Below are 243,793 nucleotides of genomic sequence, written 5' to 3'. Positions count from 1 at the left end.
CCTCGGGCAAGGATGTGTGTGATGTCCTTAGGTTAGTTAGGTTTAACTAGTTCTATGTTATATGGGACTAATGACCACAGAAGTTGAGTCCCATAGTGCTCAGAGCCATTTGAACCATTTTTAGCTTCGCCATTTTCGGGATACTCGTTCACAGTCTCCTTGTAATAAGAATTAGCCTGTCGTCAGACTGATTTATATTAATGGATTTCCCGATTTGCAGACCATGTCTTCACTAGAATGAGCCGCCGTTCGTGTCTACTCCTTTTATTAAACTTATGTTGCCGGGTCTCTTGTTCGCAACGCTACCAGGCGGCAATCAGCGTCGCGGTGGGCAGTGGCCATAATGTTTTGGCTTATCAATAGAGAGTACTGGGTAATAGGTATTGTACCCTGTCAGATTAAACGTTATCGAAACGGACGATCTATATAACTGATGATACAGCATTTCACGTGGAAGCCAATTTATACTTGTTATCTGCTCTCGCGATAAAATGTCAGTATCCATGCAAGACTAACCTAATAGAGCCTCTAACTTTCTGCAACCAACTACGTAAGCCAGATAGTGGTGCATTTGAGATGACAAAAAAATATTTATTTGGACAAAGCACAGATTTTCCATATACAGGATAGACATTTAGTTTAGTAGCATTCAATATCTCTTCAATCTGCAGCTAATTAATACATGATCTCGGAGTCAATTTTAGATGGTGGTTGTAACAAAAAAATTTTCAAATGGCTCTGAGCACTATGGGACTTAACTGCTGGCGTCCTCAGTCCCCTAGAACGTATCACTACTTAAGCCTGTCTAACCTAAGGACATCACACACATCCATGCCCGAGGCAGGATTCGAACCTGCGACCGTATCTGTCGCGCGGTTCCAATTTGTAGCGCCTAGAACCGCTCGGCCACCCCGGCTGGCGGTGGTTGTAGCAGCAAAATATGTGCGCTGAGGGCAAACAACTACGTGCGATCTAGTGCATGGCATTAAACTTTGGGATCTACGTTTCTGTGTTGCGTAACATCTCACTGTGTGTGTAGGCCGTTAATCAACTGACCCCTTACAAAGCACTTTCTAACGCTTGAGACGATGAATAACAACGAAGAACAGATTAGATAGAGAGACTATAGAGGAGGAAAAAATAAGTGCCGCCATATCATTGACCAGCTGCATATAAATGATACCTACATGAAGTCGTATAACAGCTGTCCATTATGATTTCTTTGGTAGTGTGCTTGCTCCTGATTTCAGCCAGCCAGTGCTACGGTAAGAGTCTCAGTAACAAAGAATTCTGTGTAACGAAGATGTTGGACTTCATAAATATCGCAGGATAGCTGTATTTCAGTATCTTCACAATATAGTAAAATTTTAAACAATATTTTTGAGTCACAACTTGAAAAAGTTACACTGAGGTGATTGGGACACTTCCCAATATGGTGTCAGACCACCTTTTTGGCGGCTTACTGCAGCAGCGAAACGTGGCGTGGACTACACATGGAAGTCAGTTGCGCAAGTACTACGCCATGCTGCCTCCATAGCCTCCATAATTGGTGAAGTGCCTCCGGTGCAGGATTTTGTGTGGTTACTGGCCTTCGGATCGCGTCCCGTAAAAGTTCGATGGGATTGATGTCATGGAATCATGGAGTGGAATCTAGGTGGTCAAACTATTCGCCCGAATTGTTCAGAATTTTCTGCGTATCAATCGCTAACAATTGTGGCCCAGTGACACGGCGAATTGCCGTCCATAATAATTCCATTCTGTGTAGGAGCCTGAAATCCATACATGGCGGCAAATAGTCCAAGCAGCCGAACATCCAGAGGACCCAGTCCATTCCATCTAAGCAGAGCCCGCACCATTCAGCCAGCTTGCGTAGTGCCTTGTGGACAACCTAGGTGCAAGGCTTCGTGGGGTCTGCGCCATACTCGAATACCACCAACAGCTCTTACCAAATTAAATCGGGACTGATCCGACGAGGCTGCGGTATTCCAGTATTTTAGGGTCCAACCGATATTGTCACCAACCCAGGAGACTCGCTGCAGGTGATGACGTGCTATTAGCAATGATACTCCTTTCCGTCGTTTGGTGCCATAGCGCACTGTCGTCAAATTTCGTCACACTGTCCCAATGGAAACGTTCGCTGTACGTCAAACATTAATTTCTTTTATTTCACGCAGGGTAGCTCGTCTGTCAGTATTGACAACTATACACAAACGCCGCTGATCTCGGCCTTTAAGTGAGTTCTGTCGGATACTGCGTCGTCCGTGATCAGAGATTATGATTGAAAGTTGGTATTCTTAACACACTCTTGACACTGAGGATGACGGGGTATTGAGTTCCCCAACGATTTCCTAAATGAAATGTCCCATCCATCTAGCTCCAAATAACATTCATCGCTCAGTGTCTGATAATTCCCATCGTGCTACCTCAAACAGGTCGGAAACCCTTTCCACGTGAATCCCTTCAGTACAAAAGACAGCTCCACCAATGCACCGTCATTTTATATCTTATGTACGCGATACTACCACAATCTGTATATATGTGTATCGCTATCCCATGATTTTTAGGACCTTAGTGTAATGTTCGTGTGTAAAGTGGCACGGACAATGAAAAAATACGTGATCTATTTGTCCATTACAGAATGCATTGTATCTACGGCCTATTTTTCTCGGAATTTCCAGACACTGTAGTATTTTTCCCCATTTCGTGAAATTTGAAATGAAAGTTTATATAAAGTTGTTCTAGTTTGACTGTAGTTCTGTCTCCGAGACGTATAGTACCACTCTCGTTACGTCAGGATTTATTCATGTCATACTTACATTTTTATATACGAAACGCAAATATTCTTAACAAAACACTTTTTGATCTGGAGTCAACAAAAACATTGCGTTCTGAGCATCCTCGTAAGAAAACGTGTTTCAGAGAGCTACGTACCTCGTGAATCCCAGAGTAATCTATAAGGAGTTATGTTTTATTCGGACGAAACTTTAATTCACACTGTAACCAACGATTTTGAGCACATATAGTTCCTCCGGTTCCGTTTTTATCTACTCCGCATTGCACTCTTCTAGAGAAAATATGCTCCATCAGAGTACGACGCACCATCTTCACTTTAGCGCCTTTCTATAATTGGTACTTTTTAAATTAGTTCAAAACGTTACAACAATCGTTACTGACAGTCACATGGGTTAAGACGTTTTTTCCATTACTTGGTACAAGTTTACCACACTGATTGATCCTCGTACCTTTGGCATCTACTCCACAATGTTTGTGGAGACATTCCGTTTGCTTTTGGTTTAATAGCCACACATACCATCTCTGAACGAGTTTATTGTTACAGATCATATCAACTGTTGCTGCTTTTGCCCTCTACGCGTCGATGCCACACAGCACACAAAGAGCTGCGTGTCTTTCATAGTGTCTAATTTGTTCTTTTCTGAGGTTATGTCTCAGCATTTCTACCATTCATGCAGTATAAGCCATCAACGTGTTTACGTATTTCCACAATTCATTATACATATGTCTGATACAGAATATGTCTTGCTTCCTTTCGGTTACAGTAATTTTGTTGAATACAATTTAGAAGCTGGTAGACTTTCATTCCTTTCGTTTATAAATTTCTGTACACAAATTTTTAATAAGCGTAACTTTTCTAAGCTGGTTATGGACCGTACTCAGCATGACAAGTAATATTCATATTGTATCGCATGTTATCGTTTCTTCCCTTTTATCTGATAGGTAAAATGGGAGAAGGATTTTTCCTCTTACTTCTCTCTGGGTGCTGTTAGTTTAAGATTATCTTCAAGGTAGGAGTATAAGCCAGAAGAGTAGTTAAGACTCCACGGTAGAAGGCCATTCTTGGCATTTGCTACAAATGAGATACAGGACATCTTTCTCCGTGAAAAATGTTAACAAATTACACTGTGCGATCAAACGTATCCCGACACCTGTCTGGAAATGACTTACAAGTTCGTGGGGCCCTCCATCGGTAATGCTGGAATTCAGTACGGTGTTGGTCCACCCGTAACCTTGATGACAGCTTCCACTCTCGCAGGCATACCTCCAATCAGGTGGTGGAACGTTTCTTGGGGAAAGGCAGCCCAGTCTTCAAGGAATCCTACGATGAGGAAAGGTACCGTTGTCCGTCGGTGAGACCTGTCACGAAGTCGACGTTCCAAAACGTCGCAAAGGTGTTCTATAGGGCTCAGATCAGGACTATGTGCAGGCCAGAGCATTACAGGGATGTTATTGTCGTGCAACCACTCCGCCACAGACCGTGCATTATGAACCGGTACTCGATCGTGTCGAAAGATGCAATCGTAAACCCCAAATTGCTCTTCAACAGTGGGAAGCAAAAACGTGCTTAAAACATCTATGTAGGCCTGTTCTGTGATAGTGCCACGCAAAACAGCAACGGGTGAAGCACCCCTCCATGGAAAACTCTATCACATCGTAACACCAGTGCCTCCGATATTTACTGTTGACACTACTTACACTGGCACATAACGTTCACCGGTCATTCGCTATACCCATACCCTGCATCGGATCGCCGCATTGTGTACCCTGATTCGTCACTGCACACAACGTTTCTTCACTGTTCAAACGTCCAGTGTTTACGTTCCTTACACCAAGCGAGGCGTCGTTTGGAATTTACCAGAGTGATGTGTGGCTTATGAGCAGCTACTTGACCGTGAAATCCAAGTTTTCTCACCTCCCGCCCTTACTGATACCTTACGACTTGTCTTAGAAGAAAGATTAAGGAAAGGCAAACCTACGTTTCTAGCATTTGTAGACATAGAGAAAGCATTTGACAATGTTGACTGAAATACTCTCTTTCAAATTCTGAAGGTGGCAGGGGTAAAATACAGGGAGCGAAAGGCTATTTACAATTTGTACAGAAACCAGATGACAGTTATAAGAGTCGAGGGACATGAAAGGGAAGCAGTGGTTGGGAAGGGAGTCAGACAGGGTTGTAGCCTCTCCCCGATGTTATTAAATCTGTATATTGAGTAAGCAGTAAAGGAAACAAAAGAAAAATTTGGAGTAGGTATTAAAATCCATGGAGAAGAAATAAAAACTTTGAGGTTCGCCGATGACATTTTAATTCTGTCAGAGACAGCAAAGGACTTAAGAGCAGTTAAACGGAATGGACAGTGTCTTGAAAGGAGGATATAAGATGAACATCCACAGAAGCAAAACGAGGATAATGGAATGTAGTCGAATTAAGTCGCGTGATGCTGAGGGAATTAGAATAGGAAATGAGACACTTAAAGTATTAAATGAATTTTGCTATTTGAGGAGCAAAATATCTGATGATGGTCGAAGTAGAGAGGACATAAAATGTAGACTGGCAATGGCAAGGAAAGCGTTTTTGAAGAAGAGAAATTTGTTAACATCGAAAATAGATTTAAGTGTCAGGAAGTCGTTTCTGAAAGTATATGTATGGAGTGTAGCCATGTATGGAAGTGAAACATGGACGATAAATAGTTTGGACAAGAAGAGAACAGTAGCTTTCGAAATGTGGTGCTACAGAAGAATGCTGAAGATTAGATGGGTAGATCACATAAGTAATGAGGAGGTATTGAATAGAATTGGGGAGAAGAGGTGATTGTGGCACAACTTGACAAGAAGAAGGGACCGGTTGGTAGGACATGTTCTGAAGCATTAGGGGATCACAAATTTTGCATTGCAGGGCAGCGTGGAGGGTAAAAATCGAAGAGGAAGACCAAGAGATGAATACACTAAGCAGATTCAGAAGGATGTAGGTTGCAGTAAGTACTGGGAGATGGAGAAGCTTGCACAGGATTGAGTAGCATGGAGAGCTGCATCAAACCAGTCTCAGGACTGAAGACCACAACAACAACAACATTCTAACTGTCATAGTACTTGCAGTGGATCCTGATTCCAGTTTCGAATTCCTGTGTGTTGGTCTGAATAAATGTCTGCGTGTTACACCTTACGACCCTCTTCAACTGTCGGCGGTTTAAGTCAGCAGCCGAGGTCGGCCTATACGCTTTTGTACAGTATGTTTCCCTTCACGTTTCCACTTCACTGTCATATCGGAAACAGTTGACCAAAGTATGCTTATAAGTTGTGGAATTCTCGCGAACGGACGTATGGCCGGCCAGTGTGGCCGAGCGGTTCTAGGCGCTTCAGTCAAGATCTGCGCGACCGCTACAGTCTCAGGTTCATAACCTGCCTCGGGCATGGATGTGTGTGATGTCCTTAGGTTAGTTAGGTTTAATTAGTTCTACGTTCTAGGCTACTGATGACCTCAGAAGTTAAGTCGCATAGTGCTCCGAGCAATTTGAACCATTTGAGTCACCTAACGTTACCGCTGGATGTATTTCTTAAACCACATCAAATACTGACGAACCGATTCCACAGGCCGAACGTGAGGAGAGGGGCTAGTGTAATTGTCTAATACAAACCATACAAAAATGCACGGAAGTATGTTTTTTAACACAAACCTACGTTTTTTAAATGGAACCACGTTAGTTATTTTAGCACATCTGAACATACAAACAAATACGTAATCAGTGCCGTTTGTTTCATTGTAAAATGTTAATTATATCCGGAGATATTGTAACCGAAAGTCGACGCTTAAAACCTCCGACGTTCAGTTGTGTGTTGTAACAAACACGGGCCACGGTCGGCGAGCAGAATAGGCAGGGACATGTTTACGATGACCGTGTTTACGAGTGTGGCTGTAGTGCACTGTTGTGGTTTGGCCAGGCTGTCGCAGTGTCCGCATGTAGCGCTTGCTGCTATTGTTATTCTGCATTCGTCTCCGCACGCAGACCAACTGTAATACACCGTGTTACCAGACGTCTGTGATAGTGTAGTGTTGTAGGAACTGTGACCATGGTGTATTCGAACTCTGAAAAGGCGGAGATGATACTCATCTATGGCGAGTGTCGACGAATTGCAGCTGAAGCCTGCAGGGTGTATGCAGAACGGTACCCGGACAGACAACACCCAACGTGCCGCACGTTGCAAAACATCTACCGTCAACTGTATGCAACAGGTATGGTCGTAGCACGCAAACGGGTCCGTAACAGGCCCGTCACAGGAGAAGTGGGTGCAGTTGGTGTGTTAGCTGCTGTTGCCATGAACCCACACATGAGCACACGGGACATTGCGAGAGCCGGGGGACTGAGTCAAAGTAGTGTCATGCGCATACTGCATCGTCACCGCTTTCACACGTTGTGTCGGTACATCAGCAATTACATGTTGATGACTTTAATCATCGAGAGCAATTCTGTCAATGGGCATTAACCGAGAATGCGTTGCAGTTCTACCTGTTTACCGATGAAGCGGGTTTCACAAATCACGGGGCAGTGAATCTACGGAACACGCATTACTGGTCCGTGGATAATCCTCGCTGGCTCAGACAGGTAGAGCGACAGCGACAGTGGACTGTAAATGTATGGTACGGAATCATTGGCCACCACCTCACTGATCCTCACTTCATTGCAGGGGCTCAAACAGCTGCAACATACATCGCGTTTCTACAGAATGATCTGCCAACGTAGCTAGATAATGTCCCACTGGAAACGCGTCGACGTATGTGGTATCAGCATGATTGTGCTCCTGCACATTCCGCAATTAACACTGGCTGACCCTTGACAGGATGTTCGACGGGCGCTTCCTAGGACGTGAAGAACGCATAAATTGGCCAGCCCGTTCTCCTGATCTTACACCTCTGGACTTCTTTCTGTGGGGTACGTTAAAGGAGAATTTGTACCGTGATGTGCCTACAGCCCCAGAGGATATGAAACAACGTATTGTGCCAGCCTGCGGCGACATTACACCAGATGTACTGCGGCGTGTACGACATTCATTACGCCAGAGATTGCAATTGTGTGCAGCAAATGATGGCCACCACGTTGAACATCTATTGGCCTGACATGTCGGGACACACTCTATTCCACTCCGTAATTGAAAGCGGAAACCACGTGCGTACGTGTACCTCACCCCTCATGGTAATGTACATGTGCGTCAGTGTAAAAGACCAATAAAAAGGTATTAGCATGCGGACGTAAAGTGCTGTTCCAGTCTCTTCTGTACCTAAGGTCCATCACCGTTCCCTTTGTATCCCTACGTAATTCGGTGCTCTCCGATACACACGATCGAATAGCGGAGGAGTGGTACTCAAGCGTCAACTTTGGGTTACAATATCTCCGGATGTAAGTAACATTTTACAATGCAACAAACGGCACTGATTACGTATTTGTTAAATGTTCAGATGTGCTAACAAAACTAATGGGGTTCCATTTAAAAAAACGTAGTTTTGTGTTAAAAAACATACTTCCGTGCATTTTTTATGGTTTGTATTAATGAATTATACTAGCCCCTCTCCTCACGTTCGGTCTGTGGAACCTATTCGTTAGTATTTGATGTGGTTTACGAAATATATCTATCGGTAATGTTAGGTGACTCACCCTGTATATTACCTAGTACTGAGCGTAAAAGTATTATGTTAGCAGTCTCCGTACAACACATTCAAGAAGTGCGTTCAATGAGTGAAACACATTTTTGTGGGCCTATTTCGGTTCAAAAAATGTGGAGTTTGTTGTGAGAGATCATGGAGTAATCCCAAATTAACCCCAGAAAGATTCATGAAGTTCCGATTGACTGCGACAGTATATGTAGCCTTGAAAATAGCATTGTAACGGAGGTGAATTTCAACCAGGGAGATGTCATTGAGTTTATTTTCACGGAAAACCAGATCATTACTGTTATTAACAGGTGCTTGCGGAATGTCTACCGAATCATGGCTGTGAACAAAAGCAGGTTGAGTCGTTGAGCGAGGCGTCTGTCGTCGGAACGCGTGAACACTCGACGGATGAAAATCCAACACACGCTCAACAACCGGACGTATTTGTTGGCGGTGCTGTCACATTCGACCACTAGTTGGTGTACTCAACGCTGTATACCCGTTTGGCTACTTGCCGCCTAACAGAAATCCATGAGCAGCAACGAAGGAGCATCTGTGCTGACTCACTTGCGCGTTACGAGGCTGATAGTGACAATATTTTGCCTAACATCGTCAAAGGCGATGAAATATGAGTTCATCACGTCGAGCCAGAAACCAGACGGCAATCCATGGTGATGTACCACACAACCTCAGTTCCGATGAAATTGCTCAAAGCCGGTATAGCCATAGCGACGGTCTTGTGGGACTCTGAAGGGTCTATTCTGTTTGAGGTTCTGCTGCATGGTGCAACTATCAAAATTGTACTGTGCCACCCTCAGAAAATTAAAGCGTGTTCGTTGGCACAAAAATATAAACGAACTCCTCCTTTCCCATGACAAGTCTGTGCACCCGAGAGCATCTCACCAAAATCCATTGCTCTTTTCTTTCTCATCCATCCTACAGCTTCGATATCGCAGTTCCCGTCTTCAATATGTTTTTCCTGACTCACGTAGGTGATAGGGAATTTACAGGTTCAGTAAGACGTTGTCTTCGACGTCGACCAGTGCGGGCATACAGGCCCTCTTAATAAGAAGGCATAAGGGTGTCGCATTAAACGGAGATTATGTTGAAAAATAGTGTTTTGTAGACAAAACAGTGATTAATAATAAACTGTATTGGAACCTGAATAAAACGGACCTGGTTTCAGAAGAAAAGAAATGTGGCATTGGTTATTGGACGCTCCTCGTAAAATGTTCTAGTACACCTGCACTGAATCGTAACCTGTCATTTCTTCAGTTTATCCTATGTGACAATTCTACAATTCGTATCCACACATTGATACTTACTGCTATTTGCATGACATGGCTATCTCTGGTTGTGTCACAGTAATGCTGTGGTCGATGTCTACTGCGTTTTTACGTTTGACAAGATCATAAATTTAAATTTCTCTCATTTAGCAGCTAATGGTCATTCCTACCATCAGCACAGTGTTTTGCCAGTATTTACCTGTAAATGATTACGATTTTACCGTTTAAAGCTACCTTATAGTTAACTTATTTATCCAGAAACTGCAAAGTTTCGAGCTTATACATTCTGGTAACTGTAGCAACGACTTGATTGTAACTGATTAAACTTACTGCAATATTTATGCTTTTACTACTATTTTCGGTTGTCATTCTTATTATCAGGCGGTATTTACACTGCAGTTAAAACCATCCGATGCGGACTGAAAGTTGTTATCAGAAATCAATACGGTAGCAGCGTTATATTTAGTAACAAGCTTATTTGCACCCATACGACGATTGATTACATACGTACATCAATATCTTACTATGTGGTATCATATGGTCTACGTTTGTCAACACTCCAGTTTTACACCTTGTTATACGGAATTGCGTAAGGAATAGTTTCTAACTTCTACGTAGTCTGTCAGTAAGAAATACATAGGACTGAAAATGCAGCAGATAGTTTTACTGTTTTACTTGGAATGCCTGCTTCTGTTTCAAGCCAGTTGAATCCAATCTGCGTTACCTGAATGACCGAAAGATTTTTGGAAGGAAAAACTGCAAGGGTTCAATTTAAGAGAACAGTATTTTCAACTGCTGAGAAAGACATCGGGACGACTAAGGGGAAGCAATATAAATTTCATTGCAAGAGAATTTAATACTTCATTTAACTTCAAATAATGACAAAAAAGAACTATGTAAAACAATTTTCAGTTCAATTTCCTGTTATATTTTGATTTGCCGTACAGCCGCTAACTGAACTTCTTGAGTCACGACATACCAGACACATTTTATTTTTAAATGGAGTCAGCATTTTGAAAAATATTACAGTAAAAAATAAGGGGCAAGCACGTAGAAAATAGGAAATGATCGAGATTTCATTCGTAAAGGCATACTCATACCGGAAGTTGAAAACTTAGTAAATTAGTAAAATTATAGGACTTACAGATTATTTAGCAATACAAATACTACACTTTGGAACTGTGGTTCTCCTAGTACGTTGACGGGAATTTCTACAGTACCATTGATTAAAATAATGTGAAATAAGTGAACCAGCTTGAATTCCATCTAGGTGGTAGAATTAAGGATTTTGTAAACACATTTAATTCTTTAAGGTTATTGGTTAGTTTATTCTGCAACGCAGTTTTGCACGGTTTACTTTTACATCTGTGGTGTTTTCCGATACGTGGGTGTTAAGCTGCTGTTCGAGACATGTTCCATACCTAGCATTTCGTCTGATAATGAGAAGTTTGCTAATGCCTTTCAAGTCTTTATAGGGTCTCATTATGTCTGCATCGCTAGAAATCAAATGGTTAGGTATAGGAATCTGGGTTAAACCAAACATTTAATAGTGGTCCGATTGCAGATTATGCAACTGCAGTCATGATAACTGCCTTCATTTCACGATAAGAGCATGACATCTACAAGTTGAAAAGCGTTGAAGTGTGTCACTGGTGCAATCTCTCAACCAAAAACACAAGTTATGACTCACAATGTCGTATGCACATTTAGCTACTTGCTTAGCAACTTGTTTCGCACATCTGTAAATTGTTACTACCGGTAAATAGTCATCAATTTTTAAGTGTCGACGCGTTATACTGAACGGCAACTACAAGTCTGATTACACAAAGTTTTGTTCCTCCAGCCTTATCTGTCATCCTTACAGTATTACTTCTCATTCTTACTCATAGCAGTGAAATTATTATCCACACCTTATTCCTTCTATTGTGCTGTCATTAATTTCTGTTATTTCATAGTCACTACTATATCTGTTACTGTTATTATTACGGCTATCAGTTACTAATCAAGTGCTGTGTAAATCTTAACTTCACATTGACCATTATCATGCTCGACGATCTAAATGTGTAAATGAGCAAACAAGAAACATACAAATTGCGAAATGCATTGGGCTCGCGAAGCAAGTTCGTACTTTTGTCTATGTTGGATCTAGTGGTGCAGGGAGTTCCCATGAACCTATTGTCTACGGGATGCCACCATGGGAACACACTACTAACTCTCAATTTGGGAAACTCACGATAATTAAAGAAGTTGCCGGAACAGCGAACATATAGTCTGGTTTCACATAAGGAACTCTTTTACTCTTCTAAATGTAAGTCATGGGATTTATTGACGAAAACACAAGAAAATAAACAAATCCACGAGCGACATAACTTGGAATTAAAGGTAAATGGAATTTGCAAAGAAGGAATCATACTGAATTAGTAATGAAAACCATTGAACACATATTTTAGCTAGAATATGTGGAGGAATGTATGGAACGAACAGGGTTGAGGAAATAATTACAGTCATCTTGCTCATGGGGCAACGATACGAGTTCCAGGACTTCAACTATTAAGATGTGAGACTACTCTATTCACACAATACGAGAAGAAAAACCCAAAGATCTGGACTGGAAGCATAGGCTCTGTGGTCCATGTTAATCAATATTAAGGTTACACTAACTCCCACATTGCATAACATGGACTCTAGCCATTCCAATCCTCGTTACTAAGTTTGACGTTGCACACTGTTCTTACCATAGATGGCTTGATGAATATAGCCCCCAAAGATGACTCACAATTAGTAGATACAGATTGGTTCTTACCGGAATGTGCTTCCATCGGCGATCATTGATGATGTTGAAGGCCATTTCACCGCAAAGTGCACGATGGAAGACTTAAGCTGCGAAATGAAACAAGATACTGATCACCGTGGAAACTGAAGTCAGAATCAGAAAACAGGACCATGACCACAAATCTAAAAACCGAACGATTGCTGCTGAGTTCGGAATATGAACACAGAATGACTGCCGCCGTCTACGGAATATGGAATAGAAACCTGACCTCAGAGCAGTGAGCCTTTTCAGCCGCGCGAGCAATCGTAAGGCAGACGAGAGACGAAGCTCTCAGTCAAAAGGATGGACAATAATAATAACTCCCACCAGCATAATCAGCACAGACGAGCCAGTCGAACGTGCTCCCAACCGAAGCATATATGCCGCCAAATCTCAACCCTCCAAGCTGCAGTGCAGGTATCGTTTGCAATCACTGCACGAAAGCAAGTTAGAAACCAAAGGTGTCTTGTTAAGTGCTGTATGCTATCACGAATCCCTGGAGAAGATCTTTTCCGTTGTGTAATTCTCTGCCCCGGCATTCCTTACGATCATGATTTTTATCGATCACAGTCTTCTGATGTTTAAGTGTTGTTGGGCTTGGCTAGCATTTCATCTTCCAACTCTGCCGAGCGCTGTTGGAAAGCGGAGGCACTGAGCCCTTGTGAGGCCAATTGAGAAAATACTGGATTCAGAAGTAGCAGCTCCGGTCACGAAAGCTGACAGGTGCCGGGAATTGGTATGTATCCACAACCAGTGACGCCTATCGCCTGAGCATGGGACTTCCGAGGCCATATTAAATGGAGTTCAGTTTAGTTCAGAGTCTTCTTATTCCCCTTCAACCAGCGGACTGGTGCTGAAGACTCAGTCATATTACTGTGAGGGTTTTTTGTTTTTGTGTTTTCCCTGTTCCAGTAATACTGTCGTAAATTCCTTTCTCTCTCCCCTAGCACAGTACATAAAACTTTTGACGAAAGCCAGCCTGCTGCTCAATGAAGTATAAGCACATGTGTTATGCCAAATGTTGTGAGAATGGAAGGTGATAAAGTCATCAGAATAACTCAGTACATATGAACCCAGCAGTCACTGATTATCCATTTTTAATTAATTTTATACCAAAAGAAGAAGAAACTAATGGAAACTACGAGAGTAGTTTAGCGAACTATAGAGTGGTGAAGTGGAAACCACGCAAGCTATGCGTAATATCCACATCTTTGTCTATATGAATGGGTAATATTGCATACATTATTAATTTTCACTTGAATTTGAACATTAAAAATATGTCAAATACATTACATAGCTGAAAATACTGGAACCAAATAAGTATTAAACTATGACATATGACTTAATACAGGTAAACAACCAATTGGGGAAATTAAATAGCAAAATCCATTGTGGATGCAACGTTCACTGGTTTCCAAGAAATGAATATTATATATTGATCTCTACTCAAGCTCAAGGAATCAGCCTAAATATAAATACAAAAGGAATAGTGCAAGGAGGATAAGACAAGGCATTCTGTGGCATCAAGAGTGTATTTAGGATCACAGATAGAAAAAAAATTATTCAAGGACTGTTTCGGAAAATTCAAGACAGCTGGAAACCGTATGAAAACTCAACAGGAACCTGAATGACAAGAATGTGAGTGTATGTTTTTATTGTTTCAGGCGCACCTGGCAGGCTGCGTAGCTCAAGAATTTATGGAGGTTCAGAAGCTGCAGAGGGGGAGTTCCCTTTTGTGGTAAAGTATTACAAAATATTCCATAAAACATATTGTAGCCACATTTCATTTTACCTTCAGTGCTGAAATATGTTGATACACATTTATTTTAAAACTCAGCATATTACTGCTATCATGAGATGTAAAAGCTACCATATACCAGTTGTTGTTGCTGTTGTGGTCTTTAGTCCTGAGACTGGTTTGATGCAGCTCTCCATGCTACTCTATTCTGTGCAAGCTTCTTCATCTCCCAGAACCCACTGCAACCCACATCCTTCTGAATCTGCTTAGTGTAGTCATCTCTTGGTCTCCCTCTATGATTTTTACCCTCTACGCTGCCCTCCAATACTAAATTGGTGATCCCTTGATGCCTCAGAACATGTCCTACCAACCGATCCCTTCTTCTGGTCAAGTTGTGCCACAAATTTCTCTTCTCCCCTATCCTATTCAATACTTCCTCATTAGTTATGTGATCTCCCCATCTAATCTTCAGCATTCTTCTGTAGCACCACATTTCGAAAGGTTCTATTTTCTTCTTGTCCAAACTATTTATCGTCCATGTTTCACTTCCATACATGGCTACACTCCATACAAATACTTTCAGAAAAGACTTCCTGACACTTAAATCTATACTCGATGTTAACGAATTTCTCTTCTTCAAAAACGGTTTCCTTGCCATTGCCAGTCTACATTTTATATCCTCTCTACTTCGACCATCAGTTATTTTGCTCCCCAAATAGCAAAATTCCTTTACTACTTTAAGTGTACCATTTCCTAATCTAATTCCCTCAGCATCACGCGACTTAATTCGACTACATTCCATTATCCTTGTTTTGCTTTTGTTGATGTTCATCTTATATCCTCCTTTCAAGACACAGTCCTTTTCTGTCTCTGACAGAATTGCGATGTCATCGGCGCACCTCAAAGTTTTTATTTCTTCTCCATGTATTTCAATACCTACTCCGATTTTTTTTGTTTCCTTTACTTCTTGCTCAATATACAGATTGAATAACATCGGGGAGAGACTACAACCCTGTCTGACTCCCTTCCCAACCACTGCTTCCCTTTCATGTCCCTCGACTCTTATACTGCCATCTGGTTTCTGTACAAACTGTAAATAGCCTTTCGCTCACTATATTTTACCCCTGCCACCTTCAGAATTTGAAAGAGAGTATTCCAGTCAACATTGTCAATAGCTTTCTCTAAGTCTACATACGCTAGAAACGTAGGTTTGCCCTTCCTTAATCTAGCTTCTAAGATAAGTCGTATATCAGTAACAATTACGAAATTATGTCACTAACGCACAAATGTAGTTGTGAAACTTTTTGTACTTTCTAGATGCCTTTTATAAGACAGGAAAAGAAAATTATTTAGCTGTCTGTTCTGTCTTTACTAAAATCTCCTTGTAATGAGTATTTCCATTTCTTGTATACCTTCCAAGGTGCAGCACAGTAGCAGATCAGTACCAGTACAAAGATAGCCTGCATTGTTGTCAGATCTCCACGAATGTCAAGATGAATGTCACCCCTCACTAACCCCACCCACCCACCCTCCCTCTTCATTGCCATCTTCCTGTCCCTCTCCTCACTACCCACTTCACTAGGATAGTTGTGTGACTTCAAAATGGCAGGAAAATTCTACTGGTGGTTGATAGTTAGGCAGCCTGCAAGTTTGTCATATTTATCAGACCTAGTCCACGTGACATTCGTAACAGATTAGATAGTGCCCAAACTCAGTGTCAAGATTTACTGGATACAGTTATTTAAAAGCACAATTACATGGGCAGTTATGCTGATTCTGTGTATTACTACAATAGGGGCGACGTTTTCACTGGATAATAACCATTTGTCGTGACAGTTATAAAGTTTTTGTCACATGATACACATCTGCACTGTGTTTGAGTTTAGGAATTACAGTGTAGGGATGTGGTTGGACAGGAAATGAACAATTTCAAATCCTTATATCGTGATACACATGTGTAAAACATTTACACTGTGGTTCACCTTAGGAGTTACACTGCAGTGAATGAAGGGTATATTTACACAAGTGTCCCATACTCAAAAACGTTAATTGTATCTATATTTCGGGGATGGCGGCCAGGGAGCACAAGGCCATACACATGTACGACATCTGGAGAGCTGTAAACCTAGCCTGTCGATTTCTAGGAACAGAATGAACAACAGCGGAAACGCTATATCCTCATCCATACGCCACAGCCTCTACATAACGAAAAGAAAAAGATGATCCAAGTTTCACGTCAAATGCACTGCAACTGCCACCACTACAACAGATGCGATGTAGTTTTCCCAATGTCTGACATCGCACTTAAATATATATCATTGGAATTTCATACCAACACATTAATTTAAACAATTTATTTGCCAGTGAACAGTGTACTATCTCACTATAAATGATCACCCTATTATGACTGTACAGAGTTCTCAAATTGTATTACATCACTCTGATAGTGACGCGCTTCCGGTTTAATGTTTTTCCAAAAAGTTCGTGTGAAGTCACTATAATGTATTAGTGGTTCCGTAACAATTAACTGTAGGACATGCCTAAGTATAAAGTGTGCCAACCCTAAAATCAACTGTCGTAAATCACTCCATAGTTGACATCTTGGATATTCGGGAATCCAGCTGGATATTCGCGTCGTTCTCGCGCGATATTTCAACAGCGTGCCTCGCTGTCTTCTTCAGGTGCTACCTGAGACTGGTGCGAGAACGACGCGAACATCCGGCTGGATTCACGAATATCCAAGATGTCAACAAATCGCCGGGAAAGCATGAAGAATTACATCAGAGCACTCCGTTGTTGTTTTGCAATTGTGAATCCTTATCTATTCCTCCATTATTGTTTGAGATAAAAAGGCGATAAGTCGTAATGTCATTTGTCCAACTGAGCAGCGATAATGTGAAACAAAAAGCGAGGTAGGTGAGGAAAAAGTGACGATCTGTTCAGGAAAATGATTAGATTCCAAGCTAGTAGCACAACTCCACAATTAGGCCATTGTGTATGTTATAATTAGCAATCAGATGAGTGGTTGGCTGGGATCTGATGAAAATTCAGTGTCTAATAATTCAAATCGTCATTACTATGGGTAAACGCTCGCATGTGACAACATAATGATATAATAAAAGTTTATTTTGTTATTGTGTAATTAAAAAGTGGTGCAGCTCATTTGATGTATTTTATTTTATCATTGTTTAAGTAAGCAAAGATTATACTGTGATTTTGCTCTTACATGTTATTTTGGTAACATAAAGACAGCTATTCTTTGCATGCGTAGAAGTATTCCACACCACCACTTGTGTTATAAAAAGCGGCGCCCCAGCTTGAGGATTAATGATTTTCCTATAACAAAGCTGTACATGTTGTTACCTCCCCCATACACTGTGTGCTGGTATGCACGACCCGCTACTGAGCAAGGTCTTACTGGTTTGCTATCCCCTCATCGTATCATACATACCCATTTTCTTATACAGTCATGCTGTACCATGTGTTCTAGTACGACAGGATGGGTATAACTACATTTTTAAGCTTGTAACATTCTACCTCCAACACGACTGCCACCGTCCCCACAAGCAGACACCGGACGCTCGAGCAGATGGTTGTTGTTCTCACAGTAGGACTCAACTAGGGTGAGGCCTGCTACGTGCACTCTGAGGTGTTGCGCCAGACCACAGGCCATATGCCGACCCCATAAAGGCCCCATACTGGCAGGCGCCCTACAGCTCTGTGGGGAATAACGGCAGCAGCTATGGGCTGCCATCAGATGGATGTTGGCACAGATGCGACAGCATAATCTGACACCAGTCAGCACAACAACATTTGTGTGTACTCATGATGGGCACGAGCTTACCTTCAGATGAGTCCACAGACAGAGCAGATATTTCATTTATTTCCACAAAATGTGAACACCACAATGCAGGGCTCACTTAGAAATATGTAGTGTAATACGCTCTTTTTTACTTCAGGTCTACATGCCGTCTTCCTACATGCACTACAGACCATTAAAGTTGCTACACGAATAAGAAATGCAGATGATAAATGTGTATTCATTGGGCAAATATACTAGAACTGACATGTGATTACGTTTTCACGCAATTTGGGTGCATTGATCCTGAGAAATCAGTACCCAGACCAACCACCTCTGTCCGTAGTAACAGCCTTGATACGCCTGGACATTGAGTCAATCAAAGCTTGGATGGCGTGTACAGGTACAGCTGCCTATGTATCTTCAACACGATTCCACAGTTCAGCAAGAGTAGTGACTGGCGTATTGTGACGAGCCAGTTTCTCTGCCACCATTGACCAGACGTTTTCAATTGATGAGAGATCTGGAGACTGTGCTGGCCAGGGCAGCAGTCGAACATTTTCTGTGTCTATAAAGGCACGTACAGAACCTGCAAAATGCGGTCGTGTATTCTCCTGCAGAAATGTCGAGCTTCGCAGGGATCGAATAAAGAGTAGATCCACGGATCGCAACACATATGAAATGTAACGTCCACTGTTCAAAGTGCGGTCAATGAGAACAAGAGGTGACCGAGACGTGTCACCAATGGCACCCCATACCATCACGCCGGGTGATGACTCTTCCAATGTGCTTTCACCGCGATATCGCCAAACACGGATACGACCATCATGATGCTGTAAACAGAACCTTGATTCATCCGAAAAAATGACGTTTTGCCGTTCGTACATCCAGGTTCGTCGTTGAGTACACCATCGCAGGCGCTCCTGTCTCTGATGCAGCGTCAAGGGTAACTGCAGCCATGTTCTCCGAGCTGATAGTTCATGCTGCTGCAAACGTCGTCGAACTGTTCGTGCAGATGGTTGTTGTCTTGCAAACGTCCCCAACTGTTGACTCAGGGATCTAGACGTGGTTGCACTATCCGTTACAGCCATGCGTATAAGATGCCAGCCATCTCGACTGCCAGTGATACGAGGCCGTTGGGTTCCAGCACGGGGTTCCATATTACCCTCCTCAACCACCGATTCCATTTTCAGTCAGTTTTATGGTGACATCTTTTTCCTAAATCAACAAAATTTGTGTAAAGCGTCAGTCAGTTTTATATAAAAAAATAGCCAATTTTGGGTTGAAATCAGCGAATTGTGTGACACAATCGTTTATATCTGTAGACGTAGTTTGTTTTTAGGCAGCCAAATGCCCATTTTTCTTACTACCATAATTGAAAGAGATCACGAGAAAGTAAAACGTCTATAACGTTTATTAGGTATCGATGAGGCAAGAATTTTTGTAACAATCAGTAAACATAAAGCTTCTTATACACTCTACAAATCCAAGATGTATATAACACATGAAAATAATATTTGAGGACCTGTATGTGGGAAGGAGGGATTAGACTGCCCTCATAGGGAGTAGTAAATTATATTGACAAAGTGTATAGCACATTTCTTGGAATGTCATGAAAGTGAACCATTTTGGAACCACAAATAATTTTAACGGCAGCATGCAAGCTTTTTGGAGAATCTGTAAAGTGATGAAACTGGTCGTCTTTATAACATTTAGCCCATGGGGGTGGAAGTGGCTTATTTTGTTGACTACGTATGTATCAGACTTCAAGGAAATTATGGATCCCTTAATAAATCGTGACAACAGTGTCCATGCTTCTTGGAAAATCATTAATATGAGAACATTTAACCACAAAGTGATACATTATAACCTTAGAACTCCACATAGTCAGAACTGATAGATCTGTTATAGTGACATGGTACACTGTTGACAGATGACAAATTTCTGTAAAGTCAGCTCTCAGTATAACATTCTCACAACATATACCGGGTGATATTAATGAAAGTGCAGCTACTCACAGAGATCCAGTGTTGGCTGTAATTATCGAATGCTATACTTGGTAGATATTCTAATGCTTTAATGTGGAATCAGATTACTCTGGAGAAAAATTATCTACATTTTTGGTCACCAGCTGCAAATCTTGCGCTGTTAATGCAAGACAAACGTATATAAATGTTTGGATAAGTAATGGATTAGGAATGGAACAATTGACGGCAAAGGTCAAACACGTGAGAAAGGCATAACATTGATTTTATTATTATCCGCCACTAGTACAGTTTGTTCAATATTAGCACCGGAGATGTCGACAGTATGTCACATCCGTATTAATACGTGATCAATAGATGCTTGCAGCAGTTCCAGTGGAATCTGAGCAACGTGTTTTTGATACTGACCTTCAAATCAGGTAGACACCGAACGTGTCGCCGATAAAAGCGAAAAGCGTTTATATATATATATATATATATATATATATATATACTCCTGGAAATTGAAATAAGAACACCGTGAATTCATTGTCCCAGGAAGGGGAAACTTTATTGACACATTCCTGGGGTCAGATACATCACATGATCACACTGACAGAACCACAGGCACATAGACACAGGCAACAGAGCATGCACAATGTCGGCACTAGTGCAGTGTATATCCACCTTTCGCAGCAATGCAGGCTGCTATTCTCCCATGGAGACGATCGTAGAGATGCTGGATGTAGTCCTGTGGAACGGCTTGCCATGCCATTTCCACCTGGCGCCTCAGTTGGACCAGTGTTCGTGCTGGACGTGCAGACCGCGTGAGACGACGCTTCATCCAGTCCCAAACATGCTCAATGGGGGACAGATCCGGAGATCTTGCTGGCCAGGGTAGTTGCCTTACACCTTCTAGAGCATGTTGGGTGGCACGGGATACATGCGGACGTTGGAACAGCAAGTTCCCTGGCCAGTCTAGGAATGGTAGAACGATGGGTTCGATGACGGTTTGGATGTACCGTGGTGCACTATTCAGTGTCCCCTCGATGATCACCAGAGGTGTATGGCCAGTGTAGGAGATCGCTCCCCACACCATGATGCCAGGTGTTGGCCCTGTGTGCCTCGGTCGTATGCAGTCCTGATTGTGGCGCTCACCTGCACGGCGCCAAACACGCATACGACCGTCATTGGCATCAAGGCAGAAGCGACTCTCATCGTTGAAGATGGCACGTCTCCATTCGTCCCTCCATTCACGCCTGTCGCGACGCCACTGGAGGCGGGCTGCACGATGTTGGGGCGTGAGCGGAACACGGCCTAACGGTGTGCGGGACCGTAGCCCAGCTTCATGGAGACGGTTGCGAATGGTCCTCGCCGATACCCCAGGAGCAACAGTGTCCCTAATTTGCTGGGAAGTGGCGGTGCGGTCCCCTACAGCACTGCGTAGAATCCTACGGTCTTGGCGTGCATCCGTGCATCGCTGCGGTCTGGTCCCAGGTCGACGGGCACGTGCACCTTCCGCCGACCACTGGCGACAACATCGATGTACTGTGGAGACCTCACGCCCCACGTGTTGAGCAATTTGGCAGTACGTCCACCCGGCCTCCCGCATGCTCACTATACGCCCTCGCTCATAGTCCGTCAACTACATATACGGTTCACGTCCACGCTGTCGCGGCATGCTACCAGTGTTAGAGACTGCGATGGAGCTCCGTATGCCACGGCAAAACTGGCTGACACTGACGGCGGCGATGCACAAATGCTGCGCAGCTAGCGCCATTCGACGGCCAACACCGCGGTTCCTGGTGTGTCCGCTGTGCCGTGCGTGTGATCATTGCTTGTACAGCCCTCTCGCAGTGTCCGGAGCAAGGATGGTGGGTCTGACACACCGGTGTCAATATGTTCTTTTTTCCATTTCCAGGAGTATATATATATATATATATATATATATATATATATATATATATATATATCCTCAGAGAAAAAGGAACATAGATTCTGATCACATGATCTTGCAGCTGATGCATACGAGAAACCTTACCATATAACACTTTCATGGAAGGTAACATTAAGCAGATCTATCACTGGGAAAACAACATCGATTTTGCCCCATCTTTGCTCTTCCAAAGTAGGAATTACGTGCTGCACTATGGGCTCTCGATAATGTGCAGATGTTGGATACACTTGAAGGGCCCTCTGGGTGTGTTCTCTTCAAATACGAACATGAGACATGTGCTTATGGTCAGGTACAGCAACAGCAACCTGGTCAATAACCTCCACTGGTATGGGACACCTTCCTCTTCCAGTTGCCACACGAAACTCAGGTAATAAAGACTTTGTAAACGTACGCTTCATTTCCAACCACATCCTCATAGTGTAATTGGTATGAACCACAATGTAAATGTGTATCATGTAACGAATCCTTCATAATTATCCTGAAAATTGCTCGCTAAACAGCTTGAAGAATTTCCATGTATTGGATAATGTATAGTATCATTATAATTACCAGCATAAGTGAGCTTATAAATCATGTAATCCGTTACATCTTGTCTTTCATCTTAGACACAATCTGACTACCTTCGTAGGTCAGTTGGACTATGTCCAGATAAAACTGGCAGCACTGCACTGTCTCCCCACATTTCCAACCAATAGGCCAGCACCCTTTGATTTTTTTCGGATTTAGAAGTCACACAACTGACCTAGAGAATCAGGAAGGATTGAGGGGGGGGGGGGGGGTGACGGTTAGGTGGAAAGGGTGATGGGAAAGGGCAAAGAGCTGCCTGCCTCTTAAAGCGACAATGTGGTTTCCATTATCAGAAGTTCACAGTTTTCAATATGTTACATATTTTTTAGTGGAACAGCGCAGCGTTGTTGTTGGCATCGGGTTTCAGTAGTTTTTTGAACACTTAAATTGGTACCAGAGATTTGGTTTTACTGGAAAATTAAAATATGAAAATGACCTGAATGTTACTGGTTCATGATGTATTGTGTGAACGTATAAACTGTCGATTGTGCTGAATTGTCTATCTCTGCACTGTCTTTTCAGTTGACAGTACTAACTCGAATATAGTTTCTGGACATTTCAAGTTATCTGCAATTTCTATAGAAACTAGATTGCATTTCTACGAGTCGATGGACATGAAAGGGAGGCAGAGTCGAGATGAATGTGAGGTGGGATTGAAGCCTATCCTTTGTGTTATTTAGACTGTGCTTGGCAAATCAGTTTAAAGGACGCAAAAGAGAATTTTGGAAAAGGATCTCTTGTTTAGAAATAGGATATGAAAGGTCTGCCGATGACATGATTATTAGAAACAAGAAAGATTTCTAAAATCATCCATGCAGAAACGATAGTGTCACGAAAACATTTGAACACCAGCGAAAGTCAACCATATCCGATGATGCTGGGGGAAATCGATTAGGGAATTAAACATTATAAGTACTAGATGAGCTTTGTTATTTGAACAGCAGAATAACTGACGACAGCAGAAGTCAAGATGATATGCATACTGACAACAGCGAGAAAAGCATCTCTGAAAAAGAGAAATTTACATTGGAAAAGAATTTGAAGAAATTCCTGAAAGTATTTGAAAAAATTGTGTGGAAGCTACTGTGGACAAAAATCAGTACAAATGGCAAGAGAAAATAAGCTTTTAAAATATGGTATTACAGGCGAAAACTGATTTGGTGGTAAGATTCAGTAATTAAGTGTAACATACTAGTCGAATAGAGGAAAAGATGGCTTTCTGGCACAACTTAAATAAAAGAAAGCCTCATGAGAATGAAATCAAACAATAGTTAATTTAGTAATGAAGGGAAGTGTGTGACTTAAAAGCAGCTGATGACTTCAGTAAGGATATCGAAGTGGTTGTAGATTTCAGTGAGCATATGAAAATGCACAGTATAGACAAATACAGATAGAGTCAATCAAGTGTCCAGGCTCCTATAACAACAGCAGTAATTCATGGAACAGAAAAACGGAAAGTGAAAGAAAATGAAGGTAACTAACCACTTCCCTGCCAACGAGATTTATGCTGCACATATAAGCACGGGATCAAATATAGAGAAGAGCTGCCGCCTGACTTCAAGGTGCTACTTTGGCTTTGCACTTCAGTTGTGATCATAGTCGTGGTTTCCAGGGCAATAATACTCTACGATCATTTCAGTCCCTCTCTAAACTTTGCGATGTAATGGCATAGATGATACAAGGGGACCCGTGGTCTAGGGGTAGCTTCTTTGATTCATAATCAATACGTTTTCGGTCCCGGGTTCGATCCCCTCCACTACCTAAATTTTGATAAATAATCACCATTGGCGGCCGAAGACTTCCGGCATAAGAAGTCGCCTCATTCTGCCAACGGCATCGTAAAAGAGGGCGGAGGAGCGGATAGAGGTTCATGGCACTCTCTTGTCCTACGGGTGGGAAATTGCCCCTAAAGGCGGAAGAATCAGCAATGATCAACGGTATGAGGATTCAGAAGGCAATGGAAACCTCTGCTTTAAAGACACGTAACGTGTATCCACAAGACATGTGGCCTGTAGTTGAAGAAGCGTCATGATGATCTCTCTATTGGCAAAAGATTCCGGAATAGTCCCCCATTCGGATCTCCAAGAGGGCACTGCCAAGGGGGAGGTTACCATGAGAAAAAGATTGAATGATCAACGAAAGGATGATGTTCTAGGAGTCGGGACGTGGAATGTCAGAAGCTTGAACGTGGTAGGGAAACTAGAAAATCTGAAAAGGGAAATTCAAAGGCTCAATCAAGATATAGTAGGGGGCAGTGAAGTAAAGTGGAAGGAAGACAAGGATGTCTGGTCAGATGAGTATCGGGTTATATCAACAGCAGCAGAAAATGGTATAACAGGTCTAGGATTCGTTATGAATAGGAAGGTAGGGCAGAGGGTCTGTTACTGTGAACAGTTCAGTGACCGAGTTGTTCTAATCAGAATCCACAGCATACCAACACCGATAACGATAGCTCAGGTATACATGCCGACGTCGCAAGCTGAAGATGAACAGATAGAGAAAGTGTATGAGGATATTGAAAGGGTAATGCAGTATGTAAAGGGGGACGAAAATGTAATAGTCATGGGCGAAATGAATGCAGTTGTAGGTGAAGGGGTAGAAGAACAGGGTACAGGAGAATATGGGCTTGGGACAAGGAATGACAGAGGAGAAAGACTAATTGAGTTGTATAACAAGTTTCAGCTAGTAATAGCGAATACCCTGTTCAAGAATCACAAGAGGAGGAGGTATACTTCGAAAAGGCCGGGAGATACGGGAAGATTTCAATTAGATTACATCATGGTCAGACAGAGATTGCGAAATCAGATACTGGACTGTAAGGCGTACCCAGGAGCAGATATAGACTCAGATCACAATATAGTAGTGATGAAGAGTAGGCTGAAGTTCAAGACATTAGTCAGGAAGAATCAATACGCAAAGAAGTGGGATATGGAAGTTATAAGGAATGACGAGATACGTTTGAAGTTCTCTAACGCTATAGATACAGCAATAAGGAATAGCGCAGTAGGCAACACAGTTGAAGAGGAATGGACGTCTCTAAAAAGGGCCATCACAGAAGCTGGGAAGGAAAACATAGGTACAAAGTAGGTAGCTGCGAAGAAACCATGGGTAACAGAAAAAATACTTCAGTTGATTGATGAAAGGAGGAAGTACAAACATGTTCCGGGAGAATGAGGCATACAGAAATGGAAGTCGCTGAGGAATGAAATAAATAGGAAGTGCAGGGAAGCTAAGACGAAATGGCTGCAGGAAAAATGTGAAGACATCGAAAAAGATATGATTGTCGGAAGGACAGACTCAGCATACAGGAAAGTCAAAACAGCCTTTGGTGACATTAAAAGCAACGGTGGTAACATTAAGAGTGCAACCGTAATTCCACTGTTGAATGCAGAGGAGAGAGCAGATAGGTGGAAAGAATACATTGAAAGCCTCTATGAGGGTGAAAATTTGTCTGATGTGATAGAAGAAGAAACAGGAGTCGATTTAGAAGAGATAGGGGATCCAGTATTAGAATCGGAATTTAAAACAGCTTTGGAGGACTTAAGATCAAATAAGGCAGAAGGGGTAGATAACAAAACATCATAATTTCTAAAATCATTGGGGGGAAGTTTCATCAAAACGACTATATACGTTGGTGTGTTGAATGTCTGAGTCTGGCGACATACCATCTGACTTTCGGAAAAGAGTCATCCACACAATTCCGAAGACGGCAAGAACTGACAAGAGCGAGAATTATCGCACAATCAGCTTAACAGCTCATGCATCGAAGCTGCTTACAAGAATAATATACAGAAGAATGGAAAAGAAAATTGTTAATGCGCTAGGTGACGATCAGTTTGGCTTTAGGAAAAGTAAATGCACGAGAGAGGCAATTCTGACGTTACGGCTAATAATGGAATCAAGGCTAAAGAAAAATCAAGACACGTTCATAGGATTTGTCGACCTGGAAAAAGCGTTCGACAATATAAAATGGTGCAAGCTGTTCGAGATTCTGAAAAAAGTAGGGGTAAGCTATAGGGAGAGACGGGTCTTATACAATATGTACAACAACCAAGAAGCAATAATAAGAGTGGACGATCAAGAACGAAGTGCTCGTATTAAGAAGGGAGTAAGACAAGGCTGTAGCCTTTCGCCCCTACTCTTCAATCTGTACATCGAGGAAGCAATGATGGAAATAAAAGAAAGGTTCAGGAGTGGAATTAAAATACAAGGTGAAAGGATATCAATGATTCGATTCGCTGATGACATTTCTATCCTGAGTGAAAGTGAAGAAGAATTAAATGATCTGCTGAACGGAATGAATAGTCTAATGAGTACACAGTATGGTTTGAGAGTAATTCGCAGAAAGACGAAGGTAATGAGAAGTAGTAGAAATGAGAACAGCGAGAAACTTAACATCAGGATTGATGGTCACGAAGTCAATGAAGTTAAGGAATTCTGCTACCTAGGCAGTAAAATAACCATTGACGGGCGGAGCAAGGAGGACATGAAAAGCAGACTCGCTACGGCAAAAAAGGCATTTCTGGCCAAGGGAAGTCTACTAATATCAAATACCGGCCTTAATTTGAGGAAGAAATTTCTGAGGATGTACGTCTGGAGTACAGCATTGTATGGTAGTGAAACATGGACTGTGGGAAAACCGGAACAGAAGAGAATCGAAGCATTTGAGATGTGGTGCTATAGACGAATGTTGAAAATTAGGTGGACTGATGAGGTAAGGAATGAGGAGGTTCTACGCAGAATCGGAGAGGAAAGGAATATGTGGAAAACACTGATAAGGAGAAGGGACAGGATGATAGGACATCTGCTAAGACATGAGGGAATGAGTTCCATGGTACTAGAGGGAGCTGTAGAGGGCAAAAACTGTAGAGGAAGACAGGGATTGGAATACGTCAAGCAAATAATTGAGGACGTAGGTTGCAAGTGCTACTCTGAGATGAAGAGGTTAGCACAGGAAAGGAATTCGTGGCGGGCCGCATCAAACCAGTCAGTAGACTGATGACGAAAAAAAAGTCACAGATACACAATTTAATCCTCGAGAGCCTTGCAGTGCTGTATATTGCGCTGAAACACGTCATCTTATCCTCCTTAGTCAGCTAACATACTCGGCTTTGTTGAAACACAATTAAATGAAGAGCTTTCTCCATTCACTACACACGTTTCGATTTCTTGATATCTCCTTTCTCGCTTAAATTTTAGATTTCTTAGTGCTTCACTTGCCCTCAGGCTGAATGAAATTGTCAGCTGCCTTAACAGTCAGGTAGACTACAGTGTGGCCGGATCAGAGTCTGTTTTGGTAATTTCCTCAGAACTACTTAATGTTATTTTCAGGTGGTTTCATAACAACTAGGATGAATTTGTATTGCACAGGTATAATTGGAGTACCTTCTTGAATGACATTTGATGATTTCCTTATTACAGAACGAAATTTCACTGTGCACCGGATGGTACGCTGATATGAAACTTCCTGGCAGATTAAAACTGTTTGCCGCACCGAGACTCCAATCAGGGACCTTTGCCTTTCGCGGGCAACTGCTCTACCACCTGACCAACCCAAGCACGACTCAAACCCATCCTCACAGCTTTACTTCTGCCAGTACCTTGTCTCCTACCTTCGACACTTCACAGAAGCTCTCGTGCGAAACTTGCAGAACTAGTACTCCTGGAAGAAAGGGTATAGCGGAGACATGGCTTTGCCACAGAAGAGCTTCTGTGAAGTTTGGAAGGTCGAAGACGAGGTACTGGCAGAAGTATAGCTGTGAGGGTGGGTCGTGGTCCATGCTTGGGGATCTCAGATGGTAGAGCAGTTGCCTGCGAAAGACAAAGGTCCTGATGTTCAGGCGCGCTGTCCGGAACCGTGCGACTGCTACGGTCGCAGGTTCGAATTCTGCCTCGGGCATGGATGTGTGTGATGTCCTTAGGTTAGTTAGGTTTAAGTAGTTCTCCGTTCTAGGGGACTGATGACCACAGCAGTTGAGTCCCATAGTGCTCAGAGCCATTTGAACCATCATGATGTTCGAGTCTTGGTCTGTCACATAGTTTTAATGTGCCAGAAAGTTTTAATTCCCTTATCGTTAGAAACAAACTCACCCTTTAGTAGTTTCTTCTAAAACATGTTAACACTGTTTCAAACCATGTAGATCTAGGCAAAATCTTTCAGTCGCAGCTAAGATGCACTTATATGATCACAAAGGATTGTTCTGAAGATTGTAGCCTTAGTAGTGTTTTAAGTACCTATTGAAATGATTTTCTCACCCCGCTTTGACCTAAGAAATCAGAAAAGCCGAATGAATGAAAGAATTTCTTTTGAATAAACTAGGTAACATAAAATGTGACGTCTCATAATATTCTCGAAACTCTAACAACGAACTTTTTTTTAATATTTGTTTTCAGGTCTACTACTACTATTACGACTACTTCCATTGCGCTGGAACCATCCTCAACGAACACTGGGTGATCACAGCTGGTAACTGTGTAAGTGGGTAAGGTTTGCACATTTCAGGAATTATTTCCCTACCAAATAAATTACTGATTTATCTTATTTTAACAGTATTTCATACAGGTGGGAGTAAAATACAATAGCGGAGTAACTCTTGATATGAATGGTAATGTATTTCCGTTCTCTGTTAAAATTAGCAATTGAGGTGTGCTTCAATGTACAATGGGCCCTTTGACCCGATGGTCCCAAGTTTGAGTTGACTGCCTCCATCCAACTACAAACAACTACCAGCTGTTTCTGAAAAGTGAATCTACGTATCATCTTGTACCCTCATTTTGACTACCATCCCCTAATGTGCAGTCAAATGAAAATGAGACCAATCAAAATAAAATAAGTAAACTGTTTATTATTTCGAAGTAGTCACTACAGCTGTTAACACATTTATCTTATTGTCAGACAAGGGATTCAATATCTTCATGGATAAATGTTTGCGTTTGCCTATGGATCCATGACTGTACCTAGGCGTGCCTTTTTCGTATGATGCAACTTGATGGTCATGCATGTCTTTCTTCAGATCTCCAAAAGTATGGAAATTGCTTGGATAGCGATTGTGACTGTGTGGAAGATTTTCAGTGGAACTTGTACAGCATACTCGGAACAACTTCGCAACACATGGTCAAACTACATATTGCCAGGTATGTTTAGACTATGCTAGCGAAGTTTCGCTGGTAAGTCCTTACACTTCCTCCACACAGTCCCAAACTCTCTGTCTGCTATTTCCATATTACTAGAACCCTGAAGAAAGACATCTGTGGTCGTCATTTTGCATCGAACAAATAGGTGCACATATGGCTATAATCATGATTCCGTACACAGCTGCAAATAATTTTCCATGAAGGGCCTGACTGTCTCGTATGACATATGGACAAATGTTTTAGCAGTTAATTTACTCTTTTCTGTTGTGTACAGCTTTGTGCACAACGGTAAGGAGAAGCGGGCTGCAGAGTGGTGGGCAACTGTCGCAGTAGGAAAGCTGGACAGTAGCAGAAATGTTTAGCGATCTAGTTAACACAATAAATAGAAGATTTACCTAACTTGTACTTGCCGGCCGGGGTGGCCGAGCGGTTCTAAGTGCTTCAGTGTGGAACCGCGTGACCGCTCCGGTCGTAGGTTCGAATCCTGCCTAAGGCCTGAACGTGTGTGATGTCCTTAGCTTAGCTAGGTTTAAGTATTTGTACGTTCCAGGGGACAGATGACCTCAGATGTTAAGTCCCATAGTGCTCAGAGCCATTTGAACCATATCTTGTACTTTTCCAAGTGAATGAAGACACATTACAGAAAACGCAGCAACAAACAGAGACCAGCTATCAAAATTTCAACACAGATATGCCTCGCTTTAGTAGGCACAAATGAATGTCTACTTAAGAGCGTCCTGAAGCGAAGTGGCTCCTTCTGCGAGTGGGCTGAGTGGCTGTCGCCAGCAGTCCTCTACCGGGATAGGAGAGGGCGCTCGCAGTTCAGAGCCACTGCTGGCGGACAGCATTGGCTCCATCGTATCCCATACGACTGCTGTCGGCATTAGACGGGAACTTGAAATTTCGCTGACAACTGTGACGCCCATGAGGTGGTATCTATACATGATATCACATTTTCCATTTAACTCGTGTCCGTTTGATTCCCCTCATGTATATAATGCACATCAGCAGCGAAACGAGCCGGAGGCTGTAACATAAAAACCACAGAAGGGATCGTGATGCAATTGCTTGCTGAAGAAGTTGTGGTCCCTATACGAGTGACAGAGGGAAACTGGCACTCATCCACGACCGAACGAGCACGTGCTCGCATCGACCATCTATTGCACACAGTAGTGTTGACAACAACAGATTGAGACTTCGAAAGAAGAGAAAATCTTTATAGTACATTTCCTTACAGCGGTATGAGTCTGCAGAAGGAATATTCATGAAACAACCGCGCAATTATAGAAAGAGTACGGGATGGTGTTTGCAAGGGTCGAAGCTTCGCACAAACAATCAAGGAAGGACTTATGCCGTTGACTGAAAACGCTTGATCTGGAACGCCACAAGACATTTTCTAGCAGGTGGATGCTATCATTAGTGAAGACAGGGAGTTACAGCGGCAGTGATTGCTCCAAGGTCGGACTGAGCATCGGTAGTCCTACGAAAATACAGACCTCTATTCTTCCATAAACAGCCGTGCCCCACTCTTTTCGCTGTAGGGAAAGGCACTGTGCCCTCTGCCCTTACTTTAAAGCCTCAATTACTCTGTTTTCGGCGTCACAGTAGTGTGTGCGGTGGACAGTTAGCAAGACCAGTATCAGTTTCAAAGCGATTTAGAAAATATTGCTGTATGGTGTGGCAGGTGGCAGCTGACGCTAAATAACGAAAAGGGTGAGGTGATCCACATGAGTTCCCAAAGAAATCCGTTGGAATTCGATTAATCGATAAATAGTACAATTCTCAAGGCTATCAATTCAACTAAGTACCTGGGTGTCAAAATCACGAACAACTTCAGTGGAAAAGACCAAATAGATAATATTGTGGGGAAGGCGTTTCATTGGCAGGACACTTAGAAGATGCAACAAGTCCACTAAAGAGACAGCTTACACTACACTCGTTCGTCCTCTGTTAGAATATTGCTGCGCGGTGTGGGATCCTTACCAGGTGGGATTGACGCAGGACATCGAAATGGCGCAAAAAAGGGCAGCTAGTTTTGTATTAGGGGAGAGAGAGTGTCGGATATGATACGCGAGTTGGGATGGAAGTCATTAAAGCAAAGACGTTTTTCGTCGCGGCCAGATCTATTTACGAAATTTCGGTCACCAACTTTCTCTTCCGAATGCGAAAATATTTTGCTGAGCCCAACCTACATAGGTAAGAATGATCATCAAAACAAAATAAGAGAAATCAGAGCTCGAACAGAAATGTTTAGGTGTTCGTTTTTCCCGCGCGCTGTTCGGGAGCGGAATGGTAGAGAGATAGTATGATTGTGGTTCGATGAACCCTCTGCCAAGCACTTAAATGGGGATTGCAGAGTAGTCATGTAGATGTAGTTGTAGATGTGCACGTGCTCCCTCTGTCGTCAAGCGGGTGTGTGACCATGGCCTACAGCGGTGAGTTTGGAGCCTCAGTTCTCGTAAAGATCAGCCCCTGCTTCATTAGACCAAGGCATTACGATCACTTCAGCGTTTTCCATTTTACAGCCACTGTCTCGTTTCTTTCTTAATGCTCGTTAGATATTATTCCAGAAGTATCAAATGTCCCCGGAACTTGACAATGTAGTTTCATGCTGCCTTTTGGTAAAAGAGAGTGCTGAGGATGATAAGTATGATCAAATATAAAAATTTCCCCTTATTTGTCTGTATTAGATAATTACAAATAAAAGAAACTTTTTTCAATTTTTTTGCCATAGTGAAATATGTCATATAAAATAGTTATGTGGAGTTAATTACTACGCAGCTGAAGTGAAATGACATTTCTTTGATGTAAAAATAACTAGAAGAATTTTCTACAAACATTGTAATTAATTTAATATTTTGTATTATAACTCCATACGCATGAATGTAGCAAACATTTCGAAAATTCTGTGACTCATAAGCTCTGTGTAATTGGATGGGCCTGTTTCTACATTCTGATTACAGTCTTGAAGTAGCATGTTTCTTGATTGCCTCAATAATTTCAGTTAAAAGTGTAATCATCAAGAAGCAGTTCTGAATATTATTTGAATGTCTTGGAAACGCTCATTAGTTTTACAGTAAAAATTGAATTGTGCCGTATCGAGTCTTCGTTATATTTCTAAGATTACAATAAGTGCATACAGGATGATAATAATTAAACATTCAGAATTAGAGAGGGTCCAAAAAACACTTTTGATCGCAGGATAATGAAACTTGGCGAAAACATTTGCAAGGACATGCAGAAGAGAAAAAACTAATAAACCAATGTAAGAAAAGATATTAATTTACTCATGAGAAGGAAACATTTGCAAACTGCGTACCATGTTTCGTTCCGGGTTAGAAATGTTGCTCCGTGTGATGATCATCTGCATTCACTCCACTACTGGCCGGAACATCTCACGTGGGACGCTGAATATCTCCCTAGTTATAATCATCTTCAAACTCCAATGTGCATTAGTTTCCCGTTGATAAATTATGTCATTCGGGTAATCTCACGGTCAGAGAGCACACGGGCTCAAATTCAGTGATCTCGATGGCCATGCAGTTTGGAACGATCGTCCAATGATTCGGTTTTCTCCAAATGTGTTACGAAGATACCGAGTGACTTCACGAGCAACGTGAGGTGGAGGTCTATCATGCTTCAAAATAGCTAAGTTCAAAGCACCGTTGTCCCCAAGTGCATTGATCACATTTTTACGAAGTAGATCACAGTAACGTATGGCATTCGCACTGCGTGTCATTCGTCCATGGAGTCCACGTTCCTCCTAAGTCACCGTACAGGTACCATCGCCTAGCGGCAAGTCATTACATTAACGCTGCTAACAACGCATATCCTCCAGCGCACAGCCTGAATATCATTTCTATGAGCTTGGGTGCTCATATAGTAATAATTATCTCTCTAGACTCTCTCATTTAAGGAAAGTATAATTGTTACCACGCAGTAGTTTCAATTATACTTGTAAAGCCACCTTAAAGATACCCTCACCAACGATCGACATCTGCGCGTTTCGGTGGCTCTGACATCGCTGGTCTTCAAGTTTTTACAGGCTCTACATCCCAACAACCAGTACATTTCGGTGTCGCCGACAATGTTCTGCAGACTGTACGTGGAAGCGGACCAAGAGAGTGAGAGGGAGACAGAGAGAGAGGGAGACAGAGAGAGAGAGAGAGAGAGAGAGAGAGAGAGAGAGAGAGAGAGAGAGAGTGAGACATAGTCGGTTTCCGGTGGTGAAATTCCGCCTGCGGCCGTAACTTCAGAGAACGAACTGAGAAAGGAGCAATCCGTGTTACAATAGCGAAGAACTATTGCGGTACACTTAAATACTTCTTCAAGTGTTATAACCGACCTGGGGATGACCTATTACGAGTTTATAACCAGTTGTCATGATAACAAGATGCAGCCATACATTTCGGGTACGTGGATCAGCCATTGTGGTACGAGGTAACTCATCTCTTTTCCAGGCGACGGTGCTTGAATTTTGAAAACTCAAAGAAGTCATTAACTGTTTCGTTTGAGCAGACAAAATAACTTAAATTCCATGACGTGCAAATTTACGTAATGAACTAATCTAAATGCAGGGCCAGATCTAGAGCATTTTTCCACACAATCGACTTATCATTTGGCGCCTCCGCCCCCAGCCATCTTTTGCCTCGTACTCTTTCACTCATGTCGGTTTTCGCTCCTAATTGTGATAGGTGCTAAACGCAAATCTTGCAACTGGGCGCCCCTGGAAACCCTGTCAATTTCCTGTTCCTAATATCTTCGATACAGCCTGTAGAGGTATCTTACAGCTGTGGCGCTGCTGGCGCCTCTCTCTGCTGGGGGCTTTTGTCGGTTGTGTAAAAATTTCTACTATATGGTATATTGGACAAGTGGTCATCTGCTGGAGGCTGACGATAGAGTGGGCAAAGAAGGCAGCCAACCAGCTGATCACTCTATTAATGAAGATGAGCAGACATGGCTCAGCTCATCTGAATCAGACAGCCTGCTCGCAACAGGTGGTGATTCTTACAGGTGTGCCGACATGTGTGTCCTGTGGACGGTAGTAGCGCCTCCGCTAGCGTAGCATGGTGGCAGCTGGTGACTGACAGCTGCACGGTAGTGGTGCGTCAGCAAGGTGGCGTCCCTGTGGTCGGGTTGGACACTCAGGCAGCGGTCAGATTTATTTTTGTAGCCCTAAAGAGGCGGCGTCATATATGCGGCGACAACCGGCAAGGCTCTGCGGGATTGGACGGCCAAGCGGGACAAGTTGCTGACAGACTGGTCCTGCTGGTTTAAAACCCGTGTCCACGTGCTAACAGTTGTGGTAGGCCCCACGTATCGTTGCCATGTCGAAATGTCTGGAGCTGGATCAATGGCCTGATGTGGCGTAATAGCCAGGTCGGTCGCTGAAGCAACGAGAGTGTAGATGACATCAACTCACGCGGAACCGCGGTTGTGTAAGCCACGTCTACTGATGCTTCTGAGCTCGAGGGGTATTGGCTGGTAACTACTGCAAGGTTTTGGTTGCAGGGCTGCAGTCCGAGCTGTAAGTGTTTGAGCATCTACATTACCTCAATCTCCTGTTTTGGTGGTCTGATGATAAAAGCGACACTTCCACATGTATCTGTGTTTCTTTGTTGCTTGAACAAGACTTTGGTACGTCATTATTCTCGTTTTATTTTGTACTAGATACAGTATCTGACTCCTACGATGCTTTAGCAGTCAATTTCTGCGCTTCTCATTCCATTCTTCCCCTCTTTTCTTCCTTCAGAATTTATTATATTTCACTGTGGTTAAGTGACTTCTTAAAATTAGTACAGAAATAACTACTGTTTACTGTATAGGTCATAGTATTATAAGTATTATTTCTGTCCGAAACAGCGCAATTCACAGTTCACGGGCGATTCTCTTCAGGAAGATCCAAGCAAAATTATCTATCGCTCTGACCCGTAATTACCAAAAGTTAACTGCTCGCCTTAAAAGTGGAAACTAATCTCGCCGCTAGCCACACGGCTTTATCAACATTACAGGCTAACGTGATATCTAAGCGAAGCAAGACAGTGTATCGTCCTCGTGAGTTCACTTCCTACTTTCACCGAAAACGAGTACAAGTCTGCCCAGCTCTGGCTTCATCTGAGGCATAACGCACGCTGGCATTTGACTGACGCACACAGTTTGATACCTCAGTACGATATGTGCCCTTCCACTCCCTCTATGGCTGTATTTATGTAGGGGCGCAGCGGAACACCAAGCACAACATCTGCTATAAACCGCCCAAGGCAGAGGTAGCAGTATGTAATTGGCTCCTTTCTCGGACATGTATTGATTAATAGCTGTGTCGTCTAACAATTTACAATTTTCTTAATTTTTATATAAATAGATTAAAGTTTGCTTTACTTACTGAAAAATCTTTACTTAGACTGTATTTAAACATGGCTGGCTAGGATTTTTAGGATGGAACAGACAGTAGCACCTGACCTCTGAGCCGCCTCTTTAAGATTCCTTGTACCCACTGTAATCGACAACAGATGAGCTGCCCCTTTAAGATTTCTTGTGACCATTTTTATGGACAACAGATTCTTGAAACCTTCTACAGCTGAAAAAATACGGAAACCAGCCACTTTTAATGCGTTTTTATTTACGCCGATATGCATTTCGGGTTTGCACCCATCTTCAGCTGGCAAATTACATGGATCTTCAGTTACTACAGTAGTACAATCTCGACAGCAGTTTGGATGCTGCAGCAGGCATTCTCCTCTCCTTATTTTTTCTCGGCTTTTCTTCTTTTTTGCAACAACACAAACACATTTTATCGCGTATTTTACACAGGCGCACTGCGTTATCCGCCATGTTGTCGACTGAAAGAGAAACAGAAAAACATTTCGCTCTCTTATAGTTTTCCAGTATTCATTTCACAACTGTAGGGACTATGGTGTGTGTCCTTATTAATCACTTTCACTGAAATATTTGAGGTAAGTGATGGGAAGTCACTATGGTTGGTGTCCTCGAAAAAGTAGAGGTGAGGAGTCACTATGGTTGGTCTTCCTCCCCCTTCCATTTCCTTGCAGCTTGTAGGCTGCCTGTCGTGGGGCCCTCGTATATTGAGAAATGCTTAATATAGCCTAAGCTTCTTTTCTCAATTTGCATCTAATGGAGGGCAAAAATGTCAGAAAGCATAATTCATTTATAATATTTTTTACTGGAGAATTTATTATTAACATTCCCAAAATGCTTATACCCAGTACACTGCATCATGAAATCATGACGTTACTCTTGCTCGCTTTTAGTCGTTACTTCACTATTAAGCTTGAATCATCAATTTTGCAGGAGTGTGTTCTTTACTTTATTTCATTACGTAAGATGTTGCTTAACATGGAATCTCAAGCAACCTTTGTATGCTCTATCTCCATATGGGTCAATTATCATATGCATTAGCATGCTAAAGAAGTTATTTATTCAACATAAGTCACTTTGCTTCGTTACACACATAATTAAAAACCTGTTTTTATCACAGCACACTACGATTCTACAACCTGAATTTCCTTTAACACACTAGTTTATATGTATTGTTGTCTGTATGTGTCAATATTCATCTGTTGATTGATCATCTGCCTTAGGTAAGATTTTGTTTTTGTCCGACTACTGACCTCATTATTTACCGTATTTTTTGGGCGTGATCATCAGACCACTTATACACATCTCCGTCAGTTAATAGCGAACAATTTGGCATGCTTATTGCACCATTTTATTTCTGTCTATTACTTACAGACAACCTTACTTCCATCACGAAAATTATTCATTTATACAGAGTTTGTTCTTTCAGATTGTAGGAAGTTAAAAACTACAATTATTTTTCTTAAGCCAAAGTTTCATTATTTTATTGTAACTAATACTTTTTCCGAATCTTATTTATCATTTCCTTACTTTAGCCAATACTTTTCTTGTCACTTGTGATCATAAGTTACCCACTGTCATTTTAACACTTACAATTTACTATAGCAAACTACCTGTCACAATATCTTACAAGCCATCACAGGGGCATATCCAACTCAGGAACTATTCTTACTTGGTAGGAAGATATCACAAAGTAATAGTATATGTAGGTACCAGATGAAGGCATATATTCCTTACTTATTGCAGACAGAAAAGGAGAAGAGAACGAAAATCTAAAGGAAAATAAAGTTATTTATTGTTTGGTCGCTTTAACTATTAATTTTCTATTATTGATGCTTGTGGGTTACCCATTGTTAATGCAACACATAGAAATTAATATTGCCAAATACATCTCACAGTCTCTTGTAAGTCATTATTTGGGTTTTGTCGTATTTGGGAAACATTCTTACTTACTAGGAACATATTATAATGTAAAGGCGTATGTACAACAAGAAATAATACATTCATTACTTGCTATAGACGGAATAGGAGAAGAGAATGAAACTTGAAAGTGTATCTGCGAAAGAGTACCAGACTCCATACAGAATATAATAGTTACTGTCAATTTTGAAATGTGGCAAATCTCTAATGTTTCGTAGACCTACATATGTTTCAGTTTTCGGGTATTACATGAGGCTTACCTATGAAGCTGAATAGTCCTTGACATACATTCATAAACTTATTTGTTTCCAATGAAATCTTCTTAGATTTTCCTTTTGCTCTGGCTAACTCTAGTTCATCAGCGTTAACCTAGAGAGGGCAGATTTTGCGTCACTCCATCCTTCAGTAACTTCCTGCAAGGATCCATTATTCTCTATTACTCTAATCGGCAGTTCCAATGCTTCACTATTTCTACCCACATAGCTTCCTATGAAAAGCTCTGTGGTCACTCCTGAATCTGGTAAAGTTAGCACTAAGTGGCACTGTCTAAGTCAAACTTTCCATGACATTTAGTTAAAAGGACTGTGCGAATCAGCATTTTCCCAACCATAAAGCGATTGATAAAAAATGATCAATTATTGTGTAACCTACACCAGCTTATATCAAAGCTATGTGCTTTTCTAGTATAGAAACTTATCCAGTATCGCAAATTATTCTTCAACTACTTATTTCTATGACAGTTAAATCTTTCTTGTTTGGGATAGTATCAAAGAATGCTTGTGACAAAGTTCTTGTGTCACTGACGTTATCAATACGACTATGTTGGGAGATTCCTGTGATGTTAATTCTGGTTGTGGGGTGAGTTAGTCTAGTTTTAACAGGATTCTCATCGAAGTCTTCTAATAAATCTTTTTCAATCTGTCTCCAGCTAAACCAATTTTGTTTAGTTGCAAGTACATTTTCACTTAGATTCCAGGGGACATTAACCTCTACATCGGCAGCAGTCTTTTCCAACCTGTCTGCCCATTCTAAATCAAAGCACTTGAAGACTTCTTCTACTTTCGTTTACTGCACATCACCTAAAATATTCTGTAGCTCTGAGCAACTGCATTCCTGTGAAACATTGCTATCTATAATAATGTCATTTGCTTTTACAGATTGTGGCATGTCAATACAGCTAATAAATTTCCTGGCATTCTTACTGTTACTACTCTCTTCATCTAAAGCCAGTGTATAATCAAAACCTTACAAAATCGACTGTACTTCCTCCACTGAAACCTGAGCCTCCAGATTGCCATCAGTGTTGAAGATGTAAGCCTTTGAGTCTAATATTTAGCAGCGGCTTTAGTTTTTCATCATGTCACTGATTTTAACAAAAATATTGCTTTCATCAAGTAGAGACTTTTTTTTTTTTGTCGGCAGTCCACTGACTGGTTTGATGCGGCCCGCCACGAATTCCTTTCCTGTGCTAACCCCTTCATCTCAGAGTAGCACTTGCAACCTACGTCCTCAATTATTTGCTTCACGTATTCCAATCCCTGTCTTCCTCTACAGTTTTTGCCCTCTACAGCTCCCTCTAGTACCATGGAAGTCATTCCCTCATGTCTTAGCAGATGTCCTATCATCCGGTCCCTTCTCCTTATCAGTGTTTTCCATATATTCCTTTCCTCTCCGATTCTGCGTAGAACCTCCTCATTCCTTGCCTTATCAATCCACCAAACTTTCAACATTCGTCTATAGCACCACATCTCAAATGCTTCGATTCTCTTCTGTACCGGTTTTCCCACAGTCCATGTTTCACTACCATACAATGCTGTACTCCAGACGTACATCCTCAGAAATTTCTTCCTCAAATTAAGGCCGGTATTTGATATTAGTAGACTTCTCTTGGCCAGAAATATCTTTTTTGCCATAGCGAGTCTGCTTTTCATGTCCTCCTTGCTCTGTCCGTCATTGGTTATTTTACCACCTAGGTAGCAGAATTCCTAAACTTCATTGACTTCGTGACCATCAATTCTGATGTTAAGTTTCTCGCTGTTCTCATTTCTACTACTTCTCATTACCTTCGTCTTTTGTATCATTGATATCCTTTCACCTTGTATTTTAATTCCACTCCTGAACCTTTCTTTTATTTCCATCATTGCTTCCTCCATGTATAGATTGAAGAGTAGGGGCGAAAGGCTACAGCCTTGTCTTACACAATTCTTAATACGAGCACCTCGTTCTTGATCGTCCACTCTTATAATTCCCGCTTGGTTGTTGTACATATTGTATATGACCCGTCTCTCCCCATAGCTTACCCCTACTTTTTTTCAGAATCTCGAACAGATTGCACCATTTTATATTGTCGAACGCTTTTTCCAGGTCGACAAATCCTATGAACGTGTCTTGATTTTTCTTTAGCCTTGCTTCCATTATTAGCCGTAACGTCAGAATTGCCTCTCTCGTGCCTTTACTTTTCCTAAAGCCAAACTGATCGTCACCTAGCGCATTCTCAATTTTCTGTTCCATTCTTCTGTATATTATTCTTGTAAGCAGCTTCGGTGCATGAGCTCTTAAGCTGATTGTGCGACAATTCTCGCACTTGTCAGCTCTTGTCGTCTTCGGAATTGTGTGGATGATGCTTTTCCGAAAGTCAGATGGTATGTCGCCAGACACATATATTCTACACAACAATGTCAATAGCCATTTTGTTGCCACTTCCCCTAATGATTTTAGAAATTCTGATGGAATGTTATCTATCCCTTCTGCCTTATTTGACCGTAAGTCCTCCAAAGCTGTTTTAAATTCCGATTCTAATACTGGATCCCCTATCTCTTCTAAATCGACTCCTGTTTCTTCTTCTATCACATCAGACAAATCTTCACCCTCATAGAGGCTTTGAATGTATTGTCTCCACCTATCTGCTCTCTCCTCTGCATTTAACAGTGGAATTATCGTTGCACTCTTAATGTCACCACCGTTGCTTTTAATGTCACCAAAGGTTGTTTTGACTTTCCTGTATGCTGAGTCTGTCCTTCCGACAGTCATATCTTTTTCGATGTCTTCACATTATTCCTGCAGCCATTTCGTCTTAGCTTCCCTGCACTTCCTATTTATTTCATTCCTCAGCGACTTGTATTTCTGTATTCCTGATTTTCCCGGAACATGTTTGTACTTCCTCCTTTCATCAATCAACTGAAGTACTTCTTCTGTTACCCATGGTTTCTTCGCAGCTACCTTCTTTGTACTTATGTTTTCCTTCCCAACTTCTGTGATGGCCCTTTTTAGAGATGTCCATCCCTCTTGAACTGTGCTGCCTACTGCGCTATTCCTTATTGCTGTATCTATAGCGTTAGAGAACTTCAAACGTATCTCGTCATACCTTAGAACATTCGTATCCCACTTCTTTGCGTATTGATTCTTCCTGACTAATGTCTTGAACTTCAGCCTACTCTTCATCACTACGATATTGTGATCTGAGTCTATATCTGCTCCTGGGTACGCCTTACAATCCAGTATCTGATTTCGGAATCTCTGTCTGACCATGATGTAATCTAATTGAAATCTTCCCGTATCTCCCGGCCTTTTCGAAGTATACCTCCTCTTCTTGTGATTCTTGAACAGGGTATTCGCTATTACTAGCTGAAACTTGTTACAGAACTCAATTAGTCTTTCTCCTCTTTCATTCCTTGTCCCAAGGCCATATTCTCCTGTAACCTTTTCTTCTACTCCTTCCCCTACAACTGCATTCCAGTCGCCCATGACTATTAGATTTTCGTCCCCCTTTACGTACTGCATTACCCTTTCAAAATCCTCATACCCTTCCTCTATCTGTTCATCTTCAGCTTGCGACGCCGGCATGTATACCTGAACTATCGTTGTCGGTGTTGGTCTACTGTGGATTCTGATTAGAGCAACCCGGTCACTAAACTGTTCACCGCAACACACCCTCTGCCCTACATTCCTATTCATAACGAATCCTGCACCTGTTATACCATTTTCTGCTGCTGTTGATATTAACCGATACTCATCTGACCAGAAATCCTTTTCTTCCTTCCACTTCACTTCACTGACCCCTACTATATCTTGATTGAGCCTTTGCATTTCCCTTTTCAGATTTTCTAGTTTCCCTACCTCGTTCAAGCTTCTGACATTCCACGCCCCGACACCTAGAACATTATCCTTTCGTTGATTATTCAAACTTTTTCTCAAGGTAACCTCCCCCTTGGCAGTGCTCTCTCGGAGATCCGAATAGGGGACTATTCCGGAATCTTTTGCCAATGGAGAGATCTTCATTACACTTCTTCAACTACAGGCCACATGTCCTGTGGATACACGTTACGTGTCTTTAATGCAGTGGTTTCCATTGCCTTCTGCATCCTCATGTCGTTGATCATTGCTGATTCCTCTGCCTTTAGGGGCAGTTTCCCACCCCTAGGACAAGAGAGTGCCCAGAACCTCTATCCGCTCCTCCGCCCTCTTTGACAAGGTAGTTGGCAGAATGGGGCTGACTTCTTATGCCGGAAGTCTTCGGCCGCCAATGCTGATTATTTATCAAAATTTAGGCAGTGGCGGGGATCGAACCCTGGACCGAAAACGTTTTGATTATGAATCAAAGAAGCTACCCCTAGACCTATAGCCTTTAATTGTGACATATATCATTGTTCTCTGTACTTTTATTATTAAGGGTCACTTTTTTTCCTTAAGGTCGTGCATTTTGTCTAACATATTAACTTCATCAATCTGCGACTTTACATTGCTAATATTAAAACACTTAAGCATACACTGACGAAGTTTGGAAAGGTTATTTTAATTTTTAAGTTCACTCTTGATTAGTGGTGCAGTCCTCTGTATGTTAGGCACATCCACGTTCTGAAGATGTTTCGTTGGTATTAGTGAACTGGTGTAAGCCCCAATACACTCACTCGTATCTGTACCTCTTACAACAATACAGAGTTTGTTTCACCTTACCGCTCCGTTATATATTTGTGAAAAACTTACGTTTCAACAAAGATATGCCTTACAAATCAGTAATGTTAGTATAGCAGTCAACTTTTCAATGAAATGTATTTGACACTCACTCATTTCACAACTGCAAGAACAATGGTGTGCGACCTTATGAACCAATTTCACGAAAACAATTTATTTAGGGATAGGAAGTCACTGTGGTTGGTGTCCTCCTCGCAACACTGTTACAAAAAGATAAAGGGGGGTGTCATTATGGTTGGTCCTCTTCTATCTTTCATTTCCATGCAGCTTGTAGGCTGTCTTTTGTGGGGCCTGTGTATGCTTGAGGAGCAGTTAATATAACTTAGGCTTCTGTTCTCAACTTACATCTAATGGAGGGCAAAATACGTTCTATATTGTATTTTTCTTGTATAATTTAAGTCAATAAGCATATTTTCTTCCTAAAAATTATATTTTAACCAACTATTACTAACTTTTCCAAAGTGATTATTACCAATACCCTGCTTTAGAAAATCGTGACGCTACTCTAGCTCACTGTTACTTGTTAGTTCATTATAAAACTTGAATCACTAACCTTGCAGGAGAGTGTTTTTTTCTTCACTTCATTACCTTAGATGTTGCTTTACTTATAATCTTGAGTAAATTTTGTATGCTATATCTTCATATGGCTCAATCATCGTATTAATTAGTATGCTAAAGAAGTTATTTGTTCATAGCAGTTACTTAGCTTTGATACACACATAATTAAAAGGCTGCATTTCCTCAACACACTCGTTTATCTGTATTGTTGTCTGTGATGTGTCAATATTTATCTGTTGATTGACCATTTGCCTTAGGTAAGATTACGCGTTTCTCATCCCTTCTTACATGATGTGAGGGAAGCACACATCAGTTTTCTACTATTTTATCTTCTACATCACCCTACCTACTTCATTATTCCTATATCTCCCTATTGTTATTTGTCCATATATTTTAATTTCCACATAGGTCGATGCTTATTTCTCCATTTTATTTTCGTGAGCCTACTGACCTCATTATTTGCAATATTTTTGGGTGTGATCGTCACACCATTTACCCACATCTCCTTCAGATAATAGCAAAAAGCTCTGGTTTGCCTGTTGGCTCCATGGTATTACTCTCTCTTACTTTTCTTACTTAAAGACAACCTTAGTTCCATTACGAAAATTATAAAATTACACAGAGTTTGTTCTTTCAGAATGTAGGAAGTTCCAGTTCCAATTACTTTTCTTAAACCAAAGTTTCAATATTTTGTTGGTACTAATTTTGTTCAGAATCTTACTTATTATTTCTTAACTTCAGCCATTACTTTTATCATAAGTTACCCACTATTATTTTTACACTTAGAATTTACTGTTACAAACTGCCTCTCATAATCTCTTACACGTCATCACGGGGTCATAGGAATCATTCTCACTTACTCACTTACTAGGAAGGTATTACAAACTAATGGCATATGACTACATGAAGGCATATATTCCATACTTACTGTAGATAAAACAGAAGAAGAGAATGAAACTGGAATGAAAAATACGGTTTACTGCAACTGGGACTGGAGAGTACAGCAAATAGTGTATCTGCCAAAGAGTGGCAGACTCCGTACAGAACATAACAGTTTGTAATCCCACCCCTCATTCCTGATTCTATCAACTATCCACATTAAGCGAAATCTTTGAGAGATGGCTCCAAACCTTCTTGTCTTGGGGTGTGATTCTTGAAGATTTAGATGTCACATCAGATTTTTACAGTTCGTTTGAATTAAATTTGAAGACTGTTGTTGCAGCATTGTTTTACGTAAATACATTTTCTCACATTTTTGTACACTATACAGTACTTTTGATTTTACATGAACCAAGCCGAAATTACATTATTCGCACAAAAACACAAAAATACGTCCGATCACATCAGAGGCATACTTAAGACTCACACTCTGCCGAAATAACAATATTTTAACCGTTTTATAATTTTTCCTGGCAAATGATTTTCTATAAGATTTCAATACATTATTAATTTCAATTATTATTTCATAATTGAGTCCAAAAATAAACATTGTAAACACTACAGAATTGTTGAATTAATAATAGAAATGTTAAATGTGCCAATAATTCGTAATTTCAAATGTTTCGAGGAAAAATTATTTTAACTCTACATTCAAAACTAGTGCTTACCGATTATAACATCGGAACTAAAATATTTTATAAAGTAATTCCTTTTAATAAACTTAAGCTCAAAACATAACATATGATACTGACCTGTCCGAACTTCGGAAAATAATACCGACATGCTTTGCATCCGTGGTGTAGGGGTAGCGTCTTTCATTCATAATCAAAAAGTATTCGGTCCCTCGTTCGAATCGTGCCGCTGCCTAAATTATGATTAATATTCAGTATTGGCAGCCGAAGACTTCACGCATAAGACGTCACCCTCATTCGGCAAAGGACTTGTCAAAGAGAGCGGAGGAGTGGACAGAGATTAAGGGCACTCTCTTCTCCTAGGGGTGGAGAAACTGCCCCTAAAGGCGGAAGAATCAGCAATGATCAACGGCATGAGGATCCAGAAAAGAACTGCATTAAAGACACGTGGCCTGTAATTGAAGAAGTGTCACGATGATATCTCCGTTTGCAAAAATTCCAGAATAGTGCCACATCGGATCTGCAGGAGGGGACTGCCAAGGCGGAGACTACTGTGAGTAAAAGACTGAATAATCAACGGAAGGACAACGTTCTACGAGTTGGCGCGTGGGTGTCAGAAGCTTGAACGTGGTAGGGAAACTAGAAAATCTGGAAACGGAAATGCAAAGGCTCAGTATAGATATAGTAGCGGTCAGTGAAGTGAAGTGGAATGTCAGAAGCTTGAAGGTGGTAGGTAAACTAGAATTCCTGGAAAGGGAAATGCAAGGGCTCAATATAGATATATAGTAGGGCTTAGTGAAGTGAAGTGGAAAGCAGACATGGATTTCTGGTCAGATGAGTACTGGGTAATATTAACAGCAGCAGTAAATGGTCTAACATGAGTAGGATTCGATATGAATAGGAGAATAGGACAGAAATGTGTTTCTTTGAACAGTTCAGTGAAATGGTCGTTCTGATCAGAATCGACAGCAAACCAACACCGACAACGATAGTTCAGGTACACATGGCCACGTCGCAAGCTGTAGATGAAGAGATAGAGAAAGTGTATGAGGACATTGAAAAGTTAATACAGTATGTAAAGGGGGATGAAAATCTAATAATCATGGGGGACTGGAATGCAGTTGTAGGGGAAGAAGTAAAGGAAAACTTTATAGAAAAACATGGGCTTGGGACAAGAAATGAGACAGAAGAAAGTCTAATTGAGTTCTGTAACACGTTTCAGCTGGTAATAGCGAATACCCTGTTCAAGAAATACAAGAGGAGGAGGTATACTTGGAAAAGGTCGAGTGATACTTGAAGATTTTCGTTAGATTACATCATGGTGAGACAGAGATTCCGAAATCAGATACTGGATTATAAGGCGTATCCAGAACATGATATGGACTCAGATCACAAGAAGAGTAGGCTGTAGTTTAAGACTTTAGTCTTAAAGGATCGATACAAAGGAAGGGGGATACGGTAGTACTAAGGAATGACGAGATACGCTTTTAGTTCTCTAGGCTATAGATATAGCAATGATGATTAGCTCAGTAGGCAGTACATTTGAAGTGGAATGAGTATCTCTAAAAAGGGCCATCACAGAAGTTGGAAAGGAAAGCATAGGTACAAAGAAGGTAACTGCGAAGAAACCGTGGGTATCTGAAGAGATACTTCAGTTGATTAATGAAAGGAGGAAATACAAAAATGTTCCGGGAAACTCAGTAATGCAGAAATAGAAGTCGCTGAGGAATGAAATAAATGGAAAATGAAGGGAAGCTAAGACGAAATGGCTGCAGAAAAAATGTGAAGACATCGAAAAAGAAATAATTGTCGGAAGGACAGACTCAGCATACAGGAATGTCAAAACAACGTTCCGAGACATTAAAAGAAAGGGTGCTAACATTAAGAGTGCAATGGTAATTCCACTTTTAAATGCAGAGGAGAGAGCGGATACGTGGAAAGAATACACTAAAAGCCACTATGAGGGAGAAGATTTATGTGATGTGATAGAAGAAGAAACAGGAATAGATTTAGAAGAGATAGAGGATCCAGTATTAGAAACAGAATTTAAAAGAGCTTTGGAGGACTTAAGATCAAATAAGGCAGAAGGGATAGATAACAAAAAATCAGAATTTCTAAAATCATTGAGGGGAAGTTTCAACAAAACGACTTTATACGTTGGTGTGTTGAATGTCTGAGTCTGGCGACATACCATCTGACTTTCGATAAAGCGTCATCCACACAATTCCGAAGCCGGCAAGGGCTGACAATTGCGAGAATTACGGCACAATCAGCTTAACAGCTAATACATCCAAGTTGATTACAAGAATTATATGCAGAAGAATGGAAAGAAAATTGAGGATGCGCTAGATGACAATCAGTTTGCCTTTAGGAAAAGTAAAGTCAAGAGAGAGGCAATTCTGACGTTGGTGTTAATAATGGAAACAAGAGTAAAGAAAAATCAAGACCCGTTCATACTATGTGTCGACCTGGAAGAGGCGTTCGACAATGTAAAATGGTGCAAGATGTTCGAAATTTTGAAAAAAAAGTTGGGGTAAGCTATAGGGAGAGACGGGCCATATAGAATATGTACAACAGCTAAGAGGGAATAATAAGAGTGGACGATCAGGAACAAAGTGCTCGTATTAAAAAGGATGTAAGGCAAGGATGTAGCCTTTCGACCCTATTGATCAATCTGTACATCGAGGAAGCAGTGATGGAAATAAAAGAAAGATACAGGAGTGGAATTAAAATTTGTGGTGAAAGGATATCAATGATAAAATTCGCTGATGACATTGCTATACTGAGTGAAAGTAAAGAGGAATTACGCGATCTGCAAAACGGAATGAGCAGTCTAAGGAATACACAGTATGGACTGAGATCAAATCGAAGAAAGACGAAGGTGATGAGAAGTAGTAGAGATAAGAGCGAGAAGCTTAACATCAGGATTGATGTTCACGAAGTAGATTAAGTTAAAGAATTATGCTACCTAGGCGGTAAAGTAACCATTGACGGACAGGGGAAGGAGGACATCAAAGGCAAACTGTCTATCGCAAAAAGGCATTCCTGTACAAGAGAAGTCTTCTAATATCAAATATTGGCCTTAATTTGAGGAAGAAATTTCTGAGGATGTACGTCTGTAGTACAGCATTGTATGGTATTGTAGATGGACTGTGGGAAAACCGGAACAGAAGAGAATCGAAACATTTAAGATGTGGTGCTACAGACGAATGTTATAAATTAGGAGGACTGATCAAGTGAGGAATGAGAAGGTTCATCGCAGAATCGGAGAGGAAAGGAATATGAGGAAAATACTTATGAGGAGGGAGAACAGAATGATAGGACATCAGTTAAGAGATGAAGGAAAGACTTGCATGGTACTAGAGGGAGCTGTAGAGAGCAAAAACTGTAGAGGAAGACAGACATAGGAATACATCCAGCAAATAATTGAGAGCGTAGCTTCGAAGTTCTTCCTTGAGATGAAGAGGTTAGCACACGAGAGGAATTCGTGGCGGGCAGCTGGAGGATAATGTTCCGTTACAGGTTACTGTCAATTTTCAAAGGCTGCCGATTTACAGTGTTTCATAGATCTAGATCTGTCTTACTTTTCATGTATTACATGAGGTTTACGTGTTATTCTGAATAGTCCTTGATAAACATGCATAAACGTCTTTGTTTCCGTTGAAATTTTCTTAAACTTTGTTTTGTTTCGTTAATACTAGTTCACCAATGTTAAAACTAGTGAGGGCAGATACCATCTTTCAGTAACTTCCTGCAAGTATTCCTTAGTCCCAACTACTCTAAAAGGCAGGCCCATGCCTCATTATTTCTAACCACATAATTTTCAATGAATGGTTCTGTGGTCAACTCAAGAATTTGGTAAACATAACATTAAGTGGCACTGCTCACGTCAATCTTTCCTTGATATTTACTTAATAGGTCTTTGCCACCAAACAGCATTTCGACAACCTGAACGCGATTAAACAAGAATAATCTTTTATTATGTTACCTATATCAGTTTATATCAAAGCTTCGTGCTGTACTGGTCTAGAAACTCAGCCAGTAACGCCTATTATTCTTAAACCACTTATTTTGATGCAATTAACTATTTTTTATTTGAAATGGTATCAATGAATGCTTGGGACAAAGCACTTGCTTCACTGCCTCTATCAATATGACAAGGCACATTTATTCCTCAGATATTAGTTTTTGTAAGAGGATGAGTTATTGTAGGTTTAACAGCTTTCTCATCAAAGTCTTCTAATAAACCGTTTTCAATCTGTCTCCAGCTAAAGTAATTTTGTTTAGCTGCAGGTTCATTTACATTTAGATTCAAGGGGTCATCAACCTCTACATCTGCAGCTGATTTTTCCAATCTGTCTACCAGTTTTAAATCAAAGCACTTGAACACTTATTCGTCTTTCGTTTGCTGCACATCACCTAAACTATTCTCTAGCTTTGAGCAACTGCATTCGTGCGCCACATTGCTGTATATAATAGTGTGATCTGCTTTTACAGTTTGTGGCACGTCGAAACAGCTAATACGTTTTATGACACACCTATTGTTCCTACCCCCTTCATCTAAAATCTCCTTCTCCTATAAACCTTAAAAAACTAACTGCACTTCATCCACCGAAACTTCAGCCTTCAGATTGCCATCATTGGTGAGGATGTAAGCCTTTACTTCATCTTTTTCCTCATCTTATTCAAACCAGTTAATTGATTAATCTCTACTATCTATAGTATTTTCTTTTTCCTTCTTGCCCCTTTTTTCTAGTGAGTCAAGAATACTATGAACGGCATAATGAGAGTGGTCTTTTTCTATTTCATCATCCCTGTTATTGGTCTGGTGCGCTGAGCGACAGTCGTTTGTATCGTTGTTGCTGGTTGTGTGACCGTTTCCGACTATTGAACACCGTTTCCCTCATAGGGGGGACTTACTTCTTCACCTCAGCCTGTTGAGTTCAGTCAATTCAGAATCAAATCACGTAGTATCTGCTGTCCGTCTTGTCTCAATGATACATTATATTTATGCCTTCGTCATAATAATTATTGCGAAAGCACGGTGGCTGCCTATCTCCTCTTCCTCTTCCATGGCTTTCGCCACGATAATAAGGTCGTGTATTCTGAACGTCCATACTTGTAACGCTCGCATGCTCACTGTAATTATTTCGGTTGTTTATATGACTCTTAATGGAGTTGTTGTTAGTCTGCGCCTGCTCCTCAACAGCAGCTATTCTCTCCACTCGCTCCAGATACTCTATGTACCTACTCACCTTCTCTCTGGATGGGAAATAAATCTCTAGTACCAAGGTAGCTTAGCCTCTAGTTCCATGATCATCATTCCCAGTTCCAGAAGTGATAGCTGATCCACGGCCTGGAGTAAACCTTTTGCAGCTTCAAAGTTCTCTCTAAGCATCGTTTTGCTTGTTACATGACCAGTACTCACAAAAAAAACGCATTTTTAAATTCAGAAAAAGTTTGCATCTGATCATTACGTCAGATGACCATCACAAAGCATCTCCAGACAAATAACGTCTTATGAAAGACATTTTTTCACGTTGGTAAAACATCCTTAAAATCATTCCAGAATAGAGAACCAAAACGTAAAAACTGAGAACATCCGATAAAAGCTGCGTCAGTTGAAGCACCATGCTGTACAGTAGTATTACAAGAGCTACCATAAATTACTATATTTTATATGTCAGTATTACTAGTATTTAGTTCTTCTACTAATAGTTCTACTGCCTCCACTCTGTCAGAATTTTTTTAATCAAAATCCTCACATAATATTACACAGTCACTCGTAGTATCCCAGACAAGGCGCTGCAGTCATGGACTGTGCGGCTGGTCCCGGCGGAGGTTCGAGTCCTCCCTCGGGCATGGGTGTGTGTGTGTTGGTCCTTAGAATAATTTAGGTTAAGTAATGTGTTTGCTTAGGGACTAATGACCTTAGCAGTTAATTCCCATAAGATTTCACGCACATTTGAACATTTCGTAGTATCCTCCTGAGAAGCATTTACGTAATTAGTTACTTCCTCAAACCGATTACAGCAATGTTTGGATTAACTGCCTCTTTTTTTTCCTGAGAAACTCCCTTCAATAAGAATTTCTGCGTCTTTTAAATCTTTACGAACTTCACTAGTTTCCGTTTTGCAAGTACTATGCCCTGTAGTTAGTTGTTGGCCTATTTTGACTTGCAATTCTTGGTGGTAAGAATAAATTTTGTAATTTAAGTTGTTCCTTAATTCTTTATCACTAGATCAATCTTATCATTTAACTATCTACTACTATATACCATTTTATAGTTCAGTTCTTTATGATAGGATTCAGATTTAGAACACAGTAACTGCTTCCATTTCAGTGCCTCTATATTGCCACATGGCATTTCAACCGCTTTTAAAGGAGTTTCTGGCATTCCAGTGACTTGGATAAATTTCAGAAATAATTAACTCAGCTTCATTATATGGTAACTCAATTAATTCAACTTTTCCTTTTTTTATTTCAACCTCAATTACATCATCATTAAATTGGTCCTAACTTCGCAATAACATAATTTTATCTCACATTCTACTTTTGAGAAATCACCTACGGACTCTGGATGTATTACTTTGACAGAAACAGCCTCCTTACTTTCAGTTCCTAATTATGAGGATTCATCGATATATACTGGTTACACCTCAATTCTTTCATCATACTTTCCGGTAGATTACATTTTAATAGCCTGTTAGAAGCAATTAACAAATACTTCAAATATTATTAATTTAACTTAATTACTTTCCCTGGACGAGCTAAACCGGTGCGGTGTACCAGAAGATGCAACAAGCTGCGACGTAACGCAAGTAGCAACAGTAGCTGTTGTGGTGGGTGTAGCCTACTGCACGAACTCTAAGGGGACAAGAGCACCGCTGAGTGCTCACAATAGGTTGAAGGTAACTTGCAGATCCACGCAGCTCCGCGATGATGTACTGTCTTTTTCTAACCTGAGCGCCGGTGATAGCTGTAAAGCAGTGTCGTCTTCTTATCTTCTTATGTCACGTTCTCGGCTACTGTGGCTAACATTCACAGCTTAGCTTCCACACTAGCGCAAAAACCATAACACGGTTCTCCTGCCGCTGTAAGCTTATCTCACTACTATATCCTGTTAGTGCCTACCGAGTTCTCTGTTTTTTACTGATTACCTTAACAGTTCAGTTTCTCAATAGGTGCACCATACGTGGGGTGGCTAGTAATAATCAAATGGTCTTTACATCATTCTGTCATTATGGAAGGACCCTTAAACTGTCTCTGCGTGATTTCCACCTACCTCGCCGTCAATAATAGGCTGAAAACTATTTTTGCGGTCAGCCAAAAACGATGGAGAACACGCTGACCATAATTTCCAGTATGCAAGTCCACGTTACTCTTTGTGCGCACTGAAAGGTGTTCCTACGTGCTGTTCAGCCAGTGGGATAATAAACTCTGGCCATAAACAAAAGTTTTACTTTCCAACTGATCGTTATATTCTCTAAAGGTTCACATGCACATAATGTAAGTCTTAGTGCTGTAACTGCCATTCTTATCGGAAACAACACTGTTATCAGTTCAGAGACGACATCTACGGGACGTTCCAAGTAAAATGGTCTATCGCTCTGATTTCTAATTGGTCAATATTGCGGGAGGCACATAAACAGTTACTGAAGTGAAATCCACGCTGTCCAGAACGGTGTTAAGTCCTCGCGAGCTTACTTGCTACTTTTACTGAAAGAGCATTCCAGTCTGCCCAGCTTTGGCGTCATCCGAGACACAACGATCGCGGGCATTTGACCGAAGCGGAGAGTTTGATATCTCGGTGCGACATGTGTCCTGCTACTAGGTCTTTCGCTGTATTTATGCAGGGGTACAGTGAACCGCCAAACAGATCAACTGTCACCAACCTCCGTAGGCGCAGGTATTGGTATGTAAATGGCACCTTTCTCGGATACGTATTAATTGATAGCTCTGTCGCTTAATAATTCACGATCTGTTAATTTTTATATAAATGGAGTTAAGCTTGCTTGAGTTACTGAAAAAGCTTTAGTTAGACTGCATTGAAAGTCAGCCTTCTAGAATTTTTAGAACAGATCTGACAGTAGAGCATGGCCTCTGAATTGCATCTTTAAAGATTTCTTGTGACCCTTGTTATTTAAAATACAGTCTTGAAACTTGGTACGGCAATACTACTTCATGAAAGAAATTGAGTGCTATAAATAGTACAGCCTATTAAAAATGCAAATGAAACTTAATCTACCACGAGTAAGAACGTTTTCGTCCAAAATTTGGGTTTTAGTAAATAACTTTAGTAAATAACTGGTGTCGTATATTTAAGGTTTTATATGCAACTGAGACGCACACGTATTTCCAGCTGTCTGAGTCTGATATTTGGCGGCTTCAGTTTTGGTAAATAGGCCGATTTTAACAAAAATATAGATCTGACCAAGTTGAGACCTGTAACTTTTAATTCTGACATGTTGTTGTTATTGTGGTCTTCAGTCCTGAGACTAGTTAGATGCAGCTCTCCATGATACTCTATCCTGTGTAAACTGCTTCATCTCCCAGTATTTGCTGCAACGTACATCCTTCTGAATCTGTTTAGTGCATTCATCTCTTGGTCTCCCTCTACGATTTTTACCCACCATGCTGCTCTCTAATGCTAAATTTGTGGTCCTTTGATGCCTCAGAAAATGTCCTACTAACCGGTCGCTTCTTCTTGTCAAGCTGTGTCACAAACTCCTCGTCTCCCCAGTTCTATTGATTACCTACTCATTACTTATGTGATCTACCCATCTAATCTTCATCATTCTTTTGTAGCACCAACATTTCGAAAGCTTCTGTTCTCTTCCTGTCCAAACTATTTATCGTCCATGTTTCACTTATAGATGTGTGGACATTGCTACACTCCATACAAATAGTTTCAGAAACGACTTCCTGACACTTAAATCTACACTCGATGTTATCAAAAATCACTTCGTCAGAAACGTTCTACTTGCCATTGCCAGTCTACATTTTATATCCTCTCTACTTTGACCATCATCGGTTATTTTGCTCCCCAAATAGCGAAACTCCTTTACTACTTTAAGTGTCTCATTTCCTATTTTAATGCCCTCAGCATCACCTGGCTTAATTCGACTACATTCCCCTATCCTCGTTTTGCTTTTGTTGATGTTCATCTTATATCCTCCTTTCAAGACACTATCCATTCCATTCAACTGCTCTTCCAAGTCTTTTGCTGTCTCTGACAGAATTACAATGTCATCGTCGAACCTCAAAGTTTTTATTTCTTCTCCATGGCTTTTAGCACCTACTCCGAATTTTTCTTTTGTTTCCTTTACTGCTTGCTCTATATACAGATTGAATAACATCGGGAAGAAGCTACAACCCTGTATCATTCCCTTCCCAACCACCGCTTCCCTTTTGACATACGTTTACGTATTCTGATCAGTTCTTAACTTTCTTATTTTATTATATAGTGTCACTTTTTTCTTGGGATCGTTTATTTTGACTAACCTATTTATTTCAATGTTCTGAGACTTTAAAATGTTAACATTAATATACTTAAGCATACACTGCCGAAGTTTGGAAAAGTTATTTTATCTTTTAATCTCACTCTTGAATCATGGTGCAAACCTTTGTATTTTAAGTACAGGAGCGTTATGACAACGTGGCACAGGTATTAATGAACTGAGCTAAGCGTTGGCGCATTCGCCGGCTTCTGTACTCTTACAGCTTTTGGTCCCGATAATAGTGGCATATAAACGGAAAGTGGGACCTGAAATATCGCATTGCGTACCGTTCATTAGCAGTCCCTACCTTTTATTCATTTGCGCTCAGCTCTGCCGAAATGTGCTTTGTCTTAGTAGGTGGCAATAGCTGCAATTGGTTTTGCAGCGGAGTGCAGCCAGTGTGTCCCTATCTTAAGAAAAAAATCGGTTTAACTTGTAAAAATCTCCCTCATTTAATTACTAGGTTCTCGGGGAGAAACATAGTATATTCTTGTTACTCATGTACGGTGTGTATTCGCTTTGTGGGGTGAATAGTGAACTGTCCAGCTCAGTAGTGCAGTAACTCCATAGTGGAGAGTAGTACCTTCTCGAATTTCTCATCTTAAGCGACGGAACTGACCTAGAAAATGTCCGTTATAAGGAATCTCCAACCTTGAAGTTACACCCCAAAGAGTGTCACACATATAGTCAATCTTTTACTACCAACTTACAAAATACCTTCTTAACTACTTCTGTACTAACATTTTAAACACAGTAATTGATTTGAATTAGACACGCTACTGTTGCAATTCTGTTGTATTCTAACCTACTACCTATAAGTAAATATTTCCTGTGAACCTTTCACACAGAAATAACACATCATAAGTATAGCCGTAGTTCGTAATTGCTAGTTACTTACAGACATTCACTTCGTGAAACCACCTTATGCTCTTAAGAGGGACGCATGTTGGAACTATCTCAGGTACACTCTGTGTCATTGGCTTGTTTATACCTTTCTGGATTCTACTTCCTTTACCCAGACCTCTTCTTCCTTTGGAAGGAGCTACCGACAATTGAGACAGTGCTTCTGGGTCACCATGAAACTGGTGGATTTCCTCATATGGACAACAGTGATCTGGATAGGGAGTTATACTTTATTATTAACTTCGGATGTCGTTTAGAATAACTCATAAGATCTTTGGTACCGCGGAATCAATTTCTTAGTTTTCCCTTCCGGAACTTGAGGGTTAAGTAGCACAACGTACCGCTTGATATGATGTTTGGGTAATTTTGTGTGTTTATTGTGAGCGTTTTCCTGTGTTCCTAGAGTCTTTGAGTTCATTTTTTCCGCTTGATGTCATATATCTTCTAGTCATTTAGTAATGTCCTGAAGAGATGATACATCCTCCCCTGGAGCACATTGACATAATTCTAAGAGGGAAGGCATTTATCTTCCAAATCTAACTCGAAGGATGAAAGACCCGCGTCTTCAAGGAGTTTTGAATTATACAACCTCACGATATGTTGTCATAGCGTGTCCCAGTTGTTGCGGCTACTATTCACATAATGACTTAGCATTTCGCATAACGTTCTATGCTCTCTCTCTCTGTTGCTGTCCGTTCGCTCGCGAGTGAAGGTTGCTTGATCGCAACTTCTTAACGCGCAATAGTCGACGTAGCTGTTTGAACAGTTTATGTTTCAAGTTCTTTACTTGGTCTGTTATTATTGATTCTGGTGGAATGAATTTCAGTAGCAAACAGTTAACGAAAGTGTGATGCACTGTGCCGGCCGGAGTGGCCGAGCGGTTCTAGGGGCTACAGATGGGAACCGCGCAACCACTAGAGTCGCAGGTACGAATCCTGCCTCTGGATTGGATGTGTGTGATGTCCTTAGGTTAGTTAGGTTTAAGTACTTCTTAGTTCTGGGGGACTGATGACTTCAGAAGTTAAGTCCCATAGTGCTCAGAGCCATTTGAACCATTTGTGATGCATTGTGTCTGCCTGTGGGTTTGGTGAGGCGATCATGTTCAAGTAAAGCGAAAAGTGATCACTATGTTTAGTACATATTGGTTTCCTTTTGGTGTAGAGCGAAATGGCCAAGGACGTCGAGGTCAATTAATTAGGAACGTTTCTCTGGATCAGGCTGTCTTGGCAATGACATTCGTTGGCGACTCAGTTCGGCTCTTGAACGCAAGGGATGCAGTTTTTTTACGTAGTGCTCAAAGTAGCGTATCCTCTGTGGACGCCAGTAATTTTCCATAACCCGGAGGTCCGTGGTTCATCGTCTGCTGTGCCCAGCTGTGATGAAATCATGGGCTCGCTGCAACACTTCATTCCGTAAACAGGTTGGTACAACTATACGGTAGTGTACCGTCTTCGCTTGTAAAGCACACCGTCATTCACCGCTGACAACCGGATTGGCACCCGAAGCTCTGCGCCTCTCTCGAGGATAATTCTTATCGATTCTATGACATGTATTTTGCGGGTTAATCCGCCAGCGTTAACATGAGGATCCCCAGATTATACACTACTGGCCATAAAAATTATTGCACCAAGAAGAAATGTAGATGATAAATGGGTATTTATTGGACAAATATATTATACTAGAACTGACATGCGATTACATTTTCACGCAATTTGGGTGCGTAGATCCAGAGAAATAAGTACCCAGAACGACCACGTCTGGCCGTAATAACGGCCTTGATACGCCTGGGCAATGAGCTTGGATGGCGTGTACAGGTACACTTGCCCATGCAGCTTCAAAACGATACCACAGTTCATCAAGAGTAGTGACTGGCGTATTGTGACAAGGCAGCTTCTCGGCCACCATTGACCAGACGTTTTCAGTTGGTGAAAGATCTGGAGAATGTGGTGGCCAGGGCAGCAGTCGAAAATTTTCAGTATCCAGAAAGGCCCGTACAAGATCTGCAACATGCGGTCGTGCATTATCCTGCTGAAATGTAGGGTTTCGAAGGAATCGAATGAAGGATAGAGCCACGGGTCGTAATACGTCTGAACGTAACTTTCACTGTTCAAAGTGCCGTTAATGAGAACAAGAGGTGACCGAGACGTGTGACCAATGACACTCCATACCATCACGCCAGGTGATACGCCAGTATGGCGATGACAAATGCACGCTTCCAATGTGCGTTCACCGCGATGTCACCAAACACGGATGCGACCATCATGATGCTGTAAACAGAATCTTGATTCATCCGAAAAAAATGACGTTTCGCCATTCGTGCACCCAGTACACCATCGCAGGCGCTCCTGTCTGTGATGCAGCGTCAAGGGTAATCGCAGGCATAGTCTCCGAGCTGATAGTCCATGCTGCTGCAAACGTCGTCGAACTGTTCGCGCAGATGGTTGTTGTCCTTCAAACGTCCCCATCTGTTGACTCAGGGACTGAGTCGTGACTGCACGATCCGTTACAGCCATGAGGATAAGATGCCTGTCATCGCGACTGCTAGTGATAGGAGGCCGTTGGGATCCAGCACGGCGTTCCGTATTACACTACTAAACCCACTGACTCCTTATTCTGCTGACGGTCATTGGATCTCGACCAACGCGAGCAGAAATGTCTCGATGTGATAAAGTGCAATTGCGATAGGTTACAATCTGACCTTTATGAAAGTCGTAAAAGTGATGGCACGCATTTCTTCTCCTTTCACGAGGTATCACAACAACGTTTCACCAGGCAACGCAGGTCAACTGCTGTTTGTATATGAGAAATCGGTTGGATACTTTCCTCATGTCACCACGTTGTAGGTGTCACCACCTGCGCCAACCTTGTGTGAACGGTCTGAAAAGCTAATCATTTGCTTATCACGGCATCTTCTTGCTGTCGGTTAAATTTCGCGTCTGTAGCACGTCATCTTCGTGGTATAGCAGTGTTAATGGCCAGTAGTGTACAATAACACAGAATCCAATATGCTATGCGGTAGGGAAAAGCGGGTTAGACTACTAGTTGGTTACTTCAATCGTAGAAGACATTTTAGAGCGGCGTGATCTGTTGTGACCTGAGAAATCCTGCCACGCAGATAGCAACAAAAATATGTGACAGCAAAAATTACTGCCAGCATGTCCTTCCCCATAGCTGAATAGCGTCTTCCGCTTAATTCAGTTACCTGGAAGCATAGGCTATGTGGTGTTCCTCCCCATCCACTTGTGAGCTCAGAAAACAGATGAGACCATGGCTATTCGAGTCACAGTATAAGATAAACTGTTTTCGATAGTCTGGAAGAATGAAAACAGAAATTTGCAATTATTTTAATCATTGAAATGCTTCTTCACAATATGGAGTCCAGTTAAGTTTTGTACATTTTTTTTTTCAAATGTGCAAGGGGTCTTTCTACTACTGGAATCTTGGAATATATTTTCTGCAGAAATTCACAGTCACAAGATATTATTATACTTCTTTTATTGCTTGCAGAAGCGGAGGGTCAGTACGTATTCCGCCCTGTCCAATAATGTGACCTAGATAGTGGAGCTCCTGCAATACAAAGTGAGACTTTTCCAAGCTGTGGGTCATCCGTGCTTCGCGTGACCATTCAAAAAAAATTGGGCAGGCGCACCATATACTCCTGGATCTCCTGGAGTGCACCGTTATCTCATCTAGATGTACTAGGCATTGCTTTGGTTTCAGGCCTCTTGAAGTCAGTAGCGGTAGAAAGTCACTGGTACTTTTTCTTAGAGCGAAAGGGAAGCGACGACACTGGAAGTGTCCAGATGGAACTAAAAAAGCTTCGAATTCGTGTCAGCGCTGAGTAACCATAAGGTGGTGAAGTAACGTCATTGCCCCAGACTGTGGATGATTTACAAATTTACAATTGCAGCATAACATATAAGCGTTTTACCCGTCTCAGTACTTCTGAGGAACAGTTACTTCAAGGGCTGACGGGACACTATGGCAGCGGTTCTTGGCTTTGAGGCCCGGTAGAGACAGTGAGGGGTGAAGATTTGTCAGATGTGATAGAAGAAGAAACAGGAGTCGATTTAGAAGAGATAGGGGATCCAGTATTAGAGTTGGAATTTAAAAGAGCTTTGGAGGACTTACGGTCAAATAAGGCAGAAGGAATAGATAACATTCCATCAGAATTTCTAAAATCATTTGGGGAAGTGGCAACAAAGCGACTATTCACGTTGGTGTGTAGAATATATGAGTCTGGCGACATACCATCTGACTTTCGGAAAAGCATCATCCAAACAATTCCGAAGACGGCAAGAGCTGACAAGTGCGAGAATTATCGCACAATCAGCTTAAGAGCTCATGCACCGAAGCTGCTTACAAGAATAATATACAGAAGAATGGAAAATAAAATTGAGAATGCGCTAGGTGACGATCAGTTTGGCTTTAGGAAAAGTAAAGGCACGAGAGAGGCAATTCTGACGTTACGGCTAATAATGGAAGCAAGGCTAAAGAAAAATCAAGACACGTTCATAGGATTTGTCGACCTGGAAAAAGCGTTCGACAATATAAAATGGTGCAAGCTGTTCGAGATTCTGAAAAAAGTAGGGGTAAGCTATAGGGAGAGACGGGTCTTATACAATATGTACAACAACCAAGAAGCAATAATAAGAGTGGACGATCAATAACGAAGTGCTCGCATTAAGAAGGGTGTAAGACAAGGCTGTAGCATTTCGCCCCTACTCTTCAATCTGTACATCGAGGAAGCAATGATGGAAATAAAAGAAAGGTTCAGGAGTGGAATTAAAATACAAGGTGAAAGGATATCAATGATACGATTCGCTGATGACATTGCTATCCTGAGTGAAAGTGAAGAAGAATTAGATGATCTGCTGAACGGAATGAACAGTCTAATGAGTACACAGTATGGTTTGAGAGTAAATCGCAGAAAGACGAAGGTAATGAGAAGTAGTAGAAATGAGAACAGCGAGAAACTTAACATCAGGATTGATGGTCACGAAGTCAATGAAGTTAAGGAATTCTGCTACCTAGGCAGTAAAATAACCAATGACGGACGGAGCAAGGAGGGCATCAAAAGTAGACTCGCTGTGGCAAAAAAGGCATTTGTGGCCAAGAGAAGTCTACTAATGTCAAATGCCGGCCTTAATTTGAGGAAGAAATTTCTGAGGATGTACGTCTGGAGTACAGCATTGTATGGTAGTGAAAAATGGACTGTTGAAAAACGGGAACAGAAGAGAATCGAAGCATTTGAGATGTGGTGCTATAGACGAATGTTGAAAATTAGGTGGACTGATACGGTATGGAATGAGGAGGTTCTACGCAGAATCGGAGAGGAAAGGAATATGTGGAAAACACTGATAAGGAGAAGGGACAGGATGATAGGACATCTGCTAAGACATGAGGGAATGACTTCCATGGTACTAGAGGGAGCTGTAGAGGGCTAAAACTGTAGAGGAAGACAGGGATTGGAATACGTGAAGCAAATAATTGAGAACGTAGGGTGCAAGTGCTACTCTGAGATGAAGAGGTTAGCACAGGAAAGGAATTCGTGGCGGGCCGCATCAAACCAGTCAGTAGACAAAAAAAAAAAGATACAGTGTCATAGATGCGACGACGACCGAACAGGCTATGCGTCGTCGGATGGTCCAGCTGGATGACTCGCTGATGGGCTGGTTCTGCCGGTTTAAATCTCGTTTCCATGTGTTGAGAGTTGCGGAAGGCGCCCAGTATCGACGTCGCGTCGAAACACCTGGAGCTGGGTCGATGGTCTGGTGTGGCATAATAGATAGGTCGGCCGCTCATGCGACGGGAGAACACGCAACATCCCTCGCGTGGAAACCCCAGTGTTTACTGACACTGCTGAGCTGGCAGCGCGTTGGCCGGTGTTTGAGGCGTTGCACTGGAGCATTCATCTGGCTCCGACTATACGGCTAACGGGGAAGTACGTTTGATGAACACGAGCAGAGTGTTTAGGCTCATGGAGCCAGTTCGAGAATGCGACTTTTTCTTTGCCTACACTCTCCTCCCTCTTTCAGACATTAGTTACCTGTTTTGTTTCCTACAGGCGCTTGGTGAGTGGTTTAAAAAGGAATTTAAACCTAACGATAATTAAAATTGTTTTTTTTTTTTTAAATAAGTTATATATTGACAGTCCTCTGTAGCAGTGACAAGTTTCTTAATCTCATTGCTCTACTAAAACTCCTAAGAAAAAACTGTTTCCATTCCCTATAATTAGTAAGATTTTTCAAAGCTTTTAGCGACAGCACGAAGAATTACTTTTATTGTCTTGTTGTAGCTTCAATAAAAATCCACTGTCCGTTAAACTGAAAAGAACTGAAATATAAAATTTCGTTAACTTTTAGTTTGAAACTAAAATCAGTTATTGCATAATTTACAAGTTATATCAATTTCCACAGGAAAATGTTTCACATACACTCCTGGAAATTGAAATAAGAACACCGTGAATTCATTGTCCCAGGAAGGGGAAACTTTATTGACACATTCCTGGGGTCAGATACATCACATGATCACACTGACAGAACCACAGGCACATAGACACAGGCAACACAGCATGCACAATGTCGGCACTAGTACAGGGTATATCCGCCTTTCGCAGCAATGCAGGCTGCTATTCTCCCATGGAGACGATCGTAGAGATGCTGGATGTAGTCCTGTGGAACGGCTTGCCATGCCATTTCCACCTGGCGCCTCAGTTGGACCAGCGTTCGTGCTGGACGTGCAGACCGCGTGAGACGACGCTTCATCCAGTCCCAAACATGCTCAATGGGGGACAGATCCGGAGATCTTGCTGGCCAGGGTAGTTGACTTACACCTTCTAGAGCACGTTGGGTGGCATGGGATACATGCGGACGTGCATTGTCCTGTTGGAACAGCAAGTTCCCTTGCCGGTCTATGAATGGTAGAACGATGGGTTCGATGACGGTTTGGATGTACCGTGCACTATTCAGTGTCCCCTCGACGATCACCAGAGGTGTACGGCCAGTGTAGGAGATTGCTCCCCACACCATGATGCCGGGTGTTGGCCCTGTGTGCCTCTGTCATATGCAGTCCTGATTGTGGCGCTCACCTGCACGGCGCCAAACACGCATACGACCATCATTGGCACCAAGGCAGAAGCGACTCTCATCGCTGAAGACGACACGTCTCCATTCGTCCCTCCATTCACGCCTGTCGCGACACCACTGGAGGCGGGCTGCACGATGTTGGGGCGTGAGCGGAAGACGGCCTAACGGTGTGCGGGACCGTAGCCCAGCTTCATGGAGACGGTTGCGAATGGTCCTCGCCGATACCCCAGGAGCAACAGTGTCTCTAATTTGCTAGGAAGTGGCGGTGGGGTCCCCTACGGCACTGCGTACGATCCTACGGTCTTGGCGTGCATCCGTGCGTCGCTGCGGTCCGGTCCCAGGTCGACGGGCACGTGCACCTTCCGCCGACCACTGGCGACAACGTCGATGTACTGTGGAGACCTCACGCCCCACGTGTTGAGCAATTCGGCGGTACGTCCAGCCGGCCTCCCGCATGCCCACTATACGCCCTCGCTCAAAGTCCGTCAACTGCACATATGGTTCACGTCCACGCTGTCGCCGCATGCTACCAGTGTTAAAGACTGCGATGGAGCTCCGTATGCCTCGGCAAACTGGCTGACACTGACGGCGGCGGTGCACAAATGCTGCGCAGCTAGCGCCTTTCGACGGCCAACACCGCGGTTCCTGGTGTGTCCGCTGTGCCGTGCGTGTGATCATTGCTTGTACAGCCCTCTCGCAGTGTCCGGAGCAAGTATGGTGGGTCTGACACACCGGTGTCAATGTGTTCTTTTTTCCATTTCCAGGAGTGTAAGTACAAAATATTATACATACTCCTACACTGGCACTTCAACAACGAAAAAAAACAGCAATATGTAGGTAAATTTCTATAAATTTACCGTGAAAGTAGTTAGAAAATTATTAAAGGTGGTCAAAATTTTTATATAAGAGTCTGGGAGGGGAACACACGTTTTTGTGTAATACGAAATAGGAGTATCTTATTAATAAAGTCATACAAGGGCGACATGAGTTATGTAAAATGTAATACGGTTGTCCTCTATACTTGGATTGTGTCATTGCTGCTTGTTTGACTTGGCGTTAAACTGGCCCTACCATTAATGTTCCGCTAACAAGTTGATATAAATGGTACATAACTGTATGACTGTCCTTACTATGTAACTGTCGCTTATTTGGTTCCATGATATAATAAGTAAAGGTGTTTAATTATACGTATCCGATACAACAACTTTGCCCGCCCAGGTGCTTTAAATTCTGAGTGATCTGTTACTTACATAAATTAGAAGTAGTCGAGTGTATAATACATGGTGCATGAAAACTAGAGTAGGACAAGAACGATACTGGTAAGACTTGTAGTTTGTGACTATAGTGAATATCATATTTTGGAAAACTGAACGTTTTGTGCGCGTTTAGTATAACTATCGTTATGATGCTGTGGAAGTTTCTCTTGATGATTCTATAAGCAGCAGTCAAGTCACTCGCCACCGTATAATTAGCTACGAAAATTTCCCTTGTGGCACAGTAGAACATGAAAATACGGGAAATATTCTACATAACGAAGCCTCTGTTTTAGGTACTAAACAGCTTCCGATAGAATGTTTATTTTATCGTCTCTTGAGGCATCGCTAGCCTCTATACGTCTTAAAAGATTTAAAGAAACTATCAACGTTAATTTGATTTGGAAATCTGTTTAAATTTTCGTTTTTGGAAAAGTCAAACAATCCTGTAGCAGCGTATAGATGCAGACGACTTCTTTTTATTTCAGGTACACCGTGGAGGCCATCAACGTCCACGCCGGCACCACCCAGTCAAGCGCCGACTCTGGCGAGGTGGTGGGAGTAACCGACGTTATCGTTCACGAAGGCTTCGATGAGATGGCCTACACGAACGACATCGCCCTGCTCAAGGTAAAGTCTCCCTCTGCCACAACCCTATTTCGTTCCTGGGATACCGCATACCATTAGCAATTACTCTTCCTCATAGGTTTATTTTTATCATTTCTAAATTGAAAAGAAGTGCAGCGCCAAGAAGGAGTTGTGCGACAGAAATGAAAATTAGCAGGCGTGTTTCTACATCTGGAAGATGGTGCATAATCAGATTCCGCCAGTCAAATGAGGACGCAAATCAGTTTTGCTTTAAATATATTCTGTAACGGTCGTGAGCGTTCGTTACCTTTGAGATTGGACATGGTTAGTTGATGTTAGTCAAGAAGGCCTTTAAGGCTACAAAGTCACAACAGTGAACATCTCACCGGGTTTCAACGAGATTCTGTAATAGAGCTACGAGAAGCTAGATATTTCTTCTGTCATACTGCAGGAAGACTTGGCAATAATATAGCCATTGAACATGATGGCTCACAGCGATGGTCACGGGAACGTAAGGTTACAAGAAGACAGGACTTCGGGCTCTGGTGTTGCGCCATCTAGAGGGAAGAACATTGACTTGTGGTTAAGATGCGTCGAACTGCACCTGAAGCAGCAATTTGATCGGAAATTGGCATCACAGTGACAAAACAAACTGTTACAAATCGGTTACTTCAAAGAAAACATCGAGCAAGATGCCCTGTAACGTACATTCCACGGGCCCCAAACAACCTCTTTTGACGACTTCAGTGGCGTCAAGCGAGAGGTCACTGGAGGACAGGATGGAGATCTGTTGTGTTTTCTGATGAAAACTGGCTGTGGAGGCCAGATGAGGACCTGAACCCAACCCGTATGCGTGCTAGACACACTGGACCCACACTCTTAGATATGGTCTGACGTGCGATTTCAAATGAGAACAGCATAACGCACGACCACATACGCTGTTGAAAACCAATGTGCTCTGCAGTATATAGACATGTTGCCGTGGCGTGCTTGATGGTGCCATCTGTCTCCAATCGAGCACATATGGCACATCATCGGTCGATAGCTCCAGCGCCATCTACAACCAGCATTAACCGTCCCGGTACTGACCGACCAAATGCAACAGGCATGGAACTCCATCCCACAAACTGACAATCGGCACCTGTAATACACAATGCATGCACGTTCGCATGGATGCAGTTAATATTTTGGCTGTAACAGCGGTTACTAATGTACCAGCATTTAACATTTGCGATGGCTTTTCTTCTGCTTACATCACCCTGCAATCTTGCAGTGTTACATACACAAATGTATTTCCGAAACTTGATATACGACATCAGTTATTTTTTGCAATCGTATTTCTCTCCGTCAGTGTGACAGTATTATTGTTGTGGTTGTTTGGACCAGTACTTAATAGTATGTACTGTGGAGTTCTTTTCAATACTAATTTTGTCTCAATTTAGAATTCTTAAGACTTAATACACATCGTCTAGGCAACGTGATCTAGGCGTTAGTGCCTTACATTGCATATCCAGCGGTCGTCATTTGTCGATTAGTTTCCAGAAAATGAAGAAATATATCAGCTAAGGCAGTAGAAAGTCTCCGGTGGAAGAAGTCACCATTATCGTGAGAATGACAGTATCAATTGAGGGTGGCGGAGAGGGCAGACATGCAGAGTACTATCGTGCCCTGTGAATGGGAAATGTCCCGGAAGGAGGAACAATCAACTTTGATCAACTGGATTAGAATACAGTAAGGAATGGAAAAATGATAACCGCTCGGTATTTGGAGGCTAACAGAAGACGTTATCTGTCTCCATTGGCCAAAGATTCCAAAACAGTCACTGTTCGGTTGGTTGGTTGGTTGGTTATATGTAGGGGGTTCGCATTCAGATCACAGTGAGAGGACTGGCAAGGGGAACTGACGATGAGAAGAAGAACGGGATACCAACGAAAAGGTAACATTCCATGAGTTGGAACATGCAACATCATAAATCTTTTAGAGGAAAGTAAATCAGGATATCTGAAAAGTTAAATGCAGATGATAAAACTAGATATAGCAGGAACGAGCCGAACATGGGGTAACATAAAAAATATCACTGGATGGTATGAAAAAGAAGGATTTCATTCGTGTAGCAAGGTAGGGCAATAAGTGAGTAACTGTGGACAATTCCGCAAAAGGATTATCCTCCCTAGAATCGAAATCAAGTAAATGCTAACAACAATAGATCAGGTATATGTGCTAACGTTACAAGGAGCAGATGACGAGACAGAGAGAGGTGTGAGGAAAGTGAACGAATAATTTATCATATAAAGGAGATAGAAATCTAATAATCATGGGTATTGGAACTCTGTAGTAGTCTAAGCAGCAGAAATCACTGTTACCTTAGAAAAAAAGCTCGATAGTAAGAATGAAAGGAAAGAGAGTTCCTCAACTCCTGCAATACATTACACTAATATCGGAAATTATAGCTGAAAAGTCATAAGAGGAGGAGGAGGAGGATACGCTGTAAACGCGGTGAGAAACTGGAGGATAAGAGCTGCGTTTAATCGTAGTGCAGCCATCAGATATTGGAGAAGATATAGACACAGATCATATTTTATGAGGAAGAGTGGGCTGCATTTGAACAGAATTGTTGAGAATAATCGGAGTAAAGTAATGTGGAATATTGGACTAGTATCTATGTTCAAGTGAAGCTTTTGCGGTTGTCGATGCTGCAATGATGAATTCCACACTTGGTAATTACGTCTAACATGTAGGGGCAGCTCTGGACAGGGTAATGGTCGATGTTGAAAGGATATTCGTGGGTGAAACTGTAAAGAAATTGAGAGTAATAGAGAAAGGTATTTAACTGATTGGCGAAAGAAGGAAACACAAAATATTTTCTGACAGAAAAGTATATGGCATTATTAGTCACTCAGGAATGAAATGAAGACCAATATAGATGATGGCAATTCTCCAGGAATTACTAAAAGTGGAGGAAAGTCATACGGAAAGATCTTGCAGAGCGGCGAAACGAGACAATATCCAAAAACCTACTATTGACCTGTAAACATTTACCTTATAAAAAAGGAAAGAGAAAGCACAGAAACTACAGACCTACTAGTCGTCTCTTAGTAATTTTACAGTATCTTCTAAAATGTCAGCTACACACAAAAGACGGTTTTATTCTGCCATATTAATAAGTTGACTTTAGAAACGGGTAAAGCATTATGGACGCTTTGATAATTATGAATGAAATTACTCGAGTAATTTTGAGATATCTTTTTGCACATGCAACCCAACATGACCTGAGAAACGAAGCACTGATTCAGTTGAAGAAAATAAAGTGAGAAATATGTACGTCGATGCAACAGCTCCCACGCGGCTCCATCACAATTATGAGAAATCAGAGTTGAAAACTGACGCTTTATCACCGGTGCTAATCTAAGCAATCCCAGCAGAAGTTTTCAGACTGAGTAGATGAAGAAGGATTACGTCCTAAAATAATATATGTAAAGCAGCCTAGGTTAGCTGGCACACCATTAAGTTTGCATCTGGAGCATAAAAATATCAGTATCCTGTGATGAGAATTATTAGAAAAAGTAGGCCATTAAACCAGTTAAATGAGGAGATCGTATATTACCAATACATTGAAAAGAATGTAATACAGAATGGCACAGAAGTCCTGAAAGGAGAATCAATTTCAATAAGCCAATCTAGGTTATTATGCCAGCTGCCTTTATTGCACCATTTTCAGACATCTGTGAATGTTATAAGAAAAGAACAGTAAACAGATAAGACAAATTGCTAAATTTCGTTATGCTTCATATCACAATTGTCGTTAAATTACTCAGATGGTGTTGGTGAGGTGTGTATCACATCTAAAATCTGTTTCGCTCTTTTGTGTGGGGTATACACTTGTTCCTACAGACAAAAATGTCGACTGCCATACGTTTTTCATATCACACAACACTTCAAAGCACAGATTCTACATCATCTCACGGAAGTAAAAGCAATAACAGCTATCTTCCTGGTCCTTTCGAATTCACTTAACAGCACAATGTGTCTTTTGCTTCGTCAAACATAAAAAAAACTGTTGCAGAAACGCGGGAAATGAGCGTCATACAAAGATTACACTTAACATGACATTTTGCAGAAGTCAGAGATTATCGTGACAGAGAGTTAAAGTCATGTGGTACAGCATTACATACTTGCACTAAATTTTTAATAAAAATATCACATAGTGTAATTTGAAACTACTTGCAGCCAGTACTAGTAGAATCAATTATTCGTGACTCTACGCAGATGTTTCGAAGAGTCATTAAACATTTTTTTTTGTTATTGATTATATGCCACTTCTAAATATGATCGATACACACGTCGCCAGTACATTAACCATAAAGCAGCAAAACACAAATCCGTGAACTGTTAAAGTTGTTTGGAGATTTGTATAATACTAAAATCATTTACATTCATTATTGCTGTTTATAATAGTCGTCTTAGTAAGAGGTTTCTAAAACTGTCTCATGGGTTCGTTTTCCCTAAAATAGTACATTAAAATTAAACAATTTAGTCAGCAGCAGAAGTAAAAAATCCACTCCTGCTTAGAAACACAGTGCTGCTCTGCAAAAATACCGACTGAATTAATGTACATAAAAACAGTCCCTCATGTTATTCTATTGACACCGAACGAAAACTACGAGTAGAACTGGCGAAAAATCCTTTAAAAGTATTTTACATGTGCGTCTGCTCATTAAACATTTGTGGTAGCCCATTTTGAAACATGTCCTTATATGTCTTCCTCTTCCAATATATTCATGGTTTCCCCCCAGTCTGTTCAGTGTTTAAGTTTTACTTTATGTCCAACATGTAGTGGCTGTTTCCTCTCAGATGGATAATAAATATTAACGATTTGTTTCACTCTTTGTGTGTTCTTTAATCTGTCTGTTAAAACTGATCTCCATTTGCCGTGGGTATAATTTATTGCAATCCCCTCTATATCTTCTGCAAATGCCAGTTTGAATGAAAGGCAGTTCATTCAGCATTTTATGATGTACACTGTAATTTAACGAGTTTTCAGTACAGAAACCAACTCGAACCTTAGTACTGTGGAGCATATGTGCTAAATTATCTGTCTCCTTTCATATGTATTGCGTGACAGTGTATTTTAAATTTTTTTTCCCTCGCTAAAGTGGTTTCGTCATAAGTCTAACGGATTAAGCATGAGAAAAAACCGTTTGTTGATAGGAAAATACCATGGTTATCATTCTCAGTGACTAATAAAAGAAAAAAGTACATGAATTTTTCATAAAGAAAAACCTGACGAGGATGTAACAAATAAATTTAATGCATAAATAAAAAAATGCTTAAATTCAGCTCTATTTTCACGAGAAAGGACATTAAAGTTTGTGTAATTATGAATCCCGAAACAACAAGACTAAGGGTTGCACCAAAGACATATAAGGAGGAATCAATGATTCGTCCATTATTGAGTGCTAAGTTAGTGCTGAGTATTTTTTTAAAAAAAAAAAAAAGAATCTTAACAGCTTGATTAATATACATTTTTGATACTAAATTTATGTTTAGAAACTAGCAAGAATTAACAAAAGAGATGAAATATCCACACAAACTTCCCATTACCAGAGGCAATACTCATTTTTAGGAAGACCTGATTAGAATATGGCAAAGCCAGTGTGATCAAAACATATTAGTTGACTGTAACATTACAACCTAGCAATAGGAAACTGCCTTTATGGGCATACTTGTGAACACCTTTGTTAGCTAGATAGAAAAAAAATGTCTTTTTTTTTTTTTTTACTAAATTCAAGCAGAGTGCTGATAAAATCAAAGATTACAGTTGATATGTTGATAACACACGCAGCATCGAAGAAATAGTTTACATACTCAAACAGCTAAACTACATGTATAAGAAATTGCAGATTAACTCGTAATTAGCATTTCAAAAGGGTATTAACTTTCTCGTTGTAAAATCAGTGTATTAGGAGTTTCTTCGGCATCAGTTCGTTAGTTTTCCATGTAAGTGAAGATACTGCTACCAGGCCAGGCCAGGTCGAAGCATATAATGTATTTGGAGACCGGTTCCATCGCTTTCTACTAATGCACATAAAAGTTCCCCCAGTAGTTGTTAGCTGACAGTGTGGTCTCACTCCTTGCAGTTGGCGCAACCGCTGTCGTTCTCGTCGACAATACAGGCGGTCTCTCTTCCGTCATCCGGCCAGCAGACGTCTCCCGGCACCACAGCCACCGTGGTCGGCTGGGGAACAACCGAGGTGAGTTCACTAATGTTAGGAGGGTAAGGACGAAGTGAGCCTCAGAACACTCCGAACTGTACTTGACGGTGATGATGTTGATGATGATGACCATGATGATGATGATGATGATGATGATGATGATGATGCTAACAGCCGTGAGTGAGACAATCTCGGTGATGGCATATAACAGTGACGTACACCCTATTTGTTTCAGTCGTCCACCTCCGTGGCCAGTGCCCTGCTGAAGGTTGACGCCCCTGTGTGGTCGGACGCAGACTGCGAGGCAACATATGATTACTACTTCATGTCCCCGAGGGAGACCAACATCTGCGCTGGAGAAGCCGACAGAGGAGAATGTGGGGTGAGTGCTCGTATTTTCTCTTCTTCGTTTATAAATCTACCTGAAAGTTTCTGACTTCAAACGTCTGCTGTGTCGGGCAGGTGAACGGTGTTCCCTCGATTTTCACTACGCATTGTCCTTCTTCTTCTTTTATTAATCGACTGTAACCATTCTCCGTGTATAAACTTCAAACCCATGCCAATGTTTTATATGTAACTCACTACAAAAGTTAATGTAAGAAGAAATAGAGTATAGCATCACAAAGCTGAGCAGAGACAAACCAGTAGTCGTGAATCATATTCGTACTTCTAAAATGGACGGATCAGATGTATCTATATTACTTGTATCCATGTTGTAGTCTTCTGTACAGAGACTGGTTTGATGCAGCTCTCCATGCTACTCTATCCTGTACTAGCTTCTTCATCCCCCATACATATTGCAACGTACGTCCTTCTGTATCTGTTTAGTGTATTCATCTCTTCGTCTCCCTCTACGATTTTTACCCTCCAAGCTGCCCTCTAATACTAAACTGGTGATCCATTGTTGCATCAGAATATGACCTACCAACCGATCCCTTCTTCTAGTCAAGTTGCGCCACAAATTTCTGTTCTCTCTAGTTCTATTCAGTACCTCCTCATTAGTTATGTGATCTACCCATCTAATATGGAGCATTCTTCTGTAGCACCACATTTCGAAAGCTTCTATTCTCGTTTTGTCTAAACTATTTATCGTCCACGTTTCACATCCATACATGGCTACACTCCATACAAATAATTTTAGAAACGACTTCCTGACACTTAAACCTATACTCCATGTTAACAAATTTCTCTTCTTCAGAAACGCTTTCCTTGTCATTGCCAGTCTGCATTTTATATCCTCTCTACTTCGACCATCATCAGTTATTTTGCTCCCAAAATAGAAAAACTCTTTTACTACATTAAGTGTCTCATTCCCGAATCTAATTCCCTCAGCATCACCCAACTTAATTCGACTACATTCCAGTATCCTTGTTTTGCTTTTGTTGATGTCCATCTTATACCCCTCTTTCAAGACACTGTCCATTCCGTTCAACTGCTCTTCCAAGTCCTATGCTGCCTCTGACAGAATTACGATGTCATCGGCCAACCTCACAGTTTTTATTTCTTCCCCACGGATTTTAATACCTATTCCGAACTTTTCTTTGTTTCCCTTACTACTTGCTCAATACACAGATTGAATAGCACTGGGGGAGGCTACAACCCTGTCTCACTCCCTTCCCAACCACTGCTTCCCTTTTATGTCCCTCGACTCTTATATTTGCCATCTGGTTTCTGTACAAACTGTAAATAGCCTCTCGCTCCCTGTATTTTACCCCTGCCACCTTCAAAATTTGAAAGAGAGTATTCCAATCAACATTTTCAAAAGCTTTCTCTAAGTCTACAAATGCTAGAAACGTAAGTTTGCCTTTCCTTAATCTTTTTTCTAAGGTAAGTGGTACCTTCAAAATTTGAAAGAGAGTATTCCAATCAACATTTTCAAAATCTTTCTCTAAGTCTACAAATGCTAGAAACGTAAGTTTGCCTTTCCTTAATCTTTTTTCTAAGGTAAGTGGTAGGGTCAGTATTGCCTCACGTGTTCCAACATTTCTACGGAACCCAAACTGATCTTCCCCGAGGTCGGCTTCTACCAGTTTTTCCATTAGTCTGTGAAGAATTCTCGTTAGTATTTTGCAGCTGTGACTTATTAAACTGATAGTTCGGTAATTTTAACATCTGTCAACACGTGATTTCTTTGGGATTGGAATGATTATATTCTCTTTGAAGTCTGATGATGTTTCGCCTTTCTCATACATCTTGCGCAGCAGATGGTAGAGTTTTGTTAGGCCCGGTTCTCCCAAGGATGTCAGTAGTTCTAGTGGAATGTTGTCTACTCCGGGAGCCTTGTTTCGACTTAGGTATTTCAGTGCTCTGTCAAACTCTTCACACAGTATCATATCTCCTATTTCATCATCATCTACATTCTCTTCCATTTCTATAACATTGTCCTCAAGAGCATCGGCCATGTATTAACCCTCTATATACTCCTTCCACCTTTCTGCCTTCCCTTCTTTGCTTAGAACTGGGTTTCGATCTGAAACAACGTGAGAATTATGGTCAAATGAACATATGATAATATCAGTAGCAGCAGAAAATGCAATAACGGGAGTAGGATTGTTTATGAATAGGAATATGGGGCACATAGTGAGTTAATGTGAACATTTCAGTGGCAGGCCTGTTCTCATCAGATTCGGTGGCAAACCAATATTCCGATATACATATCAATGTAGCAAGCAGAATGAGTGAGTGTACTAGAGGTATATGAAGACACTCGAAGGGTGATTCAATATGTGAAGGAATATGATAATCTAATGGTTATGTGGGTTGGAATGTGGTTGTAGAGGAAGTAGTAGATGAAAGGGATACGGTAGAATATGGGTTTGGCAGTTTGGTAGTAGAAATGTGAGCGGAGTAAGTTCCGTAACAGATTTGAACTAGTTACAGTGCATACACGGTTCAAGAATCATTGGAGGAAGAGGTATATTTGGAAAATACCCGGAGGGAAGGGGAAGTTCCAGTTGGCTTAAATAATGCTCACGCAGAGATTCCAGATCCAGATACTAAATTGTAGAACGTACCGAGGAAGAAATACCGACTGTGACCACTATTTTGTATTGAAGAAGAGTGAATTCAGTTTTAAGAGAATTGTCTGGAAGAATCAGTTTGAAGTTCATATGTGTGGTGCTACAGGAAAACGCGCAGTAAGCAGTTAAGTTGAAGAAAAGTGGATCCCTCTGAAAACATCAGTCACAAATGTTGTACAGACAAACGTAGATATAAGGAAGGTAACTACAGAGAAATCATGCGTAATAGGAGAAATTATTTAATTTACGACGTAACAAGGAAGAACATAAATATTCAGGGGAAATACTGGAATATAGAAATATAAATTTAATTAGGAATGAAATAAATAGGATGTGCGTGAAATACGAGGCGAAATGCCTGAAGGAAATGTGTTAAGAAATCGAAATAGGAATGATCGCGGGACTGACTGAATTAGTATATGGAAAGATCAAAACAACCTTCGGTGTAACGAAAAGCATGCATGGTACTAAAAGGAACTGCAGAAGATAAAATGTGTGGAAGAATGCACAGGCCTGAATATGTGCAACAAATACTTAAAGACGTAGGGTGCAAGAGCTATTCTCAGATGAACATGTTGACAAACGAGGGAAATTCGTGACGGACCACATCAAACCATTCAGAAGACTGATAAAAAGAAAAGAACGCGTAATTTTCTAGTTTCGCAGCGACAGAATATCAACTCAAGATACTTTGTGATTCCTGTTTTGTTCGTAAGGTCACATATATACGTGAAAGGTGCGAATTTATGTCTCATAAAAATCTACACCAAATATCTGAATGGGATATGCCTGATTGTGTTTAATTATTTTAGAAATTTGTACAGACTTACTGAGTTTCACTCACACTGAAAAAATTAAAAAGGAATTACTTTGTACCAGGAATTTGTAATTTAATGTTGAAGATGTGATCTAACCTCAATACTAAAACTTCATCTTCTTCTAAAGCACTGCAGGGCACTAATCCTTACGGCATTTCATACCTCAGCATAATAGGAACAATTGGAACCCCATTGATTTGGAGATGGTTGAAATGGCTCTGAGCACTATGGGACTTAACATCTTTGGTCATCAGTCCCCTACTTAAACCTAACTAACCTAAGGACATCACACACATCCATGCCCGAGGCAGGATTCGAACCTACGACCGTAGCAGTCCCGCGGTTCCGGACTGCAGCGCCTAGAACCGCACGGCCACTGCGGCCGGCCTATTGATTTTGAGTTCTGTTACAGCCAGTATCGTGCTTGTTCTTCGACTGAGATGAGGTGAAGAGGATTAAGGGTGGGGAAAAAGTACGAACGAGCTGATAAACTGCTAAACAAGATATAAGCCACGGAAGTCGATGCTTGTCTGCTTGTACCAGGGCATACGCTTGATTGTTTTCTTGGATCAGCCGCTGGCGCGGAGTCTTCAAAAGGCGGCATTAGGCTCACTTACAGCGTTTCAGGACAATTTAAGTGTTCTACAATAAGTGAATAACTTTAAGAATATTTCTTTCTTTTTCAGGGAGATGGTGGTGGTCCTCTACTGGTGAACGGGCAGCAGGTGGGAATTACCTCCTGGGGTGGTTACGACTGTGCCACTGCCGACTCGCCAGGGGTCTTTACTGAAGTTTCCTACTACGTCGACTGGATCAATCAGAACGCAGTGTGAAGTGGAAAGCTTTTCGATTTTTTCTTTCTGTGAACTATAGTAACCACAATACTAAGCCTTAACAAATAAAATCTACTTTGCTCTCCACATTGTACGTTTATTTCAGTCTGTGCCTAGAAAGAATCAAACCAACTGTAAAAAATCTATGTACACTGCTCCGTGTCGACTACAATAAGCACTGACAAGAGTCTCAGAGTGACCTACTCCTGAAGATTTTCTTTTGAAGAGTTTTGCAAGGCGAAACCAAAAGGACGGTCTCAATCCCTGGTGTTGCCTAACCATGATTTCCTACATGTTTAATTACTGTACTGCTTATTGTTTCTTTCGGTTTTACTTGTACACATATTGGTCAGCACCGTTATACAACCCATAAAAAGAGTGGCTCACAAACAGTGTGGTTAAGATTTTGATTCAAGTATCCTAAGCAGGCAAAAGGGAAACAGAATTTTTAAACTGCAATTAAATACTTCATTAAATGAAATCGGTAATTGGTAATTGGAGATTCAATGTGCTACTTGTCTCGAGTTCAGAGCGACGTTGTGTTTCAGCGAAGATTATCGACACTCCTCTAAAAATCCTTGTGAGCTGTGATTGTATATGAGAAACTTGTCTAGCAAGCACGCACAACACGAGAAGTCTCAACGACCGTTTCGTTCTGACTGATAAAGAGAAAGACATGAAATATTTGAATAATGCAAAATTATACGAAACAAGTGGCGGAAATCACTGGAGTATAGTATGCCTAATTAATTAGCCAATAAATCTGAGGATAAATTTTCACCTCGATAGCTAATTTTTTCGGCAATTGCTAAGCGAGCAATGGCTTCTCAAGATGGGGAACAAAGGGGGAGAGGTGCAAATAATTTTCGGTTTTCTAGAAACCGTATTAGTAACAAAATCGTGGCGCTGTCAACTGCGCGGTTATCAACGCCCATATAAATTTTCGATCTTTACTCAGTCCAGTCTCGTCGCTTTTATGAATGATGATGAAACTGTAAGCACAACACAAACACGCAGTTCTCGGGTGGAGGAAATCACTAACCCGGCTGGGAATCGGACGCGTGACCTCGTGATTTAGACGAAGCAACCCTAGCCAATGAGCCAGCCACGAGCTGCGGACTGAAAAACGTGAAAGCTCCAAAGGTACCCCCACGCTGTTCGTCTGAACAGCTGCAGGAGGGATGTCCTGCCTTCTTAGTCAGGTTGGAAATGTGTGGAGGTGTTGCGTTTTAGAGTCCACCATAACTTAGGCGGTGGGGGAGATACTGCATGCGCAAGTGTTCGTTATTAGTTGCTATTTCAGTAGCGATGGAGCCTTGCTTTATCGAACGGAGCGTCTTTGTTTACGACACCTTATTGTAAACGGTCATTCGGTAGTGCTGACGCAACGAAGATTTCGCATTCAGTTCTATGTTGGTCAACACGATGCTGTTCCATCTCGGCCAAAAGCAAAATGATGGTTCAACAACTTCAGAACTAGAGGAACGGTGAGATCTGGAACAGCTTGGGGAGGTGTTCGGACTGTTAGAACATCAGAAAACATCAAGAAATTTCGACAAGCTGACGAGGTCAGTCCTCGATGTACAGCAGTAGGAAATGCTCGCGCTTTGCTCATTCGAGACATGCCAGTTGACTGCCTTTTGCACTTTCACCTTCACATTCATCCTTTTAAAATCATGGTAGTTCAACAACATATTATGTATATATTGCGCCAGTTCTGACATGCCCTTGGTAAATATTTTTTCAGTTCACATTGTCCTGTTTGCGAGCGACAATATTGTTTGTGTTATGTCTTGCCAACTGCTTTGGAATCCTGTAATACGTCTGGCTAAAGTGAAAGACATCAAATTTCATACGATGGCCAGAACAAACATTTTTGTATAATGGATCCTGGTTTTCCACCACGAGATATAAATACACTGTTTGGTTTTACTTTCTTAAGTGGTGGAATATCACTGCCTTCACTGAATGTCTTGTATACTACTACCTCAATGCCATGCAATATCTCCTGCAATACACGATATTTGGGTTCAAATAGAGTTTTTGAAAATGTACGTACATGTTGAAAGTGAATCTTCATGCTACATGTTAGCAGAGACAGATTACGACTAGTCTTCCTATACTCCGATGCTCTAACAATCAAGGCACTTATATCATCAGGGTGCAGTGAGACTTTCCTTTCCTCCCCATGGGTTCCGTTATCATTGCAGGATCAATCACTTATGCTTGTGGTGAAGTTGCCTTATACGATCAGTAATAATAGCAACTGTACATTTACATTGGCATGTGGAGAAATTTATAGGGAAATAAATAACATGTGTATAAATCTTAATCTTTTTCCCCTGCTGTATACGTTACATAGCATTACCGGTATGTTGTTGGGAATAGTATCGATCTGCGTTATCGACCTGCTCTGCAAGGCAAACTACATGTCTGGCCCCTTATAGGCAATCTGGTAGGCAACTCACCAAATGTGGATGTGTTGCCTCCCCCCACCTTAGGCCCATCCAAACCTGTCATCACGCAGACTTCTGCATACAACAATTACACACTCAGAGTATGCCCCATGTCATGAAGTTGCTGGACATATCCCGGTTTATTAGCAATGGCATGTTCCACTGTATTCAGCCAACGTGAAATACCTATGCATCTCCATCCCTGATATTCTTACGTACATATACTACACTTTGGAAAAGACGACGTGGTATAGTAACGACAGTGTTATGTTCTGACATCAGGCTGGAACGACACCTACCCTGCAGCCCTGAGGGAAGGGTGACACTATGATCCAAGCTATGTAATGTTGCATGATGACCTAAAAGACGTCAGTGTATGTGTACATCCTGACACATTGCCCTAATATCACAATGTCGATTGGTTGCCTATAGGGGCTGTCCTTCCTACACGAAATCTGTAACAAATACTGACACAAATCTTTGACATGCTGCTTTGTGATGAAACCTGTTACATGTCTGCTGACACAGCTCTCAAAAAGAACGTATGCTACAGTTCCCAATGGAATTCCTGCAGTCACTGGCACTATCTGGCACTCCATTACGCTGTTTGGCGCTGAAGACAGCACAAGCATTATGTTACTCCAAAATCTAAATGTAGCAGACTTCACACTGGCATGCATTTTTGCATGATGGAGACATTAACAAACGTGATAGATGAAACAGTCTTAACAGGTAGGGCTGCCAGTGAATCAGTGTCCATGTCTCGTATACTGCTAATTCGATAGGGAATCCCAGTACCATTTTGTAGGTTACTTATGCCTTACAATTGACTTTATCTATCTTGGTAGATAAAGCACAAGGGCTGAGTATGGAGGTATGTGGCCTCAAGTTTACGGCACCGTATTTCGTGCGTGGCCAGTTGTACATGGCTTGTAGCAGAATGAGGTAACACAGCAATTTATATATCATGGTACTTATGAACAGTACACATATTGTATATTACAGTGTACTGTTATTAACAAATGTGTCCGTGCATATAATCTGTTGTGTTTGCATTTCATTCCTCAATGGATATCTAACAGTCGCTGGTGGTTGGTGGAGTCTGCAACATGAGGATTATTGCTGGGACAGAGCACCATCACACAAGCAAAGCTGGGGTATTCAGTGGGTGAGAAGAGGACGGACAGCTGGAGAAGTGAGGAGCTGATGGGCAGAGATGGGAAGGAGGAATGGAGGAGTGGACCTAGAGATGTGCATATTATATGTGGTATATATGTACACAGATGTGGCTTAATGAGTGTGTGTGTGTGCCTATGTGTGTGTGTGTGTGTGTGTGTGTGTGTGTGTGTGTGTGCCTATGTGTGTGTGTGTGTGTGTGTGTGTGTGTGTGTGTGTGTGTGTGTGTGTGTAAAGCGGAATTTATCTATGTCTGTACAAGTAAGAACCCTTCCTGGGCTCTATACCACTGTGGGCTAAATATGACGAACAGATGCCTTGCCTCGAGAGAACTAACATAGTGGGGTTTATAAAACGATACCTCTAATATTTATGAAGACACAGACATGCCTAATTTTAAGGTCCTGCCATGAAGGCTGCTCCGCACAACAGTTGTGTTATCTGAGAATGGTATCGACCTGCTACATCAGCTAGCTTTTCAGGACATCCTACACATAAATAGCAAGAAACCGTTCTCCTACTGCCAATGTGTAAGTTGGCCAGTAAAACAGGTGTGTTATGTTGGAAGAGTGTAGGCTTCCTTTGCATGGCTGCCTATACATCATGGGAAATAGAGTTTTCAAGGCCTTGGCATATCGGCTGTGCTGCATTACAGAGTATTGTACGTGTACCAACATGCTTTATTGGCCACCTTTTCAGGGACTACACGTATCGATAGGCATGCCCTGGCAGAAAGTTGAGAGTGATGAAGGAGGAGATGAAGAGAGAGGAAGGGCAGGAGGAGCTGGATAGGGAGGGAGAGGGCAGGGGTAGAGGTGCAAGTGAAGATGTAAAGACAGAGAGGGAGGGGTAGATACACTGACAGATTGGAACATGAGATGGACAGAAAGAGGGGAGAGGATGGACAGAAAAAGCTGAGAGGATGGCGTGGACCAATAGAGAGAGAGTCAGGAAGGTGATGGGCAGGGAGGGAGAGGGCAGGAGGAGATGGACCAAAAGATGTCCACATTATATGAGACATAAATACAAGCAAGCACTGCAATAGGGAAAAGGCTACTATTTAATAAATTATGTTCAACAGTGCATGGATATTATATACTCAGTTATTTCCTGTGGAATAGTAGGAGTTGTTTAGTACCAGTAATTTGTTTTTAATCTCTTTTTAGCTGATTTAGATCGCTGTCATGTAGCTATACTCATTTTAATAATCGAATTAAATGGTTGATTGTTAATCACAGAGTATATCACGCCAGGTAATTGGTGTGATGTATATGTCGCATCTAATTCAAGTCTGTGTATCTCGTTATGCCAGGTAATGGATGTGATCCATATGCCATATCTAATTCAAGTCTGTGTACCTCGTTTTACCTTGTTATGATTGCTTTTGAAGCTTTCATGTGCATTGAGAATTGGTCCCTCGGTTTGTACTCTCTTCCTCGTAGGACTTAGCTCTTCACAAGCGGTTACTAAATATTTGATGATCAGAAAGATGAAAGGGATACATTACTCATATTCTTGGACAAAAAAAGTTGTTTTGATTTGCTTTACTTTTAACTGTTTGAAACTGACTGGTGTGGTCATGATCTGGTAACATGTTTATAGAAGCATTAATGGTTTTCTTCTGCCTATGCATTTACTAAAATAATAGGCTTACCTAAATCACATACGTTTTGTAATTGAGAGGAAACATGGTCAAAAGTCTATTATAGATTTCAAAACTATTAATTAAAAAGTTGGAACTTGTTTACTTAGAGCAGTTACTTGCCAGGTTTCACATATGTAGTGCTGTGTCGTCGCTCTTAGGATGGGTTCTTTGCCTTTGCAAAGTGCATAAATTTAAGGGATTGTTGTCATTGTTGATATCTTTCTTCTGTTTGCCAATAATGCTGATGCAGTGTTCTAGGTTTGATAATTCATTAAACTAGTTGTTTGGTTTAGTATCTAATACCAATGTGATTATTTCCAGTGCTCTCCTACCACCACCAGAAGAAACTCATCCGAAAGTTAGGTTGGGGACTTCATGTCTGCCTCATCCACCTCCATAGCTCAATTCGTACAGTAAAATCAGGACTACGAGCAAAAAAAAAAGGGTTTTTACCAACAGGGAATACGTACTCATACACAATGCTCACACATGGCCACAGAAAGAATACATTTTACGCCTAATAACAAACATAACGACAGTTAATTTCATATCTAAATTTTTTATCATGCACATCAGCATTAAGACAGAGGGCATACCTGTAATTTGAGCATTACACAGGTGCCTATGCGCCGGAGATGACCAATACTCGAAGAGGGCCTGAATTCGACAGAACACACGCATGGAATGGTAACTTACTCGCATGTGACTCCACATCAACTTTTTGTATGAACTTGGGGACGTAGCAAACTCCAGTGTAAAACACTCAACTGAAGATGGTCGAATAACTGTGAACTGAAATACTGTTGCAAGAAACTGACGTCATCCGCATGCAGTTCCAGAACTTTTCAGAAAGCTAATTACGTCATGAACTTAAAGAGTCACAATATGCGTCTCGTCCAACAGCAGCTGCAGTTCTGGGTCGTGGCTTACTTGGAGGTGTATGATGGCATCATCATACTCTTTTCAAACTGAAGAATTCCTCCTGTTATGGCTGCGAATGTGTGGCGAACGGCCTCTCCTTAAATCGCCTTATATTTCAACATGTTGCTTACGGCAAATCAACTCTTTTCGAAAAGTGTTACTGCTCATCTGGCCTCTTGGACTGTATTGTGTATTAACTTTTCCATTCCATGTTGTTAGTAGAAATTTAAAGAATGTGCAAAGCATGATATACTTGGAAGATTCAAAAGCATCAGAGAAGATATCATTTCTGAAGCATTGTCCAATATTAGGGCTGTGATTTTAAATTTGACAGTAACTGCTTTTGCCGTATTAGAAATATTTTCCACAGTTCATCTTTCTTCAGACTGGAATAACTCTAGAAACTATTACTTTGATTCTTTTCATGTATAAAATATACCATGAGTTCGTAGAAAATAATATTGTTTACAAATGTCAGCTTGTCGTTGCCTATGCAGTTATTTTCAGTTTCTTCAAACAATGGGCGTTATGAATTTTGGTAACGTTTTCTAGTTTTTAAATTATAATTTATGCAAAACATAAAATATGGTGTATCCAACGTCATTATTTTATTTGGTGTGACTTGTCTTATAACATTTTCAAGTCTATGTATGGTAGGATTGCAAACGAAAATCGAGGGCGTCACAAAAGAAAATAAATCAGGCTCTAGTCACGAAATAATGGTTATCTGGATACTACCTGACATTCACTTTTTTTTTTTTTTGGAAGAATATTTCATCTAAACTGGAAACTGTCATCACTCAAGACCATTTATGAGAGACATTTTCCGGAATTTCAGCAGTTGATTGTAATACTGATTGGCTTCCTGATCCATACCATTTAATAGGTACTGTTAGATGACTGAACTTTAGATGTCTTAAGTTTTGTTGAGGAATGAGAAAAATAAGGAGTTTTCTCCTAACAGAAAGGACGATTTACATTTTTTACCCAGTTTTGTAATATACATACACCTCATGAAGCTACTCTATTCGAGGTTAACATGGGTATCTTACATCCTCCAAAGAAGAAAAATATGTTGTACACAAAAATTAAATACTTGCTACTAAAATGTACTTTAAAAAAAGTAGAAACTAGAAGTGAGATGAAATGTACAGGCTACGTATTCTAAAATATATTTGTGTGTAATATATACATAATACATAGTAATGCAATACACATACTGTTATTATTACAATGGAAGATATCCATGGTGAGCCAGACTCTAAGGGAGAGCACTGAGTCAAGAAGGAATGAAGTCAAACTTTGATCTGAATCGATGAATGAGCCAAGAGTGCTGACATCTGCTCCGCACAGAGTCAGCAGTGGTGTGGAAATGGAGAGTAGTGGGCAGTAGGGAAGCTGAAAGTATGTATCAGTAGAAGAGCAAAGAGATTTAAACTGTAGGGAAGTAGAGAATGGGAAGTGGCGAGTTGTATAGAAACAAAGAACAGTGAGCAGCGATCAGGAGCTGAATCAGGGGATGAGACAAGAGCACAGAGAATGGAGCGACCCCTGATCTTTTTGAGCTCCTTGCTGCTCACTCATTCCCAAGAGAGCTGCCAAGTACTTTCTTCCAAGCTTTCCCTTTAAATCAGGAGTGCAAGTAAGAGGCAAGAAAGTGTCATTTGTGTCAATTCGATGTTCTAAGGAACTGACATCTCTACGCTTTCGTTTCGTTCAAGGCTGACAGAAGGTGCTCCTGAAGTGAGGTGCAACAACATAAACATACACTTCACCCATGGTGTATTCTTCTGCAACACATTCTATGCCATACTGACTAACTCAGCATGTTGCAACGACACTGCTGCAGTAGCACCTCTTCGAGTTTTTGTTCTACTCACTGACGTCCCTCGAGGGACATTTCAGATCTGAACGTTTACTGCTCTTTCTTCTGTGTCACTGATCATTCACTCTGGAAAAGTACATGGTTGTTTGAGTGAGTTTGAGAATAGATCACTGATCTCTAGAAGACATTCCTACTTGGTAGTCACACCTATTTGGTGCCCCTACTTGCTGGCACCAGTTCATGACACAGAGCCATCAGTCTACCAAAGACCTGTAGACCAGTTGCCAAGTGATGAAACTGCTATGAGGAATGAAAGATGCGTTCCCCACAATGGAACCTGTAAAGTTACTGGTTGTAATCAGAAGCCCTGGAACCAATTGCAGTACAAATTGTAGTGCTGCTAACAATTACTCTCTTATTTCATCTGTTTCATTCAATAAACTATTGAGAAAACACTATAAATAAGCACTAATAGCATTAGTGGTGGTAGGAGCGGTAGTAATCCCTTTGCGATGGACTGAACACAGGGGAGTAGACAGATGAATCCTGCATCACCATTGTGGCAAGGTGTGAATGGAGGAGGCTGCCATTTACTTCCTCATCAAGTGACAACATCCCTGTCGTGTGGATGACTGTGATGATTGCTTGTACAGTGTAATGATAATTTGGTGTTTTTATGGATGTAAGGAAGGGCGAGTGACAACTTGCCATCAAGAGTGTCACATTGCACTCATTTTATAAAACATTGTGTAGAGGTTTTGAATTAAGTCCTAGACATTAGGGCATTGACTCGTGATCAGGAACTTCGTACCATCACTCCTGGTCACCTGTCAGCCAAATATTGACAGTGCAAATCTTACACAGGGATATGAACTGGTGTACCTCTGAGATGAGCCCCATCACACAACTGTTCTGTAATGCAGGGGACATGAGGAGTGTTAAATGGTGGGAACTTGTGGTACATGAAGACTTGTCAACTTCAGTATTATCTATTAATATTACAACTAAGCTTATCAGACAGCACTGCATTAAATAACAAAACACGGTCTTCACTGGAGCGAAGGCAAGCGGGAACCGATGTATGCATGCTGATAGCAAGTAACCACTAGCTGCTAGCTCATGCCTGTATTCCATATCAAGCTATCATACTGTTGGCCAAGCAAACTTGCAGCTCCACCTGTACTATCCACACTACTTTTTCTGTTGCTGCCTTACCGAGTCCTTCTTGATTGGCCCTCCACAAACTGACTATATGCTCCTATTCCCCAAGACAACAGTGGCCATCCCATTCTCCACAAGAAGGGGCAGCTACCTCAGGTTTCTGGCAGCCAAGAACCACTCGATTCCCTCAAGCACGTTTTAAAAATTGAAGCCCATATATTGGTATCTCATGCAATGCCTTTCATCATTTATGTTATCACGTAAGCGAAGGTGTAATCAGATGAATAACGAACACTTCACTTAACGAAGGTTTCTTCAGCACTTTCACATACACAAGCGTTGAACGGACTGCCTCCGGCCAGAACATATACAGCTTCAGATCATTTCAGTACTATGATTCTTGACATTTATGGATACATCTAGAAAGTACTCGAACCGAATATAGAAATTAAAATTGTACAGTCTAGGTGAGTTTTAAAATAACGATCGTCCATGCAACATTTTAATATTATAAAAACTTTTTTTAAATCTCATTTTGTTCGTTTACGTTCGTTACATCTGCTCCGGGCGGATGTCGAAAGACACCCGTTTCAGTTCGTCGTTGATCCATTGACACAGTTATTTATTACAGAGGGCAGATAACCCTCTGACCGAACACGCTGAGTTACCGTGCCGGCATCACTAGACCATGGTGCTACTCAGCTTCTTCTGCGACATTGCTCCCTCCTTAAGGGAACAGCGTCTCGGTGTTACGTCCTCCTAGTATGGGAACGAGTCATCGGTCCTGCATACTCCGACTCCCGATGACTGATACTTGAACTGGAGGTGATCTTCTCAGAACTTCTTTTGCCGTTACGCTCTTCATCACCTTTCCGCTTGTTGCCTGTCGCTGGAGCTACGAATTTACCCTGGGTTGCAGGATCCTTGTAGGGCCTCATTAGAAGGACGTGGACAGTATCTCTGACCTTTCGTCGTCTTGTGTTGGTGTAGACATCTTCAAAGTAACGCCTGAGGAGCTTCTCAGAGAGACCAATCTTCCAGATAGGAGTGAAGAAGATCCAGACGAGGTCACCAGGCTGGTAGACAACAGGGTGGTGGTTTGTGTCTTACCTTCGGCGATCGTTTTCTTGAACCTGCAGCGTGCCGAGTCGAGCTAACTGCAGAGCTTCCTCTGCACTGGTTAATACCTGGCCAATTTAGTAGTCGTCCACGTCACAAGGATGTAATGGAAAGACAGTGTCCATCGTCGTTGTCACCTGACTCCCATGCACCAGGAAAAATAGCGTAAATCGTGTGTTATCTTATTTGGCGATGTTGTAGGCAAACGTCACGAATGGTAGCACCTCATCCCAGATGTTCTACTCAACAATGACAAACATACATAGCATGTCGCCTAAGGTCCTATTAAGGCGTTCAATGAGCCAGTTAGTTTGAAGGTGGTAGGCAGTCATCACGTAATGAGTAATTCTTCTCCGACTGCTTATCTGTGTCACAAGATTCGACTGAAAAATTTCCCTCGATCCGTAATTAACGACCTTGGAACACCGTGTTTTAATGCAATGTCTTCCACGATGAATTTGGCTACTTCGGTTGCTTCGGCTGTTTTCATGGCTTTTGTAATTACATAGCGTGTCATATAATCAGTGCAAACAATAATCCATCTATTGCCACTAGCAAACGTTGGAAATCGTTCGAGGATGTCAATCCCAACCTGCTGGAAAGGCGTTTCGGCTGGTCGAATTGGTATGAGTCGGCCACGTGGTTTCTGAGGAACTAACTTTCTCCTCTGGCATTCTCGAAAGTGCGTCACATAGTGACGGACATTCCTAAATAAACCTGGCCAGAAAAATGTCTTGCTTATAATATCGTATGTCTTAATAATACGTCCGGCCTACGGTGTGTCATGGAATTCCTGTAGAACATCTAAACGCACGTGTTTAGGAATCACTGGTAGTCACCTCTTTCTAAACGGATCAACGTTTTTCTTGCAAAGCAATCGGTTAACTCATTAAACTGTCCTTTCGTATCCTCTGACCGATTTCAGGCAAGCATAATTTGAGATATTTTGGCATCGTTCTTCTGTTCAGCAGAGAGATCCTGCAGTGCAGCGAGGCAATCTTCCACAAAGTGTTGATGGTTTTGCACAGGGCTTCTTGAGAGACAGTCAGCATCTTGGTGTTTTCTTCCACTTTTGTACATTATGGTAATGTCATGCTCTTGAAGACGTAGTGCCCACCTGGCGAGTCGACCTTTTTTTTTGGTCATCAGTCTACTGACTGGTTTTAAGGGACCCGCCACGAATTCCTTTCCTGTGCTAACCTCTTCATCTCAGAGTAGCACTTGCAACCTACATCCTCAATTATTTGCTTGACGTATTCCAATCTCTGTTTTCCTTCACAGTTTTTACCCTCCACAGTTCCCTCTAGTACCATGGAAGTCATTCCCTCATGTCTTAGCAGATGTCCTATCATCCTGTCCCTTCTCCTTATCAGTGTTTTCCATATATTCCTTTCCTCTCCGATTCTGCGTAGAACCTCCTCATTCCTTACCTTATCGGTCCACCTAATTTTCAACATTCGTCTGTAGCACCACATCTCAAATGCTTCGATTCTCTTCTGTTCCCGTTTTCCAACAGTCCATATTACTCCCATACAATGCTGTACTCCAGACGTACATCCTCAGAAATTTCTTCCTCAAATTAAGGCCGGTATGTGATATTAGTAGACTTCTCTTTGCCAGAAATGCCTTTTTTGCCATAGCGAGTCTGCTTCTGATGTCTTCCTTGCTCCGTACGTCATTGGTTATTTTACTGCCTAGGTAGCAGAATTCCTTAACTTCATTGACTTCGTGACCATCAATCCTGATGTTAAGTTTCTCGCTATTCTCATTTCTACTACTTCTCATTACCTTCGTCTTTCTCCGATTTACTCACAAACCATACTGTGTACTCATTGACTGTTCATTCCGTTCAGCAGATCATTTAATTCTTCTTCACTTACACTCAGGATAGCAATGTCATCAGCGAATCGAATCACTGATATCCTTTCACCTTGTATTTTAATTCCACTCCTGAACCTTTCTTTTATTTCCATCATTGCTTCCTCGATGTACAGATTGAAGAGTAGGGGCGAAAGGCTACAGCCTTCTCTTATACCCTTCTTAATACGAGCACTTCGTTCTTGATCGTCCACTCTTATTATTCCCTCTTGGTTGTTATGCATATTGTATATGACCCGTCTCTCCCTATACTTTACCCCTACTTTTTAAAGTATCTCGAACAGCTTGCACCAGTTCATATTGTCGAACGCTTTTTCCAGGTCGACAAATCCTATGAACGTGTCTTGATTTTTATTTAGCCTTGCTTCCATTATTAGCCGTAACGTCAGAATTGCCTCTCTCGTGCCTTTACTTTTCCTAAAGCCAAACTGATCGTCACCTAGGGCGTTATCAATTTTCTTTTCCATTCTTCTGTATATTATTCTTGTAAGCAGATTCGATGCATGAGCTGTTAATCTGATTGTGCAATAATTCTCGCACTTGTCAACTCTGGCCGTCTTCGGAATTGTGTGGATGATGCTTTTCCGAAAGTCAGATGGTATGTCGCCAGACTCATATATTCTACACACCAACGTGAATAGTCGTTTTGTTGCCTCTTCCCCTAATGATTTTAGAAATTCTGATGGAATGTTATCCATCCCTTCTGCCTTATTTGACCGTAAGTCCTCCAAAGTTCTTTTAAATTCCGATTCTAATACTGGATCCCCTATCTCTTCTAAATCGACTCCTGTTTCTTCTTCTATCACATCAGACAAATCTTCACCCTCATAGAGCCTTTCAATGTATTCTTTCCACCTATCTACTCTCTCCTCTGCATTTAACAGTGGAATTCCCGTTGCACTCTTAATGTTACCACCGTTAATGTCACCCAAGGTTGTTTTGACTTTCCTGTATGCTGAGTCTGTCCTTCCGACAGTCATATTTTTTTCGATGTCTTCATATTTTTCCTGCAGCCATTTCGTCTTAGCTTCCCTGCACTTCCTATTTATTTCATTCCTCAGCGACTTGTATTTCTGTATTCATGATTTTCTCGGAACATGTTTGTACTTCCTCCTTTCATCAATCAACTGAAATATTTCTTCTGTTACCCATGGTTTCTTCGCAGCTACCTTCTTTGTACCTATGTTTTCCTTCCCAACTTCTGTGATGGCCCTTTTTAGAGATGTCCATTCCTCTTCAACTGTACTGCCTACTGCGCTATTCCTTATTGCTGTATCTATAGCGTTAGAGAACTTCAAACTTATCTCTTCATTCCTTAGAACTCCCACTTCTTTGCGTATTGATTCTTCCTGACTAATGTCTTGAACTTCAGCCTAATCTTCATCACTACTATATTGCGATCTGAGTCTATACCTTCTTCTGGGTACGCCTTACAATCCAGTATCTGATTTCGGAATCTCTGTCGGACCATGATGTAATCTAATTGAAATCTTCCCGTATCTCCCGGCCTTTTCCAAGTATACCTCCTCCTCTTGTGATTCTTGAACAGGGTATTCGCTATTACTAGCTGGAACGTGTTACAGAACTCAATTAGTCTTTCTCCTCTTTCATTCCTTGTCCCAAGCCCCTATACTCTTGTAACCTTTTCTTCTACTCGACCTATTGGATCCTTAAGACCTGTTAGCCAACAAAGTGGATTATAGTCTGCAACAAATGTGGATGGCCTTCCAACGAGATAGTGTCGAAAATTGCACATGGTCAAGATCACAGCAAGATATTATGTTTTGTAGTTAAGTAGTTTCTCTCGGCTAAAATGTCCAAGAAGCTTAGGCTATAACTTTCTCTTTTCCATCTGAAACTTGCACCTGAACTGCACAGATCCCATACCCACTGGCATCTGTGTGTATTTCTGTAGGTGCTCTCTAATCATAGAGACCAAGTACAGGGTCAGTCGTCAGAGCTTTTCGCAGCACATCGAAAGAATCTTGTTGAGCACCACCTCAGATAAATTTAGCATCAGCTTTTAACAACTCTTGAAGTGACCTGACGGTGATATAAAGGTCTTTGATAAAATGACGGTAATAGGAACATAATCCAAGGAAGTTTAACACATCTCTGATACTTTAAGGAATAGGAAATTCCGTTATAAATCTCACCTTTCCTGAGTCTGGCCGCACACCTTCGTTTGTCACAAGGTGTCAAAGTATTTTGATTTCATTTGTCGCAAAAAGACACGTTCTTGGATTAAGTTTCAATCTGCCTTGTTGGAGACACTTAAGAACGGCCCTCAGTCTTCTTATATGTTCATCAAATGTCTCTGGAAACACTATAATGTCGTCTAAATATGAAAGACACATCGTCCACTTCAGGTGACGTGGAACATTATCCGTCATCCGTTCAAAAGTTACTAGTGCAACACCAAATGGCATCACCGGCCGTTGTGGCCGAGCGGTTCTAGACGCTTCAGTCTGGAACCATGCGACCGCTACGGTCGCAGGTTCGAATCCTGCCTTGCGCATGGATGTGTGTGATATCCTTAGCTTAGTAAGGTTTAAGTAGTTCTACGTTCTAGGGAACTGATGACCACAGATGGTAAGTCCCACAGTGCTCGGAGCCATTTGAAGCCAAACGGCATTACGTTAAACTAATACAGACCCTCAGGGGTAATGAATTCATTTTTCTCGCGATCAGCGTCATATACTTTGATTAGCCAGTATCCCGAGTACGTGTCCATTGTTGAGAAAAACTTAGCCCCCTTCAGACAATCCAGTTTATCGTCAATTCGTGGAAGAGGGTATACGTCTTTTTTATTTATCTTATTAAGCTTCCTGTAATCAACACAAAAGCGCCAACTGCCATCCTTCTTCCTGATGACCACAGGCGACGACCATGGGCTCTGTGAAGGCTGAATTATGTCATTCTTTATTATTTTGTCTGCCTTGTCGCGAATTATCCGACGTTCCGTTGCTGACACACGGTATGCTCTCTGGTTTATTGGTTGATGGGCTGCAGTACTAATGAGGTGCTTCACCGTCGGTTTGTGTAATTTGCTCTTCACCTGCGGATTGGAGCATTCACAGACTTTTGAAGAATGGCAAGTAGCTTCTTCTGTTGTTCCTTACTGAGAGCTGGTGACAGTCGAGCTATAAGATCTTGTCTCGTAGTGGTAGCGCTAATTTAGCCCACAGGCTCAGCATGGGAGTTTTCTATGACGCTCAGCTGTTCTTTAATTAACGGCTAAGCGTTTGCAACGCACATGCGTCTTGGGAGGATCTGCGGTTCTCGGCGACAGTTCACTACACTCTTATAAGACGATCAATTCTAATTGCTGTGTATGGTCAATTATACCAACAGGAATGGTACATCTCCCTGTAGGTTTTACATATTTCCCATTATCCACCCTCAGAAGAGACATTTTGCTGTCGACGAATAATATTTTCTGCAGCTGGCGACGGTACTTCTCCGAAATGACTGAATATGATGCTCCAGAGTCCGTAAGAGCTTGGGCTTGTCTGCTATCCATCAGGATATCGACGTAGTTCCATATCATGTTTGCAGTGATCCACGGCGGAGAATTTTTCTCTCCGGCGGCCTTACCTCCAAGGAAGGTCGCACCCTTTAGTTTTCCAGGTTGCGGTGGCTATGTGATGGGCTGGAGCTTCTAAACCGCGATTAAGACCTTGATCGGCGTGTTGGGGGGCGTCCTCTCCAGCGGCTAGCTTGCGGTGATGGTGACCTAAGTCGTACTGCACCCACATCTTCTTGTTCACCTCCGTCGTCAATGAGTTGGCGTCGGCTAAGATGGTTCAGGTGTCTTCTGGCGCGGGCGTCCTCAAATATCCGCCGCCTTTCTCGACAATAGAACACCACATGTCCCTGTCGTCCGCAATGGAAACATACTGGTTGGTTATCCTGGGTCCTCCAGACGTCAGTCTTCCTTGGTGCGCAAACAGATTCCTCATGTGCCACTGTAGGAACGTAACTCCAGCTGGGTCTCGACTTATTCACCGTTTTAAAGGGAACTGCAGGACGAGAGACTTCCTCGCTTACTACTCTTGAAGCGTCTCAGTTTTTTTGCTCGCCGTGCAATCCAAGTGTCTTCTGAACGTCCTCTCTTACTATCTGACGAAGAACACTTGTGAAATCACTTGTTTCCTCAATCACATACATCGATACGACGTTTGGAGGACGTTCAAACTTCTTGCGTGTAATTCTTTTTTGATGCATTGTCTCGATATAGTGGCACCATTTTATAAAGTTGTCTGCTGTCAAAACCTCCTTCCGGAGGAGGCCTTGATACATGCACTCAGCAACACCCTTCATGAGATGTACAACCTTGTCTTCCTCCTTCATTATAGGATCCACTATTTTACACAGCTCCAAGACGTCTTGAATGTAGCATGTTGTAGTTTCTCCTGACGCAGTGCCCTGCACTTTAATTTATCTTCAGCCTTGAACTTCTGTCGTTGTGTGTAGCCGAAATACTTGCGGACTTCCGCCTGGAATACTTCCCAGCTTGTGAACTTCCTCGTTGTTCTCATACAACTGCTTGGCACTGCCCTCCAAGTACAAAAATTCATTAACCAAACATATGGCGTCATCCCATTTGTAAAATTGGGCTATACGCTCATATACCTTCAGACACTTGTTTGGATATTGGCCACCGTCTCCAGAGAACCCGGAAGGATGTCTCATGTGGTGGCACACAGTTGCTGTCATCGTAACTTCATCCTCTTCTTCTATCTACGGTAGATTGCGATCTGTCGAATATGGCTCGAACTCAGGTTTCTCGCCAAAGAACGGTGGCTCTGTCTTGGAGAATGGCGTATTGTATCACAGCCGTCCACAATACGAGCACGAAGAGTCTCTACATTTGGTACCGGGGTTGCGTAGACAAGAGCTTTCAAATACCCCCATAAATGAAAGTCAAGAGGGTTGCGGTCAGGAGAGCGCGGAGGCCATGGAACTGGTCCACCTCTACCAATCCATCGGTCACCGAATCTGTTGTTGAGAAGCGTACGAACACTTCGACTGATGTGCAGGAGCTCCATCGTGCATGAACCACATGTTGTGTCGTACTTGTAAAGTCACATGTTCTAGCAGCACAGGTTGAGTATCCCGTATGAAATCATGATAACGTGCTCCATTGAGCATAGGTGGAAGAACATGGGGCCCAATCAAGACATCACCAACAATGCCTGCCCAAACGTTCACAGATTATCTGTGTTGATGACGTGATTGCACTATTGCGGATTCTAGTCAGCCCACACATGTAGATTTTGAAAATTTACAATTTCATCACGTTGGAATGAAGCCTAATCCGTAAAGAGAACATTTGCACTGAAATGAGGATGAGGCAATATGCGTGCGCGGGAAGACGCTCGAAGTTGGAGGAAAGCGGCGCTCCTAGTGCCCCCTACTGGGAACCGCAGAAAGGCCATCCGCTCTTGCGCTATGGGCGATGACTGTGCTGCCGAACGCTCCTTTGGTTAAAGGCTGAATTAAGCCTTAGTAGTGGATTGCGTCGCGTGATGAATCGGAAGTTCTTGTTTTCCCTGTTTTGATTTAATGGCAGCCAGTGTTGGATTCTAAGGAGGTTCTTAGTTGAAAACCTACATTCTTATTGATAAGATTGTCCGCCGTACGTATAAGTATGGTTTGCTTAATAACACTGGCCCAGAAAGAAAACGCTGGGGATAAAATTTCAGTCTTTTCGCGAAACATACGATGTTCCGTGTCCAGGCAATGCTCCTCTACTGCACAGTTATCAGGTTGCCCAAGACGCACATGGCGATGGTGTTCGAAGCATCGTTTTATCACGGTTCGGCATGTCTGCCAAATATAAGATTTTCCACATTGGCGTGGGATTTTACACACGCCATGTTTCCTAAGGCCATTTCTCAATATATCTGATGTCGTGCCTTTAGAAGATTATTTATATTTTTGAAAACATGCCGCCAAAATAGGGCAAGAACGCTGTTTCAGTGGGTGCCTCCACATCTTTATTTACATCCCTTCTTCGGATTGGCTTAGAACGGAATGCAAGGCGCATCTGCCTATCGGAGTAGCCATTCTGTTGGAATACTAATATTAGGACTTGTAGCTCGCCAGGTAGACTATCAGCATCTGAGACCACATGTGCTCTGTGCACCAAAGATTGTAAGACACTACCGCGCCGTGGTGACAACTTGTGGTCTCTAAATACAGCTCCGTATAAGTTGAATTGTCCCTGTGTACTATCGGCTTTTCTTCTGACTGTGACTTCAAGGAATGGTTAAATGCAATCCTTTTCCACTTCCATTGTGAATTGTATACCGGGTTGGAGTGAGTCCGGATGCCAGAGAAACAGGGCAGTGTCTCTGTTCCGTGGGGAGAAACCACAAAAGTAAAATCCGCATACCGCCAGAAGCAGGAAGGTTTGTGACTTGCCGAGTGCAGTGCTTTTTCCTCAAAATCCTCCACATCAAAAATATGGTCAAAGAGTTCTTCACCCTGCTCTTGGTTGAGCACACATCCGAGTATACCAACTATATTCTTTTTTTTTCCTTATCTTCATTCATAAGACACTAAATAGTTTGGCTCGTGTACCAAACGGCATCTTTTCTGTTCCTACAGCCTCAAATTGATGTTTCCTAGCTTGGGAGTCACATTTAATACATACATGTAACAAGAGAACATAGCTGTTCACCAAATTGTCCGTCTCTTGTCTTACTAATGATTCCCTTCTCTCGAAATAAGGTCAATTCATTACAAAACGTCCACTTTGCCCTTCAGGCGGTAAGCCAATATGTCCGACTGGAAGCCATTACGCTGTATGTTGAGTCAATCCGAAATTAAATGACGGAGACAGCTGATAAAAACGTGGTTTCGACGGCTAACATACAACATTTTACTAGCATTTTAGGAATTATATGTCACAATATACGTTTTTAAAACATTTACATGAATTTATCACTTGCCTTACGTCATACATAAAGAAAGAACATAGCTTTTCACTACAGGGGAGACGTACAATTATAACCACAAAATCTACAGACAAAAACAAAGAACACTCTTCGAGTAGTTTTAGATGTTCGCCACTAGGCAGCAGCGGCCTCCAAGAGAATCAAAATAAGCATCCACTTTACCTGCACTGGCCACTATAGCCAGTCATCCTCATTCTTCTGTAGTACTGCTGTGAGGTGTGGGACCTGCAACAGATAGCATTCACAGGAGACACCGTTGAACGTCAAAGAAGACAGGTAGTTTTGTATTATCATGAAATAGGGGACAGGGTGCCCCTGATATGATACGCCAAATGGGATGGCAATCGTGAAAGCTATGGCTATTCTCGTTGCTGCAGGTTCTTCTCATGACATATCAATCACAAACTTCGTCCTCATAATGTGAAAATATTTGGTTGGCTTCCTCCTGTATAGGGATGAATCGTCGTAATAATGAAATAAGAGAAATCAGAGGTCGCACGGAAAGATATAAATGTTCGTCTTTCCAGCACTATTCTAGAGTGCAACTGTAAAGATATAGCTTGGTTTGATGAACACTCTGCCGGCCACTTAACTGTGAACTGCCGAATAATCATGTAGAGATGAATATAGACATATCCTTTCAAATAAAGCATCTTTGTTTTCAGAGGCCCATATGTAACTATTACAACTAATGAGCAGTGGTTCTCTGGGGAAACGCCCACAGTCGTTATTGATGAACCAACATATAGCATAGCTTCCATGCAGTATTATTAGTGTTACATCTGAAATTTCTTTGGGTTAAAATACGACAAAATTGTTTGACGTTTCTAACCGAAGCTAGATAAACAGTGATCTTATATGTTAAATGGTTTTATTTAGAAGCTTTATATACCGATGACTGGAGCATAATAACTGTGGGGTTTATCACCAACACAGTGGGTTCAAATTACGTTGTCATTAAAACATTCGTCACACATCATACATCCCTGAGTTCAGTTCCCAACTTTACTGGCCGAGTAAAAGAAATTTAAGACTGTCTCAGACAGGTAGACAATGTAGTAATATCAGTGTTACTAGTCCGGTTCCATTCGAAACCTTCACCGGAACTAAATGGGCTTTGTGTTGTTGATATCTGTTTAGTTTTGACAAATCATTATGTTATTGATCCAAAATTTCCACCTCGTGATTTCCCGTCTCTTTATCGGATGTACTTCAATATTTATCAGAAGCCTTGAGAGGTGCAGTCACGCCCACCAAGGGTCAAGTGTTTCTGCAAGTATAACGTTATCACCAATGAGTGGCCGCCTTTCCATGTGTCCCACTATTCAATAGGCTTCTCATAAAGAACTCCCTGACAAGCAATGTATCTGAAGCAGTTTATCGGGAAGTCCTAACGCTGCCTGATATGACCATCAGATGTGGTATACAAATGAAGTCACTAGTTCGAAACCTTCAGATTAAAAGTTGACATGTTCTCAGATACTATAAACTGCCTAAGTATTTATCAACGTAAGTGCTGCAAGAGGAACACTTCTTCAGTGCCCTTCCATATCAGTCTACATTTTTATTCATTAAATAGCAGTTAGAATTATTATACACATAAATGGATAGTTAAATTCACCTCGACCTCAGCCCCACTTTAAGAAGTTAGATTAAGTATAAGCACAGGTAAGAAAAGGGAATCATGTGAAATGATATTGTAATCGCAAGCAGCGACATGGTCACGGATTAAAACAGTGATCTAGAAATTGCAGAAGTAATTGCTTTCATTTCCGTCAGTGATCACGCGTTTGATCCTAAGACTACCGGTTTCAGTCAGCAATGACCATCTTCGGTTCTGTCCTAATATAACTAAGCGATAGTGGCATCATCACAAAATATACAGAAAATCAATTCAGCATCGTAACAAATATTTAAAAAAATGGTGTAAACTAGGCCACAGGTCACGCAACGTATTTTTTGTGACGATGTAACTATGGCTTTATTATATTAGAACACTTCATAAAACGGATCTGTAGATGTTCATCGCTTACAGAAACCGGTAGTCTAAGCACCGGAAGTTTTGTGGTCACTGTCGGAAGTAAAGGAAAATACTGTAATCATTGGCAAATTGGGTTAATTCATGAAGTGCAACCGGTGAAAAAAGCGTGCAACTCAGGAATGGTAAAACTGCTGAAGGGGACCCAAGTTAGTGTCACAATATAGACAGAAAGGCTTATGATGTCGAAAGTAATGGAAGCGAGAGTGACCGACGCGACAGTGATGGTACTGTTGCAGAAATATTTGGATAATTAACTATTTCTAGGCATAACGTTGAGGCTGTAAGATAAGCGTGACTATCGAATAAGAAAATTATTGAACAAGTAATGCAATGTTGTGAATATAGTGGAAAACTGACTACAGTAAATAATAATGTTAAATGATGCCACTTGTGGGTGTAAAACAAATGAAAAATAATCGGTGGTAACGTGGAAGGAATAATTGTAGATCTATTGTTTCATGTATCACTTAGGGGAGACTGGGGCACATTGGCCGTAGGGCCAGCTGCTATTATTTTGTTGAACTGTCGTCAGAATACGCCGTCGACAGACGAGATTAGCAGCAACAATACCGTCATCTTTCAAACTCTTCAAAGCAGTTCTCGAGTGACGACGGGCATGAATTTTATATTTTTCTTGTAAGTGAGAGTAAAATTTGCTTACTCAAGCTATTTTGTTATGTATTCGAAGACAATGCTCTAACTAAACAAGTAAGTGCCACGATTGAAGTCCATAGTTTGAGAATTATTGACACTGCTTACAGCAATCAATGTTCAAAGCATTTTCGTAAACGAACTAAAACAGTTCCAATATTGCAAAGGGGCACAAGGCCATCTTACACAGGGGCACATCGGCCCACGTACGTAACAGTTAGACCTCATACTAATGCTGTTGGATGTGGTTTCGTTACTGCAGCTGGCCCTTCAATTGCTCAAGAACACAATGGTAGGAGGATTATGTCTGTCAAAACAACGCCACTTAAGTTGAACATTAGATCAGCTCACCAGCCGTGGTACCCAACGCCTGAAGAGGCCTTGCTATTTGAGAAAGGCAAACAAGAAAACAGACAGAAAACTAATTATAAAAAAAAACTTCAGCAACATCGAAAGACATCTCAGTGAAAGATGTATTACAATGTCAACAACAAGCCTCGAAATAAAAAAGAAAATACACTTTAAAGAGAAATATGATTTCTGTGTGAAAACCTATTTTCTAAAAAATTTCCTATGGTCAAACAACAGAACGCAGTAAGAAAGTAGGCATTCCTAAGAAGTTTCTTCAAGATGAGGAGGATGTGAATAAAGGCGCCTTATGACTCAGATGTCTTAAACCATTTTCTCACAGAAATCCAGATAATGAAGGGATTGAATGACGCACTGCAAGCGGTGGGCACATCCGTCTTGTGTTAAAAATGGCACAAGAACTTCTTTTAAGAATGTTAAAACTGTGAATATCCTATCTGGCATTCATACGAAGACTGACAAAAGTTCTGGCCACATCTTTTTTAAAATGTTTTTATAATAATGGTAACACAATTCATGACTTTATTTTTGTCTTCAAAATGTAGGAATTTATATTAAAGGAAACTGTGGAGTCATATTGAAATAAACTTACATTGAAATAAACTGTAAGTACAAAACTCGATTTATCTTCAGTAAAACTACCAATGCCGTAATTAATTGAATGACAAAGTCATATAGACTAGTTTGTCCCAACTGGGTGGTTAACTTACCCCGTGGGTGTGATCGACTTCCCCAGGTGATGTTACTGGACTACTTATTTTTATATTAATAGACAAACAGTGAGACACCATGATTACTTAGCTGTAAGGTGCTAAGACAATGTATCAATGTTTCCTCATAAAAAGATTATCGGAAACATTTAAGACAAGATGGAAAGAATCAAGGACAAAAAAGTGAGCCAATGAGCTCCCGTGTCCACTACCTACGAATCAGAGTCAAGAAAAAAAGACAGACCCACTCAAGTGTAGCTCACTATCGTCTTTCTGGTATCACAGAGTATGTGCATTATCAGCAGAAAGCATCTGCAGAGTGGAAGATAACATCTGAACATTGTTTCAAGATAAATACTCGGGAAAATTCAATGACCAAAGTTAGTTTGCGTGTCGCTGAATATCTCGCCAACATTTCGCGGCCGTCAGTCTACAATAAAAGAAGAGATAAACAACCGTTACGTAAATGAACACTTAAAACGTAACACTTAACACTTTCAAAAACAGAACACAAGAGTATGCAAGTTAAGTGTTAGTGGGGTCGGTGAATGTTAAGGGAATAAGTTTTCCTTAACTTTCCGATATTGCGATACACCACTCTTGTAGTGATGAACTCCACGTTCCCAAAAATTGATATAATTACGTCTTAGGACATGATTTCCGACCAATTGTTCCACTAAAGTAAAATGAGCACCGCTAGTCTGAAGCAGACGTTCTTCCTCCAGAACATTTGTATTTGATCCGATCTAGTGACTCCAACAGTGGGACGTCGACACGTGAAACATAACTGGAAACATACAGCAATGTTTCGCAGAAACTTCATCTCTATGGACTCTTAACAACAGTTATATACTACAACAGTAAGAAGGTATAAGAGCACAGTCACGGCGACTGTCGTTGAACAATGTATTGACACAGCTACATGAGGTTGCACTGGAATACATTGTTAAGATACGACGGAAGTGGTGACTAGAAAGCCATTAGATATTTCCTAGTATCGTAAACAGCTTCACAAAAGGAATAACTTGCCAGTCTAGCCCAGTTTTTCATTCTTGTCTTACCTCGGGAGCGCATTTCCTGAGAATAACCCACGACTCAGGGCTGATGTGTCATTTTCACACCAGAGCCTCTTCCAAACCTAAAATTAGGGAGGGCGTTCTCCATGTATTACCTCAAACGCGGTGGAATGGAAAACCCGTCAAGCTGTAAGCCTGTTTTTGATCACTGGTGTAACGTTATGCCGCGATCTTATTATCATGGTGACACGATTAACATATCCCAATTTGGACAAAATGTTGCAACGCAGAGTTGGGTTCGACGCCAGTTTCAAACAGACGTTGCTGCGAGTCCTACCTCGGGATCCCCTAATATTCTGCAACTAACATACGTATAAGAGCATCCCGTATAAATTATCCTTCCTCTGCCGTAACAAAAATCGCACTGCTGAACACTAACCGCAAATCAGTGGGAACTCTTCCTTAGTGCCTATCATACCGAGAGAATCAGCGTTCTGAAATTCACTTATTTACTTCTTGTAATATGCATTTGCTTCCCAAACTTCAAACATAGAAAATTAACCACATATATGTGATTACGGGGCAGGTACTGTGGCACACGCAATTACAATATTCACTGACTGAACGGAACGTTCTTTCGTGATGATAACTAAGCCGAACCCACATCACAATATTTTACTATCCACAGCGGACGTCGTAGCCATCACGTATATCTACTGGTTGACCAAGAAGCTAGGCTCTGAGCACTATGCGACTTAACATATGAGGTTATCAGTCCCCTAGAACGTGGAACTACTTAAACCTAACTAACCTAAGGACATCAACACAGCCATGCCTGAGGCAGGATTCGAAGCTGAGACAGTAGCGGTCGCGCGGTTCCAGACTGAAGCGCCTAGGACCGCTGGGCCACACCGGCCGGCGAAGCTAGGAGTGAATGAGAACCTTAGCATAGCTGATTCCAGCAGAGAGGCAACAGTATTCGTCTTACGAAAATAATGAAGAAAGTGCTCGAGTGTCAGCCATGAAAGCAGGAGATCCCGTGTTTGAGTTCCAGTCGGGGTACACATTTTCAACTGGCCCCGTTAATTTATATCATCGCCTGTCGACAGCTTAGGATCTTGATTTAACTATCATTTCATTCTTAGAGAGCTGCATGGTTACCAATGGTATCTGATTCTTTCGGACATATCCGAAAGAACAGATACCATCTTCATAGAGATATCACTTCATTTTTGCTCGAAAACTTTCCGTCAATTACTAAGATCAGTGACCTTCCTGACAGGAAATGACAAATCCAGTCACTTAACCGAGACAATATTCCACAATCACGCTATTTCACTACTAGCGACTTGTGTGGTAAAGTGTCAAAAGACTTCCGGAAATCCAGAAGTACGGAATCGATCTCAAGTCGCTTGTCAATAGCATTCAACACTTCATGCAAATAAAGAGCTGGTTGTCTTTTACAAGAACGATATTTTCTAAACCCATGGTGACTGTGTGTCTATTGTATGTCTATTCAGGTAAGACTGATACACGGGAGTTGACTGATGTCTTTGATGCTTTCCTGCAAAAAAGAGGACCATAAGTCTCCAAACTTACGTGCATCTGTATTGAAGGATGTAAATAAGTGGATGGTGTAATCGGTTGAGATGGAGCAGTAACAATTATTGATTTAATGGTGAACTGATGACGCATTTAAGTTAGAGGAAGATGTTGCTGCAGGTCATTTAATCACTTTTTTCGTTGTTCTGTTGGGTCCACCCCATCCGTCCAGTTGTATGCTATTGATTACCACATAACTATTGCCTGACTTCACATGTTTGAGATGGAGATTCTTGGCAGACGGCAAACTTTCTGGGGATAGCTAGCACTGAAACAGTGATTGCGTACATGACTGCGATATGAGGAATAAATCGTAATGGAACACCATGCCATCGGCAGTACCCTCAGTGTGAAAGATGAGTTTAAATGTAGAGGCTTCCAATCACCTTCGGATAGCTATTTGGAAACGCTCGACAATGTCAAGACAGTTTCCACGTTTGTGCCTTTCTTCCTTAAATTCATCCTGTGTGTGTGTGTGTGTGTGTGTGTGTGTGTGTGTGTGTGTTGTGGGAGCAGGAGCATAATTTACAGTGTGCACTACCCAGCTTTCAGTCAGAGCCAATTGTGTTAATATCAGTTTGAAACCTGACACAGACCTCTATGTCGTAGTGGAGAAACAGAGAGGAAGGGGATGTACGAAGCTGTGCCATAAGCCGCTTCGACGTGATACAGAAGAAAAAAATTATCAAACAACAACATATAGACCATCTCTTGCAACTGATAATCTGTGGGATATGATCCTCCTACAGTACAGGCGATGTCGCTTTACACTGGTCTGTGCAGGCAACTTCGAGTAAATCGATAACTGTATATTTAGTGGGGGTTAGCGCATGTGCTTGATGCCAGCACGCGATCGGTATATATATATATATATATATATATATATATATATATATATATATATATATATATATATATATATATATATCGGAAGACAGGGTGACAGGAATGCAAGAATATCTTAATGATTTCTCCACAGGATGACGTTAGCGGAGTTTTTATAGTTCGTAGCTTTTCATTCTATTTTCAATGGTGCACTGTGTGACCAAATGTATCCGGACAGCTGGCTAAAAATAACATACAAGTTCGTGGCAAAATCCTTCGGTAATGCTGGAATTCAATATGGTGTTGGCCCACACTTGGCCTTGACACCTTCCACTTTTGCAGGCATACGATCAATCGGGTGCTGGAAGGTTTCTTGGGGAATGGCAGCCCAGTCTTCACTGAGCGCTGCATTGAGGAGTGGGGCCGATGTCGGTCGGTGAGGCCTGTCACAAAGTCGGCGTTCAGAAAAGTCCCAAAGGTGTGCTATAGAATTCAGGTGAGGACTCTGTGCAGGCCAGTGCATTACAGGAATATTACCGTCGTGTAACCACTCCACCGCACGCCGTGCATTATGAACTGGCGCTCGATCGTGTTGAAAGATGCTAACGATATCCCCGAATTGCTCTTCGCACTGGAAAGCAGTAAGGTGCTTAAAACACAAATGTAGGCCTATTCTGTGATACTGCCACGGAAAACAACATGGGATGCAAGCCCCTCCAGGAAAAACACAACCACACCGTAACACCACAGCCTACAAATTTTACTGTTGGCATTACATACACTGGCAGATGTGATTCGTCACTCCACATGAAGTTTTTCCACTGTCCAATCGTCCAATGTTTACGTTCCTTAGGTCAAGCGAGGCGGAGTTTGGCTTTTACTGGCGTGATGTGTGGCTTATGAGCAGCCACTCGACCATGAAACCCACGTTTTCTCACCTCTCTCCTAACTGTCATAGTATTTGCAGTGGATCCTGATGCATTTTGGAATTCCTGTATGGTGATCTGGATAGATGTCTGCCTATTACACATTACAAGTCTCTTCAACTGTCAGCGGTCTCTGACACTCAACAGACGATATTGGCCTGTAAGCGTTTGGGCTGTTCATGTCCGTTAACGTTTCCACTTCACTATCACATCGGAGACAGTGCCTCTACCACAAAGCTGTTTTACTTTATTTTAGTTTTATCTGGCTGTAATACAGCTTGCTAAAGTAACATCGCATACTCATTTATGAGATGATGATCTGGTTGTTTGTTTATAGCTGCGTTGTTGGTTTTCCTTCCGCCTATGCAACTAATAAAATGGCATGTTTCATAATTGAGGGGAAACATAGTCACTGTTCTCTTAAGTATTGGGAAACTATAAGTTTTCAAAGTTGTAAAGTGGCTTTTGTTTTCTTAGAGTGTTTACTAGTCTGATTTTACGTATGTGGTAATGTGACGTCTGCATGCCGATTTCGGAAGACTTGTCGCTTTTTGGGGTGGTTTTCAGCATGTACACGGCGTATAAATTTAAGAGGTACAGGTACTTCCCGTAGATTTAGGCCGGCCGGTGTGGCCGAACGGTTCTAGGCGCTACAGTCTGGAACCGCGCGGCCGCTACGGTCGCTGGTTCGTGTGCATGGATGTGTGTGACGACCTTAGGTTAGTTGGGTTTAAGTAGTTGTAAGTTCTAGGGGACTGATGACATCAGCAGTTAAGTCCCATAGTGCTCAGAGCCATTTGAACCTTAGTTTTACAGATAATATTCTAGTAGTATTTCAGTCATCGTATGTCATTAGAACAGATGTTTGTATTTGTATGTAGTTGCAGTTTGGTTATTTTCACTGTCCCCTCCCTCACTTCCCCCCCCCCCCCCCCCCCCCGCCAATACTCAGCCATCAGCAATAGGTCCGGGTAATCGGGTAGTAGAAGAGTTCGGACAGTGTCTCCGTCAGCATTTGGCTTGAACGCAGAGTAGAGAAGGCTGAGTTCAAGGTGTTAACAAAAGTATTCCATATTATGAAATATGGCAGAATGGACGAACATGAGAAAAAACGTGCGGTAATGATGGGCTCTAGAATGCATACCTTGGGAGGTATGCACACTTGCTCATCTTCGCTGCTATGAGAGACATCTCATCAACCCCAAAACCTTTGCTATTGCGAATGGCGTGCAGATTTCAACTGACAATTTAGGAAACATTATCCTTTTATTGTCAATGGATGCAGCATCCACTAAACAGCTGAAGGCTTATTGTAGTATTTACTGTGAACTGTATTCGAAATTCTGGTTAAATGCAACACCTGTATTGATTCTAATTGACCCAGTTCGCCTTTTGGTGAGTTTGAGGAATTCTTTTACACAGTAGTTTATCCTCCAGGATAATGGAAGCATTTTTGGCGTAGAGGACATGGGCTCGATGGTTGCTTCCATTTGCAAGAAGATCATGCCTGCTATTTCCCGTGTGGATTAACAGGTTTCCGTTATGCCGATCAGTGTAAAGATAAAACGCCCACAACAGCCATTGATCCAACATGTCGGTAGCCATGAAGCGCAGGCTAAATGCACGGGTGGTCCATGCCGAACCCATGGCCATTGGATTCACCCAAAAAGGCAAACATAGACACTGGAGATGGGCAAAACTGTTCTTTTCAGCGATCTGATCAGAACTGCTCACTCACTCTAACGGACAAGATTTTTTCATGACTCGCCGGTTACCATCCAAGTACAAAAACTAATGAAAAGAAGTTATCCCGCCCATTTTATTCATGGCTATTATACCTGTATTTTTACGTTTCGAAAAGAAAGGTGATAAATAATTTCCCATTTTGTTGCTTGTACTTCTAAGGTTTCCAAAAATTTCTACACTTACTCTTCAGACAAATTACAAGTATCGCAAAAACGTTCTGGTTATTTTTATCAAGTTGGGAAATTATGGAAGGTAAACTCATTCTTGTTATTTTTCACAATTAATTGGAAACAAAATTAATGTAAATATTTAAATGTAGTTTGACTTTCTCTTTAATCCCTGAACTTTCTTACGAGAAACGTTAAGTAATTAATGGCCCAAAAATATTTTTGCAGTAATCCATTTTATCAAAACGTCCCTTTAGGTGCTTGATATATCTTCTACAGTGTGCGAAATTTCGAGCAACTGCGATGCTTGGTAGACACATCTTGAACAATCAAAGTCACGTCAACGCAAGACACTCGTTACAATATGGTGGTGTAATTTATAGCTTGGTTGCGGAAGAAGAAACCGTAGTGAACATCCATCAACGTCTGTGTTCCGTTTATGCCAGTATTGTAGACGATAGGCGTGTTGTTGGTCAATGAGTAAAGAAAATTAATGCGTACGGAATGCAGAATCGGAGATCCATGATCGGTCACGTAACTTTGAAGGTGAAAACATCGCAAAACGTGCAATGAAAACAAGTTTACCAGCACAAAACAACAGTTTTTACCAACACAACGCTGGAGTACGTCCACAGAACGAGGTGGTGACTAAGTAAAAGGAAATGCTTAAAAACGTTTACTGATCGTATTATCAATTCTAGCCCTTAAGAGTAATTCCTTGTTAGAAGTAGATTGTGGGTTATTAATTAATAAACGCCTCTGATGCAGCTGTCGATTACAGTAAATGTCACTCTACGACAAGGAAAAACGACGGGTCATGAAGGAATTATCCGAAGGGGAAGGAGATTGGTAAATATGACGCACATTTTCAGAAAAAGTAATGGTTACAATTTAAAAAAAAAAAAATGGATTATTTACTCAAGAGGAAGACCATCACACAGTGAGCAAGTCAATAACGCGTTGGTCTATCTCTGGCGACTATACAAGCAGTTATTCGGCTTGGTATTGATTGACAGAGTTGTCGGATGTCCTCCTTAGGGATATCGTGCCAAATTATATACAAGTGGCGCTTTAGATCGTCAGAATTCTTGCCGGTAAAGATCCAGATGTTCTCCTCTGGGAAGATATCCAGCGACATTTATGACCAGTGTTTGGCAAGCATGAGGAAAAGCGGTGAAAAATCTCGCCATCTGCGTGTTTACAGTATCTTGGCTAAATTCGGGATGTATTTCCATGAAAAGCAACAAAACGGAGCGTACAGTATCGTAGACGTACCGCTGTGCTGAAAGTGGGCAGCAGATGTCAACTAAAGGGTTCCTGCTATGAAAGCAAATGACCCCCCTTCATGGATTTTGCGCCAAATGGCAGGCGGCGGTCAAAATGTTATCCCATTGCAGTCTAGAGCATCTTAAGACATTTTTTCGTTGATCATCGAGGCCCAGTTCGAAGTGGGTCTCATCACTGAAGACATTTCTACTCCGGTCAATGACATTCCTGGCCGAAGACGTGTCTGGAGTCGTCCCGGATAGGTGTAGGGTACCAACCTGACTGTCGCACACCCTACTGTCTACATCCAGGAGTGGTCTGGGGTGCCAATTCTTTTCATAGTATGACCCATTTGGTGGTCATCCGCGACAGTCTTACAGCACAGCGCGACGTCGACGATATTCTACGCCCCATTTTGTTGCCCGTCATGGTAAGACGTCGCGGATTTACATTTCAGTAGGGTGATGCCCTCCCGCACGTAACGAGAATTTCTACAGCCTCTCTTCGTGCTTGCCAAATCCTCTTCTGGCCAGCGGCCGGCCGCGGTGGTCTTGCGGTTCTTGGCGCTGCAGTCCGGAACCGCGGGACTGCTACTGTCGCAGGTTCCAATCCTGCCTCGGGCATGGATGTGTGTGATGTCCTTAGGTTAGTTAGGTTTAAGTAGTTCTAAGTTCTAGGGGACTGATGACTACAGATGTTAAGTCCCATAGTGCTCAGAGTCATTTGAACCATTTTTTTGAATCTTCTGGCCAGCAAGGTGGCGCGCTCTCTCCCCATCTGAGAACTTTTAGTGGATTACCTGTAGGGCTCTCCATGCAGCTACGACGTTTGACTATCTAACTCGCCGACTGCACAGAATTTTGCACGATATCCCTGAGGAGGACATCGCAAATCTCTGTCAACCAGTACCAATATGAATAACTGATGGTCTATGGGTCATAAGTGGACCAACGTGTTAATGACTTGCTAAAATTGTGAAGCTCATCCTCTTGCATAAATTATTAAATTTGTCTAAAACTGTAACCATTTGTTTGTCTTCATATGACTATCACATGAAACGATTACCATCCAAGCTGGATAACTGTTTCACTTTGGGTCTTTCTTTTTGTCTTAGATTGTATTTGTACGTGATAGCCACACTCAGCTTCTCTAGACTAGTATTTTTTCCATAGCCGAACACTGTATCTCCACAGGGTATCCAGTGGATTATTCTGTCACAGAAATATTGTCCGCGACGAGATACTTCTGGGATTCAGAGATTAAGAAATATGTGGAAATACATTTGCGAGAGGATAAGAATATCATGAGAAAGGTTTTGATTTGGATAAGGCGTCCGACTCGTTGATTTCCTTAAGGTCTTCAGAAGGAAAACATTTAACGCCTAATGACACGCCTAGCGACAAGTAATTTGACATCCGACCGGCGATCCCGTGGCACAGCACTGCGAAAGAAGGCGTGATTCTAGTTTCACCATTCCGCAGAAGCCTACACGCTAAAGATGGACCAATGTTGCTCGCATTCTTCTCCTAGCCAGTTTTTGGTATAAACCTATCGATGTGCACTAGCAGTCTCCTGTGTCGAACACTCACCTGAAAATGGCTGAATGGTTGCCAGCCGAAATACGGTGGCAAGTTTTCGATGTGAACCTGTTGCAGTTCCGAAACTTTATGGAATAGTCACTGCGCTGGGGAAATTACAGTAGTTACAGAATGTGTCTAGTTCGACAATCACTGCAAGTTCTGGGTCGTGGCATCCTTGGAGCTGAATGATGGCATCACCACTCCAGGTTGAAGACATGCTCCAATTATGGCTGCGATTGGTTAGTGATTGGACTTACCTCTAATCTACCTGTGTGTCAGCAAGTTGCTTGATGTAAAAAGACTCTTTTTTTAAGGCATAACTGCTCATTTGACCTTATCAATAGCTTCAGGTATTGACTTAAGTATTCCGTGTTGTGCAATGAGATTTAAAAAAGCTTCAAAGGCATGGCTGATGGTATGACATTTGAAGCATAGCGACAGTCTTTATTCAATTAAAAATTGTTCAAATTTCTCCGAGCACTATGGGACTGAACATCTGAGGCCATCAGTCCCCTAGAACTTAGAACTACTTAAACCTCACTAGCCTAAGGACATGACACACATCCATGCCCGAGGCAGGACTCGAACCAGTGACCGTAGCTGTTGCAGGGTTCCGGACTGAAGCGCCTAGCACAGCTAGGCCACAGCGGCTGGCTTTATTAAATTAGAAGTGTAGTAACTACTCTAGAAAGTACGATTTTGAGTCCTTTCGTGTATAAAATATAGAGTGAATGCGTAGAACGTAACATTGTTCGTAGATGTTCACCGGTCGTTGCCTTTGCAGTGGTCAAGTCATTCTCAGTTTCATCAAATAAAGGAGATTATAAAGATCGATTACAATTTCGAATTTGTAATTTATGATTTGTGTGGAGCATATTTTTCAATTTTTAAAAGTATTGTGTATTTAATATCATAATTTTATTAAATGGGTTTACTAAATCCGTTGGGGGCCAGGGCGTCCAAAACAAGATAACCAGGGTTTGATAGAGAAGTAGTGGTTAGCTTCATACTGATTGATACTCACTTTTATTTCCTGTTATAAAATTTCATCTTGAGTGGAAATTGCCATCTTTGAAGACCATTCGTGAGAGGCAATTACTAAATTTTCTGCACAAGTGTCATGGGTTGGTTGTAATTCAAATCGTCCTTCTGACCTATACCGTTCCAGAGGTTCTGACTGACTGAAATTCAGTTATCTCCTCAGTTTTTAGGAGGAGTCGGAAAAATAGTAAGTTATCTGCTGACAATGAAGAAAGTTCCCATTTTTCTTCCACTTTGGTAAAATTATTCATATATTTCATGAAGCTACTCTAAGCGAAAGTGACGTGGTTGTCTTACGTCCTGTAACAATGAAATTATGTTCTATGGAAACATTAATACTTACTATTACTATTTATTTTGTAAATATCAAAAACATCAATTGAGAAGAAATGAACACACTATTGTTTTATAATTTATTCATATACTACTACGGAGTGATTCAAAAAATGAAAAATTTTGGAGCATCTTGTAGAAATCCTTCAAGACAGGTGGCGTTGAATGAGATAAAATATTGCTCACACCGTCTTGTCATTTATTAAGCAACGGTGTACAGCGTGTCTTTGCGGTAAAAGATGTTACTCCACTGGAGTGTGGAGCCCCTGCTTCGAGAATTTCGGTCTAATTTCAACCTCGTGCGGCATGAAATCAACATTTGGGTGGGCAGTTTTGAAGCAATGCGTTCTGCACCGAAGAAGAAATCTGTGGAAGAGTGAGCACTGCTCAGACAGGAGACAATATCGAGGCTGTGTGAACTGGTTCCATAAGAAGCCCACAGCTCGCTTTTCGAAGTCAGGCAGAGACCTTACAGTTGCATAGTTCTAGAGTTCAAATAACACCGAAAATGGATTTAAATTTTTTTTAACAAGCTGCAAATCGTTCAGGAACTTCAGCCTAACAATGTATTAACGTGTGGACATTTAAATGAACACATGTCAGCAAAAGTGCACGATTACAACAATTTCATTAACAACCAGTGGAGGTCAGACTAAGCTCAGTTCCTAACAGGATGCAATAATGTGTGTTCTGAAAGGGAACTTCTATAAGATATGATATTCATGAAATAAAAATGCCTGTGACGTTCAGTAGTGGCATACTCTGTACTATGCTTTGATACCAATAAACATGTGTGACGTAACAGTGATCACCTATTAATTTCGATTACAAAATTTCCTCTTCTTTTGAGTCACCCTGGGCTTACATAAAGTCTAATAATATATTATGCCGACCACTTTTACTGTAATGAAAAATATCCATTGTGAGACGATCTCTCATGGAGAGCACTAAGTGAAGAAAGAATCAACTTGAAATGCAATGAAGAAAGAATCAACTTGAAATGCAAGCTGAATCGATGAGTGAGTCACGGGCGCTGAGGAGGTTGGGTTGTTTGGGGGAAGAGACCAAACAGCGAGGTCATCGGTCTCATCGGATTAGGAAAATATGGGGAAGGACGTCGACCGTGCCCTTTCAAAGGAACTATCCCAGCATTTGCCTGGAGTGACTTAGGGAAATCATGGAAAACCTAAACCAGGATTGCCGGACGCGGGATTGAACCGTCGTCCTCCCGAAAGCGAGTCCAGTGTGCCAAGGTCGCTGAGGTCTGCTTTATACAGAGTCACGAGCGGTAAGGAAGTGGAGAGTGTCGGGCATTGGGAAATCTGAAAGCAGAATTCATCTACCAACGCCTTAATAAGTGTTCTGTAAATCAAGAAATTAACACATAAATACTGCTATATAGATATAGATATAGATCCAATTATTCTATCGCAGCCATTCGATGTTCTTTTCCGGATCTACTTTAATATTAGTTATCAGTCGTCTCTCACAGTAATTAAGTACATAATAATGGAAAAAAGTTATAGGGTAAAAAAATCCAAATTAATTTTCCCTGTATTTATAGTAATTTTACCGAGCGATGTGGAGCAGTAGTTATCACACTGGAGTCGCATTGAGGAGAATGACTGTTCAAACCTGCGTCTTGGGCATCATGATTTAGGTTTACAAGGATTTCGGTTCAGGCAAATGCGGAGATGGTTCCTTTGGATAGGAGTCGGTGGAGCTTCTTCCCGAATCCGAGCTTGTGCTCCGTTGCTAAAGACCTCGTTGTCTACAGGACATTAAACATTAAACTCCTCCTACTCCACCTCCTCCCTGTAGTAATTTTACTGTGAAGCAGGAGAGAAAAAAACCAAACTTCATTTGCAACAATAGTTTACGAGACTTACTTCGGAATCAGATTACGAGGTCAACCGAGGATTTGGGCTCCTCCTACTGTATGCCTTGTTTTGTTAAAGAGTTACGAAACTAGACAAAAGAGGAGAAACAGTTACTTAGTTTTGCAATACAATCATGTGTCGAGAACAATTACTTTTGTACATACAATGTGAACCGTTTTAATGAAAGCACAAAATAGGAATGTATACCCAAAGTTGGCATATGCTGTGCAACCAATGGTACATAGCCCCTGGCCCAGATATTCGTATTCGTAAGTCACACAAGAGAATAGCGACCTTATTTCAGATGCAGCTGGAACAGTTATTCATCGTCATCACTTGTATCGGTCGAGTTCGTTTCTGAACGTCAAATGCTCCACAACCTTTATTGCAAACCATCGTAAATGATATGGTGAGACATTTAAGTTCTAGTCCGCGACTTGTGGTCGTGCGGTAGCGTTCTCGCTTCCCGCGCCGGGGTTCCCGGGTTCGTTTCCCGGCGGGGTCAGCGATTTTATTTGCCTCGTGATGACTGGGTGTTGTGTGCTGTCCTTCGGTTAGTTAGGTTTAAGTAGTTCTAAGTCCTAGGGAACTGCTGACCATAGATGTTAAGTCCCATAGTGCTCAGAGCCATTTAAATCCTACCAAGTGTGCAGCTGTGCTGTTAGGTTCCAGACAACTGGAAAACAATTATACATGTAAATTTTCCACTTGCCTTAAGTCACGCATTAGAAAAATGAAAATGAGCGCGCGCAGCAATACCCACGAAACTCGCTAATAAAACCAAAGGACTCTCTTTGAACAGTTTCAAGCGTTCGCCACAAGGCTTTAGCGGTCTCTAACAGAATAAAACGGAGTGACCATTTTACGTGCCTGGGCATTCTCACCGTTCTGGAGTATTCCAGTACGGAGTGCGAACCGCATCAGACAGGACTGACGAAGGATATGGAAAAACCTCAACGAAGGCCAGCTCTGTTTGTATTATTGCGAAACAGGGAGGAGGGTGCTGCGGATATGATACGCAAACTGGGTTGGTAAACATCAAATGAAACCGATTAACGTTGCGGCAAGATCTTCTCTTGAAGTTTACATGACCAACTTTGTCCTGAGAGTGTGAAAATATTTCGTTGGCGCCATGATCATTGTAATAAAATAACAAAGGTGAGATCTCGCAGAGGAAGATATAAGTTTTCGTTTCTCCAGCTCGCTGTTCGAGAGTGGAACGTTAGAGAACCAGCTTGGCGGTCGTTCCATGAACCCTCTGCCAGACACTTTACTGTGAATTGTCGAGTATTAATTTAGCTGTAGCTGTTGTACTCGCTCAAATGAACCGTAAATATATACAGAGGCCTCTACGTAAAAATTAAGCCTATTGAGTATTATAAATTTTCCTTGTTTCACGTCTATGGTCACATACGTTTTCTCATCAGACTTCTGGTTTCGCTCTATAATGACCATCTTGAGATCTGTTTTATAAAAACATATCCTCATATACTGGAGCCATTAGTTAGCTGACTGTACACCCACAGTCATCACTAATGAACTAAGATATATCATAATTTTCATACAACATTTACAATGTTACCATCCAAAATTTCTTTGGGGTAAAATACGAGAAATTTGTTTCGATTTTCGTAACGGAAGTTAGACAAAACACTGATCTTTCATTTTAAGTTTCTGGTTATTTTGAACCTTGATGCAGGCCGGGGTGGCCGAGCGGTTCTAGGCGCTACAGTCTGGAACCGCGTGACCACTACGGTCGCAGGTTCGGTTCCTGCCTCGGGCATGGATATGTGTGATGTCTGTAGGTTAGTTAGGCTTAAGTAGTTCTAAATTCTAGGAGACTGATGACCTCAGAAATTAAGCCCCATAGTGCTCAGAGCCATTTGAACCATATTGAACCTTGATATGTCAGGGACATGCACGTGTTACTTTCAGGATTTGGCAACAACACAGTGAGCTGAAATTAAGTAGTCATTAACACATTCATCATGCATCACACATTCCTGACTTCAGTTTCCATTTTTTATAGGCCAATAATAACAATTTAATGTGAAAAACGGGAGATCGAAGTATTACATTAAAGGCAGGGTACTATAAGCTTTTTTCCATCTATATCTGCTTAGACACAGTGAGACTACGTAATGGTATAAAACGACCAGAAGTACTGAACATTCGAATACTAGTCCGTATCATTTCGAAATCATCAGACAAAATGCTCACTGACTTGTCGCAATTCATATAGTTTTATTAAATCAGTCTCTTATAGATCCAATAATTCTATCGCAGCCATTCGATGTTCTTTTCCGGATCTACTTTAATATTAGTTATCAGTCGTCTCTCACAGTGCAGCCGCTCCCTTCAAGAGTCAAGTGTTTTTACAAGTATTACGTCATTATCAGTAAATGGCCTTTCACATTGTTTTGTCGACTTTCCGTGAGACCCACTACTCAACACGCTATTAAAGTACACTTTTCATCCTTTAAATTCTGACATAAACTGAAGTCGTTTATTGGAAAGTCCTAACACTGCTTGATATCACCTTCAGACCTGATTGGAGTAATGAAGTGCCCTGGTGGGAATTTTCAGACTGAGTTCATGTGTACTGAGAAACTAGAGGCTGCCTTAATTGTTTATTTAATTGAGTGTCGTAAGATGAACAGTTCTTCAGAACCCTCGATATAACTTCTTATTTTTATTCACCGAAAAATTAATAATAACATTGCGCAGGGAATTGGGTAGTTAAATCCACCTTGAAGTCAGCCCCAAGTATATGTGTAAGTTTAACAAGTAAAAGCACCGGTGAAAGAGAATTGTTTGAAATAATCTTGGAATCATTGTCAAATTGTGTGAGCTTGGAATCATTGTCAAATTACGTGAGATGTCGTACTGGAATCGGTGATAAAAGCGTGCGACGGATGGACACTAAAACCACTGAAGGGGAGGCCAAGGTAGCGTGACAACATACACAGGCTAACAATGTCAAGACTGGTGAAAGTGAAACTTAACGACGGCCATGGAAATAGTACTATAGTAATAATAATAAAATAATTAACTTTTTCTAGATACAGCACTGAGGTCATTAGAACAGTGCGACTACTGATAAGAAAGTTATTGAATAAGCTATATTTTCACAAAGTAGTTACCATAATGGGAGGATGTGGTGCAGTCAATGCTAACGTTGTATGATAGCACTCGGTGCTGTAAAACAAATGGGAAAAAATACGCGATAACGCACAAGGAAAAGTTGTGGGTCTGTTATCTCATGTAATCGTATAACTACGAATCAGAGTCAAGAAAGGCTCGACACACGTAAATAAGAGATCATTATTACCTTGCAGCTGATACAGCGCACAGTATTTGCACGTGTTGCAGAAATCCTCTTCAAAATAGAAGATAACATCTGTACATCGTTTCAAGATAAATACTCAGAAATTTCAATGTGCAAGATTAAAGTCTGCACGTCGCGGAGCATCTTACCAGTATTTCGGAATCGTCATATTACATCAAAAGAAAAGATAAGCACCCGTTCCGTCATTAGACACGTAAAATTTAACACGTAACAACTCAAAAACCGAACGCAAGAGGGGAAAAATTAGGTATAACCTTGTGATATTGAGATATTCAGTTCTTGTTGTCATCGAACGCTCACTCCAAAGATTGATGTGATTATTTCTTGGTTACAGCCTAAGACACGGTTTCCGACACATTGTTCTTTAAAAATGAAGAGTACCCTACTAGTCTTAACCAGACTTTCTTGTTCCACATCATTTGTATTCCATGCCACCCGAGGACACCAACACTGAGAAGTCGAAGTAATACAGAAGTGGAAACATGCCCTATTGGTTAACGGGCACTTCAACATTCGAATTCTTAACGACAGTTATGTCTCACAACATTTAAAGAGGAATAAGAGCACAGTCACTCCGCCTCTTGTGAATAATTTATCGAATCATCTACATGAGCGTAGCTCTGGAATAACTTAAGACGCGAAGGAAGTGGTGGCTAGAAAACCGTTACTTATTGTCTGGCACCAGAAACTGTTTCATAAATAAAAGAACGTGCTCTTCTATCCAAGTTTTTACCCTCTATTGTTCTTCGAAGTCGCAGCTGCTTCTGATAATGCACAAATTCCTATCCTAGTTCGTAAATGTCGCCCTCTTATAACTCAAGATCCCATAGTCACACCGTTACATCATCATGTCATCTCATTCACAGTCGACGTTCATACATTTGACTGAGTAGCATGGTGGTGTGTCGACGAAAATCATCACAGGCCCGCCTGAAGAAAATAGTCCGCAGGGCACCTGGTAATAGTGAAACTTCGCAATCATCTGTTGTAACAGTACCGCATACGTAGGAGATCTATGTCTCAAATCGACAGCCACTTTTGTCTAGGAAAACTTCTGTATAATAAATCTTGATGCCATTATAACGAACGGTTGGCTGAAAAATATCACAGCTCCACGCCAGGTCGTTAGTTATCAGTGTAGATTGTGTTGGAAAAGCATGTAGCATTGCTTATACCAGCAGAACTATTCCTGAGGCTAAACCATGACTCACAGCTGATGTGGCATGCTCACACCAGAGCGCCTTCCGGGCTAGATTTAGGTACGGCGTCCTCCATGCGCTGAGGGGGGACGCATGTCTCACCGTCGCACTCACTCTACCTCTACCACTGATGTACCGTCAGTCAGGTTACGCTGAAATCTCTTTACACAAAATGTAGCAGCGCAGCGCTGGGTTCTGTGTCACTTCCAAATTAACATACGTTGCTGTGAGTGCTATTTCTGGATCTCCTAGTACTCAGCAACTAAGATACATTTGAGAGCATCTCGAACAAATTATCCTTCACTATCTTCACAAAAATCTCGTTGCTGAACAGTAACCGAAAATCAACTGGAACGCTTCTTTACTACCTATCATGCCGGGATGACCAGCAGACTAAAATCCACTTGTTTACTCCCTGGCGGAAAAAAATTGCAACACCAAAAATAAATAATGTAGTGCAATGCGTTTTTTGAATACATTTGTCTAGATAAAGTATTTATGTGATTAACATTACAAGGTCACAATTAGATGTAAGCACGACATAAGCCACTGCAGATGAGGAACTCTGGTACCAGAGTTAACAATCAGTATAACCACCAGAATGTTGAACGCAAGCGTGAAAAAGTGCAAGCAATGTGTTGTAGACGTGTCTGATGTCAGTTTGTGGGGTGAGGTTCCATCCTTGTTGCACTTGGTTGATTAATGCAGGTTCCCTGCGCCCGGGTTCCCGGGTTCGATTCCCAGCGGGGTCAGGGATTTTCTCTGCCTCGTGATGACTGGGTGTTGTATGATGTCCTTAGGTTAGCTAGGTTTAAGTAGTTCTAAGTTCTAGGGGACTGATGACCATAGATGTTAAGTCCCATAGTGCTCAGAGCCATTTGAACCATTTTTTGAACGGTTAATGCTGTTTGCGGCTGCCGCTCAATTTGTCGCCAGATTATGTCCCATATATGCTCGATGGATAGCAGCTCGACATGTCCAGTCGCCAGATTGACGTACAAATTTGCAGTACAGCTGCTTGGGATAAGCATGAGAGTGCTGCTGCTGTTGTAGCAAATCACATCCCAGACCGTAACTCCAAGGGGTGTGGGTCCAATGTGTCTAGCCCACAGACAGGTTGGCTGCACGCCCAAACATGTGCAACATCGAGTGAATTTAGACATCCAAGGAGTTGTGGTTGTCTGGCAACGGTGTAGCACGTTCAAGGTGAACATCTGTGTTCAAATAAAGCTCAGTCTGCCTTCAGTAATAACGAGGCGAGCGTGCCTTATTTGTGTCTCGTCTATTGAGATCAAAATGGTTCACGTCCAAAATAAATAAATAAGTAAATAAAGTTACATTATTAAGTCTTTGTCTGTTAGGATTTACGTGTGGGCATTCCCGGTACACTATTGGGACTACAACATCACAGTGCTGCAGGACGTCGCTAGGGAAGACAAAACAAAATGGTTCAGCCGATTGATATACAGGAGTTCAAAAAAAATGGTTCAAAGGTCTCTGAGCACTATGGGACTTAACATATGGAGACATCAGTCCCCTAGAACTTAGAACTACGTAAACCTAACTAACCTAAGGACATCACATACATCCATACCCGAGGCAGGATTCGAACCTACGACCATAGTGGTCGCTCTGTTCCAGACAGAAGCGCGTAGAACCGCTCTGCCACAACGGCCGTGGTCTATTGAGCTGCTTGCGGGCAAGCGCGTGTTTGCTTACTTTCGTGTAGTGGCTTGCCATAGAGACCGACTTCATTGACCATAACGGCGTTTCTTACCGCAAAGGAACAATTAAATTAACTTGTCCGTTGCATCATGAATGACTGAAGGCGTATGAAGTCGAGCGGTTTATGCGGCGAACTGCAACTCTCACCCCACGATGGTTTCAGAATTCATTCTTCGATTCTCAGTACCGCTGTGTACATAAAGCTGGCGAATGACGAGCTGTGCAGCGACGTTGTGCGGCACCATACTAAAGATCCAAACTGCCGATAATCTGGCGGACGTGTAGGGACTGCCGTGGTTGATCACGCTGGTTTTGGCCTCCCAACGTTAAGGATTTTCGAACTCCCGTTTAGGGTACCGTCGGACGTTGTAGTGGCCATCTTTAAATTTTCGGAGGCGTTGTCAGTCACACTGCTGAAACGTGGAAGACGTTCGAAATATACCGTGTTCTCACATAAAATTTGAAGTACGGGAACACTTGTCTTCCTGCTTGGTTATTGCCGGCTGCAGGGCTGTACGATTCTCGATTGATGACTTGGTCAGGTTGTGGGCAGAAAGGCCACGTCCATTGTGAATGTCTCCGCCGTAGAAAGATTCAGACGCCGGTCGAAGACGTCGCTCTTCTTGCGGCGTCCAATGTGTTATCTCTATCTTACGTTTCCGCGACGAGTCTACCTGCTGCGGGCACTCTGCATTAGTCGGTAACGGGGTCGACTCCTCACGCCGACGCAATGGAAGTTTTGTCTATCTTTAGTACAAAAGGGCGATGACCGTCTGCAGGCGCATGCTGTCTGTCCCGATACCATGATTGTAGTTCAAGGAGATGTGCCGACCTTTGCTTTCCTGCCGTCTGACCACAAGTCGGACGACAGCCTCCCACCATCCGCCATGAAACAACATATTAGGAACCAACGGTCACCAAGGAAACGGAAGGGACAGCGCTATATCCACTCTGTTGACTGCCTTCATCGGATGTGTGCACAGGATGACGTCTTTGCTACGGATTGTGCTAAGTCCTCTGTTGCACATGTCGACGCAACGTCTTCCCACCTCCATCTCGAACCAGTGTCTACAACCAGACACGAAGTTCTCCGAAACATCTGATGCGGTTGTCTCCGATTCTGTGTCTGAGGCTACATGTGGGTGCACCTATTGTAGTATTCCACTGAACTGTCTCGGTGAGACGGCATCGATTTTGCGGATGGACGTTCTGGAGGTGTACAGTGCTCCCACGCAGTCACAATGATGTGGGGGCCTGTGCTTCCCGCGTGTTTGAACCACCCATCCTCCCGGCGTTGGCAGCTTTCCGGCCACAGTCAAAGTTAATACCATTCCCGTAAGCCACAATCTGGTCTTACTCCATGAAATACTATAGGCCGCGGACGTTGACGTTGCCCTACTTCAGGAGGTGCACATTGCTACTTTCTATACTCCCCACATTTCTTCAGCACACATCTCTCATATTTCCCCTACTGACAGAAGGGTGCTGATCCTCCTACGTGCCGATATCCTCGCTGATACACTTGCCTATCTCCCTAATGTCAGACGTATGGCTCTCTACTTGCGTCGAGATCGTCAGTGTCTATGCGCCATCTGATTCGGGTCGCCGCCCTGAAAGTTCCACGTTCTTCTCCGAGATAATCGCGCCTCTTTCCCTGGGTCAGCCGGATACATTTACCAAGGGAGGCTATTTCACCCAAAAACCAACTACCACGTCATTCTGCACACGTGTCACCAGCGACAGTTCTACAGCACCTCAGCCTTTGGAGTTCCTGGGAGTATTTTCATGGTGATCTTGTAGGGTTTACCTATTTCACTTGTCAGTCTTCCAGTCAACTGGATATTGTCCGTATCTCCCGCGGTATTATCAGTAGGGTGCAGGCTCCTGAAGTCTGCGTTGTCTGACCATGACGAATTTACCTGTGCCATCCATAGCTGCCAAATGGTACCTATAGGCTATAAAAAGTTCTGGTGGTTGGTATTTCCTATTAAGTAGTAAAGTTTTGAACTGTACTTACAGGTTGCCTGGACAATTTGTGTGTCTGTGTGTGTGTGAGTGTGTTTTGGTGTGATAGAATTTTTTGTTTTGTTTTTTGTGGGCTGTGTGTGTTTTGATGTGATGTAACTTTCTTGTGCTGTATGTGTGCCTGTGTGTTTTGATGTGATACAATTTTTTTTGTGGCCTGTGTTTGTGTGTTTTGATGGGATGTAATTTTTTGTGCTGTGTGTGTGTGTGTGTGTGTGTATGTGCCTAGAAGGTGAAGAGTTTTTTTGTTTTATCTTATCATTTTCTTTATTAAGTGTAGTAGTGAGCCTGTGCTGATGTGTGTTTTTTCATTTATCACATGTTTGTCTTCTGCTATGGCTTTCTGGATGTGGAAGTTTTCTTGCATTTGCATAAGATGTTTGTCATGGTTACTTATTCTCATTATTTTCATTTCTTGCTCTATGTTTGTAGAATGATGGTTATGGTGTTTTAAATGTTCTGCAATTGTGGAATGGTTTGTTTCATACTTCCAACATCTGATATATTCTTTGTATCGTGTTTCAAAATTCCTGCCTGTGTATACTGCATCACAACTTTGAAATTCATATTTATATATTCCTGATTGTTAGAATTTGTCCCTCTTGGTAGCTGGCTGGCTTATGTGTGATTGGAGGGTTTGCCCAGGCTTATATGCTATTTGAAGCCCTGTCTCTTTAGAATGTTTGCAAATCTGTGTGTTAGTTTATGTATGTAGATCATGGTGTACCATTTGGTTCTTTTCTGTGTGGTGTTGTCATTGTGTGTGTTGCTTGAGTGTGTTTGTAAGTTTTCAGCTTGTGAATTCCATTGTATTCTGGAAATGTTGTTTGTTTTGTAATTGTGTTTTTATTTTTTGATTGAGACTGTGTACCACACGTGTGTCATACCTGTTGTTTCCTAGCTATTTGTATGGTTGTACTCATTTCTTGTTCATAGTTTCTCTTGTTGAGTGGGATTCTGTTTAATCTATGTAACATGCGTCTTAGTGCTGCAAGTTTCTGGCTGTGGAGGTGGTTGGATGTGGAATGTATTACTGTGTTTGTGGAATGTATTATTGTGTCTGTGGTTATTGGTTTTCTAAAGATGTTAAATGCATGTTTGCCATTTTCCTTTTTTTATTGTAATTTCAAGAAAATTTATTTGATTGTCTTTTTCTTTTTCAAGTTTGAATTTTATGTTCTGATGAGCTTTGTTTATTTCTAAATGGAGTTCATCTATTTTTTCACTTGGCTCATCTACCAGACAAATAATGTCATCCATATATCTGTACCAATATATGATTTTGAAACTGTCATTAGTGGTTATCTTTTCAAATATTTGATTTTCTAGAAGACTGGTGAAAATGTTTGCCAGTGTTCCTAATATTGGGGAACCCATGGGCAGTCCATCACTTTGTAGATAACATTCTTTCTAAAACTGAAAGTAGTTTTGTTCAGTTGTCAGTCTGAGCATATCTGTTATTTGTTTTACCGCACCTGTGGTGAGGTTGATGTGGGATGAGAGATTTTGTTCTATGATTTCTATTGTTTCTGTGATAGGGATGGAGGGATACATATTTTCTATGTCGAATGAAATCAGTGATGCTATGTGGTACCTGTATGTTCTGTATGTTATTTATTATGTTTCCTGTGTTTATCACTGTTCTGTTGTTTTCTACTTTATAGTGTTCTGTAACTAACTTTTGGAGGTGTTTGGATATGTGGTATGTTGGGGCTTTCTTGAAGTTGATAACAGCTCTCATTGGCATTCCATCTTTATGTACTTTCAGTTGACTGCGGAGTGTTGGTGCTGATGGCTTTTTCTGTGTTATGTATTATTTCTGTTTGTCTGTTAGTGTGTGTTCAATGTTTATCAGTATTCGTTTCACGTTTGCCTGGTATTGTGTAGTTGGACCTGACTTCAGTTTTTGTATGGCATTGGTGTTTATGTATTCCTTAGTTTTTGTGATGTATTGCTCATTATCTATGACTAATGTATGATTGTTCACTTTGCTATTGTTGCAGTGTTTCAAACCTTTGTCCCAAAGCATATTTTTTTAATTTTCGTGTAGTTCTGTCTCTGTTAGGTTAACTAAACGTGGATGTAATGTGTGTTGGTGTTCATGTGGTTTCACGTTTAAAGTGTAAATGTATTTTTGCGTCTTTTTAACTGTTCGTTTCATTATCTTCTATTTGTGTTAGTTTTGTAAATGATTTATTGCTGTGAATGTGTTGTGTTCATTTTTTTCTACTATTCACATGAAAACTGTGACGCTCGTTGTGTCACTGTGGTGCCACCGCTGCTCACATTGCTGTCGCAGATGCAGTGCCATGCACCAGAGTCAAGTGCGGAATACGATGGTCTTTCATCTTGGTACCGCCACGTCGCCATCTAGAGCCCAGTCTTCTTGCGACTATACATTCCCGTGATCACCACTGCCATTAATCATGTGTATTAGTTACATTCCTGCTAAGGCTGTCTGCAATATCGCAGAAGGAACATCGAGCTTCTCGTAGCCATATTAAAGGATTCCGTTCAACTCAGCGATATGTTGACAATGCTACATATGTAAAGACGTTCTTGCTAACATTGACTCAGCACGTCCAATCTCAAAGATAACTAACGCTCAGGAATGTCACAGCCTGTACTTAAAGTAAACATGATTTGCAATCTCATAGCGCTAGTACAAACTCCACTCTTACGCGACTGGAGCAAAAGTTGAGTAGACGTTATCTGTCAAATGTAGGAACACGTTCACTAAATTTCGTTTATGTAACACAGCTTCTTTCAGGTGTTGCGATTTTCTTTCTGTCAATATGGCTCTGAGCACTGTGGAACTTAACTACTGAGGTCACCAGACCCCTAGAACTACTTAAGCCTAACTAACCTAAGGACATCACACACATCCATGCCCGAGGCAGGATTCGAACCTGCGACCATAGCGGTCACGCGGTCCCAGAGTGCAGCGCCTAGAAGCGCTCGGCCACTCTAGCCCGCTGTCACTTTACAGTAACTTCACTATGGAGAATATGTAGATGACTTAAAGACAATACTGGTCAGACATTTGGCCATCACGTACCAAGAAATAGCCTGTTTCAATGGAAAGATAATTTCATATTTTGAGTGCAGTATCTCCCAACTTCTGACACAGGTAACTCCGTGTTAATATGTTTTGTACTCAGGTAGAATAATTCTAGATTTAACAATCACTTACTGAAACACGGATTGCGAAGATGACTCAACTGACAGTATTAGCAAGACGCTGATACAGTTAGTTTTCACGAAAGAGAATATAAAAATCTAATGGTTAGTCTCTCTGGGGCACCATGAAAGAGCCAGACACTGCTCTAGAAACAGATGAGAAGCGTACGACTTTGCAGCTAGACACATGGTTGCCGAAACTTTCAGGAAGAAATATTAGGGCGCCTTTGGCTAGTAATGCATGTGGCCCCAACACCCCATCATAAAATCTTATTGCATCAGCAACTACTTTTGTTAAAATCTGTGATATGTACCAGAAAACAAAATCGGAAATAGGAACACAACAGGATACTATCCAAGTCTGAGAATTGTAGGAAGTCAGCTTTCGATTTTAAGTTACATGCTTTGAGCTAATAGCGTATATTTTGTCGTTTATGGTCGTGTATTCTTAAGTTTTGGAAGCGCCTTTGACTAGCAAGCAAAACATAAAGTGTCCCCACTACGAACAAATCCACTATATAATTATGAATGAAAATCATCAGCAACGACGGTCTAAGAATTCCAGCATAAGTGTCACCCTCGTTCTGCCATCAACCTTGTCAAAGCGAGTGGACGAGAGGACACATTGTCACGACACTGTATTACCCTTTTGGCAGGAAACTGTGCTTAAAAGGCTGAAGACTCAACAATAATCCACATTAGGAGAACGCAGAAGCCAGTGGAAAACACTACATGAAAGGCACAATAAGATCCACAGGATATGTGGCCTGTAGTGGAAACAGGCTCATGGTGATCTCTCTATTGGCAAAACATCCCAGATTAATCCCCATTCAGATATCCAGGAGGGGACTGCCAAGGGAAAGGTGACCATGAGAAATAAGTAGAACAGTTAATAAAAGGCTAACACTTCACGAGTCGCTGCCTGGAACGTTTAAAATTTGAACGCTGAATGTAAGAAAATCTGAAACCTATATGTACTGTGGGGACACTGAATTGAAATACAAAGAACGTAAGAAAATGATCAAATGTGTGTAATTCCTAAAGGACCAAACTACTGAGGTCATCGGTCCCTAGATTTACACACTACTTAAACTAACTTAAACTAGTTTATGCTAATAATAACATACACACCCATTCCCTTGGGGGGGGGGGGGGGGGGACTCGAATATCCGGAGGTCCGGAGGAAGGGGGCGCAATCCGTGACATGGCGCCTCTAACCACGCGGCCATTCAGCTTAAGAATTTCTGGTCATATGAACACAGGGTAATATCAACAGCAGCAGAAAGTCGTGTGTGGGGAGTGGGATTAATTATGAATAGGAATTCAGGGCACAGAGTGAGTTAACGTGAACATTTCAGTCCTGTGCTCATCAGATTCCATAGCCAAACAACGCCAATAACAATATTTCAGGTATGCGTATCGATATGAAAAGCAGAATATGAGGCTATACAGGATGTATACGAGGATACTAGATGGCTAATTGAGTACGTAAAGGTATTTGGTAATGTAATGGTTTTGTGGATTGCAATGTGGTTATAGATGAAGCAGCAAAAGAAAGAGATAAGGTAGAATACGGGATTGGTAGCAATAATGAGAGCTGAGTAAGACTAACAGAATTCTGTAATAGGTTAGAACTAGTTGCAGTGCATACGCTGTTCACGAATCGCAAGGTATAGTTGGAAAATACCCGGAGGCATGCGAAAGCTGCAGCTAGCTTAAATAATGCTCACGCAGAGATTCCAGGATTAGATACTGTATTGTAGGAGGACCGAGGAACAAATATGGGCTCAGACCACAATTTGGTATTGACGAATAGTGAACTGAATTTTAAAAGAATCGCCTGGAAGAACCAATACGTCTCCAAGTGGGACATAATGTACTGAGACGAATTTGTAGTTCATGAAAGAAGCGGGTGGTGCGATAAGGAATAACGCAATAAGCAGTTAAATCAGAGTGGACTAGTAGACGGTGATTAAAGGTAACCTCGGAAAAAACCGTCCCAGATTGCCGAAGAGGGATTTAACTGTCACTCATTGCAGATATGCGCCTGCTGTGTTGACCAACGCACCACTTCGATCACAGGAGTTTTTCCAACGAGAAGAACTAATATGTTTAGCACTACTGACGCACAAGTTGGTCGTAGCATGAAGTTCTTTATGTTCTTCTAAGGTGCTGTAGTGCACTAAGTCTTACGGCGTTTCATACCTCAAGATAATAGCAACGTTGGAGACTGCACTCCTTTTGAGTTCTGTTACACCCAGTTCTGTGCTTGTGCTACGATTGATATGAGGTGATGATGATTATGTGTGTGGAACAAAATAGCGAAGTACGTGTGAGCTGATAAACTGCTAAACAAGGTATAAGACACAGCGGCCGACGTTTCTTTGGCCGTACCTGGCATACCCTTGATTGTTTGCTTATATCAGCTGCTGGCGCGGAGTTTTCAAACGATAGCATTAGGTTTATTTACAGCGTTCGAAGACAATTCAAGTACACTACAACATCTGAATGACTTCAAGAATATTTCTTTCTTTTTCAGGGAGATATAGGAGGTCCGCTACTGGTGAACGGGAAGCAGGTGGGAATCGCCTCCTGGAATGGTTACGACTGTGCCACTGCAGCCTCGCTAGGCGTCTATGCCAAAGTTTCCTACTATGTCGACTGGATCAATCAGAACGCATTGTGATTCTCACTGCTTCCTGTTTGTTTTCTTGCTGTGGGCTGTAGATACCACAATAGTAAACTTTAGAAAATAAAATAAGCTTTGTTCTTCACACTGTACGTTTATTTCCGTCTGTGCCTGGAAAGTATCAAAACCACCAGTAAAAATTCAATGTACACTACTCCGTATCGACGACTGTGAGACACAAGAGTCTCAGAGTGACCTATTCTTTAACATTTTCTTTCTAAGGGTTTTTTGAGTCGGTCTCAAAACCTTGTGTGGTTTGTACATGATTTCTGGTGTGTGTAATTACTGTATTGCTCATTGTTTCTTTCGGTTTTACTTGTACACGTATGCGTCAGGAATAATGTACATCACACAAAAAGAGTGCCTTACAATCAGAGTGATTAGTTTAAGATTTTGATTCAAGTGTCCGAGACAGGCTAAAGGGGAACAGACGTTTTAAATTGCAATTAAATATTTCATTAACTGAAATAGATATATGGTCAATCGAGATTCAGTGTGCTACTTGTCTCAGATTCTGAGGGGCGTTGGTTTTCCAGTGAGGATCACTGACACACCTCTAAAAATCCTTGTGTGCAGCGACTGTATATGAATGATTTGTCGAGGCACACACGCACCAACGCGGGATGTCACAACGACCGTTTTGTTCCGCCTGACATAGGGAGAGATACGAAATATTTGAGTAACTCAAAATCCATTTATAGATTCTGACTATCAGAGAGAGAACGAAACAGACGATAGCAATCACTAGAGGATAACATGCATAATCAAATAGCCAATGAATCTAAACGGTATGTTTCACCTCGATAGCTAATTTTCTTGGCAGTTGTGAAGCGAGCAAAGGATTCTCAAGATGTAGAACTAATGGGGAAGACTAAAAATAATTTTCGCTTTTCTAGAAGCCGCATTAGCAATACAATCAGGAGATGGTGGTTGTGTTGAAAAGACAGATTCTAGTCTTTGCATTCAAAGCCGGTTCACGTTAACGACTCAGTTGAGAGATATACATTACGTGAAAGGACCTATTTAGAGCATTTTTAAAATGGCAAATATGAAAGCTCTAATAGTCCTCCACGCTATTCGTCTTACTCACGGAAATAAGAAAGCAACGTTTTCTTAGTCAGGTTGGAAATGTGTAGAGTGTTACGTTTTAGAATCCGCCATAACTTAAGTGATGGGGGAAGTAGCACGTATCGAACGGTTCGTTATTAGTTGTCATTTCAGTAGCCAAGGACCGTTACTCGATCTAACAGCGCCTCTTTGTTTTAGACACCTTTGTTATCCGTGAAGATTTCGCAGTCAGTTCAATTTTGGTCGACACGATGCTGTCGCATCTCGCTCACCAATAATACTTTGGTTCAACAACTTCAAACGAAAGGGTCGGTGAGATATGAAATATATTGGGGAGGTGTTCGGACTGTTGGAACAGCAGAAAATATCGAAAACGTTCGACTAGCTGTCGAGGTCAGCCCTCGGTGTACGGCGGTGTTATATGCTTGCGCTTTCCTCAGTTCAGACAGTTCAATCGACCGCCTTTCACACCTTGACCTTCACATTCATCCTTTTAAAATAATGGTTGTTCAAAACTGAAGCAAAATTGCTATGTACGATGGCATATGTTTGCAGAAATAATGCTGGAAATGCTGGAAACATTGGAAAACGACCGTATTCTGTTAATGAATAGTGAGGCTCATTTTCACTTAGCTGGTGCTGTGAACAAACAAAATTCTCTGTACTGGTAGGAAAATAATCCACGAGAACTCTGCGAGGCGTCCCTACATTGTGAAAAAGTAACTGTGTGGTGTGCATTAGCCCTGTTTGGCATCACTGGACCCTACTTTATCCCGAGAAACCAGACGCACTGTGACTGTCGACTCACAGCGTTACATCACGATGTTGCGAGAATTTTTAATGCCAGAACCGAGAAGATATCAAACTGGCGCGTAGAAAAGTATCCGCTAACAGTCACAATAAAAGGTTATTTATTTGTCACACGACCGGTTTCGGGCCTGCGCCCATCTTCAGGTGTTTATACATTCATGTACATGTTTGTACTTTTGGAGATCACTGTATAAATACAAAAAAAATTATTTGCTGGTGACTACACAGATACAAGTGAGACAATTGTATTTGGTAAGGCAGTAATTGACGAAAATATATCTGTACTTACTTAAAGATGAAGCTCCACTATTACAGTTATGCTGTGGTGATAGTTTTTCCACTTAACTACACACGTTTTGTCATTTTCAGGTCCATGACCAGCAAATAATATTTTATTTATTTATACAGTGATCGCCAAAAGTACAAACATGTACATGAATGTTTAAACACCTGAAGATGGGGGCAAGCCCGAAACCGGCCGTGTTACAAATAAATAACCTGATTTGATCCATTATAAATGGTTTTTGAATGCCTGCGACTGTAGATACAATAGGTTTACTTATAAATAAATAAATCTTCTGCTACCAGTCACGATTTTTTCTTTATTTTACTATTCGCACGACGCGTTTCGAGAAATGATTCCCATTTTCAAGTGCGTTGTTTTTTATGTGTGTTAAGCCTTTTTTTTTTTTTTTGGTGTTGTCAGTGTGTGCGAGTCTGCTTCATTTTGTTGACTTTTACTGTAATACATAATATGTACTCACACACTGACAACATCAAAAGAAATGGCTTAACACACATAAAAAACAACGCACTTGAAAATGGGAATTATTTCTCGAAACGCGTCATATGAATAGTAAAATAAAGAAAAAATCGTGATTGTTAGCAGAAGATTTATTTATTTATAAACAAATAAATAACCATTTATTTTGCTGCAACCCATAAAGGAACAGTCACGGAGTTCGACAGCATCCACCATGGATAAAATGCATTAGATATCAAACTGACCTCAGTAATGCTCTGTTTCAACAGGATGGAGCTGCCATCCATGCCTGAAAAGCAGCATGGGTTGATTGGGCATGTGGAGTGGCCTCCTTGATCTGTAGATCTTCCTCAGTGCGATTTTTTCTTATGGGGCTACCTCAAATCTCGAGATACACTGAAAAAGCACGGATTGTTGAAGCTCTGTCAGAAGTATTTACTCGAGAAATTGGAGAAATTTCCCTTGCTATGCTTGGAAGGTGTATGGACAGTTTTTCCACTCGCCTGCAACAACGTCAGGATAATTAAGGCCGCCACTTGGATGATGTAATTTTCCCCACCTGAATTCTTGTTTGTGCTTTCCGTTCATCAAATGACTTTCTTTTAACCTTTAAGAAATAGAAAAATTGAATTTTATTAAAAAGGTAAATGTGTTAGAATGTTTTGAAAAGTATAGCATCTCCGTGTCCTGTCCTGTATGTGGCTATTTTTCCTCCAGTGCAGAAACATCACTGGTGACAAAACCAGGAGGAACACACGGTGGAGACCCACCCTGAAGTAACTGCTAGACGTGATTGATCGGTTACAGTTTATCGGCAGAGTAGTAGTCACCTTAGTCGCAACACGTATGGACATCATTATCTCGAAGACAAACGTGTTGGGTAAACGCGCCTGTAGGATAACACTCTGTTCCCCGGACAGTACTTCGGCAACACTGAAGTGCCTTGACGGTAAGCCACGCGCCAACGAGCTGGTGCTATCGACTCGTCCGCTTTCTCAACGCACTCTGATTGTGTGAGTCTATCTTCCCGTGAATGGTAGTCTCTGGACCCTAAGTCTATTTCTCTTGTAAGACTGGACAAACTCACACTTTATTTACTTCTGCAGTTCATGTACAAATTTTCCATTCATTGTTTTGTGGACCCATTTGTAGTCCAGACCTGTGTACCCTAGGTCATTCCCAAATTTTGAAGGACGTTTCAATTTGTTCTTAATAGCAATACATTAAACTTATTTCAAGTGACTTCTGTAGCACTTATCCGTATCCGTAAATAATTTTATTCATGCTGCATCTGGAACACCTGTTTTCATTTATTTGTTCTCATGCTAATGGTGCAGGTGACAAGCAGTTTCACGGGTATGATCTCATTCATCCATGTACTTTTCGGGAAGGGGTGGACGAGCTGGAAATATATTTAGATGAAGATTACCACGCATTTTCTGTTAACCATGCTGTCCTTTTCAGGTCGATATGACCCCGATGTTGTTATAAATTTCGATTCACATTGTTTACAAATCAAGAGAGCTTTACAAAATTTGGTGACGTTGGCTGAAAACATAACAGCCATATGACTATAAATTATAAAACCACATTAGTTACATATGTAACGTCCATGTCACAATGTCAAACACAAATATTATTATCTAAAAACAAATACTTTTATTTTTCGGGGTGTTTTACGATAGTAATCATTTTATAGTTTCAAATTACTATGAACAGTCAACAAAGCCTCTTCATTTACAACAATATGTTTGTTTTCTGCTTTTACTAGGAAACTGTTTAGCACTTTCAATTATTCAACTACTATTTCTACTCAATTTGAATTGTGACACCATGGCAGTTAGAGCACTGACTGATGTTGAGCTGGAAGAATTAGCAAAGTCCTCAAGTGATCAAGAGGGAGTTTCCAAATCCGAACATCACGGAAGTAACGTATGTGAAAGAAAGAGTTCTGAAAACAGTGACAGCACCCCACAAACCATATAATATAGAGTATAGTCTGTGAGCTGACCACTACTTGTGAAGACGAAAAGAAGATACAGGAAGTAAAAAATGGAAATGTAATTACTTTCGCCTTCTCAGATGACAAATAATTTAAAGTTCTGGAAAAGATCTGCTTAACAGACAGTACTATTCACAAATAATGCTGATGCAGATCATAGTACTTTACTACAGGGTTATGGTGGAAGGATACACTAACTTGAAGACCTCGATAGTAGTAACTTTGAGAAGTATGAAGGAATAGAATTGGACGTTGGACTTAGTGTTAGTAAAACTATTGGTCCTTTGTGGCACTATAAATGAAAATGAAGATATAAATTAGAATTTCACATCTCACCAGTGGTAGGCTAGTCAGACATCTAAAATTTACCGTTTCCTCTCATCTAATAGCTGTAGATAAAAATCTTATAATTTCTTAGCATTAATATACCACGATATTGCCTGGTTTTGAAATACATGTACCAGATCAACGCATACAGTATACGGGTTTCCATTGTTAATGAGAGACTGATCCTTTTATAGTTACATGATGGTAGCTGGAATAAGACACCTTTTTTTATTTATAATCTCTCTTATCACAGAGAGTTAAACGTCAGTAGCGGGTTCTTTGGTTCTCCTTTTCATGGCATACATTAGCCATTCTATGTCAGATCACCACACTTAAAAGAAAAAATTTATATCACCATTTTACGTTTTGTTCAGATTTTGTGTACTAAAAGGCGCGAACTGAGGCTAACAAAAATACCAAATTTAAAATCTTTATCTGAAGCCGTTTCTGAAATATGGATATATAAAATTTTCAACAACTGGTTAAATAAGTATAAACAGATTGTTTTAATAATCACTCTAGGAGCTGTCCTAACTGAGCTATAGAGCTTTTAGAGGTGTCATTTTGCGTCACTTTTTATACTTTCTCGGTGATGTAGGTTCCAAATAATTTTTTGCAAAATACAAATTGAAATTTAGATTCGATTTTTTTGCGAAAGCTACAAAATTTAAAATTTTAAAAATTTTTCTGTAAGTACTTAGTATTGCTATAAATCACATGGAAAAATATAAATATTGGATGATAATGGGTTCATTGCTTAAAAACATTATTGCTGACCCTTCTTTTTGACTAATAGTTCCATTCTGACCAAACCTACCTTTAATAAACACGTAAATAATTAATATATGGAAAAGTAACTAAAATATAAAATATATCAAAATATCATCTTATAACAAATCAGACAGCATACCCAAATATTAAACTTAGTTGCTTGCTTACTTAAATTTTATACGATTTAAGCTAATAGCCAATTACATGTAAAACAAAAACATTCATTATGGGACCTATAAATACAAATTTAAGTAACAACAACCAAAACGGCCTTGCTGTGTTGGTGCAGAAGGCTGAAAGCGAGAGTAAACTACAGCCGTAATTTTTCCCGAAATCATGTAGCTTTACTGTATGGTTAAATGATGATGGCGTCCTTTTGGGTAAAATATTCCATTCGGATCTCTGGGAGGGGACTACTCAGGAAGACTTCTTTATCAGGAGAAACAAAACAGGCGTTCTATGTATTGAAGCTTGGAATGTCGTATCCCTTAATTGGGCAGGTAGGTTAGAAAATTTAGAAAAGGAAATTGATAGGTTAAAGTTAGATATAGTGGGAATTAGTGAAGTTCGGTGGCAGGAGGAATAAGATTTCTCGTCAGGTGAATACAGGCTTATAAATACAAAACCAAATAACGGTAATGCAGGAGTAGGTTTAATAACGAGTAAAAGAGTAGAAACGTGGTTTAACTACTACGAACACCGTAGTGAACGCATTATTGTAGCTAAGACAGAAACAATGCCCACAGCAGTACAAGTTTATATGCCAACTAGCTACGCAGATCATGGAGAGATTGAAAAAATGTGTGATGCGATAAACGAAATTATTCAGATAGTTAAGGGGATCGAATATTTAATAGTCATGGGGGACTGGAATTATATTGTAGGAAAAGGAAGAGAAGGCAAAGTAGTAGCTGAATAGTGAATGGGTGTAAGAAATACAAGAGCAAGCTGCCAGGTAGAATTTGGGTATAATTTCCAGAATGAGATTTTCACTTTGCAGCAGAGTTTGCGCTGATATGAAACTTCCTGGCAGATTAAAACTGTGTGCGGGACCGAGACTCGAAGTTGGGACCTTTGCCTTTGGTGGCCAAGTGCTCTACCAACTGAGCTACCCAAGCACGACTCACGCCCCGCCCTCACAGCTTTACTTCTGCCAGTATCTCGTCTCGTACCTTCCAAACTTAACAGAATCTCTCCTGCGAACCTGGACGGGCGTGAGTCGTGCTTGGGTAGGTCAGTTGGTACAGGACATGGCAGCGAAAAGCAAAGGTCCCAAGTTCGAGTCTCGGTCCGCCACACAGTTTTAATCTGCCAGGAAGTTTCAGGGTACAATTTAACTACAGCTAACAATTGGTTTAAGAATCATGAAAGGAGACTGTATACGTTGAAGAGGTCTGGAGGTACTGGGAGGCTTCAGGTAGATTATATAAAGATAAGTCAGAGATTTAGGAACCAGGTATTAAATATTGTAAGACATTTTCAGCAGTATATGTGGACTGTGGCCACAGTTTATTGGTTATGAACTGTAGAGTAAAACTGAAGAAACTGCGAAAAGCCAGGAGTTTAAGGAGATGGTATCTGGATAAACCGAAAGAACCAGAGGTTGTAGAGAGTTTCAGAGAGGATAACTCGGACCGGTTGACAAGAACAGGGGAAAGAAATACAGGAGAAGAAGAGCGGGTAGCTTTGGGAAATGAAATAGTGGAGGCAGCAGGGGATAAAGTGGGTAAAAAGACGAGGGCTAGTGGAAGTCCTCGGATAAGAGAAAAGATATTGAATGTAATTGATGAAAGGAGAAAATATATAAAAATTCAGTAAATGACATAAGCGAAAACGAATACAAAGGTCTTAAAAACGAGATCGACAGGAAGTGCAAAATGAGTAAGCAGGGATGTCGAGATGACAAATGTGAGGATGTAGAAGCATACCTTACCAGGGGCTAGATAGATACTGCCTACAGGAAAATTAAAGAGACCTTTGGAGAAAAGAGAACCGAATATATCAACATGAAGAGCTCAGATGGAAAACCAGTTTTAAGCAAAAAAGGTAAAGCAGAAAATGGAAGGACTATATATAGCGCCTATACAAGGGCGAAGTTCTTGAGGGCAGTATTATGGAAGTGGGAGATGACGCAAATAAAAAGGAGGTGGGAGATACGATACTGCGTGAAGAATTTGACAGACCACTGCAAGACCTAAATCAACACAAGGTCCTAGGAGTAGACAAAATTCATTTAGAACTACTGATAGCCTTATAAGAGGCAGCTACGAGAAAACTGTTCCATTTGGTGAGGAAGATGTATGAGACAGGCGAAATACCCTCACAAAGGAATCAGGTGTTGACAGCTTTGATAATTACCGCACTATCAGTTTAATGTATTACGGTTCCAAAATACTAACATGTATTCTTTACATAAGAATATAAAACCTTGGAGAAGCTGACCTCGGGGAAGACCAGTTTAGATTCAGTAGACATGCTGGAACACGAGAGGCAATACTGACTACATTAAGGAAAGGCAAACATGTGTTTCTAGTATTTCTAGACTTAGAGATGGCTTTTGACTATGTTGAATAGACCACTCTCTTTCAAATTCTGAAGGTGGTCGGTGTAAAATACAATGAAGGAAAGGATATTTACAATTTGTACAGAAATCAGATGGCAGTTATAAGAGTGGAGGGGCATGAAAGGGAAGCAGTGGTTGAGAAGGGTGTGAGACAATGTTGTATCCTATCCCCAATGTTATTCATTCTGTGTACTAACCAAGCAGTGAAGGAAACAAAAGAAAAATATGGAATAGGAATTAAAATCCGTGGAGAAGTAACAAAAACTTTGAGGTTTGCCAACGACATTGCAATTCTGTCAGAGACAGCAAAGGGCAAGGAAAAGCAGTGGAACGGAATGGACAGTGTCTTGAAAGGACGATATAAGATGAACTTCAACAAAAACTAAACGACGATAATGGAATGTAGTCGAATTAAATACGGTGATGCTGAGGGATCTAGGTTAGGAAATGAGACACCGAAATCAGTAGATGACTTATTTTATTTGGAAACAAAATATGTGACTATGGTCGAAGGAGAGAAGGTTTAAAATTTGGAGTGGCAAAGGTCAGAAAAACATCTATGAAGAAGAGAAATTGTTGGAATCAAGTATGCTGTAAGTGTCAGGAAGTCTTTTCTGAAAGTATTTGAGTGAAGTGTAGCCTTGTATAGAAGTGAAACGTGGACAATAAACAGTGTAGACAAGAAGGCAATAAAAGCTTTCGAAACAGAAGAATACTGAAGATTAGATGTGTAGATCGCGTAACTAATGTGGAGGTACAGAATAGAATCGAGGAGGAGAGAAAATTGTGGCACAACTTGACTAGAAGAATGGATCGGTGGTTAGGACACGTTCTGAGGCACCTCTGGATCATCAATTTAGTATTGGGGGGAATAGTGAGGGTAAAAATCGTAGAGGAAGACCAAGAGATGAATTCAATAAGCTGATTCAGAAGGATATAGGTAGCAGTAGTTACTCGGATATGAAGAGGCTTCCACAAGGTAGAGTACCATGGAGAGCTGCATCAAATATACTGCTGTGCTGAAGACCACAATATTTGATGTAATGGTTCTGGGGCAAAAAGAATTAATGAAAATATATGTTCATCTTCCATAGAACTGACGTAGTGTATACACGTTGAGCAAGTTGGTTCCTGTCTGTGCATGCAGCTTGTGAACACTTTAAACAAGGAATTTGCCTTCAACCATGCACGAGTTTGCTCCCCGTACAATCATTCAGTAACTAGAGCCTTTGCTGAGAGGATGTTTCCTTTAGTGTCTCCTTATAAAGTGGATAATTAAACTTCTTATATTACTGTTCATAAGGCATTATCGTGAACTATGGTATTAGTTCAAAGCAGTCATTACTCCTACATTCAACCAACTTTTATTTTAAACATTCTAATGAGTCTTAGTGTTTGTTGATAGTTCATTTACAAGTAAAATTGTAGATTGAAGAAGGGTTCTAAGTCATTTTTGTAACAATATTGAATCTAGTTGAAAGTATTGTGCTGTAAGAGTGCACCGTTGTAATCCAGTAAAAAAACTTAACATTTTATTACAGACAGAAAGAGCTGGGAAATGGTACAATGTACATATTAGAGTTGTTTTAACTAATATCTAAAGGCTCTATGATTTGTGAGAACCGTAGGAAACGTGTAACCAATCAGAAAAATACTGATCCAGTCAGTGATAAAAATGCTGAAGATGAAGATTATCCTAGATCAGCAGTAATCGTCCCAGATGAAGACCCAGAATTCACTTGAACTTCGATGGTTGTCCAAACAGTTAACACGTCACTTCTACAAATAGATGAGTTCCCAGGTGATAAGAAATAAATATGTCTAAACCCTATGCCAAATCCAAACTGAAAAAATCTGCATATCAATTAAACAATACTTTTTGTTTCCGCTGAAACTTCTATATCACATAATGATATCGAAATTAACGAATCTGTTCTTCAAAATCTTGGAACTAACGTTTTCTGTTCTTCAAGTGGGAAAAAGAAACGAATGATTCTTGCAAGTTTACCTGAAAGGCTGAGTATCAGGAAGATAATGAGAGAATGTAGTGTTCCTAACTACATTGTTTGGCAATAGAAAAGTGTTTTGAAAGAGGAAGGATTTATCTATGGTCGAGACACAAAATCAGGAGAATGTTTACCAATAGAAACTATCATAACTGAACATTCATTTTATGAAGACGATGAAGTTAGCCAGGAAGCGCCAAGTATTAATGAGCATGTCGGGGTTACAGAACCAAATGGAAGTAAAACATATGGCAAACATACTTATGTTGTCTTACCTTAAAGAAGCTTATGATATTCCAGAGATAAGTATCCTAACATAAAAATAAGAATCTCTAAATTTCCTGATTTGAGACCAAACCATTGCATATTAGCTGGATAGAGTGGCGCATATTTAATTTGTGCCATGCACAACACAACAAAAAGTAAAATTAATGAAAAGAACGCCAAAATAAATATAGTAACAAATGGAAACTTAAACAATTACAAACACTGCAGCGCAAAGAAAGCTTTGCAGCCCATCATCAATTGATTCCAATAAGGGAGATTGGGAGTTTTTTCTGGGAGAAACTGTTATACGTAAATTTGTACAAGAACCTCTTGGTGAAAATTTAATTGAAGCATTTCAATTCCGCCAGTGGGTGTCAGGTGGCCACTGTAATCTGGAAATCCTACAGAGAACTTCTGGAGAATTTATAGATTTTTTTCTGTAGCGATATGACCTCCTTGGTTCAGCATAATCTTATTGACAAGTAAGAAAGAGCATTCTTGAACTCCACAAAAGAAAATTTTAATTTGTCAGAATTTGTTGTCACATGTGATTTTTCAGGAAATGCTAGTGAAGTTCTACAGGATGAAGCTCAAAGCTGCCACTGGGGTAGACAAGAGATTGCTGTATATCCTTTTGATATATATTACAAACAAGAAAACGAAATTGAGCGAAGTAAGCTTGGTCATTTTTTCTGATTGCTTAGAGCACTATTCAGTTGCTGCTTGGACAGTCCAAATTAGATGTATTATTTTTCAGGTGGTTGTGACATTCAATATAAAAATAAAAAAAAGCTTGCCTGGAGATCTATTTGAGTGGGCAGTAGATGAAATAAAAAAGTAGATTTTGGCTATGCCGCTCAACAAATGTTCTTAAAAGGCTGGCTTGAAGAATAGACAAACTGAAGTTACAAGACATATCATGCTATTTCACAATTGTGTACGACAAAAACGTACGGGTAGATAAAAATTCAGAACAAAGATTAAGAAGCTGAAGAAATATGAGTAACTTCCAATCCAAGTGGACCAGTTACATCATTCTCCTATTCTACTTATGTGGATGTCCTGTGTCAGCTGTGGATTTTCTCACAGAAGCAAGTCTATTTATTCCGACTAGTGTAACATACAATCTTGTTAAAAGTGATGTAAGCCAAACCCATTTTTTTTAAAAAAAAATCTGTGAAGGCCCGAGACAATATCTGGAAAACTGCTTTCAATTGAAAACATAAGTTTTCTTTACATTAGTAATACTCTGTTTTGTACATAGGTGTTCAAAAATTATCATTAGTATCTACCCTCTCAAATGTTTTCTACATATTAACAACTATTGCTCAAAACCAAGCACAATGCACTTTTAAGCCTTAATAGTTGCGTTTCAAGCATCTTGCACAAGTGCCATTATATTCATGCTTTTTCTATACCTTATTTAAATTTATAGTTAAAAATAAGATTTTCAACATTTTGTTTTACCGATTAAGAGACTACTAATGTAAATTGTGAAAAATTAAAGTATGGAATCAATTTAATTACGGAATATGCTGAAAGGAATTCTCATTCTACAACGAAGTGTAAGCTCATATGAAACTTTTTGACAATTTAAAATCTTGAACTCGGGACCTTTACCTTTTGCACTCAAGTGCTCTACCAACAAAGCTACTCACGCACGACTCAAGAGCCCTCCTCAACGTTTTACGTCCACCTGTTCCTCTACTACCTTCCAAACGTCACAGAAATTCTCCCGTGAAACTAGCGCTCGTGGAAGAAAGTATGTTTCGAAGGTATTTCTTAGCAAAAGCCTGGGGGAAGTTAGCAGAACTTCAGCCTTTCGTAGGCAAATGCTCAACCGACTGAGCTACTCAAGCATGACTCACAGTCCATCCTCACAGCTTTACTACCACCATTACCTTGTTCCTCATCTTCCAAACTTCACAGATGCTCTCCTACCAAACTTGCAAAACTAGGACACCTGGTACATAGGATATTGTGGAGAAAAGGCTGAGCCGCTTGTATGAAAATTCCTGTCAGATTAAAACTGTGTGCTGAACCGAAACTCGAGTTTTGGCCCTTTGCCTTTCAGGGGAAAGTGCTGTACTGACGGAGCTACTGGAGCACAACTCACGACCCGTCTTCACAGCTTTACTTCCGCCAATACAAAGTGAGAACTACAATCTAAAAATATACCCCAGGCCATGACCAAGCCATGCCTCCGAGTTATCCTTTCTTCTAGGAGTGCTAGTCTTGCAAATTTCGTAGGAGGACTTCTATGAATAATGGAAAGAGGGAGAGAAGGTACTGCCGTAAGTAATGGCGTGCGGACTGGTTGTGAGTCATCCTTGGGTAGCTCAGCCCCGGGGTGACTCACAGCTGTGATATGAGGCGGACATGCTTGGTATTCCGAGCAGCATTCAGCAAGCATCTCTTTGTTTACCTCTTAGCAAACGGTGTTACGTTGCTATATTTCTTCAAGTTCTGAACTTCAGTGACGTTGTCTTACCGCCATGCGCGTAAAGATAGAGACCTATCAATTGGAACAAGCACGGCCTCGAGAACACGAAGTGGAACAGTTAAAATCTGACAAACGTCATATCACACGTCAAGATGTTGGGGAATTTCACTTCTCCATCAAGTGCAGCGTCATATAAATCAGACTGAAGATAGAAGAAGGTCGTGCTAATATTGTGTGACGTTAAAGCCAGAGACTGAAATTTAAACACCTTGGAGATCCCATCGGAGCTGTTTCAATGGATCTTGCAGGGTTTGGCCTCTTCACGCTGCGTGTACACAATCTTCCTTTTGAGGCATGCAAGAAGTGCTGCAAGAAGTGTTTGTGTCTGCCTTATGGAAATGTCTTCTTTCACATCGCAGAAAAATGGCGCGCTTCAGATCTAACTTGAATGACCAAGAACGATCCTTCTGATCTGATGACTGACGATGTGCAGATGTGACATACGGCAGTCAAATGGAATCTTGTGAGGGCCGTGGCCATGAGAGCTATGTCCAGTCCAATTGCCTCCTCAGATGCCTGATTGAGACGTCAGAAGGAGATGTCACACCAGCTACGAGTCCTACAGCGCTACCTGTCACATACGTTACTGCTGCGAAAGTATCGGGTGCATCCGCCCAGATTCCTTTCAATCTGCCATAGTTGCCAGACATCGACGGGAAGGTGTGTCTTCATATTGTCCTTCCATCGAACGACGCCCTTGGACAAAATTCGGAACCTGAGAAGCTGCGTGACAATAGCGATGAACGTCGACTAGAGCGTCGTAACACGCTCTTCTATCCTTCCAGTTTGGGTGACGTTGGATGACAGGAAGTCCCTTTATGATATGAAGCAACACGTTCCGAAGCAGAAGTCGTATGCCATTGGAGGATTTTCTCCTCAGGATGGATACGAGGCAAGGCGACCCGATATCAGAGAATTGGACGATGTGGCGATCCCGAAAAGCCTGCTGTTGAGTGTACTACCTTCACCACCTACCTCAGTTGTTTGTCCCCCTCACTCCCCTCCGGCGACTACGTCATGTGTTGGTAATCAGTATCTGGAAGTCGCCGACATGCTCCAGCGCCCTGATGATTATCATCCTGAACTACTCGCTGATGCCACTTCCCTTTCTTGGGAGACGACGTGGAAGAGGACTCCGAATGGCCTGTGAATGTCATGGGTGGGTGCTTTCCACTCGTTGTGTTCCCACTGCCTTCTCATAGTGAAAGTCGTCGCTTTACCACATTGTGCGGTATGCCCTCGACTGATGCCACTGGTGGATTGCATGTCTCAACGACAGGAGTGCTGGAACAGACATATCACATGACTACGACCGTTGCCAACGCTATATGTGCCCCACATAAGCTGGAGACATTCTGAGTAATTAGATGTGGATAATTAGATGATGACCTCTTAAAAGGACTGGGCTTTGGCATCCCTGGAGCTAAATGTCAGCATCACCATAATCTTTCAAAATTGAAGAATTCGTACTGTTATGATGGCGATTGAGTGGTGAATGGCCTTTCCATTAATTCATATTTGAATGAATTGCTCAAGACAAATCGACTGTTTTTTTTTTAAAGAGTAACTGCTCTTCTGACTTCATCTACAGTTTTTTGTATTGACTTATTCATTCCATGTTCTCCATCGAAATTTAAATGAAATGCAAAGCGTGGCATACTTGTAAGATTCAAAAGCATCATACATCATTTCATTTTTGTAGCATTGTGCATTATTGAAGCTGTGATACTTTTATATTTGGTAGTTGTAGCCTTACCTGTATTAGAAATATTTTCTACAGTGCATGTTTCTTCAGATTGAGAGTAACTCAGAAATTATGACTTTAATCCTTTTGATGTATAAAACATACTGTGACTGCATAGAAAGTAATAGTGATTATATGTGTCCACCTGTCGTTCTCTCTGCAGTGGTCAACTCATTTTAAATTTAATCAAATAATTGACAGTATTTGGTAACGTTATCAAATTTGCAAATTATAATTTGTGCAAATCATATTTACGAGTTTTTAAAAATACTGTGTAACCAACATTATGATTTTCATGAATGTGAGTGGTTCTATAGCATTTAGAAATTTACTTTTGGGGATGTCACTAACGAATATCAGTTCGGTGTGAGGGCATCACAAAGGAAAATGCCGGCCGTAGTGGCCGAGCGGCTCTAGGCGCTACAGTCTGGAACCGCGCGACCGCTACAGTCGCAGGTTCAAATGCTGCCTCGGGCAAGGATGTGTGTTAGTTAGGTTTAAGTACTTCTAAGTTCTAGGGGACTGATGACCACAGCAGTTAAGTCCCATAGTGCTCAGAGCCATTTGAACTATTTGAACAAAGGAAAATAGATAAGTATCTAGTCATAAACGTTGGATACTGATTGATACATTGATTTCTTGGAAGAAATTTCATCTCAACTGGAAACTGTCATGAATCTGTCCTCACTGAAGACCATTTGTCACAAACATTTGCTAGAATCTGTGCAGAAGTATCATGAGCTGCTTGTAATACTAATCTGCTTCCTGGTCCATGCCATTGAAATGCTTTTAGATGACATCTTTTTCGTTTTGATAAGCAGACAGGAAAATAAGTGGTTGTATTCTGACAGTAAAGACAGTTTGCATTTTTATCCAGTTTGGTAAAATTATACATATCACATGAAGCTACTCCAGTTGCATTGAACATAGATGTGTTACACTTACGTGAAAATAGCAATGCTATATATATCGTGTTATTATTACAATGAGAAACATCCATGTTCAATCATACTGTAAGGGAGAGCACTGAGTCAAGTAAGAGTGAAGTCGGACTGCGAGATGAATAGATGAAAGAGCCAAGAGTGCTGAGATCTGCCTCCACACTAAGTCAGGAGTGGTATAGAACCGCAGAGTAGTGCGCAGCAGGAAATCCAGAAACAATGAGGGGTAGAAGAGCAGAGAGCATTAAGCAGTTGGAAATCAGAGAGCAGTGAGCATTAGGGGAGCAGAGAAAGGACTGTGGTGAGTTCTGTAGGAACAAAGAACAGTAAGCAGCTACGAGGAACTAAATCAGGGAGTGAGCAAAGAGCACAGAGAGTGGAGCGACTTCTGAGCCTCCGATTCAGTTCCTTGCAGCTAACTCACGTTCAGGAGAGTAGCCCTGTGCCTTTCTTGCAAGTTTCTTTTTTCAAATCACGAGGGTCAGTAAATTTCGAGAAAGTGTCGTCTGGGTCAACAAGATGTTCTAATGAACTGACTTCTTTCAATTTCTGTTCGTTTCAAGACTGACGAAAGGGTCTGATAAAAGTGAGGTGCAACAACACAGGAATACGCATCGCCTATAATGTATTCTTCTACAGCATAATCTATGCCACACTGACTAACTCAACATTCAGCAACAACAAACTGCAGCAGCCCTTCTAGAATTTTTCTTTGGCGCACTGACGGCACTTGAGATACATGACAGATCCAAATGTTTACTGCTCCAATTTCTCAGTCCTCGATCGTTAACACTGGAAAGGTAGCTAGGTCTTTGAAGTAGCTTGGGAGCACATCAATGATCTCTAGAAGACACTCCTACTAGGAGGTGGCCCCTACTTGGCGGCACCAGCTCATGACACACAACCATCAATCTTCCAGCGATCTGTAGACCAGTCGCTGTCTAATGATGCTGCTATGCGAAGTTAAAGATATTTCCCCCTCAGTGGAAACTGCCATGGTATCAGGTGCACCCAGAAGCGCAAAAACTAATTGTAGCTAAATTTTAGTACTGCTAAGGAATAATTTTTCTTTTATTTTATCTGTCTCTTAAAAAGGCGTTAAGAGCATTTTATCAGCTTTTTTAAATAGATGTACTTTGCGTTTCTTTTTGATGGTTGAGGGTGTTATGGTATTCAGCCTAGCAGCAACTGCCTTGCGGTCGCTAATCCCTGTATTCGTCATGATACTCTCTATTTGTCCAGGATTATTTCTTGCTAAGAGGTCCATATGCCTGACACTGGCTTTAAACGTATAATATTTCCAGCTTATCACGGGTAGATTGAAGACGCCACCAACTATATTTGTATGAGTAGGGTACCCGTTTGAAATGAGACTCAAGTTTTCTTTAAACTGTTTAGCAACTATCTCTTCTGAGTCGGGGGTCGGTAAAGATCCAATGAATAGTCACCGTCAAGTATAGCCTCTACTCATACTATATCGCACGAACTATCTAATTCAATTTCACAAAAAGGTAAACCACTTCAGGCAGCAATAAATACTCCACCCACAACTGTATTTAATTTACCCTCTCTGAACTCTGTTAGGTGGTTTGAAAAAAATTCGGATGTACTTATCTCCGGCTTTAGCCAGCATTCCGTACTTAAAACTATTTGAGCTTCAGCACTTTCTAAGAGGGCTTGGAGTTCTGGTTCTTACCCAACACAGGTACGACAATTTACAGCTACTATAACAGTCGTTTCAACCACTACCTTACTGTATTTTACCTGCCCCCTTTTAGACTGACGCGCTTTCTGTGATTTCCTGAGTCCCTTCCATACAGCCCCTCTACCCGTGTTAACGCTTCCTGTGTGTAATTGACTCCTGACCTATTAAGCGGGACCCGAAAACCCAAAACCCGATGGCACAAGTCAAGGAATCTGCAGCTTACATGGTCACAGAACCACATGACCCTCTGATTCAGACACTCCACTCACCTCTGCACCAAAGGACCACAGTCGGTCCTGTTGACGATGCTGCAGATGGTGAGCTCCACCTTAACCTCGCAAGCAAGACTGCCAGTCTTTACCATTTTCGGTAGCCGCCTGGAACTAGAGAGAATCTCCTCCGATCCAAAGCGACACACTTCATTGATACCGACAAGTGTGTGGAATGTCCCATACCACTAGTTCGAACTATCCTTCCGCGTTCGAGGTCTGTTAATTCCCGTCGTGGGGCCAAAATGAAGTCGGAAACCTTCTGACATGAATCACTTCTCCGCCAATGGACTGCCCTTTTACATCTTGTGTACACAATACTACCGGCACCCGTATATGTGCATATCTCTACGCCAGGCTTTTGTCACTTCACATTACTTTTGTACATGCAACGCGAAAGGTTTTAATGAAAGGCACAAAAAAAGGAATTATATACCCATAGTTGACATCCGCTGTATTACCAGGGGCACATGGCTGTGGTATTCCTATAACTAAGTCGCTTAAAGACTCTAGTGACAGTTGGTAACAGCTATACATCGTCATTACTTTTGTTAGACCAGTTTGTGCCTGAAACATCAAAAGCGCTACAATTATCATCACAGGTGATCATAAATGATATAATCAGAGAATTAAACATTCCCAAGGACGAAATTGAGTTGTTAGGTTCGAGACTACGAGACAACATTTTACTTGAGTCCGTACCTCAGTGTCTTTTTACAGGAAGAGAAAAACCAATCTGTTGCTGTACTCCATTGATGAAGAAAATCTAATGTATCGTAATAAAATTACAAAGGTAATAAATAAACTATGCTTTGCTCAGTTCGGTGGAAATGACTGGTGATTATTTATCGATTCTAGCAAAGAATTAATAAATGCCGGCCGAAGTGGACGAGCTGTTCTAGGTACTTCAGTCTGGAACCGCGTTACCGTTACGGTCGCAGGTTCGGATCCTACCTCGGGCATGGATGTGTGTGATGTCCTTAGGTTAGTTAGATTTAAGTAGTTCTAAGTTCTAGGGGACTCATGACCTCAGATGTTAAATCCCATAGTGCTCAGAGCAATTTGAACAAAGACAATTAATAAATAGTGTCCTGTTATACAAGGGTAAATCCTACTTTTAGTTCTAGTAGCATATTCAGTACAGCTGAAGCACGATTATTGAAGTGTGAGGTATGATTTGGAGAAAATTAAATGTGTTGTGTGAATATTTGAAAGTAATCGGTATGACGCTAAGCCAACCAAAATGTAATTCGCCAAAATCTATGTTATTTGTGCGAGAGTGCTATTAGGGCAAGAGGTGAAATTGCAAATAAGGCTCATATCCAAAAAGAAGGATTAACACTGAGTATCAAGAATATAATAAAGGTTATTCTAATGGATCATAAGAAAATAATTTTTTCACTACTTCATATAAAACTCGGTGTAATGAAATAATCTGTTAAAGATCTTGACCAAATTGGTGACTGTTTCAAATTTCCAGTAACTAAATTCCTGCTTGCCTCATGCCAGAATTAAAAATGTCATTTCAGCCTTTGAGTCAGAGCTCTAGATAAAGATAGAATATCTGAAGCTACTATGGTTTCTAAAGATAAAAATTATTCGAATACATGTAAAGAAGCTACTATATTTTCTAAAGATAAAAATTCTTGGACTGCATGTCAAGAGTTATTGTAAAATAAAAAATCGCCTTTTGACAACTCTCTAAACGTTTTAATTTATAGATTGTGTAGTCAAAGTAGTTCTATTTTTGTAATGATATTATTTACTTGGATAATATTACAACGGTGCTACAAGCTAACAGTTATTCGAATTGTTGTAACTCTTCGTCGGTGAAAGAAAAACACTGCCACACAAAGAACTATAGGGGAGGGTGAGTGCAGTGGTCAGCCTTAAGGAACATATTTGTTTTCTGAAACTATGCTACAGGTAATCATGTGAAATGTATCTGCGTAATTTGTGCATTCCGGCAATTGCAAAACAATCACATTTTTACTCAAATCCTCTCCTTTCTATTAGGAAAGTAATCTTCATTAAAATCTACAAAATGGCTACTTTGCCTAGCAGGTAGAGAAAAGTGGCCAAAGACTGAGAAATATAAATATAGAGACTCAGCTGAAGTGAAATTTGGTTTTCTAAAACTTATGCTTGGATTTTTCTTCGTAAATTGTCTCCCCTATCATACCTGTAGTCTGTTATTTTTCCTTTTTTCTAGGGTGGGTGTGGTACGTTATTCCAGTCAGCAAGCTTAAATGTCAAGTGACTTAAATCAGTTACTGATATGACGCGATGTCTTCGTTCCATGTCACATATATGGTCCTTTCAAAAATATGATCAAGGATTCTCCTTTTTCCTCTATGTTGAATACACATCCGAGTTTCCCAGAAATGTTTTTGTCTTCACGAACATCACAGTTTTTTTAAGATCTTTTCCTTTATGTGTGTTTCTTCAGACACTGAATAACTTGGCTAGCGTACAAAACGGCATCTTTTTTGTTCTTACAGCGTCCAACTGCTGTTGTATAGCTTGGGAATCACATCAGCGTTGTTGTGATTTCCTTAAATAATTTGTTGGCATCTTAACAAACACCTGTAATAAAGCCAAACAGCTTTTCATTACGATGTCAGTCACTAGAAACTTAGATGCTTATTTTATGAAGTGCTCCCGTTTACTGTCGATTCCCTTGTCCCAAAATAAGGTTAATTCATTTCAAAAAGGCCATTTCGTGTCTTCAGGTAACAGTTCACTATGCCCGACTGGACTCCATTATGCTATAGGTTGTGTGGGTACGAAATTAAATAACCGAGACAATTGATGAACGCGCTTTACTAGCACTGTAGCACTTAAATATCACAACAAATGTTTTTAACACATGTACATGAATTTGCCACTTTCCTTACGTCAGATGTAGAGAAAAAACAAAAGAGAGACGCTCAAGTGTAACCTCGAAACTCTCTGAGAGAAATAGAGAAGTTTCGCTGAATAGTTTTAAATGTTCACAGCTAGGTTGCAGCAGTCTCCAAGAGAATGAAAAGCAGTGCCACCTTCCACACACTGGCCACTGTAGTCAGAGCCATCGTCATCCTTCTGGAGTATTGAGTATTGCGGTGTGGGACCTGCGTCTGATAGGATTCATGGGGGACATCGACAAAGTTAAAAGAAGCAAAGAATGGCAGCTAATTTTGTAGTCGTGTAATAGGGGAGAGAATTCCCCTGAAATGATTCGAGAATTGGGGTGGCAATCATTAAAGCAATGGCTATTTTCTTTGCGGCAGGACCTTCTCATGAAATATCACTCACCAACTGTTTCCTCAGAAAGTGAAAATACTTTCAGGAATGAGATTTTCACTGTGCAGCGGAGTGTGCGCTGATATGAAACTTCCTGGCAGATTAAAACTGTGTGCCAGACCGAGACTCGTACTCGGGACCTTTGCCTTTCGCGGGCAAGTGCTCTACCATCTGAGCTACCGAAGCACGACTCACGCCCGGTACTCACAGCTTTACTCTTGCCAGTATCTCGTCTCCTCCTTGTGGCTAAGCCATGTCTCCCCAGTATCCTTTCTTTCCTGAGTGCTAGTTCTGCAAGGTACGCAGGAGAGCTTCTGTAAAGTTTGGAAGGTAAGAAACGAGATACTGGCAGAAGTAAAGCTGTGAGTACCGATCGTGAGTCGTGCTTCGGTAGCTCAGATGGTAGAGCACTTGCCCACGAAGGGCAAAGGTCCCGAGTTCGAGTCTCGGTCGGGCACACAGTTTTAATCTGCCAGGTAGTTTGAAAATACTTTGTTAGTGTGCACCTACATAGGAAGGAATGACCATGATAATAAAGTAAGAGAAATTGGAGATCCCACGGAAATATTAAATAGTTCGTTGTTCCAGTCACTCTCCGAGAGGGGAACGGTAGAGAAGCAGCTTAAAGACGGTTCGATGAACCCTCTGCCGGGCACTTCATTGTGAATTGCCGTGTAATCATGTAGATGTGGTTGCAGATGTAGTACTTGTTCAAATGAAGAGTATTTATTTTCAGAGGCCCACACTATTGAACATTAGTGCTCCTCTGGAACACCCACAGTCATCTCTGATGAACTGTAATATAACATACTTTCTATGCAGCATTTCTTTGCGACAAAATACGATTTTTTCTTTATTTTTGTAACCAAAGTTAGACGAAACAGTAAAGTTCATGCTAAATTCGTGATTACTTAGAATCTTGATATATCGTGAACATGGTCATTATAACTGTAGTGTTTCGCACCAACCGCTTGGATTCAAATTACTTAATCGTCAACACATTCGTCAAACACCATACATTACAGAGTTAAGTTCTCGTTTTTACCGACTAAGTATGACAATTTAATGCGAGAGCCTAGGGAAGAAAGTGTTACATGAAAGGCGAGGTACAAGGAGGTTCTTTCTTTTGACAGCATCTCAGACAGAGTTAGACCACGTAATGGAATAAAAGGACCAGTGGTACTTCTCCGTTTCCATTCGAAGTCATGACGGAAACAAAATGCGACCGGAGTTGTCGATTGGTTTTATTAAATCAGTGTGTTATGAATACAGTTGGGGTAGACCGTACGACGTATGTGATTTCCCGTCTCTTTATCGGATCTACTTCAATATTTCTTATCGGACACCTCTCGAGGTGCAGTCACTCTCACTAAGAGTCAAGTGTTTCTACAAGTAACACGTTATCAATAGTGAGTAGCTGTTAGCATTGATTTTTCGCCTTTCCGTTTGACCCACTATTCAACAAGCTATTAAGTTCATTATTCATCCGGTTATTTCTTGACGTACAATGTTACTGAAGTAGTTTATCGGAAAGTCCTATCGCTGCATATAACCGTCAGATCTGATAAAACGAATTAAGTGACTCGGCAGGATCCTTCACTTTAAGAGTAGATATATACACAGGTGCTACAGAATATCTTAATATTTACCAACATAAATATTGCAAGGTGAACATGTCTTCAGAGCCCATCCATGTCATTTTATATTTTTACTCATTAAAAAACTTCTGTACAGGTACGTGGATAGTTAAATTCTCCCTGAACGCAACTCCACTTTTATGTCGGAATTTAGTAAGTAAAAGTACCGGTAGGGAAAGGAAATTATATGACATAATGTTGCAGTCACAAGTTGCGACATGGTAGCGGATTATAACAGAGATCTAGTTAAGTGCAGGAAGAATTTCTTTTATTTCCACCAATCATCACAAAACTTTTGGTCCTAAGACCACCGGTTTCTGTCGGCAACGACCATCTTCGGATCTGTTTTACATGCCCTAATATAATGAAGCCATAGTGGCATCGTCACAAAAAACACACAAAATCAGCTTAACCTCGTCGATCATACTTAAAATATGGTGTAAAGTATTAGGTAGTTCAGGCAGTGTATGCCAATGCCATTATAGATTTATTATATTAGGACATATTACAAAACAAATCGAAAAGGTGGTCATTGTTGGCCAAAAGTTCTGTGATCATTGTCGGAAATAAATAAAATACTGTAAACATTGGCAAATGTCAGTTAATGATCTCTGTAAAAAAAAAAAAAAGCATGACACTCGTGGACGCTATAACCGCTAAAGGGGGGTCCCAAGGTAGTGTCACAACATAGGCTTACGATGTGAGGAGTGGTGGAAGATAGTGTGAACGATGGCGACAGAGATAAGGCTGTTGTAGAAATAGTGGGATAATATACACTATTTCTAGACATAACGCTTAGGATTTAATATCAGCGTTACTACTGAAAAAGAAAGATATTAACCAAGTTGTATTTTAACAGAATGGTGAATATGGTGAAAAAATAGAATTTGGTGCGGTAAATCAAAAGTGAAATGATTACTGGTAAGTCAGAAGGAATAACTGTAGGTCTATTGTTTAACGTCTTATTTAGGGGGGACCGGGGTAGATTGGTCATAGTGGCACGACGGCAAGCTGCTGTTATTTCGTTAAACTGCCGTCAGAATACGCCATCGACAGAGGAGTTTGGTAACAACTTTTAACAAACACGTGAAAGCAGTTAAATTTTGAGTTAGAATGAGGATACATTTTACGTTTTCTAGTAAGTGAAATAAAGTTTTGCTTATTCAAGTTACACTCCTGGAAACTGAAATAAGAACACCGTGAAATCATTGTCCCAGGAAGGGGAAATTTTATTGACACATTCCTGGGGTCAGATACATCACATGATCACACTGACAGAACCACAGGCACATAGACACAGGCAACAGAGCATGCACAATTTCGGCACAAGTACAGTGTATATCCACCTTTCACAGCAATGCAAGCTGCTATTCTCCCATGGAGACGATCGTAGAGATGCTGGATGTAGTCCTGTGGAACGGCTTGCCATGCCAATTCCACCTGGCGCCTCAGTTGGACCAGCGCTAGTGCTGGACGTGCAGACCGCGTGAGACGACGCTTCATCCAGTCCCAAACATGCTCAATGGGGGACAGATCCGGAGATATTGCTGGCCAGTGTAGTTGACTTACACCTTCTAGAGCACGTTGGGTGACACGGGATACATGCGGACGTGCATTGTCCTGTTGGAACAGCAAGTTCCCTTGCCAGTCTAGGAATGGTAGAACGATGGGTTTGATGACGGTTTGGATGTACCGTGCACTATTCAGTGTCCCCTCGACGATCACCAGAGGTGTACGGCCAGTGAAGGAGATCGCTCCCCACACCATGATGCCGGGTGTTGGCCCTGTGTGCCTCGGTCGTATGCAGTCGTGATTGTGGCGCTCACCTGCACGGCGCCAAACACACATACGACCATCATTGGCACCAAGGCAGAAGCGACTCTCATCGCTGAAGACGACACGTTTCCATTCGTCCCTCCATTCACGCCTGTCGCGACACCACTGGAGGCGGGCTGCACGATGTTGGGGCGTGAGCGGAAGATGGCCTAACGGTGTGTGGGACCGTAGCCCAGCTTCATGGAGACGGTTGCGAATGGTCCTCGCCGATACCCCAGGAGCAACAGTGTCCCTAATTTGCTGGGAAGTGGCGGTGCGGTCCCCTACGGCACTGGTGTTGGCGTGCATCCGTGCGTCGCTGCGGTCCGGTCCCAGGTCGACGGGCACGTGCACCTTCCGCCGACCATTGGCGACAACATCGATGTACTGTGGAGACCTCACGCCCCACGTGTTGAGCAATTCGGCGGTACGTCCACCCGGTCTCCCGCATGCCCACTATACGCCCTCGCTCAAAGTCCGTCAACTGCACATACGGTTCACGTCCACGCTGTCGCGGCATGCTACCAGTGTTAAAGACTGCGATGGAGCTCCGTATGCCACGGCAAACTGGCTGACACTGACGGCGGCGGTGCACAAATGCTGCGCAACTAGCGCCATTCGACGGCCAACACCGCGGTTCCTGGTGTGTCCGCCGTGCCGTGCGTGTGATCATTGCTTGTACAGCCCTCTCGTAGTGTCCGAAGCAAGTATGGTGGGTCTGACACCCCGGTGTCAATGTGTTCTTTTTTTCCATTTCCAGGAGTGTATAAAGGACCATTTATCATTATGAGAAAGCCACACATTGGTTGTTATTTGATAGCCAATCCTGTATCCGGACGAATGAAATTAAATCATTGAAGATATCTGCTATGTTAAATTGCTAAATATATATACATAATTATAAACTGTTATGCTATCTGTAAAGTACAAGCTTACACAAGATGGTACACAAGTTTAGTACGCTGTCGACACGCCTCAACGAGAGAATTAAATCGTGTGAGTATCTTAAATGAATTGCATTTATCAGTTGGAGAGCAAGTTTTGCTTTAGATGTGAGTCAGTCTTAAGTTAATTGAACCATGAACGGTCGCTGCCAAAGAGCTGACAAAATAAATAATAAAGGGAGTCCGAAAAGACTTTCCCTGATTACATAAATTGATAACTCAGGCTAGAAGTAAGATACAAATATGAAACTTGTGTCGAATTGTTGACAACTATCAAAGTTTTTTTCTGTTTTAGGTTCGCAGTACGTAAGTAGTGGATGAGTTGCAGTGCTCAAGAAGCCATGTTAACCAATCAGGAGAAGGCACTGTGTGTCATGTCGCACCATGAGACACGATCACCAACCACAGTTCAGAGACATTTCCAGACAACATTTGGAGGGAATCCACTTGATGTCAAGAGCATTAAAGCCTGGTATAAGAAGTTCAAGAACTCAGGATCGGTTGCTGACCTACGAGGTTTGGTCAACCAAGAACCTCAGCAGACAGGGTGGAAGCTGTAAGGCAGTCTTTTCTGCGAAGTCCGAAGAAATCGGTGCGCAGGGCCTCACGTGAATTACAGATGCCAAAAAGCTCTCTCCATGACATTTTAAACAAACGTTTATTGTTTCGTGCATACAAAGTGCAAATCGTTCAGGCCTTGTTGCCCAATGACAGAACACGTCGATATGACTTTGCGGTCTAAATGATATCAGGTATTGAGGACGATGATGGTTATCTCAGACGAATTACCTTTTACGACGAAGCGACCTTTTTTGTCACTGAAGTAGTGAATCGCCATAATGTGCGCATTTGGGGTTCACAACCCCCTGACGAGGTCATGGAGTGCACCAAAGGCAGTGCAAAGGTGAATGTTTGGTGCGCGCTATTGCACGATCGAATTATTGGGCTGTTCTTCTTCGCTGAGGCTACCATCACATCTGCAGTGTATCTGGACATGTTGCAACTGTATGCTGTTCCTCAGGTGCTTCAGTATCACGCCGATGTCTTGTTTGAGCAAGACGGTGCACCGCCTCATTGGGGTTTGGACGTCCGTGGCTATCTTGATATGACGTTTCCTGGGCGATGGATTGGTCGTCATGGGCCAACGGTTTGGCCTCCACGCTCTCCTGACATAACCCCATTAGACTTCTTTTTATGAGGTTATGTCAAGGACTCCTTATGGGACAGAGGCGCTACTCAATTTTTTTTCTTTTAATCTCATATTTTTCGCTTTTGTTCGTTGCACCTGCTCGAGGTGGACGTCGTAAGACATCGGTTTAGTTGGTCGGTGATCGATTAACTCAGTTTTGTTTTTTTTTGTTACAGAGGGCACGTAGCCCTCTGACCGAACACGCTGAGCCACCGTGCCGGCACTCATTAAGCTAAAGCAAGAATAGGATGCTCGTACGTAATCATATTGTGTTACCCTTACCCAAAAACGAAAATCGTAGATAATTATGTTACTAATGGAAATTTAATTATAACAAATTGTACCAAGAAGAATGCATTATGGGTGGATCTTCAGTGTCTCGCTGCCTTCAAATAGCCTAGTCATATAATACGCAATTTACAATAAATCTTTTGCCACGAATATGATGTTTCTCAATATTTTATTGGAACGAATCACGCAACTAACAACGAGTTTTCTTGTGATTCTCAATTTGCTGGTGCTTAGAAACGGCATATATATACATACAGGTTTGAAATGAATACCAATATGGCGCCTCACAACTCCGTGCTGAAGGGAGACGGCGGGCGTGTGACGTACGTGGCGTTTGGCCATCTCATTGGTCAACGCTCAGACGCACGCTCAAAATATCTGACATGCCAGATATTGCTCTGCACGTTCGGAGACTCCCGAACGTGCTATTCCACGCTATGACGTCAGAAACTCGGCATGCTCAACGCTCAACGTTCGGATGCACGGTCCGTGTGCCGACGGCTTTAGCGTGACTGAAAACCAAAGAAGGGTCTCAGTATGGCGTAGGACGTATTTCCTTGAGCACGGCTTTAACAACAGAATTAACACGTTTCTCTTCTGAAACAAGCGACATGCAGCCTGTGTCCGCGTTGGAGCACGGCTGTACACACTAGCGGCCCATAACACATCGGACGGGCGGCGCTCGTTAGCCGAAGAACTGGCAAGAGAACGTGTGGAGCGCAGCCCACAGAGGAGGGGCCATCGGCCGTGAGAGGACGCCGGCAACACCTGTGCGAGTCTGTTACCACAGGGAGGCCCCTTGGCAGAAGGCTGTACTGCGAGAGCGTGTTTCTGAACAGATTTTAGACTGCGGTTTCATTGTGTGAACTGGAATGAAATTAATTATCTAGTTTGGAGAGCATGTTGTGTTTAGCTGCAGCTCTAAGTGCTGTTTGGTTAACCCTGTGGTAATTCGAAATATTTAGAAATTCAGTGTCTCCATCAGCAGTACAGCTGTACTTCTCATGGCTTACATTCTTTAAGTAGTTTCATTCTTGTTCTCTATATTTAATGGATTTCTTTTATGTTAAGCAGTACATTTCAGTATCCCCTAACATATATTCACAAAAGAGTTTCATTCTTGTTGGCTGTATTAAATAGGCCTTTTAACGTTCCGAAATTCAATGTCCTTGTAGAAATAATTCAAAAGCCAAGATTGCTTAAATACTGTTTACTGGATGACCGGTTTCAACACACGAAAGGTGCCATCATCGGATCTGAATGCACCTTAACATGTATAAATCATTTTGATATAACGATGCATGAGGCAGACCAGCTGATGTAAAATCACTGTCGCAGAAATAAAAATTAAAAAACAACTGCTCTCATGGTCATTCTATTCCATTAGATATATAAATTCCAAGTCACAAAATAAAACTATCTGACATATGACCGCAGCTCTACTAACAACAGTCGGCATTTTTATTTCTGCCACAATGATTTTACATCAGCTGGTCTGCCTGACGCATCGTTATACGTGTTAAGCTACATTCAGATCCGATGACGGCACCTTTAGTTTTAGTGTGTTGAAACGCTGGCCGAAGTGGCCGAGCGGTTCTAGGCGTTATAGTCTGGAACCGCTCGGCCGCTACCGTCGCAGGTTCGATCCTGCCTCGGGGATGGTTGTGTGTTATGTCCTTAGGTTAGTTAGGTTTAGGTAGTTCTAAGATCTAGGAGACTGATTACCTCAGAAGTTAAGTCCCATAGTGCTCAGAGCCTTTTGAACCATTTTGAATTGAAACCGGTCATCGAGTAAACAGTATTTAAGCGATCTTGGCTTTTGAGTTATTTCTGCAACAAAGTGATCGCCACACAACATGCTATGTGTTCACTCTTCCATGTCTTTATCAGCAGTATACCTCTCTCTATCGTGGTGTACGTTTACTGGGGAGTCTCAACCTTATTCTCTGTTTTGAACAGGTTTTGGGGTGAAGTTATTTAAATCATTATTGTTTGCCAAGTGTTGAAGGGAATTTCTCGTGAGTCCGTGTCGCATTTTACTGAAATTTTACTGTGCATTCATTGAACTAGGCGATAAGGGGTGTTACCTTGCCTATTTGATGCCATACAACCATTTGACTATGATTACATGATATTGTTTTGGGAGAGGTTTATGTCTTATTCTAGGTTCTTATTTTAAGGCTTGAGGTATCTTTCGATTGGTGCACAACTCATCTGTCTTTCAGAATTGTTTGATCTATAAACAGTGCGAGTTGTCCAGTGCATTTCCTCTTGCTCTATGTGTTTGAAAATGTTTTTATGTGTGCTTTAGAAGTGCCCGGTACTTGTGTTACTCGTCGAGTGTGTATGGCGTTGCGTTCAGACTAGTGGGTGAGGCCGGGATTTGGGTCCTGTCTCCCGACGTGTTGCAGGGGAGCAGACCGATTATAGCTCACCAAGTTGCCTGAATTGTTTATTGCATTGTTGTAAATCCTAGATTGTTTGTTAATGTTTCGCAACACCCTGGCGCTTATTAGGTTACGAGTATATTTCGGTCGCAAATAATGCTCAGTTTTCCACTGCCAGGTCGTCCCATTCTCCAAGCAACCACTAGCGTCTGGCCAAGTGTCGGATCCACTTTTTTTGAACTTCCTACACACAGTGTGCTAGATGGAGTGCTGTCAGAGCTCTGGAACTCACGATCGACTCCTTCCGTGCGAGTTATTTACAGCCACCTTCCTCAATGGCTGACAGTCGCTGTCGGACAGGTCTGCTTGGTCTTGGTTTAGCTGTCCGTTCGCGTTTCCACTTCAGAATCAAATCAACAGTCGACATGGGCAGCTTTACAATTCTTAAAATGTTTTTGATCGTTTTGTCGCTGTGTTGATTTCCATCGACTGGTCCATGCCCAATGTCACCGACCTCTCTTGCTGTTACAACACGAAACTCCCCCTGCCCCCACCCTCCTTTTATACCGACGATTCCGTCTTCTACGATATAAGTGGTGAGTTCTACGTTATACTGGGTTTCCGGGTACTCCTTGTCAGATATCGTTCAAGCAGGGCCAGATTGAGGCACAAGCGACGTAAGCCACCGCTTACGGTGCGAAGCTGTGAGGGTTGCTGGAGGCACCACAATTGTTCAATTTCTGCGCAGAACTTCACGCAAATATTAGCAGCCGCTTGGGGCGCCAAGCTGACAACGAGACCGGTGCAAGGTGTGACGGTACGTCACATAAATGGACATTTGGAGAAAGGGAAAGGAAGTTTATGTTGTGCGACTTCTGAATTATAAATTATTTTAAGACTCTGTACGTGTGCGCGATATATTAGATAGATTAAAAAAGTTAAATAATACCACCAAAAATCACAGACAGTGATGTGATATAAAAATAAAACAACATTCTTTTTATCTGTGTAGTGAAAATGAACATGACCAGAGACTTTTGCTTTACTGAAAGCGCTCCTGTTTTTATTCCATCTAGCGGTAGGCCGCCATTGTAGTGCTGTCTGATAACGTAAGTTTTATCTGTATTTTGAAAAATATAATAGAAATTGTTATTAGAATGTGTGTATTAGTGACTTAGTGGTCACCTCTCATGATCGCAACCATTAATTATAATTAACAAACTTTGTACAGAGCTTCGTAGTGCAGGGAGCTCATCTCCCCTAGCAGGATTTACTCGGCCATGACGCTAACTGTATTATTTAATTAAAATTTCAAGTCATAATATTAAATGTAAATGTGAGAGGTTTCTCTGCCTTGATCTTACAATAGTCTCAGAGTTAATATAGTAAAAACAGATATCGTTTATTAATACTTAGAATACTGAATGAGTTCAGTACGTTTTGACTTTGGCCTCCTAACGGCAGATGAGATTCTCTTCAGTTTTGGCTTGCAAATAGTAAACAAGAAATATTGAAAATCATTACATTCCGCAAAATCTCGGTTAATCTTTGTGTAGTTTGGTACATAAATAACCATTAGCATTTGAGACCCATAGTAATAATTACAGTTTGGGTTCGAATACGCATATTTTCTTTTCTAAATAGCAGCGCTCACGCAAAGTATTTATTAGAAGGCGGTGAGTCGCGCGTTTTGTTTAAAACATATTATATCGTACGTATTTCGGGGCAGCCGATGTCCGTACGAGTGTTATCGCGGTATAAGTTAATTCGAAGTCTCATGCAAACCCATAATATTTAAAGCCACCCCAACCAAAATCATTATGAAAATAATAATATGTAATTATCCCGTGATTAAGTCCACACACACACACACACACACACACACATATATACCGTGTAATAGGACGCCGCAGTGCAAGATTTTTATTCAGAGCTGGGTATCACTATCAGTACCGAAAACTAACACGCGTGTAAGTACACGACGGAATAGGGAAGCGGGGGTGGGGAGAGGGCAACAAAGGGAAAGTCGCTTGTGTAGAAATATGTTCTTGGGCCGGTCCTGATGTAAGGAGATGCACTGCGAGACTCAGGCACTTTACCAAAACATGGAGGAACAGACGACTGTCCGAAACAGCACTGAAATTCATCAGGCGGATATCGCTAGAAACGTGAGAATATTTAATTGAACTGCCAAGCTACGAGTAACTTTATTTGCATAACAGAATAGAAATTTACAAATAACTAGATGTCAACATCGACGAGAAACATGGTTTTCTTGCACAAGTGCAAATCGTATGCCAGGTAGGTGCGATAGTCGGACAACGAACAGCTTCAGTTGTCAAAACTTTAGCAGCTCTGACGTTTGATAAAAGCTACTACTGAATCTGTTGGCGGAGTGTACCTATAGAACTGCACCGACTGATGTGGTCCTAGTTTTTATTAGACACTTCTATTAAAACTATGCCTGGTGTGTGCTCTGTATACGATTAAGAAGAAGAAAATGGGGGAGTGGAGGAGATATTGGCATACAGAAGCTACGAGGAGGAAACAAATAATTATTTCGTGCTGGTATGGCAGGAAATATCGTATAATGCAGACACAGGGAGGAGAACTCATTCGTTTGTAATATAAACGTAAAAAAGTGTAGTGTATTTTAAAGAGCTAGGACCCAATACACTTACAAGGTGGTTATGGTTCAGAGAGAGTTTATTTATTAAAAATAAAGAAAATTAGGTTCCAAACCAAATCGTATAGCTGCATGTACTGACAGCACTAATATCAAATTCAGCCTATATGAAAGACGGAAAATTTCGACATTCTTCCACAAAGAGCCGCGGAAAAGAATATGAAGAACTCTGTGAGATGCTGGCAGGCAGTTCCCCCTAGTTTCAAGAGTTTCATGAGAACAAAGATGCGGAAGACTGTCAGAAAGAAGGACATGTGTCATGATAGCACAGTCCCTGTAATTACACAGTTATCTATTAGAGCGCCAGGGACTAATAATCCGATAACAAAACCGATAAAAGAAACGAACAGGACAAAGCAATAATGCTTTTAAGTTATAAAAAAATTGGCGATTTTTGTATGGATTGGACCGCTATTTAAATTACAACGTGTATAGTGTAGAAATGAGGGATGGTGCAGGAGAGTGTATGAGTTATACGTATAACAACTTATTACGGCGCCTGCCTCTAGCTCTTTCTCTCTTCATCTCTTCTCCGGCCCTGTTAAGTATTTTGTTATGATCAGGTGAAACTATTTTCATCTGTCCACCACTGTGGATTCTGTGATCCCTCTGGGAGAAGGCTCATTAAACTAGAACATATGAAACGTTAGTTCACTTTATTACGCAAATGAATAAAAGATTTACTTAAGTTTGACACACTTCTTTACCATCGGAGTACTGGATGATTTACTACCGTCGTGGACTAGCGAAGTATCGCTTGATGCACTAATTAACAAACTGTCCTCTTGAGACACAATGTTCTGTATTAACAACACTACTAGTTCATCTGGAAAGTTAATGTCACAATCCATCTTGATGGCGTTGACAGCTCTTGCTGAGGTCTCGCATTGGGGCCGAGTTCTTGCTTTCAGAACACTATATTGACGTCAGTGCGAGGACACTACAGTAGTAGGGGAGAGTCGTCATCGTTACTAGCGCCTTCCATACGGCGTTACAGATTGCAGTGAGTCACTACTAATGAATGCGATATATATTTGCGTTACCAACTTTGATGTGGCACCGCGACCTCTGTACGATATTACGTATTTCGTTTTTCTCCTTATCCTCCCCTCCCTATGTGTGTGTGTGTGTGTGTGTGTGTGTGTGTGTTTGTGTTTGTGTGTGCGTGCTCGTGCGCGCGCGCGTTTGTGTATGTGTATGTGTCGATTTACTTTTCCATCTAGTTTACTTTCACGACCATTTGTCATAAAACAGCCTTATGCTGAAGAAAGGTAGTTTATCTGAAACGTCACATAAACATGTTAGAAGCTTTGTTCCATCATCTTATGCGCAATATATGATCTGTTTTAGTTTTTCCGTATACACAGTAAACGTAAAAAGTAAAATAAACGTATTGAGATAGGTGAATGAGACTAGATCAGTACTTCTGATCAGAAGGAGCAATGCCATGGCCATTGTGTCACTTTCAGTGACAGCCGTTTGTTGCCTCTCAGCCGCAGACACTCGACTTCTGGTTTATCAGCGAGATAGTAGTCGATAGATAAATGGGATTTCGTTTATGTCTGCCACTTCTGCAACATGCCCCCAAGGTTTATCAGCGAGATACTAGTCCATTGATACGTCGCGTTTCGTTTATTCTGGCACTCCTCCAGACGTCTTGAACCTCCTTCCTCTGAGACCAAACAATAGCGAAACCAGTGTGCCTTCATCAGTACTATACGATTTACACGGTAAGTAAGCTGGTTTAAGAAAAAGGACAGTGATGACTTATGCTGGACCACTTTACAAAATGACGTGAAATCAGACTTTTAATTGTGAGACTTAGGGAAATACGTCAGGCGTCTCCATATCTCCCCTTCTCCTTCTTCTTATCGTCGTTGAAGCCGCATGTACTCAGCAGTTTTCCGTTACTTGCCTTATAAATCTCATTGCAAAACTATAACGTTGAATTACTCCTGTCGTTAAGAAGCCATCCAGTTTTTGGTATAAGGTCTTAATTCCATGATCGCATTCTATGACAGTATCATCATTACGGCCACGATCATCATTACGACCATCATTAGCCATTTGATATTCAATGCTACATAAAGTACTGCTATAGATTGATATGTTCGCATTATAATATTGACGTTTATACATTCACGTTGCTCCAGTAAGTTTCTACGAGGGAGTGCTGAAAAGTAATATTTCCGAACTTCGTACTGAAAACTATTAAATATTCTTAAATAAAGAATCAATGACACTGTGCACCTTTATTCTTCATTTCAACTATTTGTTTCCCAACTTAGTCACTTAGTAACCCTAGCTACGCACACATTGCTTCCAATAAGAATCCAGTTTATTAATATCGTCATTGTAGAATGTTTGACTTCTTTGATGGAGCCATAACCTGATCTCTGTTTCCACCACTTCATTACTATGAAAGTGGAGTCCTCTAAGCTGTTTTGGAAGCAGCTAAAAATTGGATGGGGCCAAGTCGGATCTGAATGGAGGGTAACCTATGACAGTGACCCCAAGGCGTCGGATTGTTGCAGATGTCGCAGAGCTCATGTGTGGTCTGGGACTGTCATGCTGAAGGACAGGGTGCTCCATGTGTCTGCGAACTCTTCGAATTCGAAATGCGCATACAGTACGCTGTTCGCCGATATACACCCCTGGAAATTGAAATAAGAACACCGTTAATTCATTGTCCCAGGAAGGGGAAACTTTATTGACACATTCCTGGGGTCAGATACATCACATGATCACACTGACAGAACCACAGGCACATAGACACAGGCAACAGAGCATGCACAATGTCGGCACTAGTACAGTGTATATCCACCTTTCGCAGCAATGCAGGCTGCTATTCTCCCATGGAGACGATCATAGAGATGCTGGATGTAGTCCTGTGGAACGGCTTGCCATGCCATTTCCACCTGGCGCCTCAGTTGGACCAGCGTTCGTGCTGGACGTGCAGACCGCGTGAGACGACGCTTCATCCAGTCCCAAACATGCTCAATGGGGGACAGATCCGGAGATCTTGCTGGCCAGGGTAGTTGACTTACACCTTCTACAGCACGTTGGGTGGCACAGGATACATGCGGACGTGCATTGTCCTGTTGGAACAGCAAGTGTCCTTGCCGGTCTAGGAATGGTAGAACGATGGGTTCGATGACGGTTTGGATGTACCGTGCACTATTCAGTGTCCCCTCGACGATCACCAGAGGTGTACGACCAGTGTAGGAGATCGCTCCCCACACCATGATGCCGGGTGTTGGCCCTGTGTGCCTCGGTCGTATGCAGTCCTGATTGTGGCGCTCACCTGCACGGCGCCAAACACACATACGACCATCATTGGCACCAAGGCAGAAGCGACTCTCATCGCTGAAGACGACACGTCTCCATTCGTCCATCCATTCACGTCCGTCGCGACACCACTGGAGGCGGGCTGCACGATGTTGGGGCATAAGCGGAAGACGGCCTAACGGTGTTCGGGACTGTAACCCAGCTTTATGGAGACGGTTGCGAATGGTCCTCGCCGATACCCCAGGAGCAACAGTGTCCCTAATTTGCTGGGAAGTGGCGGTGCGGTCCCCTACGGCACTGTGTAGGATCCTACGGTCTTGGCGTGCATCCGTGCGTCGCTGCGGTCCGGTCCCAGGTCGACGGGCACGTGCACCTTCCGCCGACCACTGGCGACAACATCCATGTACTGTGGAGACCTCACGCCCCACCTGTTGAGCAATTCGGCGGTACGTCCACCCGGCCTCCCGCATGCCCACTATACGCCCTCGCTCAAAGTCCGTCAACTGCACATACGGTTCACGTCCACGCTGTCGCGGCATGCTACTAGTGTTAAAGACTGCGATGGAGCTCCGTATGCCACGGCAAACTGGCTGACACTGAAGGCGGCGATGCACAAATGCTGCGCAACTAGCGCCATTCGACGGCCAACACCGCGGTTCCTGGTGTGTCCGCTGTGCCGTGCGTGTGATCATTGCTTGTACAGCCCTCTCGCAGTGTCCGGAGCAAGTATGGTGGGTCTGACACACCGGTGTCAATGTGTTCTTTTTTATATTTCCAGGAGTGTAGTTACGTTACTCGCCGCCGTGTTACATGCTAAAATTCCGAGCCCTCTGTCGGCAAAGTGCTGCACATGAAGAAAAGAGCTTTTTTTTATTTAAAATGCTTTAAAGGTTTTCCCGTAAATTTTGGAGACATAATTTTTTGGCACGCTCTCGTTATATCGCTACTAAATTTTCATCGGACTTTGGTGTGCTTCTTTTACTCTCTCTTAAAATTCATCTAAAACACCTACAACCTATTAGCCTGGCCACATCTACCATATACATCCATTTAATTTCCCTCCCATTCTGTTCCTTGATTCCCACTACTGTTTTTCTGTCTTTCCCAGCAATTCTCAATGATCAACTCAAATTTGCTAACATTTTCGCATTAAAAGTCCGTCTCTTACTCTCATACGTCAGAACTGGCAAAACACAGTGACCCAAAGCCTCCTTTTTCAAATTCACTGTGAACTAAGGTCTGGAAATGCTATTTGATTTACTAAAAGTACTCCTTCTACTTTTATTTTCCCGTTCAGTTATTCTGCTGCCCATCAATTTCTCTTCAGCTGACTCAAGTACAAAATCTCATCAAATGATTGTATGATGTAATTGTTCATTTGTACTATTTCCTTTTCAATGTGTTTATTGTGCATTATTTTAGTCTAATTATGATTCCGCATCAGACTTCTTTTCGTACTTTATCTACTACTCGCTGTACAATAATATCTGCACTGCAAGAAAGCAGATCAGTATCAGCAGGTAGGTTGAATGAACGACTAGTCTGTGAAAGGCTATTGGTAATTCTTTTTTTGAAACTGATTCAAGGCTTTCTCAGAATCTGCAAATTGTCCGTTGTGTTATATTCAGTACTAAAGCCAACTAGATCCAGTCTCTCTCTCATGCCTTGCAGATTACTTATGAGAGGATACGGTTAGCTCTACCCTTTTATGTCTTCGCTGACTTCTTCCCCAGGAAATGTCATAATTACAGAATATTACCAGTGTATAAAAAATTGTTCAAATGGCCCTGAGCACTATGAGACTCAACACCTGAGGTCATCAGTCCCCTAGAACTTAGAAGTACTTAAACATAACTAACCTAAAGACATCACACACATCTATGCCGGGGGCAGGATTCGAACCTGCGAACGTAGCGGTCTCGCGGTTCCAGACTGAAGCAATTAGAACCGCTCGGTCACTCCGGCCGGCACCAGTTTATATTACTGCTATTTAAAAAAATATATTATTATAAAACTTATTTTTTACTTTCACTAAAGGTTAAGCTTCCGAAATGGTAAGCGCACAGAAAATTTTTACTTGCTTAGAAATGAATTTTCATTCAGTCATCCTGCATCAGATTCCCATCAGGCCGACGAGAATGTTGACCGACCACATTGTCCAGAGGCCAGTGACCGATCACAAAATTACGCAGTTTGCGTAAGTACCTTGCCGGAACACCAATAGAAAAGGCGGTAGAAGAGATTTCCAAGACGTTAAAATAAAAGTCTGATAGTGTAAATGCCAGACTGAACACTAGTAGCGTTCGTCTGTGGCCACCAAAGAATACGTTGAGATGTGGCATCAATGGAAGAGGAAAGTAGGTTCTTAACTCAAAGATGGCTTTTATAATAAAATTAACGTAACTATTTAACCAAAACTTAAGGATACGAGAGCGACACTTACATTTTGTGAAACAGGCATCAAAAACAAATGAGAGAGAGAGCTCACAGATCCTGATTCTCTATAATTCAAAAACAAATTACTGTGCAAGTTCCTTTACAGTTTCGATATATAAACATTCTTGTGGAACATTTTTAACGGAACAGCAAACAATACAACCCATACATTAAATCACGATTCTTTCACCTTACTTTACAGGTTTATTTAGACAGAGAAAATTTATTCTTAATATATTTTGGCCTTAATTAAACGTTTTGATCATATTCTACTAATTATTGAGAAACCAATATTTCAAGTTCTTGGTAAACATTTTTCTCTGTATCAGTCTGTCAACAATTTTGCAAGTTTCTGTTTTATTACATTTCATCTTTATTAATAACTTGTACTGAAAGATCATGATCCCCATTATTCATTCACATCTTTTTTCATAGCTCAAATACCTTTATAGTGATCTCTCCGATTTATTCTGAAAAATTGTTATTTTCGTTGTGTATGTGGTTATGATTTTTCAGTTCAACTGTAATTACATTTAACTGAATGCTTAAAGGTTTGAACAATTTTGCCTCTTTTATATGGAAATCTAACTGTAGAAATCTGATGTTAAAGCAACGTGTCTATTTAGTTTCTTTATTTCTCTATCGTTGTCACTTGTTTCTCTTTCCACATTCCACCTGAATTCATTTCCTTGTACTTTTCTATAATAATGTTCCCACTATCAGCCTCTTGCAACTGTTGCCGATCATGGGTTTAAGAGAACTAAACATAGCTATCAGAGTCCTATTGACCCCCAGGACGGAAGGAGTGTATCCAATTTGTTTCCGCCTGAAGTAAATTATTTGCGCAAGTGTGAGATGGTTTGCTAAATTCTTGCATGTAGGGGGGACGTAGAAAACCAACTAAAAATCAAATACAAGCTGCATTGCATACCGACTCTCGTCGTCAGTGAACCACCCGATTTCGACCGGGGGCCGGCGAGGCTACTCCTCTCGGAAACAGGCACCTAATGCCCCAGACTATCCGGGCAGGTGTATTTCGAAATTAGCATATCTCGTTTGTTGTATTTCATATGCTCTTTTTATTCTATCTGTTAGAACATGCAACACATTTTTGTGTCTGCATATGTTAGTTTGTTAAATAATTCCTGCGAACATCAAAGTTATTGGAGCAAATGAGCCCCAAAGTTGTCTCTAATTTTACCGTCAATATTAATATGTAACACATCATACATTCAGAATTAAATCAGAAGTAACTCTTACGGTCATTATCTGAAATAAAGTTGACTCTGCCGACAATTTCAATGAAGAAATGCCATATCGTTCAATTAAAACAATGACAATTCTTCCATAGAAAACAAGCTAAATGGCGTACAGTTTTGTTCATTAGTTCCCGTCTGCCGATGTACATTACCAACTTCCCAATAGTGACATTATTTTAGTCATTGTCTCTTAAGTAATTCTTGACTGTGCTATATTACTCTGCTACTCTAGACACCGTAACAGCTTTTAAATCTTGGGATGCGGAGGAAATATAATTTGACATTACATCCATGTACTATATAAGTGATATCAGTTAAATATGTACCGTAAATTTGTGGAACAGGGGATCAGTTTATTTTACATTACTTTATGCGTATCAGTGCGCTCACTATGATGAGAATATCAGTACGAAGACACTAAGAAGTCTAGCTACCTTACCACCATTGGTACATTACATGTAATTAGGATATCCAGCTTTCATGGACCATGATGATAGCTAGGTGGATCTAATACAGTTCTCGTTGCGTGTAGATTTCCCCTATTATGGGCTGTCCAAACCCCCAATTACACAAGAGCTAGTGCAAACGCTATATGGACTTATCTTTGTCGTGAAAAATTAGTTATTTTACTAATAAATCTTAATACAAAACTCATAACAGCCATAGCATAACACTAAGTAAGATAACAGAAAACACACAACCAGATATTAACAGACATAGCTTTCACAAACAGTGATATAATCCAGTTGTGTAGCAATGCGGTTTCTACCGAAGATTTCAACATTACTGTGGGTGCGAATACAAAGTCACGTCTGGTGTCATGAGACAATTCAGCTTGTTATATTGGAGGTCACCTATGCAGCTTCCAAAGGTGTCTGCATCTATGGTAGTTGCGTGGCTTGCTGCTGTTGCCACTTCAGCAATTGCAAATAAAGGTTAACACCCCCTCCCAACCTCCTTTTCCCTCTAGAGCAATTCGTCATATGTGCTCTGCACCCTAATGACAGGATCGGGTTTCTCTCCCTCTCTTCTCTTTTCTTTTATGGCAAGTAAAAGCAGATATACAACAAAACTCAGTTTCTTAATGAGAACTGTATTTCAACTTAAATAAAAACTTGCATACATAGAGAAATACTAAATAACTTAGATACTACCACATTTTTTTGTTGTTGTGGCCTTCAGTCCCGAGACTGGTTTGATGCAGCTATCCATGCTACCATATCCTGGGCAATTTTCTTCATCTCCCAGTACCTACTGCAGCCTACATCCTTCTGAAACTGCTTAGTGTATTCATATCTTAGTCTCCCTCTACGATTTTTACCCTCCACGCAGCCCTCCAGTACTAAATTGGTGATCCCTTGATGCCTCAGAACATGTCCTAACAACCGATCCCTTCTTCTACTCAAGTTATGCCACAAACTCCTCTTCTCCCCACATATTTTCAATACCTCCACATTGGTTATGTGATCTACCCATCTAATCTTCAGCATTCTTCTGTAGCACCACATCTCTATTCTCTTCGTATCTAAATTATACTTTCATACATGGCTACACTACATACAAATACTTTCAGAAACGACTTCCTGACACTTAAATCAATACTCGATGTTAACAAATTTCTCTTCTTCAGAAACGCTTTCCTTGCCATTGCCAGTCTAACTACGACACTTGACATTTGTTATTTATATGCAGTTATTTATACAGTTAAATTAATTTCTAGAATGAGATTTTCACTCTGCAGCGGAGTGTGCGCTGATATGAAACTTCCTGGCAGATTAAAACTGTGTGCCCGACCGAGACTCGAGACCTTTGCCTTTCGCGGGCAAGTGCTCTACCAACTGAGCTACCGAAGCACGACTCACGTCCCGTACTCACAGCTTTACGTCTGCCAGTATCCGTCTACTACCTTCCAAACTTTACAGAAGAGCTTCGCAGAAGAGCTTCTTTACTTTACAGAAGAGCTTCGCAGAAGAGCTTCTGTAAAGTTTGGAAGGTAGGAGACGGATACTGGCAGAAGTAAAGCTGTGAGTACCGGACGTGAGTCGTGCTTCGGTAGCTCAGTTAGTCGAGCACTTGCCCGCGAAAGGCAAAGGTCCCGAGTTCGAGTCTCGGTCGGGCACACAGTTTTAATCTGCCAGGAAGTTTCAAATTAATTTCTGTTTATAATTTCTATACAGTGTATATCAGACATGTGAGCCGAAACTAACTGGTATCGCTAGCAGCAGGTGAAGGAAAAATAGTATGCACACACAGTCACACTGACATGGACATAGCACTTAGCATTATACAAAGACACACATAATGTGCAATCATATATACATATACATCTCACACCTATGACGAATGGTCTATACTACTATTCCACAGACAAATACACTATAAATACAGATACTCTCTCATTACCACCCAGCTGTATAGTGTGAGAACAGGAGACTACTAATTCCATCTGCAAAGATTAACCATTTGTCATCATAGCGAAAAAGACCAACTTTCATCTGAGACGCATTGTATACCACATGACGTTGTGATCAATAGACTACTTGGTGCATGAAGTTTGTAGACCAATATGGAGCACTGTCAACACCATCGATCAGGCACACCCTGTAATTCTGAACAATAACAGGTAATGAGACTGCACAATGCACACCCTTAGCATGTTGTTCGGTGGCATCTGTATCTGTAGGGTACTGCATACATTTTCGTTCTGAGCAGCACACACACTCTCCGCAGCCTGTGACAATTTTACCTCTTCTTTCATCGGGACAACGACCACCTTGTTTTGAGATGTGGTGCTTCAGGGATTATGAGCTACATAGACAGATGCGTCGAATGTGTTGGAGTGGTACATTATTTCTTCAGTTACCTCACAACCTTTCAGCCAATAGACGATATTATTTGTATGCATATAAATTAACTTCGGCCTCAGCTGTCTAATTCAGTCTAAATGTTGTTGGGAGATAGCGACCTTCTTAAAATTTGGTGTGGCTATGTAATCTTTAACGCCAAACGCTCGTCCCAACGGTAAAGTACATGGATTCGGCGACGCTTTCTCAAATAATCCGTAATTTTACCGAAAACTGAACGGTTCCTTGGTAGCCCTGCAGACCTGACATATCCTTGTGGACGGAATCGGTTGCAAATGCAGATTGACAGGATATGTCAGGTCTGTCTCCACTACATATATATACTTTTTCGAAATCACATGTTGCAAGAGCCCTCTTTTCATTATGGACATCTACACACTCTTTCAACCTTTTTCAAGGTGTTGGCACGGATAACTCTGATATGTTTCACTGACAAACTGAGGCACTGCTGAAGGTTTTTGAATTGCATGATGTACCTTATGTTATCCCCCAGCGTCTTCAACAGCCTTGTGGGCGGAATCGGTGAGCATGCAGATTGGCAGGATATGTCAAGTCTGCCTCCACGACATGATATTCACCAATCCATCCAGTTTGGTTATTTCCTATTCTGACAGCTATCTTAATCCTCATGTTGCACGAGATTACTACATGGAGTGTTCGTTTATGTTGTTTACATACAAGTATAGGTTGTATCTCAGATGTTCATGTGGCGTATATCCCTCCTCATTCGTTCGCGAATTAGTAGCCTCGGCACAAACTGCCGAAGTACTATGGAAAAGAGAAATTCGAAAACAAGCAGTTTATCAATATTAGCCATGTGTTTTCCATGCTGATATGAGTCTTTTCTAGCACTGAATTCCACGAAATCCCTGGTGTGGAATAATAACAGGCAAGGTCCAGATTGTATGTGTCCACTCATCCACTCATGCAATTTGGAAATTTTCGAAAACATCTGCAAGAAGGCATTCGTCGCTGTCCGCGTATAGTTTTCACAGCCTGCCCATTCTACACATCCATGGTGGCAGTACATGTAAGTTTTCTGATGAATGCGGATATAGCAGGAATGTGGTTTCCTGGGGTCTCTCCTTTGAATTCAGGTGTACGTAAGGAAAGCGACCCTTCTTTGTCACAAGCTGAAACTTTGCAAAATGGGAACGTGAAGCTCTCGTGATGTGCATCGTTCTGCTGATACATTGTATCATTAGTTTTCTGAAGAAGCAGAAGAAGCAAATGCATAAACCGGTATTGAATCCAGGAAGCGGAACTTAATTTTGTGCATGATTCATTTGGAGAAAGAAAAATAGTTTTCGACGTTATCAGCCAGGGCACCAACTTCGCCACTATTCAAACCAAAATCGCCCAAGATCCCAATAAGTGAGAGAGCGTGCAATAAAATATTTCATAGTGACACTGACAACTTCCCAAACCTGAGATAACATAATTTAATATATAGGTATTATAAAGGTATTCAATGTTCACCTTTCAGTTCCATTTAATTTAAAGAAAATGTGCTAATGCCCCAGTACCTACTACTGTCTTCCATCTTCTGCTTCGTCTCCTGACTATACGACAGGCACAAGGTGGTCTCATTTTCTGATAATACAAACTTAGTGAGCTGCATATCGCAGTCAAATATTATTTTTAAACAAACCTTGTCATAATCTGTTTTTAAATGTTTTTCAGTGATTCAGTGGAGTGCTTGAATCAAATCGGTCGTCTTAACACTGTGATTTATCTGTACTTAGCTTTATTTTAACATCGCATGATCAACCCTGGAACGCACCTTCACTCTAAATTTGCTTTAAGAAGTCTGACACTATTTTACCCGTAGTCTAGTGGTACCGACTTTGATTCATAATGAAAACGTCTTCGATCCCGGGTCCGGATCCCCTCGCTGCTTAAATTTTGATTATGAATCAGCATTGGCGGCCGAAGACTTTCGGCGTAAGAAGTCACCTCACATTAAGCCAACGGCCTTCTCAAAGAGGGTGGAGCAGCGGACAGAGATTCAGGGCACTCTCTTGTCCTTGGGGTGGGAAACTGACCCTAAAGGAGGAAGAATCAGCAATGATTAACGGCATGAGGATGCACAAGGCAATGGAAACAACTGCATGAAAGACACGCAACCTGTATCCACAGGGTATGTGGCCTGTAATTGAAGAAGTGGTATGATGGTCTCTCCATTGGCAAAAGACTCCTGAATAATCCCTTATTCCATACACCGGCAGGGGACTGCAAAGGGGGAAGTTAACACGAGAAAATACTGAATAACCAACGGGAGATAACGCTCTACGAGTCGGGGTGTGGAATGTCAGAAGCTTGAACGTGGTAGGGACACTAGAAAATCAGAAGAGGGATACGCAAAGGCTCAATCTAGATTTAGTAGGAGTCAGTGACGTGAAGTGGAAAGAACACAAGGATTTCTGGTCAGGTGAGTACAGGGTAATATCAACAGCAGTAGAAAATAGTATAATGGGAGTAGGATTCGTTATGAATAGGAAGGTAGGCCAGAGAGTGTGTTACTGTCAACAGTTCAGCGATAGGGTTGTTCTTATCAGAATCGACAGCAAACCGACAACGACAGATCGAGTATACATGCCGACGTCGCAAGCTGAAGATGAAGAGAGAGAGAGAGAGAGAGAGAGAGAGAGAGAGAGAGAGAGAGAGAGAGAGAGAATGTATAACGATATTGAAAGGGTAATACAGTATGTAAAGGGTTATTAAAATCTAATAGTCATGGGAGAATGAAATGTAGTTGTAGGGGAAGGAGTAGAATAAAAGGTTACAGGAGAATATGGGCTCGGGAAAATGAATAAGAGAGGAGAAAGATTAGTTGAGAGAGTAGAAAGACTAATTGAGATCTGTAACAAGTTTCAGCTAGTAATAGCGAATACTCTGTTCAAGAATCACAAGAGGAGGAGGTATACGTAGAAAAGGCCGCGCGATACATGAGGATTTCAGTTAGATTACATCATAGTCAGATAGGGATTCCGAAATCAGATACTGGATTGTAAGGCGTATCCAGGAGCATATTTAGACTCAGATCACAATATAGTAGTGATGAAGAGTAGGCTGAAGTTTAAGATATTAGTCAGGGAGAATCAGTACACAAAGAAGTGGGATACGGTTGAAGTTCTCTAAGGCTATAGATACAGCAATAAGGAATAGCTCAGTAGGCAGTACAGTTAACGAGGAATAGACACCTCAAAAAAGGGCCATCACAGAAGTTGGGAAGGAAAGCATATGTACAAAGAAGATAACTGTAAAGAAACCATGGGTAACAGAAGAAACACTTAAGTTAATCAATGCAAGGAGAAAGTCAAAAATGTTAAGGGAAGCTCAGGAATAGAGAAATACAAGTCTCTGACGAATGAAATAAATAGCAAGTGCAGGGAAGCTAAGACGAAATGGCTGCGGGAAAAATGAGAAGACATCGAAGAAGAAATGATTGTCGGAAGGACAGACTCAGCAAACAGGAAAGTCAATATAATTTTCCGTGACACTAAAACCAAGTTCAACGGGAATTCCACTGTTAAATGTGAATAGGTAAAAAGAATACGTTGAAAGCCTCTACATAGGGGAAGATTTGTCTGATGTGATGGAAGAAGAAACAGGAGTCGTTTTGAAGAGATAGGGGATCCAGTAGTATAATCAGAATTTAACAGAGCTTTGGAGGACTTAAGACCAAATAAAGCAGTAGGGATATATAACACTCCATCAGAATTTCTAAAATCATTGGGGGAGGTGGCAACAAGACGACTATTCACGTTGGCGTGTAGAATGTATGACTCTGGCGACATACCATCTGACTTCCGGAAAAGCATCATCCACGCGATTCTTGACAGAATCAGCAAATTATGTAAAGTGAAATATTTCAGTTAATCACGTGTTTCATTATGTGAGGCTGGTGACATCAAGGTAGTGACGCAGTTGCCGATGTCGTTTTTCGATGTCAAATGACCGATTATCCTACCAGAGTTCTTAGTTAAAAAATAAATGTAAGTAACTGGAAGAAATGATCGGAAAATTTATGTCAAGGAGCTTCTGCTTAACGATAATGCTCAAATAAGGAATGAATACATAATACGTCAGTCTGGCACAAATCCTTTCCTTATGGCCGCTGAAATAACACGTAATTAGACACGAAATTCTCTTTCTCAACACAGGAATCACTCAGGTTGTGTATTATGAAATGATTTCCCAACACACAGTTATTATAATATTAAGCCGAAACGAAATTACGTAGAAGTATAGATGCTTCCGTTACAATAGGACTAGTAAAGGCATCGAAGTATGATGAGATAAGGTGAAACACGACATAGCATATGCTTTTAATGAAAGCTAATCGAAGTTCTTTTCATTTCTAGAAGGTCGGCTGGTAGATACTCTTAGATTCTTGGGTTGCAGAATTTTAATTTTAATAACATAAAGTGTATCACAAATAAGACAGGGCGGAAATTGATAGTCTTAGAATAGTTACATAGTGTCGTAGGTATACATTTAGTTTATTCTTTATATATTCTCGTAGTTACATGTGTGATGCATAAATATATTACATGGGTAGCATATACAACGTTATATGGTCCCCTTGAATGCATGAAATTATGTGATGACGAGAACAAACTTCAGTGGTACAACCAGATATTAACTATCAGTTAGATCCATATCAGTTATTTGCTTACAGGATTTAAATTTAGATCAATGATTAATTACGTTCACCATTAACTTACTTTCAGGATTTTATTTGTTTTCAGTAGTCATTTAAATATATTTTCTGTGGTTTTTCTGATGAGTTCTCTATCGTTCAGCTGTATGGCATTATTAGAAACTTTATGTTAAGTCAGCCAAAGATGAGAGTTTTGGTACAGTCACGATTACCTCAACTGGATATTTTCATTTACGTAACATTACATTTCATTCAATTACGTCCCTTCCCATTTGGGTGCAGCTAACGGCAGGAAGGGCCTAAAAACACCGTATCGAAGGATAAAATTCCCAGCCACATTAATTTCGCACTCAAATCATTGTTGACTTCTGTAACACTATACAAATTTACAGTTTCAACAAACAAAAAAGATTTTTACATTTCATCTTTTTGCTTTTTAGCACTTAAGTGACACTATTATTTTATGATACGTCTGAGATATTTCCTTCAATATTTCACGGAGAAAGGCAAAGTTTTTATTTCATTACATGTGAAACTGAAATTGATAAGATACAAAAGAAAAGTTTTCACTGACTTCACGTTTGTCATCATCGACGACTGTCCGTTAAGCGTTCACTTTCTGCACGACTCAGCATAAACACATTGTACGCTCGTGGTCATCGTCTCGTTGATGGCGGACGATCGGTGTGAACTTGGAGAGGAGCGAAGCGCACTTGGTGACAGTCCTCGCCAGGGGTTCGGGGACCTCGGATGCGCACTGAGGCGCCACGCTCAGGCCTTCGATGTAACCGACAGGGTCAGGTGCCTGCCGTCCGTGTCAGAATTGGCTTGACGATGCTCGGTTGTACCTTTCCTTACAGCTCATCGTTGACTTATTTAAAAGAAAAGAGAGGACAGCATCAGAGATACAAAAGTACATTAGTCACACGCAGTGCGGCCTTAAAGTGAATTTTGATTACAACAATTATCTTGTTACGAATTTCATGGCGTTCATGTTTCAGTATCCTTCCTCCGATCCGTAAGTGGTGCCAAAGTGTGTTTCTAACGACTTTTACAGTGGTAATACTGTTCCTTCGCTGTTCTATAAATAGCTCCGGTTAAACTCTCCCTTCTAACATGTAGCATATAGTTAAGCTCTCTTCTAATCACATTTTAAAGTGCTCGCCACAAACACTGGTTAAGTGTTCTTGTAACGCTTAGTTTCTAACACATTCCTTGAAGTTCTCACACGTTACACAAGCGCAATAACACGAGGAAACGGCTGTTGCTGCATTAAACACTGCTACTGGCTACCGCTACACAAGACACCTGTTTATTGTAGCAGAACCACTTTCATCACACTTTTCTACTCAGCTTTTTGTGCTACATCACTTACTGAAGACACACGGCATTAAATGAGTTATTGGGTACATCACATGGTTACTCCGACATCACGTCGCAGCGGAGGTGAGTACAAACATATACTACTCCGCACTTTCAAATGTTTTGTTTGCTTTGCTTCACGAAGTCTTTCAGTACGACCTGGAGAAGAGTCGTGAGTTTCTCCTTTCATTTACATTGTGATTTACAGAGAATCATTTAGGCTGTAGTTTTGTATTTTTGTATGTATCTCTACAAATGACAATAGGCTGCGTAACTACTTGGTTCCCACAGGTTATGGAATTTCTTACAATAGCGAAACTATTTTCGCCTGTATCATTTTTCTGTTTTAAGTGTATAACTGTTTACTGGCGTTTCATTCTCATTTGGCCATGATTCTAATTACTTTACATAAGAATAAATGGTTTTCCTAAATTATGAAATTGCGTGTTTCGTCGTAAAGGAAACCATTGTTCTACACTTATACTCTTCATAGATTTAGGATATCCACAGACGAATAGAAAAACCCAAACATAAGTGGAAAAAATAAATAAAGTGCCTTGTATGAAAACCAAAGATTCGTATCCAAAGATAAACGAAGAAAAAATTTTGGCTTACTTTAAGATGGACTAGATAGTGCAATAAAAAGCTCATGGTTACATTCTTTAGTTAACACTGTGACTGCTCATGCTTTGCATTTGAAAAATCGCTAAGATTTACTTAATTACAACATTCACAACACAACGTCATCATTACATTTGAGGTAGTAAATCTAAGTTATATTTCAGAAATAATTATACAGTGATCTTTACTTGCATGTGCAGCGCATGATATATATTCATATATGCTGTTTTCAGTGCATTGCTCTGATAACTGGCATTGTGGACAGCAAAATTTTTATTTTATCACTGACATTTTACCATTCATTTGCTAACAATGCATTCCTATCGGGAATTATGAGTTTTGAAATATATGACGAGAATTGGGTGCTTTCCAACTACACTTACGGTTCGTGGTTTCATACGTCCACATCTAACAGTTTATGGGATAAAGTTATTTTTACTGTTTCGAAAACTGTGCTCAGATCTAACCCACTATGTACAAAAAGATATACATGCGAGTCCAATTCAGTAAAATAAACTACTTTTCTTATGTTTGCTGGACAGTCCTGAGTAAGATATCCATAGTCTGTACCTATCTACAATAGCTCTTGCAGTTTAATCTAGATAATTTGCTGTCTTGTGTAGTATGGAATCGTAATAAACTAAAAATACACATGTATTGTGAATATGAACCAACAGTTTTTATAGTGATCATAATTTACATCTTGCTATGAAACGGTTGCTATACTTCAGTAACTTCTGTATTTTCTGAATCAGTGCATTAAATGACAATTACATACAAACGCACACAAGAAGAAAACATACATATTCACACACTTAACATCTCAGGAAAGGCAAATTACATAAAAAAATTAGTACAGAGAGAAATCTTTTTCCTATAGATACTTGTTGTTACGTTTTTGGGAGATAAATTCCTTTTATTTTCTTAGAATCCGGATAAACTACGTGATGTCGCCCTTTATGAGGAATTCTAACAATCGTCTATGGTTCATTATACAGGGTGTTACAAAAAGGTACGGCCAAACTTTCAGGAAACATTCCTCACACACAAAGAAAGAAAATATGTTATGTGGGCATGTGTTCGGAATCGCTTACTTTCCATGTTAAAACTCATTTTATTACTTCTCTTCAAATCACATTAATCATGGAATGGAAACACACAGCAACAGAACGTACCAGCGTGACTTCAAACACATTGTTACAGAAAATGTTCAAAATGTCCTGCGTTAACGAGGATACGTGCATCTACCAGCCGTCGCATGGAATCCCTGATGCGCTGATGCAGCCCTGGGGATTGGCGCATTGTATCACAGCCGTCCACAATACGAGCACGAAGAGTACATTTGGTATCGGGGTTGCGTAGACAAGAGCTTTCAAATGCCCCCATAAATGAAAGTCAAGAGGGTTGAGGTCAGGAGAGCGTGGAGGCCATGGAATTGGTCCGCCTCTACCAATCCATCGGTCACCGAATCTGTTGTTGAGAAGCGTACGAAACACTTCGACTGAAATGTGCAGGAGCTCCATCGTGCATGAACCACATGTTGTGTCGTACTTGTAAAGGCACATGTTCTAGCAGCACAGGTAGAGTATCCCGTATGAAATCATGGCGGTGAATCGAGGAACTGCAGTACATACTGACGAAACTAAAATGAGCTCTAACATGGAAATTAAGCGTTTCCGGACACATGTCCTCATAACATCTTTTCTTTATTTGTGTGTGAGGAATGTTTCCTGAAAGTTTGGCCGTACCTTTTTGTAATACCCTATATAATGTAATATTTCCATGTTTTCTGCCATTCTAAATAATTCACCTTTACTGTACTGGGGCAGAGATGTACGGGCACGCTGCATCAGTACTGGCTGAGATCTTTGACTGTATGATTAAGATTACCTCTGCTTGCTCGCCTGTCAGTTGTGCAGCGCCGGGGCATTCTTATCTGACATTAAGTAGTGAGAGATTGAGTTTTTCGAGAGAATATTTGATATTTATGAATCTGAGAGAAATTATGCAGAATACTTTGTTACTAAGATCAGAACTTGTTTGCAAACACATCATATTGTTAATTCTACTGATGGAGAAAATTATTTTGATGGATCTTCCAAGTGAACCAGTGCATTTGCAAGAGTGAAATGTTATGTTTGTCAGAACTATTAACAAAAGGAAATATTTTCCCTCGGGTAACTAATAAAATTCATAGTAAGTGATAATTTGATCTCATTATTTTCATTATGTACAAATAATGCGTATGCTGTTAATTTTGTGTCTTCCTATACTGTACGGTCTTTTTGCAAGAAAACAGAGTTTGGTTTTTCAAGAACGCTCTTCTTTAGTGAAAACCACCTCCAGCATGCTTAGTAAAATATTGATAATTTGGTCGTTTGTGTAGCGCACCTTTCGCCTTATGACGCCACAGGTTGTATCTGACAAACTGTATCTCGTGATTTCTATTTGCTTTCCTGAGCATCATTGTATCAAACCCTAAACAGCGCGCCGAGCATGTGGTAAGTTCCTTTCATTTCACGCCAGATCTCACTTTATGTTCAATGAGGAAACAGTACATAATCAGAATTTTCGGGTTTAATGCTAAATAAGCAGGTTAATTTGCTATGAACATATAGTTAATGTGAAAAAGTTATTTCATTCTGAGTAAAGAAGTATTTTATTTCTGTGGATATTTCAAGTCAGACATTACACGTCATGTTACTCAACTTTTATTATGTACTTCAGTATTGATTTTAAGTTAAATAGCTGTCACAGAGCACACATTTAGTTTATTTTGGTATTTAATTAGATGAATTTTCAATATTTCAAATTTAGTATTTCAATAATATTAAAGTTTAGTATATAACACAGTTCACATGCGCAACACAGGGCCAACCAATAGCCAGTATTGCTCAGCAGTTGAACACTATGTATAATGTACGTTACACCAGGAGAAAGTTTTTGAAAAATGAATATCCAGTGTTTTTATTTATAGATAAAATTTTGTAGAAAGCTTACATTGTTGTTGTTGTTGTGGTCTTCAGTCCTAAGACGGGTTTGATGCAGCTCTCCATGCTACTCTATCCTGTGCAAGCTTCATCTTCCAGTACCTACTGCAACCTGCATCCTTCTGAATCTGCTTACTGTATTCATCTTTTGGTCACCCTCTACGATTTTTACTCTCCACGCTGCCCACCAATAATAAATTAGTGATCCCTTGATGCCTCATAACATGTCCTGCCAACCGATCCCTTCTTCTAGTTAAGTTGTCCCACAAACTTCTCTTCTCCCCAATCCTATTCAATATCTCATCATTAGTTATATGATCTACCCATCTAATCTTCATCATTCTTCTGTAGCACCACATTTAGAATGCTTCTATTCTCTTCTTGTCCAAACTAGTTATCGTCCATGTTTCACTTCCATACATCGCTACGCTCCATACAAATACTTTCAGAAACGACTTCCTGACCCTTAAATCAATGCTCGATGTTAACAATTTTTTCTTCCTCAGAAATACTTTCCTTGCCATTGCCAGTCTACATTTTATATCTTCTCTACTCCGACCATCATCAGTTAGTATGCTCCCCAAATAGCAAAACTCCTTTACTACTATAAGGGTCTCATTTCCTAATCTAATCCCCTCAGCATCACGCGACTTAATTCGACTACATTCCATTATCCTCGTTTTACTTTTGTTGATGTTCATCTTATACCCTCCTTTCATGACACTGTCCATTTCGTTCAACTGCTCTTCCAAGTCCTTTGCTGTCTCTGACAGAATTACAGTGTCATCGGCGAACCTCAATGTTTTTATTTCTTCTCCAAGGATTTTAATACCTACTCGGAATTTTTCTTTTGTTTCCTTCACTGCTTGCTCAATATACAGAATGAAAAACATCAGGGATAGGCTACAACCCTGTCTCACTCCCTTCCCAACCACTGCTTCCCTTTCGTGCCACTCGACTCTTATGACTGCCATCTGGTATCTGTACAAATTGCAAGTAGCCTTTCTCTCCCTGTAGCTTACCCCTGCAACGTTCAGTATTTGAAAGAGAGTATTCCAGTCAACATTGTCAAAAGCTTTCTCTAAGTCTACAAATGCTAGAAACGTAGATTTGCCTTTCCTTAATCTAGCTTCTAAGATAAGTCGTAGGGTGAGTATTGCCTCACGTGTTCCAATATTTCTACGGAATCCAAACTGATCTTCCCCGAGGTCAGCTTCTACTAGTTTTTCCATTCGTCTGTAGAGAATACGCGTTAGTATTTTGAATCCATGACTTATTAAACTGTCAGCACCTGCTATCTTTGGGATGGGAATTATTATATTCTTCTTGAAGTCTGAGGATATTTCGCCTGTCTCATACATATTGCTCACCAGATGGTTGAGATTTGTCACGGCTGGCTCTCCCTAGGCCGTCAGTAGTTCTAATGGAATGTTGTCTACTTCAGGGGCCTTGTTTCGACTCAGGTCTTTCAGTGCTCTGTCAAACTCTTCACGCAGTATCGTATCTCCCATTTCATCTTCATCTACATCCTCTTCCATTTCCATAATATTATCCTCAAGTACATTGTTCTTGTATAGGACCTCTATATACTCCTTCCACCTTTCTGCTTTCCCTTCTTTGCTTAGAACTGGGTTTCCATCTGAGCTCTTGATATTCATACAAGGGGTTCTCCTTTCTCCAAAGGTCTCTTTAATTTTCCTGTAGGCAGTATCTGTATTACACCTAGTGAGATTACCCTCTACATCCTTACATTTGTTCTCTAGCCATCTGTGCTTAGCCATTTTGCACTTCCTGTCGATCTCATTTTTGAGACGTTTGTATTCGTTTTTGCCTGCTTCATTTACTGCATTTTTATATTTTCTCCTTTCATCAATTGAATTCCGTATTTAATCTGTTACCCAAGGATTTCTACTTGCCCTCGTCTTTTTACCTACTAGGTCCTCTGCTGCCTTCACTACTTCATCTCTCAAAGCTACCCATTCTTCTTCTACTGTAATTGTTCCCTTATGCTCTCCCTGAAACTCTGTACAATCTCTGGTTCTTTCAGTTTATCCAGGTCGCATCTCCTTAAATTCCCACCTTTTAGCAGGTTCTTCAGTTTTAATCTACAGTTCATAACCAATAGATTGTGATCAGAGTCCACATCTGCCCCTGTAAATGTCTTACAATTTAAAACCTGGTTCCTAAATCTCTGTCTTACCATTATGTAATCTACCTGAAACCTGCCAGTATCTCCAGGTTTCTTCCATGTATACAACCTTCTTTTATGACTCTTGAACCAAGTGTTAGCTATGATTAAGTTGTGCTCTGTGAAAAATCCTATCAGGCGGCTTCCTCTTTCATTTCTGTCCCCCGATCCACATTCACCTACTACGTTTCCTTCTCCCCCTTTTCTTACTACCGAATTCCAGTCACCCATGACTATTAAATTTTCGTCTCCCTTCACAATCTGAATAACTTCTTTTATTTCATCATACATTTCTTCAATCTCTTCGTCATCTGCAGAGCTAGTTGACATAAACTTGCACTACTGTAGTAGGCATGGGCTTCGTGTCTATCTGGGCCACAATAATGCGTTCGCTATGGTGTTTGTAGTAGCTTACCTGCACTCCTATTTTTTATTCGTTATTAAAGCTACTCCTGCATTATCCCTATTTAATTTTGTATTTATAACTCTGTATTCACCTGACCAGGAGTCTTGTTCCTCCTGCCACCGAACTTCACAAATTCCCACTATATCTAACTTTAACCTATCGATTTCCCTTTTTAAATTTTTAGCCTAACTGCCCGATTAAGGGATCTGACATTCCACGCTCCGATCCGCAGAACGCTAGTTTTCTTTCTCCTGATAACATTAACAAATGCGAATTCTTATTTTTCTTGTGTAATAGGTAAGGTTTGGCATGTGTCCATGGGAGTATTTCTTCACCCACCTGGAAATTTGTTTATTTCCTCGCCTTTTGTCATAGGCTTAGTTGTGTAACTTCATTGTGTCTGTGAGTGAGATGTATGTTCGACGACGTTTTCCTCTTTTGATATATCGGTACCAGACGTACGTCAAATGCAGTTTACTCCCCTAGATCTTCCAGTAAGTAAAATTAACCACTAGGAAGACGGCAGATCTATTGTGGTTTAATGCTTCGCTCCATAAGACCTATTTGATAATTCCTCTAACGTATGAGGTCTGGTTCTCACCAGTATAATGATATTATGAATGGTTCTTGCATATTCCTACACTATTTTGGTTTACTACTAACAGCGGTTTGCTGTAGAGTGATATAAGACTTTCATTTATCTTCCAGTTCATCATCTTTCGTAGTTCACTCTTTAACGCCTCCTTTCGTGCCCAGGGAGTAGGAGTAGATTACATAACAATACGTTTGAAGTAGTACTACCCGTATGCAGTAGTAGTACCCTATAATAATACCAGGTTTATTCGAGAAAGCATTTACATACTTTGATAAGAAGTCAGCTAGTTCTGCTGTTTGTTGATCTGATAAACACTCTGTTCTTCAAGTTTTCTTATGAACGTGAGTTAAGACACTCCAAGAAATCCTCTGTATCCTGATGTTATGATGTAAAAATCTGGCCGTTCCCAAATGACTATCTCTTCGAGGGGTAGCGGTTCGTTGAATACTGCTTCGTGTGAACCTGCAGCCTTCCCTTCCCTGGCTACATACTGGGAGCAGGGCCAGATTCAGCGTCTTTCCACGCTACCTGGTCTATACTAGGACGGATGGGGACAGATTCACCGCCACAAAGTCACTGTTTTTTGTGGAGAATATCGAGGACCATTTTGGCGAAGTAAGATGCGTTCAGGCTCCCTGTTGATCTAAGCTTCTTTTGCTGCTCTGCAGCCCTTCGTGCTCGTGATGACCTAGTGGTGTCCCTGTGTATTGCCTCTTACGAGTCTCTGAATGTGGTCCAGGGAGTGATTTTTCATATTGATCTCATCTTGCAAATGAGGTACTCTGGGCTAATCTGGAGTGATGCATCATTCACTTTGTTCCATGTGTGCAGAAGGGTCGTAACAGCAACTGCACCGATATCGGCTCCATCATTGTGGATTTAGAGGGGAATTCCCTCCTAGAAAAGGTCAAGATTATATGTTACTGCTGCGACATGAAGCTGTACACCCCGCCATACATGTGATGTTTTCGGTGCTTTAGTTATGGGTATATGTAGTCCTACTGTATGGCAGATCCTGTAGTGGCTGTGGCCACCCACTCCATGGGGAAGCCCCTGTGTTCTGTCAAAAGTGTGTGGCAACTGTCGTTACCGCCACTCAATGCTCACCAAATTGTCCAGTTTACAAGAAAGAAAAGAAGATTCGATGGTACAAGTCCCTCGATTGTCTCTCAAATGCTGAGGCTCGCCAAAAATACTACCGATCCCACCCTTTCTTGTTTTCTTCTACTTTTACCCCCATTACATCCTTTCCCCCTCCTACCTTTTCCTTAGCCCAGCTCTGTCCCTCTCTCATCTCCCTCACCCCAGCAGTTCTCCAGCCCTCCCCAGTGGGCACTGATCTCCCTCCCCAAACGAAGAGATGCTCATCTTCTTCGGTATCCGCTAGTGATGCAGCTTCCCCCTGAGAGCCGTCCCTTCCATGTCTCCCAGACAGGAAGCCTCCTACGACAAATCAGCCATGGTACAAACTATCTGCGCACCCCAAACTCGCTGCTCTCCTTTGGTGCTGGATCTTATGGAAGCCTGCTTTCGCTCTGTGTCCTGTTCCCCTCATACTTCGAAAGAGAAGAAGAAAGAAACATTAGTTCCTGGGGAAGGCTCTCGCAGTGCTTTGCCCCAGGAGATGCAAGAGCCCTCCCCCCTCCCCCAGTATCAACGTGAGTCCAACACACCATTCTCGTCGGTGACGACCACTGGCCTTGTGACATGACCTACTCTTAGTTTCTTTATGTGTAACCTGGACTCTCGGCAAACGATAAAGCACCGTAATAGCAATGTATAATATCGACATCTATTGGGAATTCAACAACTTGCGTCCTCTTATTTTCCATTCCATCATGCTCTTCAAGAAACGCACTTCTCTGATGACCATTCTCCGACATTTCGTGGTTATCGGGCATTCAGTCGGAACTGTGCAGGTCCTGAGATAGTGTATGGAGGTGTCTGCACTTTGGTTTGGACTGATGTCATTAGTGACTGGATCTCACTTTCGAAGGAGATAGACATTGCAAATGGTGATTGTCAGTGTAGTTGGCACTAATACTGCTATTGGAAGCAATAGCATTACGCGTGCAAATTACACTGGCAATCACCATCTGCAATGTCTACCTTCTTCCAGGTAGGTCATACCCTTATGTTGACCAGACTACTTTAATACAGCAACTCCCTCCTTCCCTTGTACCTCCTCCATGGGACTTCAATGTACACCGCCCCCTCTGGGTGGGTGTCGTCTCGACAGATAGTATCTTATTACAGAGTTTGATCTGTGTGTACTCACTGACGGTTACTTATCCACTTGGTGCCACTCATGGGACTTTTTCTGCTATTGATCTCGCGATCTCCTCTGCTGCTCTCGTGGTTTCCCTACATTGGTCACCTCATGATGATCTTTGTGAAGGTGACCACTTTCTGTTTATTCTATCATTCCCCTGCAGTCACCTGGCTGACTGGCCCCAGCGTTCTGCATTCCACAGAGCCAACTGGCCTTTATATATGTGCACTGCGCATTTCAAACCCTCTATTTCGGATTGGATTGATGCAGTCTTGGAAGACGTCTCTACCTCTCTTCCCAATGCCGCTGACACTGCTATTCCTGTATGCACAGGGCCCCCTCGCTGTCGATTGGCACTTTGTTGGACCAAGGCTAAGTACGTTAGAGTCGCTATACAGTTCCACTGATTGGCTCCACAGCGATTTAACGAACCTTCTCTCTTTTAAGCATCTCTGTGCTAAGGCTAGCTATCTTACTAACCACAGTAAAAAAGATTACTGGGACCGGTATTATTCCTACATCGGAATGTATACGTCTTTCTCCCAGGTTCGATCCAAGCTCTGTAACTTGGGCCACCAGCGACAATCAACTGTCCAGGGTCTTATCCTATGAGTTGCTCTCGTATACTTGATCCATCAGTCCTGGTGGAACACTTCTTGATACACTTGGAGACAGCATCGGCGTCCTCTTCCTATCCTGCGACCTTTCTCTCCAAGAAACAACAAGTTGAACAGACCCCCTCTTTTTGAGCACCCACCAAGATGAACCCTATAATGAGGCTCTTATTGAATTCTTGCACGCTCTTACCTCTTCACACGACACGGTACCAGGCACAACCAGATGGCCCAACATTTGGACGTTACCCTGAGGCTACATCTCCTCAGGATCTTCAACTGCATTTGGCTCACAGGTTTAAATCTAAATGCTGTGAGTCTAGGGCCTCCCAGCGAGTAGACCGTTCGCCTGGTGCAAGTCTTTCGAGTTGACGCTGACCAATCAGCTACCAGGGGCGGACGGCTCAAAGCTGCCATATATTTGCAATAGCGAGACAGCATATTTATCCCTGTCCTTAAGCCCAGGAAGAACCCAATGTCTCTCTACAATCACCATTCAACTAGCCTGACTAACATACTTTGCTTGAGAGGGTGGTTAGCTTCAGATTATGTTGAATCTCAAGGCCTTTTGTTCCTCTGCCAGTGTGGTTTATGCGAAGGACGATCTGCAACTGACCATTTACTCAAATGAGAAACACCAATCCGACAGGCTTTTACTAACCGCTGGCAACTTGTCACAGTCTTGTTTGTCCTACATGAGGCATACATACTGCTTGGCACCCTCACATTTTACTTATCCTCCTTGACTCGGGCTTTCGCAGCTCTATTCCGATTTTTATCCGCGAGTTTTTGTCCAACCGGCTCTTCTGGACTCGAGTTTTCACTTCACTCTGCATCTGTCAGATCCAAGAGAACAGTATCCCCATGATTCTGTGTTAAGTGTTACACTGTTTCTCTTAGCCATCAACAGCTTGTAACCTCTGTTGGGAGTCTGGCTACCCTGACGTTGTATGTCGATGATTCTTGGATCTGATACAGCTCCCACTCGGTAGCATCTGCCGAACTCCAACTCCGAGATAACCATCCAATGAGGCTCTGCATGGGCACTCTCCCATGGCATCCAGTTTTCTTCCTCCAAAACGCGCTTTATGGACTTTTTCCATCAACCCACAGTGCACACCAATCCAGAAATATATTTAGCCGACCAATGCCTAGATGTTGCAGCATAGTACCAATTTTTGGGCCTTATTTTTTATGTAAATCTGTTGTGGCTGCCCCTTATTCGAAATCTGAAGTCTACCTGCATGTGGAAGCTTGATGATCTCTGTCTCCTGGCCCACATATCTTGGAATGAAGACTCTGCTAGTCTTCTCGATCTTTAACACACTCTGGTTTTGTCCATGCTTGATTAAGGTTGTCAGGTGCCACCTTCCACTTTGAAACTACTTGATCCTCTTCATCACTGTGTAGTGCGTCCAGCTACTGATACCTAGTCCTCGACAGGCTCCTCGCAGAGGTGGGGATTCCACCTCTACAAATATGATGGAGCCAACTCCCAGTTTCTTGAGCACTCGCCATTCAACAATACCCCAACTGTCCCACATACCGCATCCTCTTTGCAAAAGAGGGATATGTCTTTCCTTGTATCCTCCCTTGGGTGGAACTACCGGTTTTGAAACGTATTACTTCTCTCCGTTGGTGTCTCCACCTACACTTACTGGAAAATTGTCCCATGTATTTCCTAAACAATCCACACTTCGATGGCGCCTAGACCACGGTTTAGGGCCGACCTACTGCGTGGTCCTAAGGTCTCTGTCGCCACGGTGGTATCCCAGCATCGTGTACGTTCCATCCTTGAAAAATCTGCGAGAATCACGTAGTATGTTGAAAACAGAGTTGCCAGCCTCTAACAGAGCCCTCCTTTCTGTTTCTCAAGACTGCCACCAAAGTGTTTCAATATCTAACGATTCAATGAGTCGCTTGTAGGACATAGACTGATGCTATTCTCGTCACCCTATGGTCTCTACTATACATGACCTTCCATCTGCTTTGGCGGTGCCGCCTGTTACGTTGCCTTACTCTAGGAGTCAAGTGATGTAGACATCCCAGGGAATGAACTGGTTGACCATTTAGTTAGAGAGGCGGATATTTACTCCCATCCCGTTTCATGATTCCAGATGGAGACGAGCGTATACACATCAAGTGTCACTTTGTGAGAAGGAGCAATGACATCTAGTGTGTTACTGCTCTCAGTATGAACTCCGCACCAACAACGAGTCTACTGCATTTTGATGGCCTTCCTTCCACGCTTTCGGAAGGTGTCCACTGCCTTATGGTGTCTAAGTATTGGGAAAATTATGCCCTCCCCTTTGTTTCTATTGCGTAACAAGCAAACTCCACAATGTTCCTTTAGAACCAGATTTACCGTATCCCATATAGTAGTGGAATGTCCCCGACTTTTGTCCCTCCGTATACATACAGCCATCCTCAGTCCTTGCCTTTAAAATTAGTAGATGATTTGCGGGTGGTTGACCTGGTCCTCAGTTACTTAAATGATCGTGGTTTTTATCTTCACGTATAAGGTTTTGCTTTACTGCTCGAGTAGGGATTGAGTGATTGTATTTGGGACCTTTCTTCTTGTTCTCTAGTTGTGGGACACATGACCATTCCCTGTGCAAAGACAACTCCTTTATCCCTGTGTATTTCCAGCTTTTGGATTTGGCCTATCCCTTTATGCCTTCTTCTGTGTGTGTTTTAACTTCCTCGCTATATATTTTGACCCCTCTGACTAGATCCGCCAACTTTTAGCGGACCCTCTATCTTATGCAATTAACCTTTGAATCACTGGGCTCACGACCTCGCCAGTGAGTCCGGTTATCCCCCTCAATCATCCACTTGGTCAATCAGTCTCGTGCATTGTGCCCATGTTCACCATTAGCATACAGTGCCTCAGCCTTTTACAGTTTCACTTTTTCCTTCTCATATTTCTGCTTCGATCTTTTTAAAATCAAAATTAACTTACTACCACCTATGACTGAATGGCATTTTCGGCTTGGAAAGTCGCTCCTTGGATCCCATCCTCGCAGGAGTCTTCTACAGTTTCTCTGCACAATTCAAAATTGCCACAAAGCTCTTCCCGATGATGACTTCCTCATTGTGTCTCAACATATCTCTCTCTGACCATCATTAGAGAACGTTATCAGGTCAGTTTTAGTGAGACATGTCAGTGTTAGATGAGAGCTATTCCTCAGGTATCTCAACTACTCTTATTGCATGTTGCTTGGGGGTGGTAACCAGTTTGGGAGAGGCCTAGTATTTCATGTAGCTATACATGGGCCATTGTTAGTATAACTATTTGGTGACTGGCATCTAAAACCTGGCTGCCAATTTACAGTGTAATCTGCTCGCCAACGTGCGTTATTCCTTCTATTCTGAGAGCCGTTTTACTCCTTGAGCCAATCTATGTCGCTTATTATGATTTCTTTGCCTCTTCTCTGAGTCGGCTGGTCTTTGACTATCTGATTGTCTACTACAGTTTTCGCTTGCAGGATATGGTTCCCAGCCATTGCGACTCTTGATTGTGAAATATTCCGAATTATTATCTGGCGCATTGATAAGTTTTTCACATACTGGAATCAGTAACGGTTTTGAACATTCTCAAAACTACATTGTTCGCTGTTGTTCTTAGAAATATTTCTCTCAAAACATTTCTGATATCTTCCTTGTTTCATGTTGCAAAACTCTGGACTGAAAACTTATTGCCTCAGTTTTTCTTGAATGAATGTCAACCAATAGTTGGCGAGGAATGCCTTCTCAAATTCGTTATATGATGTACTAGCTTTAGCTGCCTCAGTTAAACACAAGGCTATATCACCCTGGACCTGAGATATAGCAAATTAAATTTTCTGTTTCTCGTTCTCCTCAAAGCTTTTATGAATACGAGTGGGTGAAGAGATATCCTCTCTGGGGAGAACATCGTAAATTGTTGGTGTTTTAAGAGGCTTTTCTCTAACAGTACTGTTGTCAAAGTCAGAGATGACCGCACGAAATCGAATGAGTAATCTGCTCATGACCTAGCCTCATATAGTTCTTCCCTGCTAATCCTTTTACATTGGCTTGCGTTCCCATATACTTCACGTTCAGGTGTAAGTATGGAATTCACAAATCACAACGTTTTGTCCTACACCTGCAGTTTGTACCTGTTTTTCGACCCAGAAGTATTTCTCCTGTAGGAATGGTATATTCATGTCAAACATCGTCTTTTTGTTTCCTCACATTTTTTTCCACTTGTCAGGCATTTTTATCTTTTTTACCACAAACTTCTAAATTGCCACACCAGAAACCACCTCCAAATTATAATGGAAAAAATATCAACTTTCACAAATGATACATTCACTACACTGGCATCACGGAAATTGAGAGGATGGTAAAATATATAAAATATCAACAATGCAGTATGTTGCAAGCCGATCCATTATTAATTGTTATTGATTGTTGCTGCTGACTTGAGGTACTGAAATCTGAATGTGGCTTCCAATGCATTACAGAATGGAAAAACAACCCAAGTCCATGGACTTGAGATGTTATTTCATTCATTTGAAAATGCATTGTGACAGTTTTAGGGGTAAGAGCTGGACTTGGAAATTGCTTCTCTGCAGGGACATAGCTTTAGGCATGTACATTCAGTTTCATACTAAAAGTGAAAAATTACAAAAGGTGGACTGGTGATATTTTTACATTCGGTTCTTCAATTTCAGTTTGGTATGCATTACCTTATCAACTGTGAATGCAGCAATATATTGCAAATTACTGATGTATTTTCTATGACGTCTCTGCTTGACATTTATTGAGGTTGGCAGGAGAGCCAACTGTGTTTTTCTAAAGGAGGCCGAAATGCACGCGTCTCAGCTCACGCAGGCTGGCGTGACGTCTGGAACATGACAAGGGAATTAGAATTGAGAAAACGGACGTAGCTGGTGGAATAATTAACTTTAATCCATTAATGGAGAACGTCGCTCTTTATGGTATATGATTTACAATATCAATAGTATGGATACTGGCGCCTTGCTAGGTCGTAGCAAATAACGTAGCTGAAGGCTATGCTAACTATCGTCTCGGCAAATGAGAGCGTAGAAGTCAGTAAACCATCGCTAGCAAAGTCGGCTGTACAACTGTGGCGAGTGCTAGGAAGTCTCTCTAGACCTGCCGTGTGGAGACGCTTGGTCTGCAATCACTGATAGTGGCGACACGCGGGTCCGACGTATACTACGGGACCGCGGCCGATTTAAAGGCTACCACGTAGCAAGTGTGGTGTCTGGCGATGAGACCACATTCCTCCCCCGCAAATCGGCGTACGGTTGTGGCATAAGGCTTCCGCCCGCCGTGAGGAGGACCCCATGTTGACGTATGCGACGAGGTGGGGAGCCTAACAACAGGCGAGGCTGTGCCACATGCACCCTGCCATTCGGACCGCGGGGAGCTAGGAAACGCCTGAAAACCTCCTCCAGGGTGCACGCCAACATGCGGTGTATGCGCCCGTAGAGAGACAGGAGGGGCCGAAGGGTCGACCTCCATCGGGCCGGGGCATCCGACGGGCGAAGACGACATATGGTCCGGAGCGGGCGAGAGTTCCATGTCGGAGGACAACTGGTCACGGGAAGCGATCGGCGGCGCCTGACCCAGGGAGGCGCCCGGCGGTTGCAGCGACGCGTCGACTGCGGTCGTCGCCGGCTGGAGAACAGGCGGCGGCGGCGGCGGCAGCAGCGGCGCGTCGCCATGGGGCAAAATGGAAGGCAGCGTCGGTAACACCTGGGGCTTAGGCGAGCCAGTAGATGGGTCCCCAGGACGCTGACCGGACGGCACCGTCGCTGAAAGCAGACGGCGAGCGGCAGATCCCGTGCGACGACAGAGGCGCAGCTGATTGAGATGCCGGCGCACCTCACCAGAGGCCCCGAAAACCAGATACATAGTGCGTCCGAGGCAGCGAAGAATGCGCCCTTCGAGCCAACGCCGTGAACCTCGGTAGTGGCGATAGTAGACAAAGTCGCCTGGAGCAAAAGCAGGTATCTGCCGCTGCTCAGGAACCTGATGCGCCAGATGTAGCAAAGACATCAAGGTTCAATGAGGTCGACCGTGGAGGAACTCAGCTGGCGAGCAACCATCTCGGGGCTGAGAGCGATACGAGGACAAAAAGAGCAATAACGCGTCCTCCCGAGAATGCGACTCTTTCAACTTCAACATCTGTGACTTGAAAGTCCTGACCAATTGTTCAGCGGCACCGTTTGACTGTGGCGAAAACGGCCCGGACGTCAGATGTTGAATACCAATGGCCTTGCAGAATGACTGAAATTCTGCGGACATGAATTGTGGGCTATTGTCGAAAAAATAGTCTCTGGAAGACCTTCAATGCAAAAGATAGCGGATAACGCTTGGTTGGTGGCCGAGGACGTCGTGGAAGACATCCGGACAACAAAAGGATAATTACTGAATGAATCTACCACTACCAACCATCGAGCATTCCAGAATGGACCAGCAAAATCGATGTGTAAGCTTTGCCAAGGGGAAGTGGCTTTTGGCCATGCAAAGAATTTCCGCGGTGGTGCTGATTGTTGTTCGGCACACACCATGCAAGAAGAGCACATATTCGTAATCGCGGCATCGATTCCGAACCAAGTACAGTGCTGACGAGCAAGTTGTTTCGTTCTCACTATACCCCAGTGTCCTTGGTGGAGAAGCCGTAAGGCAGAGGACTGTAACGAACGTGGTACCACGACCCTGGACTGGTCATTATCAGAACGCAACAGCAAAACACCACGTCGTACAAAAAGTTTCTCCTTGTGAGCAAAAAATCGGCGAACCAACGGGTCGCCGATCAGTGACTTTGACAAGGGCCATTGCGTAGCAACAAAACACAGAACGGGAGCAAGGACAGGGTCGGCTGCTGTGGCTGTAGCTACACGACGAAAATCAATCGTAAACGATTCGACTACATCATCGGTTTCCGCATCAATGAACATGCAAACAAGTTCGGAGGAATCGAATACCCTATCCTCAGCAACGGGCAAGCGGGACAACGCATCGGCGTTTCCGTGCTTAGCAGTGGACCGATACAAGATATCGTAGCGGTAATGCGAGAGGAAAATAGACCAGCGAATGAATTTCTGCGCTGTACGTGGAGGTACAGGCTTGGTCGGATGAAAAAGCGATGTCTAAGGTTTGTGGTCTGTGATTATGGTAAAGTGACGACCGTACAAGAAATCATGAAACTTTGTAACACCAAATACGAGAGCCAATGCTTCTTTCTCGATCTGTGAATAATTTCTTTAAGCAGACTAGAGGAATTTGGACGCAAAGGCAATAGGGCAATCGTACGATCCATCTTTGTGTGCAAGCACAGCACCGATCCCGAAATCCGATGCATCCACCATCAACAAAAGGGGCTTCCGGGGATCGAATGGCGTAAGGCAAGTATTGGAAAGCAATGCCGATTTCAACTGGCGAAAGGCACGTTCGCATTCCGTCGTCCAGACGAACGGAACACCCTTACAGTGTAAGCGATGAAGCGGAGCTGAAATGAAAGATGCGTGCGGCACATATTTATTATAATAGTTGATTTTTCCCAGCACACTCTGTAGCTGCTTCAAATTCTGCGGCGACGGCAAGTCTTGTATGGTACGAAGGTGCGTGGGACTGGGATGTATGCCTTGGGCATTGAGTACATGTCCCAAGTAAGGTAAGTCCCGAGCAAAAAACATACATTAGTCCTTTCGCAAGCGAAGACCATTTTGTCGCAAGACCTGAAATAATGTTCTGAGATTGGCCAAATGTTCTCCTTCCGTCTTTCCGGAGATCACAATATCGTCCAGATAATTTGCTGCAGTAGGGGCCTACGCACAAACAGTTTGTAGATATTGCTGAGACAATGCAGGGGCGGATGCACACCCGAATGGCAGTCGTTTGAATCGACACAAACCAAGATGCGTGTTAACCACCAAAACGCGCTGGGATTCTTCGTCCACCGGTATTTGCAAGTACACATCTGCTAGGTCCAACTTCGAAAAATATTTACCCGGGCACAGTTTGTCAAAGAGATCTTCCGGGCGGGGTAAAGGCAAAGTTGCAATCACTAGTTGTGGATTCACTGTTGCCTTGAAGTCCACACAAAGTCCCAATTTTCCGGAAGGTTTTGGCAAAATTACTGAGGGTGATGCCCAGAGAGAAGCCTGCACACGTTCAATTACACCTTGTGATTCCAATTCGTGTAATGTTTTTGCGACCTCATCACGCAATGCGTGGGGAACATTGCGCGCTCTGAAAAATTTCGGTTGCGTGTTCACTTTCAGTTCCAACTGTGCTTTGTAGTTCTTAGCGCAACCGAGGCCCGGTGCAAAAATGTCTGCAAATTCTTCACATAGACGAGAAACACTGTCTGAAGGCACCGTCTGGTTCACTGATAGGACCTTATTTGCTATAGACAAATTAACTAAAATAAATCGAAACCAAACAAGTTCACTGCAGAAGAAGAACGAAGGACATAAAATGACACAAGTTCTGTGTGTCCTTTGTATGATGCAAGAAGGGTGCACTGTCCTAACACAGGAATACGTTGCCCTGAATAGCTTGTTCACTGAACGTTAGAGGCACGCAACGGAGGTGTGCTCAGCAGTTTGTAAGTGTCTTGATTGATCAGTGAAACTGCAGCTCCGGTATCGAGCTGGAATGGTATCACTTTGCCGTTAATGTCCAAGTCTACAAAAAGTTTATTGTCCTGCTGACGACAAGAGCGACTGTCTCGTGCAACGTGAACTGACACTGGTACATAATCACTTGCGACTTTACGGGAGTTCTGGCGATGTCGACGCACACTATTTTTGGGACGAATACAGTCACTGTTAGTGAACTACATGAATTTCCATGTGCGAAGTTTCGCGAGCCTGAGTATCCTTGGGTCGATTCCGATTCAGGCGCGAAGCAAAGGGCCTGAAACGGTTTTGATCTTCCGATCGGAGTTTTTTCCGGCAAACACTCTGAACATGTCCTTTTTTATTACAATAAAAGCAAATAGCTTGGTGTGACGGGCAATTCTCACGCGAATGTTTAGTAGCACATCGCGGGCATGATTTGATCACTGCATTTGCTTGCTGGCGCGGCACACGTGGCTGAGAGCCTGGCGGCAGCGGCGCGGCCAGGCGCGCGGGCTTTTTACTGCTCCGTGCAGCTCGCCCGGCGGGCCGGTTAACCTGACACACTGCTGGCGAAGTTGCAAATGATTCCTGAGCAAAGTCAAGTGTGTCCTGCCGATCCAATATGTACATCACCTGTTGAAGGGAGGGAGGGATTTACTAGATTCAAAATCTGTTCCCTTATACGAACATCAGAAACGTTCTGTGCAATTGCATCACGTACCATAGTATCTGAATAAGGGAGTCCACATTGACACTCAAAAGCACAATCCATAGTAAGGCCTTGCAAGGTTGCAACCCACTCCCGATTAGTCTGACCTGCCGTACGTTTTGTACGAAAGAAGATATACCTTTTCGCAACTACATTGACTGATTCTTTGAAATATGCATCTAATGCAGACAAAATTTCTTCGTAGGACAGAGTTGCTACGTCGCGTCGGGGAAATAATTTGACTATCACACGGTACGTGGTCACCCCTACGGACGATAACAAAAAAGGATGCCGCTCGTTACCTTGAATTCTGTAGGCGGCGAGATGGAATCCAAATTGGCGTGACCACTCGGTCCAGCTTTCCAGTGCAGCATCAAAAGGTCGAAAAGTTGGTGCGTTAGCGATGGAGCGGCGGCCGCCGCATCATTTTGCATTGCACGTTGACCCTGGACGAGCTATCCAAGGGCATCCAGTAAGGCCTGCGTCTGCTGATTCTGTAAGCGATTAAATTCCGACAGTATATCTGGAGATTGTTGCGAAGCCATTACACAAGTAAATCAGGGAAATATCGATAAGAACACCTTTACTCTCGTCGCCAATGCTGTGGTTGGCAGGAGAGCCAACCGTGTCTTTCTAAAGGAGGCCGAAATGCACGCGTCTCTGCTCACGCAGGCTGGCGTGAGGTCTGGAACATGACAAGGGAATTTGAATTGAGAAAAACGGACGTAGCTGGTGGAATAGTTAACTTTAATCCATTAATGGAGAACGTCGCTCTTTATGATACATGATTTACAAAATCAATAGTACGGATACTGGCGCCTTGCTAAGTCGTAGCAAATAACGTAGCTGAAGGCTATGCTAACTATCGTCTCGGCAAATGAGAGCGTAGAAGTCAGTAAACCATCGCTAGGAAGGTCGGCTGTACAACTGGGACGCGTGCTAGGAAGTCTCTCTAGACCTGCCGTGTGGCGGCGCTCGGTCTGCAATCACTGATAGTGGCTACACGCGGGTCCGACGTATACTAACGGACCGCGGCCGATTTAAAGGCTACCACCAAACAAGTGTGGTGTCTGGCGGTGACACCACAACATTATCAGCTAAAATTCGGTCTGCAATGTGAAGATATTTATTTGTGGCATAAGAAGTTGTTCTCTGTGTGTACTTTATCCACTGTGAACTAGATGCTGTTATAGCTTCACTCCAGGTCCACATATGTTGTATCCAGGAATATGGAGTAGATTATCAAGAATACTATCTCCATTTCTGCTGATTCATTTCCGAGTACTCATGTTATGCTACTGCATGGTCTGAGATTACATGGTCCCAGTACGTGGCACATTGTGAGCCTTCTCCCAAAGCTATAGTTTAGCCTGTGGAAGGCGAGCCATTGCACTAATGCTTTCTCCATGTCTTATGACCTGACCTACTATGAACATGACTATTTCAGAGCTTTTCTGTAACTCCTCCGTGTAAGCATCCTGCAGTTTCTTCAGGATTGCTGCATTTCACTATGTATGTTCTTGAGTTTGTGCCTCGCTGTTTGGAAACTGTAAATATTTCCTTGACCAGTTTCGTAGGTAAGACTTCTCGAACATAGCAGAGGTTGAAAATTCTGCTTCAGTTGTAAACTACTTTATATTCACACAAACGGTTTCCGACTTTCATAAGTATGTCCTCAGGTGTTGTAGCTGTCTGCGGTCACGGAGCGCCGCATGTACCAGGCACGGTGTGCTGTGTATGAGAGCAGAGCAGGGAGTGATATATTTTGGCCAGCAGCAGAACACAGAGCTATGCCCTTATATCCAGAGACTTGGGCAGCAGTTAGTGTTTCGTGTCATGGCTGAAGCAGAAGCGTCTGTGACATCGGCGCAGTGTAGTTTAACACAGTCACGACGTCACATCGCTCCACAGGCATTCGACGATGAAGAGCGAGTTCGATTGTCTTTAAGAGGAGTTAGAAAGGAATTTTTTTCACATTTTCGTATTTTTATCTCATTACAAAATTTGTAATTTTCCGAATATATATATTCATTCACTTATAAATTCACATTGGAAGCATTTTTTTAACTATAATCTACACGAGGTTTAAATTTTAAAACGAAAGGGGAGTGAGTTACACTAAGTTCTTAGGTGATGGAGACTGAAAAGCATATAACAGTGTAGTAGCCGCTCAACCTTATGGTGAGAAGATTATCACAAAACTGGAATGATTTGGTCATGTCCAGAAGGAGATGGGCATCAGGTTGAGGAAGTTGAAATATAGTTTGAGAGACAAGAAACTTTCTAGTAGCAAAACCGTAAGAGGCAAGCAGACAGAAAAAAATGAGTGATGAACTACAGCAGTTTTATGCGATTGCCTTTAGAAATAATAATGAGGATTTGTTGTAAATGTAGCAGGCACTATGGGTTACCTTCTTACACAGACTGTCAACTGTTGAAAAACCCGTACACCATCTTTACCCTCCTGGACCTCATTCACGGTGCAATGACCGGAATCCCGGTACTCAAGATGTTCATACAGCCATAAACATTCCATGTCATCAGCAGTCATGACTATCATAAAGCCTGTTTACAGAGACCTGGCAAATCTTGAATTACTGCACAAGTGTCTGCATGGTCAGACTCAAAATCCCAATGAGTCGTTCAATAATCTTATATGGACTCGCTAAACAAAAAATGTGTTTTTTCGAATGAAGACACTAAAGTGGACGGGTCAGTGATTCTGTTGTTGCTTCTAATGATGGCAACATTTCTAAGGTGAAAGTGCTACAGCATATCGGAATTAATCTTGTAGCAAACTGCATCAGAGAACTTGAACGGATGGACTAGGTTCGCATTAATAAAGCAGAGTATACAGCTCAGTTGGCCTCTAAGGAGTCCAGAAAGAAAAATAGAAGAAAAAATATGAAAAAGATCAAGAGGATGATAGACAGTATGGTGAAGGGTACTTCTGAGTGACTAAAAGTAAAAAATTATGAATATATTAAGTGAGTTACACTCTTTTGAAACCTTAGAATCCGTTCCTGAAAATTTACATTTTCTGTTGCATTTTGCCCTACATCTCAGAAACCACTTCGAGTAGAGAGAGCATTCAAATTTTCGGGGATCAATAACATATATATCCTGAGTCTACTGAAATACAAGAAGAACATTATGTATAATTAAAATTATTTAGGCTAACGTACAAAAAAGTACACAAAATTTTAACCGTGAAGTTAAAAAATTATATTTCCGAAAGCAGTTGTTAAAATGAAATTATTGTAGTTCAGTAGACTCAGAACATACAACTTAATATCCCGTTAAAATATCATGTTAATGGCTACAGTGGTTCCTGAAATACAGGGAAGTCAAGTCACTAAATTTAACATTGTTGGGATAGGACGTTCCAAATATCCTTAAATATTGCTTCTCCATGCTCATTTCTGTTCTTTACCGCGGTTACGCGGTTAGTAAACTGCGGGAACGTCTCGGTGACCTCCAGGCTGTTGTAATTGTGTTTCAACACTCCTCCAGTCTGTGTCATGCTTTTGCGGTAAAGGGGTTTTGTTCTCACAGCGGTATTTCGAAGTTACTGACTATGTAGTCCCTCCAACGGCTGCGACAAACTTGGCGGTGCCGTGGTTTTTGCAAGACGCCTTTCTGCTGGTTCCAAGATTCGCTTACAGTGGTGGTGGTGGTGGTGGTGGTTAGTGTTTAACGTCCCGACGACAACGAGGTCATTAGAGACGGAGCAGAAGCTCGGGTTAGGGAAGGATTGGGAAGGAAATCGGCCGTGCCCTTTCAAAGGAACCATCCCGGCATTTGCCTGAAACGATTTAGGGAAATCACGGAAAACCTAAATCAGGATGGCCGGAGACGGGATTGAACCGTCGTCCTCCCCAATGCGAGTCCAGTGTGCTAACCACTGCGCCACCTCGCTCGGTGATTCGCTTACAACTTTGTACCTTTACAGATGTCAAAGTCGTAGCTGGTCCTTTATATCCTGGATTCTGTCGCTAGAACGCAGCTAACATCTGGGTTAGTTACACACATCGTGGAAAGACATGCGGACAGATATGGGAGAGCTGTGGGCATCTTGCTTGCCATAGGATCTTTCGCCATAAAGACATGAACCACGTGAGGACGAGCTTTGTCCTGTTGAAAAAGCGCACCATGATGCTGTTGCATACGGTGTAACGCATGAGAATGCAGGCTATCTCTGTTGACCGACCAAGTGCAACGGGCATGCAACTCCACGTCAAAAACTGACATGTGGCAAATGCCAATACAATACATGCACGTTTGCTTCCTTGCATTTAACGTTCTGGCCTTTACACCAGTTATTAATCTACTAGCGTTTCACATATCGTGCCTACATTAACCTGTGATCTTGCAACGTTAATACTTAAATGATGTTCCACATTTTGATTACTCTACATTAATTGTTTCTTGGTGCTGGGAAATTTTTTTTCTTCGGTGTATTTTGTTCCTTTCAGCACAAAGAAAATCTTAACCTAGCTCAATATTATCTTTCTAGCTGGTTTCTTTTTTACATTTCAGTCTAAAATCTTTTACTTACTAATGCGATACAACTCCAAAGGATTTTCAGGGAGGTTATTCCCTTTGCACGATTTATTCACCTTCTGAGACAAAAGTACACTGCACAAACACAAGTTAATCTCGTCATGCCGCTGGTGTTTGATATACCGATTCTAACGATATTTTATTTACGTTTCACTAAATAATTCAGCACATGCAGTAACTTCTGACATGTGCAAATTTGTTCTTCTTCGACAGTGAGTAATTCATCAGTTGCCCATACTAAAGTGGGATCTAATGTATTATTTAGGCAGGACACGTTTTGAATGGGTAAAAGGCTAAAAGGTTTCTCTGGCTAATACAACATGGGTCGAGTTCCCGCACTTATTGTTGTACCTGTAATTGTAGCAGGTATGTGAATCTTTGTTCTTGTTGTGTCGCTGTTGGTTCCATTTACTAAAAATTCACTTTGTTTAACTCTAATATTTTCCTTCAAGTAAATGTCTTATTGTTGTAGGTATTCACTTTTACTGTCTCTGATGAAACATAGAATATAACCAGTGCTTTCAAATGTACCAGAAATGTGGTTATGGCATTGGTACTAACTTTTTACACTCTGGTGTTTCCGTATTTCCTACGAAACACTGATTTACACACGTTCATTTTTCTTGTTATATCATTTATTTCGTCTGGAAATATACTACAGATTGTAATCGGTGTCTGTGCATGGACTAAAGTACAACTGCTGTAAATTATTGATTTATCTTGTAATTAAACCTTGATGTAATTTTGTATTTCATGGTGACACTGTAATACGAGTGAAAAAGTATACCAGAAAGGTTACAGAAGACTGGCATTGCGAGAGAAGGAGAATTTTCGTAGGTAAAGCTCAATTGTAATGTAGCAGAATGGATAGCAGTACAGAACCTGTAACGACAGATTGATTTCTTTTCTTATGTAAGTGAAATGATTCTTAAAGAATCGTATACTTTGTATTATAAATTTTATTTAATTTCTTTACTTAAATGAACTTTCATACAAACGGCCAGGGGAGGAAAGGTTAATGTACATATATATATATATATATATATATATATATATATATATATATATATATATATATATATATATATATATATCAGTAAATGCGAAAACACTCAACAAAATATAATCAATGAATTTTGTAAGTTGTTCATCACTTTGCTTTAATAAACGCTAGTTCTCTTGCCTTTTTTCTGGTAGCCTACTTTCTCCTGTCTTGGTAAATGCTTGTGTAAGCATCTATGTTTATTATATAATAATAACTGCATTGACTGGGAATCGTGTACATTGCTTTATTGTAAGACCCATTAACACTATTTTCACAACTGACAGACCAGATGTTTGTGTTCCAGTAAATAGTTATACACTTTCTGGAATAACGGTTTGCTGATGAACAATTAGCAGCCACTTCTTAAATCTCATGCAGTTCGTTACTAAAGGCAGCAAGATTTTTCAGAGCCTGCAGTTATCATTCCATTAGGAACTCTGAGATCAAAGTGCAAATAAAGCTAGTGCACCTGTAATAATTGATACTCATGCAAAAATAGGGTGAGCCTGTTGTTCCGGTAACGGAGTACTAGCCTGTACACTTTCATTCTCGAAATATGAATAACTTTCTTTACCAATGTAATTAATATTCTTGTTTGGAGAGGGAGAGTTATAACAAGAAACCCAGCCAGTGCCACAGTCTACATTCTGGACAACACCCCTGGTGATACACCACAGCCAACCACCACACCTGCATATCATTACCTGTAAGTGAAACAACTTCCTATAAGCTTCTGCAGTTTGTCCTTCTACTGCACAATACTGCTTGATCCTGACACTGGCCTCTGATCCAAAGGTTTCTAAGCTAACAGAAATATGGATCTCTACAAACTCATCTGTGAGTAACAGTGTTTCAGTCCCCTTGTCTAGCTTGTCGTTATTGGCACAGTGTAGTCCTTCTACAACGTATGGCCTATGCCAGTTGTTGCTTAACTTGCAACGCAACTGTGTTTGCCATATTTAGGCCATGAAGCAGTGACCACCGTCTGAATGTCTGATTCCAGGCCGCTACCCAGCTGCTGCCGCCTCCATGGTCTGGGCTGCACAGTGAGTTCCAGGCAACCCGTTACAAGTCACAGTCCACTGCCGCTCTACAGCACAGTTCTGTGTTCATCAGCCAGATGGTCCCATTGGGCCTACCTGCCTAGCCATCACTACCGCATGAATCGTTGCTACTCGCCACCTAATAATGTCCACTGGCTACAGATAAACTGTTTTACGTTCGTGTATGACTGCTAATAAAGAGTTTTGACAAGACAGAGGTTGCCTACATTACTTACACCTCTATAGAGCTTTAGCAGAGGACAGCTTCCCACATCTTCCTGAAGTAACACCTCATTATAACAAGTCTTGAAATTTCACGAATTGCTGTACTTTCCTGCCTACTACCAAGTTGCTTTCTTAGAACTGCTCAAAGTTTAGCGTGGAATTGTATTTAGTAATGTTCTACATTCAGTGAGAGAAATATGTGCTGTTTTGTTTCCTTTACAAAGCCCATTATCACAAAAGCACCTTTGTTGATAGTCGTTTAATATAGAAATATACACTGAGACTTCCGAAGCTGAAATGAACACTTGAGAAGAGGAATCTATCACTTAGGGAGGTCGGTTGATCCGTCCATTAACTTTTTAAGAAATTACAGTTAATGCCTACAACAATATCAGGGTGTTGACCATTTTTAAAACTCAAGAGACTATGTCTGCAGTGGAAACAGGAATTTTGGCATTGTAGCTTCCTCCATTCGTCGTATGTGCCATTCATTGCCACTGTAATTCCTTCCCACCCATTACGTCATATACTTTTATATCCATTCTCCTTATTATTTCGGTGTACCTTATCTTCTCTTTCCTCGAGATTCTTGCTGATCTTCTCCAAAAGGCCATCTCTACAGCCTGTAACTTTTTAATGTGCTTCAGGTTAATTGTTCAGTCTCCGTTCCATACAGAAGAGAGGCGCAGTATAATCCAAGGTAGTCACCTTAAAGTTGTAAGGTGTCAGGCAAATCCAACACCTTCCATGAAAACCATGACATAATAAGCAAATCTAGTAGTATGTCACATACCTCCGAATAAATCCTGACATTAAATTAACCAAAGTAATAGGAGTAACGAGTGAGCAAATGGAATGCCACAGACTACCACAAGAATGCCTAAATGCATGTCGTACCTTCCCACCGTGAGACCGACGCAGTTCCGAGGGGAGAAACGAGAAGAGAAGCCGAGAGCAGAACCGTGTTAAGCTAGAAGGCCCTACGATAAGGGACGGACTGGACACCCACGCCGCTAGCCTACCTGTAAGACTACCACCCACACGTTTTAGCGTGAGACTTTTTCACGTCTCTGTTACGTCAAGGACCATCCCCCAGCCCATGTTAAAAGCTAGAGCCCTCCAGAAAAACAGTATAGATCTTACGATAGCACAAAAAGGGCCACTACCACCCGCAAGTTTTAGCGTGAGACTTTTCGCGTGTCTGTTACATTAGGACCACTCCCCAGCCCATGTTAAAAGATAGAGCCCTGCAGAAGAACAGTATAGATCTTACGATAACGCTAAAAGGACCACACCAGCTGCAGGTTTTAGCGTGAGAGTTTTTCGCGTCTCTGTTTCGTTGCAAACTTTAAAAGCATTGCCCCACCACGAAAAGTATAACGTTTCTCATTCGATAGACAGAATTTTTGTAGGCGGAGCTTAAGGTTAACATTGAGACCCTGATTGGTCAGATGAAAACACAGCCAGATAGTTTTTTTAAACCAACTTCGGAAAATTGTAGTAATGAGAAGTTAGAGTTGCTCCCGAGATGGCGAGGTGAGCGGAGCTGTGCTGCCCGCTACCGCCCTGACGCTGCCTAAACACCGACAAGGTAATGAACGCAAGCGATCCCGCATTTTTGAGCGCATAAGGCTTCACTCAGAACTGCAGAAGTCTCATCTGTTACACCCCCTTTTTGCGTAATACTAGTGTCGATCGTTAATTAAAACTCATGGTGTTCACATTTGCCACTTGAAGAACAGATCTGAAACGCGATGATTTTTCTTTTATATAGTTATTGAGAAGCCACATCAGCCACTGTAATTTACGACAAGTTAGATAAGTAATTAAAGATAATTGATGGTCAGTATAGACCATTTTGATAGTTTTCTCTTTTGTGAAACTTAAATTAAACCTAGATTATAGATGTGATATGGCATAGGTCATCCTTCGATCGATTGTAGAACTTGGAAACGCATTCAGGGAATATTCGTTCACATTTTTGTTGAAAGCAGTTGGTTTTTACCATCCTGTATTAAAACATTTCCTTTTATCAATAGTGCAATTTATAAACGATGTTTTGTGAGTAGAATAAAATTTCCAATAGTAAACTTAACTGCTTTTTCGACGTTATTTTACCAGCTAACTAAAAATAGGAAAGCCTTGAACCCCTTCCACTAAATTTAGTTAGAATTAAGATTCTTGTACAGGGAGTGCAGTGGAGCTGACGCTGAGATCATTTAGTATTTGGTTATATCATCTCTAGTCTCACTGAACTCTTCTGAATTCTACACGTCATGTGTGGTCTGGCGTCTCCTTACCAGCAACAGGGTTCAAGTTCAAACTAGTTAATTCCCTAAAAAACACGCTCAGAGCGTTGTTGCGCGAAAGTGGTAGGGAGACACGATATAGAACAAACAGACACCACCATGAATGTTTAGAAAATGGCGACTCTGCCAGGATGGTAAAATACCATGATTGAAGGTCGACCACATGCCTAACTAGGTCAGAAAAATATCCTGTTGAAAAATTTTTGGTAACAAATTTTTTTTTCTAAAGTTATACATAGTCGAAATCAGTAGCTGCAGCGATAGATAGTAAAAGTATTAAATAGAAATGAGTCTGGCAGAGACAATAGCATAATTAAGTTATGAATTTTAATATTGTTAGAATTAAGTTTTCTCTCCAATGCAAGCGCACAGGTAGCGGATACGTCGTTGACAAGTTGGTTCTGACCCAACAAATAAGTGAATGGTTAGTCAAGTCGTGTGAACAAAAAGTTTATGAAACGCGTGAGATCGTATGAGCGCATGTTGACGCGAGGAAGGGCGCGTGAATTGCTTTTAAAACAGAAAGTAAAAGATTCGGAAATATTAGCAATGGCAGATCGAGACCTTGACCGAATTGAGGTAGAGACCCAGCATGAAAACGGACAGAGAATAGAGGACAGTACAACAGACGATGCAGTATCGCGAGAAATAGGACATATAACGCACCATAACGAGGATAATGTACGTCAAGGCACAGAAAATCTAGGTCAGCATACGACAGAGGAGCAGGAAAGTAGAGAGACAATCGATCAGAATTCTAACTTGCGTCTTGAATACGTAGAACCCATATTACAAGTAATCAGAGCTCACTCACCACAGAATACAAGGAATTCGAGCAGAAACATGTCACAGCAGAGTTCAATGCAATCGGTTGCGAACCAACACTTGGGCGAAAACACAGAGCGTAGGACGTCGGAAGAAAACGCAATGGGACCCACCAATCTGGCAGAATTATTACAACAAATTACGGAAACTATGACAAGGCAAAATAAAGACATAGCGAACCAAATTCAAATTCAGAATGCAGAAACCACGAGACATATGCGTGAGATTAAAGAACAAAACAACATAATTCAGTTACACCTAAGTCATATTGCAGACGAGACAAAAGAATCTCGAGAAGTGATAGGAAACTTAATAGCAGGTTACAATCAGTTGAGAACAGACATTGGCAAGGTACAAGCGGACGTACAAACATAAGCAGCAGGTACAGCGCGTGAAATTGTTGAAAAAAGTGTGTTACACAAACGTATCACAAAAGCAGCGCTGAAAAGATATGATAACCGCATAGTCAAAATAGAAGCGCAAACGAAGCGACAATTTCAGAAATTGCGAACAGAGTTCTTGCAAACCATTGAAGAGCGTAGTGAACAGGATCGAACAAGCACAGAGTCTGCAACCACACCCTTATCTGTAACAGCAGCGGAAAAACATGCAATTAGCGAAGATATTACGCATTTGCGATTCCAATCACAAGCGGAAAGTAACATACGTGACAATGGAAAGCCAGGTCGCGAAGAGTACATTGCAATGCATTCAGCTACACGTTCACAACCGATGGAAGAAAATTATTGCGTACCACTCCTACGATACTACGCAAGGGTAGGCGAAAGTTACAGTGGACAATATCCAATGGATCTACCACAATCGGAAAGAACGACGGGAGGAATGATAAGAAACAAAAGTGGCGAAGAATCGCGAATTTCATATGGAATTATGACGAAGTACGACTGCGGTCATTTCCTCACAGTCAGAAAATTTCAACACTTTCGAGAAGGAAACTCATTACATCCATGAACTTTTATTGATCAATTCCGAGTAGGATTACCAGAAGACTGGACGCTAGCACACAAATTAAACTTTACATGTGACACTTGTCAGGAACAGTCGCAGAAACCATGCAGAATGTTGCAGTAACATGCCGATCGTACGAAGATTTCAGAGAGAAGTTTCTCTCATGATGTTGGTCCAGCGAAGAACAGAACACAGTGAAGTACGAATTATTACAGAACCCATATTTTGAAAACTCAGGAGAGTCCCTTCAAATTTTTCGAAGTAATGGCAAACAAAAATCATTGCTTAGAGGTACCATACAGTGACGGAAAGTTGATGAAATTACGCGCGATGAAGCTACCATTTAAATACCAGCAAACATTAGTAGGTCGCGGAGGCAATGACGTCGAAGCATTTAAAGGTATTCTAAGGGAACTAGAGTTCATATTTTCGGAAGATGACGCAAGAAAAAGACGAAGCGCACGTGAAAACAAAAGCAAAAAGCAGTGGAATCCACAAGACACAGTACGAAGAAACAATAATTACGAACCATGTGATAACTTCGTGCCAAGAAACGACAATAAATTTCAACAAAGAACCGGTTATACATTTAGAAGAGAATATGGCAATAACTATAATTCACCCAGGAACGGCAACAACTATTACAGAGGGAATAACGACAACCGGAACGGGTACTGGAGAACCAATAGACCGACAAATTGTCAACAAAGAAACCACTATCAACAAGCTGAACAAGAAAAGCGAATACAGATAGGAGAGGTGCAGGTAAGACCACCAAACCCCAATAAAAGTTCGAGTTGACAGCTAAGCGTCCATGCCAAAGAGAATGACGCACCGACCCAGGACAATTGCAGCACCTTGAACAGAGAAGTAAAAATCTTATCACGAGAAGAAAAGAAGGAAGAAACAAATCCGCAGGGACCAGATGAAAACGTAGGCAAGAAAATAATATCGTGTTGGAACGAAATTAATTGGAGAATACTGACGAGGAACAGAGGCATGCACAACGAATGTAGGAGGAAAGGGCGAAGTAATAAGTATTGTAGAGCTATTTGAGATGGGAACCAGGGAAAGTGAATTCAATGAGGATAATGCGCAGTCAACAGAAGTTGAAAATAAGTTACGAGTGGGCACACAACCCAACATATATAATGAAGGAAGTTATGAAGCGATAATTAGATCATTTAGATGCGGTTATGTGGAAGTAGCGACGAAGAAGGAGAAGATAGACGAGGATGAAGAAAAAGGTAGAGGATGTTGAAGAAAGCGTAAATGAACGAAAAAATAGAGAAGAGGAAATAAAAGAGAGAGAAGTAGCAGTCGAAGCTTATCCAAAAGAAAGTTCGAATTCGCAAGGGAAATTCTTAAAGAGACTCATGTACACTCCTGGAAATTGAAATAATAACACCGTGAATTCATTGTCCCAGGAAGGGGAAACTTTATTGACACATTCCTGGGGTCAGATATATCACATGATCACACTGACAGAACCACAGGCACATAGACACAGGCAACACAGCATGCACAATGTCGGCACTAGTACACTGTATATCCACCTTTCGCAGCAATGCAGGCTGCTATTCTCCCATGGAGACGATCGTAGAGATATAGTCCAGTGGAACAGCTTGCCATGCCATTTCCACCTGCCGCCTCAGTTGGACCAGCGTTCGTGCTGGACGTGCAGACCGCGTTAGACGACTCTTCATCCAGTCCCAAACATGCTCAATGGGGGATAGATCCGGAGATCTTGCTGGCCAGGGTAGTTGACTTACACCTTCTAGAGCACGTTGGGTGGCATGGGATACATGCGGACGTGCATTGTCCTGTTGGAACAGCAAGTTCCCTTGCCGGTCTAGGAATGGTAGAACGATGTGTTAGATGACGGTTTGGATGTACCGTGCACTATTCAGTGTCCCCTCGACGATCACCAGAGGTGTACGGCCAGTGTAGGAGATCGCTCCCCATACCATGATGCCGGGTGTTGGCCCTGTGTGCCTCGGTCGTATGCAGTCCTGATTGTGGCGCTCACCTGCACGGCGCCAAACACGCATACGACCATAATTGGCACCAAGGCAGAAGCGACTCTCATCGCTGAAGACGACACATCTCCATTCGTCCCTCCATTCACGCCTGTCGCGACACCACTGGAGGCGGGCTGCACGATGTTGGGGCGTGAGTGGAAGATGGCCTAACGGTGTGTGGGACAGTAGCCCAGCTTCATGGAGACGGTTGAGAATGGTCCTCGCCGATACCCCAGGAGCAACAGTGTCCCTAATTTGCTGGGAAGTGGCAGTGTGGTCCCCTACGGCATTGTGTAGGATCCTACGGTCTTGGCGTGCATCCATGCGTCGCTGCGGTCCCGTCCCAGGTCGACGGGCATGTGCACCTTCCGCCGACCACTGGCGACAACATCGATGTACTGTGGAGACCTCACGCCCCAAGTGTTGAGCAATTCGGCGGTACGTCCACCCGGCCTCCCGCATGCCCACTATACGCCCTCGCTCAAAGTCCGTCAACTGCACATACGGTTCACATCCACGCTGTCTCGGCATGCTACCAGTGTTAAAGACTGCGATGGAGCTCCGTATGCCACGGCAAACTGGCTGACACTGACGGCGGCGGTGCACAAATGCTGCGTACCTAGCGCCATTCGACGGCGAACACCGTGGTTCCTGGTGTGTCCACTGTGCCGTGCGTTTGATCATTGCTTGTACAGCCCTCTCACAGTGTCGGGAGCAAGTATGGTGGGTCTGACACACCGGTGTCAATGTGTTCTTTTTTCCATTTTCAGGAGTGTATGATTCAGTGGAGGATTCGTTGATGCAAGAAGAAGAAGCAATCCTTTCAAATTCCACCAATTGTGAAGGCCATGGTAAAGCTTATCCCAGTCAATATTGTAATTGATAGTGGAAGTGAACTGACTGCGATCTCAGATAATTTATTCATGCAGTGTAATGCCAATGAGGAATTGCCAGTTATGAAAACACGTAAGATTAAAGTAAGAGGTCCTATTAGAAACAATGCTGCGGAAGTTACGAGACAAACAAGGTTAACTCATTCGTGCCAAGGTCAAAAGATCGAAGCCAACTTCGTGATTATACCTAAACTAACTGTAGATTTGATTATAGGTGCAGATTTTTTAAATGAGAGACGAGCGAAAATAGATATGGGGAAAGGTAGCGTAACATTCGGGAATGTCACACTTCTCTTTGAGCAAAAGCTAAAATTAGAAGAAATACCAGTTATAAACAAACAATTAAGAATGATGCGAGATAAAGAGGATGAAGAATTAGAATGGTATGCACATAAGAAGGAATCGCCTCAACTTATGTTAGAAGTCCATAAAGAAATCGACGAAAAACTGCAAGAAGTTCAAGGTATTTCGGAACACAGTAAAAGAGAATTAGAGTGTATTCTACGATATAAAGTAGAGGTATTTTTACCTAACGCTGGCAGTATTAAACACTTTCAGTACAAGTTTGAAGATTAATTTTATTACTCGTAAATAATCAGCACAATATTTCACGATTATGTTGCAGATAAGATTGTCAGGAGAGAGAAGAATGAAGAGAGAGGAAGGTGGGAAAAAGAAAGTAGTTTCATTAATAACACCAATAGTACCATAGCTTAAAGTGAAGGGATAAAGCGTAGATAGTCTAACAACATGAAATACTAAAATGCTATACACCACGACACTACACAAAAATAAAAAACGAATTTGAGGATTCTTGAGTAGATGTCAAGACTCCAAATATCTTAGAATTGTAACATGGGAAGGGAGTCGAAATTTGTAAAGCTTTTTAAGAAGGTGTAAAACAAGTAGATACTAGACATATGTTAGATGATCATAAGTAAAACTTTTTGTAAGAACCATTGTAAAAACTCCAACAAAGACCAGATACAACGACCCTAAAGTTACAACTTGAGATGTATCAAGAAAGAAAAGGACGTAATTAGCAAGACACGATTCCTACATAGCAGGAGCGTCGAGAGAAGGGAAAGGACAGCGAAACCAACAGAAGGCCATTGTATAGAAAGTGGGCAATAAATTTGCCCGCTAGGTGGAACCCTGCTGGGATGGACAGTGACAGAGCCCTGCAGAGATGCGCTGAATGTCAGAAGGGGCTGGTTGCACGGACAGACCAGCAGACACCAGATTTTCACAGCTCGTAAACCCCCACCCCATCCCACCCCCCCCCCCCCGCCCCCCACTCAGCGGAGCGAGCAAAATACGGCCTGACGAGAAGACCGCTTGGGCAAGCCACCACTGGCAAAAAATATGAGTAAAAGTCACACTACTGCTATTCAACAGCACGCTGATACACGAAAGTGAAGAACATCCACAAAGTAAAAATGACGCGGCCAAACAATTTATCAAACTGTTACTATGAGAAGAACTTCAAAGCGACTAGTTATCAATAAATATTTCCATATCCTGCCCAGAGAAGAGCCAAGAAGCAAGTAAGAAGCAGAGAAAAAGCAGGAAGAACAGAAGTTGAAGATTCGCAAGATTGAGACCAAGAAAGAAGATGGGTGAAGAATAGACGACATACCTTCCCAAATCCCTATCCTATTGTAAACTAGTCATCTGAAAGTATTACAACGACAAACGACCGCTTTCAGCGACACATAACGATGACTTTCACACATACAAAGCCAGTAAACCACGAGATTCTGCACTCACAGCTCCATTCCATTATGGGACCTCTACAACAGCAACACACCCTTGCAAAACCAACAAGGAACGACGGAAAAACCTGTACATCAAATGCTTGCCCACATCCATCTCGCTCAAGTCCATCACCTTCGTGCAAAAACCTTCGCCAACCTCATGCTTAAACATGTGAATGTGTGAAATCAAATTATGTGATGTAGGAATTGTGCAAAAGAAACGTGTGAAAAACTAAATACGTTAAGCACACCAGACAGCTAATAAATTACAAAACAACAGTCATTGACTATGGACTTAAGTAAAAAAAATAGACTATCGATAAAAACAAGTCATTAGTTATTTTCTCCTCATAAAAATAAAAGAATTTCTATATTTTACTTATTTTCTCCTTATAAAAACAAAGAATAAAAAATTATCTTGTTGGATGTTTTCCCTTTTTTTTAACATTTGCACCACTTTTTTAAACCCCCCCATGAACCATGGACCTTGCCATTGGTGGGGAGGCTTGTGTGCTTCAGCGATACAGATGCCCGTACCGTAGGTGCAACCACAACGGAGGGGTATCTGTTGAGAGGCCAGACAAACGTGTGATTCCTGAAGAGGGGCAGCAGCCTTTTAAGTAGTTGCAGGGGCAACAGTCTGGATGATTGACTGATCTGGCCTTGCAACATTAACCAAAACGGCCTTGTTGTGCTGGTACTGCGAATGGCTGAAAGCAAGGGGAAACTACAGCCGTAATTTTTCCCGAGGACATGCAGCTTTACTATATGATTAAATGATGATGGCGTCCTCTTGGGTAAAATATTGTGGAGGTAAAATAGTCCCCCATTCGGATCTCCGGGCGGGGACTACTCAGGAGGACATCGTTATCAGGAGAAAGAAAACTGGCGTTCTACGGATCAGAGCATGAAATGTCAGATCCCTTAATCGGGCAGGTAGATTAGAAAATTAAAAAGGGAAATGGATAGGTTAAAGTTAGATATAGTGGGAATTAGTGAAGTTCGGTGGCAGGAGGAACAAAACTTTTGGTCAGGTGACTACAGGGTTATAAATAGAAAATCAAATAGGGGTAATGCAGGAGTAGGTTTAATAATGAATAAAAAAAATAGGAATGCGGGTAAGCTACTACAAACAGCATAGTGAATGCATTATTGTGGCCAAGATAGACACAAAGCCCATGCCTACTACAGTAGTACAAGTTTATATGCCAACTAGCTCTGCAGGTGATGAAGAAATTGATGAAATGTATGATGAGATAAAAGAAATTATTCAGGTAGTGAAGGGAGACGAAAATTTAATAGTCATGGGTGACTGGAATTCGTCAGGAGGAAAAGGGAGAGAAGGAAACATAGTGGGTGAATATGGATTGGGGCTAAGAAATGAAAGAGGAAGCTGCCTGGTAGAATTTTGCACAGAGCATAACTTAATCATAGCTAACACTTGGTTCAAGAATCATAAAGGAAGGTTGTATACATGGAAGAATCCTGGAGATACTAAAAGGTATCAGATACATTATATAATGGTAAGACAGAGATTTAGGAATCAGGTTTTAAATGGTAGGACATTTCCAGGGGCAGACGTGGACTCTGACCACAATCTATTGGTTTTGACCTGTAGATTAAAACTGAAGAAACTGCAAAAAGGTGGGAATTTAAGGACATGGGATCTGGACAAGCTGAAAGAACCAGAGGTTGTAGAGAGTTTCAGGGAGAGCATAAGGGAACAATTGACAGGAATTGGGGAAAGAAACACAGTAGAAGAAGAATGGGTAGCTCTGAGGGATGAAGTAGTGAAGGCAGCAGAGGATAAAGTAGGTAAAAAGACGAGGGCTGCTGGAAATCCTTGGGTAACAGAAGAAATATTGAATTTAATTGATGAAAGGAGAAAATATAAAAATGCTGTAAATGAAGCAGGCAAAAAGGAATACAAACGTCTCAAAAATGAGATCGACAGGAAGTGCAAAATGGCTAAGCAGGAATGGCTAGAGGACAAATGTAAGAATGTAGAAGCTTGTATCACTAGGGGTAAGATAGATACTGCCTACAGGAAGATTAAAGAGACCTTTGGAGAGAAGAGAACCACTTGTATGAATATCAATAGCTCAGTTGGCAGACCCAGTGCTAAGCAAAGAAGGGAAGGCAGAAAGGTGGAAGGAAAATATAGAGGGTTTATACAAGGGTGATGTACTTGAGGACAATATTACCGAAAGGGAATAGGATGTAGATGAAGACGAAATGGGAGATAAGATACTGCGTGAAGAGTTTGACAGAGCACTGAAAGACCTGAGTCGAAACAAGGCCCCGGTAGTAGACAACATTCCGTTAGAACTACTGACGGCCTTTGGAGAGCCAGTCATGACAAAACTCTACCAGCTGGTGAGCAAGATGTATGAGACAGGCGAAATACCCTCAGACTTCAAGAACAATATAATAATTCCAATCCCAAAGAAAGCAGGTGCTGACAGATGTGAAAATTACCCAACTATCAGTTTAATAAGTCACAGCTGCAAAATACTAACGCAAATTCTTTACAGGCGAATGGAAAAACTGGTGGATGCGGACCTCGGGGAGGATCAGTTTGGATTCTGTAGAAATGTTGGAATCCGTGAGGCAATACTGACTTTACGACTCATCTTAGAAGAAAGATTAAGAAAAAGGAAACCTACGTTTCTACCATTTGTAGACTTGGAGAAAGCTTTTGACAATGTTGACTGGAATACTCTCTTTCAAATTATGAAGGTGGTAGGGGTAAAGTACAGGGAGCGAAAGGCTATTTACAATTTGTACAGAAACCAGATGGCAGTCATAGGAGTCGAGGGGCATGAAAGGGAAGCAGTGGTAGGGAAAGGAGTGAGAGAGGGTTGTAGCCTCTCCCCGATGTTATTCAATCTGTATATTGAGCAAGTGGTAAAGGAAACAAAAGAAAAATTTGGAGTAGTTATTAAAATCCACGGAGAAGAAGTAAAAACTCTGAGGGTTTGCCGATGACATTGTAATTCTTTCAGAGACAGCAAAGGACCTGGAAGTGCAGTTGAACAGAATGGACAGTGTCTTGAAAGGAGGATATAAGATGAACATCAACAAAAGCAAAACGAGGATAATGGAATGTAGTCGAATTAAGTCGGGTGATGCTGAGGGAATTAGATTAGGAAATGAGACACTTAAAGTAGTGAAGGAGTTTTGCTATTTGGGGAGCAAAATAACTGATGATGGTCGAAGTAGAGAGGATATAAAATGTAGACTGGCAATGGCAAGGAAAGCGTTTCTCAAGAAGAGAAATTTGTTAACATCGAGTATAGATTTAAGTGTCAGGAAGTCATTTCTTAAAGTATTTGTATGGAGTGTAGCCATGTATGGAAGTGAAACATGGACGATAAATAGTTTGGACAAGAAGAGAATAGAAGCTTTCGAAATGTAGTGCTACAGAAAAATGCTGAAGATTAGATGCGTATATCACATAACTAATTAGGAAGTATTAAATAGAATTGGGGAGAAGAGAAGTTTGTGGCACAACTTGACTAGAAGAAGGGACCGATGGTAGGACATGTTTTGAGGCATCAAGGGACCACAAATTTAGCATTGGAGGGCACTGTGAAGGGTCTCCAGACTAAAGACCACAACAACAACAACCATTTTTTGGGATAATATCTGAATACTTGTGTATGTATATTTCATTGTCAAAGCAATACTTGGAAATAATTCTTATTTGTTAGTGTAACAATGTTGTAATGAGTGTCTAGAAACAAAAATAATTTTACTTGCACATGATATTTAGAAAATGTGTTAGGAACAGATTTTACTTAATTACTACATTTAAAAAAATACAATATTTCTGTGAAAATCGATGTGAAAGGCTCCTCACTTTCGATAACAAACTTCTTAAAAAGCAAACCTTACACTTAAATAAAGAAAGAAAATAATTAAAAATTAATAATATCATAACAATATCCTTCTATCGTCATTTTTAATTATAATTTGGAAGAATATAAAATATAAATTAGTAATACGAACTAGCATAGAACAGAATAACGTGGCTGAACATTACGCAACAAAATTTAGACAAATTAGAAAATTTTTGACTGATTTAGATAACGATTCAATCATTGCCTAAATTCAGTGCAAAAATTAAGTTCGAAGGGTGGTGATATGTAAGGTGTCAGGCAAACCCAACAACTTCCATGAAAACCCTGACATAATAAGCAAATATAGTAGTATGTCACATAGCTCTGAATAAATCTTGACATTAAATTAACCAAAGTAATACGAGTAACGAGTGAGCAAATGGAATGCCACAGACTAACACAAGAATGTCTAAATGCATGTCGTACCTTCCCACCGTGAGACCGACGCAGTTCCGAGGGGAGAAACGAGAACAGAAGCCGAGAGCAGAACCGTGTTAAGCTAGAAGGCCCTACGATAAGGGACGGACTGGACACCCACGCCGCTAGCCTACCTGTAAGACTACCACCTGCACTTTTTAGCGTGAGACTTTTTCACATCTCTGTTACGTCAAGGACCACTCCCAGCCCATGTTAAAAGCTAGAGCCCTCCAGAAAAACAGTATAGATCTTACGATAGCACAAAAAGGGCCACTACCACCCGCAAGTTTTAGCGTGAGACTTTTCGCGTGTCTGTTACATTAGGACCACTCCCCAGCCCATGTTAAAAGATAGAGCCCTGCAGAAGAACGGTATAGATCTTACGATAACGCTAAAAGGACCACACCAGCTGCAGGTTTTAGCGTGAGAGTTTTTAGCGTCTCTGTTACGTTGCAAACTTTAAAAACATTGCCCCACCACGAAAAGTATAACGTTTCTCATTCGATAGACAGAATTTTTGTAGGCGGAGCTTAAGGTTAACATTGAGACCCTGATTGGTCAGATGAAAACACAGCCAGATAGTTTTTTTTAAACCAACTTCAGAAAATTGTAGTAATGAGAAGTTAGAGAGAGTTGCTCCCGAGATGGCGAGGTGAGCGGAGCTGTGCTGCCCGCTGCCGCCCTGACGCTGCCTAAACACCGACAAGGTAATGAACGCAAGCGATCCCGCATTTTTGAGCGCATAAGGCTTCACTCAGAACTGCAGAAGTCTCATCTGTTACATCCCCTTTTTGCGTAATACTAGTGTCGATCGTTAATTAAAACTCATGGTGTTCACATTTGCCACTTGAAGAACAGATCTGAAACGCGATGATTTTTCTTTTATATAGTTATTGAGAAGCCACATCAGCCACTGTAATTTAAGACAAGTTAAATAAGTAATTGAAGATAATTGATGGTCAGTATAGACCATTTTGATAGTTTTCTCTTTTGTGAAACTTAAATTAAACCTAGATTATAGATGTGATATGGCATAGGTCATCCTTCGATCGATTGTAGAACTTGGAAACCCATTCAGGGAATATTCGTTCACATTTTTGTTGAAAGCAGTTGGTTTTTACCATCCTGTATTAAAACATTTCCTTTTATCAATACTGCAATTTATAAACGATGTTTTGTGAGTAGAATAAAATTTCCAATAGTAAACTTAACTGCTTTTTCGACGTTATTTTACCAGCTAACTAAAAATAGGAAAGCCTAGAACCCCTTCCACTAAATTTAGTAAGTATTAAGATTCCTTTACATTGTGTGCAGTGGAGCTGATGCTGAGATCATTTAGTATTTGGTTATATCATCTCCAGTCTCACTGAACTCTTCTGAATTCTACACGTCATGTGTGGTCTGGCGTCTCCATACCAGCAACAGGTCCCAGGTTCAAACTAGTTAATTCCCTAAAAAAACACGCTCAGAGCGTTGTTGCGTGAAAGTGGTAGGTATACACGATATAGAACAAACAGACACCACTATGAATGTTTAGAAAGTCATCACACTTTAAACCCACCATCTTAATTCTTACTCTGTTCTGTGAGCAATAAGACCTGCTGTCTCTGTTGATATTCATATAGTAGTGAATATTTACCTGGTTATAGATGACAGACTTACGAATAAAATCATTGTAACTGTCCAGACCTGAAGTGAAATCTTTGAGAACAAATGGAATGTATTCCATGTAGTTAAATAGGTGACTAGTGTTGATCGCGTGGCTCCTACTGGCAGTTCGTTGTCTATGAGGAGTCATAAAAGTATACTGCTTTTATAAACACAGGTAAAAGCTATCAGTTTATGGTGTTGCCCTCCAGCTTGAATATTATTTTGTGCCTATTTATATCACTTCTAGTCTCTGTACTGGCATCAGAGTTATTTGACAGGTTAACTCTTTTTATGGTCGATCTGTTAATAGTGAAAGAAATGTGTAAAAGTCATATTGATCCAATAGAGGGAGTATTACATACATTTCCGAAGGTAGGCATGAAAGACAACTTGCAAATATCAAAATTTGGGAGCGAGAAGAACAAATTCTATAGAAATGTGATGACACCTCATATAAATCCTCAGGACAATTATAAAAAAAACGGTCATAACGAATTTTCTAACACCGTGGACTAAGAAACAAAAGCCTTCAACGTGTTGGCCTCATTTTATATAAAATTTGTGCTAGACCAGCTGTTAAACTGTGAGACAATGTTGAGTTTTCTAAGAAAACAGTAGCCTGGTAAACAATCTTTAATAAATTGTAAAATGCTACATCACCCAGATCTATGTCATTTGAATTTCGTCTTGCAAGCGATGCCTCCTCTGTAGGCGTTTATGCTAGTCTGTTCCAAGTGTGAGGTATATAAACCTATGGTTTGTCCTGAAGTGTTCGCAAGTCAGATTTTCTATAACTGCAAGAGCGCATATTCAGCTACTGAGGTAGAAGCGATTACAGTAACTTGGACGTTCAAAAAGTTCCACTACTGCTTCATTGAGAATCTCACCAAATTGTACTGTGACTAGCAGGTACTGACTTTTCTATTGAGCTATAAGCTGTTATATATTTGTCATTTGGATACTCGCTGGCCTTCAGCAGTATGATTTCGTAATTATTTGTGTGAAAAGTAAGAACAGCAGAGTAACAGACACAATGTCTCACAGAACAGAAAGATTAGATGTGATACATTTTAATGAGCAACTTCAGGCTTAATTGGATCTTCGCAAAGGTTAGGCAGTGCACCGAAACAAGTCTAGCATAAGTCAGGATGTTTAGAGAATCTTCTGCCAAAATTCGAAATTCTGCTGAGTGAAGTTTTATACTGTGTTGGCTGTAATGGGTTTTATGTGAAGAAATATCATTCATTTTATGCATGAGGTTCAAATAAAACGTTATATTTTAAGCATTTATTTAGACGTAATCGTTATATTAATGATTTTGTATCGCAACCATGATTTACTTACTAATTTCAATTATCGAAGCAGATGTGTGTGAAATAGTACATTAAAAAACCATGAATTAAAAAAGTAAAGGAACTTTTGAAACATAAAACAAATAATTAAAAGAATAATGAAAGCATAAATATTTTCATTAGGTATGTAGAAAATTTTCTGACAGTACATTTTAACCGCTTATTTTCTATATATGGTGATCCAGAAACCAGCTTTATTACACATGAGTGGATGTGGCGTGAAAGCTTCTTTAATTTACGTTGTAACCAATTTTTTCTTTTTCAGAATTAACAAAAGTCCGTTAGGTTCTATGGAAAATTTCAAATTATTACAAATGTTGATTATAGAGTTTTCAAGAAAGTTAATTTCATATCAACTTCTATATTTTTCATGTTTAGAAGATATTCTCTCTGAAGTAACTTAAAAGTAAAACTGTGTACTTATGACAAAATACTTATTGCATTATAGTCTTTATACGTAACAAGTTTCATCAAGGTCGTTTATTTGCTCTTTCAAATGTTCCCTTCTTAGTTTTGTGGTCAATAGTATGTCTTATTGAGCCTTTGGTGTACGTAATCGTGGTAAGAAATAGAATGGGTAATAAAATACGTAACGTCCTGTATTGTCTAAGCTGTATGCAAAAGAACTATGCAGGCGTAGGTGTGCATAAGACGGGTGAGAAGCAAAGGCGTCAAGTTTATCATTCTTCTTTGAAGGTTTATACAATTCATTTATATTAATGTGTTAACTTTATTTCATCGTACATATAGTTTGATGTGGCATCTCATGTGGACTGGCAGTTTGTTTAAATTTGTGTCTGCAGTTTGGCAGTATAAGCATGGAACACTTAATCCCTTAACTCATTTCTCTGTGATCAGAAATTTGAGTGTGAATGATGGATAATGAACTGCAACTACGTATGACAGAAACCTGTGAATAGCACTACCTTCAACATCACCCATGAACCCGAATAACAATGTGTTGGCATTACACACTTGAACGATGGTATAAGCATATCGGAATGATAATGATCCTTGTCAGTGTTCTCAGTGCGAAACCACGAGCATCAGCCACCTTTATAATATACAACACATTTCACCATTGCTAAAATTAAGTAATTGCAAAGGCGCTATATGAGTGTTTACATCTACATCTACTCTGCAAATCACACTTCAGTGCCTGGCAGAGGGTTCATCGAACCAACATCACTGTAAGTCTCTATTATTCCAATCTCGAACAGTTCACGGAAAAGCCGAACACTTACATATTTCGCTGCGAGCGCTGATTTCCCTTTTTATTATTATTATGATCGTTTCTCTATATGTAGGCATCAAAAATTGTTTTCGTATTCGGGAGAGAAAGTTGCTGATCGAAATTTCGTAAGAAGATTCCGCCACAACGAAAAAAGCCTTTGTTTTAATTATGTCCATCCCGAGTCCCCTATCATGTCCAAGACACTCTCTCCCCTGTTTCTCGATAATACAACAGGTACTTCACTTTTTTTAACTTTCTCGATTTAGTCCGTGAGTCCTATCTGGTAAGGATAGCAGATCGCGCAGCAGTACTCCAAAAGATGTTGGACATTTTCCAAGTGTTCTGCCAATAAAACACAATCTTTGGATTGCCTCCTCCAGAATATTTTCTATGTTTTCTTTCCAGTTTAGATGGTTCGTAGTTCTAATTTCTAGGTATTTAGTTGAATTTAAGGCCTTTAGATTAGACTGATTTATCGTGTAACCAAAGTTTAATGGATTCCCTTTAGCGCTCATGTGGAGGACTTCACACTTTTCGTTATTTAGGGTCAATTACTAACTTCCGCACCATTCAGATTTATTTTCTAAATAATGATGCAGTTTTTTTTATCTTGTGGTGAGTGTACTAGACGATAAACGACAGCGTCATCTGCAAACAACCTAAGACGGCTGCTCAGATTGTCTCCTAAATCATTTATAATGATAAGGAAGATCAGAGGCGTATAACGGTACCTTGTGCAAATGCCGACGGTCATTTCTGTCTTACTCGATGACTTTCCGTAAGTTGCTACGAACTGTGGCCTCTCTGACAGGAAATCAGGAATCCAGTCACATAACTAATACGATGTTCCATAAGCACGCAATTTCACTACAAGCCGCTTGTGTGGTACAGTGTAAAAAACCTTTTGGAAATCTACAAATACGGAATAAATTTGAAATCCTTTGACAATAGCACTCAACACTACGTGTGTGTAAAGAGCTAGTTGTGTTTCAGAAGAACGATGTTTTCTGAATCCGTGTTGGCTGTATGTCAATAGACACTGTCTTCGAGGTAATTCATAATGTTCGAACACAATATATGTTCCAAAATTCTGCTGCGTACCGACGTTAATGACAGGCGCTGTAATTTAGTAAATTACTTCTGTTTCCTTTGTTGAATATTGGCGTGATCGGTGCAACTTTCGAGTCTTTGAGTACGCCTCTTTCGTCGAGCGAACAGTTTTATATGATTGTTAAGTATGGAGCTATTGCAAAAGCATACGCTGAAAGGAACGTAATTAGTATACCATCTGGATCAGAATAATTGCTTCTGTTAAGTGATTTAAGTTGATTCCTTATTCCGAGATATCTACTTCTAAGTTACTCATGTTGGCAGCTGTTCTTGGTTCGAATCGTCTTCTTTGGTAAAGGAATTTCGAAAGCCTGCTTGTCGCATCTCTGCTTCGTACTTAAACGTGTTTCAGACATTGCTAAACTAATCTAACTGTAGGCTGTATTGGGAGTCATGAGATACTGAACAGCGAAATGACCTAGCCAGCAGATATATTATGCTTCCCGTTATCAAATAAGTTGTTCTATAGACTGATTCTCCCAAATCTTCACGATTACAGTTTATGTTAGGAAGTTTTCATTAGATGGCATACCTCTTTCTCCTGTTTAAGAAATTTTAACGGTTGTCCTGTTTCGCCACCAGAAATCTATTGATACTATACGTCTCTGGAACTCGTTGTACAAATGCTTCTTGGATTCCTGCCATATAATTCTGGACGACGATTTCATGAGCTGCACCTCTACTCGTCCAAACTGTTTGCAGTCTACCAACTCACTGGAAATCTCCCTGAAAAACTGAGACGTTGTTTTGCTGATGATATCTGATGCAACTACCATGAATATTACCAACGTCGACACATTTATAAAACAGTTAAAAATATTAATGTAGCAAACGTCCTGTTAAAATGTATGCGAAAGACTGTTGTAAAACAGACAAAAATATTAATATAGAGAAAGTCCTGTTAAAATGTATGTGAAAGGCAGTTTAATAATTCGACGTTCTTCATTCCATAAGTAACTGAAAATCTGGACAATGGTGTTGAAATATACGAAGAAAGTATTTCTACGTGAACCTTCTCGAATGGCCGAATAACTGAAAATAACTGTATAAAGACTAGCCAACCAAAAAAATAGTTATTGCCTGAAAATTCTTACGTACATTGGCAGTGAAAGTTGCTTATCATAATATACGACAATGAAAGCAAATGTCTGTTAAATGATTAAATGTCCCATGCGGTTGAGGCTCCTCTCGCAGTTTTCCCTCGTTTCCCATGAGAAGTGACTAGATAGTGCAGCTGCATAAAGAAACTTTTAGTCCAGGATGAAAGATAAAAATCAACGTCACGAGTAGCAAAACAAACAGAGACTGTAACTGATGCTTCATACCTGTTCAAAAACCAAGCAATCTCTAACTTACTGATATATTCAACACACTGAACTTATTGTGTAAGCCCACCTTTATTCTTTCATGTCATGATATCAAAATTTACATCGATATATAACGTTTATATACACATGAGAAAAGATGAACGAAAAACTTTCCGTTCCGTGTTAAAGAACGAGAAGAAACAAAGGGAATAAGAAAGAAAACATAAAAAATAACAACAATTGGCCTCTCATAAAAATATAGATAACTAATTACCGATGAAAGGTAAAACAGAAAGGTGACAGACTATTTTACCTAGTAAATAAACTCGGTCTCCAGTAGAGCCGTTGAAATAAATCCTGTGTAGAAATTGTGGCGATGTTAGTGATCCTTGCTAAGTGGCCTAAGTATCTAGAAGCTCTTTTGATGGACAGTTTAAAAACCTTTTGTCGCCCTCCTCTGTCTCTCACTGCGTTACGAGTACTGTGAATTAATACATGGCCGATTTACAATCCACTTATTTCTGTTGTTCGTTGCGAGATTAACATCTTAAGGTACATGTTTCGTCCTCCGATAATTAAACGACTATTAGTATGATTTTCGAGAGAAATATGTTGGTTTGATTTACAAATGAACCTAAACAGCCATAACATGATTCTGATGAACAATATTTTCGATTCACACGACTACTAGTGAAAAAATATAAGTAGTGAAAAGAATTTAAGTACTAAAAGGAATTATAATATGTGAAGTATTTGCATATCTGTCAGGTGCGACAGTAGATCGAGATGTTTAACCCTCATTTTCTCTTGGCGCATTTTCGAACAAGCATCTTTGTGATTTGCTTGAAATATTCCTCTTGTCGTTTACAAGCGTAAGGACATGCCTCATACCTATCGTTCGTCAGACAGAACATTGAAATATTAGCTCATTAATTCTGCATTTAAATACGTTTCATATCATACATCGCTCGACATGGTACATCAACAGATCATGCGAATCGTGAGCAGTGCTTAAAGAAACTGTAAAAAACTAGCGCCATTGTCAACTGCTGCTTTTGAAAAGATGTGGGGATATCAGAACCCCTTGACGAGAAGACTGTACAAGTAAAGTACCTCACTCTCCTGATTGTACTTCTCTATGAAATGCGTCCTTGTATCTAGGTAGTTGTCTGCCAGACTGAATCTTAGACGATAGCACTACGTATCTCACACAGTTATTCTGTTCTCATACTTAGATCTCATTAAACATAAGAGCAGTTCCAACACAGCGTTATCACCAAACCAGTTTATTCAGCATTTATTTAGTTTCCCATATAAGTGGCATATAATCTTCAATGATAACTATTTTCGAACAGTTGTGTAAATTTTCAAATTATTCTTTGCATGTATAGTGTTCGACGAAAAATAATTCCAACGGCATATCCGAAAGACTTGGTTACACAAGTATGTGTAAGAACAAGCCACTGGAATTATTTTGAAGATAATGTGAAATTCTGATGTCATCGAAACATTTGAAGGGCCTCATGTGTAAATGTTTACCTTGACTCACGTTAAAACCTTGTACCTCCAATTTATGTTTGTGATTGTCTGCTCTTGGTATCATTTTAGAAACACTCAAAGTGTTCACGATATGTGCATATGCAACTGATACTATCGGTTTATAGTGATAAGACATCCATTTTGGCTGCTCCACTAGGACTATGTTTGTTCTGGTAGATGATCGTTTGTTGATTAGAAAATTTCCCTGTCCCAAAAAACGGCACTTTAAGATGCCCGTGTTACAGGACGGTATCGCCCAATCCTGTATGAAGTATATTAACACTAGCATGCTGGAAGTGGTCAAAATGACCCCTCTCGTACTACTTTCATTCGTTGTCATATCCAATTTATTTACTTCGTTGATGAAATCATATGATATTCGTAGTTAATGTTCCTCTTTAACATGATGTGTTAGGATTTACAAAATAGTTATATTTTTTGCGACATTTCTTGTAGTATACCTAGGACGGTGCAAGGAGTCAGTTTGACCCCACTGTAATTTCTCTTCTGAATATACGGAAATTATCCACCAATGGAACAGCAACATTCAGTAGTCATGCAGAGTAGTTGCTGCTCCTTGTTGCAACTTGGCACATGTAAATTTCAATCCACAACAGTTTATATTGAGTCATTCAGCTAACAGTCATCTTCCGCTAAACACATTCCCGGACGTGTATCGTTAATGTAAACTTTTTAATGGATATGTGTTACATCTCTGAGAGAATTCCGGAGTTGAATAGGAAATTGACTTCAGTGATTAATAATTATGTACATGAGACCAGTGGAGATGAAGGCACTGTGAACAAGGAGCGGTTAGTCTAAGAGGAGTCATTTGTTGATCTACGTCAGTCATCAACTCTTCCATCACAGCAGGCGTGGTTGGAAGCGTCTGTAAGATCGTTTGTTATGGATGGAACCGTGTGGGAGACTGTCAGTTTATCATCTTCGGGAAGAAGGTCGGCTGTGAACATTCTGAAGGAGAGAGGAGGTCTCACTGCTTACGCTTGCCAACGAGTAGACGACTCTGTCACCAGTACCTTCCGCCTTACTTTTGACGAAGCAGTGCCATCTCTCATGAAGAAATAGACAGAATTAATTGCTCGAAAAGTACTAAAAACAATGACAGGACTGTGTCACTTGACTATCTGGAGACACTGATAGCCATCATGTATGTTATGAGTGTCATTTGTGCTAAATGTTTGTCTGTGGATGATTTCTGAAGGCACTCATGGGACCTACAGATTTCAGAGGCTTCTTAGATTTCTCCATTTCGATGAAAAATCAACTCGAGCGTTATGTCTGGCAGGCAACAAATTCACTCTTGTATCCGAAATTTTATGAAAGTTCACTGAAAACGGTATTCGTTCTTCTCGCCCTCGAGAAAATATGACCACTGACGAAAGACAATTACCAAGCAAAAGAAGATGCAAGTTCACTAAATTCATTTCTATGAATCCAGACAAATATGATTTCAAACTATGGTTGGCTGTCGATCTAACGATTAAGTATATATGTATGTAATGCTTTCCCATACCTCGGCAAAGAGGACACATACAGAGGCAAGCAACCAATTAGAATGAACCATTAAGTGTCTCATGGAGCTGTTTGTATATCAACGAAGATATCCGACGACAGGTAACCGCTTTCTGTCTCTTCAACTTGCTAAGAAATTCAAAGAAAAGAAAACTTCATTAGAAGGTACAATGAACAAGATCCACCTCAAAATCCCCAATGAAGTCAGGCAGCCCAGTGTTGAAATACACTCCATCGCCATTCCGCACCGTAGTGGCAACACAGTCTGCATCATGCCTGTGTACCAAGTAAAGAAGAATAAAAACGTCGCTCTCCAGACTACACTGCATGCTGAAGTGGCAAAAGCATGGAAGGGAATAAGAAACATGAAACCATAACATTCGACAGTGCAACAAAGTATGGGGATGGAGGTGATTGACCAAATGACACACAAATCTGCTACAAAGGTTGCATTTAGGAGACGGCTAATGCATGTCTTCTACATCATCTTGGACATGACGGCAATAAATGCAGGGATCATTTACAAAATAGTAACAAACGAAGAGATGGAAAGGAGGAGCTTCATACTTCAGCTCGCGAATGAACTGAGGGGGTACGAAAGAGCAAGAACTCCAGGAAAATGAATAGGATACAGGACTGTAATCACCTAAAAGTCGAGAGAAGTGCCATATCAGCCTCTGTAAAAGTAATAAGACCAGCCAAAACTTTGCACAGTTCCACAAAGTCGTGTGCGGGAAATGTGCACGTAAAACAAAAACGACCTGAACTAATGCACCTAGCAGATTCCAATGACGTGAGTGAAAAGTAATACAAAGCCGTGTGTAGAACACAGTTTCGGAAACTTGTTAGCATTACCAAATATAAATGTCTGTTATAATTTTTTGTTGCAATATATAACTAACTATTAATTATCGTGTTAAATAGTTATTGTGATTGCTAGGAAAAAAAGTATGGGTTAACAAGCGGTTGTGCAATATGATAAGAAATATTAAATGAAAACGAAACGCTGCTTCTGAAAGTTCTGTGGACGCCCCATGTTCTCCATGTCCATCTGTTGGCCATCGAGGGCCATCCTTCGGGGCGGAACGTTCTCCAGACTCCTGTCGTATGAGGTCTCGTCTTATCACGACGTCGAGAGTAACACACCACCGACAAGGAAACTGAACACAGCAGTGAACAATGATCTCATGGAGGAGTACATGTCCGAGAGGCCCTCCACGACCTGGGGCGACTCCAGCTCCAGTGAGCTACACAAGATGGCCACACAGATGGGGATGGCGGAGAGCAGCAAGGTTGGTGGACGACATGTCGCCACCAGCAGCGCGAGTTCTCTCGACAGGGAGTCTGTGTCTGACTGGCTGTATGACGACTCTGTGTCACATGAACTAGACGGGACCAACCAGTGCACCGACGACAGTGACGGAGAGGTGACAGCATGCTGACTTGGGCTGGTGGAGCAGCTGATCCGCACACACCCAGTCTGGTTCCTTCCTGGCATCCAGCAAGCAAGCGCCTTCCATCTCTAGCAGAGCGAGAGGAAAGGAACATCATGTTGGGCTGGGAAAAACAGCTGGATATTTTCGCTATTTTATTCCTCCTTGAAGCAGCCAGTGGGCCCTAAATCGAGCACTATAACATCCACTCGCTTATCACGCGCTGTTCTCAGCGTTTTGATGAGCTACCTCTGCAGCTGACATGGCCTCATGTTCTGGTGTGAGACAGGCACCAGCTACGTTCCCTGGCATAGCTAGAATTCTTGTGGTATCCAATGACCAGTCCTCGCCGTCCAGAAGTTTCCCTGCGCCAGCAGCAGCATCCTCAGCAGTGGTTGGCACACTACTTTACCAAAAATTAAAACAGAGGTAAAACTTGATAGACTAATACGTGAGTCAGTGGGTTATACAACGTTTCACACCTTTTTCTCCATAATCAGAAACAAGAAGTGCGTACCATTCCTGAGGTGAACGGAAAATAAGGCAATAATTATCCATAATCGGTTGGGTTATTTTATAGGATGTAGGGTCCACTCTACGAAGTCATCAGTTCCTGATTCTCAAAACAAACCCACAGAGAATATCATTTGCTAAGCACTAGTAAAAGCTATTACCGTGGCTTATGAAAGGAGAGGGCAGCTATAGCATTGGAGAGCGCAGAATTAAAAGCTCAGGAAATGTGTAATGAGGTTGAAAACTGGTCTGGCTTGCATACCTGAGACAGTGATGGTTCTCTAGGCTTATCTGAAGCAAGAGCTGCTGTCCATCCACCCCACCGTTCACAGCACCAGCCGTACGAGAGGGCACATTCATACACTCTTCTAAAGAGACGTAGAGGAATATTTGTGTGTGATAGAGAAAACCAACTTGGGTCTAATATGCACTGTGCAAAATAAGTTTTTCACCACTTTGACAACTCAGTGTAGTTTGTCCTATTCGATCGCCTACCTCTATACCATCTTGACAGTAGGGTATCGTTAAGTGCAGCTAGCTGCGGGAAAAGTTAAACGTAAAATGCATGTTTATTGCATTACAGCAGAGCATGTTATGTCTTGAATCGCGGTCGTAATAATGTGTCTCGTTTACACAGTTCAGTCGATTGACTCAGGTCAAACATGTACCACGCGCACGGTCACATTATGCCAAGAAGAGCTACTAGCACGGAAATGTTCTGGATTACCTTCACTAACATTCACCCGTCACTGTGAGGCACGTGGTGGAGGATTTTTCCAACTTTACTGGTTATTAGAGCCTCATACTGTTCCCTTCTTATACGAAAAGAATGTTTACCTTAACATATTGTGCAAACTATAGTTAGTCCAATATTGTCTACGCTGTCGGTACGGGGGTGAAACATATGGGGTTACTGTACATTCCTAGATTCTTCATTTATAGATGATCCTTAAAATTATACAAGTAGATTTTCAAGGAATGCAGTTAGTAAGTTGGTTAGTTACATGTTCTATACACCAATTGATTCATCCTTTTATCGAAATTATGTGGAACACGTCAATTTAGAAGATATGTATACATGAAATTTCATGGCAGATTAAAACTGTGTGCCCGACCGAGACTCGAACTCGGGACATCTGGCAGAACTAAAGCTGTGAGTACCGGGCGTGAGTCGTGCTTCGGTAGCTAAGATGGTAGAGCACTTGTCCACGAAAGGCAACGTCCCGCGTTCGAGTCTCGGTCGGGCTCACTTTTAATCTGACAAGAAGTTTCATATCAGCGCACACTCCCCTGCAGAGTGAAAATCTCATTCTGGATATGTATACATACTGACGGATGACATAAATGAAGGTGTAATTATGTTCAGTTTTACTAAGCAACCTTTTTTTTATCTTTTTGGCTACCAGTTTTTAAATGCAAATTCACAAGCACAGTAGAATACGCTCTCCAAGAAAAATGATTTTAAATCAGATTTAAAATGTTATTCACTACGCACACGCATTTTATGTTACAAAATTTGTGGCAGCATACTGAATTCCTTTCTGAGATACTGACAGCTTTAAGAATGGTCAATAAACGTCCCTTTTCCCTATGGTGTGTTAGATATGTACATCGCTGTTCTTCTCAATCTGTGATGGAGTATTCATGACGAATTTCACTGGCGAATATATGCATTATGTCGGAGCAGCTAAAATAGCTATCTCCTTGAAACAGTACCTTCGTGAGTCTATGGACGAACAACATGCAGTCATGGCCTGTGCGGCTGGTCCCGGCGGAGGTTCGAGTCCTCCCTCGGGCATGGGTGTGTGTGTTTGTCCTAAGGATAATTTAGGTTAAGTAGTGTGTAAGCTTAGGGACTGATGACCTTAGCAGTTAAGTCCCATAAGATTTCACACACATTGAACATTTTGAACGATCAACACATATTATTCATCCTTTTCTCTTCTGTGCAATAAGTAATTTCCTTCTAAGTGATGAGTTAACTCATAAATCACATTCCGTACGACATTTTCAAGAGTAAATATGCTAAATATATCAGGGATTTAATACGTTTGTTTCCATGGATAGCTACTCTACGAAGAGCAAAAGTAGCTGAATTTGATTCTTTGAGAAGGTCAGTTATATGCTTAATTCAGTTAACGTTTTCATCAATGTGTACATGCAAAAAAATATGGAGCACCCTAACCCATTTACTGACTCCTGTTCACGTGCTACATCAATAACTGTTGGTATGACTGTATTTGATGTAGAGAACTGAATACAGAGAGTGTTTGCTTTTTTCTTTTCAAAAATTTGCTCGACACCATTTTCAGAGAACCACTTCACAATTCTTCGGAAAATGTCATTTAACGTCTCTTTTGTTGCTTTCTCTCCAATAGGATTTATTATAACGTCTCGTGAGTATATTCAAGCGCTTACCATCTTAACTTTACAGCATCACCATGATGTTGTCCCAGCGGTGAAACAAACCTGTGGCCAGTCTCGCTCTCCTTCTTCATACATGGTCGATAAGCCCTGTTAGTACCATGTGGCATGGGTCTTAGACGCTAGAGTTATAGTGAGTCTCAGGTGTGTTTTGTAATTAGCGTCCTTCATAGACCAATTGCACTGGTCGTTGGTATGCTTCGGTGCGGCCGATTAACTTCTTCAGTGACGTGCTGATTCATTTAAAATCGGAGAGCTGCTGCAGCCTACTACGCCCCTCGGCCAGCCTACGAGCGCCGGAACAGCGCTAACGGAGTCAGTAGTGCATGAAGGACGGACACTGTGCCGCGAGGTTCACGTTCAGTGATCTTACAGGATTTGTCAAATTCCTGATGACTGTCGTAGAGTAGAATGCAGGTGGGCAGGTATTAATTCAGATATGAGACATGCTATCCTGTGTGATTAGCAGGGAAGTAGAGTGGTCATTTTCTGAGCTGGTCTCATGTATGGATGTCCGAAATATCTGATGGCTTTTTAAGGTAATTTGAATTGTGTGTTCTTTTGAGGCAGACTCCTCCCACCTACTGTCCAGCTCTCCAGTCAACATTTCGGCTGCGAGGTCGTCTCAAGACCATAACACAAAAGTACACCGCATCCACATCGTGAACACTGCTCTTCACAAGGCAGAAATTAATTATTGAGTGGAATGGTCTGAGGTCTCTGCTTCCTAGCCAGCAATCTAGCTTGCTTCGCAACAACTGAAATTTGCAGTGCTCTGTCGGAGGGGCGCTTTTGACACACTAGATGGCCTCAGGAGCTCCACTTCGAAGAGGGAGCTAATCTTGAGGAAGAAAGTCATGACCACGATGTGAACATCCTGTGATGAAAGGTCCACGCGTACTGCAAGGCTTCAGGGGAAGTAACATATTACGAAATGTTATCCAGCAATAGATTTTGATTTCCCACACTTGATATCCCCCATGTCACATCGCATATTTAGTAATGTACAGCTGAAACTTCCTGGCAGATTAAAACTGTGTGCCGGAGCGAGAATCGAACTCGGGACCATTGCCTTTCGCGGGCAAGTGTTCTACCAATTGAGCTACCCAAGGACGACTCACGTCCCGTCCTTACAGCTTCACTTCTGCCAGTACCTCGCCTCCGATCTTCCAAACTATGCAGAAGCTCTCCTGCGAACCTTGCAGAACTAGCACTCCTGAAAGAGCAGTAAAGCTGTGAGGACGGGGCATGCATCATCCTTGGGTAGCTCAGTTGGTAGAGCACTTGCCCACGAAAGGCAAAGGTCCCGAGTTCGAGTCGCGCTCCGGCACACCGTTTTAATCTGCCAGGAAGTTTCATATCAGCGCCGCTGCGGAGTGAAAATCTCATTCTGGAAACATCCCTCAGGCTGTGGCTAAGCCATGTCTCCGCAATATCCTTTCTTTCAGGAGCGCTAGTTCTGCAAGGTTCGCAGGAGAGCTTCTGTAAAGTTTGGAAGGTAGGAGGTGGAAGTAAAGCTGTGAGGACGGGGCGTGAATCGTGTTTGGGTAGCTCAGTTCGTACAGCACTTGTCCACAAAAGGCAAGGGTCCCGAGTTTGAGCCTCGGTCCGGCACACAGTTTTAATCTGCCAGGAAGTTTCATATCAGCGCACACTCCGCTGCAGAGTGAAAATCTCATTCTGGTAATCTACAGCTCATTAAAATCATTTACATGCAAGTCAGTATATCAATTAACTCCTGAACTCAGTATCCCTGTTATGTAGTTATTTGACTACCATGATATTTTAGAGAATAGGAATTATCCAGAAGCACCCCACACATGATCACGAGAAAAGTTCATTATTTTTCTTTTTTTGTTACTGTCAACCCCTGTGAGAGGTTTGGTGAAGCACAGTGCTACGGAGGTGGATGCAGCAAACCTAGCGGACACTGTCGGTGAAGATGGGGCGGTGTGAAACTACGAATAATAGATTTGAAGTGCTTGCCAAAATATTGATAAAATTTTGTGTAGAAATAGAGAAAGCACAAGAAAGGTGCGAGTATTGCAAATAAAACAGTGGAACACGATTTATCCGACAAAGTGCCGAACACGATACATTACCGTGGTGTTCTTGGTACTAGTCTTGTAGATTAACAGTCGGTGCCGACAAAAAAAGTGCCAAATGCATTTTTGTAGATCTCTTATTACATTTAATTATTTTACCACTGGTCATCCACTACAGCAGAACGACTCACTCATTCCGAGTACACCACGATATTGACCGTAGAACAGTGCTCAGCAGTACACCTCTTCAAATGTGAAGAGAGGTTGTATCAATTTCTGAATAGGAAAAGAATGAAATACAATGCTCAATAATACCTGGTGTTTCAAAAATGACAGGTATATTTGAAACGGCAATACAAACTAAACGAGCAGCGATAGAAATACACCGTTTGTTGCTATATGCTTGGGACAACAGTACATTTTCAGGCAGACAAACTTTCGAAATTATAGTAGTTACAATTGTCAACAACAGATGGCGCTGCGGTCTGGGAAACTCTATAGTACGATATTTTCCACATATCCACCATGCGTAGCAATAATAAAGCGTAGTCTCTGAATACAATTACCCGAAACCTTTGACAACGTGTCTGGCGGAATGGCTTCACATGCAGATGAGATGTACTGCTTCAGCTGTTCAATTGTTTCTGGATTCTGAGGGTACACCTGGTCTTTCAAGTGTCCCCACAGAAAGAAGTCACAGGGGTTCATGTCTGGCGAATAGGGAGGCCAATCCACGCCGCCTCCTGTATGTTTCGGATAGCCCAAAGCAATCACACGATCATCGAAATATTCATTCAGGAAATTAAAGACGTCGGCCGTGCAATGTGGCCGGGCACCATCTTGCATAAACCACGAGGTGTTCGCAGTGTCGTCTAAGGCAGTTTGTACCGCCACAAATTCACGAAGAATGTCCAGATAGCGTGATGCAGTAATCGTTTCTGATCTGAAAAATGGGCAACACGGCGAACGGAAACCCGAGGCCGCTGTTGGATCACCTGCTGCACCAGCTGCGCGTTGCCCCATGTGGTTGCCGTACGCGGTCGCCCTACCTTTGCAGCACGTTCATCCGTCACGTTCCCAGTCCGTTGAAATTTTTCAAACAGATCCTTTATTGTATCGCTTTTTGGTCCTTTGGTTACATTAAACCTCCGTTGAAAACTTCGTCTTGTTGCAACAACATTGTGTTCTAGGCGGTGAAATTCCAACACCAGAAAAATCCTCTGTTCTACGGAATAAACCATGTTGTCCACAGCACACTTGCACGTTGTGAACAGCACACGCTTACAGCAGAAAGACGACGTACAGAATGGCGCACCTACAGACTGCGTTGTCTTCTATATCTTTCACATCACTTGCAGCGCCATTTGTTGTTGAAAATTTTAACTACTGCAATTGCGAAAGTGTGTCCGCCTGAAAATGTACTGTTGTCCCAAGCATATTGCAACAAACGGTGTATTTCTATCGCTGCTCGTTTAGTTTTTATTGCCGTTTCAAATATACCGGTCATGTTTGAAACACCCTGTAATATTACAAGTTGCACACCTCTCCATTAACAATACATTTTTGTAAACAGGATACATTAAACAAAGAAATAGACCCGTTGCCCAAATAAATAGTACACTGTCATTTGACAGACATAATCATTAACGGTCCAGTCCTGTTGTAACATGTGCATTTATGAAGTGACTGGGGAATGAGGAGGGGATTTTTAGTTACCGGGAGCTCCAGTGTTGGGCCCATTATGAAGCCGCTTTTGGAACTAGTGTACTAGTTGAAATGTGTACATAGTATGCCTGTCGGGAGTTCTCATCCGAGAGGTAGAGAAGGCCCCACCTATATCAATCGAGGCAACAGCGTGCAGTCATCTTCAAGTTGTTGTTCATGTAGCAAAAAGTGACGCTTACCGTGTGGATTCTTAAACCTCCCTCAGTTCTTATGGGCGGTTGGTGGTAGTGGTAATGGCTGCTGGCGTTGTTAGCGTGATGCAGGCAAAGCTTACAGTTGATCTGCTTATAAATAATATAGGTTATTTGGTTTGGAGCAGACTCTCCGACGATTCTATGATGATCTGACTAAGACTTCTGGATCTGCGCTATGAGGTGGAGAGATGAAGTATTCCCCTTAATAGATCATGTGAGCATTAGCAAAGGATGAACCTGCTTGAATAAGAGAGTACATGTCGGGTGCACGTGGTTTTTATTTAGGCTAAGCGATAATTTGAAGTCCTCTGATGAAATCCGCCAGTCAATACGCAGAGAGCAAAAGAAAATCGCTGACAAGACACTTCGATTGTACAAATTTGAATATAATGTTAGGGGGAATTGATACAACTCATCCTACTCAGAAAATAAACTTATAACGAAGCAAGGTGAGCGAGCGAAATCCATTTTCATTCACTTAATATCAAGAGAATGATCGTTGAGTGTGGCCCCTGTGCGAACGGTACAACCGTCACAGTGAGGATAACAAGCCTAGTTGAGCAACACTCTACGTCTATTGCTAGTGGCTAGCGGAAACACAGAGAAGTTGTTCGACAATTTAAACGACCTTGTAATTTAAATCACGTCCGGTTATTACATATCCTCAACTGCTCTAATTAATAGACACATTGCACAAGTACTTAACACAGAGCCAATTTTTGTAAGAATCTGGATCGAATACACACAAAAATAACACTAACACTGTGGGGAGATACCAAACGATATGGAAGACCGTGTGGAGAAAGTAGTCTTCCTTGCAGACCCATGTGTCCAATACCGTCAGTAAAATAATTACGGAATTGTGATAGAAGATTAAATAACACGACTTAGCGCGAGTATGTGATATTAATGTCACAGTGTACGCCGCGAAGACTGAATGGAATCTCATTTCGGTTTTTCAGGGAGCACTCTTGGGCACCAGCCCCTAACATAAGTTTCATTTCTCGCGTATCTCTCATCCTGCACAAAGTACCAAGCCACTGGAAGTAAGTTAAGCTGACATCCATTTACACGAAGGGTAAAGGAATGGACCCACAAAATTACAAATCATTGTTCATATCGTGGGTTTGCTGTAGAATTCTTGCGCATACACAATAAATTTCCTCGAGGCTGAGAAGCTCCTGTTCACGGATCAACACTGATTTAGAAAGCATCCTTCATGCGAAACTCAGCTTGTTCATTCCTCGCAAGGTCTCCTGTGAACCATGGCTGAAGCACAACAGGTAGATTTGCGGGAAGTTTTTTACACACTTCGCACTGCACACTGCTTACGAAGGTGCTAGCATACGGAGCAGGTTTCCAGTTATGCAACTGGCTCAAACACAGGCTCCAGTACGTTTTTCTGGACGGTGAGTGTTCTTTAGAGGCAAGGGTATCGTTAGGAGCGTTTCACGAAATTGCGAAAGTACCTCTCTCGTTCTCTACGCACATAAACTAGCAAACTAAAGCAGCAAATTGCAACTGTTTGCTGACTTAGAGTACAGGAATGTGTTGTCGTAGAGTGGTTGTAAGAGGGTACAGGATGACTTGGATAAAACTTACACTCGGTTTGATAATCGGCAGTTTGCTCTGAATACATGAACATGTAAGCTATTGCTGATGAATAGAAAAAACAGTCCTGCAGCGTCAGAATACAGTATTACTGGTGTTCGTCACGACGCATTTACATAGGCTAAAGCTATAGGCGTAACACGGCAAAGCGATATGAAATGGAACGAGCACATTATGTGAGTTATAGGGGCGATGAATTGTCAACTTCGGTTTACTGGGAGGATTTTAGGAAAATGTGGTTCTTCTATAAAAGATACCGCGCTTAACACACTTCTGCAACTCGTTCTTCAGTACTGCTCGAGTGTTTGGGATGACTACGAGGTCGGATTAAAGGAAGACTCCAAACCAAGACTACAAATGAAAATTTCAAAGTATATTTCAAAGTAGTGGTAACGCAGAAAACATCAGTGAATGCTGAATGACGCTTGGCAGTAGCGAACAACCTACAAACTTTCATATACTTTCCTCAGGTATGAAGTCGTGTATGTCACTGTGCAATAACGTGGGCTTTCGTTAGAATACTGGCTAGTAGTGTGAAAATTGTCTGTGAAAAGTGAAAGATTTATACTACTAGGTGTGAAAGAAGGTCTCGCTTTTAAGTCCTGAGTACTTTTCATTGAAATAGGTGAACATAGGAATAGCCCAAAGTGCGTGCATTGAGAAAGTAAGTTTGTCTCACGGAGAAAAGTGTCTAGAGAAGAGAGTTGATGGCTGCGGCGCAAAGGTAGAAAGCAGCCCTCCCGCCGTTTCGGTATTCCCTCATAGTTATCGTAGAGCATTCACGTGCCAAGAATTTACTGCAGAGAATCAAATACGAATACTTCATATTCTGGAGGTATCTCTTTCACGGCTTGTTGAGAAAGCTTACGCGCTCTATCTTCTCGTCTCACGAACGTGCCCTGTGCTATTTACACCCGAAATGAAGGACTCATCTGTGGAAAGAACAATGGAGCGGGAGGAATCTGGTCGGTGGATTGGAAAGGTACTGGGGCCACAAATAAAGTTTATCTAGACAACAGCTTTGAAACGTCCCCTTAGAAAAATTGTACACGATTGGTCTATATGAAACGTCCCCTTAGAAAAATTTATACAAGACTGTGCTTAAACTGACACACAATATTTTTAGCGCAACGTAATCTGACTTCCAAAAATCCCTACGAAAGAATGGCCCTGACTAACATTAACCTATACGTTTCACAAATCACTTACCTCACAAAAATTTTCATTACTCAAGTTTATCATGAGGTAAGTACATTGACTTCTGCAGAACTTAGCTTTCGGAGGACGATAACTACGACACTTCCACAGAGATTAGCTTACAACAAGAGGCACAGTTTAGCGCTACAGTGCACGTATTTGAGTGATTAATTTTGTACTTAAAACATTTATTTTTAAAGATATTTGAAATACAATGATACAAAGGTTTTCCGTGATACATTTCATTCCATTGCTGTAATCTGTAACACCTGAGGATATAATTACATTAATCCTCAGGGGGGTACACGCATACTTTGTGTACCATGTGTATGGCAAGCACAAGGAGCCCTAGCTATATGGTATTTGCTTATACAACTTTACACACCGGTACCATATTTCTCTAACACAGGATTACACAGCCATCTCATCATTTTACTGAGAGAGACAAATATTTATTTTACTACATCAGTGACAGATGTTTACGTAATTACACGGTTGGATGACTTCACACTTATGAAATTGTATTTTGTCTGTAATTTGTGAAATGTTCATATTTTTTTCGGAACCATTGTGATACTATGAGAGCTTTGAATGATGTATTTTGTATGGGATCATGATTTTTAAAGTACATTTGAGGCAGATGACACTTTTGACATGAGCAGAGAATTTTTTTTAGGTTTTGAAATTATTGGAGGAAGATACGACGATTTTGAGAGTTGACTGAGGTGTTATGATGTTATTATTACGATGACTATGTGTATTATGCTCCTGAGGTATGTTTATGATCAATAAGCTGATGCTATATGAGGAATTTGATTATGTTACTTATTTGTTATGATGAAAGATTGAAGAAGTATCGACGAATATGTATATGTGTAATAAGGTAAGGAATAATGAGTAGTGGTTAGGGACTCTGATTTGTGAAAAAGGATGTTGGAAACCGAGAATCGTACTTTAAGAGTTATGAAATGTGTGTATATGCGTGAATGTATCACTATGCTGGCGAAAATTTTTTGGACACTATTATATTTAAATGATTTTATTTCTACAGATTTGTAACGCAAATTCTCAACCTGTGAAAATATTTTTATATGAGACTGCCATTGTAGCGTTGGGCTGTTGGCTGTTAACAGCGCGTAGCGTTGCGCAGTTGGAGGTGAGTCGCCAGCAGTGGTGGACTTGGGGAGAGAGATGGCGGAGTTTTGAAATTTGTAAGACTGGATGCCATGAACTACCATATATATTTTGACTATTAAGGTAAATACACTGTCTGTTCTGTATTAAAATCTTTCATTTGCTAACTATGCCTGTCAGTAGTTAGTGCCTGCAGTAGTTTGAATCTTTTATTTAGCTGGCAGTAGTGGCGCTCACTGTATTGCAGTAGCTTGAGTAACGAAGATTTTTGTGAGGTAAGTGATTTGTGAAACGTATAGGCTATTGTTAGTCAGGGACATTCTTTCGCAGGGATTTTTGAAAGTCAGATTGCGTTGCGCTAAAAATATTGTGTGTCAGTTTAAGCACAGTCTTGTATAAATTTTTCTAAGGGGACGTTTCGTATAGACCAGTCGTGTACAATTTTTCTAAGGGGACGTTTCAGCTTCTTAAAAACAATCGAAATCCTTACGACGCGAAAAAGGCACCAAAAGGGTGGTTACAGTAGTCAAAAAATATTTTAATGTTCAAAAACCCTGACGCAGAAATTCTTAACGAGGAACAAAAATCAATAAAAACCGAGTAAAACGGCGTAATGGCAAATGAGAACTGATCAGCACAGCAAAGCAAAAAAAAAAAAGTACTCGAAATTTTGAATTGCCGCAGTACAATGACTTCCAAATCAAGACGAAGCGAAAATAACATAAGTAATCGGCAATACTGCTAAATAGTTAACCTCTTTATGGTATTGTTCATAGGCTAGAAATTTAAGAAAATCTAAAGACAGACTTACCAACTGCAAACTTTACTTAATACTCGATGTAAGGTATGTTTCACTGGTAAGCCAGAATAATTTAAGCTACGGGTACGTACAGTAACGAAGTAACATTTCAAAGGCTTATGCAAAATTACTTTTAGATCCTACAATGACGGCTTATGACCCATGTTGAAAAGAACGTAACTGCTGGAATGATGGACTGTACTTGTGTATTTCATCAAGCCGCCCACGCTGAACCCAAAACAAAATTTTTACGGTTACTACAAAGTTTTCATACACTGGACTCTAGTAAGAACGTGTGCAAGTTAACTGAAGTAAAGGCCACGCAGACATGATTTCAGATCGGTGAGGGTGATTTAAGGTTTGCCTGATATTCGCCTAAAGTGCAAGAAATGCATATACTGAGATCTACAGCACACTGGACAATCCGACAATAAGCATAACTTATATTAAAGAGTGTCTATAGGTGGCGTTTCTTAGATTTACTCACACAGTGAAAAGAAACCATTTTCATAAAACAACTTGCAATCGAGATAACTCAAAAAATTTAGGAAAGACAAAACTTCAACCTCACGGCGACAGGGGAGCAAACAATGGTAGCAGCCGACTTGGCAAGGACCAGCAAGCAGCAACGTAAATACAGACACCATATGTAATACCACAGAAGTGATAATTCGAAGAGGTAGTAAATGACAAGTAGTACAGACGATTTGACGTAACTACCTGGCCACTTCCCTTACCAAAACGTATACCCGCTAATAATCATATTGCAAAACTATTTTGTAAATGTCGCTGGAATCTTTGAGGCATATAATGAATCTCCTCACAAGCGGTTCATTAAATAACGAATAATCCATTCTGCAACAGAATTAAACATTGGTCTACTTAAATATAAGCTAATATGCTGGATTTATTTTGCCAAAACGTTAAAGAAATTGGATCGTCCCTAAGAACTAAATAATACTTGAATGAAATGTCAAAATGAGCGGAGGCGGACAACATTAAATTAACATTGTTTCCTTAAAATTTATGGCACTAAATAACAGAAATTAAACCACAAAGTAACTTACAGAAAACTCGCGAGCACGACAAATGAGATCACAGCAGGGATTTTACGGACTGAAGTTAAGGAAAGCTCCTCGAAGACACTCCAAGACGCCAACCCTTTTCAGAAACGTGGCGAGTAGCAAGAAACTAGGATGCAGTTACTGAGCACAAAATTAGTCCCATTTATCGAAAGACGTCATCATGGTTCACAATACGAGCAAGCTTGCTTCCTAGAGCGGTCGAGTAGACGCCATTTAAAAAACAAATTAGAGTGATGGTCCGAAAACACTCCATGTGGGGTCGCTGCCGCTCTCCAGCTGTGTTCAGCCAAAAAAGAGCGGCCGCAAGTCCCTGGTAAACGCACTTTCCAACCGTCAACGCTGCTATACAGTCCGTGACCCATAGCTAAACGAGCAAGGGCATACCTCCCGTCTGCCACTGCTTACACGCGCAAGGCTCCTTCTGGTCTCCCAGCAACGGGAGAGAAACAAATCCAGCCCATGTACAATCAATACTGGTGCCCGTGTGGGTCTGGCCTAGGGAAAACTATGCTAACGAACGATTAAATCGATAGGTCGTGTGGAGAACAAAAGTATTTAGGAACTTTGGGAGTGAACTCTGCCGCGTGGAGCGCGGGCAGAGCAGAGAGGATCTGGCTGAAGTGGGGCGGTGGAGCAGATGTGTTGTGTGACGCTCCCGCGAGTTGCCGCGCTTTCGGGGTTTGGCAGCATGTAATTGCGCTCGACTTGCGATGATAGTTTCTGACACGGTGTCGCGGACGGGAAGCATTAGCTGGCGCACATCAGGAGCCCGTTTCGCCTGGTGATCGTGTCGAGAAGAAGGCGCGCCAACATCCAGCTTCTGCAACAGCGGCGCCCGACAATGAGCGACTGTCACCACCTCCCCGATCGACGACTGCAAACCTTCAAACGACCAACAAGGAAGACTAAAAGCACGTAAAGTTTTAGAACTGTATGGCGGACCTCAGCTGTTAAATTTTCCTCACTAAATTATAGCAACGTAGCATGAACCTTTGTTGCTCATTGTCCCAATTGCATTACGAATCAGAGTCCCTTCCCTTTCCGGAATGAACCCGAGTGTCGTTGCAATTCAAACGCCAGCAGTAAAGTAATATCATTCCATTTCACTGCTTTAATTTCAAAGTTCATTTAAAGCATTCATAGCTGGCTACAATATTTAGACTACACAAGCACAAATTAAGAGTCCGAATTTTGTTACCATATTTTAGCTTACCTGTGACTGCATCTCAGCTTTGTACATACCAAATTTTACTATTGTTAATTGTTCAGAATCATTTAATTCAAGTTCAAAGTTAAATCTCTTATTTCTAAATTGCTTAAATTCAAGTAGTTTTTGAAATGATTGTTGAGGTAGCCCAGACTAAGCTTATTTTATTGAATTTCGTAGTGCTACAGAAACCAAGTTCACTATTAATTTCACTCACTAAAATTAACTTTCAATTTTCTGGTTTTATTAATTCTTTTGCTAAATTAAGTCAGAGCGAAGCTAAATTTATTACTTCTGCCAACATTCAATTTTCACACAGCACGTGTCAACCTTCAGTTGCCAAGCTTTTAGTGCTAATTATATGTGCATTAATCTTTCATTTTTCTCTGCCTCGTGATGGCTGGGCGTTGTGTGTTGTCATTAGGTTAGTTAGGTTTAAGTAGCTCTAACTTGTAGGGGACTGATAACCATCGATTATAAGTCCCATAGTGCTCAGAGCTATTTGATCCTTTTTTATTTTTTAATCTTTCATTTTCAGTTATTATAGTAGTTGTCCATAGGACTGGCGACCGTTATTTTCCCCAAATCTCAAATACCTAACTAACGCCAATTAATTGTTAACGTAACGACCACACATTTACTTTCTTTATTAATTTTACCCTTTCCTCAAAATTAATTTTTACCAATTTCACCTGCATTTTTCCTTTCATTTAGATGTAACGGTTTCCTCCCTCTTTACCGACAAATTAACTTCGGTGACGATTGCTTCTCCCAAATTTCCATTAGGTGCACGCGGTTTAATTTTTCACTGTCATTAAGGTCGATAAGTGAGGGTGAGGTTACATACTCATAAGGGTTTGATATATATGTGGTGTCAGTTGATTCGGACACGTCTGGAAGAACAGACGGTAGATATATGATTGAGGCAAGGTTGGCCTATGATCCCTTCAGCGTAGATTCACACCACTCCCGAAGTCTTACAGGAATCGTCGAAATACCGGTGTTGGTCTGGTGGGAAGTGCGCTAGGATAGTCTGTTCAGCTACGATGGGCACTGTCTTCGGATGACTGCGTGGTGACAGTGTCGGCCCAGTGAGAAAGAGACCTGGCTTCGAATTCCGGGCAGACATGAACTGCGAACTTTCCCCATTGACATAACTAATGCCCACTAGCAGCTAAATGTCATTATTTCCATTGTGTCATAAGGTTTTTAACCAACACATATGAACTAATCAGATTACTATCATGATGTATAATCTCATTGGTTAGCCTTCTGTGCAAATTAACCCTTCAATGCGATTCATTCTTCCCGAAGATAGATTTGCTTTAAATATACGCTCTAACAGTCGTGAACGTCCATTCCCTTTCATATTGGATATGATGAATTACTGTAAGTCAAGAATGCCTTCAGGGTGCCAAAGACACCATTATCAACAACTCACTGCATTTGAGCGAGGTCGCGTAATACGGCTACGAGAAGTTGATGTTCTTTCTGCGATATAACAGAAAGACTTGACAGGAATGTAGCCACTGCCCATGATTACTGGCACTAATGGTCACGAGAATGTAGGGTCGCAAGAAGAATGAAGTCCGACGGCCACGTGGCTCTAACGACAGGGGAATGCCCTCATTGCAGCCCACTCAGGTTTAGTGGTAAACTGGGGCAAAGGATAGACCGTCAAGAGCTACACAGTTCAAGAATGGAAATAGGGGGAAGGTATACTGAGCAGTGGAAAAAGCACAAAAATAGAAACAGTGAATGTTTAAGTACAAGATGTGCAACATCAAGCAAACTGCGAAGACTACGGTGTCGTGGGTGTGTGGTCATGTTGGACTCCGAAGCAGGTGACCAGCCTTCAAAACTCCCTCGTATCCTATTTCTTTTTCACAGAATTATGAAAATTTCGCCCGGTTTTTGAGGTTTCTGTTCTCCTTCATTAAGGAAGTGCCAAAAAACTAATATTTTTCTCTGTAGTCTTAACAGTTTTTACACTATATGTTTGTTACAGAATATGAGTCACGTGGTAAGAATATATTATCGTCGCAATTAAATGTGATGCACAATGAGATCAAGCGAGATCCCACATAGAACTTTCAAATAAATAAAATCAACAAATAAAAGGATGTGAACTGTGTTATAACAAACGAATTAGTCAAAACTTCCGTAACAGAACACCCGACACTTATCATGTCGTGCTTATATGGAAGAAATAGGAGTTACGTGCGTCTGCAGGTCCCTTCCTTATACCTCGCTGTTGAAAATGGACGACACACAACACAGACTAAAATTTCAGTACAGCCAACAGACACGGCCATGTCTGGACAGACAGTTCATAATTTTCTGAAAAAAGAAGTGTATGGGACACGAGGGATGTTTTCATTCGCAACCCGACGTCTGATAGGGACCATGACCCGTATCCATTCCCCAGGAACCCAGGAAAACCCAGGCAACAGTACAATAAAATCGACTTTTTGTAAAGTTTTTCCCTTAATACCAGGGTCAAGAGCAAGAAACCGAATCGTTGAGAGGAACACACGGCAAGACGTCAGACATAGTGAATCGACAGATAAATGGAACACCCAGCTCTATGGTGGCTTAAGGAAGACACTACAAAAATAATTGAGAAAAATTGTTTGTGTTTGGGATTGCGGACAACTGCACAGTGGCGTTTTTTTAAGGAAGAGCCAAAAATCAAAGATTTTTCTCGCCATCAGCAAACAAGAAGTGAACTGCGAGTCCAGTAACCCACTTCATGAGATTCGTCTTCGCTAGCGGGAAATATTCCGCATCCGAGAAGAGGAGCGGTTTAGTACATATCTGATGGGCAGTCATACGGGTAATTACTGCCAGCATCTGTTGCAATAATTTCCAGACACCTCTTACCGATCAGCGCACCAGGTGAAGCTCGTCCGTGTCCAAAATATCGCAGGCGACACACAACAGGGTGTCTGCGAGGTGAAGGCGTGACGGGCATATTTGCTTCCCATTGACGGTAAAGTAGTCTTCGTGGATGTAAATTGTTGGCAATATCGCAGTAGGGGTGTAGCTCAGTTCGAGGAAAGAGTGGCGGAAGTAAAAGAAGGGTGGAGGGACGTTCGAAAGCGGGATAGTTCCTCAGTGAGACTATGATGGAAGGGCTTCCAGCAATAGGAAGCTAAGACACATAGGAAAACGGCGCCACAGCACCATGTGAGAGTCAACGAAGAGGGATATCGCTCTGTCAGGGACAAGATATAGACCTAAACCGCCTCTGTACGGCTGGAGTGTAAGGGTCTCGTACCTCATCGTCAACACCAAACCGTGCCAATAATGTGAACCCAACGCCGCTACCATGAAGAGGGCACAGGCGGCGGTAGACGAAGTGTATGTGCCAAATGGGGGATACTTGACGCCAAATACACGTTTACGTGTTTTGTCGGTTGCAAAAAATCGAGTGCTCGTAAACGGTGAGAGCAGGAATCTATGCCGTTACGTAGACAGGAGTGACACCACCAGCAGTCGACCAATGGTGTAAACGCCCAGAAGATGGCCCTTACGTCGGGTTGAAACCGGATTTGCGGTATTGTAACAATAATAAATGCGATTAAGAATGTTCTTGAATTATTGATTAATCATACTAATCACTGCTTCTCTCCACAACCATGTTGTCCAAAAGGACTCAGTGATATTTGAACACGGACCTCCATCTTCGCAGTTGTATGTCGTGACCAGACAAGTACAGTGCCTTGGTTGTTAAACGTACTCCATGTAGCATATCTATAGCCTGAATCGTTCACTCTTTCTGTTTTGCTTCTTCTTTCACAGTTCAGTACCCCTTCTTCCTGGTTTCAAACTCGATCTGTTCAAAAATGGTTCAAATGGGTCTGCGCACTATGGGACTTAACTTCTGAGGTCGTCAGTCCCCTAGAACTTAGAACTACTTAAACCTAACTAACCTAAGGACATCACACACATCCATGCCCGAGGCAGGATTCGAACCAGCGACCGTAGCAGTCGCGCGGTTCCAGACTGTAGCGCCTAGAACCGCTCGGCCACTCCGGCCGGCACTCCATCTGTGTTCAGTTTTTGACGGGCTATCCACTGGGTAATCTTACCACTAAATCTGTGGAGTATGCGATGGGGCATTTCCCTTGTGACAGTGTGGATCATCATGTTTGGCGTATGGCTCTCGCGCATTGTACTGCATGTGCAGCAGCAATTTCAGCATGAGGTGGCATACAGTAATATAACTAACTGTTACAAACTGGTTACTTCAAGGACAAAACCGACCCAGACATTCAGTAGCGTGCATTTCAATGATCCTATATAATAACCAGTGGCGAATTCCGTGCTGTCAAGCGAGAGCTTACTGGAGGACAGGGAGGAGGTGTGTGGTGTTTCCTGCCGCGGTGCAGGGTACGCAAGAATCGTGATAGCCCGCCGCAGTGGTCTAGCGGTTCTAGGCGCTCAGTCCGGAGCCGCGCGACTGCTACAGTCGCAGGTTCGAATCCTGCCTCGGGCATGGATGTGTGTGATGTCCTTAGGTTAGTTAGGTTTAAGTAGTTCTAAGTTCTAGGGGACTGATGACCATAGCTGTTAAGTCCCATAGTGCTCAGAGCCATTTGAACCATTTTTGAATCGTGATATGTGACATTTGTGTAGAACAAGTAGGATGTACTTAAGTCAGAAGATCCCTTCCTTATACACCGCTGTTGAAACCGGACGTCAAACCACCACACAGACACAAATTTGAATACATTGAACAGACACGACAATGACTGAACTGACAGTACACAACTTTGCGAAAAATAATATTTGGTGCACGAGAGATTTCTTTTCTTTTTTTTTTCGCAACCTGGGGCCTGCTCACCATATCCCGTCTCGACGCCCCAGAAACCAAGGAAAGTGTAGGGAACATGGAATACAGTGCAGCAAAACGAACATTACTCATTTGTTTATTTATTAATATCATCGTGAAGACCAGGGAACCGACGCTGCAGGAGCAGTGAGCGCCAAGACGTCAGACGTACTCAGACTATCTACGCATATGGATATGGTATCTGTTCTTTAGGACATGTCCGAAATAACTGACAGAATTGATGACCTACAGCCGTCTAGAATGAAATTAGAATTATATGTTAATATCTTCAGCTGCTGACGAGCGTTGACATGTGAAAATGTTTCCCCCGACAGTGACCCGAACCCGGGATCTCCTGTTTTCATGGCAGACACTCTCTCCATCTGAGCCACCGAGGGCACAGAGGATAGTGCGACTGCAGGGATTTATCCCATGCACACTCCCCGTGAGAGCCACATTCTCACCTTATATGTCCATGCACTACATTCGCAGTGACCCTACCCAACACACTTATTATTGGTGGAAGACATTCTTACCAAGACGCTTAAGAGTTTGGGTAATGTGTGTGCATCCGCACAGAAGAAGAAGGTTATGGCCGGTCTTGTCAGAACTATATACTTATATGTATATGGTGTCTGTTCTTTCGGACATGTCCGAACTGCTTCTATTTTGCTCCTTTTTGACAGTTCACTACACCTCCCTCATGTTTTCATGCTTGATGTATGTTTAGTTTCTGCTGGGCTATCCGCTGGGGCATCTTACCACTAAATCTGAGGAGTTTTCAATAGGGAGTTTCCTTATGAGAGGGAAGAATATCATGTTTGGCGTGTTGCTCTCGCGAATCGTACTGCATCTGCAGCAGCATTTTGAGCAGCAGTTGGCACCACAGTGACACAACGAACTGTTACAAATCGGTTGCTTCAAGGACAGCTCCAAGCCAAACGTCCTGTTGCGTGCAAACCGCTGATTCCAAACCACAGCCATTCGCGACTTCCGTACTGGCAAGTGAGAACTCGTTGGAGGTCAGGTGGAGTTCTGTTGTGTTTTCTGATGAAAACTGTTTCTGCCTCGGTGTCGGTGATGGCCGAGTATTTATTTGAAGGTGGCCACTTAAGGGCATGCAACCAACCTGGCTGTGCACTAGACAGATTGATTCTACAACTCCAGGGGTTGTGGACGGGGATGTGAGTTGGTATGACAACAGCAGCGCTCTTGTAGTTAACCAATGCAGCTGGACTGCAAATTTGTACGTCAGTCTGGCGACTGGACCTGTTGAGCACCCATTCAGGAACAGAACTGCACGGGGTACTTTCCTATAGGATAACACTCGCCCACATCCTGCTGTTTTAAGCAAACATGCTCTACAGTGTTTCAACATGTTGCCTTGGTTTGCTCGTTGACCTGATCTCTCAATAGTCGATAACATATAGGACATCATCTGACAAGAGCTGTAGCATCACCCGCTACCACCATTAACCGTCCCTGTACTAACTGAGTAAGTGCAACAAGCATGGATCGTCAGCCCACAGACACCAAGCACCTGTACAACACATTGCATGCTCTTTTTCATAGATGCAGTCAATGTTCTGGTGACCACACCGGTTATTAATGTCCAGAATTCCACTTTTGCTTTGGCTTATCTCACTCTTGCATTGATCTTTTATCTTTCAATATGTTAATCACTTAAATGTGTTACCTAGACATACGTATTCCCGAAAATTCATTGCAGATTATTTATTTTTGTTGTTACAATTTTTTCCGCCAGTGCGTGTTACAGGAAGAAAATAAATGAATTTCAGTGTGGTGGTTCTCCCGGTGTGTTAGGTAATAAGGAAGCGTTCCAGTTGATTTGCGGTTACTATTCAGCAAGGAGATTTTTTTTACGTTAGTGGAAGGATAATATGTACGAGATGCTCTTAAACGTATCTTAGTTGCTGAATATTTGGGGGTCCATCGGTAGAACTCAAGAGTGAGGTATGGCAGTTTGGGACTGGCATCGAACCTAACGCTGCGTTGCAAAGTTTTGTGTAGTATGGTGAATGCTGTGCCACCATGATAACGAGTACGGCCTTGGAAGGCACTCTGGGGTGGCCATGCCACATCAGCCATAATTCTTGGTTTAGTCTTAGGAATAGCTCTGCTTGGGAAAATAATGTTGTATGCATTTTCAACACAATCTGCACAGCTAGCTAACGACCTGCCCTTAAGTTGTGATACTTTTCAGCCAATCGTCCATTATAATGGCATCAAGATCTACT

General features: G+C 41.5%; 1 protein-coding gene across 1 annotated transcript; it reads left to right on the top strand.

Moving 5' to 3' along the window:
* Positions 1 to 1,220: 1,220 nt before the first annotated feature.
* LOC126267513 (anionic trypsin-2-like) lies at positions 1,221 to 124,737 on the top strand. Its single transcript, XM_049972812.1, has 8 exons — positions 1,221 to 1,265; positions 14,200 to 14,273; positions 28,954 to 29,042; positions 64,322 to 64,463; positions 70,559 to 70,672; positions 70,869 to 71,015; positions 75,158 to 75,305; positions 124,621 to 124,737. The coding sequence occupies exons 4-7, from the start codon at positions 64,431 to 64,433 to the stop codon at positions 75,302 to 75,304; spliced, it is 441 nt and encodes a 146-aa protein (XP_049828769.1). The 5' UTR covers positions 1,221 to 1,265; positions 14,200 to 14,273; positions 28,954 to 29,042; positions 64,322 to 64,430; the 3' UTR covers position 75,305; positions 124,621 to 124,737.
* The last annotated feature ends 119,056 nt before the right edge of the window (positions 124,738 to 243,793 follow it).

This window comes from Schistocerca gregaria, chromosome 4, assembly GCF_023897955.1.
Source record: "Schistocerca gregaria isolate iqSchGreg1 chromosome 4, iqSchGreg1.2, whole genome shotgun sequence".
Classification (NCBI taxonomy): domain Eukaryota; kingdom Metazoa; phylum Arthropoda; class Insecta; order Orthoptera; family Acrididae; genus Schistocerca; species Schistocerca gregaria.
Note: the sequence above shows the minus strand (reverse complement) of the source record. Positions and strands in the feature narration are given on the sequence as shown.

What these genes read in the sequence shown, in the direction of transcription:
- LOC126267513 (XM_049972812.1), top strand. Translation starts at nt 64,431, where the DNA reads ATGGCCTACACGAACGACATCGCCCTGCTCAAG. An exon ending in ACGACATCGCCCTGCTCAAG is followed by an intron (nt 64,464 to 70,558) that starts GTAAAGTCTCCC and finishes CACTCCTTGCAG; the next exon opens with TTGGCGCAACCGCTGTCGTT. An exon ending in CCGACAGAGGAGAATGTGGG is followed by an intron (nt 71,016 to 75,157) that starts GTGAGTGCTCGT and finishes TTTCTTTTTCAG; the next exon opens with GGAGATGGTGGTGGTCCTCT.